The 288358-nt window shown below is 39.3% G+C and overlaps 10 protein-coding genes across 19 annotated transcripts in view; 6 read left to right on the top strand and 4 right to left on the bottom strand.

Annotated features, from left to right (window-relative positions):
- The window catches only part of lrch2 (leucine-rich repeats and calponin homology (CH) domain containing 2), a 48227-nt gene extending 25025 nt beyond the window's left edge, over positions 1 to 23202 (bottom strand). Inside the window, exons 1-15 of the mRNA XM_088012609.1 lie at positions 22678 to 23202; positions 12518 to 12662; positions 12179 to 12305; positions 11973 to 12078; positions 9705 to 9841; positions 9382 to 9512; positions 9196 to 9283; positions 7192 to 7288; positions 6968 to 7065; positions 6788 to 6855; positions 2268 to 2372; positions 1334 to 1402; positions 912 to 974; positions 513 to 561; positions 270 to 410 (exon numbers count right to left, since the gene is read on the bottom strand). Coding sequence (XP_087868735.1) covers positions 270 to 410; positions 513 to 561; positions 912 to 974; positions 1334 to 1402; positions 2268 to 2372; positions 6788 to 6855; positions 6968 to 7065; positions 7192 to 7288; positions 9196 to 9283; positions 9382 to 9512; positions 9705 to 9841; positions 11973 to 12078; positions 12179 to 12305; positions 12518 to 12662; positions 22678 to 23026 — 1773 coding nt within the window. The 5' untranslated portion in view covers positions 23027 to 23202. The remainder of the gene's footprint in view (positions 1 to 269; positions 411 to 512; positions 562 to 911; positions 975 to 1333; positions 1403 to 2267; positions 2373 to 6787; positions 6856 to 6967; positions 7066 to 7191; positions 7289 to 9195; positions 9284 to 9381; positions 9513 to 9704; positions 9842 to 11972; positions 12079 to 12178; positions 12306 to 12517; positions 12663 to 22677) is intronic.
- Positions 23203 to 24914: 1712 nt separating this feature from the next.
- LOC106916664 (U2 snRNP-associated SURP motif-containing protein) lies at positions 24915 to 36620 on the top strand. 2 transcript variants are annotated; one of them, XM_014985099.2, is made up of 24 exons: positions 24915 to 25475; positions 27572 to 27656; positions 27813 to 27924; positions 28209 to 28318; positions 28429 to 28496; positions 28597 to 28706; positions 29391 to 29455; positions 29540 to 29705; positions 29794 to 29993; positions 31778 to 31821; positions 33052 to 33156; positions 33248 to 33314; positions 33406 to 33575; positions 33652 to 33814; positions 34074 to 34153; positions 34241 to 34328; positions 34400 to 34528; positions 34640 to 34826; positions 34915 to 34980; positions 35047 to 35107; positions 35191 to 35323; positions 35546 to 35656; positions 36069 to 36235; positions 36317 to 36620. In XM_014985099.2, the coding sequence occupies exons 2-24, from the start codon at positions 27579 to 27581 to the stop codon at positions 36435 to 36437; spliced, it is 2601 nt and encodes an 866-aa protein (XP_014840585.2). In that variant the 5' UTR covers positions 24915 to 25475; positions 27572 to 27578; the 3' UTR covers positions 36438 to 36620. The 2 variants fall into 2 exon arrangements, with proteins under 2 accessions (XP_014840585.2, XP_014840584.2); XM_014985098.2 differs by having other exon boundaries at positions 24917 to 25475; positions 34637 to 34826.
- Positions 36621 to 36682: 62 nt separating this feature from the next.
- Positions 36683 to 47869, bottom strand: wdr44 (WD repeat domain 44). Its single transcript, XM_014985097.2, has 20 exons — positions 47349 to 47869; positions 46275 to 46308; positions 45151 to 45231; positions 44411 to 45026; positions 43262 to 43410; positions 43056 to 43151; positions 41868 to 42004; positions 41695 to 41778; positions 41471 to 41577; positions 40900 to 41051; positions 40688 to 40826; positions 40523 to 40587; positions 40299 to 40415; positions 40093 to 40215; positions 38922 to 39113; positions 38725 to 38826; positions 38525 to 38640; positions 37681 to 37808; positions 37457 to 37591; positions 36683 to 37366 (listed from the first exon to the last, which is right to left on the bottom strand). Exons 1-20 carry the CDS (start codon positions 47417 to 47419, stop codon positions 37278 to 37280), a joined length of 2733 nt encoding a protein of 910 aa, XP_014840583.2. The 5' UTR covers positions 47420 to 47869; the 3' UTR covers positions 36683 to 37277.
- A 1965-nt stretch (positions 47870 to 49834) lies between these two features.
- On the top strand, positions 49835 to 87884 carry klhl13 (kelch-like family member 13). Of its 2 annotated transcripts, XM_014985105.2 has the most exons (8): positions 49835 to 50046; positions 52373 to 52444; positions 70745 to 70886; positions 73033 to 73165; positions 75386 to 75582; positions 76653 to 77448; positions 81276 to 81389; positions 86811 to 87884. In XM_014985105.2, the coding sequence occupies exons 2-8, from the start codon at positions 52392 to 52394 to the stop codon at positions 87296 to 87298; spliced, it is 1923 nt and encodes a 640-aa protein (XP_014840591.1). In that variant the 5' UTR covers positions 49835 to 50046; positions 52373 to 52391; the 3' UTR covers positions 87299 to 87884. The 2 variants fall into 2 exon arrangements, with proteins under 2 accessions (XP_014840591.1, XP_014840590.1); XM_014985104.2 differs by lacking the exons at positions 49835 to 50046; positions 52373 to 52444 and adding an exon at positions 55887 to 57316.
- A 16075-nt stretch (positions 87885 to 103959) lies between these two features.
- On the bottom strand, positions 103960 to 109018 carry LOC106916662 (LRRN4 C-terminal-like protein). The gene is made up of 2 exons (XM_014985096.2): positions 108851 to 109018; positions 103960 to 106832 (listed from the first exon to the last, which is right to left on the bottom strand). The coding sequence occupies exon 2, from the start codon at positions 106817 to 106819 to the stop codon at positions 106169 to 106171; it is 651 nt and encodes a 216-aa protein (XP_014840582.1). The 5' UTR covers positions 106820 to 106832; positions 108851 to 109018; the 3' UTR covers positions 103960 to 106168.
- A 5329-nt stretch (positions 109019 to 114347) lies between these two features.
- Positions 114348 to 120772, top strand: LOC106916661 (uncharacterized). Its single transcript, XM_014985095.2, has 2 exons — positions 114348 to 115404; positions 116694 to 120772. The coding sequence occupies exons 1-2, from the start codon at positions 114708 to 114710 to the stop codon at positions 117650 to 117652; spliced, it is 1656 nt and encodes a 551-aa protein (XP_014840581.1). The 5' UTR covers positions 114348 to 114707; the 3' UTR covers positions 117653 to 120772.
- A 5788-nt stretch (positions 120773 to 126560) lies between these two features.
- ltbp3 (latent transforming growth factor beta binding protein 3) lies at positions 126561 to 172163 on the top strand. Of its 4 annotated transcripts, none has more exons than XM_014985086.2 (29): positions 126562 to 127299; positions 148382 to 148651; positions 150033 to 150196; positions 150272 to 150377; positions 153922 to 154008; positions 154106 to 154222; positions 154916 to 155071; positions 155580 to 155669; positions 156642 to 156655; positions 156732 to 156798; positions 157022 to 157093; positions 158133 to 158261; positions 159089 to 159220; positions 159313 to 159441; positions 159558 to 159677; positions 160161 to 160283; positions 160406 to 160528; positions 161252 to 161371; positions 161569 to 161697; positions 161841 to 162011; positions 162106 to 162186; positions 162828 to 162956; positions 163049 to 163186; positions 163278 to 163418; positions 167509 to 167637; positions 170295 to 170453; positions 170552 to 170641; positions 170743 to 170871; positions 171199 to 172163. In XM_014985086.2, exons 1-29 carry the CDS (start codon positions 127059 to 127061, stop codon positions 171348 to 171350), a joined length of 3708 nt encoding a protein of 1235 aa, XP_014840572.2. In that variant the 5' UTR covers positions 126562 to 127058; the 3' UTR covers positions 171351 to 172163. The 4 variants fall into 4 exon arrangements, with proteins under 4 accessions (XP_014840573.2, XP_014840575.2, XP_014840572.2 ...); XM_014985085.2 differs by having other exon boundaries at positions 154901 to 155071; XM_014985087.2 differs by lacking the exon at positions 157022 to 157093 and having other exon boundaries at positions 126561 to 127299; positions 154901 to 155071.
- Positions 172164 to 179194: 7031 nt separating this feature from the next.
- sptbn2 (spectrin, beta, non-erythrocytic 2) lies at positions 179195 to 234346 on the top strand. Of its 3 annotated transcripts, XM_014985074.2 has the most exons (40): positions 179195 to 179450; positions 190664 to 190851; positions 207630 to 207781; positions 207995 to 208168; positions 208429 to 208520; positions 210148 to 210228; positions 211075 to 211190; positions 211456 to 211568; positions 211994 to 212181; positions 212278 to 212395; positions 212930 to 213088; positions 213200 to 213502; positions 215759 to 215912; positions 216012 to 216406; positions 216496 to 216759; positions 216839 to 217050; positions 217684 to 217821; positions 217914 to 218133; positions 218221 to 218757; positions 219474 to 219676; positions 219777 to 219867; positions 219985 to 220131; positions 220251 to 220514; positions 220668 to 220892; positions 220981 to 221070; positions 221579 to 221857; positions 221938 to 222068; positions 222159 to 222363; positions 222474 to 222848; positions 222932 to 223176; positions 223754 to 223892; positions 224009 to 224093; positions 224723 to 224919; positions 225094 to 225221; positions 225304 to 225379; positions 226544 to 226621; positions 228188 to 228366; positions 229930 to 230103; positions 230205 to 230247; positions 230356 to 234346. In XM_014985074.2, exons 2-40 carry the CDS (start codon positions 190695 to 190697, stop codon positions 230557 to 230559), a joined length of 7131 nt encoding a protein of 2376 aa, XP_014840560.2. In that variant the 5' UTR covers positions 179195 to 179450; positions 190664 to 190694; the 3' UTR covers positions 230560 to 234346. The 3 variants fall into 3 exon arrangements, with proteins under 3 accessions (XP_014840560.2, XP_014840563.2, XP_014840564.2); XM_014985077.2 differs by lacking the exon at positions 226544 to 226621 and having other exon boundaries at positions 179197 to 179450; XM_014985078.2 differs by lacking the exons at positions 179195 to 179450; positions 190664 to 190851; positions 226544 to 226621 and adding an exon at positions 194975 to 195637.
- A 91-nt stretch (positions 234347 to 234437) lies between these two features.
- dpf2 (double PHD fingers 2) lies at positions 234438 to 248226 on the top strand. 3 transcript variants are annotated; one of them, XM_014985084.2, is made up of 11 exons: positions 234438 to 235041; positions 238174 to 238334; positions 239238 to 239345; positions 239525 to 239703; positions 239798 to 239890; positions 239959 to 240037; positions 242481 to 242618; positions 242705 to 242836; positions 242934 to 243046; positions 243672 to 243753; positions 245020 to 248226. In XM_014985084.2, exons 1-11 carry the CDS (start codon positions 235010 to 235012, stop codon positions 245100 to 245102), a joined length of 1200 nt encoding a protein of 399 aa, XP_014840570.2. In that variant the 5' UTR covers positions 234438 to 235009; the 3' UTR covers positions 245103 to 248226. The 3 variants fall into 3 exon arrangements, with proteins under 3 accessions (XP_014840570.2, XP_087868730.1, XP_014840569.2); XM_088012604.1 differs by having other exon boundaries at positions 242702 to 242836; positions 243678 to 243753; XM_014985083.2 differs by having other exon boundaries at positions 242702 to 242836.
- Positions 248227 to 250779: 2553 nt separating this feature from the next.
- LOC106916657 (sodium/potassium/calcium exchanger 3) lies at positions 250780 to 282862 on the bottom strand. The gene is made up of 17 exons (XM_014985079.2): positions 282180 to 282862; positions 271346 to 271456; positions 259648 to 259724; positions 258813 to 258887; positions 258622 to 258706; positions 258210 to 258313; positions 257096 to 257170; positions 256441 to 256466; positions 254232 to 254285; positions 254009 to 254151; positions 253770 to 253936; positions 253461 to 253698; positions 252305 to 252471; positions 252101 to 252215; positions 251908 to 252020; positions 251757 to 251822; positions 250780 to 250994 (listed from the first exon to the last, which is right to left on the bottom strand). Exons 1-17 carry the CDS (start codon positions 282280 to 282282, stop codon positions 250884 to 250886), a joined length of 1830 nt encoding a protein of 609 aa, XP_014840565.1. The 5' UTR covers positions 282283 to 282862; the 3' UTR covers positions 250780 to 250883.
- Positions 282863 to 288358: the final 5496 nt, after the last annotated feature.

Below are 288358 nucleotides of genomic sequence, written 5' to 3'. Positions count from 1 at the left end.
AAATAAATACTAAATATTCAAGCTAAAGGTTGGATTTTCCTAAAATTGTCCATGTGATATTCCGCTAGTATTTGACATCTTTGCATGCTTTTGTTACTAGATGGGAAGAGATGCTGTAACTACTACATGACAGCGTGCTGTTGAGAAGATGCACGTTAATTAATTAAGCACAGTGACTGAAATCACACGACCATGACAAAATACTAGGAAGATTCAGCCAGCCTTGTAAAGACAGATGTAGGTAACTGGATGCTGTTGCATGGCCACACCTTCAGGTAATCCTTCCTCAGGTACTTGTTCCGCCTGCGGTCTTCGTTCTGGTTGAGGACGGGAGGAACTTCGGGCCACTTTGGATCGCAGTCTGACTGTTCTGATTTCAAGCTCCCATCAAAGGAGCAGGAGGAGGAAGGCTGAAACACACAAAGTTAACATTTAAATCCCTCCCGCTGTCGGACCAAAACAGACAGAAGTGCGTGAATTTTGGTATAATTGTGCGTAAGATCTCTCTGTACCTGCCCACTCAGCACTGAAGCGCCGCTACTTCCTTCATCCAGAGAGGCGCTGAAAAAAACAGTACGAATAACATTAAACAAAAACCTTTTCACTCATCCAAAAGAATAGAAAACATTGTGTGCCATTTGCCTGATTTTTAGCGTCACAGGAGGCGTAACAGATTAACCTGATTGAGGCTTTGAGAGGAAATTAAAACATCAATATTGTGCTGATTAGTTGTGCGATCAGCCTTGAATCGAATCTGAGACAATTTCAGCTTCGATCCTGCATTTATTTTGTCTTTTCTTGTAATATTTTATTCATTTTTATCTGTTTTTGGTTGGATAAAATCAGCTGCTTCCCTTTAAGATGAGTAAACTTCACGCGGTGGATTTGTGGCTTTTCTGGCCGACTCGTACCTTCGAGCAGCCTGAGGTGGGGGTCTCGGTTTGCTGCTGGAGCTCCCTGAGTGACTCAGAAACCTGCAGAGAAAAACAAGCGCAGACATACTTAAACTTATGCTAGTTTACTTCGCAAGTAAACTGGTGAAACAGGCGTGCTCTTATGAAACGATGCAACTCCGGTAATTCATTGGCAATGACACAATGCTTTTCCAAATGGCTTAAAATACACACTGCCGGATATTCGCTGGAAACTTGAGCAACATGGGACAGCACCTAAAGAGTGAAAGTGATAATGCCCCCTTTGTGTAATGTTTCTTTTAACAATGGCACTGATTCACATCACAACAATTCAGATACAACCGCCGCGAGGAGACACTCCTTGGCAAGAGTGACATGCAAGCCGGCTGTGAACGATTAAGAGGGAATAACCTGCATACCTGTGCGCCCTGCCAGTCACCCTCCGCCGGTGGATCAAACTCTCTGCTCTGCAAATTAAGGACCGTCGTCTAAGACATCAAACAAGCCGAAGCAGAAGGAAGAGAGAAGTAGAGGAACATCAGAAGTAGGAAGAGAGGAGACAAATGAAAGAGATAGAAATGATGCAGCAATGTTTGGGGAAACGAGGGGAAATATCGGCCAGAGTGATCAGAGACAGAATGACACCAAAACACTTTGGCTTGATACAAGCACACTTTAATGGATTTCTTAAAAGTTATTTCTTGTGATAGAGCAATAGAAATAAATACATTTCTTTGCATGAAACAGATGTGAAACATTGTTTTGAATATTCTTAGGCGGCACCTCTGCAAACATCTGAACTCTGAGATTTATTTTGTTTTTGTTAAATAACAGAAGTTCAGTCAGAATGGATAGTCTGTACACACAAATGTTCAAGTCGCATAATTATACATTTCACCTGTATTTCTGTGAGCGTGTTTAGAGATTTTCCCTTAATTATTTTGACGCTTCTAACGTTTAGCTCCATCCATCCTCCTGTTAACTCTAACTTTGGCTAAAAATCTGAGTTTCTGAAAGCGCAGGAGTTTTTAAAGAGACAGAGGCCCAATTTGAGGGCGTTAAATCAGGAAGTAAAACTTATATAACATTTTGATAACAACTGAAGGAAACATAGTTACTTGATTATGCCATATAATGGCACTATGAGCCTGGAAAACTCACAATACTGCCCCTTTAAAAGGTTCAAGAGAGAAGAATATTCTTTATCACCTTTGTGCTACAACCTCAACCTCATCTATACGCACCTGCTTGCAACATAAAGTAGAGCGAGGAGCAAGGAAGAGAGTAGAAATGTAGGTTTACAAAAAACGATGAAGATCTGCCATGTGTGTCGTCACGGCGACTCCCACCCACCTGTTCTGCTGTTCCTGCTGCAGAAGCTGCACAGCGATCTTCCTCAGATCCAGCACTTCTTTCAGCTCATCATCCTCTTCCTCAGCAAGCTGGTCCTTATCAGAACTGTGAGGAGATGAGCTTCGAGTTTACATTAAAATCTTTATTGCAAACTTTAAAAACACGCAATTCTGGGCCTGAATTATTAAATGAGCTCATTCTGCGTTTATCCATCTAATGTAGGGTTTCGTAAGACAGGAGGACTTCACATGACTGCCTCGCTGCAGGCTGCATTTGTTAATATCAGCAATACGTGGGGTTGTGTGTACATAAAGGAAGCCAAACCGCCACATTAAACTGGCAGCTGCAGAAGCTGGAGCGCACAATCTATATCTGGACCAGACGCTCAAATGAGAAGACACCTTCAAGGCCACTAGAGAACTGGGATTGTAAGCGTTAATCCTTATAATCTGGGTTTTATTCAAGTTTATTTGAGTAAACGTTCATGCGTCTGAAACTACTGCAGGATATATAAACATCAAGAAAGAGCAAGAATAAACATGTTTTAAAAAACAATGCGTAGTTACATTTGCCTGGTTCTATGCATTACTCCAACCCTGGTGCAGCAGACAAAGGGCCAAAGTATAAAGAAAGCAAGGTTGTCTTGCTTTAAGCCATATTTAAACAAATTAAAATGCAATAAAAATCCCTCCCTCCACTTTCATGTTGTCAGCTCGCTTGCACAAGCATTTCAGTGTCTACGTGTCGCTTTTGACGCAGTGTGGATTCATCTTGAGCAACTAAATTTGCTTTTGAATGCTGAAAAATCCAAAATATCGATTCTGTCCACAACTTTGAAATCAGATGATCTGAACAAAAGGTCCAAAAATAACACCAGAAAACTACCGGAGTTAATTCAATCTGCAAATCAAACTTTGAGTGACACAGAGGAACTCTCCCTGATCCAACAAGGTCAAGTGGAGAACCATTTTCCCAGCCAAACTGGAGGCAGAAACTTCCCTTTCGCATCGGTCGACTGCTCAGAGAAGACATTTGTTGTGACACTAGTTTTCTAGATGAGATCTTGAGATTTGTGATGGTCACTCCATAAACCACTTTGCAGCTAACATGGCTGTATTTTTGGAGTTATTGTCAATTTGAAAGACCCATCTTTGCCTGAGCTTTGAATTTCTGGCCGATGCCTTGAGATATAAACTCCTCCCAACACTGACAGAGGCAGAAAACACTGAACTAAAACCCTTTTTAAAGAGCTTACAGGGTCCGGCTGTGTTTGGTTTATCTCAGTTTGAATCCAACTGTTCTGCGAAAGCCTCCGAGGTTTGATAGACTCTTGAGATTGCAAAGATTATAAAGTTGTCATAACAAATTCTTTAACACCTTTTCACTAGAATTAGCATGTGAATACAAGAGTTAAGCTCTTCATGAAGGACTACTCTGTCTCCAGACTGGTTTTCTTATCTGGTGTGTTGAGAAGCACCTGTCCTCTCAAACAGTAAAGACACGATCTCTGAAACAAAATGCGCTCAGTTGTTCCTCACGGTTATCAAAGGCAGATGTGTCACAAACTCTCTCTGACTTCTGGAAGTTGAGTCTGAGTGCAGCGGAGAGGAACGTGAGATAGTGAAGAGAGAAACAGGGATGGACATTTTGGCTCTGTCCAGATGAGACGCGCCAACCGGGAAGCACGCCCAGCTGAGTTAACAAGCGAGTTTGACCCTCTTGCCTTGAATGCAGCTGGGTGTTTTTATTCACAGAAGGACTGTTTCTGGATTACGTCCAACTAGGTTGTCAAAAAGAGGAACTGCCTAATGATCAAATCCTTCAACGCCCGTGTCGAGACCACGGAGGCCCTCCTCCCCAGGCGAATTGTTTTGAAAACCTTTGCCAAAGCTAATTCAGACAGAGATTTTTTTGATAAGGTTAAAACTTTACTAGCTAAATAAAACGTAAACAATCATTTTCCAGCATTCTTGGTGTGACTAATAGTTTAATTCTTTTAGTGACTAGATCCTATATAATCACTGAATTGAGAGTTAATATCGTCACAGTAGTTTCCTCTCATTCCTTTCATGAAGTGCACAGTTTAGGCTCCCACACAAAGAAACTGTTCCCTTCAGAAAGACAAACATGTGATAGATTTGAGAGTTATCAAATATAATTAGACTTAATGAGATTATAACATGTGCTGACGCTACCCAGGCATTCTCTCCTCTACATATGTAAAGTTCTGAATCTGAGGAGTGCTGTAAAGTTCTCTCTTTCATTTTTCTAATATTATTTTTATTCTAGTGACTGGTCTAAAACAGGAAACATTTAGTCCGACTTAAAGTCTTGATTAAATGTTTTTAAGCGTGCATATTTTAACTGTATTTTGGCTCCAGTCTCACTGATTAGAGCCAAAGTCAGAGGACTAGAGATGCACCACTCAGAAATGAAAATATCAATGGAAATTGAACAAAGTATCAGCAGCAGTTCTGCCAACACTTCTGGCTCCAGTGACTCTATAACAAGCCATTGTTGCTCAACAGGAGCGTTTTTTCCCCACGTGAATAAATGAATTTGCACGAAATGGTTGGGTCTTACGTAATTTTTCACCTGCAAGATTGACACCTTTTATAGTCGCAATAAATATTGAAAATGTTGCATGATAAACTTTTAGTATGAAAACATAAAGACAATCTGCTAAGTAGTTTTGAAAACAATATGATTTCTGTAAAATTAACAATAACTGGCTGCTCACCAGTTGATCACTGATGATGCACCATTAGAAGCATTTTCTGCCAAATGTAATGGGTTTGTCCTCGATCTGAACCCTTAGCAGAGGTCGTGCTGCAACGTGCAGAAAGCGGTTTCACGTTTCTTTTTCTTACTTTAATTTAAAAGGCCCTCCCAGAAAGGTAACTGGACCTGAAGTCCCTCTGTCGTGTGCACGAACGCAAACATCCCAACGCATCCCAACTCAGGCCAGCACGCTGATTCAAAGCTTAAGTTCAAGTTCAAACAATTTATTTCTGTTTTATTATCGTTTTCTGAACTTCAGCCAACACATTGTTTAATTTTCCTGCTTTCTGCCATGGAATACTTTGCAGACACAGCACATGACGGTGACTTGATTTTTGTAAAAAAAAAAAAAAAAAATGTCTCTTTTGGATGCTTTAAAACCAGTTTATGTAAATGAATTTCCTAATGAAGTCTTCATGTGCTTCTGTTTTGGCCAGTGACCTGGATGCAATGGCCGGATCACACTCCAGTGTTTCACTGGAACACTCCCAGTTTTGCTCTGCAAGCATTTGGCCGTGTCTTGTTTAGATTCAACATACAGCGTCCATTCAGAGTTTCGTCCTTTGCCCGACTTCTTGTAGATCTTGGAATAACAGAAGAGCATAATTTGTCTCCTTTGTAAGGCTCTAAGAGGTTTTGACATTTAGATATCATGTGAGTAAACTTATGTTTATTCCTTTCTGATCTGCTGCTTCCTTTCATCAGGTTGGGCTTAATAACTTCCCTGCAGCCCTTTGCCTGTTTCGACTCCTGTAGCCCTCTGTTCATATTGTTTACATGGACAAAGCTATCTGACTTTTATCAAAACAGGAAAGAACAGAATCAAACTCCAGATTCAGAGTTCTTTATATAAGTCACTAATGTTTACAGCATGTCAAAACAACAGCTGCACAGCATCTGTACATGCTGGGGTTTTTTTTTCTTTGTAATGGTGCTACAATTCGTAGTGCTTTGCTAAATCAGTGAACTTTTTCACTGTCGTTATGTAATGATCACAAACTTTCAAGAATTTTATTGGGATTCTGAGAAGCAGACCAAGAGGAAGTTGTTTAGTGGTTTTAAATATTATGAGAAGAGTACTAAAAATGAGAAAAGTTTATTTTATCTACATTTCCTAGGCTAAATAAAGGATAAAATCCAACGCTGCTGCAGTTCATCGCAGTATGAATGCAGCTGGTTTGTGAAGGATTTAGAGGTTTGTTGGGAAATATTAGGAACATGGATACGAACAACAAGGCTGGAGAGAGCAGAAGCTGAAACCCTGGTAAATACTCCTGCAGCTGTAGGTGTAGTGTTAAAATTTAGATTAAAGTCTAAGCAGCCAAACTTTACACACAGATGCTGAATTTCAAGTATGACCAAGTATGCACTAATTTGCATAGAAAGGTATGGGAAAATGTGGAAAGGTTTGGTAGCCATACCCCAAAAGGCTCGCATATGTAACTGTATTGAGTTCTGACTCAGGACGACTAAAACAATTCAGGCCACACCTATTTTTTCTTTTTTCTTTTAAAACATGTATTTTTTTTCTTCTTGCCATCACTTTATGTGAAGTTTCAATGAGTAATAAAGATTTTAAAAAAAAGAACAGATGTTGTGCCGTCCTGTAAGCCTGCATCCACAGGCAGTGAGTCACTGACGTTTTAGGCATTTGTTGTTTCCAGCGAGCCCCAGCAGTTTTCACGTAAAAGCAATGCGTGCTCATTTGCTGAATAAGAGAGTTGAGGGATCAAACTCACCCAGACTCCTCCTTCCAGCTGTCTTTATCTTTACATTGTTGGGACATGTTTAAAACTTTCTCCAGCTCCTGAAACACACCCAAAGCAACACTGCATGAGGATCCGGACAGCAAAACTTCTCGATTTCTTTCTTTCTTTTTTTTTTAAGATCTCGAAGAAAACACAAACAGACAGCGGTACCTTTATACAAGACACATGGCTGCTTTGCTGCCCATCATTCTCTAACAGAGCAGGATCCTCGTCGGGGTTGGGCTCTATAAAGTCATACAGATCCTGATCTGATAGAGGGAGGAAGCATCCGCGTTCGTCACACAACTGTCACATTTTAGGCACTTCATTCTACAACCCCCATGTGTCTCTGCTATTGCTGTCAAAGGGAATGTGTGATACTTATTTTGGGTAACCTTTGCAGGAGTCCATTTTGGAGAGCAGGGACAGAGCGTCGGCGCGGGCCGTCTCTGAGACCTGTGAGTGGAGGCTGACGGTGTCGTCGTCTGAGGGCTGCGGACGACATTTAGAAACAAAAACAGCCTCATTAGAAATGACTTTTTTGTTGCTGGCGATGCAATACAGAACATGCGTTAGCGTGGAAATGATACAACGTAAAGATTCCTTTTACTTTCTGTATATAACGTATTTGTCTTAACCTCCATCAATCATTAACAGACGTCTATGCTACGCTGCCTTTGACATGTTGCAGTTCCTGCGCTCCGAGGCACAAACTGAAACATTACCAACAGGTGGGTTACATGTGGTTTGATTCCCTCCACAATCTCTCCTGTCTGCTCTGATTCATTTTATTATTCCAGTAAATATTTTCCGCTGCCATCTGCCGTTTCTCCACGCAGCGTTGTAGTCGTACACAGTTGAAACCTGGCGTTTGCTGACACGACATACAAAGACACATATGCATTTTTTTCCACACTAACGGATGTGAAATCAATGAACTTTTCCAGGTTTAGCTGAATTACCAATATTGTTTTTCTATTTGCTAAATCTCAGAATAATGAGAGAATTTGTAAGGCAATTTTTATTACTTTCTTCAAAGTCAAAATGCAAACAAACTTCCTTAGTATTTGGTATCTTTGCCCTTAAACTGTATGATTTGGAATATTTTCTCCAACTAGCTTCTCACAATAGTTGGTAGGAATTTTGGCCCATTCCTCCTGACAGAACTGGTGTCGGCCATGTTGGCAGGCCGCCTTGCTCGAGTCGCACGACTTTTCAGCTTTGCACATCATTTTTCATTAGGACTGAGATCAGGGCTTTGTGATGTCTGCTCCATAACACTGACTTTGTAACCTTTGAGCCACTTTGTAACTAGTTTGGCTGTTTGCTTTGGGTCGTTGTCCATTTGGAAAACACATTTGCACCCAAGCCTTTACTTCCTGTCTGTCCAGAAATGACGGTCTTTGTCCCTGTGTGCATTTTCAAACATGAATCTGTTCCTTTTTTATGTTTATTTTGAAGTAATGGCTCCTTCCTGGCAGAAGGACGGGACTCGTTTCACTGAGGATAATTACACATTCTTACCATCTTCAGCCAGAGTCTTCACCAGGTCTTTAGTTTTAGTTTTTGGCTCATTTGGGACCAAAGAATGTTCCTCTGTGGGATTTTTTAGAGTGTATTTAAATTTTTGATCTTGAAGAAAGTAATAAAAAAATTGCCTTCTCATTATTGTAATCCTTGGTAATCCTAAATTATCAAAAACAGGAAACATTTTATCTGATTTCATGTCAGACAGCGTAAAAAAAAACGCAGATGTCTTTTCATATAATGTATGTAAACTTCTGATTTTAACAGTGCATGTTGTGCGACTGACGTTTGACGTCTCTATTATTTCCTTTTTACCCTGTGGTGGTTCATTTTAATAACCGTCTTTCATTTTTTTGCTTCAATATTTCTGTGCCTGGTGGTTTTGTTTTTGCAAGTTCAGAGCTAGATTGACAACTTAAAGACACCGATGTTTTTCTCTTCATCTCTGTCGAGACCTTGTGTTATATCAGCTACTGCAGCCTAGGGGTTTTTCCGTTAATTATTGTAACCATGAAAATAACAAACCAAGTGAGAACAACAAACCTTTGACATCAGAGTAAAACACTGTAGTCCTAAAGTGCCTTGCAAAATGTGTATTGCACTTTTCCCACATTTTGTCATGTTCCAGCCACAAAGTTCAACGTATTTTATTGGGATTTTATGTGATAGATTAATGAAGTTGTGCATTATTAAGTTAAAGGACAATGAGAAAAGCTTTTCAAGATTTCCTACAAGAAGGAAAATTGGAAAATTGGTATGTGAATTTATTTTTCGTTCTTAAAAAATAGAAAGAAACTTAAAGCTGTTTGAGACTCCTGTTTTTATCTTATAATAACCATGACCATCGCCCATCAATGTGTTTGAACTCTGACCTCTGTAGTAGAGAGCCTCTTGTCACCATTGTCACTACCAATTCCAGAGTCAGGCCCATGATTCTTACTGGGATAAAAATCTTCCATGCTGGAAATACACAAAACAGATTGAAAATGTTAAAACGAATAAACTACTAATTAGGTTTGGATACATATAATACAACATAATGGTGAATCTGTTGTTGCCTGTCAGTGAGGGGCTGTGGAAGACATCGTTTGCTGAGCGTCGGGAGGTCCAGGGTGTCTGGCTTCTTGTCCGTCCTACAAGCCTGGATGTTCAAGTACTTGAAGATGTGCACTTTGCCCTTAAGGCAAATCTGAAACGCAGAAAATCCAAAACTCACTGTGAGCCTGCTGCTCCTAATGCAGAGGGAATGATCTCCTCTCAACCACTAGATGGTGCTCTCGCATCAGGTTCATTTAATTCTTGTTAGATGTTTACAGGTAAACAAAAGCGCGTCTTACTTCGTACATGAGCACAAACACGACGCTGGAGTGAAATGACACACCTGTGCAGGAGGAGACTGCATAGGATTGTTGTCCAGGATGATGTACTCCAGCTGCCTGAGTTTCCTGAAAGCTGGAGGAATCTCTGTGATCTTATTGCAGGAGAAGTCAAGTCGGATGAGAGGAAGATCTGCCAGCTCTGAAGAGGAAAAAATGAAACCCTGACACAAACAGCAGAATGTACAGAGGTGACAGGAACGTAGCGAACCCGCTTTTCAACATTTCACCAAGTTCAAAAATCCTCTCACTGACTCTCACTAAACAAAATCCTGTTGTTTATAAGTCACTGAAACACCAAAACACATTAAAGCTGGAAGGTTGTCATAGCAACCTTCCAGACCTCTCAGATCTTCTGGTTCTGGTTCTGCTCTGCATCACCAGAACCAAAACCAAAACATGGAGAAGCAGCATTCAGCTTCTGTGCTCCACAAACCTGGAACAAGCTTCCAGAAAACTGAAAAACAGCCGAAAAACTGAACCTAGACTAAAAACCCGCCTCTTTAGAGTTGAATGTTGTGGTTAGTTTTAACAGTCTTCATGTTTAACAAAAATCCCAAACGTGGAGGAGTGTAAGTACAACCCTTAATTATCCAAATAAATTCTGACTAAATATGAACCCCGGTGGATTTAACCCTCTTTAGAGGATATTTTCTAACTTTCTCCAACCTAATAAACCTCATTTCTCTTTTCTAAGGCATTTAGGAGCCTGCCTTGCTTTTACCATGATGCATCATGGGAAATTACTGAAGCCACACAGACGTTTTAAAAGCATTTCACAACCTAATAGAGCCTAGGCTGTAAAATCGTTTGTTCTCAAAAATCTTTATGTCTCACCAAATGCAGATATTTCAACACTGACGACGTCTCAGGTTGCATCACCAAAGTAAACCAGTGGAAACGGTTGACATGCAGGTCTTAAAAGGCAACAGAAGCGTTTATTGCGATCGATCTTAATGGGTTTTTATATAATAGTCTGCTTATGGCTGTGTCAGCAGTGGCTGAGAACACTTCCTTCAATCTAAATTTATTTTGATTAATAAAAAAAGAGAATAAAATCAACACAGATAAAAAAAAAGGAAATGCAAGAAAAACAAACACAATGGACCTGGTAGAAGGAGGCTTGCCTGCTGAATGTAGCTGGTGTTTAAAAAAAGTCGATAGGGCCCCCTGCTGAGCAAATCGATTACCAGGGAGGGTGGCTGCAGTCCTGTTGGCCTTAAACTTCTGGATAATATGTGGAACTGCAGTCACATCAAACCGCATGGATTTGGTCCTGTAGCCTCTACCTTTAAAATGCTTGATTACAAATTTATGTCTAATCTGCTGAGACTTTCGACATGTTGCAGGAAGCTGGAATCAACTTTCCGTATCATCACTGCACCTACAGATGGTGGCCAGATCTTGTTAAATATACATATTCTCAATAATATTAACATTTCAACTCCCTGTAGAAACAACAGTCTCTCGTAGATCCTTGTTAGACCTGATTCAACAGTAAGAAGTAGAAAAAGAAAATAAAACTTGACTTCCTGTAATGTAGGGCCTGGTGTAGAAAATCAGGGAATGTTTAAAGTATTAGACTTTCTGTGACTCTGCCCTAATTGACATACATGAAAAGGGAATGAATTTGTGTTTTGTTACGAACAAATACGGGATCCAGTTAAACTATTTCAACACTCCAGTAACAGTTTAGTTCATTCTGGTCTTGGTTCTAGGGAAACTGCGAGGAGGATTTTTTTTTTAAAGGAGTCCCGGGGACTGAGGTGCCAAACCCATTTGATGTCGTTTGATCCGATGACATTCTTTTCACAGTGCTTTCCATTTCATGACAGTTTTAATTTCTTTCTGACAGCTTCTCATGAGCGAACCTGCCTATAAAAATAACCAAGCTGGCTTCCAACTAAACTCTGTCAGAAAGTAGATTTACTATCCACTCAATCAGATTCTCGCTCATTCATCCGTAAAATGTAAAATTATTTTAACAAGTTGCATTCCTCTTGAGTTATGACTTATGTCACACAAATCAAATTTTTAATTGGTCACACAACTATTAATCAAGTTTAGAAATTGAAAGAGGGATTGCAAAAGAGAACAGACAGCAGACATGACAGGAAACACAAAACAAATGCTCCCAGCCAAGTGTTTTTTGGCTCTAAGAAGCTCAGCCACGCTTGCCAAAATCCACAACGCGGTGCTCCCACTACGCAGCCGTAACTCTGTAAGAGCTGCACGATGAGACACCAACAGAGCATCGCAAAGTGATCACTGACCCTCGGGCAGCATGTGAAGACAGTTCTTCCTGATGTTGAGTTCACGTAAGGCTTGGAGCCTCCCCACCTGCGCTGGCAGGACCTGGATCTCGTTGCAGCTCACGTCCTGGAAGCGGAGGAAAAATGTGGGAAAGCAGAAATACTCTTAACTGTCAACGTGCATCACGTCATCGGGTCAAATGCACTGATGCCTACGCAATGCTCACCAGCTCCATCAACTCTTTGGCCTTGCCAATCTCTTCAGGGATGGAGACCAGCTTGTTGTTGCTCACAAGCAGGACTTTGAGGGGGAGATTGAACAGGTATTTTGGTAGAACCGACAGGAGATTTCGGCTGTGGAGGAAGATAAAACATTGACCTACATATCAGAACTGAGCATAGAGGTACTGGGAATTGAGTTTCAGCATAAAAAGAGGAATTGTCTCCTGTTCGTGCGGGCTTGTTTGTGCGCAAAAAAGCAGAACAAGCACCTCTACGTACACATAAAGCTGCAAAGCATTAGCTCTTACTTCGACTGAATGCAATAATAGAAACTCATGGCTCACCTGATGTCAAGATAAGTCAGCATCTGCAGATTGATAATGGCTTCAGGGATGGATTTGATGCAGTTGTGGTAGAGGTTGAGTGATTCAAGTGGGGCAAAGAGACAGACCTCTGGGGGGATCTCTGCCAGATGATTCTTGGATAGATCTGCAGACAGAAACAGAGAAAGTGTTTACTTCCAACATGTAGAGGTAGGATACCCATAAAAGCCCTTTTATGGTTCAGGCAGCATCCCTAGTGTTTGATTTAAACCCAAGAGGCCACGAGGTAGAAAGACAGATCAATACATCTCTGTGACAGAGCAGTGGCTAACATGTCTGCTTCATCGAACAATGGTCTAAAATTACAGAGGAGTCTGAAGCTTTGACTGTCTGAGTGCTGCTACGGCTGTAATATGTCAGCGCTTCTATCATTGACCTGGGAGGCTCACAGCCTTAGACTGGAGCTGAAGTCTTTTTCTTTGTTGGAAAGCAGCAGGTCTATTGTGTACTGTTGAGTTGATCATTTGTGGTAAAGCTAAAGAAATTGGAGGCCTTTCTTTGCTTAAAGCGCCTGTCTGACAGTAAACAGAGCCCAACCCATAATGTTTATGTGCAACCCATAGATTGCACATCCATCAGTCCATCGATTGGCTACATCAGCTCAGTCTTGCAGAGTCACTGCGGGTTGGTGCCTGCCTGTAGCGGTTACTGGGAAAGAGGCAAGGCATTCTAAGCAGATCACCAGTCCAATTTGGAAAGACCAGTTAGTTTGGACTGTGAGAACTGAGAGAACCCAAGCAAGCACAGGAAGAACGTGCAAACTTTACGCAGCAGACCAGTGTGCCAGAAAGCTAGATCAGTGTCAGAAAATGAAATCACTTAAATGAGCTCTTCAGTTTCTGGCAAGAAATATTCTCTAATATTCAGCTACAACTCTTCAAGAACCTTGTCGGCAGCTAGAAAAGTGTGTAATGTCAAATGGTAATAGCAAAGGGAAATTAATCCGAGCATTTTTTCGTATGTATGTAAATATTTTACTCTGTGTATCATTTTAAACTGTTTTATGGAAAATATGTCTGCTGTGGATAAAATTAAAATCAATTTGTTGAAGTTGTTTGTTGTACAACAAAAATAGTAGACAAAACTAGTATATTTATGCTAGCAAAGGATGTATGTAAACACCATACACAATGCTAACGACTGCAAAAAAAAGTAGAACTGAAAAAAAATAATGCATATATCAATGAACCACATTCTACAAAAACAATACTTTAAAAACTGTATTCCTGCACATCTGTTTTACGTTTGAGGCCTGAGGCTGAGCTGCTGCTGTTACCTGTAATGCTGCAATGGAGATAGTGGGTCTACAATCCAATCCCAGTAGAATTAAGTCAAATGGCCTGGTCAGATCTGACAGGGCTGTTTGATGTGTTGCCTTTAAGTACAGGTAATAGAGAGGTGATTGCTGATATTAATTTATTTTTGCTCACTCTCACAAGCATTAAAGGAAGAACCTCCTGCAGTCTGCAGTAGGTTTTGCTCCTTTAAGAAGATAAAAATCATCAATTTGAGTCAGCAGATCTGCAGAAGGAAACAAGCTCCCTCCATGATGGCTAAATTAGAGAATATGTGTTGTGGGAAGCTGTGCATGAGAGAGAAGATTGTTGTTAGTCAGCTGATTTTGCAACTCCACATTGCTTTGCATTAGATTAAATAAGCCAGTAATCTTCATATGCTGACTGAACCTTATCATAATAACATAAAGTAAATGTTTAAGCCACTGCAGTTTCATTTTGGTAACACAGGCAGAGAAAAACAAATGAAACTGAATTTTAACAAGCTAACAATGCCGATTAAAGAGACATTTACAAATCACTGTGTCCTTTTTTTAAATTAGCATTTCAAGGCTCAAGATACTGTGGAATTCACATCAGCTCCACTTGTGACACAAACAATTTGAGTTAAGATAACTCAAATTGTCCTCCACTTTATATCCAGTGATATTCAATAATTATATAGTAGTCATAATAGTAGTAGGATTGTGTGTGTGCGGGCTGCCATACACTGCAAGCAATCATCTTAAAACAATAGTTAGCTAATAAGCTAGCAAGCAAGCATATATATTTATATATTACTACAATTCTCTGACCTCGTCTTTGAAGGAATTTAAACCTTGATACCAGTATGCAAGCCATTCCCAGTGCTTAATCAATTTTATTAAACTCAGTTCAGTCCTTGTGTAAAAGTGAAGAACAGATAGTTGGTTTGAAGAATAAGCTAATTTATGTTTCCTTCCAGTCATTGTCTATATGCCCTCTTATCTTTGCAGGGTCATAGGTGTGAGGGACGCAGTCATTGGGTGAGATATAGAATAAATCATGTAAATACCACCATATTAAATAGAAAATTATTCTGCTGCCTGTGTTGTTTCTCAAGGTTCCCAAATCACCTAAGATATTTCCATAAACGGTCTTGTACATACACAAATAACTTGTTTCCATTTACAGCAGTATCCATCCAAACAGGCTTCCTTCCATTCACCTGCCAATAAACATTGATTTAATGGGTAGAAGTGTGGGTTTGGGTTTGGGTGCGTGTGCGTGTGCGCAAGTGCACAAGTGCGTGAACAATCTTATTTTCTGAATTATCTCCGGCTGACAAGATAATTAGAAACCCTCTGCAAAGAGCTGCGTGGCCTCAGATAAACAGAGAGCTTTCAATTATTCTGTCCCACCACACAGAAGACCCCCATCCTTTCTACTGAACCAGTAAAGACTGCAGCGCTCCCATCGTCTTAAAACCAGTCATTACATGTGGTTACCACTTTATTAGACAATCAGGCTGTGTGCGCTAAAAGCAACCGCTCTAGTTTGGTTTGGATTCGCTTCACTTTTTAACAAGATTTGACCAATTTAGAAACCCTCACCACTAATTAACAGCGAATATATTCACAGACCTCTCAGACCTGAACTCTTAACAGCAACCGGTGAGCAGAAGGAAGAAGTGAGCGATGGCGCAGTCAGTAGAGGAAAGACAAAGCAAGTGAAGAGCTTAAAGGAAACAGAAATTACCACAGGGAGGAACACCTAATGGGAGGTCATGGGGTACGCTCGCTCTCCATTAAGAGTGGCCGCAGCCTCTCCCTGAGGCTCTCATTGTGATGATGTAACGCAGCTGTACACAGACTATCCACCTGCCCCACAACTGGGGATTCCTGCTTAGCACTGGAATCATGAGGGCTGATGATAGCACGTTACGGGAGGAGGGATTCAGGGGTCTTTTGTACGCGCGTTTCTGTCTCCTCCTTTTCCAGACTGTGCACCATCTGCAGGCCGCAGCGGGTCTTTAATCCACCTGCTGGTTTGCTCAGAGCTCCCACAGGACAAAGCCTTATGAGGCAGAGGAGCACTCCATCACGGATCCACTCCGCTGCACCCTTTACGCTGCATCGGCAATACATTCATTAGGGTTGGGAGTGCAGATAATACCCTTCCTTCCTGTGACACAGCAGAATCTCCACTAAGAGATATCCTATCAAGGTTTAAAGCAAGCCAAATGACAACAAGCATTACTTTTTTATGAAGTACCTAAAAAGGGATTAGGAAGAGGTAACAGATTAATATTGAACAGTGAAGGCACAAACTTCCTAATGGAAAGAAACACAATAATTAACCTGCGGTTAATTGTCAGGACCCTACAGCAGAAGTGACCAGCTTGTCTCTCTGGCATCCAGTTGCTTTTGTTCCTACTGGTAATATGGGTCTTTGTCTATGGGGCCACTGTGTCAGGGGGCTGCTCAAAAAGATGATGAACCTTCAGGATACCGTGTATTGCTTATTAGCATGTTCACTCACTGTGGAGTGGGCGTTTCCACGTATAGTGCACACAGTAAGAACAGTAAGAATTGGAAGAAAATACAGCTGCGTACCTCAGTGGTTAGACGTTTTAAGGACTCTGGATTTCATCTGGTCAGTTCTCTGATGGTTCAACACTTAGTGTGTTTATTAAAACACAGTTTGGCATTTATAAAAACACATTTGCACAAACACAAAAAACAGACTTTTTAATGCATCAAAAGAACCACAGTCAAAGACAGGAATACAAGCAAAACACACATTTGATTGGTTAACACTGGACTGCTTACTTTTTACAGATTCTTTAAAGCAGAAATCAGTCTTGTGGAAGGAATGCAAAAAAGTAGAAAAGGGTTAAATCCCTTTCCTCATTCGAGGGACTATAGTTTAAATCATAAGAATCCAAAATAGGTCTCATTTTGTGGTCCGGTTGACTGACAAGGTGTAAAATAAATATCCATCTGACTGAAAATCTTCCATTTGTTGTGTTAGTCACACATTAACTTGGTTCATGTCCAGATCAAATACTTCAAGCACACTTCGTAAAATATTTAGCTGCCTTCAGGCCGTTTCTAGATTTTCATCTTTTCTCTAATCCAGAGTCTGTAAGCGCTCGAGGGCGTGTGAAGGAATAAAATATAGGCTGAACACGAAACTCTGCAGACTAAGAACACCAATTCCCACATGTCTCCGAATCCAGCCCAATTCAAAACATTTAGCAGACTGTCACAGCAGCACTTGTGCAAAATCTTTATTATTCATCAGCTGCAAAGCTTTTCTGAAAGTGTGCGAGGACTGTAAAGGGATTATGTGACCATGCATGAGTAGCTCACTCAAAACTTAAAGGAGCAGAAGCACCTACTTGTAGATCTGCAGAGTTGCAGCTACGGTAGCCATAAGAACTACAAGAATACTGCGTCTTGTCCTTGTACTATCTCTGTTAACAATATTAATACCCACCCATCTATTGTCTTTACCCGTTAATCCTTACATGGTCATGGAGTGGAAAGACCGCAGGCTGGGATTCAAACCAAGGACCTTCTTGCTGCAAGTCCACAGTAATAACAGCTGTTCCACTTTTAATATCGCAAAGAACAGCTTGCAACGCATTAACTATCAGCTGGTTTATTCTAAGAAACTTAATGCACATTTTGCAAGCCAACAAGGTATTCAGCCTTCTGGATGGAGTAGAATAGATGATAGAGGAGGAACCGTGGAATTACTGCAACTGGTTTTATCATTGCAGTTTTTATCAATAATATAATCAATGAATAATTTTTCACATGTAAAATGAGCTAGTTCTTTTAAGAATCTGAACTTGAAATGCTTCATACATAAAGAAGACGTAAAATACCAATGCCAAAGAAACTGCGTCTCGTTCTAAACATTTTTTAATTGAATTGGAAAAATGGTGGATGTGTTATTGTTTCTTTGTTCTGACAGTTAAATTCTAACGTTTCTGTTTATTTGTGGGCAAAAAAATCAACAGACCATCTGTCACCAATATGACTGATTAAAAGCCAGGATTTATGGCTGGATACATGAGACTCGCGTCAAACACAAGTAAAACCAATGGCACTTATTCACTCTTTGTCTAATCTTTCCGTAATGGTTCTCACTCATCAATGTCAGATCATTTTTAAACATTTAGTGGTTTGTGTATCAGTCGACCAGTGCACAGGTTAGCTCTGTAATATATCACCATGGCCTCAATACTCCGCATGTCGTTGAGACGATAGAATCAATCAGAGCTGCTGTAACATGAGAGCCATTAATGAAATGTTACACCAAGGTCTAAAACAAAGGTATATTTTAGATTATTTTCTCCAACAAGCTCTTGAAATATGATTTTTCTGCCTCAAAGCGCTGTAAATAATACAAAATATGAAGTCACTGCTGACTAAAGGACCACTCATCTGAAGACCAATGGAATATGGTTAAATTTTGATGTCAGCATAAAAAAAAAAAACAACTAGCTTGGTAGCTCATGGTCAGTGGGCGAGAGGCGGCAGACACCCTTTACAGGTCGCCAGTCCACCGCAAATACAAAACGTGATATTATTTTAATTTGTAATAAAAAAATCTCAACTGTACAATTTACTATCTATACCTATAAAAAAATAATTGCTTATATTTCTAAAATAAGTTCAGTTCTGAAAACAAAAGCAGTACCTGAAGTTATAACTCTCAGAATGAGTCCTGAAGATTAAACCCTCGACTGAATCCTGTTGTGTTTTTAGCAGCCAGGTTTCCCAGAGCCCTGTGGTACGGCTCGGCCTTTTTTATTCTTTTGTTTGCAGATAAGAGGCCCTCACAGTGTTTGCATGGGTTGATTATTAAATTAAGGAATTTGGCCTGGTTCGTGACCTTGTGCAGAGGTCAAACTTCAAGATTCCAAGATCCCAGGAATGTGGTGACGACACATTGTGGGACTTACTCTGTTCACTCCACACTAATTAAAGGTACATAAGCTAAGCACATCTGTTTCAACAAAACCTGTTGTTGCAGCTGTGAAACCCCTGAAGCAAACTCCCTCATTTGATGATTAAAAAAAAAAATCACACTCTTCCTAATTCGTTCCCATTCATTTCACTATTGGTTTAATTTTAAAACACCGGCATATAAAAGGAGGCTGAGAGGTTTTCCAAATGTAGAAGGATTCTGTTTACAAACTAAGGTAACACTTTATTTGCATAATACTGGCATAAACATAACATATCACCTGTCATGAACATGAAGGAGTCTTCATTAATGTTTGACTGTTATCATGAAGTGTCACTCTGCCAACCAATAATGACACTTTTAATGCAAAGTTGTACTAAAACTTCCATTAAAAGTCATAGACATTCATGAAGACTCCTTCATGTTCATGACAGATGTTATGTCATGTTTATGACAGTATTATGCACACTTCTTCAAATAAAGTGTTACCCAAACAACAATCTCTATCATAAGCCATTTTTAGTTATATACTGTGCATTTAATAATGTACTACTTGGCATTTGTTCTACTCTATAAAGTTGAATGCAAACCCTATCATGCACCTCACTCTCCGTCAGTCGGGAAAAAGTACGTTTCGCATTTTGTTGTGTCACAATCACCAACTTTAATGTTTTTATTGGATTTTGATGTGATAGACCAACACAAAATGGTGTATAATTGTGCAGTCAGTCTGTTTCCTTTGTAGTTATCAGATGTGCACAACACAAATTTGATCAAAGTTGGTGGGAAGTTGGATGAAGCCAAGTACGGGCAATACTAAAAGAAAACTTGTTAGAGACAAAAGACTTAAAGTCTTACAATCATAATGAGACGGTTCATATCAAATCATTTATGTGCTGGAATATGTGGTAAAGGTTTGAAAATTGATGTCTACAGATGCTCTCTATCCAACTGTAGACTAAAACAAACTCCCCAGCACTCTTTGTGCTAGATGGTTGTGTAAACTCACAAAACTCTTTATAACGTTTAGCCAGTAAAAGACCATCCAACCAAACACAGCTCTGGAGAAAATTAAGAGAGCACTTAAAATGACCAGTTTCTCTGATTTCCCTCTTTATAGGTAAATGTTTGAGTAAAATGAACATTGTTCTTTTATTCTATGAACTACTGACAACATGTCTCTGAAATTCCAAGCAAAATTAAGTATTTATTTGCAGAAAATGATAAATAGTCAAAATAACAAACAAAAAAAAAGACGCAGCGCTTTCACACCTCAAATAACGCAGAGAAAACAAGTTCATATTAACTTAGAAACAACAAAACTAATGTTTTAACTCAGTTCAGCAATCAACATTTGGTGGAATAACCAGGAGGTTTTCAATGGGGTTCAGAGCAGTGGGCTCTTCATTTTTTCCATTCTTCTTAATACCAACATTGTACATGCAGTGACAATTATGATTCATCATAATGCTGCATCAAAGCAGTGTAAGCTTGTTCTGTTAACCTGAATATCTGGCCTGTTTGTTGTGTTGCTGTCCTGCACCACAGCACAAGCTGAGGGCAGCGTCACAGAGAGCTGCTGCTTTTTCTCATGGGAAAACAAACTGAGTGGCAACAAACTGCTAGTTGCGCACAGCAAACAGGCACTCATGTGTCAGATAGCCTCTCCGCTCCAGCTGATAGGCTGACCTACAGAGGTCGCCTGTTAGTTTCTGGAGCAGCCATGTTTTAAAGTAAAACAAAACACGTCATAATAGAGTTAAGGTTAAACAGACGCATATTACAGCTGTTGAAAGAGGACCTAAAGTTAGAGCAATTCATTTTTAAGAGCAACGTGTTTGTTTGCAGATGGAGAACAATTAAAGCGATCACTTCTCTCAGATTAGATGCAAACGAGTTTCTTTCATCAGTTAGTCTGAAATGCAGGCATGTAACACCTTTTGTTGCTTACAGGGCGGCGTTGATGTCTTTGTGCAAGTGAAAGTGTGACTTCCCTCTAGCACAACCCTTTATTCAGAGCACCGACACGCTGACATGAAATGAAAGTAAAGACACAGCAGTTTTCTCTGTCGCTGGATTAGGCTCTATGGAAAGAAGAGGCCTTACAGGCGTGAAAACGTCTGTTTATATCTCTGATTTTCATACCTGGAATATGCCATGCTCTGGAGATAACAGATGACAATCATAAATTTGGATTTAGATCAAAATGAGCTCATTGTTACAACAGCATGGTGAACAAAACACCCAGCGTTTTAGACAAAATGCAGGCCTTTGAGAGTCACTTTATTCTCTCTTCTTGTGCCAATCTGGAATGAGGAATAGTTAACAAAGCCAATCGGAGCCTCTGAATAAAAAGAGATATTTAACTAAATCTTGAAGCTAATTTTCCTGCTCTCGTCAGAAGCTCATTATTTTTTATACAGCTTCTGGTGCTTCTTTTGACTTCAGATGTGTCATTAAAAAAACAAAAACCTGCTTCAACAAACTCCCTGGGGCAGAGGGGTGTAACGCAGGCCAGGGGCTCGTCAGAGGAATAAGCCGCTGATGATAAAGTGTCGCCATATGGCAGGTGGACACATCAGAGGACGAGACGTTCACTGTGAGAGTCAGCGTCTTCTGGATAACAAGGATAAAGACTGACAATGTTTTGTAATAAACATTTTCATGAAGACTATCTTAAGTTTTGCTTATTTAATGAGATTTTTTTTCCCGTGTTTGAGCAGAGGTGATCAAAATGACGTTAAAGTATTTGTGTTTGGTATAGTAAAAAGAAACCGTGCACTTTATCTTACAGTTTCCAGGCTCTAATTTATGTCAATACTTTTAAATTTAATTTCTGTTTGTCTACATTTATAATGCTAATTTTATCACCAACTGAAAAAGTCAATGAATCAATCAATCAGACAAAAAATTATCCAATTCCTATTGGCCCATCTCTACTTACAGATAACATAATTAGGAATAAGTTCAGTTTTTTTGTTTGAAAACCAAACCTATTAGATTGTGTTATGCAAATTGTTGATAAATCTCTGACTAAACACCATGAAATCTAGGTATTTTTACTCAAGGTTATCCTACCTTGAGAATCTCATTCCCGTCAGGCTCTCATGTGCAGCGCTACAGAAGCCCAGTGCAAACCCTGAATGCCAAGTAAAACTTAGTATGTGTGCTATGGCTCTACTAACACAGCAATAAGAGAACGTGACTGACCTACTGACTGACCTGACTGCAGCATAAGGTCACCTTTCAGGCAGAAACCATTAATGAACAAGCCTAGAGAAAATATAAAGTCAGACCAGCTCCCCTCTTTCTGTTTGGCACATTCTAAAATGTATGGATCTATATCAGCAAAGGCATGCAGGCAGCCAGGGGGGTGAGGCTCTGAGTACCCTTCATCTTTTGTCTGCCCAAAACGAAGAAGCACCCTCAGTGCCACATGCATCGCACAAAGGATACGAAGCGTGCTAGGAATGTGTAACTTGGTTCATTCATAATTTGCTTCCTGGTGCAAAATGAACTGAGCCTTCAGTCCAAAGCGCTGCACAAGCGCCTGCTTGTTGGGTGCGCCTGCCGTCTCATTCATGTCTCCAGGGGAGATATAATAATGAAAGCTACTGGCGTCGGGGGGGGGGGGAGGCACTCAACAGAGTCCGCGGAGGAGCGCAGAGGTGTGATATATGACCCACTGGACGGTAACTACAACGAAGATGTTAAGGTTTAACACAAGTCAGTCCAGCTTCCCCTATTTAGAGGCTGCGCCCCTATCCAAGAATAAAAAATAAAAAAAAAGGGAGCAGAAACCCACGCACAAAGCGAGCATGCTGCGTTCATGACCCTCCCACCGCTCTGATTTGGATCCGCAGGCACCAAATCAGAGCGACTCACCTGCTTGTGTCGTATCGGTCAGATCGTAGTTGATCCCCGGGTACTCCCTCAGCTTCCTGCCGCTCAGGTTCAGGATCCCTGAGCTCACGGCATCTTCCAGAGCCCGGTCCAGGCTGCGGGCAGTGTGGTGCTGCTGCTGCTGCTGGTGGTGCTGCTGTTGGTGGTGGTACTGGTTGACACCCGGGCTCCAGTGGGGTCCGCTGGGGCAGTCATGGTTTTGTAGAGCAGTGACAGCTCCTACACCTCCCTGACCAGACGCCATTTTCGTAAAAACAAAAAAAAAAAAAAAGGAGAAATTACTCGTAGAATAATACGAGCGCACAGCGGCAGTTTCTCCGCCCCTGCGCATGCAGGGTGCGTTCTCCGGACCGACGCTAGGGGATGGGCTTCGGAGGTGATGATGATGCTGCTGCTGCTGTTGCTGCTGGTGATGATGAGGATGAAGAGGAGAAGGAGGAGGAGGATGCGGAAGAGGAGGGGGGTGTGGTAGCCATTTTAGGCTTTAACCCCCTTTTTGCCGCCTGGTTTTAGAGGAAGCACAGCACTGCAGGAGGCAGGAATCAGTCACATTTTCCACGACAGTGCGTGATCATGTTACGTCCTGTTTCAAAATAACATTTAAAAATAATTTTCTGTCGAAATGCGTCTTATCCCTCTAAACAAAATTACATTAATCTTTACTTTTGCTTTATCCATATTACAACCAAAATCACGAGTTTATTTTCATTTTATCATATATATATATATTTACAATTAAAAATCTGGCTGTGTTTATTTGTATTTAGCTCACAATTATTTATTCTTCCCTGGCTTGCCAATGCAGGAGGACGACCATGTCTTAGTAGGTTTGCAGATCCTCTTTCCTTTTTTGGATGACAAATTAAAAAAGAGTCCTTTGAGACGTTCAAAGCTTTGAATATTGTTTTTTGACCGAACCCTGCATGCTTTAAACTTCTCCAAGTTTGGCCTGTTGTGTCCTCTGGTCTTCATTATTTTATGTGTTTGCTAATCTCCTCTCACAAACATTTGAGAATTTCCTCATTTGATTAAAAAACAGAGAAGACAAGTGATTATTTTCTTTTATCTCCAAATTATCCATCATGTTGGCCTGTTCCAACAAAAATACATTTAAATTTGGTTTTCTAATGTGAGAAGATGAGGTGGTTTGAAGGTTGCAGCTCAAACCAGCATTAAATTACCCGTTAGTGTGAAGCGTTGAAGTTGGCCGCTCACAGAGATCTGTATCTAAAAAACTAATGGAAAGTTGTGAGAAAGGAAAAAATGTGGAAGAAGAAACAAGAAGCCTGAAGGTGCCCTAAGCCTTGAGAGGTTTATGAAGAAAAGTCAAGTCAAGACATTCAAAGGGAGAGATTCAAAGATGTATAGCCGGACAAACACAAATCAAGCAGAGGGATTATGTATGACTTCTTGAAAGAGAACAGATTGGGATCACCCAGAATGATCTGAGTGTTGCTGCAGAAAGTTAAGTTTTTCTCCGGGAACTTTTATCTTTGCTACCTAATCTCACAGGCGGTGGGAAGGTTAACGGCTTTAGATATTTTAATGTGCTTCCAGTTAATGATGTGCTGCCAAAACTTACAAAACTTATTCTGTTTACAAATTTGGAACATTAGAGACAAATAAGAGGGTTGCACTGCAGTGAATGTTTACAAAAGGCAGGTGAACCCTGTAGTCACATGGACACAGGAACTATAAAAAGGTTGAGAAAATGAGATAATCTATTAAACTGACTGAGGAGAATGAAGATGGAAACTAAAGAGTATACACATTTTTTGAGTCTTTGTTAGACTGCTGCTTTTTATTAAATTTTTTAGGCTTATTTTGCCTCTACTGGAGTTTATCTGAAAGTGGGTGGTGAGAAAGGGGGTAGATATTCAGCAAAGGGTCACCCGCTTTGCCCCTGTGCTGCCGCCGCGCCCCCTGCTGCTTGTTATTTTTATACATTCTATACAATTTCAGATTTTTGTGTATTTTTGTCCATGTGCTTAAAAGGTGAGCTATTATTGCCACATGTTAATTCTCTAAGCGACAGAAAAGCCATTTTTAGGAATGCACCGATGTAAAAGTTTGGGCCGATATCAATATCCAACATTAATACTGCTGCTATGCCAGCATTTATCAGTATTGGTATTTATATTTGCCTACATAGTGTAGAACCAGAATCCTGCTCTGCATTGAACAAATACCACATGGCCAACACCCTCCCCATCCTGAAAAACATACACAAATGGCAACAAGATTAATATAAACATATCGGACCAGATATACTTATCAGATATGGTAAAAAAAATGCCAAACATCCTGTTGTTGATACCAATATGCATACCTAATAATTATTTCTATTATATATTTCCAGAGACTTAAAAGTCACTTTAGTAGTCAGAAGTTTGTTAATTTACTATTCCTTCTATAGAGAAGCCACATTTTAACTTTGTTAAGATCAAAAGTCTTCAGAGTATGATTGAATTGAAGTGTTTCAGGTCTGGGTCAAGTGTCCTCTTTTTTTGTAAATCAAAATAAGATGTACTTTTAAACATCTGTAAAAAAAAAAAAAAAAGAAAAAAAAAGCCAGTCATTTTTTACAGCAATCTTTAGCAGTGAGCCGTCACTGACATTCAGACTGAGCAGGCGTCCTGCCCCCACTGAGGAGCTACACTCGGGTATCTTCTTGCATCTGAGTATCTGGCTGTGGCAGCAAAAACCCCCAGCAAAAAACAAACATATGTCATAACCAAAATGGTGGAGCATTAGAAAAAGACTCAGAGTTTCTGGCTGAGGTATGACTGTGTGCATGCGGCGGGGCTGAGTGTTTTTCCTTGGATGGTTAGTTGGAGCGTTGTGGCGTTACAGCAGGGGGACCGTTGAATGTTAGCTAGCAAGCAGGGATGTGTTTGTTTCTGTAGGACACCCCCTAGTTAGAAGATGGAAACGATTAGCACCACTGCATGTTTGTGTCAAGGCAGCTGTGTTATTTGATTGAAAAATGTACATTCTGTGCAGCAGTAGTCGTGAAAAGCTACGGTTAGCTTCATATTTCAGCAGTCACAGAACTGGTGGCTAAGCTAAACATTAGCTTAGTGAAATTATGGCTTTCAAGCTGACCAGGCCGATTAAAACTGTTTATTTTTTATAGAAATGGTCTAAAATACTTATGTTTCGCTGGAAATGTACTCAGTTATGATATGTGTGCATTATGAATTTTTAAAAATCTACATTAAGTGAAAAACTTAGTTTTTAAAAGCTCTCTTGAAATTTGTTACATGTCCAAATTTGATGTTTTCAGTTAGCAGAGAACAGCTTTGGGCTTTGAATGCATCTTATAATGTGTAGTTATTGTTTTAGGATCTCATAGAAGTCCACCCATTTGTTTTAAGATACATTATTACACCCTGACCCAGACAAGGCTGCACTAAACTAATTTATATTCACATCCTGAATATGGCTATTGATACATACAAATAGAGATATATTATTCAATGGGTCAGAGATCAGATCAGCTAGTTTCTCCATCAATCAGCAGAAGACAAACAAAAAAAGTCAGATTTATTTAAAACTATTACCTATTTTAAAAAAAACAGCAACACATTGTTTTCCTGCATATCCTATATTCTGTAGAATAAAACAAATCAGGCACTTCTTGTTTTGTCTTTAAGAGGGGGGGCTTGATGCTGCCTATCTTCTACTTTTGCTTCACCAGAATCATGTTGTGGTCTATGTTGAGGTTTTTAGATGTTAGTAACAGATCTAAACTGAGATAGGCTATGCATTGGCCAGTATAAGATTACCTTAGTATGTCAACCTTGGGCAAAAATACCAGTTTTACAGTATCACTGTATTTAGAACAAAAATAAATAAATAAAAATGTGGAATAGATCCAATTGCTTAAATAGGAAAGTAATGGCCCTATTTCCTAAAATGCCCCTCAAAAATTTTTTACAACATAATATTGTCAATAATATTATACAAAGACTTCATCAAGATTACAAACAATAACTACTGACTGATAAATTAGTTTACTTTTAGCTTCCAAGTGTTTATAATGTATTTTCTAAGGTTATACAAGTATAACAAGCTGATATCAGGTTAAGTAGTTGGGCTATCTGCTCATGGAGTCAACCTCCAGTTGTCACTTTAACATAAAAGCCACTTGTAGCTTTCCAACTATAATTTCAAACAGTGTTAAATTAATAAGAGGGATGGGTCACACTCATTTAATTTCCAACCCAATAGTCTTTTATCTTTCGTGACTGAAAATTATTATTTTTTTCTTGTTAAAGTATATTAACCTTTTTTCAGCCAGTTGTCTAGCAGTGCTTAGCACCAGATTGGAGGAGGGTCAGTGCATTTTAACAGTGTTGAATGAATAAAATCTTTTTATACAATAAAACCTCTAAGCAGCTGTGGAGGCGCCTTTCAAGGTCAAGTGTCTTTACACACAGTACATTCACATACTTTCACACAACGGCCTTTTATTTGTAACAGATACAGAAACTGAACAATCTTCTCACTCCCATCTCCAAGGGAGTAGAACCTAGGTGACGCAAAACATCGCATAACCACAGGGCGTGTTCTTCGATCATAAGCAACGAGCCTTTCCGTTTTGATCAGATGCTGTATAGATTCGGTCACATTCACTTTTGTCTGTAATGGTAAGCGTCTCCTCTTTTTTAGCGCAAAAAAAAAAGAATAAAACACGTAAAGTCTGAGTATTTCTTGTTGGCTGATTTTCTGCTCCGTGTGTCAGTGCATTTTTGATTCATCGGCGACGACTCCTAGTCTTATCACAGCCCATGTGATTGCTGGAATATTTCAGTAGTATTTTACTGCTGGTTGTTTTTAGCTCTATGTTTTCAGTTTTATTTATGTCTTGCAGGTTAAGCATGGCGGACAGAAAAAGAAAACCAGCCGCCTCCATCAAACCGATCACAAAGAAAGAGAAAGTAGAGCTAAAGAAAAAGGTATGCTTGCATTAGCATTTGTACTTGAAGATAACAGTCATGCCCATGTGTATCAGTTGCAGTAATTGGTTACTGTTAAGCTTTGTTTCTTTGGAAACTGTAAGAAGGGGTAAATTGGACATAAGTTTGTGTTTTTATCTCTGTGCGATGCTGCAGGAGGAAGAGAAAGCTGCTGAAGTTTTTGAAGAATTTGTTGCATCTTTTGAAACCAGTGAAAAAAGCAAAGTGAAGACTTTTGTACGTGGGGGAATCGTAAATGCGACTAAAGGCGAGTATGGACTTTTCAGGGATGTTTGACCTCTGATTGGAGACTTCAGATGATACTTCCTTCTTTTCAGTGTCTGGTGTAATGCACTTGTTCATTGTTTCTGTTAAATAATAAGGACCGTTAATGGAAGTGTTAAGTCCTAAACTGTGTAGGACCTAAAGTTTAATCTTCTCGTTACTTAGAACTGACAATGTAGGACTGCGTCATGTTACTGCCACTTGTACCTTCATATGTTTTGACTAAGAATATAAAAGTTGGTGTTTGGTGGGTTATACTTTCTGCAGAGGAGGAAGAAGGAGAGATCAAGAAAAGTAAGCTGTACCGACCCGCCACAAAGTTTGTCCCTGTGTCTCAACATGCCTCACCAACATCCTCGTCTGACAGCAAAAAGTCTGTAAGTTTGTACTCTTCACATCTTTGCTGTGTCATAGTTTCAATTCATTTTCAAGTCTTCAGAACGTGTACCGTAAGGCAGCACTAAACGCTGTGTTCGCTGATGAACAGGCTTTCAAGAAGAAGACAGAAGAAAAGAAGAAGAGCAATCTCGAACTTTTTAAAGAGGAACTTAAGCTGTAAGTCCGACACATTTTTTCCAGCTTTATGCCTAAGTGTCATATGAATAATACATTATGTGCGCACACAAGCTTGTTATTTTGCATCGAAAATTTTCAGCATACAGGAGGAACGTGAGGAAAGGCATAAAAGGAAGAAAAACGACTCTGAGGCTGGAGGAGAAGGAGGCGGATACGGCGATCTGGACGTTCCATTATCGGGACGATCAAGTGAGAGTTGTTTGTTTTTCAGGTCTGATTAAGTATAGAAATAAAAATGAGAAAAATCTTTGAATTTATTCATTCTTTACCCTATTGTTTAAATTGTGTCCCCTTTTCCTTGAGTTTGACATTTTTCTTGTCCCATCTTACTTATTCCTTACGTCCTTCTTTTGTTCCTTCCTCTATTTATTCTTGTCCTTCCTTCAGTACTTCCTTCCTCATCCCTCCATCCTGCCTTCCTTTTTTGTGTCTTTGATTTTTTTCCTTCATCCTCCTTTTCTTCCTCATCTCCTAGGCCTTGTGTCTGTCTTTTGTTCTTTCCTTACTTGGGCCCTTCATTTTCATCTCTTGCTTCTTTCTATACCACCTTGTTTCCTTCTGTCTTTCATTCCTTTCTTGTTTAATCTCTTTTTTTAATGTCCCCTCATTAGATTGTCTCTTTCTTTCAATTACTTTCTTGCTTGCTTTCTTTCCTTCATCCTGTCCTGTCATGTCAGTGTCTTATTTTGCAGAGTCTACGTGCAAGTCCCGTTGTAGAAATACCTGACATAAAGTCACTATGAACTTTTAATTACTTATAGTTTAAATGAACATAAAGGACAGAAGACTGTAAAAAAGCTGAGTCTGGAAATGTTAGATGAGAAACATGCAGGAGCAGTTTTTATTAAATGCCCCCTCCGTTCTGCCCCCCAGTGCTGTACGATGACCTGACGGCCCCGGTCACCACTAACCTCTACATTAACTGCATTAGCCCCAAGGTAGCAGGAGTACACTCAGTTTTACTGGATTTAATGCTTTTACATGTGCATCTCTCACCTCTGTGTTTTTTTTTTTCTGCTCAGATGAACGAAGACCTACTCTGCAGAGAGTTTTGTAAATATGGCCCCTTGGCCAGCGTGAAGATCATGTGGCCCCGAACGGACGAGGAGCGCTGCAGGACTTCAAACAGAGCCTTTGTGGCTTTCATGACTCGGAAAGATGCAGAGAGAGCCATGGCTGCTCTAGACGGTGAAGTGGACCTTCGAACTTGGTCCCAATTTATCGAACTTTCATCATTTTTGTTTAATCTCTGACAGCAATGTGTTTGGAACCACAGGAAAAGTGATTATGGGCTTTGAAATGAAGCTCGGATGGGGCAAACCAGCCCGCATCCCACCTCAGCCTCTGTACACACCAGCTGGGGTGAGGGTGGCACCTCCTCCCCCATCTGGTCTCCCTTTCAACGCTCAGCCCAGGGATCGCTTCCGCAACGACTTCACAAAGCCGCTGGGCTCGTCCAAAGCAGAGCTGGACAAGGTAAAGCCTCCTCGTCCGGCTGATGGTGTCAAGCTGAAAGTGCGTTGATCAAGATAATGTTTTGGATTAGGACCTGAGCAAAGCATTCACACTCTTTGAACCTTTTCACATTTTGTTGCATAATGCCCACAAGCTTGGAGATGTTTGCATCTCTGTCTGTAAGCGACAGAGACGGCGCTTTAATCTCCACAACTTCCTGCATTTTTTTTCTCTAATGTTCTTTAACAAAACCTTTGAGGCCTTCATAGATCAGCTGATATTAAATTACACGTAACTGGACTCTATTTAGCAATAAAGAGCAGTTGGTTGCACTGTATTTTATAGCAAGATTTCTAAAAGGCAGCTGAGTAGAAATGCACACTACAGTAGCTTCAATCCCATTACAAATGTGTGCAAAACACAATTTCGCTATTGCGGCATTTCCTTTAAATAAGGAACATTTAAAATCACACGAGAATACATTTGTTTTTGCAATGTTGTTAAAAAAACATGCCGCGCCATCATCATCATCCTCCTACCCCTTCCTGTCGTCTTCTTCTTCTTTGTTATTGATCACTTAACTCGTGTGATGCGAGATGCAGTTTTGCGAAATATACAAATTTTGATACAACTGCAAGGTTTCCCTCAGAAAACTCGGCAGTCATTTATTCAGCAACCCGTCGGGTTTTTGAGTTAAAAAATGGTTAAAGTTTGAGGAAATTTGAAAATATGACTTGACAATTATGCTTTATTGGGAGATTAATACCTGAACATGAACTATAAAGTCTTAAAAGCTTAAAAAAAACCACATAAATAAATAAACAGTGCTAAACCTGGTGGGGGGACAAGTAAAGCCAGGTGGCCCGCCAGGCTTAAAATACGGTGGGGGAAATTATTTAGCAAAAAAATCTGAGTTTTTATTTTCAAAATTGGTGTGTTTCCATTGAGCAAATTAATTTTCGTAATTCCAATTTGTGCAAAATGTGAAACAGTCTGTCACATTTTTATTTGTAAAACCTTTCACAGTTCTTGAATAATTAAGAACTGTAGGGATGAAATCCCTACAAGTTAGATTTATTTGTGTAACACATTTCAGTAACAAGGGAATTCAAAGTGCTTTACATGAAATATAAAAAACACAATACAGTAACCAACATTTCATTTTGTCAAACGCCATCATCAAGAATCAATAATAATTCACATCAAAGATACCGATAAATATTCCAGTTATTATTCATCAGAGGTAACTCTAAACAAGTGGGTTTTAACCTTGATTTAAACTGTAAAATAATACTTTGTGGTCATAACTGACTAAATGTGTAAAGGTTTAAGGCGTCCGAATACTTTAGCAAGGTTTTGTAGATGAGTGTGAAAATAAAGGGTGACAGTTTGTTCGTAGATCTCTTCTGCATGAAGGTTGAAAATGTGGCCTTTATGATCATTGCAGTCAAGTTGTTTCAAATATTACCAGGCAGCTGATCCAAGATCTACAAAATTGATCATGAATTATTAAGTGATTTAAAAAAAGCATTCTGTTACTTGCTTATCTGTTCCTGCATTGCAGTTTTACAGGATGCAGGACCGTATTCAATTTCTCATGCCCTCTTTGGGCGCACGTTAGTAACTGAAGCTTTTAGTTTTGGGTTCCATAACAGTTTTTTCACCCCCCTACATGTTGAAGTTTTTACCATCCCTCCCCAGTTGTCTGATCGTTGTTTTCTATGCTGTATGTATCCTGCAGTGTTTCATCTGTACAGGTACTCACTTTTTAATATCTTCACTATTTGGTTTGACTTCACAAACAGACTCTGTCCGAAGCCGTAGTCAAAGTGGTTATCCCAACCGAAAGGTACACACACTCTTCTTCCTACGACTGACCAGCTGTCATAGCATTAGTGTCATAGGACAGAGGCTGAGGCGCACTCATCTTGTAACCATGCATATTCAGTAGAAACTACATTTATTAGACTTTGCATACACACAAGTAAGTCACATAGAAAGTGGGGAGTTAGTAAACGTGCAGATACACTCTTTAAGGGCCGGGGGTTCGCATGGGCTGGCTGAGACACTGCAGACCGATACAGCTGGAAGGCAGATAGCTTCAATGCTAACCCAGTCAGGATGTAATTAGCCTTTAGCGCTAGCTTTCTAGTACAGTTCTGTAAATAATAGCAGTTGCTCAAGGGTACAAGTAGGTGTAGATGATGCAGATCTAAATTTGGTTTAGTGATTGGGCTCCAACAATCTGCAGGAGCTTCTCAGGATATTTTACCTTTGAGTTGTTTCTCTATTTAATCGTTTTATATTTGACCATTGTGATCTTATAACTTTGTTAAAGAGCTGACTGTTATTTCATTGAAATGTCCAAATATAGCCATCCCTGCAGTTAGAATCTGCTAAGGTTTAAATTAGTATCCTCGACAAAAACCGGCTCTCCTGACGAAGCCTTAATACAAGTAGTATAATCTCACACAGTAAAATGTAGGAAAATTGGACTGTTAAAATAAATGTTAAATGAATTACATTTATTTCGTAGGTTAAGCTTAAATTTTTTTATATTGTTATAGTTTGTAAAGCTCCAATCATGACCCGTTCTTAGTTTTCTGGTATCTAATTTTTATTATTTCATAATGCCATGCAGTTTTTCTACATTAAAGTTTGCTTTAGTTAATTTTATTTTATAGGAGTCGTTAGGAATGACAATTTTGTAAAAAAAAAAAATTGCTGGGAATATTGTTTTTTCCCCCTCACTCAACAAATGTATTGATTCTGAAGGTTAAATTGATTTTATTTTAATTATTGTTCTGGAATATGTTACTGCGATAAAACACAAACAGGGTTTTACACATTTTTTATCAGGGGTTCCTGCTATTAACAGTCCCAATAATAATGTGGGGATACATGTTTGAGGTCGAGAACAGTTACTAAAGTTTCTTTAAGCCTAAATCAGAGCTGAAACAATACAGTAAGGCAGTTTTCATTGGCCTGTAGTTTAGTAAGGAGCTGATTGGTGTCTTTATGTTGTGTTTGACTCTGGTTTAGTGTGTATTCTTACTCACACAGCCATTTCTCCCCACAGGAATCTGTTATTCCTTATTCACAGGATGGTAGAGTTTGTGGTGCGTGAAGGCCCGTTATTTGAAGCCATGATAATGAACAAAGAAAAAAACAACCCAGATTACAGGTAGCTATGCTAAACTGTCACATAATCGTCCCATTAGAACAAAAATAAAAACAACTCGAGGTTTATTTTTGAAACTCTTCTTTTTTCTCAGGTTTCTTTTTGACAACAAAAGCCAAGATCACGTGTATTACCGTTGGAAACTGTTCTCCATCCTCCAGGTGAGTTTGCTTGACTGAGACGTGTTTAGAAGTCTTTGGTTTTATATGAAATAACTTGTGTGGATTTAACATCTGGTCTCGTGTCCCACAGGGCGAGTCCCCGACAAAGTGGAGGACGGCAGAGTTTCGGCTGTTCAGAGGCGGCTCCTTGTGGCGACCCCCCATCCTCAACAGCTACACTGAGAGGAGCGACGAGGGAGCGGCGGTCGAGGAGGCCGCTCCTCCCGAGGAGGAGGTGAAGAAGGGCCAGCTCAGAGCCGAGTACGTCTGAATCCGGGACGCATGTCGGCTTCCGACTTGATCAGAGCTGAATGTGTGACGTTCCCACCCACTCCAGGCACCGACAGAGACTGGAGACTCTCGTGGAGGAGCTGACTCCCAGCAGGGAGGATATCGCCAGCGCCATGTTGTTCTGTCTGGACCGGGCAGATGCAGCAGAGGAAGTCGTGGGGCACATTTCGGAGTCCTTTAGTTCGCTTCAAGTTCCCCTTCAGAAGAAGGCGAGTTCTGCTGTTCTACAGTATTCTCTTTCACATCTATCATGTTACAAACATGAGCAGAGATTAAGTTCAGTTGGTATTTTGTGCAGAGAAGCAGAAAGTGCATTCTAGAACGATGCTAGATTGGAGCATAACTCTGAAATGGAAACATCCCGACAGCTGCTTCTGACTGATTCAACAGGAGCCACAACTGTATCTCCTTCCTGTCTGCTGTAAAATGTCTTGTCTCATCTTTTCGTTTTGTCACCAATCCCCACAGATTTCTAGATTATATCTCGTGTCGGACGTCTTGCACAACTCGTGCGCCAAAGTGGCCGGGGCGTCATATTATCGGAAATAGTAAGAGGCCGTCTTTGAATTCACTTTTAGAGCATCCATGTTTGTATTTGTGGAAAATCTAATGGGTTTTAAAATAATTCTCTGCAGTTTTGAAAGCAAGCTACCACAGATATTTGAGCATCTACATGCAGCACATAAAAACATTCAAGCCAGACTGCAGGCTGAGCAGTTTAAGGTAACATAAATCATTTGCTTCACCCAAAATAGAAGAGAAGGGAAAGCTGAAACCTTTTAATGTCTCCACAGCAAAAGGCCATGACTTGTTTTAGAGCGTGGGAAGACTGGGCCATATATCCCCAGCCTTATCTAATCCAGCTTCAGAACATCTTTTTGGGCATTGCCAAAGCAGGAGAGGAGGAGACGGAGACGCCGGAGGTGAGCTTATCTACTCGCTGCAGAGGCGGCTGCTGCTTTGTGTCACCTCACCGGCCAGAGATGTTGACGAATACAATTGGACAAAGTGAGTTTTATGTCTCTTTGGAGGAGGTATCTGGTGAGATTGACGGTGCGCCATTGGACAGAAGGCTTATCGACGGGCTCCCGATGGGGAAGACTCCGGCGGACGACATAGACGGCTGCCCCATGGGCTGGGACCCCCTGGACGGAGTCCCCGTTGATGACATCGATGGCGTACCCCTAAACGCTCCTATTGATGACATTGATGGAGTTCCCTGTGAGTCCACCGTTTAGTGTCTCTACAACTCTCTAGCATAAGAATTGTTACTTTGTCTGCTGCTTATCGAGGTTTGTTTTGTCCTCAGTGGACGAAAGCAACCTTCCGCTCTCCAGAGTGCCTTTGTCTAAATGGGAGAAGATCGGTGACACTGGTAAGACGTAGCTGGACGCTCCTGTGACTAGTTTGACCCTGATTGGTTCTGCTTCTTTTCTTTCAGTCCAAACCGACTCCAAGTGGGATACTTTAGGGGAGCAGGATGAAAAGAAGGTTCACATTAGGTAAGGCTGAGTATTATCAAAAGTATTTCATTTATCTGGAAGGAAAGGAAAGTTTTAGTAACTTTAACTTTATCTGGCTCCAGCTGCAACTCACAGGACGAAGACGAGGACTCGGAGAGCGACAGCAGCGCCGATTCCTGCAGGTCGCCCAGCTATGAGGGGGCAGTTTTCCCCCATATGTCTGAGAGTAAAAGAAAAAGGCTGAGGGAGGTGGAAGTAAGTGTTTGCTCCATCATTTATCATAAACTGGCCTAGAGATGATCTCAGTTTTAGTCATTGTACACAAATTACTTTTAATAAATGTGTCCAATTTTCTACTCGCGAAAGAAACAAATGCTTCTGTTTGGAGAGACGCATACAACATCTTTTAGGTAGAAAGTTTTGTATGAAACAGGATTTTGTTTAAACAGTAAAACTGACCCAATGTTTCTGAAACAGGTAAAGGTTATGAAGCTCCAAGATGAGTTGGAATCTGGAAAGAGGCAGAAGAAGTCTGGGGTGAGCTTACAGCAACAAGTGGAGAACTACAGGAAGAAACTGCTGCAGAAGGTGAGCAGCTCCTCTTGGGATAAATTATTTCATAAGAACACGTTTAAATTGTTATCGCTATCGTCATACCTTGTATAATTTACCATAAGAAACCAAATCAAAGTATTCTTCAATAGGAAACTGGAGGAGCATCTTCAGTGTTATGATCATCTTATTACAAAATGTCAGATTTTCTGTTATGTGCGCCATCTACTGGATGAAACATGAACCTACGCCCTTTTACTCCCGCGCTACGTGGGAATGCAGTGCTAAAATACTCATACAGCCACCAATTTCATTGTATTTTGTGTATTAGTTAAACTTTTGTTCAAATTGTCTGCTAATGAAATGGTTCATTTTGTGAAGAATCTGCAAACAAAGTTAGAGATCTTTGAGGTTGAGTCAGTTAAAATGTTTACACTACCGGCTCTAGGAGTTTCACAAAGGCGAAGAAAAGACCGAGAGGTCAAAGTCTAAAGACGGGCAGAGGGAAGAAAGGAGACACAAAGAGAGGAGCAAAAAAAACGAGGACGGAGACAGAAGACTGAGCAGTAAACTTGGAGAAAAGCCGAGGAAATCAAGGAGCATCTCTCCATCAAGGTAAAATATAAATTCAAAGAAAAAAAGCTCTTATTCCGTATAAATGAGCTCAGGATCATTTATTCTGCACTCATTTGGCAGAACAAAGTCTCCCAAATGGTCCAAACGTTCCCGATCGCCATCTCCAGACCAGAAGGTCAGCAAATCCAAGTCGCGGTCCCCACACCGCTCCCACAAGAAGGCAAAGAAGAGCAAACACTAACCGGATTCAGGACTCTGACATCCGTCTCTTCTCTCGGCTCCACCTTCAACAACCCACACGAGACTCGGCACCTTTTTCTATTGTGAAGTTTCACCACTGTGTACCTACTTAGATATATTTTGTTTTTAAAATGACATGTTGCTGCAAAGCGCCAACATTAAATAAATCGCCGTTGGTGACAAACGTTCCTGTGGAAGACGTTTCCTGAACTCGTCGGAGGTTTTGAAAAAGATTGCCAGAGAGAATTTGTGTTTGTGCAGATTTTTTTTTTATTGAGGAAATTCCATCATTTTGTTTACAAAAGCTGTAGGTTTACAGTGCTGTCATGAAATGTGCTTCTGTTGACCAGGGGATTTATCAAAAGTAATCGGTGTTTTTCTGAAATTTTTACTACACCCAACTTTAGTAACCAAAATTGGTAACGTCAAACACACTGAAACGACTTATTTTAATAGGAAACTTCCAGGAATTTGACGTTTTAATCCAACTTGACGTTTCACCTGAAAGACTTTGACCGTTTTGCTTTTGAAATTTGTCTGACCTGAAAACCAAGGAAACAAGGAAGGTGCTCATAGCTATTGAAAATAGATTTTTATGTTCTCTACAGTAATTGTTGGCCACACAGTTATAAACTTACACGTCTGAGCCGAGTTAGTTTTTGCTCAGACAACTTTCCTGGATCTCTAGATGCCAAACCGTTCAGTCACCTGGTACGAAAGATAAAAAAAAAAAAAAAAAAAAAGACAAGGAACCCCCACCTTGCCCACTTTGTACAGTCTCTCTCTGTCGTTGTCCGTCTTTAGGACTAATCTCTGCTGAACAGGCCTGCTTGCGAAGTGCTCAGTACTTTTTGACGTTGATAAAAACTTTAATTGCTCCAGTGAAGTCAGCAGAGAGCAGAACCTCCGTGTGATCGGTTTTCAGGGCTCCTGGAGAAAAAAGAAAAAAAAAAGCAACAATAAGCAGCACTGAAATCCAATTCCTCGCTCTGAGAAAATCAGATATGGGACGAAACGGACCTGAAGGTATCGTCTCGGAGTCGGTGGAGTCCAGGCTCTTGCGGTCCGCTTCCGGTTTCTCTGCGAGTGTTTCTTGAGGAACAATAAGATCTGGATGGGGGGCAAATACGGCGGAGGTGACCACTGCGTTGTGTGCTGCAAGACAAGAACAAAACAAAAAACACCTCAGAGTTAAGAAGATTAATACATAAATAAATGTATTTTGTGGGCAACACAGTAGCTACCTTTAATTCCTTCCCAGAAGTCATTGCGGTCTCGTCGTACAGACGTGAATTTGCTCAAATCGTGGTAAGTGCTCCAGATGTAAACGTATTTATCTTCTGAGCCGCTGACGATGAAGGAGTAGTCATGGCTGGAGGAAGGCATGAACAGTTTCACGATTAGCTTTTAATTGAAATTCTTGACAGGCCAGCAGGGGGCACCAAAGAGCTGCAAAGATGGCTCGCATGTTTGGTCAGGCTGGTGATATTTAACATCTGACATGAGATAATTTTTAAAGAGATCAGGCTTTACATACAAAAGCTCCAAGAACAACAGAGGGAAATGACGTGAAATTAAAAAAAAATGAAGTTGAGAAAGAAGGACGAAAGAATAATGGGAGAAAAAGAAATGAGAATTTTAAGATAGGAAGAAGAAAATGAAGGCAAGAAATAAAGAATATAAGAAAAAAGAAAAAACTGGAAGAAAAAGGTGGTAGGAAAGTAGCAAATACAGGAAAAAGGGAATGAAAGGCAAAGAATTGGATGATAACAAAATAGGAAGAGAAACAAAAAAAGTTGGACGACAACTTGGAGGCATTTAAACAAGAGAAAAGGAAATAAAGTCAAGAAATAAACTTTACCCTTCCTCCAATTTCTTTTTCTACACTTCCCCGCACTTTGAAATCTAATCCTAAATTATTCCAGCCTGCGTCGTGTAGCAATCATAACAATAAAAATGTTATTTTTATCTATTTTTTTTTTAATTAAGAAGACCTGAAAGATATTTTTAACCCACTTTTCTCTCTATGAATGCAGAAGCAGCACAGACTCACGATTTAGTGTTGAGCGTGACGGGAACGTTTCTCACCTGAAGCTGGCTTTAATCTGGCTGCTGCTGTTGACGTAACCCTTGTACTTCATGGACAGAGACAAGTCCCTCAGGTCATAAAGGCGAATGCGGGAATCATTTGAGGTAACCAAAATCTGCCGGAGCGGACAGGGTTGGAGATGTAACCACCCTCACTGCAGCAACGTTAACGAGCGTTCACAGGGGAAGGGGGCCGTTACCTTGTTCTCTCCAGGCAGAGGCTCAATGCCGGTAATTTTGCGGCCCACTTTGTTCCTCCCTCTGGTTGATCTCACGTGGATTTGAGTGTGGTATTTCAGTCGCTGTTGGGTAACAAAGGAAACCCCACATCAGATTCTGAATTTGCATAAGAACCGTTGCGATTAAACTGATCTTGGGGATAAAAGCAGCAGGATGCCTCTGTGTCGTAGAAGATGCAGCGTCCGTCGTAGGTGCCGATGACGGCGTATTTTCCGTTTTGGCAGAAGTTGGCGGCAGTGATGAGTCGTGTTTGACCGTCCACCTCATTCCACAAAGCCACCTTCTTGTCTGGAATGTTCCAAAGTCGCAGTTTGCCGTCCAGAGAACCGCTTAAAAAGTATCTGTCATCCTACAAACAAAAAAGAAAAACTGCTCAACCGTTGAATTTATTCACGGTTCCTAATATTTGATACACGATCAAACTTATGCACACCCCTGTTAATATTTCGTTAAATGTCCTTTTGCAAGTTGAACCACACGCTTTTTGTAACCATCAACAATTTCTGAGGTTCACTTCTGACTGAACACTTGACCTCAGTGTTTGGCAGAAATTGTAGCACTAAATTAAGATGGAACAGTCCATAGATACTTGGGAGATTTAGGGTAAAGTAAGATAGATTAAGTAAGATTATTTATACATCATATTTTCAGCAACAAGGCAATTCAAAGTGCTTTACATAAATTAAAAGGAAATATAAACAAAAAACAAACTAAAGGAAAGAAAAAAAAGAGAGCAAAGGAAAGCTAATCTAAGGTAAGAGCCCTTCCAGTCTGCTTCATCTAATCTAAAATCATGACACTGTGGGAACACTCATTTGATTTCAGGAGATGTTGAAGAGTTTGTAGATTTTCCACCAGTGCTTTGCAGTTGGTACTGTTGCCAATCTACTTATGTATTAAAGATTCACTTTGACTCATCCAGATCTTCTCACAAACTCTCTTCTGTTCTTCTACCACAACACAGCTGCAAATTTCAGCTGGGATTTACGCTAAGGTCTCGGTTCTACTGAAAACAAACAGCGAATGTTACAAAGTCTTTCTGAGTCTGGAAACAAATATCCAGTGAGGATTATGCAAGGAGCTTATTGGTAGCTACAATACACCTAAGCAGGGCTACTGGCAGTGAAAGGAAACATCTGTGCAGACCCCACACATGCTGAACACAAACCAATGATCATTAAAATGTGGTTAAAAGTCATTGATTTGTGTAGATTAGACAATGTTCTTGTTACCTCCTCTCTGATGAAAGCTTAACGACATTCATGAACTTCTAACTAGCACAGCACGCACGATTTGTGCCAAGACAAACACGCGGCGACCCGACTTACCCTGGGGTGGAAAGCGATGGCTGTGACAAAATCAATGTGCTGAAAGCAGCAGAGGCACTCTCTCCTGGATATGTGCCACAATCTAACCGTCTTATCCATGGAGGACGAGAGCAGGAAAAAGTTCTGCACAGACCACAGAGTGAGCCAAACGTAAAAGTACAAATGTGTGTTAGGAGGGAGCAAAACGGTAACGGTACCATTATTACCTTTGACCAGGACAGGTCCAACAGGTCGGCTGTGTGACCCTTGTACTTGCAGAAGGGGACTTGGCGGAAAGGGGCGTTTCTGTCTTCGGTGTCTGGGTCCTCTGGGGCAGAGCTTGCCTAAACAGTAGGTAAGTCGTTCAGGAAAATGTTCATGTAGAACGCTGCTCTATATCCGCCATCAACACAAGCTGTTGGTGAACCAGAGCAGACGTTGCTGCACTCACCCCTGGATCTGTGTCAGATTTAGACGAGCACAGGCTTTCCTGAGAAGGAGAAGGAGAAACTCGACCTGGAGGACCAAAAACATCTGGCATGAACTCTGGAATCGGTCGTTTTGCTGCATGTTTGTTCACCAAAGAGCGCACAATCCACATTACGACGATGCATACCTTCAGTGTTGTACTTTAATCTCATATTATTGAAGTAGTCGAAGGCGGTCTTCAGGACCCAGATGCGAACAATGTTATCCTGGCCTGCAGTCGCCAGAAGCCTCCCGCAATGAGAAAACTTCATCGTCCAAACGGCTCCCTTCAGGGCGAGACGGACCGTTTCAAAACAGACGCCAACGACGATCACCATTTTAGAAATGATTTAGTCTTACCGTGTGCTCTCCGCTCAGATCCTGCACGACCTTAATCTGGTCAAAGTCGAAGGGCCCCTTGAAGCTGTGAGCTGCCTTGAACTTGGCCGGTCTGGTGTAGGGCATACCCTCGTCGTCACTGGAGGAAGGATCATCGGGATCCGTGTGGAACACTGAAGAGCAAAGCAGAACTCAGATTATTAAAACAGTGCGAGATCATGTAAACACAAGACTTACTTTAAATCATCTAATCATGAAAGTTTGTTTGCTAGAATGAGGAAATACTTTCAAAAGTATTGACTCAGTGAGGCTTAACAAATGCACACATTACAGGTGTTTCTTTGTGAAAATCCAACCCAAGTTTCCTTCTCCTAAGCAATGTCCGCTACTCTGTGTTGGTCTATCACATGAAGTCTCCATAAAACAGTTTAAAATTGTGGTTGACCTTTGACAAAACGTATAAAAAGTAGAAGGCGTATGACTTTAGCCTCATAAATATCCCCATAGATTATGAAAGTTACTGTAAACTATCCATATTTTAAGATTGCTTGTTCACACAAACAGAACATCGACAGTCATTTAGTTCCTGTACCTTCATCACGCACGCTTTTCACTTTATTGACGGCTTTCTCCCCATATTCCTCAGCGAGGTGCTTGGCTTTCTTCACAGATTTGCCCAGGAATTTTTTTAGCTGGGTCCTGGTTAAAAACAAAGACAAGCGCATTGCAATGTTTTACATTAAATCACAGATTGAGGGAGGGGGAGAGAGAGAGAGACAGAGAGAGAGAGAGAGAGAAGCAGCTCGGCAACATTACGTTCTCTGCTTCAGTTTTCCTCCGTCCGTGTCCGTCAGCGGAGCCTGAGACTTTTCATCGTCGTCCGACTGTGCCGCATCGTTACTGAGAAGAAGGGAAAAAAAAAAAAAAGGCAGCTTCCTTTACATGTAGTTAAAATGAACTGAAATGTAATCGGTTTTAATTCGACTCACGTTATGTACTCCTTGGTCCTCCTCATGATGTGCAGAGTGAGAGGGTTGATCCCTGTAGGAAGTTTCTCCTCAGCTTGAATCAAGGGAATCTCCTCTCCAGTGTCCAAGTTCTTGATCATGACACTGGCCAGTATTTCCTGATTAAAATCACATAGAAATGGGTTTTAATGGCAGCAGAGACTCTGGCTGTGAATGCGGAGCTCTTGAAAAAAAATAAATAAATAAAAAATCAGCACAAACGTATTAAATTCTTGCTGGAACTCCGCATTTGATTCACTGGAGTTTATAACTAAATGATTTTAAATGCTGCAGTGCTGACTGTGGTCGGTCACACATTAACTTAGTGAGAAACAGCCTGGATAGAGACCGCAGCAGCAGCACCATTTCCTCTTATCGCAGAGCGTCGGGTAGACAAAACCACACAGTTTGATAAGTGTGGGAAACCGAAAGTCACACTTTCAGAGCATCGACTGATTTCTCGTTTCTTTTTTTCCAACGTGAGCGAGTCGAGAAAAGGAGCAGCAGACAGTGAGAACTGAAGTGCTAGTTTAAAGAAACGGGAAGGTTAAGGTGACAATACTAAATATTCCATGTGGTTTTTGACCAATATCCATATTGTCCCTGCTGAATATAAAGCATCTCCACAACATGATGCTGTCAAAACAGTTTTTCACAGATTGTGGAGACTGTGTGTTCAGAGTGATAGTTTTACATGTAGCCCTAAAGTTCCACTTGCAACTTCAACAGCAATTGGGCAAAATTGCAAATTAGACTTCTTAAGCTTTCTTTTAAAAATGTATTCATTCTTGCTACTCTTCAAAGTCAGATTTGTGGAGCACTCCTAATGGCTGTGGATTCCCGCAGCTCCTCTGGACTTTTCTCCTCCTGATCGGTCAGTTTAATCAGACTCATCAGTTGTATTTTCATTTAGAGGCATCGGTGTAAGGAGGCTATTTTTTTTAAAGAAATAAAAACCATGTATAAGCTCACTTCTATTTCACAATTTTACACTACAAGGTGTCATCTTATCACAATAAAACTTGCAATAAAATTTGAAAAACTTCAAGGGGCAAATAAAAATCCTGCAAAATCAGTTTTGATTATCGACACCTCAAAAACACATTAAAACTGGTGAAACCTCACTTCACTACAAACGGTAACATCCTACTAAAACAGAACGAGTCTCACCTCGTCTGTCAGTTCTCTGCCAGAGTTAGAACGCGGACGCTGAGGGCCGGGGGTTTGTCCTCCACCCTGGGATGAGGCTGGTTCATCCTCATTTTCCTAAAGATGAAACAAATTAATAAAACACAGAACGCAATAGCGCATTAAAGAGATATACCTCATTTTGTGCAAAAAAAAAAAAAAAAGTCCTGGTCTCCAGACTCACTGACCTGTGCCGTCACCACCTTGTCCCCACTCGTGGCGCTGGCCAGATCCAGGGAATGCTGCAGGTCTTTAGTTAGACACCTCACTGTGCTGGAGGGAGACATCAGGCCAGACGGCTCCAGAGAATCTCTGCTAACCGAACTCACCGCAGGTACTGGGCAATCAGACAAAATAAAAATAAATAACCCCACACGTTCTCAAAATCAATGCTAATTGTTTTAACTTATGACCTTTCACCTCTGAGGGGACAAGCCGTACAGAATGTACAGTTTTGTTCCAGTTATCGATGGCTGCCTGCATTTGGTGCCTGACTAACACTTTAGTACAATAAGCTGATCCTTATTGTGCCGTCTCTGCAAAATATAGGTTGAGCTAAGAATACACACAGAGATAAGGCTGTTACAATTAATTAATATATTCAATTAAAATAAGATTGATAAGTTCCATTTTGATAATATTTTTCAAAGGGCAATTTAGTTTACAGAGATTTCATAATCCATTTTATGAATGGTTTTGGTTGTGCATGATTTTTATTTATCGTTTTTGGTTGCGTTTTATTTTGAATATTTTAAACGTCGGTTTTTCTGTGGAGCGTTCTGTACAAAATTAAAGTGTAAAAGTTGAAAATGGTCTCAAAACGACATTATCGTTGGTCATTTTGAGATTTTCTGGGACAGTTTATCGTCCAGCAAAGTTATTGTGACAGGTTTACGCATGGAAAAGTCTCAAAATCCCATCTAGGACAGCTACAGGTAGGTGAGAACTGAACAGAGCAAAATGCTGAAACTGAATCAAAGGTGTGTCAGCAGAGTATTGATATCTGGGTGTGAACTCTTATGCAACTTGATTTTTTTTTCCCTCACATTTCCGGCATAACAGATGATTCTCAGCTGAGTCTCATTCTATTCACCATGTTGCTCTGAGCTGGGGAATAAGTGTGTGTCAGAATGTCACACTGTGACATGTTTGAAGAAATTAGACCAATGTTTACTGCTGTTCTGTTATTGATTTACTCGTGCTCTGACTTGTTCAAACAAACCGGGATCCCAGTTTCAGACCGTTTGTCTGCAAAACGCGTAAAACCGCTTCTGCATCAACGACGAGTTCAAAGTCTTCACTTCTGTTTTTTGAAGAATCATCCAGTAGTTTCTCACCTTCCAGTCCACTTGGCCTCACACATTCCTGAGACATCCTGGAGGGTAAAGTGCGGCAAGACGGTGGCGGAGGTCTGGGCGGCGGACCCCCACCAGGAGGCGGCGGTCGGGTGGGAGGAGGCTTCTTTGTGCTGGCTACGATATCGGGTTCTACTGTGAATTGTCGGGGGGGCTTCAAGGGCCCCGGCGAGTCTGTTGGAACCGGCCTGTCTGTTAAGGGAACTTGGTCCAAGATGTCTGCCGGTCTCTGCTCCTTCTCCGCTTCCGCCACCAGAGCGGCGGCAGCGTCCGCCTGACTGTGAGCGATGGTGCTGGTGAGGTCCGGAGGCTGCACGCGCTCTTGTGACTCGGCTGAAGGTCCAGGCAGAGTTGGGAGTTCGCCAGCGGCAAAGGAGATTTCTCCATTTGTCGTAACGCTTTCCTGTCGCTCCTCCGACCCCTTGACAAGTTCAGGTGCGACGACCAGGACGGTCGTCTCCAGGGGAACGCCCCCAGCTTCCGACCCTTCCTTTGGCTCGGGTTTCACATCAACCTGCAGCTGATCCAACAACTCGACCACCTCGCAGACATCGATAGCGCATCCCTTCTGACTCTCCTCGATGATGCTATCGATGATCTAGGAACAAAAACAGAAACAGGAGTTTATTCAAGAACGACTGCGAATACTAGCTCTCATGTCAAAACTAAACTGCAACAGGAGTATGATTTTATTTTATTTTTTTCTTTTAAGAAATTTATACCTGCAGAGGATCATCCTGCTGAATTTCCGATGCGGCACAGGTCACATTTTCTACTGGATTCACCAAACCCTCTGACGTCTCCTAATAAACAGAAATAAACAAATTTAGGCGATAAAATAGCAAAGAAATTTTTTGTAATATTTCATTTTGAAAGCAACATTATTCAATATTTTAAAAATATATATTTGTAGGTTTACTTAATAAACAAGTAGTAATACCTTTGTTAGCAGTTTGAATATGGGCTTTAAAAATATCTACAAATCATCTGTTTTGGTGTCCCAACGCAACATAACATTAAGCCACAGAAACAAATGCGCTGTTTCAGTTAAAGGGATCTGCAGACAAACATATCATTTTATGCAGCAGATCTGAAACATTATAAAATATCAGATTAACAAAACATTTGCAACATCAACAGTCATTGTTCCTGGAGAAAAGTTTTCTGTATAACGAAGTCAACCGGCTTGCTGCAAGGTTAGAGGCTAAACAAACCCAAATTATCTATGTTTGCTTTATCCAGCTATGGCAAGTTGGCTTGTTACAAAATACTTTACTTGATTGTATAGCTAGATATCTCCACTTTAGTCGAATTTGTGTAAAGGAATTTATGAACAACCTGTCTGCAAGACCAATACCCGTTGAATCTTATTTTCGACTATATGGCAACACGAAGGCCTTTGAAGAGATTTAGCCTTTCGGTTCTCTCAGAGTTGCACAATTTGACCTCAGGATGAACATGTAGAAACATGAACTCCTGGGAAACTGGAAACGGTAAAATTATGGCCTCCAAATGCTTCGGAAGCAACAGTTGCTTCTCGAGAATCATTGAGACATTTTTTACTCCGTGCCAACAGCGTATTATAAAAGCAATTAAAACTGTGAAATGTCCTACACTTTGAAATAAATACAAACTGTCAATAACACTCAGAAATCAGTCAAGTGCTTCAGATAAACAGCACCTGCTGACTTACTTGCGTTTTAGTCTTCATTTCTTTGGAAAAAGCAGAGAAGTATTTGCTTTCCCCTGCACGCCACCTCTATGTTTTAGTTCAGCTCTTTATTCCAAAAGGCTCAGAATTCACTAAATGCATCATTTCAACAGTTTTGATTTGAAACAGACATACCTGAGGTGAAGGAATGACAAGCTTTGCAGGTGTCCTAAAATGATAGAGAGTTGAGATGATAAGTGCAGCGAAGTGCCACAAAATGAAAAACATGTCAACTTGAAATATTAAACAGAACAGAAATTACCCAGACGTTTTGTATTCCTAACCAGTTTTCAGGGGGGAAACATATGGGAGTAATCAAAATGGACTTAAAACTGATTACAATACACTGTGGTACTTAATGTCATAACAATACAAGTGATGCTCCAAATTATCTTAACATTTTTCTTGTGAATATTTATCATTTTATTAGTCTTATGCACAGAAATACGGGTCTAAAATTAAAACTTTCCCATTGTGAACAAGTAAAATTTACTACACCAGTGCCACTGGTACAAAATAATCACATTCAATCATATTGTGAACAATGAATGCAGCTTTTACTGAATAAGCTGTAGGAAAGTTGACAGCAATGGTAATAATCCCAACATACAGTCAGTTTTGTTGCAACTTGCAGACATCATCACAGGATTCTTAGTATTTTTTTAACCCCGTAAGATAAAGCATTTTTGCTCTTATCTAATAGGAATGTGCCTGGCCAAGTTTATTTGCAAAGATTGTTGGGCGTTATATTGAAGTTCAATGTGTGAATATGAAACCCTTCCGTCTGATATTTAGTAAATAGGATGGGAGAAAGAGATCAAGTTACAAGTGAAGAAACCAACATCCTCCATGCCATGTTTAGTGTGTTTTATGTTTTTTCTGGTTAATCCTGACAGATGTCCTTTTGCCGTGTTTTGAACCAAAACTAGGAAATTTGCACAGTAACCTTATCCTTCTGTTTGAGACCTATCCTATCATGTGACTCACATGCTTAGCCTCTCCCTCATCTAACATTTACCAACTGCACAAATGAAGTACAGTATAACAAATTAAAACGTTAAGAAAACCAAACCGGCTAATGTTTATTTGAAACAGTTAATTTTTAAATAAAGCAACACGATTTGCACATTTGATTAACTAATATCAAGTGACAGATTGTTTTAAAAATACCAATTATGTGTAAAATTAAATTAAAAAAGGTTAACTTACTCCTTTGGAGACAAGGTGACGTCCTCTGGAGCATCGTAGAATTCTTCGTTGTCACTTGTATCTGACGCCATGCTAACGCCAGTTTAGCTCATCAGCTAGTCCAACTAAGTCGTTAGACAGCTGTGTACACGCTTAACCTGGGACTTTTGGGGTGATGTACATATGCGTTATCTCTTTATGCCCCGTCTTATCAAAATTAGCAATTGTGGCCGACGGTTCGGCGGAACAACCACTTTCCTGTCTAACCTAACGCCACAATGTTAGTCTATGCTAACCAGCTGACAGGCTAACAAATGTATTCGGATGCTAACGTAGCCTTCTGCCTGTTTATAAATCTGTTTCAATCACAGCAAAGCGCCCACCATGAAATCTGAAGTTAGAAGACACTTTCCGGCTGCAGCACCACTCTTGGACAGCTGTACAGCTGACGATGAGGCGAGGATCTACTTCACAAACGAGCCGTTAACCTAAAACAACAATATTTTAACGGTGATTCCATGAAGTGTAAACGGGTGGGTCAAAAGGCGGGGCGCAGCTGCTTCTACTCCGCTGTTATGACAGTTCGATGTAGTTTAGAAACATTACTGCCCTCTACTGGGGTCATTAGGAACAGCAAGAGAGAGCAGCATGTCATCAGAAAAAATATAACAATAGAAACAGTAAAAATGTAAAATGAAAACATTATATTATATTATATTATATTATATTATATTATATTATATTATATTATATTATATTATATTATATTATGCTTATCTTCTGAGTTGTTTCTAAGGTAAATATTTCCCAGGTGATATGTTGAAATTTTTAATTACAAGCTTGGATTAAAACTGAGTGTTAGACATATGCAGTCTGCATTATAGAGCTCATAGCACAAATCCCAAGCACATTAAGTTTTCAGAACATGCCGATGAAAATATATTAACTAGTCTATGTGATTTGTTTATTTATTATACAGCCACACACAAAACTGAATTGAGTCAATGAATGCACTGTGCAAAAATCCAGAAAACAAACTCTACTTCCAGATGAAGTTGAGGTTTGCAGAAAAATGTTTATGAGCTTGTACAAGTATTAACTGCAGTTACCAGTTGGGGTAGCAGCATCTGAGTCAATGAGCTGGTGAAGTAATTAATTTACAAAGAACGCTTCTTAAAATGACAGACCACTAGGACAACATAGGACTGTAAACTTAATATTTGATTGTCTTTAGTCAGAGGTTTCTTCAACATCCTGCCTGGCACTGTGATAGGATGCCACACCTGCAACAAGTGTTATGAACTTTCCTTGCTAGTAAATATAAGCTGTAAGTAGTATTATAACAACATGTAAGTGACTTGGAATGACAGAAACTCAGCTGTGAAGACATACAATCACAGAGCAGAGTCAGAGGATGCTGAGGCGCATATAGAGTGCAGAGTAAATAGCTACTGACTTCCAAAACTCATACAGCTTTGAGATTAGCGAAGGAACAGTGTGTAAAGAACTTCCTGTAATGGGCTTCCATGGCCAAGCAGCTGCATGCAAGCCTCACATCACCAAGTGCAATGCAAACCATTGGCTGTGACGCTGTAAAGCACAACACAGCTGCTAGAACATTGAAGATGTGCTCTATGAACTGACGACTCAGTAATCATGCTGCTCTGACTGGCTCTGTGTTCAGTAGTTGCCAGGAGAACAACCTCACTTTATTTGGCCAAGTGAGGCTGTTCTTCTGAAATTGGACTCAGGTCAATAGTTCCAGTGAAAAGAAATCATGAGTGCTCCAGCTTACCACATTTTGAAAATGTCATGCTCCTAAGATTTTGCGAACAGTGTTGGGATGGTTCTTTACTGTTCCAACATGACTGTACACAAAAATGTCCATAAAGAAGGATGAACAAGTTTGTTGTGAAAGAACTTGACTATCCTCCACAAAGTCTTGACCGCAACCCAGTAAAACCACTTCTGACATAAGTGTTGACTTCAAGCTAGTCTTCTCACCTAAAACCAGTGTCAAACCTTACAAATATGTTTCTTGAAGAACTGTCACAACTTTCTAATAACACTCTCATAAACCACATGGAAAGTCTTCATAGAGTTCAGGCTGCACAGATTTCACTCAGATTCATGTTTGTGAGGGCAAGTGAACTAATTTTTAGGCAATAAAGTACAATTCTACTTCAAAATTAAGACAGTACTATTAAATTTTAAAACTGACTTCCCCATATATAGCTATGAATAGTTTGATTAACTTAGCTAACTGTAGTACTATTGCATGAATCTTCTGCTTTTGGCATTACTATAAGTTATGTGCTGTTTACTTTAATGTAAAACATATCTGAGCTTTTGGAAAAAAAGAAGAAGAAAAAAAGCCTTAAAATATTGTAATACGGAGATGTGAACTGGATAAATAGTAGCATGGAAATCTACCCATTTAAAGAGCACAGCAGTACGCCCTGTTCAGTCAGCCTCAACGTGCCGCACATGAAGCAGGCTCTTCCTAAAACCCACTTTATTTAGTAACGGAAGTTTTGAGCCAATGGCAGAAGATTGCCAGACTCTTCAACCAATGGGAAGTTTCGATGTTCCCTGCTCAACAGTAAACGACAATAGCATTGGGTTATAGGGAGAAGAAGGCGGCTTCAGCCTTGTAAGTGGATTTGAGGGGCTTGGGAAGGAAAACAAGGACGCTGGTAACGTTATCGTGCTTCGAAAGGTAATGGAATATGTTACTTAAAAGTTTACGTAGTGAATGAAAAAACATGTAAAGTGATGGGAATATCGGACGTTGCTTATTTAACTGAACAAATGCCAGCTGACAGTTGGGCTCAGGCATCTGCTGGCTGTTGCATATCAATCAAGCAAGTAGACTAACTAAACCAACTAAATTATGGTTTGACACCGGTCAGTTACGGCTCACTAAATTAACTAAACCTACTAAGCTGGATTTGGAGATTTGCTTCCAACTTAATAATCATGTAGTAGTCGAGTCTTTTACCGAGATTTTAGGCTAGCAAGCGTTAACGTTAGTATCGGCTAAGCTAGTTAGCTAGGGCTTGAATCCCAGAGGAGGAGAATGGACCGACATTGTGAAGGCAACAACATGACCAGAAAAGCAACAAAGATTTGACAGTGTTGACTGGTTTTTGTTTTGTCCAGCTACTGTCCTAGGTTGTTTTAATCGGTTTTAGTGCTAGCAAATAAGACCGCACTGTCGCTGAGAGACGACTTTTAAAAACATACCTTAAGTTTAAACACACTATTCTAGTTAGATCCGCCTGCAGCTCTCTGTTGTTTATCTTTGCTAATCTTAAAAACAAATGTCATAACAACCGAGATCAAATTTAAATAAGAAATCCGTACGCAGATCACATAAAGGGAGAGCAGCCTTTATTTCCCACTTTGAAAAAGCTAAATTAAGTTTAAAAACAAAAGTAAATTTATTTTGATTACCTATTCTCACTGTAGATATTTGTTTACCCTTTATTTTGTCTAGTTATACACAAAACCACAAGTTGAAAATATAATTCTTCAAACCTTTTCTTCTGTTTAACGTTTAAATCAGTTAAATACACAACTGTGTTCTTTTTTTATTTAAAACATATATTGATGTTAAGTTTATACTTTTAATTATCAGTTTTCATTTTTATTTAACTGTTTTTAATTTTTTTTTGTTTTGTTTTTTTTACTGTGTGTGCATTCTGATTGATGTGTTTTATTTGAACTCTTGTTTATGTTGTCCAGGGCAAGTTTATTTATTTATTGAGGGAAAACTTTAATATGTGTTTTCTTGGTTCAATAAATCACAACAAATTAAAAGTGGAAAATTCAGTATTTTTTTTCTTGTAATGAATAAATAAAAAGTATTTGGCATAAATGTACACACCCTGTTACTGTGCTAAAAGGAAACAGTCATCAATAACTGGAGAAGATATGTTAAAACAGTGAGTACAAAAACAACAAAGGTCAGAGAGGCAGCCAAAAAGTACTGGTTGTTCATTCTCTGTATTCTCTGATTTATTTTCTTCAACAAAAAAAACAACAACAAAAAACTTATAGGCATGACCAAAATCTCCCTAATCCTGTGGTAGAATGCGTTATGAGTAGATTAAACCAAACCTAAACATTTTTTATCAATGTTTCATAAGCTATATTCAGCAAGAAAACGTATATTGTCTGTTCAAAGTCTAGAGCATGTGGTTTTGGAGAACTGTCAACAACTGTCCATCTTTGTTACAGCACATCTGAATTAAATGATTGGTTCATTACCAGGTCTCTGCAGAACTTGATTAGATGCTCATGAGTTCATTTGATTTTAATGTGCGAAGAGTTGCATTTAGATTGCTGTTGGATTTTGACTCTTGACGTATTGAATTTGGAGATCCCCCTGGTCTAAAGCTCAATTTAAAAGCACCTGTGCAAAAGAGAATTTGATAGACTTAAGTAACTTTTGCTATGCAGAGTTTGAAAGTATTGCCAAGTCAAGATGTGGCATGCTGATGTACCAAGGAAGTCTGATTGCTGTACCTGAAAAGTTTCTTCAAGAGAGTAGTTGCAGAGATTGTTGCACCTCTTTTTTGTTTTCATTTTTGCTTTAACGAAGAAAAATCTAATGTGTTTAATATTGTTTAATCTGACTTGTAACTCACACGACGAACTTTATTCATGCTGTGACTCAGGTTGGTCTGTGAAGAATAAAACGTATTATAGAATCGTCTAATTGCAGGCATTTCACTAGTGTTTCACAAATACAGAAAGTACACGATCCGCAACCATTTAAATAAGGTGAACCCCGTTAAACAAACCCGCATTGGTGTGTATATATTATTTGTTTAAAATGTATGAACAGGTTTGGGTTATTTATTGAAGAGAAAACAAAATGTTCCTGGACTGACTCATCCTGGTCTTCTGTATCTCCTGCCTCTTGGAAGAAGCTCAAGTAGACAGTATTCCGTTTTTTTTTATTATTATTATTTAAGGTGTTGAACTTGGATTTAACTCTGTTGAAAACTTTGCTTTGATTTCTTCATGTTTTTGTCCAGGTGTGCTTTCGGGGAGGGAATGGATCACCCTGCACACAGAGGAGAGACGATGCCTGTCGGACTACATGACAGGTAATTTAATGTGTCACACTGTCATCATTTTATAATTCAGTAAATTGATTGTTTTAGTTTTTTTTTTTCTTCCTTTTATGATTTTCTACTACTTTTTAGCTGGTAAACTGTGTAATTAAACCAGCAGCAGATTGGCATTAGCATTACATGAGATGGTTTTAAGCCCTCCCTGATTACTCAAAAGGAGACCTCGCCGCAGACTGACCAGGACTGAGAGCGAGCTCCAACAGTCTTTCTCTAGTACCTCCGATTCCTGGGAAAGACCTCCAGTTTTTCCATTACAACAGCTCGACAGTAAAAGTCATTCATGCTTAGCAGACTCGCGTTTAATACTGGCTAAATTTGTTGACATTTGAGTGTAGTAACAGTGGTGTTTAAAAAGCCTTTGACTTGTTGCCACACTTGGCTCGCGACATCTGAATAGTTTTAATAAGCCTCTTGCAATGTTGGAAGCGTCAAACAAGAACGCTACAGGGATCACACACAGAACTGGGGGGGGGGATTGTTTTCTGTTGTTGTTTTCGTTTCTAGTATTTACGGCCGGCTGCATCTGTGAGGCGACAATATCCTCTTAGATCTGATTGAGAAGCAGTGGAGAAAAGTATTTAAAGAATTGAAAAAAATGAACAGCTTCTCAGACACAAAGCTACAAAAACCCCAAAAAAGCCATTTTTGTCCCCACATTAAATGCTCAGAGGTTTCTCAATTTAAAGACTGTTAACTAAGTGAAGGATCATAATCTGTGTAACAGTTAATTATTGCAGTCTTCTTTTTGTCTGTATAGGTATATTTTACTTTTTGAGAAATATTTTTTTTTTCTGGAACTTCATATTTTACCCCTGCTATTTCATTTGTATATTTCCATTGTTGGGTACAAAACATATCTCTTCATATAAACTCTGTATGCTATTATGTCCAGCAATAAAACTACAACCAATGAATCTGTCACAGCGATTACAGTTTTATAGTTTAGATGACGTCTCTACAAACCCTGACAAACAGGGATTCCCTGAATTGAGAAGAGGAGAACGGGCTCAAGTCACAACTGAAAAGCCAGCAAGTGTTCTGAAGCCATAATTAGTGATTGTTTTCCAGCATTGACAGAATTATAATTGCATTACAGTCAGAGGAAGTTTGTAATGTCAACATTTTTTTTATTAAATATGTCCTGTGTGATGTTTTTCAAAGGAGCGTTAATCATACACAGCAGCAATGTGCCTCATTACATAACTTAAAATCTGTTGTGGTTGTTCGTAGTTTTGCCTAAAAAAAAAAACAAAAACAAAAAAAAGCTGACCATATTTTTAATTAAGTCTGCACTTGGACTGCAGGGTTTTCCGCAGTGTATTACAAGCCTGGCGGGCCACCAGGCTTTACTTGTGCCCCCTCTAGGGAAAGCATTGCTTATTTATTTTAGTTTTTTTAAATGTCTGCATTTTTTTAAATCATCATCTACATTTTTTTTATAGTCAGTATTCAAACATTAATCTTCCAATAACACATAATTATCAATTAATATTTTCAAATTTCCTTTCAACTTTAAACATTTTTTAACTTAAAAGCACAAATTGTCGCTGGACTTCTCTAGCACCCAACCACTGGGCTTAGCATGTTTTCTGAGGGAAACTCTGGACTGATTTGTGTAAAATGACAGTAAATAGGCAGAACTAAATAGAAAATGTATTATTTGTCTTTTTCCGAAATATTACATCATGTTGTGACATATATATATATTTTTTTCTTTCTTATTTCTCCATAATGAACAAAGTCATCATTTAAAAACTTCCCCTTTTTCTCCACTTAGATTATTTCTCTTAAAATAAAATTAGCTCGGTCTGACAGAAAAGCAACAACATGTGTCACACTGGGTGCAAAAGGTGCAAAAGCCCCTTCACAGCAGCAGTACAAGCTGCTAATAGGTGCCTGGTAAAGTTTTCCAACAACAGCTGTCTGATTTTGTTAACTCTCTGCATGCTAGGTCACGTTGCTCAATGTTTTTAATTAGTAATCTCCTGCAAAAGGTCAACTTGTGCGATATAGACAGTCACCGGCTGCAGCTCTTGAGGAAGTCTGTGGTTTCTGCTCTTAGTCATCCTCTTTGTTGTGGTTTGGGTTTGTGTGGCTGTGCTTCAACATCTCTGAACCACGTTTAAAAGAAACTCTTGTTGCATATACCGCACTCAATTAGAGGTTGCTTGGCTTTTATAAATTGCAGCAGATGTCTCGCAGGAGTTTGGCAACGTTGTTGCTACAGCGAACTGTAAAGTCTGTCTGCACATCGATGACGCACACCTTTACCTCCACCTTGCTGTTGGGATTGCACCTGTTATGGATAAATTTATCATAGCATAACAATGACGGAGCCACAAAAGCAATGACAGTGCTGTCATCTCATGTTTGTAGTCATAAATGATTCAGTGATAGTCTGACTCTATAAATAGGAAACCACGTGCAAGATCTTGGTAAATACTTTCTAATAAATTTATCTAAAGAGTAGACACATTTTTAATTATCTGCTCTAATCAGAGTTTGTTTGTTCCATCTCCAGCTGATTTTTTATTTTTATTTTATTTATTTAAGTACTTCCTGGTCTCCCAGCAACTGGTGGCCAACTTGGGAGTGATTTGTGCGTGCCTTATGCCTGTGGTGGGCAATGCACATGCTGCTTCCTCTGTGAAAGTGCAGAGACTAAAATAGTGGAGCACAAACTTAACATCTCTGTTATTGCAGGGCATAACCAGTCACCCTGTACTGGATACTGTGGACTAGTCTATTACAAAAAAAAAAGGTAGTCTGCCTCCAGGTTCTAGGTTTCTACCGCTTGCACATACCTAGAGTTTTGGGGCACCTTTCATGTTCATAAAGTTTTAGATTTTTGACTAGATTTACCCAAGAAATTAAATCAAAATGTATAATTTAATTGGTCAACTGGGGTTCCGTGGAAGAGTAGTCAGAGTTGTGGGTCCAATTCCAGCTTCCTCCTGCACCACCCTGATGTACCGCTGCGCAAGGTACTTAGCCCCAGGTTGCCTACTTATCTTTGTAAATGTTTGTCAGTGTTGGTGTGTGTGCTCCTGGGTAAATGTGGTTCTAGTGTAAAGTGCTTTGACTAGAAAAGTTATATGTAAATTCAGTCCATGTAAAGCAGAAGAGCTACAATTGTTAATGCAGTTGCAAACAAACAAACAAAAAACAAATCTAACCTTAGTGTTAAAGAAACAGGATGTTATTTATAACATGTTTTTATCCATGACTCAGTTTTTATTCATGACTGTACAGTCTGTGAAAATCTTGAATTTAATTTCAATATTTTCCAGGTATAGATGATATCGCAAAAGAGAATCAGACTATAGAGAAATGTTTTTATTTGCTAACTCATTACCTGTCCATTGCCTGTACTTCCCTCGTCCCTTCTTCCTTCCTTGCATTCTTCCTCTCTTCTGTTCTTTCCTCCCTTACTCTTTGTTTTCTTTTATCCTACACCTTCTTGTCTTTAGTCAGTTGCTTTCTTCTTTCTGTTCTTCCTTTTCCTCCTTTGTATACTTTCTTCCTCCCTTTCTTAATTTTCTTTGTGCTTCCCTCCTTCTCTTCCTCCTTCCTTTTATTCCTCCAAGAACTGCACATTAAATGAAATTCTAGTCATCAGCGGCACATCACTGTCTGCAATTTCACGAAGCACACTATCACAAAATTTAATGTTATTACACCAAATGTTCAGCCTTAGTTTTGGTCTGTACTTTCTGTTCCCTTTTTTTTTTTTTTTTTTTTTTTTTTTTTGCTGATGGCATATTTAATGCCCACCCACCTCAAATATCTGCCAGAAGGTCCTATTCAGTTTATTTTACAATGAACACAAGACTGTAGAGGAACCCCGATGACTGTGCATGCAGATACCTCTGTAGTTACTTTCCCATACAACAAAAGAACTTGTCAAGTGGCACAAATAAGACATAATGTCATAAAAAGTAATGTGTTTAGCCATTTTGAATCAGAATGTGAAGTTTAGAAAATAATTTAAACAGCAGTAGTTGTCTTCAGCAGTAAACGGCTGTATCATTGAGAACAGAATGTGCAGAGATCATGGTGCACTAAATGGCAGAATTTACATAATTTACAGATTTATAGAGGGTGTTTATGGTCATTATGTAATTGAAGAGGTTGTTTATAGGCGGCGTGATTTATGGGTTAATAATCAGTATATACAGAAGGGCAGTAGAAAGTCTACCTGTGAATGAGAGAAGAGTTATTGTGCAACCAAGGGGTGAATGAGTTGTAGGAGCCTACGACGGCGGTCTGCCTCAGACGAATGTCGTGAAACTTACTGTGAGGATTCTTGCGTTCAACTCCCCACCTATAAAAACTATCTGCACTCGGTTTGGCTCTAAGCTGTAATCCTTACCTCTGTAACAAGGTGGCGGTGTCGCCCAGCGACAGCTTTTTCAGAGATCCTGAAAGGGTGATGGAAGCGCAGCGCTCCCTCCCTTCCTCCCTCCTCTCCCCTTCACTCCCTCCCTCCACGAGACAACTGTGAATGCAGCAGGGCAGGCAGTCGCGTCGAGCGCAGTCCATTGGCTTCTCAGTGCTAAAGTCACAACCCCGACTGTAGCCCTCGCTGCCTCCACCAGCGTTCCTCTGCAGCTGCTGGTGCCACCGCTGCTCTCCCTCCCCCTTAAATGGTGTGGGCAGAGTGAGATGGAAGACTGCATTGGGAATCTTTTCATGGAAATGGTTTTTGCTGCTGGTACTGCTGTAGCACCATCCTGGTGACAACAACATGCCGTTGAAATGGAAAAGCGGTTCTCCTGTCAGCTGGAAATTCCCAGTGCCAGTCCTTAAGACATCCAGGTCCTCACCCCTTTCGCCTGCCTACATGTGAGTAAGAGCTTAATGGGATTTGCATTACACAACTGTGGTAGTGTGTTTCTTGGTGGATTTTTGTCTGGTTTTTATCGCTGGCTTTATTTATTTAAATAGATTAAGGTGCTATTGTATATATCATGCCCTTTATTGGGTAAACTGCGACTGAGCTTTGTGTGAATCCAGAGATTTGTCCTCGTCCAACATGATTTTTATGGTTCCACCTCAGAATGCCTTTTGTTTTCCGTCAAAAAGGCTTGTTGTGCTGCAAGTCCGGACATGGCAGGCACCACATCCCTGACTCTTGCCCTCTTCCTGTGCCTGCGTGTGTGTTTGGGAGCTGGGAATCAGTAGCTTGGGAGGAGTCTGCCTTTGTCAGGATGTCTGACATGCCCTGGTTTAGAAGCTATTGTCATCAACTACTGTTCATGAAGGGGGAAGGGTAGAAAGCATGTGCTTCACACAGCCTCTCGCCATCCTTGCTTCTACCCCTCTGTCAGAGCGCCGTTCGGTTCTTGGCGCAGCTTCGGCTGACGGAGCGGTAGAGCTGGATTTTGAAGGGGAAAAGAAAAACAGTTCTCAAGGCAACCTGTGCTAAGTGAGCTAACTCACTGCCTGTAGGAGATTTCCTATGCTAGCACAGTAATTAAAACGTGGGTGGATTTTCACTAAATGAGGTTCTTCCATCCTCCAGTTGTCTTGTAGGTTTACTTGTGAGTTTAGGAGCATTTACTTAAGAATTTCCCCAGATTTTTTTTTCTTTTTCTGATGACAGTAAAAATGTCATATTCTCATCTGCTTAGTCTATTTATTTTGTACTGTAAATCTTTACAGGTATCCTGAAGCTACAATGGGCATACAGTACACAAAGTGTCAGCTACCTGGCACACCTTAACAGCTTAAGGTTTTAACCTGCTTAAAACCTGGTAACTTTTTTTGTTGATCTTATCCCAAATGGAAAGACTTAGAAAAGTCCAAATTTAATATAAATACTTAATTGAAATTTATGTTTTTCTGAGTAGTAATCGATTTTGTGATTGTTGAACTAATTTATTCACATTAGTTATAGTAAGCGTTTGTCAGCAACTCTGAGCAGAGTGTAGAGCAAACCCTCTAATTATTTCAAATAAAATGACATCAATTGATCATTTGTATTAGTACATTCCTCCTGTTGTAGAATAAAGCTGCTTTAAAAAAAAAAAAAAAGCAACAGCACATATAAAAGGTAATTTATTCAAGCTGCATGTCAGAATCTTTCATATGTTTGTAGTGCATTGGAAAACTCTTGTCTTTAAAAATAAGAAATGGGAGTGCTACTACTGTGACAGCTTTTCCCATTAGGTTGCAAATCTTAAAGTACACCAAGTGTGTTTAATTAGTTGTGGAAGTGGCTACACACAGTAATGTTATGGTGAATCATGTGCACACGACGACAGTCGAAGTGTACTGAAGCCGCTTTACTTTGCTCTGTGTGGCTCTGCCCACTCAGACCACTTACTATTTTGAAACCTGAATAGTTAGCTGGGATTTTACAGGCTGATATTTGGGGTTAGTCTGTGGTAAGGGAGAAGTCACCCTTTATAAACCCTCTGCCCATTTGCCTTAAGACATTTATAACCGGGCTTGCTGTGTTGGTGGGGTAATTTTTGTGCGTTCTAGCTAGCGACTGATGGAGGACACAGAAGAGTACGTTTTTAGAATATACGAGGTACATTGCGTTCACCAAGTTAACAGCTGGAAGCATCTCTGTTAAGTGTATTTATATTCTTTAAACATTTTCATGTACTGCCGCGTTACAACCATAAACTTTCATGTGATAGACCAACACAAAGTAGCACATGGATGCGAAGGGTGTAGCCTAATGATACCAATTACCTTCAGAAGTCATGTAATTAATACATTTGGTCCACTTGTGTGTAAATTGAGCTGTCCTGTGAAGGCCTCAGAGGCTTGTTCAAGGACATCAGTGAAGAAACTGCCTCAAGAAGAACAAGAAACACAACAGTCAGGTCAGGGAGAAAGTTGTGGAGAAGTTCAAGGCAGAATTGGGTGGTAAGAAAATATTCCAAGCTTTGAACATCTCACTGAGCTCTGATCAATCCATTGTCTGAAAGTGGAAGAGAGTCTGAAACAACTGCCAACCTCCCAGGACATGACAGTCCAATTAAACTGGCAGGAAGAAGTCACATTCGAAGCTTCACACAAACCTTGTAAAGGACACAGCAGAGTTGTAGAAGAAAGTGCTCTGTTCATATGAGACCATGTTCTAAATTCATGGGGTCATGCTGTGGGGATACTTTTCCTTAGCCAAGGACATGGAAACCAGAGATGTTGGGAAAATGGATGCAGCCAAGTACCATCCTGGAAGAAAATCTGTCAGAGGTTGTAAAGACTCTACAGTAGGGAAGAGGTTCATTTCCCAGCAGAACAAAAAAACAAAAAATATCCTTGGGTTGGAATGCTCACTCTAGCCAAAGCCACAGGTTGCAGACCATACGTTCATCTCCATCTCTATCTTGAGCGATAGCCTTGAAGTATCCTCTAAAAGGGATTTAACTCCTGATCTAATTTCAGTTTCAGAATCGTTGGCATTTTCTCTTCACAAATGCTCTCCATCCAATCTGACTGAGCTTGAGCTATTTGACGAAGACGAATGAGCCACAAATTGTGGATCTACAAAGTGATTCACATTTTAAAAATCTATTATTTCTATTTGATAAACACCTACTACTCTGTGCTGGATTATCACAATCCTAATGTTGAAGTATGTGGTTTTTAACTTGAATGAGGAGCAATTTCAAAAAGCATGAGTACTTTTACAGGGCACTTCTACTGCAGACGGTCTTCTACAAACACTTGTAAGAAATTATTTCATTTCACTGAGAGTACAGACTGGCTGTTATTTTTATTTGAATTGTTATTGCCTTGCGTTTTGTTTTCATTCAAATAAAGTCAATAAATACCAAGGACCATATTTTTATTTGCTGACCTAAGCAATAAATTCTGACGTTTTTTTTTTTCTTTTCTTTTCTTCACTTGGAATCATGTGCCTGATGCGTTTTCATCAGAATTGTTTAGTTGTCATCTACCTGCTAATGCACCTCACAAGCAGCCGCAGCAGAAGAGATGTTATCAGTATGTGTAGGTGTGAACAGAGGTGAGGCATGCGGTACAAGGCCCTAACCAGTGGTGTTGTCGCCTCTCAGCTGATTCAACAATGCCAAATGGCTTTCCTGTAGCGCTTAGCTTCCTTTGTTTGGTTTAGATTAAATACCAAAGGAGAAACTGTGGTGTCTTGGTGAGTAAAGGCATTTTTTGTGTCAATGAAGCATGACTAATGTGTGAAAAGGGCTGTGGTGATCCAGTAGTCAAACTGCCACAATTGCCTGTTTGATTCTTGTTAGCACTTGTCATATCCCCTTTTTTTTCTCCCTCCCTGTGTTGTTCTCGCTCTTTGTCAGCAGTCTAATGGATGCAAACTGCAGAAAATCCAATCAGAGTAGGAATGCATGTTGTGGTTTGGGCCTTTTTTGTGCTTTCTATTTGAAGTTTTTATTCATTTTAATAGTGAGAAGTGATTGTTTGGGTTTTTTAAAGACCCTTTTTCCCCATTATATCCTTCAGTTAAAATCTTGGCTCCTTGTAAAATAGCTTTCTAAAGACAATGTCTTTTTTTTTATGTAAAAAGTGTTGAGATTAAAGTAAATCTGTGACTGAATAGGTTCCAAAGAAAAATAATCAGTTTAAAATAAGAAAGGAAACCGAAAAGAAACTTTGATACTCCTTGTTTACCAGATTTCTGCAGAAACATGTCATATGTATTATTTGGCTGCAAAGTCTGCAGCTGATTTAATTTATCCAAGTGAAAATTCATTTGAAGATGTTTCGAAGCCAACAGAGTCTTCATCTTTTTGGAACAAATCACATAATGGTTGGTATAACATCCGACACCAAATATCAGCTGATTTGCTTCTTCTCCAGGAGATTTTTTTAAATAATATAATATATATATATATAAATATATATGTTGGAGTTGAGTTTAAACATAGTCTTCTGCAAGGGAGAAAAAAAAAACACCTTCATGCTTGAAAATACATAAATCAGATTCAGTTTTTAATATTGGCCTACTCTAGACATGCACCAATCAAATGACCAGAGATGAGGTTTATTCAATTTTTCTTTTATTGCCTCTGATTGTGGCTGGCAAGAGATATACTGGAAAAATCTATAAAAAGGAGCAAAACTTAAAAACGCCCACCATTTTTGGGCTCTAAATGTATTAAACAGCTGAATGTAGTCTGATGCACTGTTTCTTTTTTAAGTTCAATACAAATCAGATAATGGTTGGAGACATTAGCTTTGATGCATACACGGGGATAATCTTATAATGCCTGCATTTCCGTTGGATTCAAAACTCCAAACCTCTACCTTTCTTCCCCAGAATCAAAATTTTTCAGAAAACCAGAAAAAGCCTGAATGGTACAACTCTTAATATGAACGTCTTACCTGTTTCATTTGCAGTCTTGAAGGCGACACGCAAACAAAATACATTAGTTGTGTTTTCTTCTCGAGTGCCTGGCTTGATGTTAATGATCACCGTTCTGTAAGAACATAAAATAAAGCTTTAGTTCATCTCTTTTGTTGTTTGCATGACAACAACCCAACATGAAATGCTGCCTCCTGTGAGAAACATCTGCTGCTGTTTTCCATAATGAACTTTTAGTTATAGTTTTCATATTCATCTATGTTAGTCTTGCCCTGCGCGTAGACACAACGCAGCTTTATACGCACGCTGATGGGGAAAATAGTTTTTAAGGTTTTAGTACACCAATGTCCATTTCAAAGTGCCCTTTGAAATGGACATTGAATTCATGCTGATTTGTGGCCACTTCTCATAAATGGCAACAGCTGCCTGGGGGATTATTTTATTTTTATTGAAAGGCCAGGGGGAGGTACAGACCGACTCAAGTGGGTTTACTCAGGTGAAGCTGTCATATCTGCACTCATCTCACTCACATAGACTCACGCAAGCCTTTTCAAAGGCTATTTACGATGAAGCGGAGTTTGCTTCCACAGAAAAATGGATTACCAGCCAGGATCTATCATAACTGAGAAAATAAAGAGAGCATAAAAACAGATGCGTTACAGAGGACTGACCGAATATCAAGTTTATTAAATCAGATCCCTCATGTTTCAGTCTGAAAGCAGAGCAAACGCACGTGTGGACCCGAAACCTACGGCTGATTTCACCTTGTCTGTTTATTGGAGCCTTTATAAAAAGTTTACGTATTGCAGATTTAAAGACATAAAATTGAAATCAGATCTGTTGCCAAACATAGAAACGCGATTCTGCCAGCGAATCAGATCCAAGCTACCTTTATGTTAGCAACTTCTCTCCTCCTGCAGCCGCGTTTCAAGGGGGTGCAAAGTTTCTTCCAGCCTTTCTCATTAAAGTCTAATGCCGGGTATGTTTTTGGTATGGCGCTGGCATAGCTGCACTTTGAGGTCATAATTAGCCTCGTATAATGACAGGTGTGCCCCACCAGAACATTCAGGGTAATTGAATATGGAAATGTACTATAATAATGCTGACCTACGTGATTATGACATGATCTGCTACTAACTGTGCATCCCTATTTGTGGAGTGACAAATTAAGCTCCTTTGTATGCGGAGCTGTGCCTCCACTCATTTGAATACAGGTTAGGCTAGGTTTTGCTGACATTTTTTCATTTTATTATGGCTTTTGCACGTCCCTGCTTCTTTGCTCAGCTTCTGGTTCGGTATTGGAGTAAACGTTCTCGTATTCTCCCCTAATTAATGGCTTAACAGACCTTTTGATGGAGAGCATTGCTTATTTCGAGACAGGTTCTTTAAAAAAATTAAAAATAAATAATGCAGCTTGTTTTTACAAAACCTGCAGCTTTTTCTTTTTCTTTTTTTTTTTTTTTGGCTTCACCTAGTGTCCTACTACTTTATCTTCGGCTTCGTAAATATTGACAGGGTTGGTGCTTCGCTTGCAGTCGCACATTTTATAAAAAGGATTTGGCTTTATGACTTGAAGTTTATATTGAAACATAATTTTAATATTCAACACTGGGTACACCCAGATACTGCTGAGATCAGGTTACTGCAAGTACTTTGGAATTATTTTGAGACGGTAAAATCACAGGTCTCTCAGACGAAGTGAACGCCACGCAAAGGTGAGAGAATATTGTTGGGGTTTTTTTTTTTTTAAAAGTGAACATATTTCTGCAGGAAATTGAATAGTTTGTAAAATGTGAAAATCAAATAGTTTTACATGATTTTATGCTGCTGTTTTTAGAACCGTGTTAATTTTCCGACGATTTTCCGACTTGTGGAAGTGACTTGCAGACGGCCTCGTTGAATCGAGTCACGGTGAGCGCGGCAGGCATGCGGGTCGTGTGTCTCTCTGTGGTCAGAAGTTGGTCGGCGTGTAGCTTTATTGTATTTCTGTGGTCGGTGATTGAAAGGACTCTCGGTATCAAGGTCTTTTTATTGCTCTGATTAGAGACAAATTGGGATTTCCTTCCCGGCTCAATTTGCAATAACTCTCAGTTCAGAGGTTTTCCACTCAATCATTGTTCATGTGATTCTGCTGCTGGGTTGTATGTTCCTTAACTCTGCTGTAGTAACACTATGTTCTTTTTATAATTTTTTTTCTGATCATTACACATACAAAGCTGACGCCAAACGAAGAGGAAGAAGTTAGATTTCATCATGTTACAACAAATTAAGGGAAGCGTAAACGTGTCGCTATCAAATACGACAGGAAAAATTAATTTCTTAGTTGTTTCTCCAAAGCTCTCTGGCACATGCAATAAGGAACCGGTTCCCATGTTTTTTTTTTTTTTGTTTTTTGTTTTTTTTTCCCCAGTCTTTTAGACAACGTTAAAGTCATAATTCTTTCTCTTTCACCACTAAGGGCCAAATCTCCATTCAGGGATGATGGGAGCCATGTGATGACTACTACATCGAGCGTTACAAAATGTTTAAGTGAAATGGTCCATGTAGTTTTGTCAAGGTTTTTTTTTTTTTTCCTTTTTTTTGTCCACATTCAACCCAGGAATGGCAGAATGAATGAACATGACCACCGCAAACTTTTCTATTTGAATTAATTTGATCAAAGCCGACGTTAATAATTTTAATTCCAATTTTATACTAAAGTGCAAAAACATGAGAGAAACCTTGTGACACTTTAATCAAGCTTTTGAATTTCATTATAACAGAAAATATTTTACACACTGGATGATGCAAATCAGCCTTCAGAAATCAATCAGAATTGCTAGAATGGTTCTTTTTGTTTAGCAAAGACTTTCTGCCAAATGCCAAATGAAAACTTTCTTTTGTAAAATATCATTCTTAAAGTAAATTAACACATTGAATGTGTCATGAAGCTGCTGAAATAATAAGACCAGTAGACGACCAGGGTTAAAACATCGGGTTCAATTCTTCTTTTAATAATTGTAAGAAATTGCCGTTCGTCTATCTCTGTTGTCACTTTAAGTCTTAAATTACACCACACAATATGTTTTATTGTCTATTTATTTCAGGACTTTGTTCATTAGTCCACTCTTCAGTTCATCCACTTTGTGTTGAATATGATTTTGGTTTAATTTAACATTGAAAATTAGTTATAATCAATTACAACGTAGCAACCAATAATGTCATAATGGCCAGTAAATATAATGCCTTTCAAATAACCTAATAACTCTGATCGCTTAAAATAAAGCCAATAATGTAATAACTTCAGAATAATCTATCAGTTTTGAGCCAGTAACATGTTACATTTGGGTCAAAAAAACCACAGTCTTCTACAAAGTATATTTTTAATAACCTATCCATACTTGAAATTGCATTACTTTCATATGTAAACCAATTAACGCAATTATAAAGCAATATTTTCTGCAACATATAATTGTCAAATTGAGTCTTTAAACCATATTTAGGACAGTGCTGCAGAGCTCAAATACTTGAGTTAATTATTATAATTATTCCCTCCAACAAAAACTGTTAACTACCATGATAAATGAAAAACTTTTTATTGTGTTATTTGTAGTTTATTGGATTATAGTTGGCTTTATTCCATGTGAAATGGCCAAAATTATGATGAAATTGCTTTATTGGCTGCTACGCAACACCACATTTCTGTTTTTAAGTGGTTCACAAGTGAAGCAAAAGGGGAGGAAAATGTTTTTTAATCTGGCTATTGTATCCTAAATTTGTCATGTTGTAGTAATTTTTGTATTAAGTGTTGAGTCCCACTTAGAGACAATGATGATGATGATAGCTTTAGGCATTCGTAAAGTGTGAGATTGAGGAAAGCAGAAAGTTGATGCTGGATGCTGTAGCTTCTGTCTCTCTCTTCGTCCCGGCAGCCACCAGCACTCCTTTATGGTTTGGACAACCCACTCTCTCCTCGCTGCCTGTCCGACTTACCACCTGACGGGGTAAATGTACAAGTACATCGCCTGTGCTTTGTGTCACTGTGATTGTGACTGCTGTTTAAACCATCCGTGTTTAGTGGTACTGCTCTTCACAAACTCCTGCTAGACTTAGTGAATCATCATCATGTCCGTGCAAGACGTGACCTTTTTACCAGTCCCATATCTGAGTGTTGACCATCTTGTCTGTAGCAGATCTCCAGCACATGTGGTCAGATCTTGTATATCTAGTTTTACCTAGGTTTCCTTACGTCTTCTAGTACAGTTTGCATCTTTATGTGCTTTTTTCTTTTTTTTTCTTTGCATTTTCTGTGAATTTACCTTTTTGTTTGGCCTTCCTGAGTGTTCTTCGGTTAAGCATGTCAGTGGAGTTAAAGGTCGAATCAACCTGATGTTTCCTAATGTTTATATATCAGAAGCTTGAAACGTCTTTGACTTAGAGGTGAAGCCTTGAAGAACGACTCCAGGTGACTTTCAGTCTCCTCAAATTTTCATGATGTGTTCGAGGGCAAAGACCTGAAGTGACCGGAGGTGACGCACAACGTTTGATTAATGGCCTTCTGTTGGATTTGAGGGTCACTTCAGCAGATCCAAGCCATAAAGTTCAAGCTGTTTGAAAAGAAATTAGAAGTTTCCATCCCCTTTTTGTTTAATAACATTCAGTAAATGGTAAAATATTATTACATTCCTTTAATTTCAAGTCAGCGACTTAGTTATACAACAAAAACTGTTTTTATTTCTAATTTATTTTTGTCTCTGATGATGTAAAAGTAATTTTCTTGCTTTTTAGAAGGAAAATCACAGCTTGGGATGTTTTCTTTTGTAAATTAAAACATTTTTTACAATGTTTTTACTCCAGTTGCTGGAATAATAGTTGATTGCAGTTAAAATAGTTTTATTGATATGTTTTGTTTTTATTTTGATACATAATCTTTGGCAAAATTGAACAATGTTGTTGTGGTTAAATTAATAATTTTTATTGATTAATCAAATTATCTGGTTATTAAGACTTAATTTTTGGAAAATCTTTTTTTTTTTTCACCTGTTCACTCTTTGGGTTTTTGTAGTTAATGATGATGTCAGATGGCCAAGTTCCATCTTGTTTTCCCATCTTGTTTTACAGCTCAAATTTATTTCAACTTTAAATTCAGGTCTTCTTGCGAAAGGGAGAGCTGAAATAAAAGTAAGTTTTTGAAAATATTTTCGGTCATTTGTAATTACTTTAAGAAAAAGCAGCAAAAAAAAAAAAAATCGTTTAAAATCTTATTTATTATAAAAACTGCAGGTTTTACTTTCAAGCCTTACTTTCACGTTAGTTTTCCGCCTCATGACATTTTATTATTGGACCTGAAAGAAAATGTTCCCCATAGTTTAATTCGTCTTTGCTTTCAAGTAATGAAACAACCTTATTTCAGCCAGCTGACCAGCTGTATGTGAGCAGCACTGCTGAGGAGGATACAATAGTTTAAATACATAGTGATATTCTGACATTTAAACTCTTAACAGTAGAAGTGAAATGTTCCACTAAACCTCCTCGCATCTTGAAATTTAAAAGAAAGAAATGAAGTTTCCTTAAAAGCTCGGTGAATCTCTACCAGTGTTAAAAACCTCTCGACTGTTCAGCCAGGCGAGCATTTTGAATTACTTCATTATATAAATAGTCCATTCGAAAAGCATTAGTCTTCTCCATCTGACGAGCGCTGCCTGCTTATAGCCCCGTTTGAAGACTCGCATTTAAAACCCTGCTGAGCCAGACATTTGTGTCGACGGATATTTGATCACAACCAGGCCTATCTTCTCATGGAAACGAACATTTTTAAAACCACCATGCAACATTCATTCACTACTCTGTTATCTCAATATGCTCCTTGGGGAATAGTTGTAATATTTGAATCCTGGTTTTCATTCAGTATTTATGCACATCCTGTGTGAAGAAGCTTTTAAGCATTTTTTGAGATTTCTTTTTTTCTGTGTTTTTATTGAAATGTTTCTTAAAAGAAATGGGAATGGCTGACCTGTTTGGGTTATTCTGCAGATTAGTTGTTATCCAATCAAAATGAGCTCCATTCTGTTGTATGTTTATATTTTTCTGCATAAATGTTTGCACTGAATACGCGGAGAATATTCCCTTCGGCACAGTGGGACATTTTTCACACATTTATTCTCTGTGGAGAAGTTAGACTTTGCACCATGTTACATCACAGTGTTGAGGTCCTACTGGTATCATAATCTTTATCCCTTTACATGCTTTTAGTTACACAGTCATGGAAAGACACGAATGTTGTGATTATGGAAAACAGTGCAGTACAACCCGAAAGGTCTTTACTAGCCAGATTGGCCACAATGTCGCATCTGAAGATGTAAACGCCGTTTGAAATCACTTCCAGAATATTGTCCGGAAACCTTAACAGACGCACAATACCTCACGTCACAGTCGTTCTAAAAATATTTGTTCTTTTCAAATTGTTTTTCATTTTCCAACTTAGATCGGAGATGATTTAGTAAGTAGAAGAGCAGTTTATCTAAACAGAACGTTTCCTCACTCATTAGTATTCTGCTTGAGTCAGAGGTGTCGCCACATGTGAAAAGACACCAGTATGGTTGGTTTATCAGCAGCGATCTCACTATTTATTCTTATTGCTGATTAAAAAAAAAAAAGAAATCCTTTGAATTCAGCTTTATTTTTAATTAAATACCTAATAAATATTGGATTAAAGTTTTACAAACAAAACTTTGTAATAGCCGAAAGCAAGTAAATACTTGTTGAAAATTGTGATCACCTACTATAGAAAAAAAAGTTAAAAAAAAATCTATAACAAAGATTTAAATCATGATGAGAATAAAGAAAATGGAAAATATTTATTCCTTCAGCTCCTAAAGTCTGACACATACATCATTTGTTCATCGGCATTTTGATTTTCATTCTTGGACTTAAACAAGAGCATAAAAACAGCTACTTAATTTAGCAAATGTTTATTCCAAGGATGTATAATTCTTTGTTTTTCAAAGTTGGAAATTTTGCCTGAGGGACTTAGTGATTTTTGAACATTTACTGGAATACATTTAGAAGCTAAAACACTGAAGGCTGACTGCTTAACAAGGATTTTTAATGTAACTGGGGAATGTTTTTACTTAATGTTGACTAAAATGACAACATTCATGCAAGCTCACTTTACCGACCGTCATTTCTCAGTCACACAGGCAGCATACTGCTTACTGCGTGCAGCATTGAGGCCACACCCCCTACATGCACTGTGCATTTCTGCAGCTCATAAACAGATTTATTAAAGCTTGGATTACTGAGGGCACCTTCCACTGCCTGCAGCGCAATACCGGTGCAGCCAGACATTTGAGCTCATGGATTCCATACCGTGCATCCGCAAAGTACATATTGTTAAATACCCAAAAACAACTAAATAAATAAAACTGAAAAAATGTATAAAGTGAGCTTTAGTTAGACTCCTGCTTGTTCCAAACTTTGTTCCTTTACCAACGATGGAGACCACTGGGACCTTTAAAAGGTCATTAAAAGGTCATGGGGAATCTGTGTCATTCCCCATTGCGTCTCAAGACCATCTTGTCCTGGAGGACCACAGACAGTCCCTTTGATTTTATGCTCGGTGTTTGACCTCTGACCTACACTGTCAACTGTATATCCAAGACAGGTGTGTGCCTTTTTCAAATCAAGTTAAATCAACTGAATTTACCACAATTGGAATCCATTTTAAGGCGCAGAAACATCTCAAGGACGATCACTGCAAAACGACTACGTTTTTAAGCAACGGTTGCTTATATTAATGCGATTCATTAATATAAGCATTCACATCAGCAAAATTTGCAAAACCCTCAAAATTTCGAATAAGCCTGTAACATAAAATATGGGAAAAGTGAATTCTTTCCAGACGCTCTGTAAAGTGAAGTTTGAAATAATTGGGTAAACGGATCTGTTGTACAGTTTGTGTCAGAAATCCTCTTCAGGGAGAATGGCATCACTCTGCATCGAACAGCTACTAAAAAAAAAATCTACACTTGCTGTTGGGCTTTAAAAGATGTTAAGAAGGAAAAACTGTATCTCTGTTCACAGCGTTACTTTTTACTTTGGTACTGGAGTTTTGTCTATTTCTATGAAATAATACCCAGTAAAACCAGTAATAATGCCAAGATTGAAATTAATAATATCACATCTCAGTGTAAATCAGCCTGTTTGGTTTGTGAGATTTTTTTATTTATATATTTTTTTAACTTGTACACAAAGTTTTGAAAGATGCTTTTGGAAGTTGAGCTGTCTCTGCTTATGGAACGAAATAAAGGCCTTTTCTAAGTGGCTCTCCCATTTGTTTCATGTTTCTGCCAATGTTGGATGAAAACTATTGAAATCAAATGCTGCCAGAAAATGTTTGTGTTTACAGCTTTTACATTTCATAACAGGTCTGAGGAGAGATTTGCAAATGGGAAAACATTTTCCCCCACTACAAATTCCCTCGGTGTGCGTTTTGCTGAACGTGACGCAGAATGTTTTCTTATCAACGTTGAAGTCTGTTGGAAAATTGGTTGATCGTCTTCTTCCTTGGTGTTCAGTTGGTGGGACTCCCCCGCCCGCCGCAGTGGAAGTGTTTAAGAACAGGAGAAAGACGTCGATCACTCGGTCCAGCTCACTTTGGATCTGCAGTCAACCTGCTTAAGAGAGAAGGTTGGCAGCAAAACTGAACAATCCTGAGGTTCAGCTTTTTTTCTTTTTTTTAATTTGTCACTCATCAGGAGCGCTTTAGAGATTAATGCCTCATCCAAGGACACTTTGATGGATTGAGGAGGAGAACGAGACCGAAACACTTTGATAGGAAGAGTCAGAAACCAGGTTTATTCAGTATATTTCTACATTGGAAATATTTTATGACAATCCAGCTGCACTTCTTTTTTTTTTACCTCAGGTTGTTTTTTTAAGGGGTTGTCGTTAAAAATTGTAATCTGTTTTTCTTTCAGATCCCTCGTGGAGGACGACGACGCTCACATGAAAGTCGCTCTGGGCTACGGTGAAATGGGCATTCCTACTCACCTTCAAGCATCGAAGACTGGAAACACTCGGTTTTTTACAAGCAATACACACAGCTCTGTGGTTCTTCAGGTGAGAGCGCACACTACTTTATGGAGAAAAAAAAAAAAAAAAAGAATGATCCGAGTTTAATTAGGGCCATTAGGGATTTGCTTGTCTGTTGGTTTAGTGAGTACAGTCTGACTATTACACTTTACTACAGGTAGGAGATGTTGCGTAATCTTTAAAAAGACTTCCTCATGTTCCATACATACATATTGTAGATTGTGGAGAAATTTGTTGGCACTAAAGATGTAAAAAAAAAAAAATAACTTTAATGTTTTTATTGAGGTAGTATAATCTCACACTGACCTTTTTAAAGAAATTCAACCTACAATTTGAGTACATTTATTCAGCGGGGAAATAATAAATAATAAAATAATAAAAATCCTCTCTTCACATTTCACCAGGTTGGTCACACAGAGAAGGAAATATGATCGCTGACTCCTGTTTTACAAGCTGAGCCCAAATGTATTCATACCCCTGGCAGATTTAGATTTAGTCATTTTTATTCAACTGAGAAGTTTGTTTTTGTTAGAAAATGGCAGAGGTTTCTCTCAGAAGATAATAAAATAATCTAGAAGTCATACCAAGTTTGACGTTTAACATTTTATTTTAAAAAACATACAACTTATAACCTCTTCTAACCAGTGGAGCATTTTTTTTTCTGTGGCATTAGACCAGTTAAACCCTGTTCATAACTCCTTAGCTGCTTTTTGCCTGTTTCTACTTGTTTTTTGAGGGTTTAATCTTTGGTGAGTCTTGAGTCGTCAGGCGAACCTTTTTGTTTATGTTTTGTTTAGGCCATAAATTCCAGATCATTATCCCCCTGAAAGATCTAGTGACAACATATTTTGAGTTTTCTGTCTGAGGGTAGTAGATTTTTATGTCTTACTGTCTGAAGATGTTCCTTTAGCATTTCAAAAGGCAAAAAAACCATCAGAATCACAGATCCACCACCGTATTTTACATATTTATTTGCTAAAGGCTAAAAAGGCTTTCAGTTTTATTTTTGTGGCCGTAGAACAAAAAAAGATTATCTTACAGTATCTAGTGGTTGTTATGGAGACAAACATGTTTTATGTGTATTTGTGTGATGAATTTGATTATATTTGACAACTAGTTTGTTACTCGTTCCACAATCGATGTTTCTATGACGTAAATCGCTTTGAACTGCCTTATTACTGATGTGCTATACAAATAAACTTGACTTGAACAAGTATAAATTAGCTCAAATGTAAATATGCTTTAGTTATATTTAGAAATTTAAAAGTGATTTTTGTGAGTTGAAACAAAATTGATTTTGTTAAACTCAGGAAAATTGATTTTGTTAAACTATTTCCCAATATTTGATATGTTGAATAAATGCTGTCAGCCTAAAGGTCGGATTTTTAATCCCTTTTGGTAAAACATAATCCATTTCTTGTTTTGTTGTGTTTTTTCAATGTAAGATTTATTTATTTTAGGGTTGTTTTTTTTTTACATTATCTATGTGTGTGTTTAGTGCCTCTTTTATTTTCTGCAGGAGTCTTTATTCATGTTGATGGCTAACCCTGCATGTCAGCATTGATTGGTGTAAAGTGAGGATCGGCCTGAAAATGTGGCGGTCCCTGCTGTTTGCTGCAGCGGTTGTCCTTGGTCACCAGCTTTCTTTCAAAATGAGAAACCGTTGGCTCCTTTTGCTGTTCATTATTCTTTGCTGTCAAAGCACACTGCGGGGGAATGATAATGATTTTTCTAGCCCATCTCCCACCTTATACCCGGATCCTGGAATGTGTTTGTTTCTGGTGGTGAATTTTTAAGATAAAATTCACCCAGCTCTAGCACCATCGACTTGTTTTCATGCTTTCAGGTTATTTGCACAAGCCTCCAAACCCTCTCCCCCCCCCCCCCCCCCCCCCCGTCTCATTTGACGTAGTAGGTATAAAAATCGGGTTCGCAAAAGTGAGGGGCAATATCAATAATTTACCTGAGGAAATTAAAAAACTGTCGAGTTAATTTTATTTCTGTCACCAGGAGCTTTGGTGAGCACGTGATCTTCTCAGTCTGTTATTGACTCAGCTGAGGAGTCACTGGATGAGGGGATAAAAAGCCGCTACTTAATTTAGGTCCCCTAAGCTGGAAGCCAGAAACACTTCCTGCTCGTATAACTCTCACCTCTCTTCCCTTTTGGATTCAGGGATTTGATCAGCTGAGAATAGAAGGTTTGCTGTGTGACGTGACGCTGGTTGCTGGGGACGGCGACGAAGCTTTTCCTGTTCACCGCGCAATGATGGCCTCGTCCTCCGACTACTTCAAAGCTATGTTCACAGGTGGGTCTGAAAACTCTGCCTCTCTGGCCAGAGCGTGCACGCGCTCATCAGAGGGGCGCTGAAGCAGGAATTAGACAGACGCATGTTGCGTATGTATGTGGGTCGAGTTTTACACTGAAACCCAGTTACCGCATTGAGAAATTCCTCAATGTTCTTCCCTGTATTAGGAATTATTTTAAATTGATGTTTTCTATGCAGTAAAAAGAAACTGGGGTTTAAGCTCGAAATTCAGTAGTAAAGGAAAGTTGGTAACCTTTAATCAACATTGTAAAGTTTATTAAAGGGATAGTTGGAACTTTTTCAAAGCGACATTCTGTGAAAATATGATCAGTAAAAGTTCCCTCACATTCAGTAGATGGATATATTATTAAAGAATTTATAGGAGAGTGAATTTAATAAAATAGTTTATTTATATAGCACCAGTTGACGACTTAACATGTCAACAATTTATATGCATAAATATATGATTGAGTCACTTCTGTTGATATTTTCATGTATAGTAACATACATTCCAGATGTATTTAACTTTTAGATGGTTTTAACTGGTATATTCTAAACTTGATGCAAGAAGTTGATTTTCCTTTATTATTATTATTAACTGTATGCTTTTTAATGAGCAGGAATCACAAAATGTCAGTTGATTTTTTTTTTTTTTTTTTTTTTTTACTTTATGCAAAATGTAAATTTTCCTCTTAACTTGACACCCCAGCACTGGGGAGTTCCCATCTTGCAGCATTATTATGTGGGGATTTGGAGCCTTCTGCTCTCCCCACCTCGCCTGTATCGGAGCGTGTTCAGCTGGTCTCACAGCTATGTATAGCTTCTATAGCTCCATCTATATGTGTCTGAATAGCTTCACACATTTGTGGGTGGTGGCAATACTTCAAGCTGCGTTGCCAAGGAAAACTCTGATCTACAGATAACTCTGCAGTAGGGCTGGAAAACTGTATGGAAGTATGATATTGCTAAATATTGCGATAGCAGTAAAGGTTGAATTTAACCCACATTTTTCTCATGGATCTTTTTGTCAAAATGTTCACTCCAGCTGTCTGTAGCTCAGGTCACCTTGATCAGGTTTGGGAATAAAAGACAGGGAAAGTTCATAAAAGTGACCAAGTATGTTGGCAAACAGACAATATAACCACCTAAACATTTCACTCAAGCAGTTCTCGGTATGTAAAATATCCCAATTGCATAGATGACAATTGGGTGAGATGTATTGTCGACATATTGCTATACTCCACACTAATTTACTCGCCTTCAAAGCTGCAGGGGACAGTGGTGATAAATCCCATCGTCTTAGCAACACAGATCCACGTCTCAAGTTGCTTGTCAGTCCACTTTGAAAAGAAGTCGCTATTGTTTTCTGATTATTGTAATCATGCTTGTGGACTTCAGATTCTATAAAGTCCCAAGTAGTTGATAATATAATGAAATGTTCAAAAACTTTCTCTCAACTACTTAATAGCATCCTGGTTAATTTGTCACATAATCATTGAAAAGCAGCAGTGTATAAATGCGATGCTTTTACGTTTTTTTCCCCCTCATTGAGATCCCACTGGTCTTCACTGTAGCGTTTTGACAACCAGTATGCCGTAAAAGGCCTTTTTCAAAGTAAAATTGAATACTTTTTTTTTATAAACTTAAAAAAGTGAGACCACGTTGAGGCCATGGATCACCTGCTAGTTTCAGGTCTTTCTAAAGTTCTCCGAGAGCGCCGCTCGTCTCTCGGAGAACTCCTTTGATTATTATTTTGGCCTGTCTGTCAGAAATCGGATGAGGGGCACCGGGCCGTGGGTGGCTTACGCTGGAATGATGACTCCAGCAGCGCTCGCTGGGGCATCTGTCAGTGCTGTTAGAATATTTAGCAAAAATAAGAATTTTACCTGAAAACTTCTTTACTTTTACCAATCGTACCACTCTCTGAAGTACCTTTGTATTAAGAAACATTTAATAGACCATGAGTTAATAATAAACCAGCCACTATTAATGTGCACATTGCAGCAGGAATGCTTTCTAAACACTTGATAATTTCAGCTTGTTTCTTGGGTTTCATTTCATTTTTAAAAATAGGTTTTTACAACTTGAAGAGCTGCTTGGAGTGAAGGAAACCAGTCTCCAGTGGCTCCCGTCTCTGATTTATTATTGTAATGAGTAGAACCACATTTAGTAATTTGTTTTGTTGTGTTTTTTTCCCCCGCCCACTCTCCCCTGATGCAGGTGGAATGAAAGAACAGGATTTGATGTGCATCAAGCTTCACGGAGTAAACCGAATAGGCCTCAAGAAGATCATCGACTTTATCTACACAGCAAAGTTGTCACTCAACATGGAGAATTTGCAAGACACACTTGAGGCTGCAAGTTTTTTACAAATCCTACCCGTGTTGGACTTCTGCAAGGTTTTTCTCATTTCTGGGGTAAGGAGACGACAAAGGAGCTGTTGCATGTTAAAAAAAAAAGAAAAAAAACTTTGTGAAGAGCTTCAGCAGCTCGTTTTTTAAAGGATTTAGATGTTGTCGACACAGAGTGTTAGGGAACGTATGTAAGTCACGATGATCCCAATGAATACTAAGGAATGTGTTCGTGACTAACCACAGGCTATTTACAATATACAATAGCTTCCATACATCTATCGATCTCGTCATTTTATCACAGCCACTAACTCCAGTGTGTTTTCTCAAGGTTTTATGCGATAGACCAACACAAAGTAGCGTTTGTGAATAAAAGGATTTTAAAAAGTAGTCTGTAGAGACACTTTTTAGTGTGTGAGATTTATAGCTGCAAGTCTCTACCAGTTTCTTATACCCAGAGATTTTTTGCTCCTTTGCAAAACATCTGGAGCTCAGCCCCAGCATATTCATGGATGTTAATTTTCAAGTATTGCTAATGTTTTTGAAGTAGATGTATGTCTGGACTTTGACTGGGCCATTGTAACACAACATGCTTTAATCTAAGCCAATCATTTGTAGCTCTCGCCGTATGCTAAGGGCGCACCGTGTGTCCAGTCTGTTGCTGGCTCCAGCAGGTTTTCTTCCAGGATTGCCCCGTGTTGTGCTCCATCCCCATGGCATGATGCTACCACCAGGTTTTAGTTTTTCAACAGTGGGTTGAGTTATGCCTGAGATTAGATTTAACCGTTATTATTTGCAGCGAAATTTGTTGCCCCGTGTTTCATTTACGGGCAAAAAGGAGGCTGAATATATAAGCATGCCACACTTTTCAGTTGGTGTAAAAACACAACACATGCCGAAAAGCTTGTGTTGCTCTCTTCATTTTACATTTATCAGCTGCTTTATTATCTGTCACATAAAATCCCCAAAAACAGGAGTTTTTGGTCATAAAGTGACAAAATGTGTAAGTGGATTAAACACCTTGTTTACAATCTACAAACTCAATCTAGCTCTCTTCCTTTGTGACAGCCAGCCATCTGAGCTGCTGCTGATGGTTGCCGGGTTTCCTATGACTTACTCTGCTGCTGATTTCGCAGGTTTCACTCGACAACTGCGTTGAGGTGGGGCGAATCGCCAACACGTACAACCTGACGGAGGTGGACAAATACGTCAACAACTTCATCCTGAAGAACTTCCCCTCCTTACTGGGCACAGGAGAGTTTGTCAAGCTCCCGTTTGAACGGCTGGCCTTTGTGCTGTCCAGTAACAGCTTGAAACACTGCACTGAGTTAGACTTGTTCAAGGCCGCCTGCCGCTGGCTGCGCTTCGAGGACGGTCGCATGGAATATGCTGCAAAGCTCATGAAGAACATTCGCTTCCCCCTCATGAACCCTCAAGAGCTCATCAATCATGTACAGACAGTGGATTTTATGCGCACAGACAACACTTGTGTCAACCTTCTCCTGGAAGCTAGCAATTACCAAATGATGCCCTTCATGCAGCCAGTAATGCAGTCTGAACGGACAGCCATTCGCTCGGACAGTGCCCACCTGGTCACTCTGGGCGGCGTTCTGCGCCAGCAGCTGGTCGTCAGCAAGGAGCTGCGGCTCTTTGACGAGAAGGCCCACGAGTGGAAGGCGCTGGCTCCCATGGACGCACCCCGCTACCAGCACGGCATCGCCGTCATTGGCAATTTTCTCTATGTTGTGGGCGGCCAAAGCAACTACGACACCAAAGGAAAAACGGCAGTGGACACGGTGTTCCGGTACGACCCTCGCTACAATAAATGGATCCAGGTGGCGTGCCTTAATGAAAAACGAACCTTCTTCCACCTCAGCGCTCTCAAGGGACATCTCTACGCTGTAGGTGGGAGGAATGCTGCTGGGGAGCTTGGTGAGTTCAAATCCACCATGTGGTTTATTTTTATCAAGCACGTTGTTTTCAAAAGGGCACCATGAGTATGACTGACTTTTGTTAAAGAGCAGATCATTAGGTGAACAGATTTATTTTGAAATATGTATCGCAACAAGCTCCAAGTCAGTTCAGTTTATATTGTGCCAATTCACAATCATACTTTAAGCTTCAAGACTAAAACGCACAGTACTGGCGAGTACCAAAAGTACTACATAATGCAAACAAATCAGGTCAGAACTTTATGAAAAGCAGGAGCAAGAGCAGTATGAGGCTGATTCCAGGTCTGATAAAGTTTGGAAAGCAGAAACCAGCCCATGTTTCTCTCTAGATCAGACTAATTTTCATTGTGAATGTTCCAAAGGGACGGTTGTATCAGAATATATTGATAAAACTAAAACAGTATATATCAGTAGAAATGTTTTTAAGGAGTTTTTACAATATTTGCGCTAATGTATGATGTCAAACGTGACTTTTGATCAATTACAGATTCAATGTTTTTGAGAAAATTTGCTGTAAAAATGTGGAGATTTGTTGGTTTTGTGTGAATTTTGCAGATTTGTGCAAAGTTTGAAGAACTTGTTGATGTAATTTGGAGCCTAGAGGGAAACATAAAAAGAGTTTGACACCTGTGCACTAGATGTTTAAAAAAATCCAAGACAAACTAGTTTCTTCTTGTGCTTTTGATAACTTGGAAAGCTCAACCATCTCAAAACAGTCCAAACACATCAGGTTTTATAGTGGCACTCTGTGCTGACTCACTCACTGAGGATGAAGTAATCGCCTTCGGGAGAATGCCAACAATTTTATTTTTAATAGAATCAATTTTATTTAAGAAGAATCCCATAAAGTCATTACCGCTGAGTGCCGGGGGAATTGATGGCTTGACTGAGCTATGGCTGTAGGTTTGGCAACTGTACTAGAAAGAAACCAAGGATTATTCTTTTTCTCCTTCATGAATAATGAAAAATATAAAGTTGCAGCTTGGCGAGGGGTCTTTTTCTGCAGCTGTAACTATTTTTTCCCATGTTAAATGTGACTCCTATAGATGTGTACAGAGACATTATTCCAGCTGCTAGTAACGGAAGTCGTCGTAACTGAAAAATAAAACAAGCTCTGAGAACTGAAAAATCACATCATCTTTAAGAGCGAAAACTGAAAAATGTTTAAGTTCTTGTATTTTTCAATATGTTGACTCAAGCTATAATCATCCTGAAAACACGAGCCGTTCTGTTCTCTTTTCCTTTGACTTCAGGGGAAAACGAACGACGACAGAATAGCTGCACAACGATTAGGGAATTGGATTGTGATATTAATGCTTCCAACACTCTGTGATCTTTAGCATCTTGGGCGCTATCATCTGTGCCGGATGTTGGCATCTGCTGCGGTGACACTCCATCCAACAGGCTGAATATTATGTTGGCATTCGGAGGATGCATTTATGATAATTGGAAATGCCAGCAGACAAACATTGCTTTCCAAACAGTCCTTTTATATTATTAAAATCCACTGACATTGTGATATTTACATGTCAGAAAGCTTTTACTTATTTGTCCACGTATTGTTAAAAGTTCTATCTTTCCATTGTTTGCATGACGTTTGGTTTTATCATTTTCCAGTTCTGGTAAAGTATGGAAAGCAGAAACCAGGATGAAAAAATGTTGGTTTCCAGCCTTTATTGTTTCTTCTGTAAACTAAAAGACCTTTGAACTTGACCTGGGTTAGGCATCAAACAAAACACTGAGACTATCAGTTTGTTCAGTTTTATAGCCTAAATGTGTTGCAATGTGCTGTTTTAATGTAAAATGTAAGAATTGTTTTATTTTAAAGTGGATTTAACTTTACAACATTCTTTTTCCATGATTTTTAGAACATACAGACAACAAAACACAACTTAGTAATTACATTTTAATCTTTAAAATTTGAGTCCGGAAAAGTGTAGAATATTGAAAATATGTAAGTGACCCAAGAAAAGAAATTAGTCACTTTCAAGATAAAAGCTGTTCAGATTTGTGAACATTTGAGTTTATTATGTTTTTTGTTGTTGTTTTTGTTTCCCCACAATGGGCCAGTACAAAATATCTGAAGGACTGGTCCTGGCGCAGGCGCTGTAACATAATATAAATCAACAACAGGCACCTTTAATTTGACATGAATTTTTAGTCTTTAAAGTGCTTGTTTAACATGAGTAATCTATAAGTAGTTAGTATAAAATAAATTACCTCAAATATCCTCCCAATCTGCTGCAGCCGATTACAGAAACACATCAGTGCATACGATTTCAGAGACTTTGTCCTGGAGAAGTGTTATTTGCTGTTCTTCTTCTGTGCGTGTGACATTGAGACCGGCCCGAAGCTTTGACAGGATCAGTACTGACAGCGACTGACGCACCCTTCAGAGCTTTAAGTGTTGGCAAAGTCGTTCCGTCTGAAACTTCCCGCTGTAACACTGTTTTCTTCTATTTTAATTCTTAAAACCAGCTTTATGAGCAGATCGGTCTATGTATATGTTTGTTTATATGTTTTCCTTGCAGTCGGTTGGTGCCTGGTAACCAATCAGGGACCTCTGCAGCCCGTAGCCTTAAACCACAAAGAGGTGCCACCCAATACTTAAATCCGGCCGTATAACTCCAGCAGACCGGGAGAGGAGCTGTCTTCTATTTTGGGTTATAATTAGACCAAAGAACAGAGCCTGAGCTCACCGACTGTCTACACAACTGCCTTATTCAGCTTTACGTTCCACTGCCTTCGCGCTGCATGTGGTTCAGGCCCCGTGTATTTCTGGATGTGCCCTTCCCCTCCGCCACGTTTGTTTACTCTCGACGGGTCGTATGGGTGTGGTTTTATTGTTGCGTCTGGAATGCCCTGATTTTTAGAAAAGGAAAGTTTAACAACGTGAAGACGGATTCACGGGGGGGAATTTCTGCTTTAATGAGTACACACCGAGTCTTTCTGGCTCGCTTCACTGCCGTCTCCCTTTAGGTTAATTTAGCTTCTTAAAATCTGAGAACAAATATGTATTTTACTGTACATCTACTACTGTTTTTTTTTATTTGTGTAACTTAATTTATACTCAATTTGCTGGTTTTCTAAGCTTAAATTAGAATATATGAGAATACAGACAATTCGGGCCACTGAATTATTGCTGGCAGATTCTACATTAGATTCATTCATCTGCAATTGTCTCATTGATTTCACAGAATCCTCTAAAATTCTCCAAATCCACCTGCTGCTCTTTCTGCTCACCATCAATCAGTTCAGTTTAAAACGACGTCTAGTTAAGCACTCGTGTCCTGAATGCAGTAAATAAAGCCAACAGGTTTTCATCCTGTGATTACAGGAGAATAACTTGCTCATGTCTTTTCCATCCATGGCGATGAGGAGCTATTGATGGCAGAGACCGAAGAGTGCTTTGAGCCTTGTTATGATCTTATTTCAAGCACAAAGTAATCTTGTTGACACACCCTTGTTGCTTGTTATGGGGTCGTAACAAGCAACCGATCGCTCGCCTGTGATTATCTCTCGTGAATCCCAGCGCCCCCGTTGTTGGATATTTCAGATTTCTCGCTAAAGTATCCTCAGGCGCATTAGGATAAAGGATCTAGCAATCTCCCAATTTCCTGCGCAGTCGGTGGACGCAGCAGCAGTTGGCGGGCTGTGGGGTGTGTACTGTATTTAAATCTGAGTTTTAGATCCCACACTGAGACCCTCCAAGGCCTCATTTGCTGCTGTTTGTCCTCTTTTAGTTGCGTCTTGACCCACTTTCTTCTAATACGGTCTTCTTCTTTTTTCTCTCTCCCCATCTCAAAGCTACTGTGGAGTGCTACAACCCAAGGACAAATGAATGGACGTATGTTGCCAAAATGAATGAGCCACATTACGGCCACGCTGGGACGGTGTACGGTGGTTACATGTACATTTCAGGTGAGTGCATGCTGGGAGTTTGTATAAACCTTCTGAAGAGTAGGAAAGCAAAAAAGATACAACATTTTGTATAATTAGCTCTCTAAATTTGTGACTACATTTAGCAGGATTTTGCTCATTTATGAAAGTCAAAATGAAAATAAATGTTGAAACATTTAATCCCAGGTTTAATTATATTACAATTGCATTTTCTGGACACTTTTCTTTCGTTGCTGTCTCAAGATTTCCTGCACTCTCCACGAACTTCATTAAACTTGCTTCTAAATATATCCATCCGGCACGGACGTAAAGGGCCTTTACAGTCCATCCAAATGGCCAAATACATCACTAACATGCAGACCCTGGATGCTCAACACTTTAAATATAATACCTTACCAAATATGGCAAGAAAGCAGCCTTTACGACTGCGACATTGCACACACTGGTATTGCTATGACAATTGTGATTCAGTGCATCTATTGTCTACTTAAAGCCTTGGTTTGTGAATCAGATGCTCACTTTTGCCTGCTTGACTTGCTGAGTCTCGAAGAAAGTAGCCCGTTGTCGACACTCTGGCATCACGCTTATGTCATGGTGGAGGGTTTGGCGCGTGCGGTGGACCTGAGGGGAATCACCGCCTGTTCTTTAGGCGTCACATTAACACTTGTTCCTGCGATTGGAAGCAAATCCCGCGGTATGGAGATGAGCCCTATTTTCTCAGTGTGACTAATCCAGAGCAGCACGACAAAAGGGGCGAACGTTTCTGCTGGTGGAGGGGAATTCAGGAGGATGGAGAAAGGAGAACTGAAGGAGGTGTAGGAGGTGTAATACACAACACTGTTAATCCCTCCTGGCCACAAGAAAAACCATCATCCTCCTCCTCCTACACCTCCTTGAACGCGACACATGAACGCGAGCGGCGGCGGCCATTCCAAGGCGTAAGAGCTGATCCCTGAAGCTGAAAATCAACGTTTCACAGCAAACATTGAACAGCGTCAACTTTTATTCCAAAGATGTTTAAAGTTTTTTCAATCAGGTGAGACGATTTGTATCACCTACTTGAACTAAAAAATAGCACCCCCTAGTGTCGGTCTGTGAGTGGTTCTTGTATCGATTATGGAGGTAGGTTTTTTTCAGACTGAGCTTATTTACACAAAAACTGCATTTACCCCGGATATTTTTGTTGTTTTTTTTAAAGAGGGCATGACGTCTAACTGGTAGTCTAACTCTAAAGTGCAATCTGCCTACTTGGACATGTCAAACCTGGCTAAGTGGTAAATGGCTGAAAAACCGCCCTTCTTCCTGGAAAAGGCTCCTACACCTATAATTAAAATTCTTTACTCGTTGTGACTACAATGTCACAATGAGTAACATTTAAATTTTTCCTAAATTTTGTTCCAGATTTAGACACCGAGTTGTGTGGAGAGAGTCAAGTGGCATCGGAATTACACTAGTCAGAAATGGGACTAAAAAACTGCATACTCTAGTTCAGTGTTTCTCAACCCTGGTCCTCACTGCCCCCCTGTCCTGGATGTTTTAGGTTTTTCCCTTCTGCCACACACCTGAATTGCATCTCTGGGTGATTAACAGGCTTCTGCAGAACTTGATGGTCATGCAATCATTTGAATCAGCTGTTCTGGAATAGAGGCACATCTAAAACATGCAGAGCAGAGCAGGGGGGCGCTGAGGACAAGGGTTGAGAAACACTGCTCTAGTTAGTTGTTGGGTTAAAATGAAGCACAGTCCTGGATCAAACCAAAGCTGTTTGAGACGGCTACAGAAAAATGAATAAACTAAATAAGTATTTCTATTCCTTTTATTACCTTCACATATTCATCAAATGTTTGTTGATCAATTTCCTAGGAAACTCGTATTTTGTTGTACGTTACGATTGAGTCGAGCTGTAGTCAGCACAGCTGGACTAAATGAAGTTAACTGGGGCTAATTTTTAATTATTCAATGTTTCAGGAATCGGTTTCTTATTTCATCCTACTTGTTGCCGTGGGAAATATTGACAAGTTGGCAGAACATGTAGCCCTTTTAATTTGATCCAATATTAGCTGAGACTCGAAGGACGGCTGCTGGTACCTCGAGACATGACGGATCATTTTCACTTCAAGCTAAAGAACCAGAGAATATTTAAAACCAGCAAGAGCAGAAGATGCTGATGGTGCAATAGTCAAAATTATTAATATTCTCACTGTTAATAACTCAAGAGAAAGAGGCTACTTTTTCCCTTCGCTCACCGTTTTCTGTTTTTATTCCTCCTTCGCTGGAAATACAGCTTTACGACGTCGATATCAGGCGAGTCGGGCGATAAATTTTGTTTTTGTGAGAGCAGGCTATGCACCCATACCGCCTAAAAATATGAACTGTTGGGCAGCGTAATATCCCAACACAACCTGCTTAATGATTGCAGCTGCTATCAGAGAGGAATCAAGCAGCGCGCATGAAACGTAGCTTCAATAAAAATGCTCCAAGAGGTCGCTAAGAGGCCTCGCTGGCTCCCACAGTCTCTGGGGGTTAGAGTCTTGCGGTGCAAGGTGACCCATGCCGGAGTGCACTTCCTTGTCTGTCTGTCACAGCACATCAGGTCACTTTCTCCGTCTGCGCCGCTGTGCTGTCTGAAGGTATTCTGTCAGCTGGATGAACCTGACAAATGCAGTCAGTCCACAGGCCGTCACAGCCGCATCGCCTCGGCACAATTCAGACATTACTAAACTACTGCCACGCTTTGTTTTCCTATAAACAACCCCCCCCCCCTTTTTTTTTGTTGTTTTTCTTACTGTTGCTTTTTTTTTTTAATGCTTCACTGAAACAAGCCGTCTGCTCTCATACTCTACCGGTTGAATCATCTTTGGCTGCATCTTCTGCTCTGAACCCTCTTGGGCATGAAATAACATGAGCAGCTGAACACACCTGGATTTGGGAATTATCTGCCATTCCTCTCTGCAATCCCCTTGAGCTTCGTCAGTTTGGACATGGCTGTCAGCAGACATCCACTTTCTGGTCTCCTGATGGATATTTAATTGGCTTCAAGTCGGAGCTTGGGTCGAACCTCTTAAAGACATTTTTGTGTTTGAAGGAGAACTGCGAGGCCAAGAATGCTCTGGAGCAGAACAACATTTTTCTTTGCTCGACTTTTTCCACTCACTGAAACATTTCTTTATAACCGCCTGTGGAGAACAGCCCACAGCGTCATACCGCCACCACTCTGTCCTGCTTCGGGCATTCCTATGGACAAACATTCAGCTGCATCTTTCCTGCAGATGAGAGGGACGACAAGCAGATCTTGATGCTCAATACCGATTTTAAGTGTGGTCGTTTATACTACTAAGTGAGAGTTCTGTGTGAACGGTTTAAGACCCCAAATTGAGTCGCGTGCACAGAGGAAGAACGTTAACATTAAGCAAATGAAAGCACAACTAACGGCACCGGCCTTTTGTGGAGCATTGACTGCAGGGTGGTTTGTTTGGATGTGTAGTCGGGTCCAGAAGTGGTTTGGATTTAAACGTTTGGGTGAAAAGATTTGAGATTGGGGCTCTCAGACTGCAGCGAAAAAGTCGGATTTCATCTCGCTGTGATTTAATATCGGGGATTGGGGGGACAGGGAAGTTCAAGTTGACCTGCCGTCGGTTACACGTCTCCTCTGGACCCGGAGGAAGTCACAGTGATAATTAAGCAAGCAGGTGTGAAGTGGGAGGCATTACAAGCAGCTGTCTGTCATAACTGCTGTCACTCTTTGGGTTTGTGATGGTGGCTTTGTTTGTACATTGTTGCGGTACAAGCCGTCAGAAGGCTTCTGTGGTCAGTGCTGTTTTCTGAAAAGGCCAAAAGTATTACTCTGGGGAAAAAGTTTCCATCAAGCTACTCTTCCATGAAAGGAAAGAAGCAGGTTTACCTCAGGGAAATCACCAGCTTTATGATTGAGCAAACAGAGCTGTTTTTCATCTCTGTTTTTTCTTTCTGGGATTTTAAACTATTTCTGCTTTTAAATTCCTCTAAAAGGTGAGATGTGCTCTGGGAAAGGATGAAGTTCTGGAGTTTCCAGTGGGTTTTATTGTCCTTACAGAGCTGCATTCACGATAACGTAGCCCTGTAGTAAGACTGATCGATACTCACTTATCTCTGCCGTTCACCTTTGAGGGATGTAACGTCAGAAACGAGCGCAGATCGTCCGTGGGCGATTTATTTATTTATGCAGGATCTCAACTCCTCACACCTGCGGTTGTTGTTGGACGTTTATAGAAACCGTCCTCCGTCGGTTTCACCTCTCTGTCCATCCTCCGTCATCCAGCCGGAGTCCCAGGTGTACCGGCACTCATTCATCCAGGTCACTGCTTGTACAAAACGACTCCGCAGTTATTCAGCGTCCGCTCGGCTGCACAGGGAAATGCTTTGAAATAGAACCATATGGGCGCACATGGCATGAAATACAATAACAGTCCGTCCTGTGGCAACTAATGAAGGGCATTGGCTTCTAGTTGGTGTTTTTGAAGGTTGAGATCGGCTCGGTTAAAACGTGCTGTGTCCCAGTGCCCCTCTAATTTTGCTGATTAGACATCGAGACACTGGGATCCTGATCAGACGGCACCATATCAAAGAAAAGGCCAAACCCTTTGAACTGGATCAAAATAGCAGCACAACCCTCTGAGGAGGAATTACAAAGATCCGGAGTTAACTCCAGTGCTGTTTTTCCTGTCGGGGGTTCATAATGGCTTCATACAATTGGTGGATAAAGTAGTCGGGCTATCTCTTCATTTGATCAGTTAAGAAGGTGCAGCATCACATGTCCGAGTCATGGCAGCTGAATACACAGTTTAAGCCGGAACAATGGACCGAGCACACGATCGCTGGGCGGCAACAAAAAGAGGGATTGTGCCTGAGAACGGCACGCTCCGCAAATCCTGCTCTGCGTTTGCTCCCCGCCTATGTGTGTGTGGCTGGGAGAGGAGGGGCGAGCTGGCTCCCACCCAAATGCATGCTGGGATTGTGTTCCTCTTTATTTTAAGCCTTCCCTGTAGACATGCCCTGTATTTTTTTTTCCTCCCTGTTTTTTTTTTTTTTTTTTTTTTTCCCATCAGCTTTTTGTGTCCCGGCGTCTCCCGTCTGTTGGCGCATATGTTAACAGGGGCTTTGAAACGACGCACCGCTTTGTGCCGACTGTTCACAATGAGTGTTAAAAAGAGGCTGAGCAACCGCTGATGTTGCTCTAGTTTGTATAATTACTGTTTAATCTGTTTATTGGCTGAATTTGCAGTGTGGGGATCGTGGAAGGATGAGTTTTAAAACTGTAGAGCCCGGGGCAACTTTATAGGCTGGTGCTAGAAAGATGTTATTTAGTGAATGATTGATTAATAAGTCCATAAAGTGTTTTCCTCCCCAAAGATGATCAGACTGAGGATTAATTTTAGGGTTTTTTTACTGTCTTTTTTGCTGCAGGGGGAATCACTCATGACACTTTCCAGAAGGAGCTGATGTGCTTTGACCCAGATGCGGATAAATGGACTCAGAAGGCGCCCATGACGACGGTCCGGGGCCTCCACTGCATGTGCACGGTGGGCGACCGCCTCTACGTGATCGGGGGCAATCACTTCCGCGGCACCAGCGACTACGACGACGTGCTCAGCTGCGAGTATTACTCCCCCGCCCTCGACCTGTGGACGCCCATCGCCGCCATGCTGCGAGGCCAGAGTGACGTCGGCGTCGCGGTGTTCGAGAACAAGATCTACGTCGTGGGCGGCTACTCGTGGAACAATCGCTGCATGGTGGAAATAGTACAGAAGTACGACCCGGAGAAAGACGAGTGGCAAAAGGTTTTTGACTTGCCCGAGTCGCTAGGCGGGATCCGAGCCTGCACGCTCACAGTTTTCCCTCCTGAGGACATCTCGGGCTCGCCCTCCAGAGAGTCGCCCCTTTCAGCACCTTGATAAATAACGAGGGGGTGGCTCGGGTCTGCTCCAACCCCCGTTAACCTTCCCCCATGCAACCTTCTCAATAAACACTCCTTATAGACATTGTTTGCACTTCTTTCTCAGACATCCGTTCTGCATCCCTGAGTCCACAGCCCCTACAAACTGTGCAGAAACCTCTCCCTGAGTGATAAAGTCTACATAGGACATGGCTTGGCAACCTAATTACATGTCAACGTTGCATACTCAGCATATTTTGGCAGGAAATACCTTGACTTGAAACTTGACTTTGCAAATCAACTTTTCTACCTGATGTCCACAGAGTTTTCTTAAGTCCCGTTTCTTTTGGCGTTCTACCTTGAGACGTTGACTACGTTGTGACTCTCTTCTACTCTATGCCAGGTTGAACTACAGGTGACCCCAGGCGACGGAGGAATAGTGACAGAAGAACTCCAGAGCTGACGGTTTTTAACTCAGGGGTTGGCCCGGGCCCCATCTGCGTCTCCTTACAGTTTCAGCTCTTTCCTGCTGTTGGTATGAAACTGTTAACGAAACGATGTTTTCTAAATTTAATAAACATGATTTAAAAAAAAAAAATGTAAAATGGGTGTCGTGGTTATTGACCGAGGCAGATTTGAGGTGAACGTCTCGACATCTAAAGCTGAAGTTGATCAATGAGAAGAGAGAATGTACAGATCATGGAGTCATAACAACTTATGTGTTTTCTTCTTTTTAAAACACAAGAATTGCATTTACAGATTTGGATTTATTGCGCTTTTTCGCTCATCTATTCAACTTTGTAAATATTCTTACTTAAAAATATAGATTTAAGGACTTTTGTCGACCGTTTTAGTAATTTAAAGGAAAATGCAGAGATGGTTTTGAGTATGTGACAGGAAGGACAAGGCATCATAAGAGACGATCAATCTGATCTGCAACCAGTGACGATCTCATTTCTCCACCTTTGGGCCTCAAACTGTGAACTTCAAGATATGCCAAAGCTCGCTCCCACAGAGGCGGGCTATCAGTCTACCTCCAGATCCTGGGACCGGGGAATGAAATGGCCTCCATGCAGTCATAACTTCAACCCTACTGAACGCTTGTCAGATCAGGGTGGATGCTGTTTCTGAGACACCAAATTGGCAGTTTTGTGAAAATGTTATCATATTCCTTAAGGAACATGATTCAGTGTAACCGAGCTGATGACCAGCATGAGGTTTCTGCTTGGAATGACTGGGCAGAAGTGAATCTTTGTTAAACGAATCCCAAAATGTGTTGTTCTTCCAGCTTGACTCATCCAGTACTATAAAAAACACCAAATAAGCCAAGAGTGGAGTAAGCCATTTGGCTCTGGCTGAGAGAATTTGGAGAATGTTTATGGGTAAAAACCCTAAACAAGTGTTGCAGCAATCGAACAAAAACATCATTTTGTACTTTTTGTGGTAACACTTGTTGAAATGTTTCTTGGCAAGTTTCACAGAAACCACATGCTTGTAGCCATCAACAACTTCCTGGTGTCGTTCTGGGCTCAAGCGGCCTCTCTGACTGAAGCCGTTTGGATTCTTGGCATGGGACAAAACTTTCAAACAGTCCATGTGGAACTGGCAGCAACAGGGACCCTCAGCATTATGCTGTCACCACCATGCCTGACAGTTGGCTTTGTAATCTTACGTTTTGAAAGCCTTCAAACATTTTTCTTGTCGGATAGCTATGACTTTGTGCCATCTGACCATTTGGTTTGGACCCACTCCACCGTGGAGAATGAGACTGGTCCTGGAGTTTCCAGTTGAGGGCTATTCTTGAACATCCAAACTGATTTCTTGTCATAACATGGCGTAACCGTCTGGGTCAGATGGTTACTATCTGGACACCAACGGAGCAACGATCTGGTTCTGAAATGGATAAGTTAGGCTTCTGGACTCTTCCTGAAACCCAGACAGACATTAACGCTGTTGAAGATCAGTGGACTGTGCTCAGAAGTTGAATCAGTGGGTGGCAACCAGCCAGTTTAATCTGGACTTTTGGAATAGCAGTCAAATAAATATATTACCTGAATTAGTGCAGCAAGTTAATGGTTATAAAATGGGTATATTTGGTGCTTAGCTCATTTAGGGACATTTAGTTGAATATTATTGGAGGTATACCCAAATTTGAGCCTGGGTGTGGCTTTTTTTTTTTTCTCGTTTACATCAGACCTTTTATTTTTATTCATTCTGGATAACATTCACTTGAATAGTTGCTTTGGATTTAGTCCAGTCCTTGGGATAATTGCATTCCAGTGAAACATTTGCACCCTCCCTCAGCTCATTAATCAGCAGAAGAAGGGAGGATGGCTTCTTTTATCATTGTTTGTGGACCTGTCTGTAATGAACGAGCCGCGAAGTAAAAGCAGGACCAATAAGCTTGAGTGTGGGAGGTTATCTCTGTGCCGTTAATTGTTGCAAACACAGAATTCATCCAACTCGAGCACAACGTGTTTGAGAAGTCTGCATTGTCCCGGTGGCCGCAGCGGCCCTATGTAGTGATGTTGGCCCGTAACAAAAGCGGCGATCTTCGCCCCGGTGATGTGAAGAAGCGGGTGACCGGGGCTGGCGCTCCCTCCGCTGTCATGGCTGCTCTGGGCGTCGCAGCAGACGGTAACGTCGCCTGCAATCTGCCCATCTGCTCCTGGATGATTAAAGCCTTAATGGCAGCATATGGTGTCCGAGACGTGTCCTTTCATGCTGCTGGCGAGAACAAAAGGTTTGTGTAATCATCAGGTGAGTTTGGTCCGCAGCTTTAAGAGCTCGTTATATTCTCATTATAGCCCATTAATGACATGCTGGAGAGCTGCTTCTGTTCCTCTGTCCCTTAAACACTGTTGTTAGATCAGGTCGTTTTTGTAACGTGTTTTGATGACCTGGATGTTGCAATTATTTTGTCTTTTTCCTTTCATCAGCTCTTTCGTTCGGGATTTATTTGCAGTTGGTCGCATTACTATAAAGGGGGAATTTATCTCTCTCTCTTTTTTTATTTTTTACATTTCAGAAAATAAAATCATATCTTATTGAATAAAGTCCATATGAGCAATTCCCATCTTCAAAATTGGAAAGTCATTAAATAAACAAAATATAGAGCATAAAAAAGTTAGTTTTAACCAAATACTGATGTTGGATTTAAATATAAACTCCATGATGTTAACTTAGAGGTCACACTATAAAGTCACATTTATGCTGATGTTTTTTTTTTTTGCTATTACACTCCCAAAAACATTTTTCTACATTAATTTTAATCTTTAACTTAACTTTTCAGTGAACAAGTTTTGTCTCAGAGCACATCACAATATTCATCTTAACATAAAACTTTGATTGGCTTCATTGATTTGTGTCGTTTTGTCATATTTATTTTAGTCTTTACTTGTTTTTAATCCCCAAAATCGTTTTTGCCCCTTAGATTTCATAATCTAATTTTACAGTTAGGAATTAAATCCCTGTTGAAATCCAGAACAAATTACTAATTTAACTTTTTATCAGTGGGAAGACATATTTGCATCTCAATGGCTCGTCACAATCCAGAGATTGGCGACTTAACGAGCAATAAAACTGGATTTAGTCTAGAATATTTTACTTATCTACTTATTAAGGATGTACCTGTCTCCAGTGGTCACAGGTCACCAGTCTATCAATGGGCAAGGCGGTCAAAAGAGATAATTTGGAGTCGATAATGTGAATTATTTTTGGATGGTGGAAGGAAGCTGGAGGAAAACTCGAGACAGCTACGTTGTTATTTAGAAAATTAAGGAGAACCTTTTTTGCTCACAGTGCTGTTTACTCCTGGGATTTGAGTAAATAGCTTTCAGTTTGGAAATGGGGAGGGGTGGAACCCTGCTGTGCATAAATTCACTCAGTTGGGTGACATTTACATTCCTGTAGCATCTTGAGAACGTCGCTGAAAGTGAGAATAGGAAGGAGAAGAATCAAAAGAGCAAACAGAAGAAAACGTTGCAACGGGAATTACATTTTTTTTCATCAGACAGGTGTTCAGGTCACCAGATATTTCCTTTTATGAAATTAGTGATGTGAAAAGGTGAATTCCCCCTCAGAGCTTTCCTCTGCTTTGTTTTTCTGTCACTGAAAAAGGAGTCTTTGTAGGATCCAGCCATTGTTCATGCAGGACCGCTGGGGCGGATTGTTTCCCATTATCAGCGGTCGTTGGAGACCAGTCTATTGGGTAAACACACACATACACACACACACAGGAATGCAAACACTAAGCCGGATTTAGAGACACAAATTAACCTGCATGCATGTTTCTGGACTGTGGAAGGAAGTCGAAGTATCTGAAGAGAACTCATGCAAAGAGATCAACCAAACTAACATCTGACCCACCTTTCAAATGATAATTTCACTTATTTAGATGGAAAAAGGTCTCAAATTCAGCCAGGAAATGTATGGAAGGTAATCATCCCCCTTTTTAAGTCATGAATTATCCACACTTTTCAGAAAGCTGAGTTCAAGTTTACAATCCAGGCCTACAGAATCAGGATATCACTTAAAATCTGACATTAGTTAGGTTAAAACATCTCAACAAGCAACACATTGGGTCCTAAAGAAAATCACATACACTGTGAAAAGGTCAGAGTTCACGATTCAACAAGAAGAAAGAGCCAGGGCAACAGTAGCGTCCATGGTTTTGGACGGTGTGTGTCTCGTTATGCCATTGTGTCTAAAACCAATAGAAAACTTGATGAAAAGAGAATCGTCGCTACAGTCAAACATGGTGGCGACGGTGTGATGCTTCGGGACCAGAAACAAACACTAATCGATGGAATCATACATTCCGCTCTCAGTCAGAAAATCCTGTAGACGAACGTCCAACCGTGCCCTTAAGCTAAGGTCCGAAAACCACGATCTGGTTCTGCACCAGGACAGGGGTCCAAACTGGACAAGCACTCCCACCTCTGAGTGGCAACAAAAACACTAAACTAAGGTTCTGGAGCGGCACTGTTAAAGTCGATGCTTAAGCTCAAATGGTAAAATGTTAAAAGGCCATTCCTGCTGTCCAATCCGTTGGTGTAATTTGATTTAAAAAAAAGTTCTGCAAAGAACAGCGAGACAAACTTCCTCTACTGGGAAGAATAATTACCAATTATTATAAATGCTTGATCTCAGTTGTTGCTGCAAGGGGCGGTGCAGCTTCTTATTAGGTTTAGGTAATTACTTTTTCACAAGGGGTCACTTTGGATTGGGTAGCTTAAATATATAAAATTATATTTCTTTTTTTTATCCTCTGAGGTTATCCAGATGCTGAATCTTTTTTATGGTCTGAAATAAAAATAAGAAGAAAAAAGCAAAAAAAAAAAAAAACAGGAGAAATCTGTTCATTACTGGATCATATTCTTTAAGTTGTGGTTGGTGGGAAATTATTCAAGATTGTTAAAGATTAAGTATAAAGTCTTGATAAGTTTCTCAACTAGGACAAACATACGGTGTGTGTTGTTATTTCTACAGTTTTGATCTTTCTTTAAATCCCCATAACAATAAATACAAAATACTAATTCCACAACAAGAAAGAAAAAGAAGATGGATTTGTGCCACCAACACCCCTGGGTCCAGATTAGTTGGGGGGTGGGGGGGGATTTGGCTCCTGAAACTCTGTTAAAACCAGAATAATGTGGATCACTGAACACATTTACACAAATAGAAACTCTTTTCCTTCTGACGTTCTCTGCTCTCATAATCAACACCTTCACATTCTCCTTGAAGAAGCAGAAACTCAGTCACGCCAGGCACTAAAGTTGGGGGGGGAAAAAAAGAAGAAAAAATCCCATAAACACGAATGCAGCAGGGCCAGGTGCAAACATTCCTGTTCTCGCACCTCCAAGGCACTAATTTAGCGCTGCACTTGAATGATTAGTACAGTCTCCAAACGACGCCGAAACTGACTGCAGACGGTTCAAAGCCTCAATAATCTGCCCCTCAGTGAATTGCTGCTCTGTTTGCACTGCGGCTTGTGTTTATGTCTGTGTATGTAAGGCCATTAAGAGGAAAATCTGCAGCTTAGTACAGACGTGGTTTATATATATATATATATATAAAAAGATTTAAGCCATATGAGTGAAAGCAAACGTCTCTCTCTAATTATAAAGCTATAGACTCAGAAAACAAGTTTGTGCGTTTCCAATAAATAGCTGTTTTATCGCCAAGTTAAAAAATGCAGTCAGTCATCACAGGCATGAATTTGACAAAAATATAAGCAGTAAATAAGCAAAACTTTCAGCTTTTATGTTCCACTAATCTGGAACAAACTTCTGATGCTGAAACACCGAGTTCCTTTAAATCAAGGCTAAAAACCCACCGGGTTTGAGTTGCCTCTGATTAGTTGATCAGCTTATTTGCTGTATATTTAATTGATGATGTCAGTTAAAAAAAATATAATGTTTCATAATTGGTTACTGTATTATTTTTGATTTTTCTTTTCCTTCCAAGAGTAGTTAAACAACCAGAATTATGTTTAATTAATTAGCGATTAGTTTGTTGGTGGCAGCTTGTGAATAAGGAACATCAATCCTAATATCAGCTGGGTTTCAAGTATGTATTTGAGTCTTTATGCATGTTTCCTGTCCTGTTTTAATTAGAGAAAATTAGCATTAAATGTAATATATGCTGCTCATTTTTATTACGCTACAATTCCAGCCTCTCAGCAGCCCCTCAGAAAATTCTAATTCTAATTGAAGATTCGTGATCAAGATGTGTGTGTACAGTTCTGACTTTTTCTGTCTGCTAAAACTTTAAATATATTTCCACATACGGTGTCCATACTAGGGATGTATCGGTATCGTTATTATCGGTCAATATTAGCTGTAAAATTTAATATCGGCCATTTCATCAGAATAACTCGCCAAAGTAAAAGCCGTTGATTTCATATGACAAACCATTGACAGCGATGCCTCCGCCACAGCACAATATTAAATTTGTGCTGTTTGAATGTCGTCGTCTTAGAGGGCAAATGTCACGAATAAATTTGACATTGAGCATAATTCAAGTTGAAAGTGTTGCATCGTTTTCAGCCTCCTTTGTAGCATTTGCGTTTGGTAGCAGGCTAAACTGACAAAAACAATGCACAGTAGAGAAAGCCACACGGTTTCAGTAAGAAAAAAATATCGGTATCGGTTGTCGGTCAAGCAAGTTTTAGTATATCGGCATATAGACCAAAGATCCAATATCGTGCATCCCTAGTACACATTCGACACTTTCCCTCTTGCCTCTCATGCCTGGAACATTTGGGTCTAGATGGTCGCTTTGGAAAACGAAGCGGACCGAGGAGCAGATGCTCCTCAGAGGATAAACTCTGGCCTTGTTTTTTAGATTCCCATCAAGAGCGCTTGCTGCTGTATGACACACTGAGCAACGACGGCGAACTTGAGAAGCATTTCACGCTGCATTACATCAGCACGCTGGCATTGCCACTTAGTGAGCTCGTTGGCATGCTGATGTTTGCATTTGGCTCAAAGTGCTTCTGCTTGTTCTTATCAATCGGCCCCGAAAGCTGTCGGCGCTTTGTTTTACTGCGACCTCTGCATCATTTGTTCAACTTTCTCTGCATATTTTCACAAATTAAAACAAACAAACAAAAAAAATCTCCTCCTTTGCAGCAGACTGAAAGCTGCTCCGAGATGCGTCCTTAAAGCGTCGTTCCTCATCAGGGACGTTCTGTCCCACACCTTTCACAAAGAGTTAAAAGTGTACTTAGGAAGCGATTTAAAAAAAAACTCTTAACCTCCACGTATTCAGGAATGCCACAGGAGTGCAGCGCATTGTGTTGGAGAGCCTCTGTGTAATTCCTGCCACATGCTGCTATTGTTTCTTAGCAAGCCAATGTCAATATTACATGACTCAGAGCTTTGTGCTTCCCAAAGAAAGAAGTCTTGGGTATTAATGAACAGCGTCTCCTCAGCGCTGAGCCAAAGAGAACTGGAGCAAGAAATTACAAGCGCTCCCTCCTCCTCCTCCTCCTCCTCTTCCTCTGCTCCAGTACCTGCATTTCTCTGTGGATTTCATCACCACTAGAGGCATGTTCTCCTGATTCATGAGGCAGATAAAAACAGGAGTGTGCGGATTACGCCCTGACTCTTTGACACATGAACGCAGCGCACATTTGCAGCACGGTGCGTCTCCAGACGACTCCTCCTCATCCCGTCAAGGCTGGAATATGACCTAGTTTCTCTCTGTGTGTTTACACACTCTCACACACACACACACTGAGGGAGAGAGAGAGAGAGAGCTCTGATGACATTGTCAGTCAGAGAGCATCTCTCGCAGTAGCAGCAGCAGCGAGTATCTGGATGCGGTTACTGTAACTAAAGCTCTGATCCACCTCCCATCATGATGAAATAATCTGCAGAGCCTCAAATCCCTGCTGTCCTCTGATTGAATGCACAATGGTGTTAATGGTTATTGATCCTGCTGGCTGGCAGGCGGCCAACACATCCTGATGTATTATTTTTCTTTATGCAAGATAGAATCTTCTTTTTTTTTTAAATCCTGAATCATAAGCTGAGCTTCTGTTCTTGTGGGTTTTTAGGCGCCAGGGAAGGTGTTCATCTCTTTCTCCCTCGTCATGAATATTCAGGAAAAGGTCAAGTCCTTGCAGCCCTCCTGATCTCTCCATCCCACAGCGACTGTGTCCTGAATAATCTGCCTCTGGTTCACCTCGTGTTGCACAGCTTGTTCCTGCCCCGCCGGAGACGGGAGGGGGGCAGGACTAATTGGGATTTGTTCTACTCAACATCTGGACAGTGATCAGTCCTGGGTTTTTTAGTTCAGCCGTCGGCTGCATTTTCTACAGAACCGCGGAAAAGTGTTCATGTCTCCTTCCTTTTTCACATCATAACCTAAAACTTGTGTGCGAGTCTCGAATGATATAACGGCTTTGTGACGGATAGAAATATCTGCCCATTGTTTGTGAAATAACTTGAGATGAGAATGTTTGTGAATACCAGCGTGTTGGGTATAGCCAAAGAGCCTCGTTTGACTTTAGGTCAGGACTTTGACTTGACCATTTTTTAGACATGAATCTGCTTCAATTAAATCTGTATATTTTGTGACACACAACCACTTTCTTTCACTTACTTTCACCTGGATACTCTTGCAGCTGAGCGATATTCTTTTCCATTATTTCATCACATTTTCATCCCTGATCCGTCTCCATGAACCCACTTTTTCACCAAAAGCACTTTCAATGCAAGTCACTTTTTTTTTTTTCATCCTCCTCTTCAAAAACGAATTCTTCTTCTCCTCCCAAGTCTGGTGTCTTACGTTTAGCCTAAAAGGAGGACAGAATGTGCACATAGCTCACGTCTCAGCGTCTCGTATTTAATTAATTCCCAAACTGAAGCAGCCCCGCTGTTCGTGTGATGCTGAAAAACACAAACCATTTGCGACCCGTTTGCCTCTTCTTCTCCGTCTTCTCTTTCGAAAAGTTTTCTGGCACAGCTCAAAGTGGATTGTAGATTCGACAGATGGTGAGCCCTGTCAGAGGTGCGTCTCTACCTTCAACCCCAGTGCTCGCTGGGATATGCTCCGCTGCCCCCTTGACAATGACTAGCAGGGGGGATGCAAAGAATATAAATCTGCACCGATCTGCAGAGGGAACGGAGACGTTTGCACGCCGAGGGGAAAATATCCTGCAACCAAACGGAGCGCGTGAAGTTAATTTTTCATCACGCAAAATTAAATTAGGCTCCAGGAGAGTGAAGAGCAACCTCCTGTGGACCCGCTGAGAGGTTTGCAGAAGTGGAGCAGCTCAGTCCCTCTGGGGAAACTGCTCGACCTCATAGGGTTAAATACAGCTGCAGCTTCACGTCCCTCCAGGCTTCATTCTGCTGGAGAGCTGGCACTTAAACTGGAAGGGAAGCAGATTCAAGATGAATTGCTGCTCAGAATGAGGCACAGTGACATCTCTCTTTATTGCAACATTTATATGTAAATTATCAAAACTACAAAGGACTGTTTGCATTAAATATAGACTTACACAAGTTCTCTGTACTACATACTTTCATGGACTGTTCTTACCCCAGATCCCAACACCTGATGTATGAGGCTGGAAATACTATTCACAATCAATATCATTGGGATGTTCATTAATAATATCGCATGTTATCCTGGTATTGTGCGTGCCGGATCAAAAGACATGAAAAATGTTCAGCACAAGCCAAATCTAACACTGTAGGAACATGTTCTATAACATCTGGTAAATATGACAACAATAATGCTAGGAGATGATCAATACTGAGGAAAAAGTTAATTAATTATTATAAGAAATTTACTTCCAAATTCTTTAAAGGCTTATGTACCGTATGTAATCAACTCTTTAAAACATTTGAACTTTTGCACAACGGGTAACGTATATCAAACGTTTGTGTTTCCTGTTTATGGTAAGCCTGCAATTCTGCAGAGAAGAAGAACTGTGTTTGTTGTGCAGTCTAATTTAGGAACATGTCTGAGTCTATAAAGGTTAAGAAAACAAGAAATCAGGTAGGAAAAAGTAGCTGCAATTTAAAAACCATCAGTTGTGTGATCAGCATATTCCACAATAAAAAAAAAATCAGCTTTAAGTTAAAAGGTTCTGCTTCCCAAAATGATCCAATGAAACATGATTAATTTATTAAATAGATGCTTCATAGAAATCCAATCAAAATATATCAAACAATTGCTTCTATTTTTCTTAATTTCCAAAAATTAACGTTTCGGTCACTGCATAAAACTAACAATTCAAGGGGTTTGAAAACTACTTGTAACTCTGTGTTGTTTACATATTTGTAGCAATGGCATATAATAAAGTCCTTAAACTAAACAGACAGTTTGAGCTTTAACACCCAGAATTACATCTAATGTCTAAGAATTTCTTTTAAACTTGAGTTTATGTTGATTTAAAAAAAAAAAAAAAACTTGCAGGAAGTGAGTCGCCTCCTTTGTTTCAGCATCCTGTCTCACCAGGACGCTGCTTCTTCTTGCATCCAGATCTAAGCAACGACAACGCCACATCCGAATGAATTTGTTTTTGTTGTTCATGATTAAAAATAAATAAATACAAAAGTCATGTGAAGGGTAAAAGGTGTGCCTGTGGGAGACGAGGCTGCTGCCAGGATGATTGATGATTGCTCCCCTCCTGCCTTCCTCAGCTCTGTCCTGCATCCTGCCAGAACGCCACGGTTACTCAAGCTCTTCAAACAAAAAAAAATCTGAAGGGGGGGAAAAACGTCTCTTCAATATGAAATACTCCAGTGGTGATATCTTTGGGAGTTTGGAGGAGAAGGCTGACCTGCCCGTCAAGCAGCGAGTGGAAGATTATTTTTGGGAAGGTTGCTTCATGTTGTCACTTCAAACGTTAAAAAAACCCTCACCTGTAATATGTGTGTGTGTGTGTGTGCGTGTGTGTGTGTGTGTGGGGGTGTGTGTGTGTGTGTGTGTGTGTGTGTGTGTGTGCTGCCGAGCTGATTACAGCTGCAAACTCATTTTCATCCCTGTTAGACCAACTAATTTCCATCCCCGGTCCATTATGAGCGAGTGCATCCCTAGGAGGCTTCAGTCGCTGCTGTAATCTTTGCAACACTGACCTCTAGTGGCTGCTCTGGAAGGATTTAAAAAGTATCGCTCCGCCTCAACTTGTTTTTATATATACATATAAAAAATAAAAAGTCTAACAGATGAAAGATTCCTCCCTCCCCCCCCACCCACCCCTCAAATATTAAGCCTAAAGAATCCATGAGGGGCAACATCCGTTCTGCTGCATTTACATAAACCCAAATCATCCTGCCAGCAACATCCGACCCGCACCAGAGAGACAGAAGTTAATCTTTTTATTTACAAGTCTGAGGTTTGAACCGAGACAGGCAGACACAGGGGTAAACAGGATGACATGAGAGAGAGAGGGGAAGAGAGAGGTGGAGGGGATTAGTTTCTGCAGCCACCCACACAGTCCCTGACTTTCAGCTGCTGAAGGCCTCTCTCTCTCTCTTTCTCTCTCTCTCCCGTAAAGCAGCTGTTTGTAACTCTCAACTCATCACAAGTCGCTCGTTGAGCCCCTGGTTTTAGGCGGTGGCCCCTACAGAAAAGTACAAAGCAGCACAAACCTCTCTAAATTACAAAAGAACCGGCAAGTATCGCAGACTTTACGTCGTAGTCGCGGTAATGGCCACTGATGGATGTCTGACCTACTTAGACCATTTTTTTTTTTCTCTGCGCAGTAAAAGCTGACCCCAGCAGCTGGAGAAGCATTAAAGCACCTGCTTCTGGATCACTAATGATAATGATAATACTTCCATTCACTTTCTCACTGCCAAATGCAAATTGCTTTTTGAATAACCACACGGCAGCAAAAGACGATTGTGAATTTATAGCATTATTATGTTGCGAATTCATTTAAAATCAATGCTGGATGTATTAATTGCAGAAAAAAGCCGGTCATTTTCATTAGTTGTGAGACTAAAAGTCAGATGTTTATAGTAGTAAGTAAGTCATTTGGGTAAATGTACGTCCACTATATTAGCTCAGATGTCCTCCGACAGCTCAAAAGCGAAAAGTTTATTTGGATTCATTGGCAGTAATATCCTGGCCTGCGAAGCCATTTGGAGCCAAATGGGTTGCTGGTGACGCATGTTTCTTTGAATGGTTGACTCAGGAAGAGTCAAGCAGCAACTCTGCTCCTCTCCTAAAGGATAAAATGACACCAGCAGTCTTGTTAATTATCCATCTACTCTTTGAAAAATCACACTAGCCAGTAATTGTGTGGCAGCAAAGTGAAGTAAAAGCTGCTTCTCATTAACCGTCATTAAATATTTTATTTGATCACTCCTGGCCGCAGCATGTGGTCAATGCAGTGTGTCACCATAAAAACTAAAAAATTAAAGTTACTAATTAAAGTTAGTAATAAATAAATCTAAGTGAAGAGCGGGAGACAAAACTGGATATAGAAAGATACTTTGCTTGTAAATTTCTTGCATTAAGTTAATAATTTCTCTTTATTTCTGTTCAGAATGTATGTAATCAAAAATGCATATTTTGAAAACCCAGACTGATGGATTTTTATATTTTATAAACATGCAGAAAAGGCTATAATCCAGACAAAAAGCATTTGACCAACTGCAAGGCGATGCATTTCTCAGGTCTTCTTAAGATCTTTCATGAAGAATTTCAGATGCCTTTTATTTTTTTATGCTTGACGTGTCTGCTTTCTTTATTTTTCAGAGCATGCTTCATAAGATTGTGTCATAATAAAGTTATCTGGACACAAAACAGCGAAAAGCAGCTAAAGCCCGGAGAAAACGTGGAGAAACTGAAAACGTCCAGAGCAGGAAGGTGTCGTTCCTTAGAGGAAGAATATAAGGGAGTCGTGGATTGCTAAATGCCACGTGTGTAAGGGTCAAAACATAAAAAAACACAAAGAATGAAAAAAAAAATTCAAAAAAGGAACTGATCTAAAAATATTGCACTTCATTTGATTCAGATTTTTACAGAAGAGGATTGTGGCCACCAGGGGAAAAAAAACAACAAAACAAAACAAAAAAAAAAACATAATTCTGACTTTAATCTCAGAATTTTTTTGTCTGTGGCCCTAATCCTCTTCCGTAGATTTCAAACATGCTTATTTTTTGCGGTCAAGTTTCTTTTGCAAAACGTTTTGTGCCCTTTATACCAGCTGCCAATGTTCACTGTGACCAGCAGGGGGCAGTGAACTACTGACAGCAAACGGTCTTTTAAAAGTATCTGAGGTAACATTGTGAGTCATGTCTCTCCAGCTTCTAACACAGTGACACCGGTCAGTGTAACCAGGTAAAATCCAACACTTTCCTAACCCTCACTCATATAGATACTGTTAGTCATTCATTCACAGTAACTGGGGGGACTCTTAAAGCCCCGCTATTTGATGAACTGATTCACTGATGTGACCTCTTAAACAGAAAGGTAAAATAACTCATCAGATCACTGGATGATTTAGCAGTGATTCAACATGAGCACAGTGCTGACGGCACATAACCAGGATCTCGGCCTCCAGCCAAAGCAAGTGTCGGCAGGGTCCTCACATCCCAGATTTATCAGCATTGTTATCAACATTTATTCTCACGAAAGCGGGTTGCAATTTTCCAAATAAAGCAAAATTGCTACCAGCATTGCAAAGCCAAAGGAGACGCCCTGTCTGGCTTACTGGAAGGTATCTCAGACACTGACAGACTGTTCCGGGGTGAAACTTTGGACAATCTTTCCTCAGGAGAACTAAATAAGCACACTTAGGTCAAGATTAGCAAATAGTTAGCAGATGAGGTTGTGGATATTCTGTGCCAGATATTCATTAGCTGTTGTGTAAGTAAAAAAAATATAGAAATTTAAATTAAGTGGAATTGCTCCTGTAAGCTGAGTTATTTTAAACTAAAACTCCCAAGTCCCATGGTAGCATTACAAAAGGTTACAGTCAATTGCAAAGAGATCGATTCCCCGAGGGCCTTGTTTGTGGTTCTTTTATTTCAGCTATTTTGACCATTCAAAAAACAGGGATCAACCTTTGAGTCAACCATTTTTGCCTCACTGTTTTCTTCACTACAAAATACCAAAAAAGTGCACAGATTGTTGCTACAATCACTCGTCAACAGGACATTAAGATCGTGTGCTCAAGGCTGAGTTCTGAGATTCAGTTGGGAACTTTGGGCCCAGACACATGAGCTGTCAATGACCAAGATCTATAGGTCAATAAGGGCTTCAAGAGGCCAAAAGAAGAGTATTGTTGATGAACTCATCTTCCCAATAGTTCATAGTCTGTGCCTCCATCAGATCCTCAGAGGACTTCTTTCAGCAGTCAGTAATGTCAGCCAGATGATGTGGTTCTAGTGTTGTCTTCAGTGTGTATTGGGGCGGTGGGCAGCCTCGAGGTGAGTCAGCTGACAGTCTGGGAAATGGTTCTCAACCAACTGACCGGTGAGGAGTCAACACTTGTCTCAGTGGGAGAAGTCAAGTATGTGTTGTTCGTGAGTCAAGGAGCAGTAAACAGATGGGGGCTTTGCCTGGACTAATGTGGGCACTGCTCATCAGTCATAAGGAAGAAAGAGCTAAAATGAGAAGTGAAGCTCCAGATTTATCAATCCGTCCATATTCAGACCTTCACTGTGGTCATCATCCAAAGGATCGATCCTTTAACTGATCCCTTGGCGTCAGGCGCACAAGATGCCGACCCAACATCTCCATGCTGGAGGGAAAAACAGCTACTTCCTGATGATACCTAAAATTGGTTTTAGCTGTTAAGTTGTCAGTGCACCGAAGGTCAGAAGAAAGTTTTAATAGGAGAGGGAAGTATGTCTGTTATTTAACTTTGACAACCTTAACATGTAGATGTGCTGGAATTGGGTGTGTTTCGGTTCAGTTTAAAAAAAAAGGCGACCCACCAACTCTGACAGATCATAGCAGGTAAGCTAATCAACCAGGGCTGTGCTAGATTAATGACAGCGGTAGCTAATCTGCCACAGCGATCACTTATTAAATATCAAGTTTAAAAACATAATGTTACTATAAACATGATACTGTAGCGGACTGAATGCTCTATTCTTTGCGTGGGGAGTGTTTTTTGGTGTTGAACCGTCGCGTTGCTGTCAGTTGATATGGCAACGAGTCAGCGTGTGGCGTAGCCGACACACAGAGCAAGAAAAAAAAAGAAATATGAGTTTGAGTTGTTCTTCAACGTATTTTTTGTGTTATTTTTCCCTTTGCTGTGGTGCACTGCACTGAATTACTTACATCTCCAGGTGTCATTTAACGGAATAAGTTTTGTTGCCCTCCAGCGTTGTGCGCATGCCTGAAATTTCCGGATGTAAACAATGACACGCATGCGCTTTTGACAGCATAGATAGGGGATGTACAGATCTCACTGGAGGCATGGAAACTGTGATCTCAAGGAAAAACCAATGGATGGATGATTTCCTTGCTGTAAGTTTAAAATGTACACACATCTTCTTCTCTTTCTTAACTGAAGCTGAAGAACCAACCTAACTTTACCTGACAGTTACAAACGTCATTTAGCAGAACAGTCTCTGTAAGGGTCAAGGTTAAGAACATAATTTTTAAAAGTGCTTGGTATTTTTTTTCCATAATCACAAGAACAATTTAAATGCTCAGGAGCTTTTGCTCTGAACTGTATTCTAGCAGATAACATCAAGTTGAGTTCAATGCATCACATTTTCAAACTGCCACTGCAGTGAGCAGAAGACTTGGTCTCTAAATTACAGACATCTAACTGACTTCCAGACAGCACTTAAAAAAAAAAAGCTGGGAGCTGTGGAAGAACTGCGCTACAGCAGCCAGAGCAAAAAGTGAATTTACACCATGACCTGGAGACATGCAGATGGAGGCTTCAGCATGAGATAAACTGGGAGGATTAAAATACTGGATTTTTCCACCATTTTTATTTTTTTTTTATTGTGGCAGGAAACGCCTGCAGCGTCTCTGCAGCAGTGATTGGGAAGCCCCAGTCAATATGAAACAAGTGTTGCAAAAATTCATCTTCACTCACAAGGGAAATTGTATGACAGCTGGAAAAAAAAAGCAGGAAAGACTTGAGCTGATCCGGTCCAATGATGACAGTACTTCCGACAGCAAAACAGATGGAAAAAAACACACCCATCTTACAGCGCTTAGAAAAGAACATGTTCGAAGACATTTAGACAACAAAAAGTTTCACTTTATTTCAGTTTAATGGACAGATCTTTACAGACATACACAGGAACTGGTGAAATAATCTAATTCTTTATTCTTGCACGATTCAAATCAGGATATAGAATGATATCTATGAGAGAAGAGCAAAGTAAATTTATTCATTCTTGTTTTCTAATCCCACTATCTATTCACCTACTTAAAATAAATATGTAAAGAGTGCAATAAAACTCTCACAGAGAGGTTCAGAGAAAGTGTTTCTTTTATACAGCATCAAAACCTGCTTCCCAAAACCACTTAAGTTAAAATTTTATATAAATACATCTCTGGTATGAATTTATTTCAGGCCTCACACATAATTTTAGTGACAAAACTTTTGTCACGTAATTAAGAACGTAAATGGTTGACAGCCTATTTGAGCATTTTATTCTGTTAAAGGTTAAACTATGAGCATTTTCTTCTTTTCTTCAGCTCAATGTAAGTAGCTGAATGCAGGGACATTCACTTCTATGCAGATGATACGATTATTTATGAGACTCAGTCTCAAAAGGAATTGGTAAACTCTCTGTAATATTTATCTAACCTTTTTTAAAGGTTTTGAACAAATTTATCAGGTGATCTTTACAGTTCAAAAGACTAAATATATGTTTTCCACACACTTGGAAAGTGCAAACGCAGTTAAGACCTGTCTCACCGGGGGAAGGTTACATTTCCTGGCTTGATAATCACATTTAATGCCCATTTATTCCTCACATATTTTTATGTAAACAAATTTGATTGCAAGAAGAGTCAGCAGAGTGGATCTTTGTATTTGTATTTTAAAAAAAATGAATGATTGTGGTTATTGGGATCATTTTAGAGGTGAATATATAGACTGGTGGGCTACAAATATATTCCACATTGGCATTAAAACAGTTGAAAATCCTATAAAAACTAAACCAAAGCTGGATTTTTATTATTTTTATTTTAAAAAAATATTTTAACCCCCAAAAATGGTTAGTCCAGAGTAAATTATTTTCTTCAGTTGACATCAAAGTTGAAGAAAAATGCTGGATTTTTCTTAAAAATGTTGGATTCTGTGTAAAATACTGTTCTGCATTTCAGCTGTAAAAGCAAGGATTCAACCAATCAATTCTGTTCAAACTTAACTCCAGTGTAAATAACTCCCAGTCTTTGAAAATATTGTTTTTTTTTGTTATACTTAACCCAAATTGCCTTTCCAGAACAAATTCAACTTAGATTCATCACCACCCTCACTTAACTTTTTAAACAATTTAAATAAAAAAAAACCCAGCTTGAACAAAACAGTATCACTGTTTTAATTTATCTTTTTAAAATATTTATTCATGTTTATTTCTTTTCAGTGCTTTTATTTGCCATTTGTCTGTCAGGAGAGATACTGTATCTCATTGAACAATAAGGCACATTCCTGGTTAAATAAAGTAAAGCAGGGCACACAAACACATCACATTTGACCTTCTACCTACCAGAGCCTCTTTTCAGCAAAGCTCTGGTTTCAGTTCTGATGCTGAAAACCGAGGAATCAAAACTGCTCTGTTCTCTCATATTTAGAGAATTAGTCTGCAAAACCCTCCATTTTGGGGCTTTGGTGAGAGCCAGCTGTTAAATCAGTCGTTCGTCTTTGTTGAATGTTGTTTCGGTTTGGTCGCTACCGAATATAAATTAGTTTGACAATTATTTCTTCTTGATTGTACCAGAGATTAGTTCTCATTGATATTTTAATTATTTTTAGTTGAAGTGAAGTGAATAAATAGAAATCTTGTGATGTTTACTATTGATATGTAATGGAGCTCGCTGAGTTGAACAAGTGTTCATCCTTCAGGCTTGTTTTAACAGATTGCAAGACAATAATACTGGTTAAATGGGCCCAGCATCATGGTAGTAAAATATTTCCTTCCTGTTTCTCTTCATAATTGTTATTTTCATGCATCCTTAATTCAGTTGAATAAATCAAGTGCTCCTAAAAAAAATGCACCACTAATGAGGAGATGAATATAACCGGCTAGATATGATAAGGAGTTGATGAACCCTGTTTCCTGCTTTCTTGAAACAAACACTCAGACGTTCTCACAGTTAATTAACTTCAGCAACAACGGAGCGTTTCATGAGTCTCATCTCTCTGAGAGTGCAGTCTCTCGGTATTTCTTGTTTTTGTTTTTTTTTTTGCCTGGTTGCTGGCTCTCAGCTGAGTTCCTCATACATGCGCGGCCTCTCGTTTCTTTTGCCTCCTGCGCCTACACAACAGAACAACCAGCAGAATCAGCAGCAGGAGGCCCAGCGCCCCGCCGATGAGGCCTGCGGCCAGGGGCAGGCTGTTGCTAGCCGGGGTGTACTCCCCACAGGACGGGTCGCTTTCCCCTGCGTCGTTTACAGCCACCACACAGACCTCCGCTTTGTGGTGTATCTGCTTCAACGTTGTGCTCCTTTGGTCCTTCTTCACTACCTGCTTCTCCCCACCTTTAACCGTCACAAAATAAGATGTGACGTAAGAAGATGGCGCACACCAGTGAACCACAACTGCCGAGCCGTTCCAGGTCACTGATCTCAGAGAGGGACTTAATGGATGGTCCTCGGGCAAAGAAAAACCCGGACACGAGCAGCCATGAGAGGCAGCGAGGTCCTCGCAGGGGGTCTGGTTCTCTCTGCAGGAGTGGTAGTCGCACCATGGGACGGTTCCAGTACTTGTAGTCATAGTAGGAGTGGATGTCTCATCCAATCTGTCGTAGTCTTCTACGGGAATGACGGGATTTCTGGGAGGCACTCCAGTGCCTGCAGAGGACAGCGTAGAGAAACCCCTGATGGAAAGCAGGCACACGATCACGAGAGGAAAGGGACGTTGCGTCATGGCGGGCGATGAGCTGGAAATAATAAAAAAGCAGAACTCCATGAGCAGAGTAGGCTAGTAATGTGTTATGCGTAGTACTTTGAGGAGTACTATTACTACACTGTACTTTTTATTTTTACTTAAGAGATTTTATTACGAAGTATCGCTACTCTTGAGTAATATTTCTGGATGCTCTACCCACTGTGAGTCACTTCACTGAATCACTAAGAAGCTTGTTTTAACCAAAAATCATCACATAAACACACACACACACACACACACACACACACACACACACACACACACACACACACACACACACACACACCTGCAGTTTTTGTTGACGTTTCATCAGCGTCATTTTGAAAGAAATTGTTCCTCTTGCCTCATTTTGTAATTATGTTATTTGTATGAATTCTTATATTTTCGGTCTTTAAAATACCCAAAATGTCCACATAACTTTATACTTTGGTCCATCTGATGTCATTTTTAAATATTAAATGATTGATCAGTTACTCAGTACTTGAGTAGCCTTTTTACTAAATACTCTTTTACTCTTACTTCAGTAAAAACATTTTGCAGATGGCTACTTCTTCAATTTTACTTGAGTAGAATATGTTGAATAAGTGTTGCTGTTGCTTGCGTACAATTTGGGTATGAGTGGGGCTACATAAGCTGCTTTTTGTATATGAAACCAACTTTATCAGCTACTTTGGGTTTACAGCTTTGTATGGCGTGTCTTGTAAAAGTCTGCATTTCTCTTGAATTTTCACATTTTATCACATTAAAACTACAAACATTTATATATTTTATTTGGATTTTAACAGACCAGCAGAAACTTTAACATGTTATAGACAGAAGAAGAAACTCTGAAAAGTCCCCTTTATGATAACGCTCCTAAATAAAATCACATTTACATTGTGATGTAATATGGTTAATTAATATCGGAGAATAACTGAGTCATCAAATGAAATGGGAAAGTGTATGGCACAACTACAAACCCATCAAGCCATGAATGTCCACCATAAAAGGAGAGTATTTATCAGGTTGCCATAGTAACTACTGAGCTTTACCTATTTTGAACAACATAATTGGCACATATCAGTTTCTACATATGTGCAAAGGTGGTAGAGACGTGCGCCAGAATACTTTCAGCTATAACTATGCCACACGTTTCAGACTTTTGTCTCAATGAAAGTTAGCAAAAACAAACTTCTTCAAAATTTCAATCCTGCACTGTTTTATGTTTATCGCCTAAAATCATGGATCACAACAAAAAAAAAAACTTGTCAGTTGTGGATATCAGTGACAAAACGTTATTAAAATCCTGATTAAATACATTGAAGTTTGTCGTTGAAATGTAGCAGAATGGGAATAAGTGAAACGGGTATCAATGCCTTACTTTCTGTAACTTAGGTTTTGTATATCTTGAATGAAAGAGCCTGACAGAACAAACTGTCCTCTTACCGTTCACTGATTCATCATATTTTCTAAATTATATGACATTCAACTGAACAACTGTAACAAATTAAACTAGTAATTTAATGCAGGCTCATATTATTCAACCAAATCCCAGCTGGGAGCACAAAGCTATTTCACAAAGTAAAACCACAACGCTTGGCAAAAAGACGCAGCAAAACGGGAACACTTAATTAGCAAACCTTGTCACACGTTCCCTTGGTGATTTATAGTTGTTTACAGAATGCTTTGAAAAAAATCCTCACTTGTAAAGATTTGGAGGTGCTTCAGACTAAATCAGCATTCCAGGCGGCATTGCACAACTGGCCCCAGAAGCCTGCACGCCCAGGCAGAGAGCACAGTCTGGTCAGCTGGATCTGATTACAGGAAAAAAGTTTACACAAAGCGCGTACCTAAAATGTGATCTGAGATGGGCTTCAGTGGAGGAATAAGGTCCCAGGTTGCTCTGAACGTCCTCCGATTTAACTCCTCTGAATACCAGCTCACTGCCTGGTTTTTGTTGCAGATAAAAGCCCATTCGCTCATCCAAAGCATTCCATCCATGCAAGCCAGAAGAAGAACACATGAACGTACCTGTTGCTTCGGATTGCAGCGTTGATCAGAATGCGAGTTGAGCTTCTCTGTGTGCTGCGCCTCACTTGCTCCCTCTCCTCCTCTCACTGCCCTCTTTATGTTTCCCTCCTGCTCAACAATCACCTCCTTCTTTCTGCCTGCCTCCCCCCCTTGCACCCTGTTATTCCCGATCCTGCAACTGCAGCTCCGCCTCCCTCCCTGCCTGCTAAACACATTTGCTTTGTCACTGAGTGACGTGCATGCTTGGTAGTGATTTAACCACAATCTGATGTTAGTCAGATCATCCGCTATTGCAGCCAGGTTAGGTGACCCACAGAAAATCTGCTTGCATTCTTTAACCGTCTGCACATTATTCAGAGCGTGTCTACCTTCTCCTTTTTTGGAGCGGATGATTGAATGGATTCTGAGGAATCCCCACAGCAGGGCCTTGATTCATTGAGGCAAGTAGGGCAGAGGTTTTCCACCTGACTGGGCCTAAATGAAAAGAATGACCTGCAAAGTTGAAAAAAAAGAGCAATGTAACAGTATTTTATTAAATCAGCCTTTATAGACTCATAATTCATTTATTAAAAGAAGTCTTTTGCTACCGGTGGATAATCTGTAACCTTACAGTGTTCAGATAAATAAGGGGTGTCAAGCTCATTTTCCTTTTGGGCCCAATCCAGATTATGAATGCTCTTTAAGGACCGGTTGTGCCAGGATGTATTTAATAAAACCTGTTCACAAACTGTTAAAATATCAATGAATTCTTAAGATTAAATAATATTGAACATCTTTCATATTTAGAAAATATGATGAATCAGTGAACGGTAAGAGAACAGTTTGTTCTCTGTCAGGCTCTTTCATTCAAGATACACAAAACCTAAGGTTACAGAAAGCAAAGCATTTCCTGATTCTTTTTGCAATAAAAATCAAAGGTTTGTGGTACTGATTTGGAAATAGGAAATATTTGCGGTATTTGAGCTTGTTTATGATGGCGAATGCGAGTTTTATTACTCGCTGTATAGATAGAGGGCTGTAATCAAAAGCTTTTGACAGTTTTTGAGAAAAAAATCTGCAATAAACTCCCAACAAAAAGGTACGAAGATTTGTTGATTTTGCGTGAATTTCCATGATGAAACTGGAGGGACTGATTGATATAATTTGGCAGTGAACAGATAAAAAATTATTTGATTGATAACATAATATTTAAACACACAGTGTCTAGCCTTGAATCTAGAGGGCCACATAAAAAGCTACGGTGGGCCGGATTTGGCCCACGGGCCTTGAGTTTGACAAATGTGAGATAAATGACGGTTCTTTGAAAGCCTCTTTTATCCCCATTTCAGCTGTTTCTTTGCTCTGACTCATTATGAGCAGCATAAATCTGATTTACATGAATGGCTTCTGCTGTTGTCTTTCCTATTTTGTAACCCAGAGATGTAATCTGTGCCACATCATAGTTATTTCACAAGCAAACAGGAAGTCATAGATAGATACATTCAGTTTCCTTAACACCCAAGAATCAACTTGAAAAAGTAAAAAGTGCTTTAAAATGCTGTTTACTCCTGTTAGATTTCATGTTACTACCACAAACTTGGGTGTTTTTGGGTTTATACCAGCATGGTGATCCATAGCTTAATTTTGTTTTAGCTCCTGTTAATCTCATATTTACCAACTCTGGTCTGCTTGTGTCCCTGTACACAGAAAGCAGTCACACTCCATGATACTGCCACCACCGTGCTCCGTCATTGTGACGACATACTCAGACTCAGTTTTGCATCCAACCTTGAGTTACAAAGGTTTGTTTCCTACATGACTGTGGGAAACTACAAATAAAACCTCTTGTGGATTAATTATAATGCCTAACAACTATTAGACATTAGACATTAAAATGTCTAATGTCTAATAGTTGTTCTGGTGACAGATTCTCCCACCCGAGTTGCCATGTCCTTTAAACTGCTTCTCTTATAAAAACTGTTCAGACTCTTCTTTATCTGCGGTCTGATTTCCACTGATGAAACCTCAAAGGCCTTCGCAGCTATTGTTATACTTGGACTAAATTACAAACAAATGGAGTTTTTCTACGAATTAGACACAAAATACTGAGTTTTGTTATTGACCTAATACTTATTTTCCACCTTAATTTACAAATAAATTCTCTAAGAATCCTAGGTGAGTCCCTGGATTTTTTCTCTCTCATTTTTCTTGTTTTTTAAAACCAGTTTGAAATAATTGAATATTGTCTCTTAAAGCTGAAGTGTACCATGAAAATTACGTACCCCTCTCATCTGTCTACGTAGGAGAACTTGAACTTGCATAATCAGTGTCTGACTAAATGCTTTTTTTTTTTGCCCCGTTGTATTATTAAAAAAAATCTAAACTTTATTTTATTTTCACTTCACAATTATGCACCAGTTTCTATTTGGTGTAATACGCAAAATTCCGGACAAATTATTTTGCGGTTTGTGGTTGTAAAATGACAAAATGGCAAGAAGTTTCAGGACTGCGCATACTTTCGCAAGACAATTGAATATTCCAGGAAGACAGGAAGTCATAGATTACGAATTAAAATGTTTAGACACTCTGATCAGCTTAAGATGAAAGAATGCTTCAGGGTTGTTGTAAATATCTAAACCAGGCGAACTGAAGCATAATTCCTAGGAGAGCAATCACGGATATTTTTAACTCTTCCTGAGAAGACAAAGCTGAACAAGATGTGCTCCCGATATAGGTTAAAGGTTAATCTATATCAGGGAAAGAAATGGCTATGGGATGTTTTATTATCATTATTATTATCATTTGAAAGATGAATATATGAATCGACTTAAAGTGTCACTTTTTTTCTTGTCACTCTTCAAAAACCAACTTACTTGAATATGTTTTCCCTCATTTACATTGTGGTCGTGTTTATTAGCTTTTCCTCCAGTCCGTCTCTGTATAGGTGAGCAGAAAGAGAGAGGAGAGTGTGGGTGAGTAAGTGCGGACAGGAGGCATACGTATGTGTTTGTTGTGCAATATGGATTGTGTTTATCCAGTGGTTGTACCTGAGTTTAATACGTTGGCTGCATATGCGGTCATTAAATCGCTCAGCTTACGTTTGCAGCAGCTTTTAATGGAATGAGTCAGATGTGGGTTTGTGAAAACCATTCCTTCCACAATACGTCTATAAAATCCACCAGGAACAAATGTTTATAACCTTGAGGAAAACAATATAGTGCAAATGGGAGTGCTGGAAATTTAAGGAAAGTGGAAATAGGATCAGAGGGGTGAAGGGTATTTCTTTGGAAATGACACAATTTACTGTATATTTGTGGGACGTGTTGTTGCGCAACATGTTGCTTCTGTTCAACGCAAACCAGCTACATCAGTTTTTCCCCGCTGAACATCTGGCCGTCTGGGATCGGGAGACTGCTTACTCCGTCAGGAATGACTCCATCAGGAATACTTTATTTTAAGTTCTGAAATGGATGCAGTCCAAAATTGGAACTACGGGGCCCAATCATGGAAAAACCTAAGGAAATTCAGGAGAAATTATGCGTTTGACGTTAACCCTGCATATTTATGCATTTAAATCTGTGATCAGCGTTTGCCTCACATGGTCTAATAAAATCCTTTTGGTGCTTTTATTTATTGGCCAAATGGGAAAAGGCGAGTGTTATGAATTGCCCCCCTCGGCAATGTTTTTATGAGATACAGCCTTCTTCCAGCTAAATACAAAGAATCAAGGCCCTGATTCAGGATAATGATGTAATAAGCTCACTAACGCACAACACTTAATGGACATTATGTTCTACTGCTTTGCTTCACAACAAGACTTTGTTTGAAATAAAGCAATAACCAAAGGCATGAAATTAAAATACAAGAGAGGATCAGTGCTCTCCGCTTCCACAGAGCCAATAGTAATGTGAAATATGACAACAGCAAGATTTCCTAACGCTGATTATGAAATGCTCAAAAGAACCTCCACAAAAAGCTTTGCAGAAACTTTGCATCATCTCTAAATATACAACAGTGCCATGGAAAAGTATTTTGTGAAGTGCCTGATTTTGCCTTCTGAACTGCTGCAACCTGTCTTTGCATAGACTCGGCAACATGTTGAAAACGATTCTAGTGCCCTGCTGTCGTTGCACATTTACTGGTTGTAAATCCGTGATGCTAATCTCTAATTTTACCACATGCCGAAGATGTTCTACTAGATTGACATCTGGAAGCTGTGGAGGCCGTCGAAGTGCAGTGAACTCATGGTCCTGTTCAAGAAACCAGCTTGAGCTTGTATTATCCTTCTGAAAGGAATGGACAGGGTCAGCAGAAATGTTGAGGCAGGCGGCAGAGTTTCATGCTCAGTTGGTCACCCACACCATTACGCCACCGTTGATTCAAGCAGGATGAATTCCTGTTTTTATGCCAAATTCAGATTCTACCAGCTGAAACTGACACATCAGACCAGGTGATGTTTCCCAGTTCTGTGTGACTTACAGCCTCCGTTTCCTGTTGTCAGCTGGCAGGAGTGACGCTTCCACTGTCCGTTTTGTTCCCAGAGATGGTAGTCTGCATACCCTTTATTATAAGTCACCATTTGAGCGGAGTTGCCAGTTGCCGTCATCTGTCTGTTCTCCTTTTACACCTGAAAGATATTTTGTTCGCAGAGCTGCTGCGCTCTGGTTTGTTTTCTTTTCTTTTGGAACATTTTCTCTAAAATGGCTGAACGTCTACAGTTTCTGGAATACTGAAAGCAGCCCATGCGGCATCAGTAACTGTGCATTCAGACCCCATATAGAGAATTAGTGTAGACATGTACAAAAAATAAAAACAACAAAAATCATTTTTGAGAACACAATTTCTTTAAATAAATCAATAGATAGATAGATAGATTAAAAAAAAGATTTTATGTTGTGTTGCACTAAGAATTTTATTGGATTAAAACACATAAGAGTTTTTAATGTTTTTATGTTGTCTTGTCATTTATGTAAGGAGCTTTATTCTTGGAGATAAAAAAAAACATTCGTAATGTAGTTTTTTAGATGAAGCAAGGACATTGCTGTGAGTTTAATTGCAGCGGAGGCTTTTATTATAAAGACTGTATTTGAGTGGAGGCTTAGGACGCCACCTACAGGACAGTGTAGCCATAACAACTCATTTTGACTTCGCTTTTTCATTGTTGTAATATACATGTCCTATGGTGTGCAGAGTCCGGTAGGAAAATATTGCTGTACACCATATACTTATAAGCTAAAAGTACTGCTACGAACATTTGAAGAGAGCATTTCTTAGTTCCTAATGTTTCATATAATTAATTAAAAGGTTATTTTGGCTGAAAAGCTATTTAGAAAGTTTATTCCTAAATCAGGGAGTTATTCCTATACCGGTGAGTGTTTGTGTGTGCTGGTAGAAAGAGGAGTTCGCCCATCGCACCATTTATGTAAAGTCACCACTAATGTTTTCTCCTGACCTGAAGTGGTAGCTGCGCCTTTAAGTCTTCACTCAGGGAAACAAAAACACAAGCTCAACCTTTTGTTTCGTCATAAAGACGCGACAGGCCTCTGAGTGCAAATCTGGAAACAGGCGAGTCGTCGTGGAGGGCCGCAGTATTTAAAGTATCCTGAGAATAAAAGATGGGTTTTATTGCCGCCTGAAGGGTCTGATTGCCGGGTTTCTGTCGCCTCGCAGCTCCCACCGTCTCACCGCGTCGTTGTTTGTCTGCAGGCGGATGTTGAGGAGCGCAGTGTCGCATCTTCTGTTTTTTCTCTGCAGCGTCTGGCTCGCAGCTCGGTAAACAAATGTAACCGGATCAATTCATGCTCTCACACATTTCAACTACAGGGACCTGCGCAGTTTAAAGCCTTCAAGCATCAGAACAGCGGATAAATCGCACCCAATGACATCCAGGAGGACAGGGTACGCAGCTAGCATGGACACCTCTGCGTCCAGCGCGGGGAGCCGCAAGCAGAGCATCATCAACATCGCCGACAGGATGGAGCCCTGCTACGACCGCAAAGCGGACACCAAGGGCGGGTACGGAGCCTCTCAGGGCGGCGGCGTGACGGTAACCTCGCTGAAATCCCGCCTGGCCCCGACGATCCAGACCGCCATGTCCGCCGCCGTGGACACGCTGCTGGGGGAGGTGGTGGTCGTGCTGAACGAGACCCAGCAGGAGCTGCTGCACAAGGAGCAGGAGAACCAGAGGCTCAAGGTGCGGCTGGAGGTCTCCGAGAGAGAGCTGAAGACCCTGCAGGAGTGTCTGTGCAGCGCCCAGAAGCTCATAGACCAGCTGCAGGTCTCCTACACGGGCCCCCAGCAGATCGGCCAGTCGGTGTTTGGCCCCTCACTCTCTTCCATGGCTTCTCTGACCCCAGGCTTGGACCGGGACCACCAGAACCCCAGGAACGTGAACGGAGCAGGCGTGGATCTGGGTCTGGGCGGCTCCGTGGATGAATCTCTTCATGGCTTCGAGCCGAGAGATGAATACAAAATGTGCCAGCTTTCGATCCAGCCGGACGGTTCCGTGACGAACCACACTCTGGACTCGTTTTCCTCCAGCTCCTCTCACATGTGCTCAGACACCAGAGGAGCGGGTAAGTCCACAATCTGTGCCGCATTCATTCATATTTCATGCTTAAAAAACAAAACAAATATGGAGGAGAGGAAAGTGCATCATCTAAAATATTAACTTTGCAGGGCCTGTCACGGTAACTCATTTTGCTAAACGATTAATTGTCCCAGAAGTTATCGAGATAAACGATAATATTGTTGTTTTGAGACCATTTCAAGCAATATAATGGTAATGACATAGTAATAATGCGAGAACACATTTTCAAAGATCAATAAACTTTAATGTTCTGATGACCATTTAACACTTGAACTGGAAGACATTTTAAATATCCAAAATAAACAAATAAAAACTGAAACAACAAATGCATTCTTTGTAAACAAAATTGTCCTTCAAAATAAAGGGCTAGTTGGGACCAAAGCACCAAACTGAAGACTTTTATCATCAAGTTTTTGGTAGAAAGAGAGAAAAGAGAAAAAAAAATTATACAGGTGAAAATGTTTAAGTTTGTTTTAATTTATCACTCAATTAATTGATTAATTTCTCATAGTGACAGGTTTGATAGGGAATGAGAGAAACAATTTTAATATTATTTACTAGGAACAAATAATCTGTTTTTTTATGTCATGTCAAATTATTTCTATTTTTATGTATTTCAGTAGAAAACCCTTTAATATTAGAGCAGTTAAACCCTTATGGTACAGCCAGCTTTTTGTTTTCACTGTTAGTTTTACTTTATTTTTTATTAAAAGAGCCAAGTATTTGAGGTTGGAGGGCCTCTGGGTCATTTCCCTAATCATTAGTTCCCTCCACAGATTATCTCTGATTTAAATCTGGACTCTGGTTTGGTCACCTAAAGCAGTATTATTACTTTCAGTCAGAAGAAACATGAGGGTTAAATTAGGAGATTACTTTAAACTTAGATTTACCAAGGGTCTGAATAATTTGGATTTAACTATAATATCTGGACATAATGTGGCAACCAAAGCACACTGAAAATAATTATGTAATGAAGTAGTTATTATGAAAAAAAAAACCCTCAATGTCTTGAGAAGAGGCTGTGATAAAAACATTATCACAATCTCATTATTTAAACAAAATTACAGATTTAAACTGTTATAGTAACACAACAAGCTTGAGTTTTTATATGTAAGCTGCCTTTAAAGCAAAACTGGTCTAAGTTATTTCAGGGTATTTACACATTTAAGCTGTTAACTTAACAAGGCAAATTCAGGTTCTGGCCAGATTAGACTAGATGTGAGGATTTATTACAAAGCCTCTGTTCATACCTTTTCTTTCTTCTTTGACCTGAAGATGACCGGCAGCCTCAGGGTCCCAGTGGAGGACCCAGATTTGAGATCAAAGAGGAGCAGGGGCCACCGTCAGGTTCTGGTCAGCACAACAGGAAGGACAGCCAGGTTGGGGACGGAGACGGCTCGTCCCTTAATGTGGGGGACATTGCTTACGGTCAGGTTGGAGGTGAAGGAGGAACTCCGCGTTCTTTCTCCAACCCGCTACGTCACCAAAGACTCATGCGTGGGTGTGGCGGTGCCTTGCAGCCGCAGCAGGGAAGTCTTGATGGACAGAAACCTTTGTCAAGGACTTTTGGAGCAAGCAGAGGTGACACCGTCTCACCGGGCCGAGCCGAGGAGCCCGCGGGGCCGTCGGCCCCCGACACCTCCGGGGAGCCCTCGGCGGACCGGCCTCACCACTGCTTGGAGTGCGGCAAGACCTTCCGTCTGATCTCCAGCCTGAAGAAGCACATCCGCATCCACACGGGCGAGAAGCCGTACCCGTGCGCGGTGTGCGGCCGCCGCTTCCGTGAGTCCGGGGCGCTCAAAACGCACCTGCGCATTCACACCGGCGAGAAGCCCTACTCGTGCTCCGAATGCGGCAACTGCTTCCGCCACCTGGACGGTCTGCGCAAGCACCGGCGCACGCACACGGGCGAGAAGCCCTACGTGTGCGCGATCTGCGGGAAGCGCCTGAGTCGTCTGCAGCACCTCAAACACCACCAGCTCATCCACACCGGGGAGAGGCCCTGCTGCTGCCCCTTCTGCAACCGCACCTTCAAGGAGCCCGCGGCGCTGCGCAAGCACGTCCGGACGCACCGCGACGAGGGCGGCCACATGGGCATCGCCCCCAGCGAGGAGACGGACCCGGACGCCATGGACGACATCAATAACCTCCATCCCGCAGCTCCCTCTCCGCAGATGCGGTTCGGGGAGTGGGGGGCGGAGGAGGAGGACGGCTCGGTGGCAGACTGTGTTTAGGGAAGAGCAGAGAAGTGGTGACTTTAGAAATACAAATAAAGCATGGCAGACAACACTAACGCATTTCTGTTCCAGACTACCACTTTAGCACCCTAAAATGTAATTTTTATGTATTTATTTTAAAATGTCAACTTTTCCAAAGCCTTCTGTTTGAGTAGTTGAAACAAAGTTGTTGTTTCTACACACAAATACTCTAAAAATGTTCCTGTTAGCAGAAGTGGAACCACCAAATGGGTTCACGGAGGAGACAAAACACCATTAATCAACTTTAGATGTCACCTTTAGAAGTACTCAGGTTTTACAAATCAATCAATCAAATTTTATTTGCATAGCACATTTCAGCAGCAAGGCATTTCAAAGTGCTTTACATAATTAAAATAAAAACAGACATAGAATAAACAGTGAGAAAGAGAAAGAGATTTTAAAAAAGATTAAAAAAGATAAAAACATTAAAACCCGCACCCCTTTTAGGACTTCAGTTAAACGTCGTTTAACTGGGGCTCTAACTCTCTGGGACTTTAGTCAAAAACACCGTTTGACAAGGACTCCAACCTCTAGGTTTTTAGTTGAAACGCCGTCAACTGGGACTCTAAACCCCGTAGGACTTTAGTTAAACGTCGCTTAACTGGGACATTTTCCGGGGGGCTTTACATCATTAAAACGTAAACAGAAAGAGAAATGAAAAGATATTAATAAATGAATAAAAACTACAGATAAAAACATTGAAGACATCAAAACCCGCACTCTAACCCTGATTTAGCCATAAGCAACTCTAAACAGCTGGGTTTTAACTTGAGATTTAAAGGCACCCAGTGTTTCAGCTGTTTTACAGTTTTCTGGAAGTTTGTTCCAAATCCGTGGTACATAGAAGCTGAATGCTGCTTCTCCTCGTTTGGTTCTGGTTCTGGGGATGCAGAGCAGACCAGAACCAGGAGATCTGAGGGGTCTAGACGGTTGGTACAGCAATAACAGATCTTTAAGGTATTGTGGTGCTAAACCGTTCAGTGATTTATAAACTAACAACAGTATTTTAAAGTCTATTCTTTGAGCTACAGGCAGCCAGTGTAGGGACTTTAAAACTGGAGTTATGTGCTCCATCTTCCTGGTTTTAGTGAGAACGCGAGCAGCAGCGTTCTGGATCAGCTGCAGCTGTTTAATTAATTTATTAGTCAGACCTGTGAAGACGCTGTTGCAGTAATCAATGCGGCTAAAGATAAATGCATGGATGAGTGGATGACAAAAGTGCATGTCTTCAACAAAATCAAATTTAGAAATGTTGGAACTGACGTGAATTAACTTCGAGATTCAATTGAAGGTCAAAAAAGAACTAGAGGTCGACTGTCATATTTCACCCACATATTTATATTGGTTTTAAGGAAATTCTGAAGTTTCAAATATGCTTATAGGTCAAATGTTTGCTTACACTTATCATGGGCATGACATTAATTATTTTTTTGCCTTTTTATCTATTCTCAAAATTTTAAAAGGAATCTTTTTCCTGCTGAAACATCTGATTATAATCAGGAGATAGAACTCATTATTAGTACTGGATAATAAATCAATAACAATATATGTTACAATAGGCATGTGATCAAAATCAATAGATAAGTCTCCTAGATGTTAAATAATTTCACTGCACTGCATTCTGGGGGATGTAGGCAGAGGAAAGGCTTTAACTTCTCAGCCTCTCACGGATATTTGTGGGATCAACAACTCACTCGCTCACTCTTTGGTTACCTAGCAACTCACTCATTCTTTGGTTGCCAAGCAACGGACAGCAGCAGTTTCAAGTGTTGTGCCTCAGAACTGCTTAAAAATACCCAACCCTCCCCACCCCCCAAAAAAAAACGACAGAGTGAAGGGAGAACGTGAGTACAACAGCTGGAGAGGAAATTATGGATAAAACAGGAAAGGATTTATCACTAGCTTCACTTTTTCAGGGCTGACGGAGAAACTGTTGCTCAACACGATACAGTCGTTTGTTCTGGTGTTTTTATGTTTGAAACAATCACCTCCTTTACTCCTCCACACATTATTTGCGTAACCGTGTACAGATGTCTGTCTCATTTTACCATTAAAACTGTTTCTCCAGGAACTGTTCCAGCAGTTTCCAGGTCATGGCAGCGTGGAGAGCTTCTGGAACATCCCAACCAATCGGCGATGGTTAAAACTCGGACATAATTTGGCGTTTCAGCAGCATGAGGACTCTAAACACATCCAGTCTGGTTTTAGATTGGATTCCTCTGTGAAACATATCTTTCTCCAGTCTGTAGCCATCCACCTCAGAGATTTCTCCACTTTTTGCTGTTGAATCACCGCTTGGCGTTATTGAACATATCTTAGTATTTAAGGAATATAAACCGAGACAATATGAAAAGGTAAGGATTTACAATCCGTATCAGCCTGAAACAACTCATCTGTAACATGGATTTTTATCAACTAATTAAATGAAACGATAGAAAAGAACAGACACCAGCAGCACACGCCCATAACCAGTTCGAACCCATTGTTTTAACCGCCAATATTTCAACGAAGCCTTTCTGTTCTAGGATTAGTTTCACTGTCATCAGCTGGTTCCTCACCTCCTCACACCTGTTCTAAATGTTTCTGTATATAGATAGAGTGAGCTTCGTTTGGTTTTAACTGGGTCTCCTTTTGTAGATTAACGTTCTCGTGCAACAATGATGTAAAACTGTAACTTGATTTATGATTTTAGGACGTCAACATGCGATGTAAATACTTGACCTCAGCGTTTTCATAAAGGCTGTTGGGGCACTGAGCTTTGAGCTACACGTTGGTGTTATTTGACATATATACCAATATAATCTCCAACTATATATAACAGTATGGTTACTCTCAAAGTCAGTAAAACATATTAGATGATGTGTATCCAAGACTTCACAGGCTAAAGTTGTCTCTGCCCCAGATAATCAATTTTATTTGACCCTCCAGAAGGACCTCTGCATGTAGGTTAAAGAATGACATTGCTCTTAAAAGGTCAATGCTACATATGTAATGAGTGAAGTTTTATATGCTTTTGTGAACTACAACAATAAATAAAATCACTTTCAGCCTTTTTAGGTTCTGTAAATATGATTATATTAAAGGACTGTGTTTCTACTTATTGTCCTACTGTGCTCTTTTGTTTGTTTCTCAAATTGTTTAAGTATTGATCAGTTTAGACAAAAAGAGTGCATCCAAACCTGGAGGCCTAATAATGCGTCTCTTTTCTCAATTCTAACAAGATGCCTACATATATTTATGTTTTTTTTCCTCATGTCTTCAGTTTTCTAAAGAATAAAAATTGAACAATAATCATTAAATCGTATATTTTTTCTCTAATCTCACCATAAGTCTTCTCTTTGAAAGTTTACAAATGTATCTTTTTCTCATTTAAATTCACCACTGCGAACTGCGACTCTGGTGTTTCAGTTTGCTTTAGGTGGTTCCTGGGTTTTCTCTTGAACATCCTAACCAGTTTCCTTTAGAAAATTTGAATCAGAAGGTTGGAAGTTGGAACCAACTGGATATTCTTGCAAGAATGTGATCCCGAGTGTCACGGCGATCTTAAGAGATTTAACACAAAAAAAAAAAAAAAAACTATGTGTATGACCGTGCTTTTAAAATGACTTGTTTTAGATTGTGCAATCATTCTAACCTGCGTTTATTAGCCTCTAACCAGTAGGAGTGTAAGTAAGTGAATCTGATTCAATTCATGACCTGTTAAATTGAAGTTGTTTTTCTTGAAAGAACAAGTTTCTCCTTGTGGTGGAGCCAAAGGACCATAAGATTCCTGCAAGTTTACGATTTAGAAGACGGTGAACTCTCAACACTAAAATGAAACTAAAGCAGTCTAACGTGTGTCACAAAGACAAACTGATAGGCCACTAAGTACAAGAAAATAACATTAGATTTAAGGATAGAATATCCTTATTAATTGTCAGTCTTAATAGTACACATTTTATACACAGTAAATTAACATTTAAACAATTGCCATTGTCATTAATCACGACAATGAAACAAAAATAAAGTATTGTAAATGCAGTTATTTAAAAGTGCAAGAAATAAATAAACTTTATTACAAAAATTAGGACCAGTCCATTTTAAAACTATGTATTTTCCAGGCACACAGTGCCATTTTATAATGCAATCAATTAACTGTGTTACTTTCAGTTGTTATAAAAATGCTACATATGTCAAACATAACATGAACCAAATTTGACTTTGTAATTTGATGCCTTGAAATTGGGCTTCTGTCTCTTTAAGAAGCTCTTATTCCTGACATTAGAACAAACTTAGAATTCAGAGACTCTTCATTTTGACTAATACTATACTATTTAGATTACTCTAGATTATTAGTAATTTTAGAAATTGTGGAGTACTCACTATTTGGACCAATATTATATTTTTTAGATTAGTTTATGGATTGTTATGCAGAGAGACTCCTATTGTTGCGGCCGCAAACTTAAAATCCAGAAAAAAAATTCTTCCAGAACAGGAACATTTATTCTTATTATCACTTAGAAACAGCAGAGTACCGGTACTCGTTATGTTTACAAATTTAGAACATATTGAGAAAGTCCAGAGAATAATTACTTATAACTAGAAAATTCCTGAAGAAATTTAACCGGGGCCTGCCAAAGTGTGCCCGTCAGTTTGTAATCAAGCATTCTGATGCTAAAAATTAGCATTAATGCTAAAGAAAGCTGCAATGTAGTCAATAACCTGAGTCAGAAGCATGTAGACTAAGCTGTACCTGTACCATTCAGTATGTTAAAATTAATGGATAAGCTAAAATTAGCCAAAATGCTAATGTTAGCATGAAGACTATCAGTAGCATGTGGGGCATCACTAGCATGTTCTCTATCATTGACTTACTCCATTCAGTGTACTAAACAAGGCAAATAAGTAAGAAAATCCCCAATATCCCCAATAACAGTAACAGCTCCCTTCTCGGCATCGAGCCGCACGTTTTTATACCACTTTTTTGGTAGCTGTATGAGCCGCATTAACGGTGATGGAAGAATAATAAATAATATGAAGAATAAAGAGACATTCTATTGGGTGTAGAACAATAGGTGCCTGCCATGCATTACATGGGAGGCAGGCCCAAATTATTTAGCAACCCAGAAAAGGAATTAGAGTTACTTATACTCATCCAGCAACCCTGAACAGGAGTATCTAGTTTATCAACATGATTAGATTATTTTTCTTCTTTTGCTCTTTCCTTTGGTTTGAGCAAAAGACCAAACTTGTTTCCTTTTAATTCATGTATAGCACTTTGAATTGCCTTGCTGCTGAACATGAGCAACATAAATAAAATTACCTACATTTTGCTTTCAGCTCATCATTACAATAATGCTTCTAGTTATGCTGCGAACTACAGTTATTAGTAGCGTTTGATTGAGAAGTACTTTGTATAATGAGCTCAGCAGATACGCAGTGTGCTTGTTAATTGCTGCTGCTGCTAGTCTGAAGGAGCTGAGTTGGGAAAGCCACAGAGGAGGAGTGATCTGATTCAAGGATTCCTCAAACATGCATCTAAAAGTAATAGCAACACTCTGGTTATGATATTAACATTATAACACAAAATAAAGCTCAAAAAAGTAAATTTTATATAATACTTCCACCTCCTTTTGCATTTAAAATAGGAGGCATCCTATCAATTTGTCCTTTCCTTTTAGGAAGTTATCTGCTAAATCTCAGAGGATGTTTAAAAAGATCTTGTTTTTTCACTTAAACTAGACATTGACCTTGATAAGTTGGCTACTTTTTTTATTTCAATGCATAAATGAACTACTATTAGCAGCAGGACACGTGTTTGCACATATTCTGTGTTTCAGGTTGCCATGTAAAACCTTCAATATGTCCAAAAGGTTCAGCTGGTGCTTCATCTTCAGTTACCTCAAGCTGCAATACCATCTGGTTCTGCAGAACGATCGTTTGGCTTTTCTGTTTCTCTCATTATCTTGTGGTGCATTTAGTACCCTTTAAGTCTTTGTTTTAAGGGATGGAAATAATTAAATTGTACCAACAAATGTTCAAGGATTGGCTCCTGACTGACCCACAATGTGTTTACACTCTGCGTGTTGGTGTGTGTGTGTGCATGTGTATGTGTGTGTATATCTTGGCAGCCAGTGACGCTTCTACGGCGAGCAACTCGGCAGAGAAATGTGAGCGCAGCCTGTGAACTCTCTGCAGACCCATGCAGTCATTTCCTCGGCGACTGAAAGTAAACACTCTCACTTTTTAAAAGCGGAAGTGACTCACTTGTTTTTCTTTTGTGTCCCTTTGTTTGCCCGAGGCACCTGCAGTCCTGAGATTGGTGTGTTCTTAGCTTTTTTATTATCGATCAGCATGCCAGCCGAGAAACACGGCCGAGTGTGTCTCTCAGATGAGTTTGGCTCTGATGGCAGTACGGTGTCACAATTACAGTCTGTTTCATTGAGAGTGCATCCCTGCAGGCTTGGCTGTTATTTAGTTGTGTGGACTCATGGTGTTACACTGTAATTTGCAGCAGCTTTGGAAATATCTCAGCTGGCAGCTCTGGCAGAACTGCAGATGCTTGTACTTGTTGCATTGAGTAGGTTTCATAATCTCTATGTTATTCATTGATCCTCTTATTAATTTTATGACAAAACAGAGCAGAGTAAAAACACCAGATTTAAGTTAATCGATCGGAAAATGGAAAGCGGGTGGCACAAATGCAAACTCGCTAGACATGGCCATCCACCCAAATTGTAGCGTTTGAGGCTCATAGTGACTCTGGAGGAGCTGTAGGGATTTATAAGCTCTGTTGACAGAACAGCTGTTAATAGTGCTCTCCACCGATCTGCTCATTTTGGAAGAGTGTCGATAAAAAAAAAAGAAAGACACTACTGCAAGAAAGTAATCAGAAATCTGATTTATTATTTTCTAAAATGATTTGATTGATTGAAATATTCCTTTCACTATTATGCAGCCATCTCTAGTTTGGACTTTTGAAGCAAGTCAGGATGGATTCATAATTGTTTAGGAGAAAATCTGGCCCTACCATCTAGATCAGTGGTGCCCAAAGTCGGTCCTGGGGGGCCGGCATCCTGCATGTTTTAGTTCTCTCCCTGGTGGTACTGACAACCTTTTCAGCATGTCAGTGTTCTCCTTAGGCCTCTAATGAGTCATCATTTGATCCAGGTGCGCTAAACCAGGGTGAGAACTAAAACCTGCAGGATGTCGGCCCTCCAGGACCGACTTCGGGCACCACAGATGTAAATGTTGTAGCTGAAATCGATACGCCACTCCAGCCAAGCGACAATTTCCCAGTCTTTTACTGACAAGCTTCTATGAACTGTAGCCCATCTAATGTTTTTAGTTGAGACAGGTTACTATCACAACTAAAGACTGATGAAGTACAACAAAGGTAAGAGTGAGCCAGGTGCAAAAGTCAGAGCATACCAATATCCCCATAATGCGGGAAATGGGTACCAAACTCCAGTGAGAAGCAAAAATGCTGAGATCATGACTTAGTTGGAAACCTTGGAGACTTTTGAAGATCTTCTTGTGAGTAGCTGGATTGCACACAGTTATCACAGTGATTCTTGTGATAACTGATTGCAAGACAAAGTACAACAACAGCTGCAAGTATCAGTGTCTCCCATTACAGTGAATACTGGAAGCTAAGATCAAGGCAACGTGGAGAAACCATACACCAGTGAAGAAATACTCCAACCTGTCCAAACCAGAGGCTCTGCAGGCTGCCAAGAGACTCCTCAGAGCTCTGGCCTGCTGCCTCAAGAGACGCACAGGAGAATCACAGCCAGGACAACAAACACAATGTTCTCCACTCCAACATCAAGGATGATTTCTCAGTGGCAGCGAAACATCATGAGAGTTAAGACTGAACAACACAGGAAAAGCAAACGGGAGAAACAGGAATCGCCATGGCAATCTCCCAGAGCAACTGGATTGTCAAGCACCACGATCTGATCTAACGCACCTATCCGGCTTTAAAAAATACTCTCAGCTCCCAATGAACACTAGGCCGCACAGATGAACCAAACTGAGTGGTTGGCCCAAGGTTGAACAATCTTGATCATGACTGGCCAATAAAAAAGGGCCATCCCGTCCAACTACTCATCAATAATCTGTCTCTGTATTACAATGAAGTGCCTGTCAGCATATAAAGCTGCAAATATAAGCGGCCGCATGTCTTCAACAGACTAAAGGAGGAAATGGAGAGGTTTCAGTGGTGGTAGTGAGGAACGGGCAAGACAAAAACCTGAAATGACCCCAATGTATGATGTAAATCTCAAGTTTCCATTCTTCCTCAGTACAACACGATTCCTTTTGTGAAGTCAGATTCCCATTTTGAAATTAAACACATATTTAGGTAGTTTCCAGTTTCCAGGTTTGGATAAGCCATGTGCCATATTCTTAAATGTCTTACATGTAACTTTATTTGTCTTATCTTGCTATGTTTCCCTTTCAAACACTCAGACTTTCGGGTTATCTTTTAAAGTCACAACATCTTTGTCGATCAGGAAATCTGAAGTTCAGTCATCCCAGAGCATATGAGAGTCTGATGATGCCCAGCAACTAAATGACAGTTTACAATTTCATATTCATTTTAAATTCATGTAAAATCCGGTAGAGAACTGGTACAACACGTCCTGTGTTTCTGTGCTGGGCAAAGCCTCCAATGTTTCATGGATCCCAGCTGGGAATCTGCTGTCGCGCTCCTATATTTCCAGACATATATGAACCTCGACAGAAAGGTGCATCAAGTCATAAATCAGGGGCTGACGACAGTTTTTGTGAGTCAGAGTGACACACACAAATGTGCAGCTGTAATCTGCGGAGCGGGGGTCTGCGAGGGAGGGGGAGGAGGAGGAGGTCCTGGGAGGAAGAGCCAACAAGGAAAGCGCTGCTGCGCCGCCTGGCCTGCCTGCCTGCCTGCCTGCAGCGAGCTTTCTCCAGATAGGATTGGCTCCCTCGCTTTCACCTCTCCTCCGTCTCCTCCCTTCTTTCTCTCCCAAACTCTCATACGCACCAGTCCTCTCCAACTCTCCGACACAGCACGGCGAAAAGACGGAAGGGAAGACCGAGGAGGAGACGCCGCGGCAAACTTTTTCGGACCAACGGGAAACTTCCGAGGATGGCAAACGTGGCAGTTTTGCAGGCGGACCACCTGGATACGCGAAGGGAGTAACTTTTGTCTCTTTCCTAAAGAAGAAAACAGAAATCAGGACGCGCTTCTTCTACTACTTCTTCTTCTTCTCCTCCTGCTGTTTTTTTTTTCTCTGAGTCCCACCGTATGAGACGTCAAAGTTCTCCCCTGGATAACAAAGCGGGATTCCTCTGAGCTGGAGCTGAAGCCAGCGGATTTCATGCCCTCGGATCTCTGCGCGGGGCAGTGAAGGATGCCAGGATGCCCTGCTTGATGATCTCCCGTCTGCTCGTCCTCTGGCTGAGCGTCCACAGGCTGGTGTGGTGCTCGGAGCGCGCCTCGGCACGGGAGCGCTTCAAGGTGGTCATCGCGCCCCTCATCTGCAAGCGGATCTGCCTGAAGGGCCAGTGCCAGGATAGGTGCGAGCAGGGCAACAACACCACGCTGATCGCAGAGAACGGCCAGGGCGCCGACACGCTCATCGGACAGGGCTTCAGGGTTGGTGAGTGAGTGGAACAATGCCGTATTATTTCCTCTGGAGGGAAGGGAGATATGAATAGGCCTCCGGGCTGACCTCCGAGTTTTAAAGGTTGCGGTGGCTTCCAGGCAGACCTTATAAAAATACCATGGACAGTGAAAATGCTAATTACAGCCATGGAACTCCATAAAATAGCCTAATTGGGCAGTATGATTTACCCTGGCACTCCGAGTTTAATGGGATTATGGCAAGGCTGCACCCAGAACTGTAACCTAACAAAACATAGATGTAGTTTATACAGACCTATAACTTCTAAACCAGGTAATCAGTTAGACACACTTGGGTTAAGCTTTATGCATTTTTATTTCTGTAGCAGTGAGTGGGAAAAGTGGAGCGTTTTCAAAATTGTATATGTGCTTTTCTTTTAGGTCTTGTCAGTCGACAGCCACAAACCACAAGGCATTTTATCTTCACACGACAGACCACCAGAACGTAGTCCAGAACTGTAAAGCAGAAGGAAAATGCTGCGTTTTTAAGAGGTGTTTCTTCTTCATCTTGTATTCAGATCAATTTAAATAATATTCAGTTCAACCGATTCCCTTTAGAGGTCATCGAATAAGTAAATAAAACCTACCTGTGTCTAAATGCAGTAAACTGTGAAGGAATTGGAGGGAAAAAGGGGGAACACCGCGGACAGATCAGAGACGAAGTTGTGGAGGTGTTTAAAGCTGGCTCATATCACAGCTTTTGAGATCTCACCGGGTTGCTGTTCAATTCATTATATAAAAACTGAGAGTGTGGCTTGATACAAACCTACTAGGACATGTCCGTCCATGTAAACTGACCGGCTGAGTGAGAAGAGCAATAATCACAGAAATAGACCAGAGATCTACAGCTCAGGTGGGAAAATCTGTTGGCTGAAGAACTATCAACTAATCCACAAATCTGGCTTTTATGGCGAAGTAGCAAGAAGAAAACCATTGTTGAAAAAAAAATCATTAAAAAATTCAGTTTGAAGTTTTTTGCATACAGATGAAGCCAAAATCAAACTTTACTCTGAACACTGCATGTCCACTATGACATGCAGTGTCATAGTGGACACTGCATGTCCACTATGACACTGTGGACATGTCTCCCACAGCGTCATGCTGTGGGAGACTTTTCTTCTGCTGGATCAGGGGAGCTTGTTGACGAGAAACATCCATGAAGCTAAATGCAGGACTGCCCTGAAAGAAAACCGTCAAGAAACGCGGAAAACCTTCCAGGTTGACAACAAACCAAAAAATACAGCCAGAGCGAAAAACAAAAATATTTATGTGTTGGATTGGTCCAGTCAAAGTACAGACCAACATTCAATTAAAAAACTGTCCCAAGACATGAAACAAAAACATGTTCAGATATTCTCCAATATCTCAGCCTCTAACTGAGGCTGAGATATTTTGCTTTGATGAAAACTTCAGCCTCTACTATCAAATGCTACATATGAGCCAAAAAACTTGCAGGTTTTTGGCCTGAAATATGGTTCTAAAATGCATAGACTCAGGTGTGCTGAATGCAAATTAACCACACAGTTTTCAGACTTTATTTTTATTTTTTATTCACCAATTAGTGTCGATACAGCAAACATTACCGACTGACAGGTTTAGATCTACAAAACAATTAGCTGATTAATGGAACAAATAACAGCAATTAAAATAAAATAACCAAACAAACAAGAAGGTATACATCCAAATGGATACATACAAAACACAGAACATAATCACTTGGTGTCACAACAAAAACAATGAAATTGTTTAACATATATATTAGGATTTACTTTTTTTTTTTTTAATCTTGGCAGCAATTTTCTAATTTCAGACCTCTATAATTTTCCTTCCATCTCCCAATTTTATAATTGTTCATGACAAAAAGTCTTGATAAACAAAAAATGAATATGGTCAGGGTCGCAACTAAAACATGTATTAGAGAGGCAGAATCATAGGAGAGCATCCAATATGCTAAATGACATGACTTCAGATATCCACATTGTCCTGAACGTGTCCTCACAACAAATCAGTCAGTTTTATTTATAGATGACTTTTCATGCACTCAGATGTGACACAAGGAGGATTAAATGCAGGAAACACAGCTGTAACAGAAAATGCTAAAATAAGCCAATTAACTAATTGTAAGTAAGCAAAGGTACCAAATACCATCAAAGGGAAAATACAATACTCCCTTTACCATTTCAATATTATTTCAAACTATACCTTTGAGTGTACAAAAATGCAAAACAAGTTTAATAATGTTACTGTTTATCAAATTAAGTGACGCAAAAATGTTTCGATACGACTCCTTTGAAAAAATAGGCGTTTAATCTCAATGGGTTTTTATCCAAATAAAGGTTAAATGAAATAAAATAAAAATAGATTAAATGATTATCAATGTATGACCACTGCAGGGGTTTGTTAGCACAATGCCAAGAGGGAAAGACAACAGCAATGACACTGAATAATTAATTGTTGCTGCCTGTCAACATGAGACAGGTTATGAGGTCCTTGCCAAACTATTTAAATTCTCCAGAGGAGAAACATTCTTCAGAAGTGGAAAACATTTAGAAGAGTTGCCAGTCTTCAGAGAAATTGACATCCCAGCACATTTTATTTCAAAGTCAGACCGTCTAAAAAAAAAAAAAAAAATTGCAAATAGCTCAACTTTATTGCACATGAGTCATGAGAGTAAAATTAGAACAAGGCTGGCCAAGAATGTCTCGCATGCATTTGCATTTGAGGCTAATGGATTTCTGTATTCGCTCAGGTTACGTTTGTCTGCTGTGGAAATGAGTTTGGCGATCTGAAACATTTAAACATGACAAAAAAAGAAAAGAAGCATGACGGAAATAAGCATTGGGGTGTTTCACAGGACGGCGAACCTCCTTAAAAACAAACATTCATTATTGTGATTAAACTAATTCCTTCAATCAACTCAAGTTACTTAACTCAATCTCTTTGACTTAGCAAGAGACTAAGACCAGGTGTGGTGGGCTTTACCCTGTACTTAAACGCTGTAAGATATTCCCATGTTGCACTTTAATTAGTGAGGCTCATTACATGGAACATAATGTGCTCTTCAGATCTATATTTTCTCCTTCCCCCTGACTCTGGTTGACATAGGTGGAGCCCCTTTATTTTATTTTTTGGTGTATCAGATCAGAGGTGGTGGTGCCTTGGAGTCTCCATCGATCTCACACCCAAAGAACCGCATTCAGCCTCCCAGTCTCTTGTTCAAAGTAGAACTTCAATCGAGGAAAGAATCCCTGCAGACAGTCAGAAAATAAAATAATAAAATAAAATAAGATATTTCCCCAAATAAGCTGCATTGCTAGCTCTTGTTCAACAGATAAAAGCGTGCTTCTCTTTCAGCAGCATGATTTAACAGCTGCTCGTGTCAACTCCGCCTGTGCTTTTTCAATCCATGCAGGTTTGTGTTGGAATTTTTAGGGAGAAGAGAAACGGGTGCTGGCAGCAGCAGCATAAATATGATATACTTTATGACTGCGGTGCTATTGAAGTCCGCTGACTCCTGCTCGCAGCGCCATGATGCCGTTCTTCCTCTCCGATGCCGTTCAGAGTCAGAAAGTTGGCTTGGGGTTCGGTTTTCCCTCTTCTGCCCCAGTTTCCATGTGATGCATCACGTTCTGGAGCTTCTGTGTCCAATAAATAAAAAGAGGCATATCGGATTCCTGGAATACCTCACAGCGCCTCTGGACCACGGTCCCATCACACAGTCTCCGACGTTTTCCCAGTCAAAGTATCTGAAAAGTTCCCCGCTGGGTTTGGTGAAGAGATGGATGGAGAGCTTGACTTTGGCGCTGGAATGTGGTGGAAATTTCTCCCTCCTGTGTCAAAACGGCCATTGCTACAGCAAGAACAATGCAGACTTTTCCATATTCGTGCATTTCAGATCTGCGTTTTCTGCATTCGATCTGAGATGCATGTTTGCCTGTCTGTGCTCCTTTATGCACCAGGAGTTTCACTTTTTTTAAAACATAGAAGATGCCAGCATAAGAATGCGGTTGAAAACAACAGGACAGCAAACTCGGGTTGTGGTTTGAACAGCTGCAGGACATATCGGTGTTGGCAGAGGTTACAGCTTCCAGTCAGGAATGCACTGAATTTTTAAAAAAATAACTGAGAGGGACTTGAAAAAGATCAGATTTACAGCTTCAACCTGTGAATGTTAGAGATTTTTTTAAGGTTAAATACTGTATGTGACTTAGTGACTGATCTGTTATCATCCAAAGTCCATGTTTTTCTCCGTACAATTAAAAAAAAAAACATTGTCTCCAGAGTGAGATGTTGCAAGAAACACTCTGTGTTCGTCTGTGAAAAGAATCACGAGTTGCTGTAAATCAACAAACTTTGACAGGATCATACAAGGTAATAAAATGAGCAATTTTTCATACAAATTAGGATTTATTCCTAAACTAAGCACAATTTGATTCCAAGACTTTATTGAGCAGAAAGCAAACAAATACATGAAAAAATAATTAAAATGCAAGAGAAAGAAAAAGAGCTTAGGTTTTCCACAAAGTAGAGGGGAGTAGCGGGATCGACTGTGAAGAGTGCATGCCTTCTCCAAATAAGTAATATTTGAAGCCTCGCTCAGCATCGGTCACATGGATACAAAAACATCTGGAAAAAAGAGAAACGGCATCTGGTTGCATTCCAGTGACATTTACATTAGTGCTATTATAAGCTGTGTAGTTAATAAAAAAAATCACTTGAACTTTCAGTTTTAAAGCCAAACAATCAACAAACAGTAATATAATAGTAACATAAGCAGCTGTGGGTTTTGATATGAGCCTTTCATTTATTTCTCGTTTTCATGCATCGTTTCCTGTTGGGCTATTGCATTATTTTATTGTGGAGCGTTTAGGGATTTTTGTGTCTTGAAAGGTGCCATTTAAAACAGTTTTACGTACCTACCTCCTCTATGCATGTTGCTGGGCAGGCGATGCCCTGTGTTTTGAGAAGGGGAACTCCTACTTTTACTTATGTTCAATGAGACAATTCAAGGAAATATTATCTTTCTTTTCTGAGGTTTGGCAATCGGAGGGGATTGTGGAATTAATTTTTCTTCTATTTAGTAGTTATGGTATATATGAATCTGTATTTTACTGAATACATCACCAAACTAATGCAGGAATGACATCTTTCTGAACATGGGAACAGGAGAACCTTGGATCTCACTTCACCTGGTATCTGGACCCTTTTCTGATTAACTGCAGTTGAATTTCTGTCTTTTATGATGTAATTATATATATTAATAAAAAACAAACAACAAAAAAGGACTGATGTGAAAAATCCAAAGTGAGCATTTGTTGACATTACCCTGTAAAGGGTAAGTGTTTTATATCAATTTGTTTGACATCGTTTGCATCATATTTTCTCTTGTAGAGCTGTGGATTGAACCAGCATGTCATTTTTTAAAATATATTTTGTTATAAATATGTGCAGGATCAAGTATAATTTCCTGCAAACTAGAACCCTTCCCCTGCACAGAAAGTATATTTCACTTCCAAGTTTTTAAGTGTGCGTGTCTAATTTTGGTTTGTTTTAAAGCTATCCTGAAATGATCTATGTACAGACATAAAACCGGTGCGCATAATAATAATAATAAAAAAAGTGCTTTCCATCAACAAATCCAATATATTTTTTTCTCTTGGTCAGTCTTACAGAGGCATCTCATACATCAGCTTCACTGACAGCAGCTGTTGGCTCAAACAAACCACCCTGTACGCCCCTCGCTCTCCTGTTCGTCTCAGCAGTATCCCACCTTTTCCCCGGGTTCTGGATGTCCGAGCTGCTCTGGATTCCCGTCTTATTCCGGGCTCGGAGGCCCCGCGTTGCACAGGAAGTGCTCTCATCGTGTCCCGATCTGGGCTTGTCGTCCCTTTAAGTCGGGCATCATGGCAGGCAGCTATTTCTGGGCTTTCCCATGTGGTTTTGTATTTAGAGCAAAGTGACAGTAGTAGCCTTGTGGTTTGTTTTGGTTTCTCCTCGGCTCGGGTCAGAGGTCTGTGGGAGCTGGAGAATGAAGAGCAGTCAGTTAAATACAGTAAATAGGGCATGGTCTGCTTTCTCTCAGTGCAGGGAGGCGAGTTTATTTTACCTTTCAGAGCCCTCTGCTCTTCCCCCACGCACTCCTCTTTCTCTCGTGCCAAACTGTTGAGAAGGCGGCCTGAAGCTGGCAAGCGTGCCACAGGTCGGAATGAACTCTCAGTCGAAGCTGGACACGGCTCCCACGCTCTCGACGTCTCAAACGCACACGTAGGCATTCATTTGTAGCTTAAAGATCAAGAAAGCTTCTTACCTTAGCTGGTGGTGTGTGTGCGTGTGTTTGTGGGGTGCTTTGCCTAAACCATGAAGCTCTCATCAAGGCTGAGTTTTAATATTCATGGAGCCACATTCTGTCACCTCTCCCCGTCTATTTATGCTTGTAGAGAAAGTAACACATGGGGTTATTTAAGGTCTTCTGCTCCAATAAATCTTTCACCACTCTACAAGCTGGATTAAAGCAGAGCCACACACACACACACACACACACGCAAAGTCACAATGGGTCATGTCCATTACATTTTTTTCTTTCAGCTACAACTGAAAATTAAGTTTTATTTAAAAAGTTACAGTAAATCATCCCCTAAAACTGACAGTTGAGGCAAGGAGGGTTTCAATCAGAGAGGCAGCCAAGAGGCCTGTGGTGACTTGAGAGGAGCTGCCGAAATCCACAGCTCAGGTGGGAGAATTCGTTGCCATGACAATGATTAGTCATTAACGTTCATATACTTTATAAGTAAGATTAGAAAGATATCAAGTACTGCATTATGTCAAAGGTAGGCATCTACCCATCAGTAACCATGGAAATAGGGTCCTGCCATCATGTAACCTAGCACGTACGAAAAAAACTGGTTAGCCTCTCGTCTTTTGTACGTTTTTAATGCTGCTCCGGTTTAAGGAGAGGCGCTGTTTATGACATAGTGGCATAAATCATGTGACGTGAATTCAGGCGATGTCGGTAATTTGATCAACACGTCGGGAGGGAGGAAGTACGGGTCGGTTTCTGAGCTAGCTGTTTCAAGCTTCTGTAAACACCGCCATGTATGAGCCACGACCAGGCTCCTAGAGAGTGTGTTACATTCAAATATTTATGGAGTGGAGAAAACGGTGAAACTAACAACAATATGGACAGTTCTGGGGAGTTTAAACGACGTTACTTGGAATTTATTGTGAATCAAAATTCTTATCATAACAAGAAATTTATCACAATAAATGATAAACGATGGAATAAATGCCCACCCTTATTAGAAAGGAAGCCTTGGGAATTAATTTTGTAGCTTAGCCATGTTGGAAACCCGATAAAGATGAATAATTTGATCTGGCCAAAGCTGAACCCTTTGGGTTATTTGGCATATTTTTAACAGATTCCAAAATGTGTGTGTGGTGGAAAACTTAACTCTGCACATTACCAACATCACATCATCCCACAACACATTCAACATAACACCCCGGAGGGAGAGCTTCTTTGTTCTGTACTTTTATATTTCTCTTCCTTTCTATATTTATTTTCCTGTTTCATCTGGGAAAACCCAAGAGGAGTATTTCCCCAGTTCAGCTCAAAACCTGTATTTAGTGATGACTGGATTTTAGGGGCATGTCAGTTAAGCACGGGCTACTTTATATTCTGGTACTTTAGCCATATGGTTAAGGAGGAGCGTGCCTCCTGCTGCTGGTCGCAGGAGCGTAAAAGCTGAGTTATAGTCTCGCTTTTAAAAGTTCACGTTGAGCCGAGCGAGGCAATGCATCACTAAGCCTAGCTTGAGAGAGAGCGGAAAGCAGAGGAGCACCCACGTTGAAACAGAAATGGCTCACAACGTGATCTGCTGCTATTTAGGCTAATAAAATTAATGACTAACTGTGAGCACCTATAATGACTGCCTGCGGTCTTCTTGAGGGTGGGGGGTAGGTGGTCTCGTTGGCACCTGGGAAAACGCTGATATAAATGCATGCCACACTTTTCAGGTTTTCATTTGTACCACCTTCCTGTAACTTCACAATTATCTATTACATCCCAGTGAAGTGTATTAACATTCTTTTGCTGCAATCAGACAAAATGTGAAACAGTTGAAACGTTAGAGTACTTTTCAAATCAGTGCAATCTCAGTCAGAATTTCCCATAAAATCAAACTTCTGCAAGTCAACAGTTTTGCAGCGTGACCTATAAAAAAAAAAGATAAAAAAACACCCATCACCGTAAATTACATTTGGAAAACAAAGCAGCAATTAGAGGCTTTTTTTTTTTTCCATCGTCACAGGAGAACAGTGTTCTTAAGAGCAGCACGCTGAGCCCTACTCAAACAAACAACCTTCTTTGCCATCTTTAACGCTCTCCTCCCATTTGCGTAGCATGTGGGGCGAGTGGGGGGGCCACGCAGCGGTTATTTAAAGCCACTGAGAGGAATGCAGGACCCTGTAGCCGTAGCGATTAGCCAGGGTAAACAGAAGAACACGGAGCCGACCTGGGCAGCAGAGACGGATCGGTCTCCTGAGGTTACCTCCCGGCAGCTCCTCGAGGGAAAGGTACCTGACCTAATCTCGGCAGAGCTCTGTCAGCACTCCTCCACCTGCCTCCTCTCCACTCCCTATAGCCGGGGCTGTTAGATAGTCATTATATGACATCATGTACACATGTTCCAAGTTTCTGTCTGCTACTCCCTCCTCTTACCGCTCTGCCAGGAAAGAGCGGAAAAAAGCGGGCAGTATTGGATTTGTGCCCACTTGGGAGCTATTTAAGGAGATGTAATATTTTTCCATGACATATAAAACACATCATGCTAAGCATGTTTAGGTGTGGATGTGGATAAATGCAACCCTTCCAACTCCAGAGGTCTGGCAGGGTTTTCTGTCTGCTGCTGTTTCACGCTGAACGTGAGGACTGATGCACAGCAGGGCTGCAACTAACTATTATTTTAGTAATTCTCTTTCTTACTGTTTACTCAATGTCACATGCTGTTCTTTTTTTTTTCTTTAATTATGTAAAGCAGCTTCAAATGCCTTGCTGCTGAAATGTGCTATACAAATAAAATTTGATTGATTAATCTAGCAATTATTCTGACGATTAATCGATTAATCGAATTAAAAAATGGCACATTCTGCAAATTTTTTATAAAAGATATAATTCAATTCCCTTTTTAAAACAAGAAAATTGACATTTATTGCCTGAAATGTAACAACATAACATTCCTTCAGTAAATCTGAACTGGGTGAAGCTAAAACTATGCCACTTGAGGCGTTTTGGCTAAAACACATCTACAGACAAAGGAATTTTAATCTTAAATGTATATTTATTTTTGCACAATTTGAGCTTAGTTACTGCTCTGAATATATTATTTTTAGTCTTTATATTCCAGTTAATGATTAATCGATTACTGAATTAGTAGACGATCATTTCAATAATCAATTAAGCCCAGACTATGTACAGTCTGGGCTTAATTACTTCTCTGATATATTTTCTTTTTTTTATTTTTACTTTTATGCTCCAGTCAATGATTAATCTATTACTGAATCAAATTGAATGAGTTGGCGATTATTTCAATAATCAATTAATGACAATTAATCAGATTAATTGTTTCAACCATAATATGTAACAAAGAAGACAGCGCCATGTACAGTTTGGGCTAATTACTTATTTGCATATCTTTATTGTCTTCATAATCCAGTTAACAATTAACCAATTACTAAATTAGTTTATGATTATTTCAATAATCAAATACTAGTGATTAATCGATTCAGCCCTAATACATTGCGGAGTTTCAGCGCTGGTTTGGAAAGCAGAGTTTCTGGCGGTGGGCCGGGGGAGAAGGTGTACGCTGGTTTGTGTTTGCTAAAGGGAGTGATTATGTCATTTACTGTGACGGCTGGCTCGGTCTCAGGAGTCGGACCCGCTTCACATGTTGCTCCTCAGTTGGTGTGGGATGTGGTCTCACTGTGCCCATTGATGGTAGGCGTATTTAGGATGGCGGTTTCCTGCCTTGCAGCTGATGGTTGAGGGAAGCGCGTCATGAGAGAGTGAACCTTTCTCCTGTTCTCCTTCTGCAGCAGGAACGTGTCCCCCCCCCTCTGTGGGAGCCAGTCATTTTTAGCCACACCAAGTCATGGAAGTAGGGCAACCAGGGGGATATTTATTTATTTAGGTACATTTTTTATGAAGACTAGAAACCTCACAGTGTTGGACCCACTGAGAGCTAACATCTGTTATAGAAGCTTAGAGCAGCTTTTAGATGTCGTAGGTTATTATTACGGTTTCTCACTGACCGATGGGTGAACCTCACCGCTTTCACACACAGTGCCTCTCACAGTTCTTGGAGTTTTATCAGGATTTTAATATGTTCAGAAATACAATGGAGACCAGATGTTTTTGTGCTCTGCATATTTTTTCCCTCCCTGCTGGACTTTAAATCAGTTTGAATGTTTCCTGCTTTTGGATTAGCACAATTATTGCCGTTTGCATTTTTAGATTTAGCTTTTAGTTTTCTTAAATTCAACAGTTTACAAAAATTTTCCTTGAAGTTGGTAGAAATCTCTTTTACGCTGTATGGCGTTGGTCAACCGGGTTTGGTTTTCTCCAACAAACTTCTCACGAGAGTTTTCTGGGACTGTGGCCCATTCCTCCTGTCAGAACTCGTGTTGGTCAGAATTGTAAGCCACTTTGCTCACACAGACGTTTTCAGCTCTGCTCACAAGATTTTCTATCTGGTTGGGATTCGAGCTTTCTGAGGGCCACTAAAACTTTGTTGTCATTAGGCCACTTTGGAACCTCTTTGGTTTCCCTGTTTCCCTCTAGAAGTTTTGGTGAACATTATAGCAAACAGTTCTGTTCCTGAATGCTTGTCTTTTTTTTTTTCTTTGAGATTAATGGCTTCCTCCTGGCTGAGTGGCATTTTAGCCCAATCTGATAATAAATTCATTTCATCGTAGATAATATCATTACCAACTCCAGTGAATATGTTCACAAGGTCTTTTGCATGTTTGACACCAGAAAAGCATTTTCATCGTTCCTGAACAGTGCGATGGCTGCAGATTGCGTCAATGACTTTACTTGCACATAGGGCTGTAAAGATTCCTCAAATGATTAGAGTACCTTGATTATTAAAACTTCTCAAGGTAAATTACCTGCCTCGAAGCTTAATTAAATTATGTTTTACTATTTAGCACACTGTGTTGCAGCCAGGTGATTATTTATGTTACGCAACGCTCTCGCTTCTATTTTTAGAAGTGTCTTTACTATTCTTAAATCAAATATAATTTCAGATTTTTGTATAACTTTTCTTCTGGCTAACTTAGAAAGTGAGCTATTGTTGTTGCAGGTTAATTTTCTAAACTACAGAAAAGTAATTGTTAGGGATGCGCAAATATGAAAATTTGGGCCGATATCAATACTGCGGGTATAGTAGAATTTACCAATATTTTATTTAATCAGTTTTTAATTCGATTACTTTATTAATCATTAGAATAATTGAAGAATACTCTATTACTAAAATAATTATTAATAACAGCACATAATTGTTAGAATTATGTTGCACCTTTAGGCATCTGGAAATTATAGCTAAAGGATGAGCAAAACTGATAGATGTCCACAGTTTTCTTCCTGATGTCTTAGCTAAATTCTTGATTTTTTTTCATGGTGTCGGTCCAGGAAGCAGTCTGGTTGCGGTGTTGCCTTAAAATACATCGGCATGTGAGCCTCAATTCTTACATAAACAGGGCTTTAATGGATGTTTCTTTCCACCCTTTGTTTATAGCTGGTCACAAAGCTTTTGACAACAACCATGGCTTTTTTTGTTCTTAACTCGTTGTGGTTTCTGTCCCTGAGTTTGAATAGTCTTAAGACTGCAGAATTTCTTGATGTAAACAAAGAATTGAGCTCTTTCCAAAGGTCATTTTAGAAGGATTAAGGTCAAGCCTCAATGCTCGCCTGCTTAAGACGCTTCCGTCTTTTCCCTTTTTTTTTAAATCCATTCCTCTATGCTGTGGGATGTGTGCTAATGAAAAAAAAAATCCTGGTTGGGTAACAGCATTTGCGCTAAAGGAAGTTGGTAATCTCCTTATTTCACTCTTCACAGATTGTTTTGAGTTACAGAATTCAAACCTATAAGAAACATCTACAAACAATAAAACATGGAGGTCCTCTAAGGGTCAGGGGTCAAAGTGTTGTATCTGTCTTACTTAATATATCCTCAACTTATTTTTCCCAGAAGCAAGGTACTTAACCCTTAGTTACCTCTGATCTGCGTATCAAAAGCATTAAAAAAAAGAGCTTTAACCGACTCTGAAAAATCATAATCAATCAATCAAATTACTAAGATATTGTGGTGTGATCACAGAACCATAAAACGTTTTGTTGCAGAAAGTCAACAGGGTGACGAGAAAAGCTATGCAAATGAAGTTTGAAGCAACCAGGAATCCATTACCTTCCAGTTCTGTCATTTAGCTGAAACCTACCTGGAGCAGCTAGAAGACGCTCAGAGCTCAGAGACACGGCCAACGTGAGGTAAGATTGGACCAAGAAATATCTGAAGACCAATTTGTCAAAGGTTTTCTGGATGAAGTGAGAGCGACTCTTGACCTGTGGCTGGATCAGTAATGGGCTCAGAGCTCCACTTGGAGTCAGACACCAACAAGGCGGTTCTGGTCTGGGCTGATCTTATTAACGATGAGCTGGTTGGGATCAACTCTCAAACTGGCTGCCAGTTTGTAGGAAACTCTTTCTTCAAGCAGTGGTACAGGCGGATGTTTGATGCTCCATATACATCCAAGTCTAGCCAGTAAAGACCTTAAAGATGAAAAACTAATGGTGACCCAAGATGTTATTCCTTGCTGCTCTTCTTTGCTCCCTGTAGCAACATAAACCTGGATATGGATCTATCTTAGTAGCCAGTAGTTTAGGAAAAAAAAGTGCTGCATCATAATCATACCCTTGGCCAGTAGTGGTTTATTTTCCACTTCAGTTCTGGTAAAAAATGTTACACGTGTCAATATGAGTGGCACCTGTGATTATAGAGGGGAAAAAAAGCTTCCACACAAAGTGAATGTACTTAAATTAATGTACTTAAAACAGTTTAAATTAAATTAAACTTGTGTAAGTTTATGTTACTCAAATGAAACTTGTTTTATTTTAAAATAATGTTTAGATAACAGCTTTATCAAAAATGGCAGTGAGTGTGTGTGGGGTTTCATTTTGCTCAGACCTCCTCTATGTTTTATTCATAGCCTTTAAACAAAGAACTTGTCTTTATTTTTCCCCTCCCCTCAACATTATGTCAAAGTGACTGTGGCTTCAGCTAAAAATGTTCCTGAAAACATTGTTCTTGGCTCGGTCTTCAACTTTTCTCCTTCATCTTCACCCGTATTTTCCTTGCTGGTTATCTGTGCTTCTTATGATGCTGGCCGCATTCACTCCAACTCACATTTTCTGTTATTCTTTCCACTGACTTAACCAGAAAGTGTCTCATTGTGTTTCTTTCTAGCTCCAAGCTGGGTGCATCATGACAAAATAAAAAAATAAAATGATATAATGTCGGCTTTTGATAACCGTATCCAGCTGTGATTTTAATGTTTAAGAATTGGTTGTAAATATCTTTTTTAGTTTGTTTTAAAAGAAACTTCTCAGGTTTTTTACAATACTGGAGCCAGCTTGATGGATTAATGAGGAATTTAATTAAATGTTTTGTGGAATGTCACAGTAGTCGGAAAACTTAATGCAAGGAAAACTTTTACCACTTGTATTCTTTTGTCTGCTTGAAGCTGAAGACGCCGGATCACAACATGCGTCAAAGTTGCCGTATTACAACTGGAATATTGCAGCAGTGGAAAAGCAGCTCCTGGATAAATCTTGGAAATGACGAAACGCAGACGAAGAAGCAAGCGTTCCCCTTTCCAGTCCGTCCTGAGTGGACGCATTTAGTCGCGGCTTGAGTCACAGTGAAAGTAAGCTGGCTGAAAACATCACATCTTGGTGTCTGAATCTTAAAAGACTTGCTATTTGTAGTCCTGCCAGGCGACTGTGCTAAAGCGGGAGCCGGATCGGGGGCTGCATCATCGGTTCGGTTGGAGATTGTGTGCAGCCGCTTCAGACTCAGCAGGCTGCGGTTTGTAGAGCTATAATTTGTTGTTTTTGTGCTGTGAGGGTGCGGCTGTGGGTAAGAGGACAATATGACGAGGGAGTGGAGTGGGGGCTGCGATGCATCATCTCCAGACAGACTGGAGCGTGGGTAGGTGTTTTCACAGGGGGAATCAAAGGGCAACCCTCAGGGTTTTGGGTCCAGTCGTTTATTTTTTGCCATCAAACGCACGCGCGTCATTCTGTCTCGTTTTTAGCGACAGTTTCTGCACTTTACTTCTCGATTTCACTATATCGTGTTTTCATGGGCCTTCTTGTTACAGTCAAATACTTTAATATATTTTATTGGAAGTTTGTCTGATTTACTTGTGAAATGTGTCCTTCTCCTTGCCCAGTCAGTGACGTTTTCAAAGTTTTTTATTTTTCTTTTAAACCTGATTCTACTTTAAACATCTCCACAGTTTTGTCCCTGTCCTGCCTGCCGTGTTCCTTGGTTTTTATGTTTTTGTTTATTCTGTAATGTTCTCTATCAAACCTTCGCAGAAAACTGGATTTATACTGAGATTAAGCTGTACACATGTGGACTCTGTTTGCAAAATAGATGACCTCTGAAGGCATTTCGCTGCACTGGATTTTATTAAGGGACATCAAAATAAAGGGAGCTAAATACAAAAGCAGGTTTTCATTTATAAATATATATTTTTTCTTTCTGCACACAATGCTTTGGGTAAGACTTTGTGTTGGTGTCTGTGTGTCCTGCCACATACATCAGCTTTGCTTACTTAACAGCTAAGGAATGCAAAATAAATTTTTTCTCACAGGAAAGTCACAATTATCCCACTTGAAGCAACATTTCACTTTTCGTTTTGCATTCCTCCTGAGTGCTTAATGTTTCTTTATGCATCGTCTTTACCCCTAAATAGACGGATCTGCGTTCTCTCCATCCTTCAGCGCTTATGGGCAGATCTGGCATTTTAAGGAACAGCTCTGATTACGTCAGGAGAAGTGGTGCTGATAAAGCTAGAGGACAAACAGACTCCCTTTCTTTCTGTCTTTTTTATCCAGTGTGCTTCACTCTACTTTCTGAATAACTCTTCTCTGGGAAAATTACACACTTCCTGAGTCTTGGAGCACACCTACGAGCTGGAACTATGCATTAAATCAGACCTGACAGCCAAAGGATACGGTCAACTTTGACTCCTTTTAAGTTTAATTGAAGTCATATTTTGTAAAAGATCAATTAATATGCAGTATAATAGCTCTCAGCATTCTACGTTTTCTAAATATAAAGTACAATATGTTCTGCGCAACTGACACGAAAAACACAAATGTGTTGGGGGATGAAAAAAGTGAAACGACACTGGAGCTTTTAGGCACATTGAAGTGTAAGAAGTGAATTATTTAGGATTGTTTGCACATCTCCTTGGAGCAGACAGAACATAACTAAAGATGGAACTGTTACCAAAAGACTCCCGTTTTCTACGACTAACACGTGGAAAGTATTGCTCATTATAACTCAATGATTTTACAGCCACAAGTCCCTCCTCCTGCCCCCGTCAGCCAGCCAAGGCAGCCCTGTTCATGCCTCGGATTCATGTCGACCACCTCATAACTCTTAAGCACGTTTGATTTTTTGATTTTTTTTTGTCTTTAATAACATACCACCTCTCGACTCAGGAATGTGTTAGATCTGCAAATGCAAAGGTGTGGCACAGAAACAGAAATCCCAGAACCTATAAGCGAGGAAAGTCCACAAGCGACTCGGGGATTGTAAATTTTACTAATGAACTCCAGGGTGATGATTTTATTTTCACAGTGAAAACCTTCTGATCTCAGCTTTAAGGCTTTCTGCTCTTTCTTCGCACTGTACAGTGTGGTTGCAGTCAGCTAACCGCAGCGGCTCTTCAGGAGACGAAACACCCTCCACTTAATAGCACACGCAGACGAGCACGCCCACTAACATGCACGATCTGCCAAAAACATTAGCGTGTGCGCAGTCGGGGTGACTTGGGCTCAAATAACAAGGCCAGAAGTGAAGTGAGAATTTACTGTACGTGTGCAAGTTACTGCATCCTTGTGTACCTCTGGATGCAAGCAGACATAATAAAAAACACTTTATGGGAAGCAAAGAGTGTGAAAATGGAGGCATCCGGTGCAGCGGCAGGGCCACTTGTTATTCAATCTTAGACTGGAGATGAAAACAAAATGGCATCTTTCTGAAATAACAATCTTTGGACACGGATCCGTCCTTCCTTCCTATCATAGTTCAGTCTAGTGTGGAGGATATATTTTTGGCAAAGAAGAAACCACTTAACCACTACTCCCAGTAGGATAATGCATCTCAAATAGTCTCAAATTGGCTTCTTGCCACGATAACCCAATGACCCGTGTCGTCCCTAGATCTCAGTCCAGTGGAGAACGCTTTGTGATGTGGTGGAACAGCAAATTCACAGAGAATCTGCAGCATCTGCTGGATGCTGTCACGTTTTGAGTCAACAATTCAGAGGAATGTTTGCAACGTCTTGTTGAATGTAAGACATGGATAATTAAGGCAGTTCTGCAGAGTTAAGATGCTGCTCCTGGGAATTGGCTGAGGTGAGATTCCAAGTCATTTCTGACCAGGAAGTGTCTGAGGGAAACCGGTTACCCCGACAACCTGATCTCCCATAAACAGAAGACAATAAGGATGGATGGCCTTAGCTTTACTTTTTTTTATATATAATCTTTTTATAGATGGAAATGACATAATGAAAAATGGCACAATGAAACAATATGATATGAATTTTTTAATCCATGTACTTTATTTTAAGAATTTATTTGAGCTTTTAGGAGCTGCGACTCTTTTATCCTTTAAAATAAATATACCTTAGTCTGTAGAAAGCACTTACAAAGCATTGGGAGCAATTAAATTAATAAATTATATTAAATTTTCCATTTGTTTTAAGAAATATAATTTTATTAGCTTATGGGAGAAAAGGTTTAGACGTTTATAATTTCTACGGGAAGCTCTACTGGTGCTTTTTTGCGGTTATTTGTGTGCGTCCTGTTTTGTTTTTCTCTCCCATGTTCTAAATAACACACACACACACACACACGGACACACGTGTTGTTTTAATTATTACTTATTTGTTTTTCTTGTTTTTCTCCCATGCTGTTCTTTGTCGGTATATGCTTTGTTCACATTAATAAGAAAAACGAAGCAGCAGGAGACGAGAAGATTTCTGCTCGTTAAATTGTAACTCTATATTGCTGACTGAAAAAATGTAACACTTTTCAAACTAAACGAATGTCATTGGTTGTTATAGAGGATGTATCTAGATAACGGACTGTATGAGAATCTGATTGAATAATAACTTTTTACAAAAATAAGACAGTTTTTCTCACTCAGAAAACATTCTTACTCAGCTGGTTGGAAATGTTTGACTCAGAATAGATTTAACAAGAGTAAAGCGTAATGGAGTGTGATCGTCTTGAAGCCATGCCATGGCTGCTTGTACTGGAAAGACCTCAAAGAAACCAAATCCTCACACGCAGCTGACTGACAGCTTGCAGCGCAGTTATTACACTTATTATTGTAGCAGCGTTACCTGATGTCTATTATTTCTGTTATTATGAGTGGTGTGGATTCTTTTCCACTCGTCGTGCATCAGAGTGCTCATTCGTGGGACCCCCATTCCCGTTCCCACGGCAGATTGTGAGCCTCAGTATGAAACATGATGCCTCGGCTCTTCCTGGTGTTCATCAGCGTAGATGAGAGCTCCCGGTCTTACACAGACGCTTCCCCGGCCAGACGGAGCCTCAGACCAGACCCTGCCTGCAGTTTGTCATCTCCTCCGTCTCTGCTGGTTCAGATTGTGTAATAATGACAGTTGGAAAAGAGGTGCTGCTTCTTTTTGCTTCTTCTCTCCGTGTGTGTGTGTGTGTGTCTGCGATCTCACTTTTCGGCCCCCGCATCTTTCCCAATTTCCTCCTGCTCTGAATCCAGGGGCCGAGACGGAGTCCGATCCGTGGAAACCGGAGGAAGTCTGACAGGGTTGAGCTGGCAGGTTTCAGTCTGGGGTTCTCTCTTTCTCTCTCTCTGCCTCTTTCTCTCTCTGTCTCTCTCTGTCTCTCTCTCTCTTTCTCTCTCTGTCTCTCTCTTTCTCTCTCTCTGCCTCTCTCTGTCTCTCTCTCTTTCTCTCTCTGTCTCTCTCTGTCTCTCTCTCTTTCTCTCTCTGTCTCTCTCTCTCTCTCTCTTTCTCTCTCTGTCTCTCTCTGCCTCTCTCTCTCTCTCTGCCTCTCTCTTTCTCTCTCTGCCTCTCTCTCTCTCTCTGCCTCTCTCTTTCTCTCTCTGCCTCTCTCTCTCTCTCTCTCTCTGCCTCTCTGTCTCTCTCTCTGCCTCTCTCTCTCTCTCTGCCTCTCTGTCTCTCTCTCTCTGTCTCTCTCTCGCTCTTTCTCTCTCTGTCTCTCTCTCTCTCTCTCTCTCTGTCTCTCTCTGTCTCTCTCTCTCTCTCTGTCTCTCTCTCGCTCTTTCTCTCTCTGTCTCTCTCTCTCTCTCTCTCTCTTTCTCTCTCTGTCTCTCTCTCTCTCTGCCTCTCTCTCTCTCTGCGTGTTGTTGCCTGCGCTCAGTTGCTGTGGTTAAAGGCCCCTGTGACACTGAACTACAGGCAATGAGAGGCTGCTTCTGAATTATCCGTCTTGTGTTCAGATTTAAGCTATTCCACTTTGGCAGCTGGTTGTTTTCAGTTTTGTGTTGTTTTTTTTCTTTTTTCTGCCTGAATTTTACCATGTGAGGATGTCCCTGCCGTGTTTAAAGTGATTCAGTCCCCTAATTATGCCGCAGCCCAGACTCCTCGGCAGTACTCGCCTAATTGCTTACATGTGTGCACACTTGGCTCACAGGCAGACGGAGCTCTCCTCCTCTCCTTTTGTGTCCTCACTTCTTTTGCTCTTCTGTGTTTGTTTGATGAATAAACCAGTTGAGTTTGACGGTATTTATTAAAAATATTTTTTTATTGTTTTAGCTGCCGTCAGAAAAAGTGGGAGGAAAAAATAGAGAAGATAAATCTGCATGTTGATTTTAATTCATTTTGTGATACATGAAGCAAAATTAAATACACTAGAGAAGAAAGAATTGGGGGAATTCACCAAGTTGCTCGCTCTAAATGTGTGCATTCATCTGATGATTAAACCAAATGCAAAGAAAGACCTCTCTTAGTCTGAGTGAGGGACTTTATTCACATTTAAATGAGCTATAGTGCATGCATTTAGGGGGGAAATCAACTAAGTTTTATGTTTAGTTCTGTAATTTACCACTAGATAGATCCACACTGTTTGAAACACTCAGATAAAGTAAATGCTGTCCTGTACTTTTGGTTCAAGGAAAGGAAAAGATAAAAATGACCCGCTGTGCTGCACAGGAGGTAGAGCAGATTTTGTTGTTGGTGGTAATATTTGATTTTTGCTCTGGCACGCTGCAGCATGAAGAAAGAAAAATTGATCTTTGGGTTTTCTTATAGAAATGAAAATCATAAAGCTGAAACTAAGACACTACAGACTTTCAGAAACTAAATGTCTTACTTTTACAATCTGGGATCTTTTTAATTTACATTAACACTTATATCTTTTACAGTCTGCAACATATATAGATAAAAAAGCATTATTTAAAATATGATGGATCCCTCAGAAGGTTAGATATGAATTTGTTGACGTTTGAGGAGAACCTTGTGCTTGCCACAACTCTGAGAAAATATTTGTCTTTTTAATCACTTTTGCACTAGGAGTGTAAAAGTGCAAAAATAATCATGGTGGCAAGAGAAAGAAGAGAAACTTACTGACTAGAAATTTGGTTTGTTTTAACAAATATTAAACAATAAAGGATAGGTGGATGGTCAATGGTTGTTGTTTAGTTCTCCATCCTATAGGTGGTGCTAGAGAAGAAAGTTTTTCCGATTCATCTTTGCCGTCAAGCATAATTTCCCTAAGATCTTCTAAAGAGCCTCAACATGTTACTTGGTAAATATAATTAAAGCCTCTTATTTTTAGAGAGCAGTGGGTTTTTATTTTTGTTTGTTTTTTTGTATCGTTCTCATTGTTGGATCCTGAGCAACAATGAGACCTTTTCTAAAACAACTGAGGTCTGCAGTGTTGTTCCTTTGTGACCTAAATGAGTCATTGATTTGCTCCTGAAGTAATTTTATTACGCTTGCCACTCCAGGGAAGGATTATCCCTGTTCAAAGTGAATTTCTTCCTTTCGGACCAGGACGTGTTGCTTTTTAAGATCTTTTAACCTATCATGTTGTGTGACAAGTTTCTTTTGACATAATTGGTTGATTTCTTAAATGTTACCCCTGGTGGAAGGGGGCATACATTTTCAAAAAAAATGTTTTTAAAAATGTAAAAAACAATCTGCTATTGTTCAAACAATCTGCTATTGTTCAAACAATAGCAGATTGAACTATTGTGTCACATGTGAAATCTTCCTTTTTCCTTCACGACACTGCCTGCTTTCTCTTTAGCTCTTTAACTTTCACCGTTGTGTAGTTGAAGTTTCAAACGACCGGCTCTTGAATAAACACAGCGGAGAAAACCCAGTGAAACAGCAGTGCATAGTATATATGCTTTGAAGCGCTCTGGAGCCAGCAGGTTTCCCACAGATCTCCAGATCTTTCCCATATGTCAGAATGAAGCCGTTACACAGATCGATGACTTTACCTGCTCCCTCACTTGCCTGGCTGGTTTTCAGGGACCTTTCAGTTCGTCAAGCTGATTTGGTTTTTATGGCATTACAGTTCAAAGACAATATGGTCTTACTTACTCCAGCTTTTTTCTGTATCTGCCTGTTTGATATGTGTGCGTACTCTACAGTATGCGAGGCATCCATTTGTTAAGCTAAATGGTTAGTGTGTAAATCACATGCTAACCTATGCCTGCGTTGATTTTTACATGTTTTTCTCTTTCTCCCTGCAGTCGTGTGTCCTCTGACGTGCATGAATGGAGGAGTGTGCAGTTCCAGGAACCACTGCCACTGCCCGCCTGGCTTCACGGGCCGACTCTGCCAATTTCCACTACAGCAAGCGCAGGCGGCGCACGGCAACAGGCAGCCCGTGTACCCCGCCTCCCTGAAGCCAGACGGCCAAAAGCTGGTGGAGCACACGGCCATGGGGCGCACCCAGATGACACAAACACACTCCGTTTTCACCCTGCCCCTGTCACAAGTGGGGCACCACTCATCAGAAGGTAATTATTGCTCACTTCAACCTATTTGGGTTTAATTTGTCGTGATAAATAACACTGGATTACAAAAAATATCCTTTGGAAGTTTATGGGGGTGTTTTTTCAACTGAATTAGGACTATTTTGCAGCGCTGAATCCAAAAATGACGTCCATTTTTTTCTCAATCAGGTCAGGTTTTTATTCTAATTTGATTTAGAGATATCCAATTTTCTGACTGTGACAGGGTTCTCATATGACTTGGACAAACAGAAATATGACTGCCCAAGGCCAGAGTTCACTTTGGTGAAACTTATTTAGCTCTTCAAGTGGTCAAGATGGCAGGTGCAAAAATACAAGGACGTCCAGATAAGTCAAAACAAACAGCAGCACCTTCAAGGAAAGAGTCCATCACCTTCACTGTGACATGGCAGGAGTCTAGCCACAGACTGACTCCCTGTGGCACAGAGCCCTGCTTTTAAAGCCACAGGCTCCCCCCACAGAAAGACCAACCGAGCAAACAAAAACAATTACTTCTAATCCAAATAAACTTGATTACATTTTTGTGACATTATCAGTTCATTTCTGTTAATATTTTTCATCCAAAAAAGAGGTTTTAGGAAAAAGAAAACTGTTTTCTAACAGAATGCAGGGTTTCCCCCAGAAAACGTGCTAAGCCCGGTGGTTGTGTGCTGGGGCAGTCGTTCATCCAGCGGCCCGCCGTGTTTTTGAGTATAAAAATACTTAAAGTTGAAAAGAAATGTGAAAATATCAATTGATACTTATGTGTTATTGGAAGATTAATGCTTGAATACCGACATAAAGTCTTAAAAATTTCAAACATTTAAAATAACTAAAATAAATAAGCAATGCTTAGCCTGGTGGAGACGCAAGTAAAGCCTGGTGCCCCGCCAGGCTTATAATACCCTGGAGTGTATCAATTAAATGTTACAAACTTGGATTTCTGTAAATTGAATAATAAACACTGATAAGGGTAATTACATATGAATTGTACTTTTTACAGGTTAATGTTTGAGTAAAATAAATGTTCTTTTATTCTGTGAACTGGCAACATGTTGCCAAAATTTCAAGCAAAAATTTTGTATTTATTCGCAGAAAATGAGAAATGGCGATGCAGCGCTTTCAGACCTCAAATAATACAAAGAAAACAAGCTCATATTCATTTAGAAACAACAATGCTAATGTTTTAACTCCATTCAGAAATCAGTATTTGGTGGGATAACCAGGAGTTTTTCAATGGGGTTCAGTGCAGTGGACTCTATTCTTTTCCAGAGTTGTATATGAAATACATTTGTGGTTGCGACTTAACAAAAGGTGAAGGATTATAAGAAATGCTTTTTGCTGTTGTCTCATTTTCACCCGGTCTGTTCCTTTTCTCTGTTTTCAGTGCAGATTAACGTTCGTGTTCACCACACACCGGACACCTCGGTCATCATTCAGCCTCATGACCAATCGGACTCCAAACCTCCTCACAAAATAGCAATGCGGCCCTTCCTACCGAGACACAAACCAAAAGGCCGCTGCTTTCAGGAGACGACTCCCAAACAGGCCGTGTGTATAAAACCTCATCACCAGTGTAGAATATTACACGTCACGCCCGCTGATGAGGCTTCTGAATCGTTCCAGTGCAACAGCACGCCGCTTCCCGTCCTGACCAATCAGGAGGATTGCTGTGGCAGTGTGGGAAACTCATGGGGACAGAACAAGTGCTACCAGTGCCCCAAATTACCAAGTGAGTAACGCTGGCCATAAAATACATTTTATTGTTCCCATTCCGGCTTTTCAGATGTCATAAACTCCTATTTTTAATTTTAATACTGTACTTAAGCTCAGATCTAACAGTTTTTAATAAGATATTCCAGCAAAATCAGAAACTGTGGAAAATGTTCTTCAGATATAAAATAATGATTCATTGGGCCACATTGTTTTTCATAAAAAAAAACCCACATGCTTCACATGCTGCTGAGCAAACAGTAAAGTGACTACATGTAGTTCACACTAAGACCAAAATGGTGTTGAGGACATTTATATATATATATAAGAAACTGAATTTATTTAGGGATTGCTAGAGCTTCAATTAGCAAAAAACTGAGACATGATGAGTCAAATTTTTTAAGCTTTCATAACAGAGTGACTCCTGACAGAAGTGGTGCAACAGAATTAGGTTTGCATGCTAATTTGCTAGCCCACATTTGCAGCTCAGCCTCCAAAATAGACAACTGTCCATTTTTAATACTGATTTTCCCCCATTCCTGCAGCTTCCTGGTTGACCTCTGGTCTTGAGTTGTTCCTTCAATCTTTCTATTTATTTCATAGTTGCGGTGGTGTTCACAGGCTTCAGGCTTCCTTCCTTTTCCTCCAAATGTAACGGAAGTTATTCTGGCCCAACAGTAAAATTGTTGCTTCAATTAAAGATCTCATCCATTTGTGCATTTGCAAAGCGTTTTCTGGCTTCTTCGCCACTGAGCGGCCCTTCAGGCCGTGTTAGTACAGCTCCACTCAGGACAATAGCCGCATCTTACCAGCTTCAGCCAACATCTGCACAAGATCTTTTTTGTGTTTTAGGCTTTGATTCACACATTTCACACCAAAACCTTCTTTGTTTTGGAGACATGATGCTCCTTTGTTTGAGGTGTTGCCTTGAAATACAGCCACGGGTTTAATTTAACTCACATGTTCTGAAGTAACTTATCAGCAGCTTTCAAAGCCGTCTGTTTCAAGGATTTTGTCGATTTTGTGTATTTAAAATTCCGAATTTGAATAAGGTGATGAAAATGCTCTTTCAGGTAAGGTACGGTAATTTTATTTACGGAGCACATTTTCTGCAACAAGGCAGTTTAAAGTGCTTTACTTGAATCAGAAGGAAATACAAACAAAACAACAAAACTAAAAGAAAGAAAAACAAGCACAGCAGAAGAACAGCTACACTTTAAAATGCTCCAGTTGATCTGGGTTGAAACTGTAAAGCTAAATCTTAGTTCTCCTTGTTTGATTCTTGCACTCCACAGTTTACAAACTAACAGGAGTTTCTCTAAGTCTTTCTCTGATATTAAAAGTATAAAAACTAAAACAACGCCTGTCTTATAGTTCAGTCATTTAGCAGTAGAAATATTTTTATTTTATAATCCTACCTGGCCAAAACCAGACGGTGAAAGAAAAGTGAGTCTTTTCTTAGACTGTATGTAAATATGTGTTTCCCGCTGTAGACGTAGCATATGGTGATGAAAACAAAGGGATGAGAAAAAGTTATGGGAATCACACTCAGACAGGGAGACAGAAACAAATAAATTTTTTTTGGGGGGGAAGGCCTCTACTTCAGCTCATTCCTCTGCGCCTGCTCACTGTCATCACCCTGCTGAGGATTAGATTTCAGGAAAGTCTTGGCCTCTCACGTTTTCCACTCCGCCATTATTCCGTCTCTCTCGGTGCTGGCTCAGACAATGCGGGCTTTGACGAAAACCTGACACCGTGAGTCTGGTCGGCGCTGCAGATGACTCGACTCCTGCACACACCGCTGTCACTTTTGTGACTCATGTGCGCATTGTTGAACCCCTCCTCCTTTCTTTTTTCAGTAAAAATAGCCATGACCTGGCCGTCTTTTCCAACGTTTCTTTTTTTCCCCCTATTTTTCCACGATGTGCAGTGTTCCCACAGCTCTGTAATAAAACTGCCTCAAATATTTCACTCCCTTATAGAAAAAAAGATTCTCGTTTAGCAATACCAGTAAGAAGAAAAAGCAACTACTTTACGAGTTGAGATCTTGATAAACACTTTTTTTTTTAGTCAAAGGCTTGAATAAAACTTACATTTGAAAGGAACAAAATAAAAAACAAAACAAACGGAAAAGATAGTTTACCACATAACAAAGACGTAGTTTTGGAAAATAAGTGACATGATGTCAGAGGATGAATGTGGTAACAGAACGAGCACCCAGTATAGAAACCGCTCAACCACACTCATTTTCTTTCTAAAATAAACCAAGAAGATGCGATCTAGAAGTCACAAAGTTTATTTCCTTTTTCAGAGAGAGGAACAAGACTTTTCTGTTTGCAAAGTCGCTGCTGTTTTTTCACAGAGCCTCTCGAAAACATTCTTGTTTTAACATTTTTTTCATGTAAATTCTAAAGTTTTGCTAATGTGATTTTATACTTTGACTGGGCCATTCTAACGTGAAGACTGTCTGATTTGAACCATTCTTTTGGAGCTCTGGCTGTCGGAAGGTGAATTTCTCCCCAAGTTTTATTTCTTTCCTTTTACCGACCTGGACCAACTTCACTCTTCCTGACTGAGACGAGCGTTCCCTCACCATGATGCTGCCATCACTATTTTTTTCCACCACATACCGTTCTTTGCACACGGACATAAAACCTAGATTTTCATTGCCATTTTCAGAGTAAAGAGGGATAAAAGCAAATGAGTCCTGCTCATTTTTAAAGTTATATTATGTATGAGTACAAGACAGCTTACGTACTAAGTATTTTTCTGCAGGCTGTCTCCGCTGTCATCATACCTGTAGGGGGCGTACTTTTGAAACCGCTTCAACTAAAGGAACTGAAAAGCCAAAAAACTAATTTTCCATTTTCTTTTTCAGACTCTACATTATGCTGCCTTCTAGGTTTGAAAAAGCTGCTGTTGGCATGCAGCTGTTTTTGGACACTAATGTCTAAAAAAGCTGCTGCAGCTTTTTTTATTCACCTGGAAGCTCAGACTTCTCTGGGTTTGATGGAAGCTGCTTTTATAATAATAATAAAAAAAATCTTCTTTTGCATGCCAAAATAATCAAACGTTGGTTATTATATAAAATTTAAATATAAAATGAAATCGCACTAACAGGCAGTCCTGATTATGCACAGAAACATTTTCTTTGCAGCACGCTTATTAACTTTGGAGAGCTGTCGCATGCAGAAAGAGCTGTAGAACAAATGAAAGGTATCATATGGCCTCCTAAACTCAGGGACAGACAAATTAAGTGTATTAATTTAGTCATGTCAGCCCTCAGTAAGCCAGCAGGCCTCCACAGGCCTCTCATGCAAAGCAAAGGAGTTTTGTTACTAATTTAAACATAGACATTGGTTTTGGATTTGTTTGCACCAGTGTAATGTTATACAAGTATCTCCATGTGTGGCAAAGAACGTAGATGTTGTTTATCTTTAAAGATTTCCATCTAAATGTTTTGTTCATGTGTGAAATCTTAAAAGCTTTTTTTTTTCACACTCAGCAGTTTTGTAAGATGTAGAAACACCTTTTTTTGGATCTCCTGTCTCTTCCCCCCTCAGACGCATCAGTCAAACACACCATTGTGGAAGAATACGGCTCTACCTGTCCGCAAGGCTACAAGCGATTTAACAGCACTCACTGTCAAGGTAACGACTCGAAACACGAGCCGTGCCATTTTCCGGATCTCTTGCGGAAATCGGCGTAACCTTTTTTATTTTCGCCTCCCTCCTCCCGACTGTGAAGACATCAACGAGTGCAGCCTGCAGGGTGTCTGTCTGAACGGAGATTGCCTGAATACGTTGGGCAGCTTCAAGTGTTCCTGCAAATCTGGCTTCGTTTTGGAGAGAAATCGATGTGTTGGTAAGTAATAACATGATATCTCTTCAAACTACTGATGCTGAATTTCTCCCTGCAAGTTTTTTCTTTCAAATAAAAAAAAATGTATTTATAATTATAAATCTTCTGTATTAATGCAAAGTCCTTATTTTTAATCAAAGATATTGAGTTGCTCTTGCTCAAAACTCCTCTCTGATGCTCAAAAAGAGTAGCTTGCTGATAAATATGCTCTGCACACTAAGGCATGTTGCTGAGCATAATGAGATTAATTTAATGTCTCTTCTGCAAATATCTTCTGTTTAAATCTTACATTTATGCTTTAACATCTTCTGTAGGGATGATGGGGTTTTTTTTTTTTTTTTGTTTTTTTTTGAGCATTCGTCTTTGCTTTCTCTTGGTAACATCTCAATACCATGTGGCTTCAGTGTCATTGCTCTCTTTGTGCTAACAGTTCCTACCAGGCTGTCAAAGAGAGCAAAGGTGAGACTTCTGGTTTTGCGCACAAACAACATGAAAGTTGACTGTGAGAAACGAGATTCGAACAGGAACAACAAATATTTCTGCAAGAGACATTAAATCTGACTTCAAGAAACTATTTTCAAGGAATGAGCGGAGCATATTTGTAAGCAATGAAGAAGCAGAGTTTTGTGGGGAGAGATTGAAATAAACAATATTGCTCCCTTATCACTGTTTTAACCGAAGCGCGTCGTGTGTCAGAGTCTCCGCCGGAGCAGGCGCAGTGCTTCCTGTTGGCGTCCGACGCCAGGGGCTGCGAGCACCCGCTGGTGAACCAGATCACCCAGGAGATGTGCTGCTGCACGGTGGGCAAAGCCTGGGGCCACAAATGTGAGAGATGTCCTCAGGTGGGCACAGGTGAGTCAGTCGCTGTAGCGATAATGTTCACTGAACAGTTTCAGCTCATCCAGGGACGAAGCTTAATTCCCTCCGCGTTTCATGACTCCTGTTGCTTGGTACATTGTTGAAGAAGTCTGATTATTATTTTTTTCCTGAGTTTTAAATAATTGATTGCATTTTTTTTTTTTTTATTTACTTTAGCTTAAAATGTTATTACCGGTTGTTTTACATCTCATTGAAAGAAATATTGTATTTCTCTGTTGGAAAAACAAAAACTGTATTTATTGCATGCATGCATTTTTTTTAACTAAATGCACAATTCTTTTCAAAAGTTAATGTTTAATTTTTTTAAACAAGATGAGTCAAACCTTGTTTCACTGCTGCACATCCAAATGTGGTTTCACTGCGTTTATTTTTGTGTAAATCCCAAATAGTAGACTCTTTCTAAACATAAATGTCAAATCAATGTAATTGCATACAATCAAATAACGGTTAAACTTTGTGTCTTTCCTCATGCTGTATTTAGTGGCCTTCAATAAGATTTGCCCTGCTGGGAAAGGATACTATCTCCAAAGCATAACAGAAACCGTGGCCTTGCCTCCCATCATCTTCCATCGTGAGTGTTCGAATTTACATCGGTTCTCCTGGAGCTCGTCAGAAGTTTTCATACCGTCGCGGGAAGGAGTTTTAGGCTGATGTTGCTCTTTGGGATTTATTTGAACCGTTCTGTTTCTTGGGTGGAATAATTTAGTGTCAAACACAAATTGCATGTGCGAGTTTAAATGTTTGATGGTTCATAATTACACACGTCTGTTCAAATATGTACGTACTTTGTTTTTGAAGCCATCAACTAGCTTCTGCTGGACATTCAGCCACTTTTCTAAGTAGAATTGGTAGAGCTTATTTAAATTGGTTCCTTTTTCTGACGTGGAAGCCAATTTCTAATTTTAAGACACATAAATTCAGAGAGGTGAAGATAAAAACTTTCCACAAGGTTGATTTTAGTTTGGTTTATCAATAAAAAAAGAGTTGTTCTGATGTGTTCTTGGAATCACTGACAAGTTTTAACACGTAACTGTATCAAAGTTTCACCAGTGTGTTTCACAGGAAAGCAAATTTCAAATATCCGTCCAATGAGACTCTGCCAACCTAGAAGGAAGTTTTCGTTTTATAATCTTTAAACAAGACGGTGATCCTAAACAGACATGAAAAGTGCTCTCAGAACGGATACAACAAGTTGTGGCCTTACCGTATCGAAAATAAGTTTTACATTTTTAGGGTAAAAATGTAAAACTTAAAATAAGCTCTACACCTTCTAGAAAGAAGTGTGGTTAAATATCCAGCTAAATTATTGCCAGCAACATTACAGACATTAAATGTGTGTGTTGCATCATCATCATCCCATCCTAAAAGAAGAACAAAAGTGTAATTAAAAGGCCAGTGTCAACATTATGTTCCTACCCATGACGGACGTATGTAAAGTTCTGACCAGCGCCGTTCATATGTCCGGCATCTCTGCTTTGTAAGCCTTTCATCCTGTTATTAGAGGTTCATCGTTTTAACCTCGCTCTACCGCTTTTCCTTTCAGCACCACTTGTGACGGTAAGATTTTGTTTCTATTTGTAGATGTAGCTTTTTCTTTTGCTGTCATGAAATATTTCCCCCCTCCTGTGATCAGGAGAAGCCCCCGGAGCCGACCACGGCGCAGCAGACTTCTGTCAGCACCACCCGACCGCGAGTGCCTGGTAAGCGCTCCCCCCTTTCGCAAAGAAAGTTAGACGTGCTGCAAGTAACGTTTGAACGTCTCGAGTTACTAAATGTACCGTAAGCTGCCACATTGAGGGGAATGTTTCTTTCTTGCTGCTAACTGACAGAAGATTGCAAAGAAATGTTGCCTCTGTGGAGTACAAAGACCAAAGATCAACATGTCATGGTTGCTGGTTCATTTCTCCTCTGTTGGATCCACAGTTGTTAAACCCACTCCTCCGCCAATCGTCCGAATCCCCCCAGGCAATGACCCCTTCGAAATAGACCCTAAAGGTAAACGTGAGTTTAACACCAGTCCAGCACAAGAGTTGCTTCTTATTTATTTATTCTCTCCTCAACACGAGCTGGTTCATGTTTCACTCGCCTGAAAACTGGGAAATCCAGCGCTCCGCAAACGCACCCAGAGTGAGAGGCGGTAACCATGGCGAGCTTCGCCTCCGTCTCTCACAGATGACATGTTGACTTCCTGCTTGCAGAAAATACCATTAATGATAACTCTTGTGTTTTTTTATAGTTTTTTTTTACCTCACATTTCCAAAACCGACGTTTAACACGAAGCTAATTTTCCTGCATGTCTTTTGTAGTTAGCTGATGCTTTTGGTCGCTGTGCATGTTATGTGACATCAAACACGAAGCATGAACCAGCCTGACGGCTTCGTTCACACACATTGTGTGTTAGGAAAGCTGCCACAACTACAGTTTTCCTTTTTGCTAAACATTTCAAATAAGATAAACAAATGCCAAATCTGATCACTCCAATCTGATCTAATTTGTGTGATTACCTTTCATTCATACTGAAATTTTCAGTGGTGTCTCTTAATTGCAGTTATGTGAAAGTGAAAACATCAATAAGATATAATTATACCTCTTGAGCTTTTCCACTTTTTGTCCTGTCACAACTACAAACATCAATGTAATTATTGGTTGTTGTTTTTTTAGTGCATCATTGTGAAGCAGGGAAATTGTTTTTCTATTTTTTATATAAGCTTTTCATTCGCTAGCAATCTGTGTTGGATTATTGTACTATTTCTAGGAGACAGAACTTCCAGGTGGTGTTCATAGTTTTTAGACATCACACTTCTTTTTGCCTTGCAGTTTTTTCTGTTCCTAATGTCACTGCAACATATTGCCATAGACAGACATAGTGAGAGGAGTAAAAATATGTACAACTCCTAAAAAAAACTGAAAGAGAACCGTTGATAAGAGTGATAGCAAAGTATAATTCTCGTTTCAATGTTTTTACATTGCTCTGTATACACACACATAGATGTATTGAATTAACACCAGTGGTCTCTTTTCTCTGCCCTTGAAGCGGAGACAGATAAGTGCGGCCTGAGCAGAGGCATTTGTGGTCATGGGAAGTGCGAGAACAGCCCGAACGGCCACATCTGTCACTGTTTCCCCGGCTACCGTCTCAACCTGCAGAGGAACATCTGTGAGGGTAAGAGACGCCGGGAGAGACAAACCAAGCAAAATTTAACTTATTTTCTCTTGCTGCTCCTGACAAAAGAGGGAAAATGTGTTGGGTTGCTGAAAAATTACATTTTGGACAAAAAGTGAATCTTCTCTCAAATCTTCTTACTAAACAACAACAGTGAATATTTTGACATTAAATTGGTTCTAGGATCATGATTTTAGACCAGGTTTTATTATATTAAATAAATATACAAACACTCACCGTACCTTGTGCAATAAATATTTTAAGTAAGTGGTCTGCTGGTAGCAATTTAGCATATTATATTGCTTGAAAATCACCCATAATTTTGTGTTTATTTGAGAATCAAGGAATTTAGAGCTAGAAATATTTTTAACTTAACCACCTGTTAGTAAATGTCATTAAACTTACTTAATACCTGAGCACAAGCAGAGACATGCAGACATGACTTTCACTACTTTAACGTTATTCCAGGTTAATGAGTTTTCCTGTGGAGACTTGCTTACTATTTTTTTATTTGTGGTTTTATTTAAAATCTTTTAGGAATTAGATTGTGAATGAAAGACAGATCTCTGTGGAGGCCAGGCAGGTACCTGCAAGTCGGTGCAGACCTCATGTAACCTTTGCATTTTCATTATCGGTGCCCTAATTCCTCTGCTGAGCTGTGGGCACAATCTTTGAAAAGAGCAGAGATGCGCTGCTTATCACACGCTCCAATCCAGACAAAATGTCTGAGATTGCAGTTTCCCACTAATTGTTTTGAATACTCAGCACCACTTTTATTAACTTCTTGATTGCGTTTCACACCGACTTCGCGTTCTCTCCTTTCCCAGACGATAATGAATGTGACGCGGAGCCGTGTGGCCACGGCAGAGGCCGCTGCGTCAACACAGAGGGAGCCTACAAGTGCCAGTGTCGCCCGGGTTATAAGCACATGGTGCAGCACGGGCGACTGAAGTGCATAGGTAAAATAATCCAGAGCGGCTCTGAGTTTTGTTTTGTTTTTCTCCTCTGCAATGCTGTCAGATCTGACTGTGACGTTTGTGTTGTTGTACAGATGTAAACGAATGCCACAAACCAGATATCTGCGGCGTCGGAGGCCTCTGTGTCAACCTGCCTGGCTCCTATAAGTGCGAATGTCAAATCGGCTTCAGAAGCAAGTCCCACCGTTATCCGGCCTGTGAAGGTGCATACACAGTTTCACTTTGACATTATGGACGGCAATGTAAATCATCTAACAATCTGGGTAATAATCCCTCTGTTCATCCTGAAATAAGAAGCGTAAATCTGGTCTTTTTCCAGACATTAACGAGTGTTTGAGTCCGGATGCTTGTCTGAACGAGCAGTGTGAAAACACACCGGGCTCGTATGAGTGCGTGCCGTGTCTACCCGGCTATGAGGCCCATGCTGGCACATGCTATGGTGAGTGTCTGTTTATTTTTATTTCAAATGTCACATGATACTTAGAATAGATGCAGTTACCAGGGTAAGGAGACGGAGGTAATGTGGATAAACAATGCAAAAGCTCAAAATCTTTTTCTGGTCTGGTTTCTAGCACAAATACCTCAGAGCACTTGAAATAAAACAAAACAATTTTTTTAGCAAGATAGAAGAGCTTATTTTTAGTCAATAATTTCTTAATATTGTTAAAAAGTGCTAGTTACTGTTACATTGTCATCAATATAAAGGAATTTCTGACTTTAAACAAGTTCCTATATTTTGCTGAAAAGTTACTAATAAGTTAGTTTTGTCTTAGTTCAAATACACCAAGATTTTTGCACTAGATACCAGAAAGATTTTGTGTTTTTGCAGTGGAAATTATAAGGATTTCTGTTCTTAAGGTATATTGCTGCTGTAGTGATAAAAAGGAATCAGTTAAAATCCCATGTTTGACCTTTTCTTCAGACATTAATGAGTGTCAGAAGCCTGGCATCTGTCCCAACGGGCGCTGCGAGAACCTCCCTGGTACTTACCGATGCCTCTGCAACGAGGGCTTCATTCACTCTGCAGACAGCAAAAGCTGCAGTGGTAAGTAGTAGAAAATCTGACTTTTGCAAAGAATTAGTTTTTTGTTTTTTTTTTAAATGAGAAAATACATTCCTCTGGTTTAAACCATTTCATTTACAAATGAAAAAAAATCTTTTCTGCAGACATTGACGAGTGTGCGGACGTTCGACTGTGTGCTTACGGCCGCTGCATCAACACAGAAGGCTCCTTCAAGTGCCAGTGCTACCCAGGCTACCAGCGCACACAGGAGGGCAGCCACTGCGAAGGTGCAGATTACACCAAAATAACTTTGGTTTTGTTTTATTCGCATCAACTAGGCCAGGTGACATCCTCAAGCACAATTCAGGTTATTGTGGTGTCTGCACAAGATTTTTGGTCAAATATATACCACAATTAATTGTTTTTGTCTATAGCAAGAAGTAAACAATTTATGAAGCCTAATGTAATATTAGTAATGTTACACAATATATTGCTGTAGCATAAAGGACTTCCAGGATCACTTCCAGCAACAGAAAGAGCTTGTTTTCCTCTAAAACTCAGGGAATATTGCATTGATGTTAATGATAACATTTACTTGCTTTTGTTTTGGTTTTCATTCAAAGACATAAAAATAACATCAACTGACTTTATTTTATGCATATTTTATGTTGAATTTTGCACCTTCTTGTTGTTCTGCTGTAATTTCAGTAAATATAACTAGAAGACATCATAAGCTGATACACTTCTTGTGTACTTATTAAATGAAATAAGTCATTTTTTGTATGCATATTACTATGTTTTACATCTAAACAAAATTATGCTTGAAATTTGGCATTTGCATACTAGGTAACTAATATTTCTAAATGTGTACATAAAGTGTACAATTTCACGTATTTCAGTGTTTTCTCTCTGAAATAAAAAAGGAGTTGAGATCCAGTTGCTGAAAAGGTTTCAGAGACATGAACTGGTGTGGAAATTTGAATAAAAACGTTCCTCTGCTGTCTCTTCAGACATTAATGAGTGTGAGAGGCCGTCGAGCTGCCTGAGGGGCCGCTGCATCAACAGCATGGGCTCGTACCACTGCGAGTGCCAGAAGGGCTACAAACTGGTTGGAGGCAGGGAATGCCAAGGTCTGTATCTCCTTCTGAAAGGATGTAAACATTTGGATTTTTTTTTTGTTTTTGTATCTGTTTTCCTTTATTTATCACAAATCGTTTTGAATTTTAGAGATTTTTATTTTTGTGCTTCGTCTCTGGAATTTTTTATTTTGCGACGGTTAGGACTGAAATTCAAATACTCAGTACAACCTTTGTGATTTCCCTTTCAGACATAGACGAATGTGCTGCAGACAGGAACCTCTGCCAACCCTACGGCTCATGTGAGAACAGACTGGGCTCGTACATGTGTGTCTGCAATCACGGCTATGCCCTCTCAGAGGACAGACACAGCTGCGAAGGTACGTCGCCTGTCATTCTAGATGAACCACATTCATCTAGTGAACAGAACACTGAAACCTTCTAAATCCCAAAAGACTTTTTAGCATCATTTTTACAGATATCTAATAATTATTCGCTTCAAACTTTGCATTTCTACTTGCAGCGGTTCGAATCGTGACGGATGAGAAGAAGGAGTGTTACCTGAACCTCGACGACACAGTGTTCTGCGACAGCGTCCTGGCCATCAACGTCACCAAGCAGGAGTGCTGCTGCTCCATCGGTGTGGGATGGGGAGATCACTGTGAGATCCACCCCTGCCCCGTCTCCCACTCAGGTACCACAGAGGACGTAAATAGCAGAACCACTGTTTACGTTCATGATTCTGTTCAAAGTTTTGCTTTCAAAACTCTTTTTTCCCTCCAATGCAGCAGAGTTCCACTTCCTCTGTCCACACGGACAAGGTTTCTACGGTGAACAAAGACTCCAGTACAGCCTGCCCGCCTACCACGGTGTGTTCATTTAAGTTATAATACTATATAATATGCAAACGTCGCTAACTGTGCAAATTTAAAGCAACAATTCAGTTTGTGTTTAACATAAAGAATGGAAAAAGATCTAAGAACAGCGCAGAAAATACATTTTTAGCACTTGTAGCCTTAGCTGCAAACTGTTAGCAAGGTTAGCATTACTGAAAGAAAGTCATTTCTTTTCTTCTTTTCTGTCGTCATTTCCGAATACAGCATGTTCCATGACAGATGGTGAATGTTTACAAGGATAAAGCAAACACTTTGTTGTTGAACTCTGTGCGTCCTTCCTTTTGTCAGCTGAAAGTATTGCTCTCTCTCGCTCTTTCACAGAAGGAATTGGCTACATGCAGGACTCAACATGTAGAAAATATATTTTTTTATATAGATTCTTACATCTATGTAGTTCTTTTAACTTTTGATTGTTTTTTTTTTTTGCTTAAATTGTTCAAATAACTTTAATCAGTATGTTATGGTCAACAAAAGAGAAAAAGATTCATTTATTGAGTTTATAACCAGGCGATTCTAGCTAATTTAAGCTAATTCAGCATCTGAAGGGGGGTTTTTATAACTGCGAAGAGATCAAACCTTCTGCAGAATAACAATATTTAGTTTTTTGTCTGCAGATATTGATGAGTGTACTCTGTTTGCTGAGGAAATCTGCAAAAGGGGCCGTTGTGAAAACACACTGCGAGGTTATGAGTGCTACTGTCAACAAGGCTTTTATTATGACAGCAACCTTCTTGAGTGCATTGGTATGTAGTATCATGAAATTGTGAATAATTTCTGCATGTAGGACTTTCCAGACCCTTTAGTTCTTGTTTCATGTCTTCATATTTGCTCTCAGATGTCAATGAATGCCACGACGAGTCTCTCTGCACCAACGGACGGTGTGTCAATACTGACGGGGGCTTTTATTGCATCTGTGACCGGCCCTGGATCCCCGACTCCAGCAGGAAAAAGTGTGTGATGCCAACAGTTGCTGGTGAGTTAAAGTATCTCCCTTTCCATGGCTGAAACCACCTTTTTCTTAGCTTCTTCTTTGATAACCTTGAACTCTTAACTTTGTTGTGCAGATGTCAATGAGTGTGACAACCCAGGAAACTGTAAGAATGGCTTATGTGTGAACACAGTGGGTTCTTACTACTGCATTTGCTCTCCGCCCTGGACGCTGGCTGTGGACCGAAACAGCTGCGTGACTCTCGAGGAGCAGGCTGGTGAGTTCTCATTTGTCTGTCTTTGAAATCACTGATATTTCCATCCAAAACACCCAATTGAAAAAGTGTGTTTCAGCAAATACGCACTATAGTATAGAATTATCAGTAACTAAAGAGAAGTAGCAGCAGACATGCACCCACTAAATTTTCATTACTAATTTCTAATCTCCAGTTTTATTAAAGCTCTGACCTGCCTGCAGAAACTGATTTCATTCATATTCATTCATACGGCACCCATTGTTTTCTCAAGGCATTTATTCCACCAAGTATTCAGATTGTTTGGGAGCAATAATGTATTAAAAAAACAGCATTTAAGTTATTATTTCCTTCCAGTCATGATGCAGGACTTCACAGATATTTTTTTAGAATATTTCTGTTGTCTTTAGCGTTCTTTGAAGAATAATTTTCCATCCACCCTGCAGTGGGTGAACTGAACTGTGAGCATTAGCATAGAAGCAGTCTCCATGTTTATAGTTGACAGGATGTAGATAGTTTCTCTACCTGCCTCGAAAGGACTAAAATACATTTAAATGCAGCATTTTTCATGACAGGTAGAGGTTAAAAGCTCGGCAGGAATAAAGCTGAGCAACCTTAAAGTACTTTGTTCAGACTTTGCTCTCTCTCTCTCTCTCATGCAAATAAACCTCAGATTTATCTTGGATAAAATCTTTTGCACATCTGCCTAGTCTTACTTCTTCTTTAGACATTACTGGCATGAAGAAGCTAACTGAGTCTTCCTGACTCAGAACTGAGTCGAAAAAATGTGAGACATTTGTGTTTTTGGCAAGATCATCCCAGTCTTTGGCCAGTTTCTCGTTGTGTCTCAAAGTTGAACTTGCAGCACAAAATGTTTGTTTTTCTCAGCAGTGTTTTTGCTTTATGTGGAAAGAATGGGTTTCCTGTCAAAGTGGTCATATTTAGAGAACTTACTGTCAATGTCTGGCTCAGTATCTTAGCCTGCATCATGCTGTGTGTTTGACCAATGGAAAAGTTAACTCTCAAACTTTTCCACTCAAACTTTTGCACTTTGGTCGCCAAGAAAGATTATTTCTATTTTAATATAAAACGTTTGTTGAGTTTCCCTCCTGTCCAGTCACCTCTATGGCATGTTGCACTTGTTACTTACATTTTTTATTCCATCTTTCATTACATTACATACTTTGTTTCAATTTGTACCCGCCTTGACCTCAGATGATTTAAAGACATTTTTTGTAATCTATTTATTGTCTTTTGCAGAGAAATTGTAGGTATATGACCCCAATACATCTACTTACAAGAAGTACTTTATTTTTACTCACATCTTGTAGATAGATTTGGATAGCCTTAATTATGTGGCTTTCCTCTGGTTTTTGATCTACATATTAAAATTGGCAACCAGAATTTTAAAACTTAGACAGGTTTCTGAATGAAATTAATAAGGGAAGCTAAACCAGTTTTCAGTAAATCATAATTAAGCAGATAAAGAAGAACATTTTAAATGCTATTTTAAAAAGTCCCAAACCCTCAGTGATTTCTAGCATCACAGTTACTATAAATATACATCAGATGCATGGTTTCCTCTAGAAAACTTGCTAAGCCCGGTGCTCGTGGCGATGGCCAGTCATCCAGCTGGCTGCCATGTTTTTGAGTTAAAAAATGCTTAAAGTTGACAGGAAATTTTGAAAATATCACTTGATAGTTATGTGTTGTTGGAAGATTGAAGGATTAATATCTGAACACCAACTATAAAGTGTTAAAAATAGGCAACAATTTAAAGAAAAAACTAAAATAAATAAACTATGATAAGCCTGGAGGGGGCACAAGAAAAGCCTGGTGGCCCGCCAGGCTTATAATACACTGTGGGAAGGAAAGCCATATGGGAATTAAGGGCAGTTAAAGTCCATTCAGATGCTCAAACGTATCATTACTACATGGAAAGTAAATGCATGACATAATGTATCACATATGACAAACATAATGCCCTTCCAAATATTGCGTCCAAATTGTCCTTTGCCATTGCATGCACTGATATTGTGATGATTGCAATCTAAAAATCTGTCCAGCTCTTCTCTAAGTGTACGAATGATGATGATATAAAATATCTGGAACTGAAACTGATAATGAAGTCAGTTGTGACAGGTAAAGCCAATACATTACCTGATGCATATTGTTGAAATGTAGTCAACAATCAGGCCAAAAGCAAACATGTCTTGGAAGATGCATACATGCTATCAGGTGCAAAAATAGGTTAATAAAATAGAAACATTTGAATGTTTTGAACTTAAAAGCAAAGGTCCTCTCAACTGGGGTCTGCTGACCACAGCAGTCTAGAAGTGCTAAATGTATGAGAGTGAATTTGTATCAAAAGTATCCACAACCTCATCAGCAATTTTTTTTGTCAAATGGAGATATGTTAACAGATTTGTGTAAGTGAAGATTTTTTGTATAATATAAAAAACAATAGCTAAATAATTTCAAAATCATACATGAAAAGCCTTGTGTTCACGTTTTAGCTCCTAATGATAAAATCCAAATGGTGTCAAAGAGGCATCAACAAACCAAACAATGACTTGAACTTACAGACACAAAACAGGAGAGACAGAATGTAAAAATATAAACAATGTAAATCCAGCTTTGTTTTTCTTTTTCTTAGTCCAATAAATTGAGTGTAAAAGTATTCACAGCCTTGCATTAACAAGAATTTACTCTTCTGTCATTATGAAAACTACCAGCTTCCTCACGTGAGCTTCTGTGGTTTAAAAATACTAGATAATGTTAAACAGTGAGGGATCTTTTGTTTCTACATGTCAGCAGACTGATGATAGTCAATAGTGTGCCAATTATTAATAAATAGTACATATCCTCAAGCCATTCATCAGTGAATAAATGAATTAACATGTCTACTGTCGGAGAAACTCTGTTCCTGCACAGACAGAAAGTTCTCCATGTGAACTACTAAAAGTTCACTACTTTTAGTGGTGTCTAATCCTCTGAGTAGTTAGTCTGTAGACAGGTAGGTCAACGTGAAGCGGTTCCATCTAGCAGGTCTGGCTGGGAACGATAACTGGTTTCTGCCTGGATACATTCATTTTGCTTGAGCTAACTTTGCAACTGTTGCAGCCGCAGTATGTAGAAAACCCAAGTGAAGCTTTAGGATGTTTACAGGCCCAGTCTGCAGATGAATGTGCCACAGTCGGGTCATGTGTAATTACCTGAAACCCGATACTGTGACGCACACACAGAGGAGGTAAATATGGCTTAGTTATGACAGTCAGATAAAATTGAAGGCCTCAAAGTAACATGGTTTCTTTGACTTCCAGTTTGGGACGATAACTGTAGCGATGCAATAATGTGGGCGGATGTGAGAAAGTATGCTTTGTGAATATGATGTAGACTCTCTTTCTCTAAATTATTTTTTGTTCACATCACACTTTTTCTTCAAACTAGAAGAAAATGTTGTAATAATGATTACAAGGAGGCTTCAACCTCATAAACTTGACCATATGTTTATGCTCATAAACAGAATGCTTTGCCCCCTAGAGATTTTTTATTTTCTTAGCTAAATTTCAGCAGCTTCTTCTGGAACAAAACTCTCATTTTTAACTTCATTGATATCAGTTCCCCCTTTTTTTTCTTCTTCTTTTATTTTAACCACAGGCCAGCTGCAAGATTGTGCAATCTCCCTAAGCAGAATGGTTCACGTAGTAAAAAAAAAAAAAAAAAACTAACAGAAACCACATGTGGCTCAAAGACATTATTTACACCACAGTTTTATCTAAACCAGTCGAGTGTCACAGCTGTAAAAACTGTTGGTGAATCTAATCGGTGATCAACTAATCCACTTTATTTCAACCTGTTTTTTAGTTTTACAGTTGTTCAACCTCTAGACCGAGAGATGCACCTCACACACCGGCCTTAACAATTAGCTTAGGGATAAACAAGCACACGGTTAATGTCTAAAAAAGATTCCCAAATGGAGCATTTACCGCAGGGAAGAATTTGTTCTGCATTTTGTGGTGAGACGAAAGCCTGAGTCGACCACCTGCAGACTAAGCTCTGGCCCAGAAGCAGATGTTCATACTGTAACCAGTGTCTGTGGTGCCCTTTGCAGATGTGAATGAGTGCCAGGACCCCTCGTACTGTAAGAATGGGAGGTGTGAGAACACGCCCGGCTCCTTTCACTGTTTTTGCGACCCTCCCCTCACCTTCAGCGCGGCGCTGAAGCAGTGCGTCTATGACGGTGGGTAGAACTAGCTTGCCTTACCGCTCAGTCTGACACTCTTGTTTTCCATTGCAGTTCCTCCCAAGCCTTGCCCTGTCCAGGCTGTTTTTAGGACGATGTTTCTAGCTTTGAACCAATATTGCTTTTGTGTTGTAAGCATGTTTGGTCTTAGAAAGTGATTAATACACTGCCAAACAGACGCTACATGCACTCATGTCGTGTTATGAGCTTCTAATGATGCATTTAAACTGTCCTGACGACACAACACACATCTGTAATAATGTATTAGTGCTTGATCTTAGCTGAGGTCAGGGTTTTCCAAAAGCTTTATACTTGTTCCGGCTAGTCTAAAACCAGTTTCAATGTGTGTTTGTAATGCTAATGCACCCCCACAGCATGATGCTGCTACCCCCCATGCTTAACAGCTTAGTCATTTTTTGTTTGTTTTTTAAAAGATTTACTTTCACTCCTGCAGCCAAGTAGCTTAACGCAATCAGCTTGCTGAGTCAGAATTAAACAAGAAGTTTATTGGTAACTTCTCTACAAAGTCAACAAAACCTTAATATTTATCCATACAGAATAATCAATGTAACCACTTATCATTTATTTAGTATTTCTCTAACAAGGAAATCTATTTAATTTTTTTCCCCCAGAGAGCTCTGCCCAGGAATTCACACAATTGAATGAAATATTGCTAAAACTATAACTATTATTTCACAGTTTAATAATGGTAGCAGCTGCGACAGGATTTTCTAATGACACAAAATGTCTTTAATGAAGTGGCGCGATACAATAAAACCTGCAGGCTGTTGAGCAGTAGCAAATATTCAGTGAGCCACGTCATACTGTAATCAGCTTCACTTATTTACTATTAAATATAAAACTTTTTAAAAAGCCGTTTCTGTCTTTATATCGTGACAGTGAGTCTTTATTATCTTTTGTTCATTTACGATGCAAAAACAAGTCATTGTGGCTGCTTTTGCTTTACAAATTAGTGTGAAATGTGTAATTTTAGGAATCCGAAACGATGTTTTTACTCACACTGATTACCTATTAGGTAACACTTTATTTGAAGGGGGTTGAATAAGACTGTTATGACACTGTCATAAACATGACATAACACCTGTCATGAACATGAATAAGCCTTCATGAATATTTATGACTGTTGTCATAAAGCGTCATTCGGTAAATTATGACACTTTTAATGCAAAGTTGACATTATTCAAAATGTCTTTGTTATGACAGCTTGACATTAACCAAGAAATCATTACTGTTTAAACTTTACCTTTAATAACATAAAGTTACCTAATTTTTAAAGTGCAATCAGTAATACTTTTATAACAAATTTATATCAGTAATGATTTCTTGGTTAATGTCAAGTTGTCATAACAAAGACATTTTGAATAATGTCAACTTTGTATTAAAAGTGTCATAATTTACCGAATGACGCTTTATGACAACAGTCATAAATATTCATGAAGGCTTATTCATGTTCATGACAGTGTCATGTCATGTTTATGACAGTGTCACGACAGTCTTATTCACCCCCCTTCAAATAAAGTGTTACCAAATATTTTAGGGAATAAAGAAACAATATTTATTTAGCTTTTTAAAAACAGCTAATGTATTCTTACGATTTGTTTTTATGAGTTGTCTGAAAGTCATAAACCTTTTTGTTTTTTAAATCGTTCCCATCTATATAATGATTTCAGAACAGTTTACTGGTTTTGCTCGTTGTATGTGCCAATATGACCCGATTCACCCAACCATAACAAGCATTTACAGAGAATAAAACTGGCTTTACTTTCGTTGCTCCACTGATTTTTATTGTATTATTTTTCACACACATTGCCCTCTACACTTTGTAAAAAGCCTTGACATGTATTCATCTTATCTCTCATATAACATTTGGAAAGTTCAAGCCTTTAATTTGAGTAAATTTATTTAGTGGTAGAAAAAAAAATTATTTGCTCTTACAAAAAACCTCCAGTATTTCCAAAAAAAAAGTTATATTTAACTAAAGTGTTTTTGTTAACTTCATACTGCAATTGACATTTTTGATCACAGCATTTGATAAGTAATCGCTGTTGTTTTTTTTTGTGTGTGTGTGGCCCATTCCTCTTTAAAATGGGAAACCCAGGGGAACATGCCACAGAAGTATCACAAATACATCAGTCAGAAATAGATGCTCTTCTAAACCTTTGATCATTTTGTTGTTGTTGTTGTTGTTATTCCATGTTTAAAACCTGAAACCTGTTCACAAGAATGCATAAAAGTAAAATAAAAATACACCATAAGTCTCCAAAGTTACATCAGGAAAATTTATCAACACAAAATTTGTTTTCATATCGATTGATTTTCTGACAAGCTCTTAATTTTGGCTTCCCTCACATCATTTCTACTCGTATTAGATTAACTTTTGCTTAAATCAGACTTTCATTATTTTGTTGGGCAGAACTACATCACTTCACTTCATTATGGCAGTTCTGCAGAATCTGCCTTTCTCTTCAAATTCACACAGATTACTTTCTAGATTTTGTTGATAATAATACACGACACACTCAATGGCACTTTTACAAAAAAAATGATTTGCCTGACTATAACCCGTACTACTATTAAAGTGAAAGTAATAAACATTAAAAAGCACGTATATCTCTCCCTTATTTTTGATCTAGATCGTACTGCAGCCCACAAAGACGTGTGTTTCGAGCGGGTTGATGAGGGTCTCATCTGCAGTCAGCCCATCGACAAAGTGGTGACTTACTCTGAGTGTTGCTGTCACTACGGCCACGGCTGGGGGCCAGAGTGCAACACCTGCCCTCCCAGAAATTTGGGTGAGCTTCCTACAGGATCAGCTTGATCTTTGATTTTATTTCCCCCTCACTCCCCCCTGCCTGCTTTCCACCAACACGCTTCTTTGTTTTCTGTTCAGAAATGTTCAGTATTCTTTGTAAGATGCAACACGAGACCGAGTCGGATGGGGATCAGGATTTTCTGGCAGCTTTCGCAAACTACAACCCAGGTGAAATCATACTCTCTATTTGTTGTCTCCTTACTATTTTGCCATCTAGTATGTGATATTTACTCCTCGGTGTCTAATGTTTATGTTTTTTTTGCTAAAAGGTGACAGTTCAGAGGAGGATTCGGACGAATGTAGCTGTGCAAATGGCCGCTGCGTCCGCTCATACCTGGGTACCATGTGTGAATGTAACACAGGCTTTAGGCTAGACCACTCCCGTGCCCGCTGTATAGGTTCGTGTGTACATACGCATACAAAATAAAAATAAAAATGCAATAATGTGTGTACAGTGGCATACAAAAGTATAATTTTTCCTTTTGCCATGTGAGAACCATATACTTACAGGTTTGTATTTATAATGCAGAGGCTTTCATATTCATTCTTAAATTAAATTACTTTTACATGGACTCTGTTTTACTGACTGGTGGTTGTACTGGATTTTATATTCTAAACATGGAAAATACCTTTGCAAGTCACTGTACATCTCTTTACACTTTGACCTACAGTTTCTGGTTCTGTTTGTCGGCTTGTCCTCACTGACACTCGTTTGTGTCTTCCAGACATTGACGAGTGCGCGGAGCCGGGCCCACGTACCAGCCCCTGCAAGAACGCTCGCTGCGTGAACACTTTCGGCTCGTACAAGTGCTTCTGCAAACACGGCTTCATGGCCTCGCGCCGGCAAAACGTATGCGTGCGCCGCAGAACTCAGTAAGGACCCTGGTGCCACCTGGACGGCGTACGTACACGCAGTCTAACACCAACCCAGCGGACATGCCGTCGCACACCTCCCTGTTCTTGTGTGGCTGCGTGAGCCACTGCGGACCTGAAAACACGGTTCGCCGTCGGAGACACGTCTTCGCCAAGGCCGGTCTGAAATGTATGAAACGTTCTAGTTCCCACCAATTCACTTTAAAAAAATAAAAATAAAAAATTATCGAATCACATTAGGATATTTGTTTATTGGTTAATTTTTTTGTAATTATTGTTTTCTAAACTGTTTTTTTAGATTAATATTAAAGTGTATATTTTTGTGATTTTTGTTTTGCTGACACCCCCCACTTTGCCACATTGTTTTAATCACAGTTGGAGCTTGAAGACGAGCTCTAGTTTTAAAAAAAGAAATTCATCTCAAAGATCTCAAAGAATTTTTTTTACATTCCCCTGTAAAACCCACATCCTGACATGTTTAATAATAATACATTACCTGAAGTGTATTTTCTACAGTAATTATTACACATTGTTTAAATTGTGTTTTTTGTACAGTTTGTTCTGTGGAATGACCCCTTTGCTATTTTATTTGTTGATGTAAAGTATGAAAAAAAAAATTTGGATTTTGCTATCGTTTGACAAGTGCACCAAAGTGGACTTTGCAGAAAAGGAGAGGTTGAGACGCAGTGGGAGTGTAGTGGAAAATATTTGCGAAATGTACCTTCTTCTGGGAAAAGCCATTATAATTGCTGAATCAAATTATTAGCCAAAGAAGTTGTTGGGGAAGAGAGAAATTTAATTAAAAAGTCACTTTTAATTCATTTGTGTATGATTTTTTTTGTGTTTAGGATTAGACACTCTAAAAATAAGCGCTTTCAAACTCTTATTCACTCTGGATAATTTTGCACAAGTGCAAATTACAGCCCATAAAGAAAATAATCAATAAATATGAAACTATCGATATAAATTAAGAGTAAAAAAAAACACATGCCACATGGTAGGAATTGAAACCTTATTTTGATTTATGAAAGTCATGTTTAATTTAAAGTACTTTTTCAAAAATGTTCAGTATGAGTTTTTGCCGTTGCGCTACAAGATGTCTTTAATTTTAGATGTTTCTAAGGTGCCGAATAAACATAACAGCATGTATGCTCGATAATTTCATTTTCCAAGATTTCCACTTGAGAATTATTCAAGCCAATAAATTAAAATCAAACAGCATTCAGAGCAGAAACTGAAAATAGATAACAAATGATTGGATAGGAACAAAATGGGAGCCGATACATTGATGAGGAGGCAGACCATGATGTGCTGATCAGTTTCATAATGATGCCATCTTGTGAATTGTTTGTGTTACTACAATTCCTAAATCTAATCTAGTAAACTGAATGTTTCGGACTTTACAGGAAAGGTCAACAGCAGACGTACATCGGATTATGGTAATCAGAACCTATGTTTCTGAATCTTGTGTTATTGGACACAAGCCTGATTTAATTAAACGTTTGACTCAAGCAGCAGGAGAACGGGGTTCAGACAATTTTACAGGTCATCGCTTTTCCTCACTGAACTTTCTGGAGTCATCGGGCCATTTCAGGAGCCATTGTTGAAAATGGATACAAAATTTATGAGTTTTAAACACATTTCCAAAATAGTCAGGTCCTGCATAAATCTGACAATTGAGTAATCCTTGGTTGGATGGATGGATCTATGAATTTACAACAATATTATACTATCAAAATAGCCTCTAAATAGAATAAGTGAGATGAAAACATAATTTGTAACACCTAAGAAGTGCATATGGCCAGATTTATGCATAAGCACATAATGCAAAACAAATCAAATCAAAGCCACTAAAAGGAAAAACCAGCTCCTGTTGCAGGGTTTCCCTTAGTGTATTATAAGCCTGGCGGGCCACCAGGCTTTACCTGTGCCCCCACCATTGCGTATTTTTTTTTTTTTTTTTTTTTAATGTTTGCATTTGTTTTTAAGACTTTATACTTGGGGTTTAGGTATTAATCTTCCAATAACACATAATTATTAAGGGATATTTAAAAAATTTCCTGTCAACTTTAAACATTTTTTAACTCAAAAACTTGACAGCCTATTGGATGAATGACTGCCCTAGCACCAACCACCGGGCTTAACAAGTTTTCTGGAGGAAACCTTGTGTTCAAATACAGGAACATCAAATTACCCAACACAAAGAAGAAATATTTATTTGACATTTCCTTGGTAATTTTTTCTGGTTTGTTTTCACTTTGACTTTTTCCATTTTGCATTATTCATTGCAATTTGATTGAAAGGTCTCCATTAAAAAGAAGAAGCACGAGGATGCCGACAGAATGTGAAAACAAACATTGGAGCGTTCCCAGGATGAGAAGGCTGACAGTAAACAGCTGACACAGGATCTGACTGTCTGAAGCAGCGTCTAACTCTGACTGAGAGACAGATTTTTCCTGTCTTAAACAGGACCAGTGAGAGCAAACACAATAAGTCATTTCACAATCAGCTCCTTAGTTTATATTCACTTATTTACGTTGATATAATTGGGTCTTTCACATAACAATCTCAGTCTGTGTTAAAAAGTCCCTCAAAACCTTAAAATTTACAAATAGTTCACCATCAGACATTACACTGAGACCTGAACATAACTTTACACAAAAAAAGAAATTATTCAAGTGAAGAAGCACCTAGATTCACAGTGCACGATATTCATACGTTGTTCTAACAAGTAAAATGTGCATTTGTTTTAAATCACTCCCTAAATGAAGTCCAGTGCAGCCGGTTGTCTTTTGAAAGTCACCCAATTAGGAAAATGAATCCACCCGAGTATAAATAAGGATGTGCCAAAAACTTAGGAGTTTGTTAGAGAATATTTAGTTATTTGTAAGCTTATTGCTTAATATGAGCAATAAAAGTGACGCATATGAAAGAATCTCTCTGGTCAGATGACACAAATTTAATTCTTTGGTTTCATTAAAAAAGAAAAAAATGTTAATGCAATTTATCTCAAGATAAATAAAAATAGATGTTGCCATTTTCAAAATGGGCCAAAAAAAGAGTAGCAAGCATTATCCACTAGAGGGAGCTGCTGGTTAGTTTGTGCAGGACAGAGATTTCCTGTGATCCCTAACGCTTTCATAACCAACAGCGAGATAAGATGGAGCCAAATATGTTTTATTACTCCATTTCACATAATTTTGGTTCACTGGGTACCATAATGGTTTTTATTTCTGTGTAATAGAAACTGGAGGACAGACAGTGAGCTTGACTTTTGTTTTGCTGATTTAAAAAAAAAAGAGGTGTCATGAATACCAACCTCTAATGGATGGTCCTCCTCAATCTGTTAGAATAAGCGAGTCACACCACATGAGAGTGGTGGCTCAGCTTCTTGCTGTCCTGGTTTCATTCTGTCTAATAATTATATCTGTTTAAAACTGGAAGTGTAGGGTGACCTACAGCAACTAGTTTAGGGAGAGAGAGAAAAAAAAGAAACAGGACAGGAGAGTCAGGGGATGAGAAAAAGAACCAAAACAGAAATAGCATACTTGTCCTTGAGAGACGACTCAAAAAGTTGATGTTGAGGATATAAATATCTTGAAATGGGTCACAGTGACCGGAGTATAACCCTCTGGGTGATGGCAGTAGACTGCAGCTACTAAACTTTTTGTAGTCGTCTGCAACTTGTGTTGGTTTTGTGGGACAAATGTGGCACCCAAAAAAAAAAAAAAAACTGACGCTGCATCTAAGTATCCAGCATCTGTTATATCTGTTTCTATGCCAAAAACAGAGCAGAAAAGACATTTAGAGCTGTTTCGTCTTACATGCTTAGAGAAGAGATTCACCAGTTCAGTCACCAGTATTGATGGGCGATGCAAGAAGAAAACCTGTTTCTTAACCACTAATCAAAATCTGGGTTTAGAATGTTTTTGGTTTTGTTCTTTTGTTAATTGTATTTTTACACAAAGATCAATTTTTTTTATTTTTTATAATTTCTTATCTTGAGGAACAGTATCAGAGATGTCATGAGACAAATAACAAGATGCACTTAACTGCACAAGAAATGAGGAACTATTCCATTTATATTATACTGTATTACCCAGGATTCCTATGTTTCTGATAATAATTATGCCAGTGATATTCTGCTCTATTGCTAATTCAGGTTCACTGAACACCGTAAGCTGTCTTCTATAGCAAGATACCTGTAGTTTTAATTTATAAATTCTTATAGTATATTTTTATTTCACACCAGTTGTATTGTTTATATTTCTTTTCAGCTTCTAAAAACTCTTTTGTTTATTCTTTAACTTGTGAAGAGTGCTGTATAAATACATTTTACTTACTATTTACTTATAAAACAATGGATAAATGTGAAAAACATCATCATGTAAACTGTTATATACATAAGGGTTCTATGATGCTGTGAGCTTGTTTCTTTTCCAAAGGATCCTGGGGCCATTATGAAATCTTTTAATCTTGGAAAGTTTACATAAAAACATAACCTATGCTTTTGCTAGTCTTTGGGTCTTTCAGTAAGAAAAGCACCCAAAGTACATGCACAAATGAAAACAGCACTGGCTTCCCAGAGAAAAAAATCACAAAACTCCAGCTTCTTCAGTGTGTCAGTGTTTTTATTTTTACACCTTAATACAGAAGAAACAATATTAAAACTTTAATTTCTGTTTAGAAGATAGCGTTTGCATTCAGTGGCAGGTTGCAAAAGCAGAATACATTCATGTCTCATTCAACACCCTTCACCTTGTGCGACCTTGTGCCAGATAATTAACTCCAGGGAAGCTCAGCGGCTCCTCCCAATTACTTAGGACTGGAGCCATATGATTCAGCTTTCAGGCTGTGTAGATGTAGAGCCAAAGCAGCTTCACCAACCACCCTTGCTCCCATCCCCACCCTGGTCATTGCATGCACCAATGATGACCCCCCCACCCACCTAGGTCCCATCTATAGTGAGCAGACAGAGGGGGTTTAGCTCAAACTGCTGCAATCTGCAAAATAACACAGTGCTGGATGCACTCTGGCAGCCAGTGACAGCCTTATATCCTGCACTCAGCTCTTTCCCTTTGTCATGGTGGATTGTGGATGAGCCCTATGGTGGTTCATGGGTGTTTGAGCGAAGGCTGGGAGAAGGACCAGGGCTGTAAACATGGTTTCTGTGTTTATCCATGCTGTTAATGCACACAGAGACGCAACAGGAACAGATGACGTGCTTTCATCCTTAAGTACTTCTGCCACTGAAGGCACTGGACAAAGCCAACTTGATGAAAATGAGTAACCTCTCATGTTCACCAGATAATCATTCATATTTAAGGTGGCTGCAGGCAGATTGGATCCAGTTGATCAATAAGTCAATATAGGCAGAGGTTTTTGATATCAGCCATTAAAACACAAAAGAAATCACCGTGAAAGTGGACTTGCAGTGAAATTTACAGCTGATGTAACGAAATCTACTGAAAAACTCCAATGCAAATGCAACTTCAGAGTTAGTGACTTTACTTATTCTGAATTTAGATCTGTTTTGTGTTTTTATTTTCCCCCTAAAAATACCTTCTCAGGGAAATGGGTAGTGGAGTGTAGCGTCTCATCACAATTCATTTCTGCTAAATCTGCTGTTGGAAAAATTGATGAAAATACAGTCAAATACAGTCTATTCAGTGGTGCTTTCATATGGGATCTCTTTAAATTTTGTACAAAAAAAAACAACTAAAATGGGTAAAAGTTTGTGTCACATGACAAAATTGAAAAATAAACTACATCCGTTAATGTATTTTATTAGGATATTATATGACAGACAAATTTACATTGTTTTAACAAATTACTTAAAAAGTGCCTATAAAAAGTATTCAACTTCATGGATGTTTTACCCTTCAATGCTTTTACAAATGAATTATGATCAACAGATTTTGGTATGCTTGACAAAAGACAATTACAAAACAACATTAATGTCAAAGTGAAAACTAGTTAAACAAAAATAATGACACTGAAATACAAAAAAACACATGATTGCATAAATATTCACCCCCTTTAAAGTAACCGACTTAATTCAACAGTGGTCCAGACAATTGGTGCTTGCAATCAACAACATATACTTTCCAGGTTTCTATTTGTAAAAGTTGTTCATATTAATCAGTTGGTCTATATTATAAATGGCAACAAAATACTTTGAGGTTTGTTGTTGTGACTTCACATAATGAGAAAAAATTAAAGGGGCATGAATACTTTTGTAAAACACCTTATTTTTAAGGTGCATGTGTGTAAACAAGTGTTTTAGGCACATACACATTTTGTTTAAATAAGCAGCATCTTGGCTTATCTCATTTTCTTCAACAATACTAAAGTTATTGCACAAAAAAAACAAAAATGTTTGAACTGCTCTGGTAGAACACGCCAAAACTATTTAATGACCCCTTTAGCTGCTTATAATGAAAGGCATGCTATTTTCTGAAAAGCTCAGCCCTCGATAAAAGACCCTTCATGTCATAAAAACTTCACCACCACCACTTTGTTGGTTGCGCTACACCCATACTCACAGATATAGTAAGCACCCCAACCGAACACAGGCAGCAGAAGAGAGCATAAATTATCCTAAAAGTAATTTAGATGTCAAAGTTTGGGTGTCTCTGAGCCCCTGTCAACAGGCTACTTTGAGTCAGTTAAGACTTTTTCAAACTGAGCTACTACAACCATGAAATTGCTTTTATTATGGTGCTGTTGAGAGCAGCACAGAGGGAAAATGCTTTATCCAGTCTTGAGGGGTCTTTTGCAGGAGGATCCTCTGGGCCTTTATGAATAACCCAGATCTTGATGACTTACCCCGTGACACGCCAGCTTGCCAGGTGCTGCATAGTATCTCAGGAATAATTTAGAGCAACTGCAGGCTCTACAAGATGAAGTGAAAAAATGCTGAAGAAGAATCTCAAGAGAATACTGTTTGGATTTTGATTTCTAAAGAGTAATTGCAGGAGCAAGACAAAACATTGTAAAAATATAAGCTCCTTTTGTCATGCCATTACTCCAGACTTCTGTGAATTTTGTTGTGTACTCCTACAAAGTAAGTGGCTAAACAGCCTCCTTGTTCAACTGAATCCTGCTAATGACCTACTTATTTAATTCAGGTTTGTTTAAGCAGATGCCATTCTAAAAGCTGGAGTTTGGGTTATAAACAGCTTTTAAACAAAGATTAAATTTCACGTAAATAGGTGTCATCTGAAAGCTATTGTTTGCACTGATTTTATCTTGGTGTGTCATCCTTTATCTTGGTATATCACATGAAATACCAAATATAGAAACCCGCTATAGTTTAAGGATATTAGTACATCACTCAGACTGTATTTGCATACTTTCCATTGATATGTAAATGTGAATGGTTTCAGTTTTAGCACCAGGGACAGCACCACAGCACACAAACATTTGCCCAGCACATCTTTTTCTCTCAGACTTGAAAACGTGCTTCCCATGTGACCGTGAGCGGTCAGAAACCCACCCACACATCCACCCACCCTGCCAGCCACCTACACCCCACTAAACTACCACACTTTTTCCTTTCTTCTCCCCCTGTTGAACGGGAAACACAGGCAGTCTGTGAGGTTTGGACGGCCCTTTGGATGCCGAAGCGGGGAGGGGGCTGGAAGAAAGCTGCTGCGGATATCCGTCTTTAAAAACCTGCCACAAACAAACCCCCCCAAAAAAGTGTGTGGGGGGGTCTTTGCGTTCGCCTGGTTTCTTTTTTCTTCCTGTCCCTTCCCTGCTTACGTTTTTTCTCTCTCTCTCGCTGAAAAGAGAGTCTGGTTTCGTAACGTGCTGCTGCTACCAGTGCAGCGCGGAGGAGAAAGAGGGGGAAAAAAGATTTTTTTTTTTTCCCCAAAGATGCGGATTTAAAGGAGAGACGTTATCAGTGTCACCTGGTAAATTTGTAACCGTCAGATTTGAAATTAGCGTAGCCGCGCGCGTGCTAGGAGACGACGACGTATTTTTATTTGTATTTGTTTTTTGTTTCTTTCATTCCCGTTGAACTCTCCGATATAGTGACATTACAGAAAAATACCATACTGCCTTTTTTTTTTTTACAAGAAGACGGAGAAATAAAGAGGTAAGTGGGATTTTTTTGTGTGTGTATGTCCTCACTATAACCAGCAGCCTGCCCATAATAACAAAGCTAATGAGGAAAAAGATTGGAAATTCAGGTGACTGCTGCTAGCTTGGCTCTACCGTTAGCTTTTTAACTCAATAGGTAACGCTTCTGTCTCGCTTTTGCTGTAGCTATAGAAGATATAACCAGTCTGCACACATTTCTCGTATGGTAGCTGTCTTGTTGGGAAGCGTATGACAGCACCGCTTTACGATAGTTTATTGGGAGCCATCTCCCTGTAATCATGTCTCTTCTCGCCTTTGTTTGAATCGATGTCAAACGCAGCCACATTTTTTTTTATCTGCGTGTTGTGTTCAAGCCAGCCTGTGGATCTTTGATTCAGGCATCTGCTGCTGAACCAGCCAAGCCTTGTTGCTTTTGTCCGGCTATTTTTGCCTCAGAATGATGGCATCTTGCAGAGCTGCCTTTTCCCCTCTTTCAACACTGGTTATGTTATTATGTATAGGACTGAGATTTACGCTGCGAGCTTGGCCTAGACTCTGTGACTCATATAGGAGGGATGTATCAGGTTAAAGTATTTTATAAAAGGAGGCATTGTGGTAAAACTACTGCAAGCAAATTCTAGTGGTTGAGCACGTTGTTTTTGAAATATTCAAGTTTGCCTCATTCTTTTTAACTATCAGTGTCACTGATAGCGCAGAGCTGACATGTACCACGTGTAGAACAGGGCACATAAACCCAAATAAAAGCTGCAAGAGTGGGCTGGATTGATGAAGTGGTGGTGTTTACTCTATATTGTAGTTAATTTTTATAGCTTTTAACAATTTGGATTGATCTGGTCAAAGGCAAGCACTGAATAAGACTTGAAAGTTATTTTTTAAAAACTAACTTTTTATTTGGACGGTGCTTGATGATGAGTGCAAAAATAAAACTTGTTAGCTAGTTGCAGTGTTACTGCTACCTATTTTTCTTTTCATGTTCAATGACTTTTAAGCCAGCTAGAGCTTGGGATATTTATTTCATGATACAGTATTTTAATCCCCCTCCCCCATCCCATTCACCCACTGAACCCTGGAAATGGCTTTTAGTGGAGGACTACCATTGGATTTGCATTTTAGGAAATAGTGCAGTGCCTTTATTTTGGTTAAATATTACGATAGTGATGAACCACATTTGGTATACTACTTCCCCTCTGCCATTAAAACAATATTTCAGCACTCCCTTTGACTTTTCACAGATATTCCAGTCATTCTTCCATGTTTTTGTCCCCTTTCCTAAGGATTGTTTCACACAGCCAGAGGATAGCGTATTCAAAAACTGAACAGTTTTACATTAAGTAACTGTTCTTGAGTAACACTACTTCAACATATTGTTACTCAAGTAAAAGTAGCAAGGAATCTTCTAAGAAATCACTCAAGTATACAAATGTATTTTGTAAAATAAAAAAGCCACTCATGTACCAAATTGATCATAAGTTTTGACAGATTCAAAATTGTCCAATTGGATTTGTAGGAACATTATATAGTCACTTGCAAAATGCCAACCTGTTCAGAGGACATGAAGAAACTTGTTTGTGTTATAAGCATTGCTATGCTGAAAAGAGCTGAAGAACTTGAAGGTGGAATAATTAAAAAGCATCAATTAAGTAATTTTCAATTCAATAAACTATTCTGAATGTACGTTTTTTGCACATGTAACACCACTAGAGGGCAGCATGATACGTTGTTTTTTGCTCCATCTCACCTGCTTTGATATTTTTCTGTAGTCGGACTAAATCTTACCACAGGTTGTATGTTGATCACTTAAGCAGAGCTCTTAAAAGGTGTGGTTGAAATCTTGCCTGAACAGCCTGTTTTGATATGACAAAGCATTAAGGAAAAATGTTACTAATCCTGTGTAATTGTCTTTCCGAACAGTAAGTGCTCTTAGAATAATTTATTGGCCCCTGTGAATAACTTCGGTTCTTCTTATGGCTTATCCAACTTTTCTGTGCAAACATCCCCTTTTCAGCAGACTTGTGGAGAAGTCTGATTGTACTTGTGATTAGTAATGTACATTTGTAGAGTTTCATTTAGAGGTAGAAAGAACATTAGCAGCACATTGCAGGATCTGTTTGAGCAACTTAAAGGTTGTAAAATGGACATATTACTTCATTTATTTTTATTTCAACCATATTTTAAATTTAATTGCCAAGTATGCATGTAGAGTTAAAATGTTTTTAAAATGAACATGTTCATGAGACTCAAATTCAATTTCTTTTCAATACATATAGTTCATGTCGATAATTAATTCCTCAAATCTTACAAACATTATGGTCATTCATTATCTATGGGGTTCATAAGTTCTATAAGCTTTATTAGCAAATACTCCAGGTGTATATAAAGTCAATATTAAAGTGTTGACATGGCAAATATTGACTCTTCATAGCTCTTGCAATTAAATGTTACCAGATGCAATTTCTCTCTCTCTTTTTTTTTTATGTTTGGTTTTTTTGGAAAGGACTTTGTGGTTTTGACCTGTGGAAGGGGCTGCATTTTAAAACTTGCTTGCTTACTTTTGCTTGTTTTTGATTATTTTCTTTAATAAAAATGTTGTACTGAGTACAAATTGGATGAAAATTATTTCCTAAACTCTTAGGCATGTAGGCAAAACTTATTTAGAAACTTATCTCTTGCTTGATAAAGCCAGGAATAAGTTTTATGCAGAAAAATTACTGATTGGGAAGGAAATACTGATCAGAGATCAAGAGTTGGTTGTGGCTTGTTTCGTGACTGCAAACAGCTCAAAAACAATACAAGGACCGCATTAGTCGAGGTAATCGCTAAAGTTGACCTAAAAACATTTTTCTTACAGCTTTCACAAATTCCAACATGAACTACATGTATTACAGTCAGAAAACACCAACTCATTGGCTAAACTTTTGAAAGTATTTGATTATATTGCTGATTTGCAAAGGTTGTTTACTTGGATCCTGAAGGGTCTTGGAAAATATAAATTACCATATTGTAGCCCACATTAACTTTTAACATTCCTTACTGGAACAGAACAAAAATGTCTCCATTCATTACTGAACTACATGCATAATGGAACACAAATCACGATTTGGTATGCATTCAGATTTTGAAAGTCATAAGTTGTTATATTTACATTGCACTTCAAAATCAATCAACAGTTAAATAATGTATTTCAATTTTGAAATAATTTGATTTTATTGTGGTGCTGAGTTTTGTCTATGTATGATTACTTTGCTCCTGAAGTTGTTTCAGATGAGTAAATTGAGTTAAGTGAAGACAGCATTTCAAATCAGTTTTTTTTTTATTATTATTGTACACTGACACAAAGTTTTGGTTCAGTTCCACCAATTTTACCATTCATACTCAGTTCCAAACAAACATTCTGCATGTGTTGAGGCATAAATCAACACTCTATTAGACAGGAGCTTACCGGATGTTTTCAGTCCAAATATGTGTCTGGTTACACCCCTAGCATCTACAGCTAGCTCTTTCAGGTCTAGAGGCGTCTTCAGAACCGAGACTGGGTCATTCCTGTAAGTTACTGAGGTAAAACAGTCAAACATGCTTGTGAAGTTGCCAAATATGCTGAAAAGTCAATGCATCTTGACACCACATTGGTTTATATTTCAGCTTTAGTTGGATGACATCAGCAGCATATTCAATGTTTGGTTAGTTTACTACTAGTTTACTAGTACACAACAACTTGATTTTGTGTCTACAGTACTAAAGGTCTAAGCTGTGGTGGGGAGAACAGAAAATTAATCAGTACATTAACCTTTTTTTAACACACAAAGTGTATGGAAGGTTCTTTTTAAAAAAAGTAACAGAAGCTGAAAAAGAAAATGTACAAGAAAAAGCAAATGGGACAATCCTCATTATACGTAGTTTGTCTAAATGAAAAATGGTGAGTAAGCAAACTTGTGTAGCGGCTGAAAGGTGACCCGACACCCCCCCCCCCAGCAGTCTCTCAAGGATTTTCATGATGTGGCATGTTTCAGTAATTGGTCAGCAGCTGTTAAAGGCAGATTGATCAGATGTTCTTAGATTCTTGGCCACAAAGGAAGTTTTCCACAGTACTGTGATTTTTTTTAATTTTTTTAAATGGATAAACACTTGCTTTGCAGTGGCTGAAGCTTATACCATCTGGGCCTGTTTTCTATTTGCTTATGATTCTCTAGCCGTACTTACTCCTGGCGTCCAGACAGACTATAGAGACAGGAGGCAGAGGTGTCTGGGTAGAAATGAACAGGAACTGGGTTAAGGCCAGGCAAGCTATGAGGTCTGTGAGACTGGAAGCAAGTGTTGAAAACACTGTTGAGTAAAATACGTTCACCTCCCAGCGCCTTGGGCTTCATCCTGGGTTTCTAAAGGGAAATCCACAACACTGTCCTCATGTGAGTTGTACATTTCTCCTAAAACTACAAAAAGTCTGTCTCACACTATGCCATTCGTTTGATGTCATCTCTACAGCTGCATGATATTAGAAAACCACGCAATTTCCACCCTTATCATTTTTTTATGTGTTTCCAATACTCTTTGATCTGTAGCAGCTATGGTATCGTAATCTGTATCAGGTGTGGACGTTTACGGCGGTGAGACTCCCATCCAGCAGGCTGAATGTTTCACTGGCATGCAAAGTGTGAGATCATGACGCTTGGAATTTTACTAGCCAACAATTATTGCATTGCATTGCAAAAATTCAATTTTAAATATTGCACACACTGATATTGCTGTGACATATTGTGCAGTCCCACTCATCTTCAAAAAGAAGTGCAGAGTCCAGGCCGGCGGGGCTTTACTGAAAAGTCTCGGCTGCACATAAATAATGAGGACAAACATAATAAAAGATGGAGTTCTACAGGAGCCTCTGCAGTACGCTCTCACCAATTCAAGATGGTTCAATAATGGCAAACATTTTATGTGGATTTCAGAAGATCTTGCAGTCACTGAATAGCGTAGCAAATTAATACATGTTAATTGGTTCCAAAAGACTGGATGTAGTAACTGTAGATTTACTCACAGGCATCCTGAGGATGGAGACACTTCTATGTGTTTTGCAAAATGGAAAAAGCATTCTCTGAATGAGCATGATCTGAAATATTTCATTCTCTGATGCTTTTCCATTTGGATTTCTGTCAGTGCTGGTAATGGATGCTGCTAATGTGGGGTTCCAGCCCAGGACTCATTCAGGACAAGCACAATCATTTCTCTCCGGCTATTAGTTCTATTAATAACTTTCACTGTGGCCGTCCATTGAGCCATCCGGTAACTTGTTGATTACCATGTGGGGCAACTCAATTAGCAACATCCTAATCTGTTTGGATAAATAATTCGTGCCACAAAGCCCTTTTTTGTTGATCACATTAAATTTGTGTCGTCAGTATGATTACTCTCAGATCAGCTTACCAGAAAATATTACATTTTAAGCTGTTACTGTGAATCATTTAGGATATTTAAATGATTCACAGTAGGAATGAAAACAAACTTGCTTTTCAACAAATATTTGTGGACATATATTACAAATATTTCAAGCACTTATTTCTATAATTATAATAATTAATGCTAGTAAAAAATCCAATGTCAGAAAATGTCAAATATTTCCTAATATCAATTTGCAAAAATTATTTTTAATACAGAAAGCCAGCCTATTGAAATTTATGTCCAGAATATTTGTTTATATTTAGTCAGGCTTTGATTTACATGAATTATTGCATCATTAGTGTGAGGTGTAGGTATATCAGCCTGTGGCTCTGTTGAGACTTTATTGAAGCCCAGGTCGCATCTGCATTGTTGGCTCTGGTGTCTTGCGTGTCCCAATATTTACCTTTAATTAAGTATGGGGTTTAGGTCAAAGTGGGGTTCCTGTCATGGTCATAGTCATTGCACCAGCTCACACTTTCAAAAGTGTCAAAGTCCCACTGGAAGATGAAATCAGCAACTTGCTTTAGTCTTTGCCAGACTATCTATCCAGTCTGGGAAAGACTGGATATGTCGTTTTTCCCAGACTTTTTTCCTTTCCCTAAGGTTTCCTTTAATGTGCTTAAGTGCAATTATGTTAGCAGCCATCTTCTTTAGCTATGGTTTTCTGTGGTTCCCTCCCCGTGTGGAGGGTGTTTACTGGAGAACTGTCAATTCAGCAGTTGTTCCAGTGATTGTGTAGACCAAAACGTAACATTTATATAAAAGAAAAAACTCCCTTCTAATGGTCATATATAATATTCTAATTTTCTGAGAAGCTGAATGTGTTTTTTATTAGCTTTGAGCCAAGAGCATCAAAATTTTAAAATCTCTGAATATGTCAGGGTTTCCCTCAGTGTATTATAACCCTGGCGGGCCTCCAGGCTTTACTTGTGCCCCCACCAGGCTAAGGAAGGCTTTATAGTTAGTGTTCAGATATTAATCTCCCAGTCTGTCAATAACACGTAATTATCGAGTGCTATTTTCAAATTTCCTGTTAACTTTATATTTTTTTAACTCAAAAACACGACGGGCCGCTGGATGAATGACTGCCCTAGCACCCAACCACCGGGCTTAGCAAGTTTTCTGGGGTAAACCTTGTATGTTGTGGTGTAGTAATCTGGGTTTCACTTACTAAAATAAACTTTTTGATAGTATTTTAATTTATTATTATTTTTCTGGTATTTGTGTTATTGCTAGCACTTGAAACCGACTTAGCATGTCCATCTAAAAGTGTGGCAGGCATGTGTGATGGTCAGTAGAGTGTTAGATGAATGTGATGCTACAGGTCAACAAAGGACGACCGCTGTCCTATTCAGCGGGGCATTCAAGCTGGGATCAGCAGCCTGTGGATGAGGCCTCTGATGCATCTGTGCCTGTGGCTGCCTCATCTCTGCAAACAGGAAGGGCTTGAACAACTGGCCTCAATTCTCTGCTGACTCCTTCATTGTGTGGGGCCAGTTAAGTGTGGCGAGCTTTGTGGCCGTCTCTTTGGAGTCCATCTCCCCACACTTTAGGCTCATGAGTGTCACACACTCGTTTATTTGGGCTGCGTTCTCATTTCTAGGTGAATTTTTCTTCTTTGTTTCTTATTTTTGCTCCTTGTGTTGAAGGGAGTGGTTCTGTCTTTGCATGTATGTTTATGTAAGTGCGTATGTCTTCCCTATTCCCTTGGTGCACATTGGCATTGTGGCTGGCTAATGTGGATAGGCTTTATTCCCTGCAGACATCTGATTATGGGCTCTATTTCTCTTTTCCTCTCTCCGTCATTAACGGGTGCGGTGACAAACGGACCAGCTGGGCGAAGGGAAGCTGCAATGGAAGGGGAGGAGAGATGACGGAGAATGAAAGAGAAATGTGGCGGTGCTACCAATCATGCCGCTGGCTCTGTCCTGTTTTTTTTTTTTTTTGACCTATGTCATTCTGATTGCTGAATCTGTGTCTGCATGCTACAGTTTAGGTTGGGGTTCAACCCTCAGGCTGTGCCCCACTTTGGTTCCTTTCATTTTCAGAGACCTGATTTTTGCAAAACATTTGCTGCAGTTCTGATCTGACTTGGAAAGGGTTTACTTTATGAAGCCTCTGGAGCATATTTCAGAATAATGGTTAGTTGTGTACAATTTTGCCAACTTGCACCAATTATTATTGCTGTTTATTAAAAAAAGAGCGCTTGCTACATTAAAATTAGTTTTTGAAAGTTAATAGAAGACAGTACTGGACAGTAAGAACCATGTAGATTATACTATTTAAAGATGAAAGAGCAGGATTTTAAAGTACTTTCACATTGCATAGGCCAGCATGACAGATGTGTTGACCCATTTTCTATGCAGAATGTTGATGCCTTTGTGTCGATGAGGTGGATTTAGATTTGACTTTTCAGAAACACAATTTGGGTAAAAGGCCAAGCATGTGTGGCTTTTTTTTCCCACACTGTGTCGTGTTTCTGTGTGTGAGGATGAGTACAGTATCATAGTAGGTCAGGGGATTGTTTGTCTGATCCATTGAGGAGTGATTAGTGCAGACACACTGAGCCGGGGTTCTTCCCACTCATAGAGGGGGAGGATGGCCACTGCCAGACTCACTGGTCCGACTCCCCACCAACCCCCACCCTGAACAGCTCCCAAAACCAGACTACAAAGAGGACAGATTGGCTATGTGGCTTTTCCTTTTTATTTTATTTTTATAATGCACTGCAAAATAAACACAATTGGTCACATAATGTGTGAGCATTCCAGTGTTCATTTATTTTTTATCATCTGTCCGACATCTCTATTTACCTCGGTAATTCTGAGGACATGCACAACAAAGCATGGGTAGCAATTGAAGCTCGACTGCAATAGCAGTTGTGACGTCTCCACAATCAGTCTCCAATCTGAAAAGTAGTCAATATTCATAGCCAGTTTGCACAGAGGGGTGTATGGCCTTGGCCAATGCCTGGGGTGCGGTTTAGTTGAGAGGTGACAGGTCAGGGAAGGATGGGGGATGCGGAGGAGGTGTTTTTCCTTCTTTGCTAATCCCTGCATTTAGTTTCTATTCCGAGACACTTCGTAATCTTCTACTAATGGGATTTACCAAGCTGTGTTTTTTCAAACTTCTGTTGAAATACTGAAAGTTTTTCATTTATTTAATCAGCAGTACTTTACATTTAGAATGATGGATAAACCATTATATTGTGCAAAATTATTTGTGGCTACCTTTTTTTTCTTTTAATGTATTGTTTTCCCTTTTATTGTAAATGAGTATTGCTTAGTGTTTTATATTGGTTGTTTTTTAGACTACCCTACACAGTTTGTTTAAAATAGTTTGAAAAATGAATTAACACACTTTTTTCTTCAACAATTAATTGTATTGAGAGCTAGAATGATACTTTCCTCTTTCAGAAATCCTCACTTATATTAAGTTTAAGCTTCTGTTGGTTGAAACGTACCTTATCCATTTTTCTGTTTCCTCAGTGATTTCTTTCCATCATCTTGGTTTCACAATGATATCAGTAAAATTAAGATATAAAATAGCAGATTTTGGTAGGGAGCCGGTTGCCATTTTTTGTGCAGCAAATGTTGAGAAATTGTCCTTTATAAAATGCTCCTCATTTAAATGGGTTTTATTTGATTGACAACAGTCAATTTATTCTTGCTAAGAATAGAAATAATTATTTACTGTCAAGTTTTCTTGACAAGAAAATGGTTTTGTCTTTTGTGAATGTTTAGCACACAAAGACTGAGCTGTCTGAGCTGAATAAGCTGTGTGTGGAGACGACTTTTGTCGGTTGCTTGTGTTCTCTCTCCAAGTTGCTGGAATTTTAGCAGCTGGACTACTTTTTACATTCTGAGTCTTCCACAATAGAATAAGGTTGGATATATTTAGCAATGACGCATCACAATACCCAAGTTATGACATTGGTGCTGTTTACTGTCTGTAGGCAGTGGACATTCTGTCCTTCCTTTTAATCATCCATAATTAACCCCATTGTTTTCTTAAACCAACCTACATATTAGCTGTGTTGCCACCAGCATCAATAGTTGCACATTTGCAGTTTTATGCACTCTAGAAGCACATTCAGTGTTGGCTTTTAAAAAGGAATAGGAATTACTAGGCCTGTCACTACAACAAATTTTACTGGATGATAAATTGTCCCAGAAGTTATTGCGATAAATTTTGAAGAAATATAATGGTAATTAAATAAAAATAATGCAGGAACACATTTTCAAAGGTCGATAACCCTTAAATTCTAATGACCATTTAAATTGGAACTGGGAGACATTTCAAATGTCCAAATAAATGAACAACAACAAAATGTCTTCCAAAAAGGCTAGTTGAGACCGAAACACCAAGTTTTTGTTAGAAAGAAAAGGGAGAAACGATAAATCATGCAAATAAAAATGGTTTGTTCTAATTTATCAAGCGATTAATTGATTTATTGCTTATTCCGACAGGCCAAGGCATAACCTTTAGGCCTGACAGCTGCAGTAAGCAGGCTCTTCTTGAGCATCTGTTATTGAACTGACCTAAGCTAAAATAAATAAACAAGCTGTTGGGAAGTTTTTGCAAACTATTAAACCTCTACTACATGCATATCATCTTAAAAGTGTAGAGTCATCATTGATTCATGTCATGCACCTTTGGTTTAACAAATTTATACCAAGAACTCCATAGGATTGAGTGATTTATGCAAGGAGCTTCACTTAACCTTTGAGTTTCTGATGGTCTTACATTCCTGCTTACACTTAGAGGTATTTTTGTGTTACTTTAGTATGTGTGTACATGTTAAAGTCCTGATGCATTTATTATGTATATGTATGTATGCATTAGTTATTGTTTCCTTTATTTCAACTTTGGTAGTTTCTCCAAGAGTGAATTTAACTAAAGTAGTAATGCATATTGTTCTACCAGTAGGCCTGTCACAGTAACATATTAGAAGATAAATTGTTCCAGAACTTATTGCGATAAATGATAATCTTGTTGTTTTGAGACCATGTTCAAGTAATTTAGTAGTAATAATGGCACAATAATGCAAGAACACATTCTCAAGGATCAATAACCTTTAAATTCTAGCGAACATTTAAAGACTGGGACTGGCAAACATTTTAAATATCCAAAATGATTAAAGAAAACAGCAGAAACAAATAAAATGAATTATTAAGTCTCTTTATACAAAATTATCTTTCAAAAGAGGGCTAGTTGAGACCAAAACACCCAACTGAATACTTTTATCATCCAGTTTATGGTGAAAAGAGAAAAACGATAAATCAAGCAAATGAAAATGACAGTTTCTTTTAAATTATCATGCGATTAATGGAGTTATTGTTTACTGTGACAGGCCTATCTATCAGAGACCTGTAACAGCATCAACTGCTGTTGTCCAGGTGTACAGAGAGGAACTGGGTGACTGCCTGACTGACCTAGTGACTTAACTTATCTTAAGGTTTTTATCTGCTATCCTCCCTGGCAGTTGCACCGTCCAGGCTACTATTTTCATATACGCGCCATAAAACTACATTAAGTAAAGTTCAGTTGAAAGTTGTGCGGAAAGCAAGAGGTACCCTCTCTTACCTCTGCTCACTTAAATGCAAAGTGCCTAGCATTATATTTTTGACTGATAAAGTGCCTAGGATTATGTTTTTCATGGATTAGTTCTGAAAAACCTTTTAGGTTTAGCCGTGTAAATCATCTAGTGTTGTGTTGTCCTCTTTTTGTTCCATCACTCACTTTGGACGCGTTTTGTTTTCTGTTTCCTCTTTCTAGATTGAATGTGTTTTCCCCAAGCCTCGACACCATGAGCACAATCTCACCAACAGATTTTGACAGCTTGGAGATCCAGCAGCAATACAACGACATCAATAATCGCTGGGACCTGGCGGCAGAGACAGACTGGGACAATGAAAACAGTTCGGCACGTCTCTTCGAACGCTCTCGCATTAAAGCGCTCGCAGGTATGTTGCTGCGTTCAAGTAGTTCCCCTTGGTTATTAAAGCAGCTCAAACCTGTGATTTAATCAGATGCTGTCAGTGGGATTGGGTAGGGTGGGGAAACACCTTAGACTCTGTTTTGCTCTTTTTTAGCTCTTCCTGAAAGTTGTTTGGGACTCATTTCTGGTTAATGATTTGGGAGATGGTGTTTGTTTTTCTTTTTCTATTTGGAGCTTCATTTGGTCTTCATTGTTCTAGAAATGGAGTCAACCTTCGCTGATCTGGCTTTTTTTGGCTGACACTCTTATTATTTTTTTTCTTATTTGTTATCTGGTGATTCCTATTTTCAGCAGATTCAGATTTTTATTTGTATTTCTTCCTAGGATTGTAACACAAAGGAGGGGAGAAATGTTTTATTGAGGTAGATGTTGTGAATACAATAGAAAATGCAGGAATTACATGATTATCCCTGTTTATGCATAGAATTGTGTGCCTGTCATCTTGTTTGTATTCATGTTGAAGTTTGTGCAGTTGGCTGAGTTTACAAACCAGAAGTGGTGGGAGTTCTTGGTTTAATGCATTTATTGAATTAGAGTGGAAAATTTCCAGTTTTTTTTTTCAGTATTTGACCAGCCAATCATTGGTCGGTGCTGACTATGAGAATGTTTGATTATTTCAGTCTCTCGCTGGTTAATTTGTGGATCTAATTGCTTTTGGTTTAATCAATGTTATGAAATGTTCCAGTACATGGCAAGAGTGACAGTTGCTTCTGAATGTCATAATTTTGAAATTTAAAAAAGGTTTTCCAGGTTATTGATGACCAAGTATTTGTGTATTTTGCATTAGCATTATTCCTGCAGAACACACATTTTCATTTTTACATAGAAATATTAAATGATCCTTGACCAACCATAGCTATGAATAATAAAGTGTGCTGATCCACCCCTTATATTCTTTTCAAGTTGAAGTTAATGTCTTTTGACTGAATTAGTGATTAATTTTTTGAAAACTTTGAATTTATACATTCATATGCTAGCAAGTCAAGCTTGTTTGTGGCTCAGTTTGGAAGCTTTGAAGTAACTAATTTTTACGAATACACTGCTTATCATTATCAGATGACAACACACTCAGCGTTGAGTGAATACTTTTATATCTTTCAGTGTTCATTCTTCATTTTTGTGATAAGATTGTCCAAAATAACGTACGTCATCAGGGCTAGAGATATTGCACAGTGTGAATTTACTTTTTAGTCCTTACACTTACAGATTCACATCTAAAAAAAAATACTTTCTTTGATTTTTTTTTTTTATATTCAGGCAAGTAATTTCTTTAAAATATCAATTATGATGAAAAGGGCTTTTGGAGTGAGTTTCAGTCCAGTCAAAATCATAACCTAATAGTAATGTTCACAAATCTAATTAGGCTTTGTAGACTAGGGAGTAGATGCGATTCTTTTGTATCCCAAAAGGCACGAGCCTTTCTTTATAGGCCAAGACCAAAATACATCCAAAAGGAGGACAAAGCTGAAGAGCTGAGTAGTTGATCAGAGCAGACCAACTTTTGCATCAATGCTACAGGACTGATCACTAGTTCTAGTATAACACAGCTGTTGTATTGGATGCATAGCAGAAAATCTTGGCGACAGCTTTATTTTCTTTTTGCCTTTGATAATCTTGTCATCCTTTGGTATGCTAATGGATCTCTGTGTCCAAAAATTAATCTTTAGTAAGATGTTAAGAAGCACTTTTAGTTTTTCATTCATCGAGTTTATGTGTTTGAGCTGAAGAACATAAAAGATCTGTATGTCAAAAACTGTATTTCCAAAAGTCAAAACAAGTTGCAGTTTTCTGAAGAGCCCAGCAGAGGGGGGTAACAGATAGCCACCGTGGCACACATTGATATCTAGTAACTCCTACATGAGGACGGAAACCACAGTTACTTATAATCTTTGAGCAACCCTTCAGTTCAACAATTTCTATAAAATCTAATTTTACTTAGAAATGAAATTTAACAAACTTCTTCAGTTATTTGCTTGTACATCATAGTTTGTTTTTAGTCTCATGTTCTTCACTCATTTAAGTATCTTAAATGTCCATTCTTTGCATTTTGCAGCAACACACTCTGCAATACTGGTTGCAGTGGTCTTTCCAGAAATCCAGTGTGTGTGTGAATGCACCAGTCTTAATGCCTCTGATGCCCTCTCAGTTTAACAAGTGTGGGCTTGATGTGCACATTCTTTCACATGCTCTTGCAGCTATTCCCTGAAGGCTCAGCTCCAGCCCACTTTTAACAGCTTTTTTTTTTTTTCCAAACATCATCTACTCTGCCTTCTGCATTTTTAGAAGTGCTGGACTTTTCTATGTAATTTCTTTTTCTATCGAGATTCTACAATAAAATATTTGCCATATTTCTGAGCTAACCTGTCTCTTACATCTGCAGGGTGGAAATCAATGTGGTGAAGCGATCACCTGTGCTCTTTAGGTCACAGTTAAGAGCTTCCTTTTCCCTAATTTGCATCGATACCATCTTACCTGCTCTCCAGTGTGTGTAGCTCTAGAAACTTTGCATAAGTTTAAGCAACACCCTTCTTCACACTTGAGCAGTTATCCATGCAGTGTTTACATGCTGAAGCTCCCACACCTGGGAACAGCGAGGCTTTCAAAGAGCTTCAATCTTTGAAGAATTTCAGTTTCTTTTGGTTGAAGCTCATTCTTGGAAACATGGTCGTAACGTAAATGAAAGCGGTGTGAATACATACTCACCTTTTTTTTTTTTTTTTTTTTTTTTTTTTTATACACATTGCTTATAATTTCCACAAACTGCATCAAAAAGCATTTTGTCGGTTTGTCGGTAAATAAATTTAATGCATTTAATCAGCCTCTCATTTGCCCAATAATAATGGACTCTTGTTGGGCTTTTACTAAAGTATTGATAACATGAAGAAGCTGAGTAATAAATCTTAGCATTTTTTCCCCTCTAATAGTGCTTACTCCCCCATTTGTCTTTATCAGTTTGTCTTTTCTCCCTGGAGTTCATTCACTGCACTGGACATAAATGAACCATCATTAACTTTAACTCTTGCTGTCGGATGTTTCACTTTTGGACAATTTTTCCTTTTTAAAAAAAAGTTACTCCAGATTTATTTAGTTATTGTTAATCTTATTTAACATATTTCTCTCTATTTTATTTATGAATGTGGTACAAACCTCTTCTGATTCACAGGCATAAACAGACATGCCGTCTCATCTACATTTTATGTAAATAGGATTGTGCCCTTTAGGATACAAAAAACAGGCATTAGTATGAATTACTACTTTCCTCCCTGCATGTGTCCATTGCATGGCCTCTGTTCCTCAGAAGGGAGGCTGCGCTCCTCATTTCTCATTACTGTAGTCCCCCTCCATAAACAGCCAGTCACAAAAAAATCCCTGAAGCATTTTGTCCTTTAATGAGACCCATCCAGCTGCTACCAGCTCATCCGAACAGAGATCTGAAAACTTGACTTTTTGGCCTGATAACAGTTCTTTATATATACTGTCCTATCACACATTAAGCCACTTACTTTGTGCTATGGTTCTTAAAATTGATATAAACATTATTACATTACACTTTTAAATAACTCTTAGTAAGCATTTTAAAAATATTTTTCTTGTTTTTGCTAAAAAGAATGGAAACTAAAAATGTGTTTTGGTTGCACACTGTCACTTCCACCCTCTACATTGCAAACAGATTGTTGACAGTTTCAAACCTCATCAGGCAGGAAAGTACTCGTTGTGTTTCTGAGACTTTCTCAATAACTTCCTTCCTGTTTTAACGCCTCCTCGTAAGGTAGTGCTCATGTTTAAAAAAACAAAAGGGGAGATTGAAAGCAATCTAGAAAGTAACTGAAATGAAAGATGACCACACGAAGATAACATTGTGTAATCCAAGTAGAGTTTCTGTGAATCACCCTTTCGGTAAGCCACACCCTGATGGTGGTAGGAGCTAAAATGGAGTTAAATAATCCACCTCAAGGCAGACTGTTCAAAAGACTCTAATGGTTTAGTCCACCTCTACACCTCCTCCCTCCCCTTTGCCCATCCACCATGTTCTTCTTTCATGCTCCTCCCTCAAACACACCTTATGCAAATCGCACAATTTTCAGACTGCACAGAAGGCTTTGTTTACACAGCCATCCGACCGCGGCTCAGTGCTGTGCTGTGCTCTGCTGTTCTTCAGCAAATGCACACTCAGAATTTGGAGGGAAGGAATACCTACGGTTTCTTTGCTACAACCACAGCGGAGTGCAACTCCAGGCTTTTACTTTATTCAGAGGCCACAAATGTGGTTAAGTGAACAAGAGAGCACTTTTCTTTCTCTGTTTTGTTTCAAATTATTCTCTAACTTGGGGGAAAAAAGTTTTTTTTTTTTTTTTTGCCCATGCCACTCACCGCTGAGTTTTTCATGGATTGTACGGCATATGAAAAGAAGAACAATGTTTAAAGCATTTGTTGTGCCTTGCTGAAGAACACCAAGAAATCTTTAGGAAGAAAAACTAAAAACTTTGGGGGTGGGGGGGAAAGAGAACACTTTTGGAAATCTGTGAAAGGACGCACTGGATTTTTTTTTTTTTTTTTTTCATTTAGCTCTGCCGTGCTATGTTGGAAAACTGATTCATTTCGTCTCTATCAGGAATATTTAGCATAAGGATCTTAGGAAACTACAATGGAGTGGGATCACAGGGACAGAGACCCCTGTTTGTCCCCAGCAGCATTTGTTAACCAAGTACAATACTCCAACATCTTGGAGGGAAGATTTAAACAGTTGCAAGGTAAGAATCACAACACTCTTGTTTTTGGTTGAAAGTAATGGTTTCATTGTAACTGATGACCTTTTTATAGGTCCACTGGATTAGTAAACAAAACTGGTGAGCTTGAGCAAACAGTTCTATTGACGTCACAGTTTAGACTCTCACACCAAATTGTGTCCACTCGTCTGATATTTCAGAGTCAGAAGCATGGTGTTGGACGTTCCCCTTATGTTTAGGGTGGGAATTATTTAGTTTGGTTGTTTTTTTTTGGCCTTCTACTTTAGCTGGGCCTCGTTATTAGGTATGAGTTCCAAGATAGTTCTGAATTTTTCTGGAGTAAATGGCCTCCTGTGGGAATTAGAAGTATTCTACATTAGGAGAAATTAAGATATTCGCAGTACATAAAGAGTAGGCTTCAGCTCAGATCTAAAGCAGGCAGGCAGTCTGGCACCTGATCACTTGGCCACCTGTCCTCTCTTATCTCATTACAATACACCGCTCTGTCTTTAGCCAAAGCCTGAGAAAGCTGTGAGCTTCCACACACAAAAATTATCAAGGACATTGGTTGTGAGGCAGGAAACGTGTTCACTAGAAAAGAAAAAACAAACAAAACTTTAGACTAAAACATAGAATAGAGGATTTTTTTTTTGTGATTTTAGTTTCTGGAGATTATGGTATATGAAACTCTCATGTAAGACAGGAGTGTGACTAAAGATCATTTCCTTTTTTTTTTTTTAATCTTGCCTGTGGTTGCTCTCCGGATGCCATCTGAATCGGAGAGGTGTGCTCGAGTTTGCTTGAGGAGCACCACTGCTTGTTCTACATTTTTTAAATTTTTGTAGTGAACACGGCATTTCAGATCCTGTAAGATGCCGTATCTTTATCAACGTGTCGGTTTGGTGAAAGGATGCATGTTGTATGTAGGGTGGGATGTGTGAATTTCTGCACCATTAAAACACTTTCACACAAACTCAATAAATGCTTGGAGTAAAGATGAGATTCATACCAGTTTTACAACATTTTCAGAGTCAATCATGCAACATTGCATTCAAATAGGGACACATGCCTTAATCTCATTTTCAGCCTGACTGGCAATAACCTGAAACTGCGTGTGTAGCTTTTGGGGTTAGAGATCAGTCACCAAGTTAGGGCTAATAGAATGGGCTTTCTTTTTGTACGTTTTTTTTTTTGTTGTTGTTGTTGTTGTTTTGCAGACAAAGAAAGTTGTATTATGATGACTCATTTGAATCAGGAAGGGAAAATTAAATTATTTGCTTTTTGTAGTTTGTAGGTCATCTCTGGGCAGTATGGTCTGGATTAAGTTACCATACTATAAAATACAAATACATAGCCAGACGCATAAACACATTTTTGTAACACCCACTTGTCTTTCCAGTTTGACTACCCTCGCGCCTCATTCTTTGGGTCACACCCTTCTTGTGTTAAAACATGATGTCTGTGGGAGTCATAAAGAAGATACAAACTCAGTTTGCTGCTACACCATAATTTCAAATGGTTGAAACTCCAAAGGTTTTGCTTAATTAAATACGTAAAATCTGTTTTCATGCAAGAGAAATTTATCTCGCATCCAGTTGGATATCCTTAGCTCTTTCACTTTTAGAGATGACCTTGATTTGACCTGTATTATGTTTCCTAACTATATTAGAGCTGCACAATATGTAGGATATGCAGTCCTTATTGCAATATCACTGGCTGCAATATTGCAACCACAAAGGAACGATTGGCAGGCTATTATATTTCATGTACCATGTGCTAAAGCTCTGTGTTTTAATCAATTGCTGCTTTGGTGGACTTAGTTTGTAACTATTTGGATTTGGAAAGCTTATATATAGCTTATATATATATAGTGGTCACTATATGCGTTATTGCACTTTTCTAAAATAATATCCCAATGTCACATTGTCCTAACATCCTGCAGCCCTAGGATGGTAGGGCTGCAGGATGGTAGCGCTTTTATAAATGCATAAAAAAGAATCCAGCTTAGCAGCAACAAGTAAAGGTTAAACTGAGTTGGTACATGAGAATGTCAAAGACTGATGGGTTGAATTGGTGATAACAGGTTTTGATGATTGAAGTAACAGAGTTTTTGAAGGCTAATGTTACTATTTTCAAATTGATTTTACCAATAAAACTATAACCTTAAAGATCTGTCTTGGCAGACTCTCATTGAAATTGACCAATTAAAAAAAAGGGCTGCTAAATGGTCTGATTTTTCAAACATGTTGGGAGCTTCTCAGATTTCTTTGGCCACCAGCTCTTAGTCCGAGTCAGCTTCACTCTTACTACAGTGATTTCAGCCAGTGAAATCACTGTAGTATATAAGATGTAGCAATAGTGCGCTTTGCTAATTTTTGACGCATTATATAAAAAAAACTGACGACTCATGGTTATCATATGGTACAAAACACGCATTTTTCAAATGATTACTTACATTCCTCGTTTGAATTAAAATACACTACTACTGCCTTCTGTCAGTGGTCCTGTTTCACAAATGAATGAGAACTGTTTTAATTTCCTTTATTTATTTACACTATCCTTCTAATTCACCATTTTCTCTGTAATGTACAACAAACAATTTTTAGAAGTTCAGTTTACCTCAGTAAATGTCAGTCTTAGATGTTGGTGCCAAACTAAATGTTCTGTGAAGTTTGTTTTATGCGTTGCTTCATATATAAATACACATTAGGAGTTTTGTTAGACAACAGGGTTCTAGTCCAAAGGGTCACTGCTCTTTCTACAAATCAGTTGATGTGGACTTTAGCTGAATAGTTACACAGCAGGCACTAGCAGCATGGTGTTAGTGAAATAGACCATGCTATTTGACAGAAAAGGTTGTTTTTTTTTACCCTGCTTCAGGGTGTTTATCATTTTCAATCATTACTCAGTCACACAACTTTGCTTTAAGTTGAATAATACAAAAGAAATGACTGGAGCATCAAGAGGCAGTATCCTCCTACATGTTGAGCTGTAATGAGATCAGCGTTGGATTTCAAGTTTCACATTTTGAATCTCCTCATGAAAGATGTAATGTCATAACACCGAAACTGACTCCAAGGGCTTTGAGCTGTTGCTCTTGAGTCACATTACCCTGGTGAGAGTTTAGGATATACACGCACACACACACAATGGCTTTTTGTTTGTGCAGTTTTTCTATTATTGACAGTTCTACACTTTGGAGGGTAACAAAAAGGCACATATTTGGAGCCAATGGGGGATATGTTTTTCTACTGACATTTCACACTCTTGTGTTGCAGATGTTGTTGTTGAGTGCTGATTGTTTCGGTCTCATTTCTCATGGGATTGGCCTTGGTGTGGGCCCCTCCTCCCACATCTCCCCTGTTATCACCTGCAGCTGCAGATGGCAGAGGAAAAGTAATTGAAGGGCATGTTGACTGCGACGGTGAAGAGAAAAATACACTGTTCTGAAACAGGAATGTATTTTACTCTCTCTGACAGCTCTTGTCGTTGTTATAGCAAACTTGTAAAGGTTAGACACGTTTTTACGGCCACATCATTAAAGCTCTTTTAACAGTGTAAGAAAAAGTCGTGCTACACGTGGCAGGTTTTAGGCAGCGGTTTTACCACAGACCTACTTTTAAAGTCATAAGTGAGGGAAGGGCACTTCTACTTTTATAGAGTGAGGTGAAAAAAAAAAAGCCAAAACATGTACAGCTGTGTCTGCCATTTTGTTCACTTTAGTTTTGCTCATATTTCCCAACAGTTTAGTATTATCACAGAACTCCAGAAATTTAGAAGTAAAACAATTGTCTTGTATTTTAAAATTAATTGATACAAATAGCTTTTGACTATTTACAGTTGGTTTATTTATTTCTAATTAAGGTGTTTCAGCTGAAGAGAACGTGTAAATATGTAAACATTTTGAAAGTTACAAGTACAGCACCGTTAATGTCGTTTATCTGCTTCAACCTCATCATGCTTTCTCCATGATGATCTGTCCAAATGTTTGTATTGCTTTTGCTGAAACCACCCACTTGTTTTATTGCTCTTTGTTTACTCACACTCACACAGCATACAAGCCATAGATGATAAGTTTATTTTCGAAGATGAATAGGTTTTAAGATTAATTACTATTTATGTATTCTGTGCTTCTTGTTGCATGCCGTTTTTGTTTTCAGCAACTATTTTGTAAGGCAAATATTGCTGAATCTTAAAGTGCATCTTTCACGTTACTGAAATTTATTTTTTCAAAATAAAAGGCATTAGTACCTCCTGCTTACTGCTCCGCCTAAAAATAGCGCCCCTAGCTGATATAGACGTAGGAGGACATTCTGGACTGTGCAGCTAAAAACATTGAAGAAGAGCAGATATTGGAATGAAAGACATGCTCACAGACCTGGAATGCTAATTGCAGTGCTAACTACTAAGAGAATTTTGCAAATGTATCTTTACATTTATAGATATTTAGATCTTTTTATGGGGATGTAACTACCAAGATAAGATAGATAAATAATTTAGCATACATGCAATTAGGCTAAAAAATATTCATACCTCTGGAAAATGTAATGATTCTCTCCACTGACCTTCTTCCAGGTGAAAGCTGGGTCTCTGGTTTAGTTGTTGCATGGCGTCGTTCTTCCCCTCTCTGCCTCTGCTGTGTTATGGTGGAACTGCAGTGGGTTTCAGCCTGATTTTATTGTTTCTTCTGGATCCCATCTAGTATTCATTCGGGTTGCTTTTGGTGTAAGCCTCCTCACAGAAGTGCACACTGCAGATTGCCATGTTAGTTGGCATATTGTTGGCGGGGAAATCTTGCCTTCCAAGCTGGATGACTCTGACCCAAAGCTAAAATAGTTTTTTTTTTGTTTTTTTTCTGTTGTTCATTTCCCTCACCATGTCCAGGCCAATTGTAGCTTGAACAGCCGCACATAAATACATTTTAATCACACCTGAGTGAACAAAACCTGTGCTTATTACATGGAAAGTGATGCCACTCAAATTTTGCAAACTTCAGTGTAACAGTTCTATAAAACTAACCATAGTGGGTTACACTACTTTAGTTTTCACACTTTTTTTGACTGAAAATATTTAAAAATACCACAAGTTGTCTGTCTTGTTAGTAAGGGTAGGGTGCATGGACCCTCTTCCTGCCAGCTGCCCTGCAGTGTGCAGAAATATGTGAAGAAGGCTGGTGTTGCATTACTGTGTGCTCCATGTTATGTATGGCATCTTAATGAAAGGACTCTTTAGTTATTGGAAATTCATGCTGAAAATATTTTTGGAGTTTTCAGTCCTGGCTTTTTAAAACCTCTGTACACATTTTATACCCATAACAGACGGAAGCCCTGTGTCAACCATGATGGATTTTTGTCATTAAATATAAGTAGAGCATTCTGACACAGCTGTTGAAATGAGACAGACTGGACTTTTTATATGGGTCACTGACGTGGTAATGATCCAAACCCTGTGTCGATATAGACCAACAAATGTATTGATATTCTATAACTAAGCCTCAATGAATCCAACTTTTGCATGTCAATCATTGGTTTTAAGTCTGCTGCTTACAAATGTGTTTGCATGTTTTTAATATTTAATTCCAGCACATATTGGGTAGCCTTTACACACCTGACGTAAAACGTATTGCCGTTTTTGCTGTCTAGGAAATCTATTTTACTAAACCCAAAGATGAAAACAAGAGAAAAGTCAGACTCCCACTGATGAGCACTTAAGTGATTGGCTCAGTAATTTTCTCTGTGTGAAGAAGGTCATAAAGTCAGACAAATTGATGGAAGCAGTTTGCACCTTCTTTTGCAGAGGTTGCGAGCAAAGGCACACATAATGAAAGGTCGGGTTAAGTAACTGACAGGATGTTAGGAGTTTACAAAATCAAGGTCATAGCAGCACTACAAAGAAAAGCGGGAATTACTGCGCATGGCCAAGGCCGTACATGAAGCAAGGTGAAATTGTTGGCAGCTCCTAATGACTACCAGCCTGTGCACTGAAGGTAGACCTGCTTTAAGCCTCTGCGAGACTCTCTTGCAGTTTTGCATATTTTTGCAAGGAGTGAGACGATTACAAAGAGTATCTGGCAATAAAGGGAACGGTTATTGAAATATCTGGGATGGCAAAACTTGTGTGCAATCCTCTCTAGTTGTAATGCCACTTATTTTATGTTGTGCAAGAGAAGAAAGATCCAACAGTGGAGGCACTCAAAGTTCACTGAAGAATTCGGTGACCTACAAGTCAAACAGGTTTTTTAATTAAAAACAAATAAAAAAATCTGTTTAACTTGAACTTTTGCCATTTCAAACAGGTCAGTGTTTTTCTTATTTATAGGGAAAAAGGTAAAATTAGGATTTAGGTCCAGCTGTTTTATGATGCTTAGCTCCATCTATTTCATAGTTATAAATGAGCTACTGTTAATAAACAAGGGCGTCTTCTTTTCTTTTCTAGTGCTGAATTGTGACCCCTGTGTGTTAGGACACAATCTCTGTGATGTGACAAACAGGATTTAATCAGTGATCGGACTTTCTGTCTTGTACCAAGACTGGAATCTTGTTCTGGAACACTGCCTGTTATGTATACAGCATCACAGATCAAAAATTTCTGCTGGTGACATGTGCCTTTAGGAGGTAGTCAAGTTTTAATTATCTAACATTCCTATCAAAATCTGCCTGAGTTTCTTCTGATTAAAGTGCTCATCAACTGGTTTCCTATTGAAAAGCCCAATTATTAATACTCCTGAAAGAGTTTAATTTTAAAATCTCTTCAACCAAAATGTTTGACAAGAAATGAGACTGGCATCGTTCAACAGATCATAAAATTATGTATGTATTTGTTTAAGTAATACTTGTAACCAGTGGAATAAACTTTTAGAGGCATTACAGGAATGTATATGAGCTTCTCACAACCTCTCTCTCACTGGTTCTTTACAACTTCTTCCCTATAGCGTAGTTTGCCATGGATGCTCAGACTAGTTAGCATATCTACCGATGACATCATCACTAATCTCATTTTTTGAAACATGTTGCTCTAGTCTTTGGTCTGTGACAGGCTCATTAACATTGTGATTTAGTGCACTCTCTTTAGCAAAGTTGCTCTATGACAAGTGTCCCATTGCCAGAAATCCTGCACAGTATTAGAAAAAACAAATGTTGAGACTTTTGGCTTGTAGCTCAGCCTCTAAATGCAGATCTTGGAATCAGTCACTCATTTTTTTCCACCTTATTAATCCTGGTTGGGGCTGCGAAGCGTCTGGCAATGAATGACTGCCGGAAAAGACTCCAAACGCTGTACAACTTGGGAAGGTCACTACTTATTTATTGTTGTGTTACACAATGAAGACATTCCCCTGGCCCTGATTGGTTATTTTATTTATTTAAAGCTTTTTTTTTGGGGGGGGGCTCTAGTGGCCTTTATTTGATAGTTAATTGACAGGAAAGTGGGTAATGAGAGAAGGGGGAAGACATGTAGCAAAGGTCGCCAAGCCCGGGAATCGAACCTGGGACAGCTGCGTTGAGGACTAAGGCCTCCATATGTGGGTTGTGCTTAACCCCAGCGCCACCACAGCACACCTTAAAACTTTTTTTTGGCTAAGAATAAGTTTTAAATTGTGTCTTTGGCTTTTGTTACTTGCTAGACATGGTAGTTTACCAATCAACTTAAAAAAACATAATACCTGGTATTTATTTGTTGTTGAAAGGATGTGAAAAATGTTTTCATTGTGTACCACAACTAAAAAAAGCAAAACAGTAGTTTATTTCTTCAGTTAAGTACCATGCTAATACTTGTAAGATTCATAGGTCAAGGTTAAGTAGTGAAGAGGTTATAAGAAAAGCATGCTCCTTGGACTTGAAATATGAAGCAACTGTATCATGTGATTTTTCATATAAACATTTGTAAGCCCTGCCTCACTAATTCTGTGTTGGTGTTGTATTCATCTGCATGTGTCACTAAACATGATCCCAGTAAAGTATGAGCCACACAAACAGGATTAGGTCCAGCATTATATATGCCAAGATTGCTTGCAGATAATCATTATCATCAGCGCTCAGGTTTGTTTGAGTGTTAAAACAAAAAAAAGAAAGGAAAAAAAAAAGAGAGGAAAACAAGAGCTCAATTCCGGTAACTTGAATTGTTAAAGAGTGCACTGGCTGGGACAGGCCCTCATTTTAGTCTTGCTCTGACATATACTTAGCGCTTACCACCATCTACAAACGGTTTCAAAGTGGCTGGACAAGCCCAAATGTGCTTGAAACTTTTAATGATGCCTCTAACTACTAGTTTCTCATCTGTCATTAGTAAACAATAGGAAAAAACATGGCGCTGCAAATTCAAGTCACTTGGTGTTTTTTCTTTTTAGCTTGCACACACAAAGGATCAAGAGGTTTTTTTTAAAAAAACAAAACAAAAAAAACATTCTGATAGTGTGCTCATTTCTGTAGGAAAATTTTAAAAATCACTGAGGCTGTGAGAAGCTGTTTCACTGTTAGGGAATAAAATGTATTGTGGTTTTATCTGGGGAAAATCATGCTGGTTTAGCTTCAGATTACAAACCTGAGGTTGCTTCAAACTGTGTTTGTTTTTAATAGGAATTTCTGTTTTGTCAAAGTGCAAGCAATGCTATCCTGCATTTAGTGGGAGTGTGTTTGAAAGACTATATTTTACCCATCAGCCGTCTTGTCATCCGTTGTAGTTTTGCAACTGTAATTTGCAGTTATGTTGGCAGGCTCCACAAGTATTTTACATGACGTTGGAGACGGTTGACATCATAGCAGAGTCCTGGTTGTGTCCCCCCCTCCCCCCACCATCATGTGTCACTGCTATTCTTCAGTGACTAAAAATGACACAGTTTACCACCAGACTTCCTGCTGCTGAACCTGAGTGTTAGAGTTTTCTAGCAGGAGGTAATACACAATTTAGGCATTGATCTGCAAATGTAATATTCAGCACAATTTTCTTGTGCATGTAAAACCCATCAGTCCATGAATGTAAAAAAAAAAAAAAAAAAAAAAAAAAACTGTTTATTTTTGCTTGTGCTTTCATTCAGACTGGAAAGTACAATGCCAAATTTTTGGTAGCAGTTATTCTGAGGAGACCCCTCCATTTCCTGACAGCATCTTTCTCGCTCCTGGGTTTTTTTCTCTCCTGGGTGCTGTCATAACATGACTAAGCCACAGAAGGAATGTTGACTTCTCTGCTTTAGTCCACCTGTCAAATCCACATAAATCTGCAGGTTCATTAAACAGGTCCAAACTCATTAATAAGCCCCTAGCATTGGAGTAATAGCTTTTTGTGGTATTTGTGTCACTAGAACAAGAAAAAAAGGTTTATTGAGGCTGTTCTGTAAAACTATACTGACGCCTAAAACCTTAAATAGAAGACAGCCTCAAAACACCAACACACAAAATTGCAGTCTGCAAAGAGACAACATTGCACAAAATTAAAGCATTGCTACTAAAAGTTTCTGCTGCCATGAACAGCATGGAAGTACAGCAGTAGTTTTCTGTATTTTCATACATGCTTTTACATTAGACTATAGAAATGCCACACCTTTTGCTTAAGATTTTGTGAAAAAAGTATTAAGATTCCTTCAAATAAATTATTCAAGTTATCAGACCAAGTCTTACACTGACTTGGTCTTAGTCATAGCTCATTACCTGATTTTTATTTTATTATATTTTTATTTTTTTATTTTTACTATTACCTTAAGCTCAACCTAACCAGCAGCATGTTATTTTGTTAGTGACCAAAAGCTGACGTACTCGAGCTCATACTCATTTCAAGGTTTCCCCCCAGAAAACTTGCTAAGCCTGGTGGTTAGGTGCTAGATCAGTCATTCATCCAGCGGCCTGTCGTGTTTTTGAGAAATAGTTGTCTATATTCTGTAAACTTGAACTATGAGCTCTCGATTTATCTGGGAAGTAGAATATGAAAATAGAAATGTGACTCCAAATTAACCAAGAAAATGGCAGCCAGGTAAGGTGGCAATAAGTTGGAAGCGCTGTGGCACATGATTATAACAAATTCAGTCATTGCTTTTGTCTATGTTTTTAAAAAGAATCTGATTCCGTTTTTTAGTCCAATTTTTACAATTTTCTTGGAATTTTGGAAGGAGATTCCCTTGATTGTAATATCAGTTTCTTCTCTTTAGACTCTAAAGGTTTTTTGAACCTGGGTTTGGGAAGTTTCTCATTTGTTCCATCAGATTCTGTCAAGCTTTTCCAGATTGAACAGGAAGCCTTTGTTGTATGGAGTTTAAGTTGAGGCTTTAAATGACCTGCACTTTATCACTGTCTTGGGACAGCAGCATGTCTGTGTCCTGTCAGACAGAGCAGCTGATTTTGGCAGAGAAAAGCTTAAAAAGAAAAAAAGAAAAATGTCTTTAGGTTGCACCAGAACAAATACTATGAACCATTGGGTTACTCCACCCTAGAGGGCTTATATTTCACAATCAGGTTTTTTTTCTTCTTCTTCTTCTTCTTCTTTTTTTCCCCCTACCGGATAGTAATTGATGTTCATTACCGCAATAAACTTTCTTTAGGTACTTCAGTGCATTCTCTTCAAAGTGCTCTCAAATTAATTGTCCATTTAGCTTTTTTTTTTTTTTTTTTTTTTGGTTCAGATTGGTTTTATATCCGATTATATTCCGGGAATAGTGTTTTCCAAAGCGAGGGAGACCTTATGTTTTAGAAATTGGGTCACCTGGGTGGTTGGTGGAGCAGGATTAGCCTCTTACTTCTGTAGTCCATATGTCTGTAGTCCACGTCTGGGTTAGACCTGTATAACGTTTCTCTTTATGCACTACCTGCAATAACAGCAAAAAATGCATGCAGTTAAATGTTTGTGCTGTGTTTACTATTCTGAAGCTTAGTCGTTCTAGATATTTTAATTGACAATTGAGCAGATGGCATCAATACATCTTGATCTATAAGTAAAGCACTTTGATGCAGGAGTACTCTCTGCTGTCAAGTATTGTACAGGTACAAGTATTGATCAATCAATCAAATAAAATTTGATTGATTGATCTGTAAGGGGTTGTTCAAGTATGATTCTGTTAAGATTTAGAAGCAGCTATTGTCTTTCCTGCAGTAGAAAACTCTTGGTGTCATAATTCAGTATAAATCCAGATTAGTTGGTCCCAGAGGGAAGCTAACAGCTAGTCCAGTTGGAGCCAAGACCAAAGCAGACTCGTTTTACTGCCTTAAAAACCCTCTAATCTCAAAAAGGTCACTGTGGTTTATGCTGACACTATTTTATGAACCTTTAAACCACTGTCACGTTTGCATTGTGTGGTTATTTACACAGAGGCTGATGATTAATTACACAGGAAATGGAGGTGGGAGGCTCTGTGCCACCACTGACGATCCTTTGTGAAACACAAAAGAGCACTGCGTTGTAGCCCATGTAGCTCCGTGATATAAAATTAAAGCTGTGTGAAAAATTGTGTAACTACATTTTCTTAGAACACTATAATAATTAATTAAGGCAATTTTAAATTTTAGAATTTTTTTTAGTTTTTATAAACTGTGCCATGACTACCCTGACTATGACTACTACGAGATTTTTGACACTGAAGCCAGGTTGGTCTCAAGGACCAACAAATCTGGATTTATACTAAATAAAGACACCAAGAAAGTTGTCTACTGCAGGTAAAATATTGACTACCTGTAATCTTTTAGCAAAACTTCAAAAAGCCTGAATTATTCCTTTAAGATTAGAAAACCCTCCCTGGATTAATATTGCAGACAAAAGAAACTATTTTGTCTGTAAAATGGGAGTACACAAGGCAAGGCCTTAAATTCTCATGACTTAAACTGCTGGTGTTCTCTCTGCTCTGTCAGCTACAGAAAAAAAAAGGATTTTCTGTGAATATTTATTTACTAAAGCCTCATGTAAATACAACTGTTCAGAGGAGTGCATTTGGAGCATATAGGCTTGTGAAACACTCCACTGATGGGACGGTTTCAGGCAGAGTACATGTCAAAGCTAAGGCAATGCGAGCTGACTCTTGTTTATCTGCTATTTTTTACAGATGAGCGTGAAGCTGTGCAGAAGAAAACCTTCACCAAATGGGTAAACTCTCACTTGGGTCGAGTGACTTGTCGCATTGGTGACTTGTACACAGATCTGCGGGATGGGCGCATGTTAATCCGCCTTCTGGAAGTCCTCTCAGGAGAACAGCTGGTCAGTACATGGAAGTAACCACTTTCACTGGACCTGTTTGTTTTATTACACTGACTTGCTTGTGTTCCAGTTTCTGTTTGCTTTCCCTATTAAGTTCCTGTCAGGTCCTCCTTTCCATTTCATTTGTTCTTGAATTTTTTATTCAACAACATTCAAATGGGTGCATCTTGTTTTTTTTTTTTTGTTTTTGTTTTGTTTTTTCCCCCCTCATAGCCAAAACCCACTAAGGGCCGCATGCGTATCCACTGCCTGGAGAATGTTGACAAAGCTCTGCAGTTTCTCAAGGAGCAAAAGGTCCATCTAGAAAACATGGGATCCCATGACATAGTGGATGGAAATCACCGTCTCACCTTAGGCCTCATATGGACTATAATCCTCCGCTTTCAGGTTAGTGGTTATTTATATTGTAATGTTGTCCTTATGCAAACTTGCACTTCCTCTTTGAAGCTCATAAAACTTGATTGTTAGATGACTCTTCACTGTGGTTTTCTAATAATTATGTTTTAGTTATGAGCTCCTCGTTATGACTTTCTGTTTTCTCACTCTCCAAAAGGTGTTATTGCATACCGATGTAATTACTATAAAATATGCTGCTGAACCTAGAAATTGTAATTTATAAACACCTTGCTATCTTGATTAAATGACAGATCCAAGACATCAGTGTGGAAACGGAAGACAACAAAGAGAAAAAGTCAGCCAAAGATGCCCTTCTGCTTTGGTGCCAAATGAAAACAGCAGGGTAAGAAGCTGACGGCATATGTCTGGAAGTGTTTATATACATATACACACACACACACACACCTCAGTAAATTAGATTATAATTCAAAGACTAAATTATTTCAGTAATTCATCTAATAAAGTGAAACACTGTTAATTTCTGTATAGACAAAGTTAAATTTGTCGATTATGGCTTTCGGCTTATCTATGCGTTTCTCTCGCATTGAGTGTTATGCAAGACTAACAATGAGATTATGAACACAACAATTTCATGTAATGACTGTGCTATGACCTACACAATCATGTGCGAGTCTGCTGACTCGACAGTTATCCAGCAGTCATTGACATCTTCCTCAAACAGGGAAGCCGAAAAAAGGTCATAGCCAGAGAAGTTAGCGTTTCAGAGTGCCGTATCCAAGGATCCAAATGGAAAGTAAAGTGGAGGGAAAAAGGGTAGGAGTAAAAGTTGGAGCAGGAATAACTGCTGCTTTGAGAGAACTGTGAAACAAAACCCATTCTGCAGTTTGGGGAAGATTGATGATGTTTGAACTGTGGCTGAAATCAGAGCCTGGAGCCACCACACACTGATTTATACTTGGTTCTGACCGTCGCATTCCTTGTGTTAAATTACTCCAGAGAAGAGACATTAGAAGTGCCTTACCTGAGGTAAAGGCCTGGACTTTTGTTCACTGCTCCTACTCCACTGAACAAATGTTTGAGGTCCTCTGTGAAGTCTGGACAGTTGATGATGATTTGGGAAGCCATGTGATCTGCTGGGTTTGTTTTCCTTCCTTAGCACCTTGGCAGAGCCGTAGATTGATTACCGTATTGCCATCACATGTGGCTTGTGATTCATTTTTAAGGGTTTTCATTGAAACTAGATTATAATTGTAAAAATTAAAAGAACTGAACACTTGAAATAAGTTGTCATAAAACCGTGACTCATTGGAAGGCCAGCTATGTCCAAGGTGGTGTAGACAGAAAAAATCTGGCAAAAACTCATCACCTTTGGATAATGTCTCTCTCCTCATAGATGCAGCTGTTGCACATCTGGCAAGCTCCTTTGGCAACATACAGCTGCGTCCTAACTGCACAAAAAGCATCATCATAGCTCCTCCCTCCCAGTAACTCTAACCATCACTGCTCCCAGCAATACCGATATGTTTCCAACCCTACTATTAGTTTATTTTCTTATTTTTGCAATGCTATAGAGCACAGTTTGTATATTTTAAATGACCTTTCTAAGTTACACATTTCTTAGAGCCTGAGTGTGCTTAATGTGCTCACACTATACAACAATACTGTTTTACAGTCTTTTAGTTTCTTTTTAGTGCCATCTATATGTACCAGTATATCTCCATCCCTCCATTTGCCTGTCACTTTTCTAGTACTATACCTGAATTTCCCCAGTAAGGGATTAAAAAAAAGGATATTTCTATTCTATTGTTTTTAATGAATCTCCATAAGTTTCACTTTGAATTTAATTACTGGAATACATTTACTTTTTGTTAAGTAATTAAAATTGACTTGTGTGCTGAATACTTTTACTGTTGGCTTTATTTTTATTTTATTTTTTTTACTTGAAATGTCAGTATGGTATTCTGCCGTGCTGAGCTAATGATTAATGCTTTTTAATCTGACCCCTGCAGATATCCTAATGTCAACATCCACAACTTCACTACCAGCTGGAGAGATGGCCTGGCGTTCAATGCCATCGTGCACAAACACAGGTCAGTGACTCACTGACCTGTGATCCCTGTTTGGCTTGTTTTGCTGAAGAATCTGATCGGTCTATTCTTTTTTCTTTTTTTTTTTTCTTTTTTTTACTGGGTGTTATTTCAGATTATCCTCCTGCAAATACAATAGACGTTCAATATTTTTGTACTTTGGTGTTCAGGGAAGTGCAGCAGTCAAAGGAGTTTCTTACCACCTTTTCTATTTCAGTATTCTTCCTTTCTGCAGTAGGACTTGGAAGATAGAATAAAATAGGGAGTAAGATGACCCAGATCACAGTCATAACCCACCTATTTTTTTTTTTTATTTTTATTTTTTTTAGAACCATCCTTGGCTACTCAGTTGTGCACCCTGCTGGTTAAAGGATTTCTAGAGTATAAAGAAAAAAGACCAAAGATTAATCCTTAACTTGTGACTCAGAACAGAGACTATTGATGAATTAATCAATGCATACAATGAAGGCGTTTCTTATTTACTTAGGTGTTCAATTATTTCACTGCATTTACTGTTTAACTGAATCGTGACACAGCTATCAATGCTCTCTGTGTAATTCATGTTAATATTAGTTTTAAAAAATTTCCATTACATCATTTTATAACTGCATTTAGTGGACGTTCTTTTGTGATAAACTTACATCTGACATATTTATGCTGCTCTAAAATCCAAATACTCCTAAAATAAGAAAGTAAAGAGTATCACATACATGAAAAGCATTTTTACATATGACTTTAGCAAAATAGATTTTTTATATACCTGATGAGCATTCAGGATGTGAATGTTTTGTCATTTCTTCTTATCTGTTTCCTGTTCCTATTAAAAAGTCTGTTTCCCATTGTGTGCAGGCCTGACTTGATTGAGTTCGACAACCTGAAAAGGTCCAATGCTCACTACAATCTCCAGAATGCTTTTAATGTGGCTGAGAAGGAAATGGGCCTCACTAAACTATTGGACCCAGAGGGTAGGTGGCTGCTGGCTTCACTGAGGCATTCAGCTTTTCTCTAAAATAACTTCATTTAAGTTGCACGTTTAATAAAGTCAACTGGATTTTCTTGGACACTAATTATTGTCAACTTTAATGCCATCACAAAAGGCTGTTTAAAGGATCAAAAGGACTTTAAATAACAGAATCCAAAGATGGATAGAGCTGAATACTTCTTCTTGTTTTTTGATCAAGTGATATTTGGAGCACAGTGCTTTAACTTTCTGTTTTTCCTCTCTTCCAGATGTCAATGTTGATCAGCCAGATGAGAAGTCAATCATCACATATGTGGCTACCTATTATCATTATTTCTCTAAGATGAAAGCTCTGGCAGTGGAGGGAAAACGAATCGGAAAGGTTAGCTGTGTGTGTGTGTGTGTGTGCGTGTGCGTGTGCGTGTGTGTGTGTGTGTCTGTGTGTCTGATTTGAGACGTTTGGCTAAGTGACTTTGTAATTTAAAACCAAGAACTTTTTAAGTGTAAATAGTTTGATTAAATAACTATGGAAGGTTTTGGGGTTTGAATCATTTTTGGATGGAAGAAATCCTCTTTGCTTTTGCTTGTCTCTGACCTATTGACTCCCTTGTGGTTCTTGATTACCAAGCACTGAAGGAGTGTACAGATAATTATCTACTCAAGAGGAGATGCTGACAGCACATAGATGTTCTTCAGATTTCCACTTCAAAAAATCAGAGACATGCTTGGATACATTATGCATAGCATGACGGATGTATAAATATGTCCGTCCCATTTGTGTGTAATCACTAATTGTTTTGGCTGCAGGTACTCGACTACGCCATTGAGGCCGACCAACTGATAGAGAAGTACGAGACCCTGGCATCAGAGCTGCTGCAATGGATTGAGCAGACCATACTGACGCTTAATGATCGGCAGCTGGCTAACTCTCTGAGTGCTGTTCAGAACCAGCTTCAGGCCTTCAACTCCTACCGGACTGTGGAGAAACCCCCTAAGTGAGTATTAGTTCGCCTGATGGAAGCTCATAAATTGTGAAATATATATACATATATTTTTTTTAACTAAATCCAAGCTATGTTTTGTCTCCACAGATTTACAGAAAAGGGGAACCTGGAGGTCCTTCTCTTTACCATCCAGAGCAAAATGAGAGCAAATAATCAGAAAGTTTACATGCCAAAAGAAGGCAAACTCATCTCTGATATAAATAAGGTAGGGCTTGTTTTAAATACAGTACCAGATATATTCAACAGCAACAGCAATATGTAAAACGCCTGAAATTTGTTGTGTAATCTCCAACTAAAAAAATAGAGAAATCTCTTAACCAAATCAATTTACCAGCAGGACAGCATGTGAAAGCAACGCACATTGACAACATCAGATGCGGGTGATGAAAAACACCCCTATTGTTTTCTATCAAACAGCCCACACCGGCTGGACCAGCCAACGCTGCGAGCCGCAGCAATCAGTGATGTTTCATTTTAAATGAATTGCTAGAGATACCTTAACTGTACCCATGCTGCAATAAACATGCTTTTATCCTAGGTTTTTAATGCATCTTTCCCAGAGCCAATAAATGTGGCTGGCACTTTACACATTTGAGTACCTGAAAATTATATAAACATGTATCAAATAATAAAATGGAAATATTTTCCTCTAATTCTTAAAAAATTGTATTCTTTGTAAAACTTCTGTGTCATGTCTGCTTCATGATTCGGGCATCTTGTGCATCCATCTGTTTGGCAGGCTTGGGAACGACTGGAAAAGGCTGAACATGAGCGTGAGCTTGCACTAAGAAACGAGTTGATTCGCCAAGAAAAACTGGAGATGCTGGCGGCTCGCTTTGACAGAAAAGCAGCAATGAGGGAGACGTGGCTGAGTGAGAACCAGAGATTAGTGTCTCAGGTAGAAAAATTGACCTTTTCTTTAAACCTGATGAAAAACTTATATTATTTGTTTAAAACTATAAGATTAGCTGGATTCTCATACAGTCTTCCTTTTTTTTTTTGTTGCAAGGATAATTTTGGAACTGATTTGGGAGCAGTAGAAGCTGCCACCCGTAAACACGAAGCAATTGAGACAGACATCGGTGCTTACTGGGAGCGGGTTGCTGCCGTGGAGGCTGTTGCCAAAGAACTGGAAGCAGAGAAATATCATGATGTGCGTCGCATACTGGCACGACGGGATAACGTCCTTCGACTTTGGGAATACCTCAAGGAACTTCTGGCTGCCCGCAGGGAGCGTCTGAACTCCCATCGAGACCTTCAGAGATTGTTTCAGGAGATGCGTTACATTATGGACTGGATGGCCGACGAAAAGGTAAAACGGACATTTTGAATGGCTTCGTTTAAATAAGTGCTGAGTGTCTGTGCTTCTTCCTATTGTTGCTTTTGGTGTCCAATTAACTAAAAGGGCTGAGCTAATCCTCTGAAGTAAGATAGATGTTGTTCATAGTTTTTCCCAGCAGCTTTAGTGTTGCTCCTAATTGCAGTAATTAGCTGTTATCATGCCTGCTAACGGCTGACTGGTGTTGCCTACCATTGTTGGCTTAACTGAGGTTAACTGAGGCAGACTACAGTCATGTGGAGCACTAAAGGAATTACATTTTGACAAGCTGTCTTAGCAAGCTGTGAACTTAATTCATTTGTGGTCTGCCAGTCTTGAGATGCCGGTATTTCCTCATGTTTGTTCTTTTCTAGTGTTCTAGTTTGTTCATTTCTAGTGTTCATGTAGTTAAAACTGTTCTTTATAAAATAGCCAGGCTTTTATTGGCTTGGCTTCATTAGTTTCACTTTAATTAGAGCTCTGTATCATTATAGAGGGTATATATGTTTTTTTTTTTCTTTGCAGCACACCACATTTTCCTTCTCTTCGTGTTCACCAGAATTACAATTGTTTGATTTTGACTTTTAAATCTCTCTTGGTCAATCCGTATCTTTGCTAATTCATGCCTTCACAAATCCATATCCCCCATTTCATACACAGATGTTCATTTTCGTACCTGTATTTTGTACCAGTGGTGTTTTATGTTTTTTAGTAGTCAAAGATTTTATTAAGAGATTTTGGTAACACTTTATTTGAAGGGGTGTGCATAAGACTGACATAACATCTGTCATGAACAGTTGCATTGAAAGTCCATTAAAAATGCCAACTTTGCATTCAATTATCATAATTAACAAAATCATGCAAAGTTACCACTTTTAATGGACTTTTAATGCAATTTTTAGAGCAACTTTGCATTAAGTGTCATTATTTACCGAATGACGCTTCATGACAACTGTCATAAACATTCATAAAGACTTCTTTATGTTCATGACAGGTGTTATGTCATGTTTATGACGGTGTCACGTCAGTCTTATGCACACCCCTTCAAATAAAATCTTACCAAGATTTTTTTTTAAATAAAAATGCTCAATTTTCCACATTCATTTACTTGTATATGATTTTACTAAAAACCCTTGCACTACACAATTTGGTTATTGTTCTCCCTGGACTCTGACAATACTGCCTCAGTTATGATGAGCCTGATGTAACAAATTAATCTTAAAACCTTAAGCAAGCTCCTGCTGATGGACACTAATTACTGCAGTCAACTCATCCACCGGATGATTCAGACTTAAATTAAAACTACAAAAGTATGGCATGCTGAAAGGGGGAAAAAATGACCTGCACACTTTTTAAAATTGTATTATATCAATAGCACAGTTTACTTCTTTTCTCTTTTTAATTAATCTCAGCTTTTGATCAACAACACATGCATGTCCATTTCAATGCATAATGTGGCTCAAACATTAATTTCCTGTGTTATTTCCTGCTGGCTCAGTGTTTTCTTGTGCTATATTTGAAAATACAGCTACTTGGCCAGATAACATTACAAATATGTAGTAATCTTGTTTTTGAGCTTATATAATTTCACCAAAGTGTGATTTTTAAACGAAGTAACTTAAAAATAGAACAGCTATTTGCATCAAAGATTGACTCTAAATTCTATCACAATTTGCTGCATTTTATTGTGTTGAATTGAATTTTATGTTCTACTGTTTTTCCTGTTGATAAAGTGAAAAATAATTAAATCTACACAAGTAAACATTAGAAAATCATTGTGCAAAAGAAATAGTTTCATTTCTTTGCCGTCTCTGATTCCACTGATTAGTTGATGGACAAGAGATAAGTCTAAGTGTTTCCCTATTACTTCACTTGCATGTATTTAGCATCACTGGCCTATAATAAAAAAATATATAAAAGACGTATGATTACCAAAAACAATTGGATATTCTTGGAATACCAGGAATACTTATTGGAGAAGTATAAAACTTAAAAACTCAGACAGGTTGCTTTTGACCCATATTGTGCATGAAAAAGTTAAATGAGTTTTGCTGTTAAACATAATAATCACCAAATAAAATAACAAATAATAAAACTGAATCCTTTTTAAAATGACTTTCCTCTTCATTGTTATATATGTTAAACCTTTTCGAGAAAACCTTTCTTCATTATGTTTAACAGATTTTGACTGAACGCCCCACTCTAAATGTTTCTCTTTTCTGTTTGTTTTTTGTCTTCTGTTTTTTTCAGGGTCGCCTGCAGTCCCAGGATAGTGGCAAACATTTGCACGATGTGTTAGATCTGCTACAAAAACACAATTTGGTAGAGGCTGACATTTCAGGTCAGGCAGAGAGGATAAAAGCTGTGCAAGGAGCCGCCAAACGTTTCACCTCCTACGACCAAGGTAGGCCTTCTAACGCGGCCTTCATCATTTTCTGTACAGATGCTTCTCTTTTCATCAGTATCTAAACACATTTTTCTCATTTTCTTTCCTTCTTGAAAGCTTACAAACCTTGTGAGCCTGGACTTGTTAGTGAGAAGGTCGACCTGCTGGGTCAAGCTTATGAGGAGCTTGGCCAGCTTGCGGCGACGCGTCGAGAGCGTCTGGAGGATTCACGTCGACTGTGGCAGTTCATGTGGGATCTTGGTGAGGAGGCAGCCTGGATCAGGGAGCAGGAGCAGATTCTGGCCAGTGGGGACAGTGGCCGTGACCTTTCGTCTGCCCTTCACCTACTGAGTAAGCATGAGGCCTTCAGGGACGAGATGGCCGCTCGCTACGGCCCCCTTAGCAACAGCATCGCTGCTGGAGAAGCTTTGGTTGAAGAGGGTCACTTTGGAGCCCCGGAAATCACGGAAAGGATCCAAGACGTCCGTGGACAGTGGGCTCATCTGGAGGAGGTCGGTTGTGGTTTGCAGCTTTACTTGTCACATCTAAACAGTCTTCAATTCTGTATACATTTATGTTTTTTGTACTCTAATTTTATTAGACAACTAAGCTCAGAGAGCAGAGTCTGAAGGAATCTGTGGCTCTGCACCAGTTTCAAACTGATGCCAACGACATGGAAGCCTGGATTATGGAGACGCTTAGACAGGTGTCCAGTCAAGAGGTTGGCCACGACGAGTTTTCCACCCAAACTTTAGCTCGCAAGCAGAGAGAAATTGAAGAGGAGATCCAAAGCCACCGCCCCCTTATTGATTCGCTCCATGAGCAGGCCCAAGCACTGCCAGAGGCCTACATTCATTTCCCTGAAGTACGTTTGCTTTAGTTTTCTTTATCCCTCTCAGATCTCATGCTCTGTGTGGTGAATGATGGCTAATTGCGGTCTCTAGGTGGAGGGACGTCTTCCTGCTATTGAGCAGCGCTACGAAGAGCTGGAGTCCCTGTCAGCAGCTCGGCGACAGGCTCTGGAAGGCGCCCTGGCGCTTTATCGCATGTTTAGCGAAGCAGACGCCTGCCAGCTGTGGGTGGAAGAGAAGGAGCAGTGGCTGGACGGCATGGAGATCCCTACCAAGCTGGAAGACCTGGAGGTTGTGCAGCAGAGGTCAGTTTGGGAGCAATGGAAGCAGAGATGATTATGTAACAAGATTGTTGCTGAATCCGGTACTTTTTTCTATTTACAAATGGATACAATTTCAGTTTTTCCTGAAGACAAAGTTGTAAAATATCTTGTAAACCAAATTTTCAAGTTATTTTACAACATAAGTGATTTAGGGTTAGCTAAAACTGGGATAATCATTACCCATCCTAAGTGCATCATCTAATTGTTTCCACTGTGATGTTTCCGCTTACTTTCTTCAAATTCAGTACTTTCTTCACATTGCTAAAGAGCCATTGTGGCAAAACTTGATCCCAATTTGCTTCTTGTTTGTAGCTTGAATCTCAAAACAAATTTAAATAAAATAATAAATTGAGCATTTGTTTTTATATACATCTAAAGAAAAATATGCAAAAATGAAGTATTCAACATGGAAAAGCTAAATGATCTTAATTTCAAAAATCAATGCTGTCTACATTAAGTTTCTTTCTAGCATTGATATCATGTCTCTCTCTGGGTTTTTACCAACAGTTTGCACAAATGAATATCCAGAGTAAACATAAACCTGCACTGTGTATGTACTATAATGATGCAAATCTTTCATAGCGAGTGACATGAAACAATTATACTCTACTGCAGGTTTGACACTCTGGAGCCTGAGATGAATAACCTGGGTATTCGGGTCACTGATGTGAATCAAGTGGCTGAGCAGCTGCTGAGCTCAGACAACTGCAGCAAAGACCAAATCCACCAGACAAGAGACCAGCTAAACGACAGGTTTAATATTGAACAACATGCCTTTAATCTCACCCCTATGAGCGCCGTTCTGTTTGTACTTTAACGTACCATGTGTTGGATTTTGACTCTAGATGGAAAGAGTTTGAGAAGCTGGCTGGCCAAAAGAAACAAGCCCTGGAATCTGCTCTTAACATCCAGAACTACCACCTGGAGTGTAACGAGAGCCAGACGTGGATGAAGGAAAAAACCAAAGTGATTGAATCCACGCAGAGCTTGGGCAACGACCTGGCTGGAGTGATGGCGCTTCAACGCAAGCTAACTGGCATGGAGAGGGACCTCGAGGCTATTCAGGTATGGAAGAGATGCATGCTGGGCAGAAATGGAAATATAACAACACCTGGACAAAATAATCGTTTTTTTGTTCTCCATATTTTTTAGGGTAAGTTGGATGATTTGACAAAGGAGGCAGAAAAACTCGCCAGTGAACATCCAGATCAAGCTGGAGAAATCCAAGGTCGCCTGGCTGAGATTCAGGAGGTGTGGAAGGAGTTGAATGCCACCATGAAGCGACGGGAGGAGTCACTGGGAGAAGCCAGCAAGCTTCAGGGTTTCCTCAGGGACCTGGATGACTTCCAGTCCTGGCTGTCCCGCACTCAGACCGCAGTCGCCTCAGAAGACATCCCCACTTCCCTGCCTGAGGCCGAGAGTTTGCTGGCCCAGCACGAGAGCATCAAGAACGAAGTTGACAACTACAAGGAGGATTATGAGAAGATGCGAGCGGTCGGCGAGGAAGTGACCCAAGGTCAGACGGACGCCCAGCACATGTTCTTGGCTCAGAGGCTTCAGGCGCTGGACACTGGCTGGCATGAGCTGCGACGCATGTGGGAGAACCGCCACAGTCTTCTGGCCCAGGCCTTCGATTTCCAGACTTTCCTTAGAGATGCCAAGCAAGCTGAAGCTTTTCTCAACAGCCAGGTTAGAACAACAGAATATGAATGGAACCTTATTGAATTAACCTCATTAGCTTTCTTTGCAACAGTCTGCTGTTCCTTAATCAGTTTCAGTACTCCTGCTACAAATGACTAGCATAACAGAACTAAAATATTTAGTCTTGCTGCTTCTTTGGCTACAAAAGAAATGCAGCACAAACTGTAAGCAGACCTCTCTTTGCTTTCTTTTGCCAAAAAACCTTTGCATTTGGTTGGAATGAGTTTGATTTAGGGTCTCAGAGTAAAGGAGGCCAAATATAAATGGACAACATGTTTTCCAGGTGTTTGTTAAAAACAAGCCTTTTACCCTTTTTGTTTTATTATGTAGCCATGTGCTACTTTGGGTTGATATATCACATAAAATTCCATTAAAATACATTTAATTGTATCCATTGTGAAAAGATCAGAGCTATGACTTGGAAAGAACTATATTTTTAGCTATACGTTAACTTTTTGTTTGCTTTAATATTTTGGCAAGCTATGCTTCTAAGATTTCAACCAATCAAAATGGATCCCAATATAAGGTCAGAGGGGATTTACTATTATTGCTCTAAATATTACAAGCATCAAATGTAGGTTAAATCGAAAAGTGCACAGCTTAAAGGTCACCAAATTTATAGGTTTATGCTCCTTCATAGCTTTTAGAAAAATACAGCCTTTTTGGGAAACTTAAATGCAAATGCTGCTTTTGTGCCTGTGTAGGAGTACGTGTTGTCCCACACGGAGATGCCCACCAATCTTCAGGCTGCAGAGGAGGCCATTAAAAAGCACGAGGATTTCCTCACCACCACAGAGGCCAGCGAAGAGAAGATAACGGGTGTGGTGGAGGCTGGACGGCGCCTTATTAATGACTCCAATGCAAATGCAGATAAAATTCAAGAAAAAGTTGATTCAATCCAGGAAAGGTCAGAGCTGGAGCAAAAGATAAGGGAAAAATTCAGATTTTTTTTTTCTGTGACGTGTTGAGAGTTGAAAAGTTCTGACTTATGTTTGTTTTTTCCCCAGACATTGTAAAAATAAGGAGGCTGCAAATGAACTGCTTGCAAAGCTTAAGGATAACTGTGAACTTCAGCGCTTCCTGCAAGATGGGCAGGAGGTAATGAAGTTAAGCACTTAAACAAATTAATCTGTAAAGTCATATAAAGAATTTGTCATGGGTTGTGATGGGTAGTGTCTCTTTATAATGTTTTTCCATATTGTTACTCCTCTCTAGCTGACTTTGTGGATCAACGAGAAGATGCTAACAGCACAGGACATGACGTATGACGAAGCTAGAAATCTTCACAGCAAATGGCAGAAACACCAGGCCTTCATGGCAGAGCTGGCCTCCAACAAAGACTGGCTGGACAAGATTGATAAGGTGTGTAAACACAGAAAACACACCCTCTTAAATTAACCTTAAGTTTTTTTTTTCCTCCTCCTTTTAACTTGGCAACAGTTTACCAGCTGTAATCTGTAAGTAAATTGTTTCTCTAAAAGGAGGGTCAAGCGCTGGTGGCGGAGAAGCCTGAGCTGAAGCCGGTGGTTCAGCAGACGTTGGAGGACCTGCAGCGTCAGTGGGAGGAGCTGGAGAGCACGACCCGGACCAAGGACCAGTGCTTGTTTGAAGCCCACAGAGCGGAGATATTTACACAGAGCTGCTCCGCTCTGGATGACTGGCTGAAAAACATCGAGACCCAGCTGCACAGTGACGACTACGGAAAAGATTTGACCAGCGTCAACATCCTCCTTAAAAAGCACCAGGTAGAAATCAAAATACGCTGCAAAGCTCTGAATGTTTTTATTTTTTTATTTTGATAAAAGCAGAAATAAGTTGGGCCAATAATATTTTATCTGATGCAGATGAAGATGTTTTACCTGTTTTGTTGTTTTTTTTAATGTTTGTCCCCTGTGTAGATGTTGGAGCATCAGATGGAGGTCAGAGAGAAAGAGGTGCAGTCCCTACAAAGTCAGGCTGTTGCTCTGTCCCAGGAGGATGCAGGCTTGGCTGAGGTAGACGGGCAGCAGAAGCGAGTCATTGACAGTTTTTCTAGCCTCCAAGACCCTCTAAACCTGAGGAGACAGCAGCTGCTGGCCTCCAAAGAAGCACATCAGTTCAACAGAGACTTGGAAGATGAAATTGTGAGCACCAGCAACTCAGTGGAGTCAATAGATGAGTTCTGAGTTTTATTTTTGGCCTGCTGAGGTTTTATTTCTGTTTAATTTGCAGCTTTGGGTAAAAGAACGGATGCCTCTGGCAACTTCCACAGATCATGGAAAAGACTTGCCAACTGTGCAGCTGTTAATCAAAAAGAACCAGGTACAGTTTTTTGCTGCTTTAGCATTCAGCAAGAAATGTAATAATTATGTTGTGACACACTTGGCTTAAAAAATATATATATATAAAATATAATAAATATATATATATATATATATATATATATATATATATATATATATATATATATATATATATATATATATATATATGAGGATATAAAAAACAGTATTGAGTGTTTGCATTTCTAGACTGTCAGTTTGATAAAAATCTAATGTTTAAATAACTCTGTTTGTTGTTTATTTAAATTGTTAAATGAGTTCACAGATTCTGATATAAAATCAAGAGGCATTCCTGATATTTTGAGTAGGATAATATCTTAGATCTAACAGAATGATGTCCAGAATGATGTTAACTTCTGGAAATGTCTAGAAATGTCACTCTGGAAAAGAATGGAAATGGAAACTATGCAGGAAGCTCAGTAATTCATGAAACCTCAGAAACTGCCGTCCTTCCAGTAGAAATAATCTGAGAACTGGCTGTGAAACAGACGTTGCAGAAAGAGATCCAGGGCCACCAGCCCCGCATCGATGACATCCACCGTCGAGGCGAGGCTCAGAGCCAGGTGGACGGCGACAGGCAGTCGGTGCTGAAGGAACGCCTCGTTGAGCTCAGGGATCTCTGGGACCAGCTGATCGCAGAGACGGACAAGCGTCACGACCGTCTGATCGAGGCCAATCGCGCCCAGCAGTTCTATGCTGATGCGGCCGAAGCGGAGGCCTGGATGGGGGAGCAGGAGCTGCACATGATGTCAGAGGAGAAAGCAAAGGTAAACTTGAGACAAAGATGAACAGATCGTTGTTAATCCTGTGTATTTAGGAAATATAATCATCCATGTTTGTTACCCAGGACGAGCAAAGTGCTCTGGCAATGGTCAAGAAACACCAGGTCTTAGAACAGGCCCTGGAGGACTACGCCCAGACCATCCACCAGCTGGCTAACAGCAGCCGTCTCATGGTGACCAGCGAGCACCCAGAGAGGTCCGGAAGCAAATCTTCTTACTCTTCAACCTGACGAAGTAGTTGTCATTTAATAACTAATACATCTGATTCCTAATCTCAACTGAACAGTGAAAGAATCACCTTGCGACAAGCCCAGGTAGACAAGCTGTACGCCGGCCTCAAAGACCTGGCAGAGGAGCGCCGCGGGCGTCTTCAGGAACGGCTGCGGCTGACGCAGCTGAAGCGAGAGGTAGATGACTTGGAGCAATGGATCGCTGAGAGGGAGGTGGTCGCCGGCTCCCATGAACTGGGACAAGACTACGAACATGTCACGGTGAGTCTTTTTTTTTTTTTTTTTTTCTCCAATTGAAGATGTGAAAGCTCTGGGAAATTCAGCTGAATTAATTATGTTGCCCCGATTTCTGTTTTTTCTTTCTATCACAGATGCTGAGGGACAAGTTTCGTGAGTTTGCTCGTGACACCAGCACCATCGGCCAGGAGCGCGTAGACGGCGTGAACGCGTTGGCAGATGACCTCATCGAGTCCGGTCACCCTGAGAATGCCAGCGTGGCAGAATGGAAGGACGGTCTAAATGAGGCCTGGGCTGACCTGCTAGAGCTTATTGACACACGCACGCAAATGTTAGCCGCCTCCTACGAGCTGCACAGGTTCCATCAAGATGCTATGGAGGTGCTCGGACGCATCAAGGAGAAGAAGGAGGCGGTGCCTTCAGACCTTGGCCGGGATCTAAACACGGTCCAGCATCTCCACAGACAGCACAACACTTTTGAAAATGACATCCAGGCTCTCAGCGGACAAGTGAGTGAAAAGATGTTGTTAGATTTCGAAAGCGGCTTCAGATCAGAACACAGAAGGCCTTCTCTTCCTCTTTTAACTCCAAGGTGAACCAGGTGCAGGATGATGCAGCACGTCTTCAGAAGGCTTACGCCGGTGAAAAAGCAGATGACATTCAAAAGAGCGAAACAGCCGTGACGACTGCCTGGCAGGGGCTTCTGGAGGCCGGCAAAGCCCGCAGGCTCCTCCTGCTGGACACAGTGGAGAAGTTCCGCTTCCTAAACATGGTGCGAGACCTCATGCTCTGGATGGACGGCATCAACGTGCAGATCGACGCGCATGAAAGTCCGAGGTAAATGGAGTATTTACCAGTAACTGGAATGGGTTGTATAAAAACCAGAAGTGGGTAGAGTATCCAAAAATTATTCTCAAGTAAGAGTAAACAAGTATTTGGTAAAAAAGCCTACTCAGGTACTCAGGTACTGAGTTACTGAGATCGAATATTTCAAGGCATTGATGTATGTCTTGAGTCTTCACTTAGAAAGACCCAGGTCAGAGGTCAGTCATATTTCAGATGGACATTATGTGGAAATTTTGGCATTTTAAAGACCAAAAGGAAAATAAATAATATGGTTGCAAAATAACAAAATTAGGCAAAAGAAAAAAATTTCCAAAACAATTTCTTTCGGTATAGTGAATTTTTGGTTAAAACAAGCTTGTTCTCTATTAGTAATTTAGTGTATAAAGTATCCAGACATTTTACTCGACTAAAGAGTAGCGATATATCATAATAAAATTACTCAAGTAAAAGTAAAAAGTACAGCGTTGTAAAAAATACTCCTAAAAGTATTTTTATTACATCAATAAATGTAAGTTGGTTCTATCCAACTCTGATAATAACACTAACTCTCTTGTTTGCTTTATTTAAGGGATGTATCATCTGCTGAGTTAGTCATCGTCAATCATAAGGGCATCAAATCGGAGATTGAGACCAGAGCAGACAGCTTCACTGCCTCCACCAAGATGGGGAATGACCTCATCAACAAGAACCATTACGCATCCGACGAGGTATTTGGCTACGATTCAAGGAAAACTATTTCAGAGGGAACACAATAACCTGCTTTTAGTGTCTTCATACCATACAGCTCAATACCCTGTTTACTCAATGCTCCTTTAATCTACAGATCCGAGAGAAAATGGCTCAGCTCCAGGAAAAAAGAGACGAGATCAACAGCAAGTGGCAGGAGAAGATGGACCATTTACAAATTGGTAGGCATAGGAATTTCATTTCATTTCAAAGGAAATTTGGAGTACTACATTATTAAATAACCTAGATAGATATAAATTCAAATTCAAAGAGGATCTTGTCCTGAAACAAAAGGTTATTGTTTTGGCTTATTAATTAAATCATCTAACTGTGATGTGGCAACAGGCAAGCATGTAGGTGCAGGTTTAAAAAGGAAGATATGCAAATAGGAAGGTTTAGGCTGGAGGGCTATTGGAAGGAAAGAACACAGAGCATCATTTCATATTTATTGGGAAAAATGGTTGTACGGTGTAATCATAGATTTAATTGGAAGTTATGAAATTTATTGTTGTTAAATGACATAATGCTGCAACGGCAGCTATTTTATTAAGATCCCTTTTGGAAAAGTAAGCATACTTCCATGTATTCGACTAACTCATGTGGGATCAGTCCATTTTTAATTGACGTCATTTTTGTTTTTCTCCAACACTATCATTTCCTTCTTACTTAAATGAGTTACCACAGTCCTGCTACTGGTTTGAATGTCTTCTTACCAAGATTGTGAAGCAAGCTCTAATAGCTTATATTGTGACTCTTAACACATTTCATGATTTATTAGTATTTGTTAACTTGGTGTTTGTATTTGCTTTAGTGCTGGAGGTGCTGCAGTTTGGACGAGACGCCAACGTGGCAGAGTCGTGGCTGGCAGGGCAAGAACCTCTTGTCCGAGCAGCGGAGCTTGGTGCCAACGTCGACGAGGTTGAGAGCCTCATTAAGCGCCACGAAGCCTTCGAGAAACTCGCTGCAGCGTGGGAGGAACGTTTTGTGCAGCTCGAAAAACTTACCACAGTAAGTACAATGATCTCCTTCCCTCTGAACTCTGGGTGCCGACTCGGCCTGGACTTTCTGAAAGATTTTCTTATTAAAATGTTTAGCAGTTCTGGGAAGTGGCCTGGCAGATTCAGGATGTTTCTAACCTCCTTTATGACAGCCAATTAAAGTTTGAGTCGTCTTTTTCTCCAGCTGGAGGAGCATGAGATGCAGAGGAGGCGAGAAGAAGAGGAGAGAGCACGGCGACCTCCTACTCCTCCGCCTGTAGAAGAGGTGGTGCCGTCTGAGCCAGATAGTCAGCCACATGATTCAGCAGCCAGGTAGGAGATGTTTGAAAGAGCAGGCAGCAAAACCAAACCTGTTTTTCTGTTCACATGACATTCATCTGTCTTTTAAACACAGAACAAGTCTGGACCAGACGACACTTAATCAGTCGGTGGCAGTGAATGGAGTGCATAGCGATAATGACACGTCTCAGGTGAGACAGGTTTGCCTTGTCCAACGTTGTCGTGTTTTTCCCATGCTGTTGGCCTCATTTCATGTTGTATTCATTTATGATTCGAGTGGGTTACTGGGATGTGTTTTCAATTTTGAATAAATCATTTAAAATTACTGTTAATATGCAAAATTCAACCAAGTCCAATTTTATTCCAACTCCATGGATTCAAAATCACTTCACATGAAAAGTATTTCTCATTGTTTGTCCTTGGTTGTCATACCACTGTGAACGGTGTCACATCTTTATATGGCATATAACAGAAAGTGTTGAATCTTAATTTAACATAGAATCTTAAGTTTCAATGTATTTTACTGGGATTTTAGGTGACAATGAAATATGGTGGCGGCACTGGTAACATGCTGTCAAATCTTTTTGCACCTTAAAAACATAAACACACCAGAGCTACAATAGACTGGTTTAGATACAACCTAGTGCAAATCCTGACCCTTTTCCATTTGAGAATCTGTAACAAGCCTGAAATCAGTGTTCAGAATCTCTCCATCCAAACTGAGACTAAGCTGCTTTTCAAAGAACGCAGCAAAATTCAAGTCTAGATGTGGAAAGCTAGAGGCATAACCTAAACGGTTTGCAACTGTAATTGCATGAAAATGTGATTTTCCTGCTGAGGACAATTGCTTGCCACACCTTTGAGATTTTTACCTGAAATCTGTGTTGTATTTTCCTTCCACTTTACAATTATGCACCGCTCAGTCTATTACTAAAGATCCCAGGAAATTACATTGCACTATATGGTTGTAATGCTCCAAAATGTGAAAAAGCTTTTCATTCACTGCATTTAGAAGTGGTTAGGTTATAGAATTAATATTTTGTCTTTACTGGAGCAACATGCCCAGAAAAAATGTAAAAAAAAAATTAAAAAATTACAGTTTTATCTTTTACAGCGGAGGAGGAGGGAGGCCTGGGGAGAAAACGGTGCAGTTTTATATACATGTAGTCCAGTCTGTTCTCATTGTCTAACCAAAAGCATCACAAAGTGACCTGGATGTGTTTTAATTTTGATCATGGCTGTTGACCGTGATGTGTTGGTATCTTTGTTAAACTAAAAAAGTTCAAGCCCTGAACTAACATTCAAGTGTCTGCCAGCGACGGACTCTTAACAATTTCTCATTGCATTCTTGCCAGCAGTCATTATCGCTGCCGTTGTCAGCGGGAAAGAAATCAGAGCCTAAACGTGTGTGTAAGCCCAAACAGCAGGAGCGTGTGAGTAATGAGCCATGGTCAGCTTTGTTGTAGCTCCCCCCCCCCCTCCAAACACCCCCTCACCTTCTTGACAGCCTCCGCTCAGCTCCTGGTCAGCAGCAGTACTTCTTCTTTTAAGAAGCCATTGCTTCTTTGCATCCACTGCTTTATTTATTAATGAACCACATAGCTTCATTAATGAGTCCCATTGCTGCAAAAAAAAAAAAAGCATGATGCACATTCATGAACGGGTTGTTGTCATGGATCTGATGTTGCGGTTTGCGGCTGCTGTGTATGTGCTTGTATCGACCAGGACGGGAGTCTCTAAATGTGGGGCAGAGTAAATGTGGTGGTTATCACAGCTGTTCAGTCGTATTTTTCTATGTGGCTTGTGGTAGTGTCTGTATGTTTACTTCTGAGTGTATATGTTGCTTAAAGCAGTTAAAGCTTTGAGTAGTGAATAGTTTTAATAATGGAAAAGAGATGAATAAGTGCCTTGGTTTCAATACTGCTAAAAGTTGGATATTTTTAAATTAAGTCATATTTTCTGTTGATTTTGTATATTTCATTCAGTAAAAACGTAGCAAACTTCAAAGATTACTTAGCAGAGATTTATTTTCGTTTTTAGTTGGAAACATAAAAATTTTCCTACTTATTTTCAGAACTCTAATAAAGCAAGTTACAACTAAATTTTAAAATATTCTCCTGTCATCTATCGATATGTCAAACGAGAGGCACTACTGTGCAAGAGAGCAGTCGTTGAAAAACAAGCTTTCAACATAATTTTAAGGCAAATGGAAGTTAAATTGTTGAAGTTTTATTCTGGCTTCAGTGGCTCTTGTTACTAAAATGGCAGTCTCAATGTGGATAGGATATAGATACTCAAAAGGATAAAACAAAGCATCTCCATTCAGCCTTCCTGATATCTCACACTTCCTCATTTTCTCACAGCCTGAATGAGCTGCAGACACAACATACCGTCTCTTTAAAACGTGTTTCCTTTCAAGTAGCTTCCTAGATCTCTTTGAGTCGTCTTTATGCAGTAACACACAGTGTTGCAAGTTCTGTCTGGCTTTAATAAATATGGTGCATTTAAAAACATATTTTATTTGTTTTTTTGTTTTGTTCATTTTGTTTAACCAGCAGGTCTGATGAATCTGAAATTGGCAGATTTCTCAGTGCAGCTCTACATTTTTGTCCTTTGTTTTTTAAAGATTGTAAGGAAAAGTGGAATTAAACTTACTGAGGTTTTAACTAAGTAGGTTATAATTTGAATTGGTATAAATTTTTTCCCCACAAAATAAGCTAAAGGATGTTTAGCTTATGCTGTTCAGTGCTTCTTGTATGTTTCCTTTGTGAGTAGCTACGTTTGTCTCACAGTTATAATGTAGTAGTAACCTCTTGTGTAACGTGTGATGATATGAATCCAGTGGACCCCGGTGTTCAGTACCTCAGTTTATCATGCAGTGTGTTAAAGCAAGCATCATTATGGCTTTTTGTGTTTGGCTGTGAACGGCTGCTTTGCTGCTCCCTTGGTCTTTTTCTGATATCTCCTGCCTTACCACTTTGGTCTGGTTTTAACCACAGGGCTCAGAGTCCGACTCGGTTAATGGACCCGGTAGAGACAGCGGCCTGGCGTCCTCTCGCCTCGAGCCGTCTGCCACGCTACCAAGCAGAGGCGGTGCCGACTCCGAGCCAGAAACCATGGAGGGCTTCCTCTACCGAAAACAGGAGATGGAGTCCCACAACAAAAAGGCAGCTACCAGGTAGGAATTTGGTGAAAAGAGAGTGGTGACCTGCTTACAGACTGAAGAGCACTTTATATTTCATTTGATGGAGCTTGGACCACACACATTCTGATGGCTGTGGATCTTATTCAAAGTTCTTACACTTTTTTAAACACTTTTTTGAAAGACAATTTTTGTGATAGGCTATTACAAATAATAAAGTAAATGGAAAGTAATTAAAGGTGTACTCTTCATGTTTTGTTTTTTTTTACAAACTGACAGAACAGAGAACAAATTAACTACTTCTGTCAGTCTGTAATTTGCAAAGCCTCTATTTAACAAATTGACCAAATAATGAGATAAAGCATTACATCAACACTTGCAATGTAATAATCACTCTAATAGAAATTAACAACTCCCCCCCTCATTTTAAATGTAATTATTTTCAGAGTTTGGGAAGCCATCTGGTTATGATCAATATCATAGAGTATTGAATCACATAAAATATAAACAAATATTAGTAAAACTATTGTGAAAATGAATCTGTGTAATGAACAAATATAAAAATATTACAAATATAAAAATTTATCAGCTTTTGACCAACTTTTAGAGTCAGTTTGGAGGAATATTGTAAAAATAGTGCAACATCATTTACTGTTGTTTTAGACATAATTTATCCATACTTAAAAACTTTTAAACACTAATATTCACTTCAGGCAGACTGAACTATCATAAAATACACAGACACATGTTCCCATAGGAGCTTCATTTATACTTAGTTTTACGATGCGGCTCAACAGTCAAAACTCTTAATTACAAATTTCTTGACCCGATCAAACGGCACATTAATTTATTCATGCAGCTTCTCTGCAAAGCATTAAAAGTTGGAACGTTACTCGGGTCAGGACAAACATTGGCCTGCAGCAGTCCATCTTGGAAATCTAATTCAGATTCTAAACGCACCCTGAAGAGCCATCTGCTTTTCTTTTCATTCTGGATTTACTACGATTACACAAGAGAGCTGTAGAAGGAGAGACTACAGGCTGGAGGAACAGGCCACTTTAGCATAAAACTTAGGTGTTGTTAACTTATATGTGCAACTTGAAGTACAACCCCTTAAAAATAGTGTCAATTTGCTCCTTCATTTTCTATATTTTTGTGTGTTGCGTATTTAGGAATCAAATATTTTATGTGTAGTTTTATTTAAATGATTGATCAGCTGTTTGAATCAAACCATCCAAGTTTTTTCAGTCACTTTAATACCGAGTACATAAGCAGATCTTAATTTATTCCAGAATGAAATTTATTTGTATCAAAACTTTCGAATTTTTGGGACACCACACTTGTAAACCTTTTAAGACAGTTTCTGAGCCAGGTGTGTGCTACTCTTAAAGTCTATCTAGTTTTTATTTCTAAGATTTGGTCAACTTTGGTGTCAAAAGCTGGTTTTCACTCCTGTTGCCGGGGCAATTGCAATATCGTTCTCTTCATTATAAATCCCTCAAATAAGGCTGTGAAATATATCTATTACGTTCTTTTAAGCTATTTTGTTATGTCAACAACTGGATCATTCATACTAATCAGACTAATTTGCTCCAACAGATCGTGGCAGAACGTGTACTGCGTTCTTAGAAAAGGGAGTCTGGGTTTTTATAAAGACAGCAAGAGTGCCAGTAATGGCATCCCATACCATGGAGAGGTTCCCATTGTGCTGGACGGCTCTGTGTGTGAAGTAGCCCACGATTATAAAAAGAGGAAACACGTATTCAAGCTCAGGTGAGGGTAAAATAATTTAAAGCAAATATTTAACTTTGCTCCACCTGTTGGTATCAATAAATGAGTGCAAGAGTCATTTTTCCTGTTTCATGTGTCTGCAGGCTAGGAGATGGGAAAGAGTATCTGTTCCAAGCCAAGGATGAGGTGAGATGTACAGACTTGTTGTTTTAAAGCTGCATCTGCAGTAAAATGAATGATGAGGTATAATAAACCCTTTGTTGTTGTTTTTTGTTTTGTTTTATTTTTTTTAAGGCGGAAATGAGTTCCTGGATTCAGTCCATCGCTGGCTCCATCCCATCGGGAGCAGGGGACTCACCGGGGGCGCCCCGACTCAGCCGCGCCATGACGATGCCCCCCATCTCGCCCAGCTCAGGAGAAGGCGTAACCATGCGCAACAAAGAGGGAAAAGAGAAGGATCGTGAGAAGAGATTCAGCTTCTTTGGCAAGAAGAAATAGGACATTTGTAAATGGAAACATCCAAAATTGAAAAAATTTCACAGACTGAGGCAGGCGGACGGAAAGGTACACACAGGTCAGACAGACGCACTGCTCCCCATGCAGGACCCGAGGAATTGCCAACAGATCTGTCACTTGGGACTCTTCGATCCTTTTTTGACTTCCTTTTCTGTTTGTCCCCCTCAGCGTTTTAATCTCTTATTTACTTTATTTTCTCCCAATCCATACTTACTATTCACATTTATCCCCCAGACTAGCGTCAGACAAGCTTGTTAGTCGGTAACATCAGCTGGATTGAACAGGTCAGACGACTGAAGCGGCTCGTCGTCTGCAGGAATCGTCTCACAGTGACTCCCAGCGGACGGAGTCTCCAGGAAAACTGCGGATCGTGTTTTGTTTTTTGTTTTTTCCCCCACTCCTCACAAGCTCTCTCTTTTGTTTGGGGGCGATAACATCCGTTTGTTTTTATGTTGATGTTAGTAACTTGATTAATATTATTATTAATATTTATCTTTTGCAATGTATGGTTTGAGAAGAAAACTAATTAGCTAATGACTTGATTTATGTTGTGGAGAGAAACAAATTTGGTTCAACTAGTGGCGAATGTTGGTCTTGCCCTTGTATTTTTTTTTCTCTTTAGGACAGAACATTTATGAGGTGTTTTGCAACAAAAATAAAGCTCGAGTTTTAGCCGTGTGCGTTAAATGATCACAGGTACCACTGGGAAAATCATATATACATATATTTAATTAGTGGTCTGATAATTCTTTTTTCTTGTTTATCTCCGATTTTGCCTGCATTTGATTATTTCTTTTGAGTGATATTTTCTGCTTGATTTTTGACGTTTTCTTTTCCTTCATAAAGCAGAGATTAGTTTTCTAGTGTGAGCGTGTGTGAGTTGTGGTGCTGTGGATTTTGCATGTTTATTTGTTCCTGATTAAATACGGTCAGATGGATGTTGCTTTTCGAAAACCAGACACAAGCAAACTATCACTGGAGTAATTTTCTGAAAATGTTACTTTTCCTTTCGCTTTACAGTAGCTGCAACCAGTAACATTCCTCTAGACATTATTTTCCTCCTCTTTGTTTTAGTCTCCTATTTTCCGTTGTTTTGGCTGAAATGAAAGCTTTGGGGACAGTTTGCAGATGAGAAGCTGAAGCACATTTTGTGGCGGCAGACTGCAGTGATGAGAGCAGGACTGAAGGACAGATTTCATTCCAAGCGAGGGGAGTGGAAGTGAGACAGGAGGGGCATTGATGAAGACGCTTTTCGGTGCTCTCCTACAACCAGACATGAGCCTGACCTTTACTTGAACACACTACATTTATTCTGCTCCCTTTTTACAAACACACACCCTTCATTCGAAACGGTCTTAAAGTTTTCTTAGTACAAATAAGTGAATGTTAACCATGTGCCCTGTGGCAATGACCTAATGTATGTCAGTGGATTATTAGTCTAGATGCAATGATGGCGACCATGAGGAGCTCTGCTTACAAGCAGCCAAGTTACTGAGGAAAACGGTCCTGCAGTTAGTTTAATGAACTGTTTTGCTTCTTTTTTTTTATTTTTATTTTTTATTTGAATATATGGCATGACAATGTGGGCTGATTATTGTACGTATCTGAGCATTACCATCTACTTTATATGTTAATTTATTCTGGAAACATCAGCTCTTAATCAGGACTAGATGCAACAATTAGATGTAATTGGGAGATAAAAGGGAAAAACTCACTCTAGCATAGCAAATGTAAGCAAATACTAGGTGATAGTTTCCTCAAATATTGTTTACGAAAAGGACCTTTACAGGATGTAGACATTAGTACAAATTTACACAATTGTTCATAGCCGCACCTGATCGTACAGTAAAGTAAACAGTTTAAGACGTTAGCTGCAATTTGTGTGTGTTGTTTTTTTTTTTTTGTTTTGTTTTGTTTTTAACAGTATATGTACCCCGACAAATTTGAGTGGCATGACTTGTAAAAGTATTTACCTATATGGATGTCACACCTAGGCATGGGCTGGTATTTTTAATCCGAGTTAAAAATACTAAGGTATCACATAATTTCAACCAACATTTAAAACGAGCATATGAAATATTGTCTTATTGTTAGTTTTCAAGTGCTTACCGTGGAGAATATTATAGTTTTTTACTGTTCTTGGTTTTTATAGAGCAATACGAGCCATTAGCTAGTTAATTAGTCTGGTTACCTGCTCTGGTAGCTAGCCTGCAGTAGGCTGCTTAACAGACATGCTGCTCAGCTGTAGTTTTAAAAAGGTCCATTTTCACACGACTCTGTGTTTCGCAGGTAGGGTTATTTTCAAAAATCCTTTTTGTCTTTTGTAAACAAGAGGAAGGTGTTAGATTTTTTTTTTTTTCTCTCTTCACTTTGATGCATCTTGAGACTGCTAACCGCCCCATGCCTAGTCAATCTGCACTGCAGGCTGGTCACACAAATCATCTCGAAAGGGATGCTGGTCATTTTGTGAAGAGTAGACTTCATGGTTATTTGTCCCAATCATTAATAAAGATAATTGGTATGACATGGAATGAAATGAAATGGCAACGTGTAGGTACAAAGTGGGGGTACAAAATGGCAAAGAGGCAACTTTCACCTTTTAAGCCAAATGGTTTTCTTTTCCTTGTCCAAACAAGGACTGTTTGGATAAAGGAATTCCCTGAACTCCTTTTGAATGCAGATTACTTAAGAGCAGGCAGCCCCAACGATATAAAGCACACCTGTTTCTATCTGTAGGACTGAATTTTCCAGGCATGACACAGAGCTTCCAGTTTCAGTTTAGGTTGCCTGAAATTAAGCCACAATAAAGAACAACATAACATGCATTACGTGAGCCAACGCAATTGGCACAAATTGGAAGAGAGGCGTCGTTCTTCCCCGGTGGACAAGCTGGTGAGACTCCCAGCGCTACCCGTTCTCCCAACATTTAATACCGCATCCGATTGATGCTGCCGAGCTCCAGCTCAGAGGTCGCACAGTGTATTTTCATACTGGCTCGTTTGAATGTGAATGAACTCAACTAAATTTGGCCAAATTGGTCAAGTGAAGCTTGACTCATACTTGACGTACTGTACACAGGCTCTGTATCACACATACTCATATTAATACGACTTTGGTACTCCAGTCTTGTGGGAATGTCCTCAACTGGCTATGATTTGATGTTGCATATTGCATCCTTTCTAAAACATATATAACTTTGTGCTACTGGTGAGCTTTGACCAGAACATAAAAAGTATGCATTATTGATGTCAAGCAGGTTTTTGGATCGAAGAGTACTGGTATCGATGAAGAAAAACAGCTTTTACATGTTAAGTATTGGATGTGGTTGAATATAGACTGCTGACAGTTTGAGCTTCCTCTTTCAGAAGAATGCTGAATATTTGCTGTCCAATGGGAGCTTGTATTTTTTTCATCCAGTGGTCTGTCTTGCAGCATTTGATAAACCTTTTCTTCTCTCATTTCTCAGTACCTTTGACAAATGTCTGTTCCTTCCTCTGTAATTCAGAGTTGTTAATACCACTACTTGTATTAATTGCTCTTATGACCATTATTGCTACTGTTGTTACTATTACTACTACTGTTACTAATGCAACTTATTGCAAAAATTACAACTGCTGTCCCATTTTCTTTTCAGGTACGTGTCTGTAATGCCAGACTCTTCCACACGATGTCAGTGTGCTGTGGAGCATTTTCATTACAAATCAAAAATACTGTTTGTTGACTTGTGTATCTACATCTAATATTAGGAATAATAAAACGGTTTAATCAACACATGTGGTTGGGATTTTTTTTTTTTTTTTTTTAATTTGTGAAGAGGGGTTTTTTTTTTTAATGCTGGTTCACATGGCTTCTTATGTTCCAGACTAAAAAGAGGGATTAAATGGATGTCCAAACTGAGATTCTTCAGACTAGTGTTTAATTTTTCAACATTAACAACCAAAAATGTCTATATTAGGATTCCACAAAAAATAGTTTATAAATATCAAGCGAAAGAAAAAAAAATACATAAATTTCAGCAGTCAAAACTGCATATACACAGTGCAATGCAATCCACCTAACGTAAAAGGTGGACATTATACGGAAAAGCAGCCAAAATCCCCATGGAAACCTTCAGAGGGAGGCAAATATCCTACAGATAAAACTAAAATTGGACACCTCCTTCATTGTCCCAATAAACTCTTTTTTTTGTTCTTTTGCTGTAATGTACGAAACCGTTTAATTGTTGTCAATATTTGTCATTGCCGAAACTCCATTTGGAGCAAAAAATAAAAAAATAAAAAAGCAAAACAAAAACTAAACATCCAAATAATTGCAGTGACACCTATTCGCCACTAGGAGCCACACGAATTCAAGCTTCTGCTCCATCTGCCTACAAGTCCAGACAGGGGGCACTCATTACCCGGCAGGCACTTTACCCGTGTTTTAAAGCAAGATGGCAGCTGTTGTTGAGAATGTTGTCAAACTGTAAGTACTGGACTTCCTTGCAGATTTTATACCTATAAAGGTGACGCTCACCTCAGTCACGTTATTACGTTTGTATAGTTACTCATTCACCGATTCTTTCGCCAGCTAGCTTGGGAGCATTCTGTTTTAGTGCGGTTAGCCAACGCTGTCGAAGCGTCGTGTCTGTCTTTTTACATCCTGGAATGGAAGTGGAAGTTAGCCGACACGCAACTTATACTTTTCTACACACACGAGTCACTAACATGTGTTGAGAAACGTGTGTGAAGTTTCCTTGTAGCGTCGGTGTTATTAATTGTTACGTTCTTGTGGTCAAACGGTCGACGCAGCTAGGTGGCTCGCACGCTAACAAGCTAAAGAGTCCAACGCTGTTTATGACAACTGGCCGACTAGTTTTTGATGAATGAAACACTGGCGGTGAAGTTTGTTTTCTTTAATTTTGAAAGCTTAGACGCTTCTGTAGCTGTCACGCTTTAGTTCAGATTACTGCAACTCTTTTTGAGGTGCAAAGTTTATTGCTTAGATGAGGCGTGTGCGTGAGCTCAAACGTTCCTCCATTTCCGCCGTCTCCCTCATGATGCAGCGGTGCAGCCTGAACCCTGGTTAATGTTAGACTCTAATTACAAGCCTTTAACTGAGATTACACACACGCCATACCGACACATGTCCTCAAATAACCTCGGCAATGTTTAGAAAATATGTAAAACGTGCTTTGATAACTTTTTAAATGTATGTTTGTATTCACCAGCTCCTGTCAAACTTTCCGTACACTTATAAGCATACATTTGAGATCGATTTTAATCGTTTAAGGAGTCGTTTAAACAGTTATTGAAAGGTGGAATGGGTTTACAACTTATAGCTTGAATAAACTTTTAAAAACAAGAATTAGGTGCATGAGTTTTAATAAACTGTGGATTAATCTACAAGTTATAATTTCTTAATCAATCCCAAGGTTTCCCCCAGAAAACCTACTAAGCCAGGTGGTTGGGTGTCAGGGCAGTCATTTATCGAGCATTTATTATGTTTTTGAGTTAAAAATGGTTAAAGTTGGCAGGAAAATTAAACTTGATGATTATGTGTTATTGAAACATTGGCTATTAATACCTGAACACCAACTATAAAGTTTTAATAAAAGCAAACATTTTAAAATACTTAACTAAATAAGCAATGCTTAGCCTGGTGGGGGCGCAAGTAGAGCCTGGTGGCCCCCAGGCTTATAATACACTGGGGGAAACCCTGAATCTCGATTAGTAACATTCTGTTTAATCCACTTTAACAAGTGGCAGAGAAATCAAATGGCATAACATATTTTTGGCTACATATATTATCTCTTTTCTTTCTATCTTTGAAGTGTATTTAAATGGGATGGTTTTCCTCTACAAGCATAACTAATGCATTTTCCATAGGGTTGCAGTCAGGACTGTTTTTAAAGATAAAATATTGTTTGGAATGTTTTATCCATTCCAAGCAATTTTGTTTTGTGTTTACGATCATTGTCCAGTTGGAACAACCGGGTCCTAATTTTAATGTTAATTTGAATTAATTATTTATTATACCATTCATTTGTGCAACATTCCAGTAGCACTGGTAGTAGAACAAGACTATCAGGTTGAGGTAAGTGTCCTTACTTCGACGTATCCAAACTTCATTTTTGTCATTTTAGCATCATAACTCAAACCTTTTTCTTCAGAAGAAAGCACCACATTTTATTCAAGCTTGAATATGTAAAGCATTTCTGTCTTGGTCCCTGTACTCCCAGTTCATGTTGATGTTAAATTGCCCTTTCTGTAGAGTATGGTGCTGTTGTCACTTCCTGTTCAGGTTAGACTTAAACCTTTGTCATTTTGTGGTTGTTCTTCGTCAACCTAGCAAATCTGCCATTGAGGGTGACAGTTTGGATCCCATGGCTGAAACAAAGTTGGGTGTACCAATTGGACATTGATCCAAAATCTTTTGAAATGGGTAAAGTTAGCTTAGATTAAACTGTTTCTGTTCTGACCATGACATTATCCTCAAAGCAAAGCCTTTGCCGGAAAACCAAACAATTAAAATGAGCCCTACTAAGTCTGATAAGAACAGTGGTCAAAGGATAATGCTAGAAGCTTTATCAAAAACAAAAAACTAAGAGACTTTTATCCACAATAGAACTTTAAAATATTAACAGAAACAATACGTCATATGTAAATCTATGACTGGCACAGACAGTAAATGGTTAAATTTGACTCATTTCAATGTATTCTCAGGTCACATTCTTCAGCACCAGATTTTTTTGGAAGTAAATACTGAGATGCAGTTTAAATGTTGAGCTCATGACTCAGTTTTCTGAACTGAGCAGTGACATTCTCTTACTGGAAACTTTTTTTTTTGTATGATTGATATTCAAACAAATACTCCTGTCAGCTTTTTCCACTCGAGGGCTGCTGGGTACGGTTAGGTTCTGTTTTTAACTGGAGTAACTTTAAGGAAGTAGACTCGACCGCTGAAATGCCAGTAGCTGGGTAGTGGCCAGTCTCTTGCTCAACTGCAGTTCAGTTCCTGCAGTGGAAGAAAACTTTTTGGCTAGTTTGCGTCGCAGATCCAACTTTTTATTACTCTGCTTGTAATTCTTCTACAAAGTAGGAAATATGGATAAAAACCCAGCTCTCTGATATTTAGACCTCACTAACAGTTGACATTCTCAGAGCTTGTTTGAGTTAATTTGTTTAAGTAATAAATTCAGACTGAGTCGTAACTACAGCTGTATATTTCTTATGTTTTTTCCTTGATTTTCCCTTTTATCCATATTTTGTTAGGAGTCAGTCAATGAGTTCCCTTTAAGAGTGTTCATAAATAACTTGGTCTGACTTTGTCGACCTTGGAGTCTTGATTGAGGCCCAGCTGTTGCGGCCGGCTTGTCACTGTGATCATTTTAGATAATGTCGCCAACTGTTTCTCAAAAAAAATGCTTGTGCAGCAGTGAGACGAGCCTCAGGAAACACTGATGAGGCTGAACTCTTACCCATACACACACACACACACACACTTATTTTTTTTATTTTTATTTTTATTAGAAATGACTCGTGGCATCAAACCGCTGTTGGATTTTTCCTTATGAATTTAATATTTCAACTTCTTGCAACTTGCTGTTTTGCTCAGATTGGGAGAGCAATACTACAGAGATGCCTTGGAGCAGTGTCACAACTACAACGCCAGGCTGTGCGCTGAGAGGAGCGTTCGGATGCCGTTCCTGGACTCTCAGACCGGCGTGGCTCAGAGCAACTGCTACATCTGGATGGAGAAGAGACACCGGGGTCCTGGTAATACTCCAGATTTGCTCTTTTAGAGATTTTACAGAGCTTAACACAATCAGACCGAAGTTGAACTGTCGACACGTAGTCAGGTGGTTTTCGGATGTTTGTTTTCGCACAAACACACTAAACCGATCTCCCTCTACAGCAGCATCCTGGTGTTTTCCACTTAAACAAACACACCCACAAAATTCAGACCAAACGCACAATGGCTTCCAATGGAGAGGGGGTGAAATGTTCGATTATTGTCACACAGTTGCAACAATGAGAACCGATTTCAAAAGTCCATTCTGAGCCCTTCCACCCTTTGTAAGAAGTAGAAGTCTAAGGAGATGTAAACACTTTGCAGAAGCATTCCTACCTGTTCATCTTTTCCACATTTACTCTCCTAATAACCACAAACTTCTATTTTAGCATTTTGTATGGAATTCATGATCTGCAGAGGTCAGGATCGAGAATCAGTTGACGTCGTAACTACTAGTTATTGCTACAGTTGTGGCTTTAATGGAAGAAATATGTAAAAATGTTAAGCGGTTCTCTTGGCAGCATTATTCTGTGGGAATACTTTTGTTCAGCAAGGACAATAAAGCTGATCAGAGAGATATACACCCAAAAAACTTGTAAACCTTTTGAGCTAGAGTTATATCATTTGTGGCTATAAAGTAAGAAAATGAGAAGCTTAAGGGGTGTAAATACTTTTGCCAGGCGCTGTAGCTGGGTCAGCAGCAGGAGTTGCCAGCTTTAATTTCCTTTTGAATGCTACAAAGAGACAACTTCAACACACCGAGATGAGATACGGTATCTTCCATTAGGAAGGAAGCCGCTGCTGAGTCATTTAGTCTGAGTGCCTCCATCAGCCTGCTGACCGTCCATCGATCTGGACGGGTCAGTGACGTGCTCTCCTCTCCTCAGGCATGGCTCCGGGTCAGCTCTACACGTACCCAGCCAGGAGGTGGAGGAAGAAACGGAGATCTCACCCTCCAGAAGACCCGCGCCTCATCTTCCCTCCTGTTAAGTCAGGTACCACGGCAACGAGCTCAACTCGACTTGCTCTCGGTTTAATTAGGTTTTCAGCAACATGTCTGGTAAAGCTGCAGGATACCTCACTTAGTTTATGATGGAAAAAAAATACTTTCATGTTGAAGCATCAAAGCAAAGTATCAAGAAGTTTCCGTTTCGATCTGTTTTTTTACTCTTAGAAATAGATTTGGGGCTGAAGAAGGACGTCCTGCTGTCTTCGGATGGCAGCAGCTTGGAGGCCTTGCTGAAGGGGGAACCTCTGGACAAACGGACCCCGGTGGACATCCGGGGGTCAGAGGAAGACTCCAATCAGAGCGACTACACCGGCAGCCTGAACCCGGCCACCCGGATCAGAAAGGTTCCTGTTCTCACTGCCGACATCTCATTTACTGCCGACACTAAATGAGATGCTCAACCTGGGCTCTATTTATCTTCCACCCTCTTCCTCATAGAGAATCCTCGAGCCAGACGACTTCCTGGATGACCTGGATGACGAAGACTACGAGGAAGACACGCCTAAAAGAAGAGGCAAAGGGAAAGGGAAGGTAAAGGTGAACTGAGTGTTTTTTCTTCATTTATCTGAACTTTGGGTTGACTCCAGCCTTGCCCGCAGGGTCGAGGAGTGGGTAGCGGCAGGAAGAAGCTGGACACGGCAGCGTTGGAGGACAGGGACAAGCCCTACGCCTGTGACAGTGAGTCCTCATGCGACAGTAATCCCGTAACAAAGCTAGTTAAAGTTCTGCTGCTTCTTGTTGCTGTTCTGTTGGTTCCCGCCACCTCTTTGCTGTCTTCAAATTGAGAATCTGTGCCTCTTGAGCTGTTTTTCTTCCCTCTATTGAAGCGGTTTCACTTTCATTGCTGACCGACTGTTTCTGTTTCTCTGAGCTTCTGTCTGTGCTGTCCTCTGATTCTCTTCTCTCTTCCAGACACTATCAAACAAAAGCACATTTCAAAACCTTCTGAAAGAGGTAGATTTCTCTTCATCACTTCTTCCTCTCATTGCCTGTTACTGAGTAGATGTATGTTTTTATGTACCGTCACTGTTCTTTTTTTCTGGAAGGAGGCATTTTTCCTTTGCTTGCAGTTTCTCTTGGCCGAAAACATAGACTCTCGTATCCAAATGTAATGAACCAGATTTTGAAGGTTTCAGTAGCTCTCAGCTTAAGTTTAGTTCTTGAAGATGAGTGTCAGTAAATTTTCCAGCTAAACTTCTTAGTTAATGCATGAGGTTTGATTTTTGTCCCTGTTTTTGTTTGCACTCATTTCACATTCTACTTTTTCTAAAGGCCTTTGCTTTGATACTGAGTCAGTTTGATGTTTGCATGACCTTTTCAGTCTGTTCAGCACCGTCTACAGTCACGTGGTTTGATGTGCTTATTTAGATCTTCAAACTCTCACCCAAGATGCTTATTTTGGTTGACAGATGATGAAATGTGGTGGTTAGCGTTTTGAGGAAATAAAAAGCAGAGCTTGGTGTAGTCTTTGACTTGCTACATCACATAACAACCCCACCCTCTCAGAGCGGCAGCTTCACACGGTTTCATCTTTGTGCTGTTTTTAAGATGGGGATGCCTGGTATCGCATAATCTCCTTTAATCTCAGTGGTTTATAGAGCACATGAAAACCAGGGGATTATTGTTGGAGGAGGGGGTTTATCTCAGTTGTAAAAGTCTTTTTTAAAATTATGCCGACCAATACTTTATGTTTAAGATTGATGCTTTCTGTAAAGCTGAATAATTTCATAGTTTTAACTGCATCCTTTAGTTGTTTACTATCAAACTAAACCTAAATAGTGACCGCACCCTGCAAACATAATCATGACACCTGAACCTTTTCACTGTTTGTCTCATTATTACTACAAACTTTAGTGCATCTACCTGGGATTTCACATAATAGACACCAGAAAGTGGTGCACAATTCTGGAGTGGAAGGAAAATACGTGATTTTATTTTATTTTTATTGAGGAAAAATCTAAAAAGTGTGGCATGCATTTTGTCCTCGCTCCCTCCTCCTCTGTACATTGATGCTCACAAAAGTCACCCAATTAATAAATAGTCCATCTGTGTATTAATCAGCATTCATCATAATGCAGCCAAAAGGCTCTGGAGGAGCTGCAGAGATTCCCAGTTCAAGAAGGAGAATCTGTCAACACTCCTGCCTTCAGTCGTGCATTGGACATGCGTATGTTTTGTGGAAGAACAGAACATTATTGAAAGTTCCCATCTGTCATGTTTTTGCCCCTTACATGTGAAACAAAACGCCCGGTCAGATGAGATCAAAATGAAAGTTGTGTGGTGGTAAGTTAGCCCACATCGCCCTGAGCACAACCTCGCTATAGTAGAAATATGTAGGTGGCAGCATCATGCTGGGGGGGTTGCATTTTATTAGCAGAGACACAATAGTCTGCAAGGATTGACAAAATACATTCAGGAAAAAACATCCAGTTGGATAACAATCGTAAAAACAGCCATAGCTCCAGAGAAATTAGTCGGAGCGCATTCATAACTGGTGTTCACAAACTCTCCATCAAATCTAACCATGGTGGAGCTTTTTTTTTTTTAAATTTTTTGCAAAGAATGTAATGCATAAATTTCAGTCCCTGGACATGCAATGCTGTTAGAAATATAGCCTGATAGATTTACGGCTATAATTTCATTGAAAAATGGTTCAACCAAGTTCTGGTTCAGAATACAAATGCATGACACACTTGTCAGATTTTTTTTTGTTTGTTTTTTTTTGTAGAAACTAGATGGTATGAATACTTTACAAAGCAATTTTTTTTTTATTTAGCAGAACATGTCACCTGTATTTCCCCTTTTCTACTTCAGCTTGTAATGCTGTTCCTACTTTAATCATTATAAACAAAAAACATTGAAACTTTGTGGGTTAAAAGTGATTTCCTGTTTGTCTCACATTTCATCACTTCTCCCCACATGAACCGTCTAACAGAGACTTCTCTCAAACCACCGCAGTCCTAACATGTAGAAAGCACTTTATTCTTCAGGAATACAGCAGGTCTTTTATTTCAGTGGCACAACAAAAATAAATCGCTTTGGTCAGATCCTCTCCTTTCACTGTGTTTTTTGTGCTTTTTCTTCTTCTTTTTGAAAATATGTTTTCTTATTTTGGTGTCAGTCTGTGGGAAGCGCTACAAGAACCGTCCAGGCCTGAGCTACCACTACGCCCACTCCCACCTGGCCGAGGAGGAGGGCGAGGAGAAGGACGACCTGGAGATGAACGAGCCGACCCTCCCGCTGCCCGAGGAGCCAAAAAGTAAGAAACGAGCACCAGAGACTTTCTGTGCAACAATGCAGGCATCACTGGTAACTAATAACAATTTTTTTAATTCCCTTAAGCAGCTCCCAAAAAAGGCCCAGACGGTCTTGCGTTGCCTAACAATTACTGCGATTTCTGCTTGGGAGACTCCAAAACCAATCACAAGACAGGCCAATCAGAGGAGCTGGTGTCCTGCTCGGACTGTGGACGCTCCGGTACGTCCTTGAGGTTTTTGAAAGAGGCGTTTATACTGCACACACCGACCGGTTCGCTAATCTGTGAGAATGTTTCTATTCCTCTGTGTGAACACAGGCCACCCCTCCTGCCTGCAGTTTACTCCTGTAATGATGGCTGCTGTGAAGACGTATCGCTGGCAGTGCATAGAGTGCAAATGCTGCAACATGTGTGGTACCTCTGAAAATGATGTGAGTCTCTAATGTTAGCGTGGAGCTGAACTCTGAAAAGCAGGAATTGCTCTGCAGAACTGCCCAGTTTTAAGTGAATTAGTTTAACCGGGCAGCAGCCTAGGCTTTGGAGGCCCCAGAACTGTTTAGTTTATTATTTTGGCCATTATTAATTCTTTGTAGTCTACATCTTTAGTTATTTTTTTATGCAGCTTTGATTAGGAACCTTTTAGAAAAGGGTATAATAAAAATATTTTGTGGACAAAGTCTAAAAGTTTTTACTTAACTTTGTTGTAAAAGAGACCTGAACAGGTGGGGCACCTTCCTCCTGTATCAGGCCCTGTACTTGGCTATACTTGCAGCCAAACTAATTATAAATAATTTTTTTTTAAAGAATCATACAACATATTTTCTGCTGATGTTTGCGTCATTTAGAATTGTTTACATGCACAAATACAGGTTTATGTCGAGTTTATGTGCAAGAATTGGTGTGAATGAATGGGATCCAGCAGTCTGACTCAGTTTTCAGAGAAATATTAATCATAATGTTTGGTATTTAAGCTGGATTTGTCCTTTATAGACTTGAATTTAAAGGCCAGAGAAGTTCTCTAAGAAAGTTCATGAGTTCTGATTGTGTTTCTTCAAGGATCAGCTTCTCTTCTGTGATGACTGCGATCGAGGCTATCACATGTACTGTCTCAACCCGCCGATGTCTGAACCTCCAGAAGGTAACTTCATCAATGAGACATTGTTTTAGACAATGGACCTCTTTTATCAAAAACTGTGTGCACAAATCAGGCTTAATTCAGAATTAATGGGAGAGTCTATATCAGGACAGCTTTATCGTATAAACAGTCAGGCGTTGATAAATGCTGATACATTGATAAAAACAGAAACCATTTATCCAAAACACCCTATTAATTCTATATACCTTATAATACATAATGTGATTTATAAACAGTTAAAAGTTTTTGCAAAATGCATTTTGTTGCTAAAAGTTGGGAAGAAATGAGTTATTAAAGCAGGTTTTTTGCAGAAACGACTCCTGCTGCTCAGTGTGGCGATGCACTGCCTGGTTTTGGTCGAGCCCAGGAGTCGGCCTCAGCCAGTAAAAGGAACTCTTGGTGCTCCGCATAGAAAAACATTTTAGTATGGTCAAAAATTCCCATAAATATCCTCGTAAACCTTCTCTAGAGACTGCAAACTGTTATTATTTGTTTTATTTGGCAGCAGATTTTATTATAAATGTTGCACTTTTTGTCCTAGAACACAAAATAACGTTCCAATAAATAGTCATAGACATATTTATTCCATGATTACATATTTCAAAATGGATACTATTATCAGCTTTCATCCTCATCATGCAAAGCAAATATTCAATGTTTCTGAAATTAACTCCTTAAATGCCACTTTTTGTTTAAATCTCGACTTCAAAATGCCTGAAAACTTTTCCATCCTATAAATGCAAAACTATTTATATTGTTTTGTTTGTCGAATTTTTTTAATTATTAAAAAAAAAAAATTACAATGTATTTTAACTTATATCTGTGGTATTGATTTTAGGATGTCACACCTTTGTTTTTCACAACATATATGCATAAATTAGCGCCACCTGGTGGTCTCTTACAGTCAGTAATCCTTGACAATATTGAGAAAACATGAATTTCAAAAATTTATATTTTAAATGGGATTTGGCTGCACAGATTTCTGCCCAGATCTGTCTTGCAAATGAGATTTGGATCCCGGTTTTAGCCGGGTAAATAAAGCAAAGAAAGAAAAATGGTGGAGGACTACAGGTGTTATGCAAATTGTAAACCTTTGGCCCAAATCCAGTCCTGTGGTGATTTTGTTTCATCATCAGAAAAAGACAAACATTTAAAGCTATACACTAAGACTGGGGCGGCAAAATAATAATAATAATAATAATAATAAGGCAAAAATAATGTCCAACACTTTCTTGAAACGAGTCGTTAACTCTTTCTGTCGTCATTCAGGGAGCTGGAGCTGCCATTTATGTCTGGACCTTCTGAAAGACAAGGCGTCCATTTACCAGAATCAGAACGCTCCCACGTCGTGATGGCCGCTCCGCCCTGCCCTCCTCCGTCACCCACCCGTCCTGCAGCATTACGGTGAACCCCTCAAGGTACACAATGACCTCCTCCCTCCCCTTCATCGGGTGTCGGCGTCGGGGGTGGAGTGTGTTCTGGACACAGGAGGAACGCCTGATCAGACTGGCCTCAGTTAGCACCAGATTATGACTGTTACACAGTTCCGGCCTTAGATCCAGTCTAATGGGTTTTTATTTTCATCCACTCGCCAGATTTAGCCAGTTTGGCATCGTTTGTTTCAGAGACGCGTCATAAATGGCCAAACTTCCACTTTGCGTTCAGCTTTTATACCTAAAGTTGCTAAAGCTTCGTCTCTGTCCTGTAATGTACTGATTTTATGGAGTTTAAAAAGCTTGATCATAGTGAAAGACGAATACATTTTATAATATTTATATATTTCTATGGTAAAGATTATTACGTATGTAAAGCTTTGGGGAAAAAAAGGAATGATTGTGTTTAATATTAGCTATCGTATTAGGAGAAAGGCCACAACCACATGATTTTTGTGGCACTGCTGAACGTTTTGATCCACCTGATGCGGTGAAAGGGATTTACTTCGCCTGTAAAGGGTTCAACGTCTTCACAGCAAAAACAAACAGGAAACAGGAAGTATAAATAGAATCCGTCTGATGTTTATCAGCGTGGCTCCACAGGCTGCGCCGCTTCAAAGATGGCAGGTTGGACTTTTATCTCTCGGGTCAATCTTGGCGTGGCGTTGGCTTATCGAGCTGCACTCGTTGTCATGGTGACGCACTGACGCGCATGCTTCACATTGTCATATTTTTGTGATGTAGTGACTTATTTCCAAACTTTTTCCACCTTTTGTGACATATTTTGTACTATTTAAAAAAAAATCTGTTTCGAAAGGTTAAAGAGTAAAAATAGTAGCAATAACTTGCCTGCATGAATGCACACCCTTTGACCTTTTGCTCTAGTTTAAACATCAAATCTTGTGTGTACAGCGGTTAAGTCTGAATTTTGTCGTAAACGACCACAAATTTTTTTCTTTAAAAGAAAATGACCTACCTCCATGTGGGAGAATGTTCTGGTCTGATGAAGCAGCATGTAAACTCACGAGTCATGTGTCTAAAAGGAAGGTTTGGACCAAAAGCACTGAGGATTTTTAGAAAATTACGATCTCATAAACACCCGTTCCGTTTTGACCACAGACCTTTTGATGTCTGATTAATGGCTTCCTCTCAATCTCATATATTTGGAGAATGTTTGGCTAGTCAAGATGTCTGAAGGCAGGTTTTAGATCAAATGGTATTTAGTTGGAGGGTGTGCAAACTCTTGTAACCAGGTTATTGAAGCTTTTATTTCTTATTTTTTTCTAAATTCAGTTGAGCTCCCGTCACATTTAGAGGGGAAAATGCTCATGGTCTCATTTTTTAATGTCACAAAGACCTACTATTGTAACTAGTGACCCAATTCCGATTTTTTTTTTTTTTTTTTTTTTTTTGACATAATGCGATCTGTATCTAATCTTTTCTTGATCAGATTCCTTTTGAATGCGACCCAGGCCAATACATATCCGATTCCAATGCGACCTAACGTCGCATTCCTCTGACCTGAACGTCGCTGATACTGGACAAATGTCACCATTCTGCGCCCTGATACTCGCAAATGTGAAGAAAAACGGAGGATTAAGTTGTTAAAGTGCTGCTCCGGTCGCACAACTTCAAATGTGTAAGCTAAGCTCCACCGTTGGCCTGCAAACACTGAGCATTTCTTCTTTATGGCGGTTGGCAGGACACTGACAACGCTGATGCTATTGCGCCCTCTACTGCGCATGCGGGACACTTTCAGGTCGTTTGCCTTTCACACTGGAGAACACATCCAGGTAGCACATATTTGGAAGTGTGAACGGCCACGGCAAAAAATCGGAATTGAGTCACTTCAAGCTGCAGTGTAAACGCAGCCTAGGTTGTAAATGTTCGGGAGCCACTGTCTTGTCTGTCCTTAACTACGGGACTGCACCTGAGGACTGCACCAAACATACCCAGAATGCCATGCTGCAGTCATAATCATGACAAAAACTAAACCCTGTTGTCGTCAGCTGCCTAATAAAGGGAATATCGCTGTGTTCTAGCAGTTTGCTCATCATTTGCCACATCTGGTGCCGGATGTTGACATTGAGGTTGTTTGGACGCTGGGAGGACAGGGACTTGTAGCAGCCATAGACCAGAATATGTATTCATGTCTATGGTAGCAGCCAGCTTGACGGATAATGTGCGATACTGTAACTTTTTCCTAGCAGAAGATGTTATCACACAAACTGTTTGGCCCCAGATATGCAAGTGGTTCTATATTGTAGAGGAGTTGCGTGTATGTTTAGTCCCGGAGAGGCTGCTGTTCTTGTCTTAGTTTTTCTAAATGTGGCTGAGAAGCAGAAGCAGTTCCTTTACCTCAAACAGAATCAGTATTTAAAGAATCGAACCATGATGTAGATAAGTCGGAAGAGTCAAAGTAACGGTGATTACAGCTGCAGGTTCTGCGTTATTATTCAGCTGCATGTTCACTTCATATAGTCGTCTCAGAGCTAAGTCGGTACACGTGTCTGGAGAAGCGGTGTAAAATAATGTAACCATGCTATCATGTCCTTTCAATAGCCAACTAACAATAACTAAAGCATTACACCAGTATGACTTGGTTTACTTTCCTATAACTTACTGCTTTATCTATAAAGAGTGGTTAGTAAACTGTTTATCTGCTCTTTTTGTGTCCATCATCGGTGATGTTTAGGATTCAGTTGCTTTTTTAGTTAATCCTGTGATCCGGGTCTCAGCTGAAGCCTTTCTTCCAAAGCTCAAAGCAAAACTTCTTGTGATTACAATGAGAGATGAGGAAACTCGCATTAACGGGGACATTTCTCACCTTATTTTATTTCACATTACAACCGCTATGTGATTATTATTATTATTATTAGATTATGCTTCTGTTTTTGCATTGGGAGAGAATTGTTTGTTACATAATATTTAAATCAGAATCATAGGTTTACAGATTAGGGGAATTTTCCTTGGGTGGACTTTTATTTGAATTGTAATGGAATGTTTTATTGTAAAAAAATTAAATAAATACTGAGCTCTATAATCTGGTGTCTTTTATTCTCCTGTAATGGTTAAATTATTCAAAACCGAAACTGTTGTTTTAGTGGCTTTACAAAACAAATGCTACTAGAGATGCACCAATCGGGTATTTGTGGCTGATTTCCAGCGTTTGGACCTGCTAATACAATTTAAAATAATTTGGTAAGTTAATTCTTCTCTACAAATATATATTTTTATTTTTTACATGCACATGTCTAGACATGACACCTATATAGGGTCACTAATAAAAGTTAGCACTATTGGCATTACTAATCAAATTTAAAAATCCAGCTACTATTCAAACATATTAGATATTATCCCTCTGAGCAACAAAAAAAAAATCTAGAAACATGATTTAATTTGTCATTCAGAATCATTTCTGACAGAAAATCAGTTATTATTGCACTTTTTTATTGCACTCAAGAAACAACAGTCTTTCTATGATCCAATAAAAATATCTAACGCCGTTAATTTGACTCTTAAGATACGTTCCACCTCAGACATCACAGCAGAATGAACAGAAACATTCTTTGGAGACCGGAGCTCAGCTGTTTGGATTGTAATTATTACCAAATGTGGCTCAGAGGCGGATGGCAGAGACTCCTGACAGCTGAGTGAAAATGGACGTCAGCGTCCGAGGCGGAGTCATCTGCTGGCAAAACGAGGATGGAGGTCATGAGGACGGGGCAACTTCTGCCTCAGGTAAGGTGTAAAAAACATCATCAATCAAATGCTGGATTAGGAAGTTAAAGCTAGGAGTGAAATGGGAGGGAAAAAAAATCTATGGATTTTAAATAGAAATTAAAGAAATGACTGGATAATGTGTTGACCTAAAGCTTTCAGAGCCCACTGATTCGTCACAAATAAGCAGGTTAAATAAAATACACTAACAGGATTACATCTCTCTTTTTAAAAAATATCAAAGTACCACAGAACAAGTCTTTGTAGGACATTCATTATTGTAAAACTATGCAAGTTATTTAACATTTATAAACATTACAAAGTAGACAATGATCATTTTACAACCACCTGGGGAAAAAAATAATAAAATGTTTCCCTTTAAAGAAATTTTGAGAATTTACAGATCTAACAATCAAAAATACTTCAAGTTCCACTGTAAAATACAAATCTATATTGTTAAGCATTTTTTTTCCTATATAACAGTAGAACTGGTTTACTATGACTGATTTATCAGAAAACACAGACTCATCTTGTAAATGTACATGGTTTTATACTCTAGTTTCTCTGGATTGTCTCTAACAATTTCATTAAATTCAAATATTTTTTTTACAAAAACACATTTAAGAAACATTACATCGATTGTCATACCTAAACAGGAAGTATGCTACTTTTCTGCACTAAAATCCAAAATTTGCAATACTCATTATTACAATATATATATTAGGTTTCATAGTAATAAGACTTCTAAAAATACTGTCGTACTCTTTACGTACCTTAAGGAGTACCAGAACTGACTGGCTTGAAGTAGTGAGGCAAAATCATCAAAACATCACAACATTGTGCATTTTAACATCAACTAATCTGATGTCATCAGATAACTATTGCTAAAATCAGAGGGTGTACATTCAGAACATACGAGTTAAAAAGTTGTCCCAACACGACACAGCAGTGATCATTTCTTTTTGTCTCAGGTGTCATTTTCCCCTTCAGTCAGGTGCAGTAGTGAATTAAGTGCTAGATAAATTTAGGCAGAAGCTGCAGCGGAAACACTGAGATTAGCACCAGTTAGCATTGGACTACCCTAGCCTAGCCTGTGGTAATGATGGTGACCTAGCTTGTTAGCTTAAATTAATTAGCTTAGCTGCAGTTGGTACAAAAACAAGAATATAAATAAATAGTTATGAAAATTTGCTGTGAACTGAAAGCTTTAAGAAGATTGAGACAGTGTTGTTGGCATATATATATACACACACACAATGTGTGTATATATATATATATATATATATATATATATATATATATATATATATATATATATATATATATATATATATATATATATATATATATATATATATATCAAGCAGAAAGCTGTTTAGATTAGCTTATTACAAGACAGTCAGCAAGCTAATGAAGATTTAACAGAAATATTAAATACTTTACAGAAGTGGGATTCTGATAAGACCTCCACTTAAAAATAATCTGAAAAAAGGATGTCACCAAATAAATGCCCCACCCAAAAAACAAATACCATGACAATTCAGATTAATTATTGCTAATAAATAGATTCAAAATGTTCCTCTTTGCAAAAACATGTTTTAAAATCACAACTTTCAGTATCACTTTTTTATTAAAGTTGATAAATATCTAACAATATTGCTGCTTCATCTGCCTTTTCTGTAATTGCTTTCCCAAAAAAAACTAAACCCAAAGACAAAATCTGAATGTCTTAATGACGGTAATCAAACACTGCACTGTACAAAATGACCAAAAAAGTCAAAACAAACCTGTGTATTTGTGTAGTTGTACATTACCATAGTGATTCCTACATAGGTGCACAGAAATTGTCACAAGGAAAACCATGCCACTTTGACTCTTGTTTTTTTTTTTTTTTTTTTTGGCTTCAGATAAACTGTATGTGTGGGAAGGAGGGAATCTATTAGACGAGTCTAAAGAACGAGGAAACACGACCGTCAGGTCTTACATCTGTCCAAAAAGGATGGAGCAGAGAAGGAAGACCGCATAGAGAAACATCAGACCCAGACCCAGCCGGCGGTCCAGCCTCCAGTGGTTTAGATGTACACTCATCACCTGAGGGGAAACAGGAAAACAGTTACTTCTTCCTTTGGTTATGTTTACTGCAAACTCTGCTGCATTATCTTCAAATATGACTTAATGACAGACACTTGTATAACAACACTTTGAGGATCAAACATAAACAAGTATTATAAAATACCTTCCATAAATCTAAATTTCAAACATACTAACACACAAAAACCTGTCACAAAGCTCTTAGGCGCCTACACCCATTTTGTGGGTCGATCATTTGTAGTTGGATCTTTGAGGCCTAGACCACGTCTTGGAATAAAATAGAAATATTGTCACATATGGGAAGTTTAAGTGGAACAACAGCAAAGTTTCAGGACATTGAGGCATACAAATAAGATAAAATTATAAAAATATATTAAATCAAACATTAACAATAATATACTGTATAGTAAGGACACAACTACAACATAAAATTGTGTAGTTATCAATATTCCAGTCAGCATATTCATTAATTTACAGTGTCCTATTCAGGGTATTCACACTCCCTGAAGTTTTCTCATTTTGTCATATTCCAACCACCTGCCAAGTCTGTGTGCACGCAGCTGTGGGGTTCATGTGCTGTGGCAGCCGAAAAGATAAACAACAGGCCACAAACTTCACCATTTCACTGGGACTGACCAACACAACTGGTGTGTTTTTGTGTAGTGGAAGGAAAATAATAAATGGCTTTTCCATTTCTTAAGTCTCCGTGTTGCTGAAAACTACACAGAGACCTAAAACATCTCGCGGTTTTTATTTACTTACAGTCAGAAACACTGATGCCAGCAGCAGGATGACAGAATATACAAGACCTTTATTATTTATGGACACCTGAGGGAAAGATTGAAAACATGCCATTAAGTCAGAACAGGAACATTTTGAATAGAGAAAGACGAGAAGATAAACGTGTCCATACTATGGATCCATGGTCCACCAAAAGGGTACGCAAAGCCCAGGGGAAGCCCAACCCCAGCAGGATGTCAAAGATATTGCTGCCTATCGAGTTGGACACCGCCATGTCCCCCATGCCTGGGAAGAAAGAGCAAGGAAACACAATGAAATAAGAGGTAAAACCTGTACAGATTCAAGTGACCTTTTCTGCCATCTACCTTGTCGAGCTACAATCAGGCTTGCCATGCAGTCGGGTACACTGGTTCCTGCTGCCAGGAAGGTTATACCCATGATGTAGTCAGGGATGTCTAGTGTAAAGCTGATAATGGTGACCTGATTAAAATAAACAGAGAAGGATCAAACAGTCATTTGGAGAAGGTTGCTTTATTTACCCTTCACTCCATGAGGTTCTGTCTTCTTACCATCCACACCATGAGGTAGGAGAAGACAGCGATCCACAGGGTGGAGGCCAAGAACGTGACCATGAACCAGCGGTGCCAGCGTGGCAGTATACAGTTAGGCACAGTACAGTAGAGGAGGAGGCCCAGAGGCCAGGTGATCACCCACTTCACCCGCGCACGGCAGCTGCCTGCCACACGGAAAACACAGACATCGTCTATTAAAAGCCTCCAGTTGTTACTGACTGAACGCTTAATGTTACATTTCTTATCTAGTTACTGCAGTGACACTGCGACCCTAAAGGAAGCAGCCAGAGCTGCAATGAATTGGTCTACGCCAAGCATATGCAGCTTTTTAGAATGTCCCAGTCAAAGGATCCAGTTGAGGAATTTGTAGGAAGACTTGAAAATGTATATTTTCAGACATAACTGTTAATTTATTATCTATTTGCTGTCAAAAAAGATCACGAGTATCACACAAAAAACAAATTGACAAAAAAACAAACAAAACAAAAAAAACACATTTTCAATGTAAAATGCCTGAAGACGCAATGCAAAAGTGAGCACCTGTAATGGTAGATACACTTTTCAGATTTATTTTTTTTTCTATCAAATTGTAAAGTTCATTTCTTTATCCTTCCACTTCAAAGTTTGTGTTGCTCCGTCAGACAAAATCCAAACTAAAATGCAAATTTTGTGGTTGTAATGAGACAAAATGTGATCAAAAATAAATTGTTAGTAACTGGCCTGTTGGATAACAAATTTTGGAAAATATCCCGGAAGTTATTGTGGTAAACAATAATGTTGTTGTTTTGAGATTTGTAAGTATGAAAATGCAAGAAGACAATAAATTATAATGAACTTTTAACACCAGAACTGGAAAATATTTTAAACAAGTAAACGAAAAAGAAACAATGAATAAAAAGAATTATGAAGTCTCTAAACAAAATTGTCCTTCACAAAAAGGGCCAATTGAGACCGAAGCACCAGACTGAAAACTTTTGTCACCCAGCTTTTTGGTAGAAAAAGAGAAAAACATGAAATCATACAAGCTGGTTTTAATTTATCATGTGATTGATTTATTATGACAGGCCTAGCTAGCATGAATCTCTTTGCAAGACTCTGCAAACCATTATTCAGTTAGAAGCTTTCCAAAAACACAAAGGCCTGCGATTGATACCTGGCATACGAACAGGATTAAAAATGCCATCCTCGTCGTCATCTTCCTCCTCTGGTCGGCCCCCTTCGGCCCCTGGCTTGTCTCCAGACTCTGCGTCTCCTATCCCGGGTCTCCCGCCTCCGTTCTCCAGACTGCAGGAGCCCGACCTCTTCAGGTCGTTGCTGAGCGACCCCTTCCTGGACCCTGTGGCGGCCTCACCGTCTCGCAGGTGTTTGGAGCTCCTGCTCAGCCTCTGCCTCTGGGTTGAAGAGAGACGAGCCCCGTTGTGTCTCACGGTCGCAACACACCTGAATCTGACAAACGAAATACCTCGCTGATGAGCATGCGTCCGGCCATGGAGAGCCTGGTCCGGGGGGAGAAGTGAGGGGTGATCATGATGCGCAGACCGGCCTCGGAGAAGGACAGCTTGTGGGGGTTGAGGATGAGCAGCTCGTCCACCATGACGACGGGTTGAGACTCTTCGCCGTGGCCTTGGCCTGCAACAGTCATTACTGATCATGCAAGCAGAAACAAATAGACAAATCCAACGAGCGGAGAGGCTGCCTGACCTTTATTGAGGAGAACCATGGACGTGTTGCAAGCCGAGGCCTCTTCTCCCAGCTTGCTCTCGGCGCCGCCCTCTGACGCTCGGCAGCACGGTCTGCTGCTCCGTATCCGCCGCATCACAAACACGGAGATCTGGGAGTTGAACCTGCAGCCAAACGGGTGACAGGCGAGGTTTAGGACTGACTCTTCACATGTGGCGACGGACGTCGCTCGTTGTGAACTCACTTCATGATGATGATGTAGATCCCGTACATGGTCATGAGGACCAGGGACTCCCACCTGCACCAACAGCAACAATATTATTACCAATAAACTCCACACTTCAGTCAGCTTCACACTGCATCAAGTACAGTTTTATTGCAAAGATAGAGATTCTCATCTACAGTGAATCTGTTTGGACAAGGTAAGCTTCTTGCACTATCTACTAAAATTTACATTGACTAAAACAAAAACAAGACTATCACAGCAGTAATTCAGCCATAACAGTTTAAAATTTGGATTAAAAACCTTCTTTGTAAATATATTCTACCCAGACCTCAAGTGTCATAGTTTTAGTTTCACCTGCTTCAGCTTCTGTAAAAATATCCTATTAAAGCACCTTTTGTTTTCCGATTATTAACTGGTTAATGAAAAAAATACTGTCAACAGATCAGCCCTGTACTGATGTTTAGTAGATGCATCTTTTACTGCAAATGATCCAAGCGGATCCAAAGGGATGCTATGTTATTGCGTTTTAGGCAACAACGTACCAAACATTTACCAAAAAAAAAAAAGAATTTAATTATTTGAATTGTTTACACATCTTAATATTGTATAAAATAAGCTTAAGTGGTTAAATGTAAATCTGCAAAATGTGCCAATTTTTTCATGTAGTTACTCGATTAATCATCAAAATAATCAATTATTGGAGTGTCATCGATGTGTGACTTCCTGATTGTTTGTTTGTAGAAAATCTGCTTGTGTTCTCCAGTCCTGCATTTTTAATCCTGAACTGAAAGGTTTTGTATTTTTACACACAAAACATCTTAGCATGTGAGATCTTAGCAAAAAATTCTCACCTCGTTCCAGCATTAGATAAAGTGTGGCATACAGACTCAAACACCTGAGATAAACTATTCCTGACCTCCAAGTCTGATCCTAAAGACGTTGTGCCAATACTTCCCAGCCTCAAGAAACAGTGGTGAGACACTGACGCGCGTTACCCAGGGGAAAGGAGAGAACCAAGAAGTTTTCCGCCACACAGATGGGATTGTTTACATTACTGACCACAGTGAGATTCAAGGTCAAGTAACTGTCACTGGGAAGGACTGCCCCCATCTTTCCCTCTAGTTCCCATCCTATGGGAGTCAGCTAGATGGATAATGAGATAACATGAGAAGACGCTTCCACAAAGAGTTGGAAGAAAATCTGAAAATTGGTTGACTGATAAGCTGCTAAATGCTGCAACTATAATCAGTTGGTTATATTATGCGCTTTACATTTACATTTTGTACTTGTTAGTTTTACAGCAGTAGCTCTGAGTTGTTATTTAGGCCTTTGGAAACAAAAACAAATTACAGTGCTAAGAAAAATATATACTCTTGTTTTATATCTAATAATTGATCAATAGGAAAGGAAAACAACTCACACCAGATAAATAACTGGATGATTTAATCAATGGTGCAATATGAGACTCATTTAACAAACTGAATTATAAAATACTGTAATGTAAAACAGTCCATTTTATTTATAGAGCACATTAAATAAAACAATGTTGATCCAAATAACAGTAAAATAAAAACATTAAAAGCAGAATAAAAAGCACTAAATAATGGTAATCTAGGGAAGCCACAACAATATTATACCCAAAAGAAGCAGTACATCATTATGAATTGTGAGTTATTTTCCAGCATATCTAATTTCACATAACCCATAAGTCTTATAGCTCTGGTTTAAATAATAAACATTTATGTTTCTGTACTCTACCATAGAACATTTTGTCCAATGCTTAAAAACAACTGTTTACTACTCCTTTAGTTGCGAACCAGTAAGCCATAAACTGCATCACCACTGCACACAGGAAGATTTATCTCTCCAATACAATAACACTGATGCTGGCAAAGTCAGCCGAGTACAAATCTGCCAGCCTGTGTTTGGAACAACGGAGGTGAAGTCAAGCACAGCAGCACAACCCGAGCCTTGAACTCAATAAATAAGACATAAATCTCACAAGCGTCCACTGTTACCTAAGGCCTTCACTCTCTAAATAAAACCACCAGATTTTACAATTAAATTAGCCTTTTTCTCAAATCTGACTGAAAAAATATCAGCCATACAGCAACACTGTACTCCACTTCTTGTTATTTTAAATGTAATCGGCAGCGAGCCCCATAAAGATGTTAACACAGTTTGGAAACATGAAAAACAATTCATGGGTATAAAATGTCTGACTCACCAGTAAACTCTGTCATCATAGATAACCTGAAGAGAAAACAAAGCAGGAAGCTGTAGGTGAGGCGTACGGCTGCGTTCACACTGCAGCCTGAAGTGACCCAATTCCGATTATTATTTACTTATTTATTTATTCGTCGTAATGCGACCCAGGCCACTTGGATATCCGATATATATCCCATTCAAATGTGACCAAACGGCCAGGTCGTATTCATCCGACCTGAACGTCACTGATCCTCAACAAATATCACTATTTTGCATCCTGATGCGCACAAGCGGGAAGAAAAACAGCAACCATGACGGATTATAATGAGGATTAAGTAGTTAAAGTGCTGTTCCACTCGGACAACAACTTCAAAATTGCGCCACCGTTAGCAACCATGTTTACTTCCGCAAACACTGAGCACTTCTTCTTTATGGCGGTTGACAAAATACTGAGAACACTGATGCTATTGCGCCCTCTACTGCGCATGCGGGACACTTCCAGATCGTTTTCCGTTCACACTGGAGAACACAACATGCAGGTCGCATATATTTGGAAATGTGAACAACCACGGCAAAAATAAAAAATCGGAATTGGGTCACTTCAGGCTGCAGTGTGAACGTAGCCTATGTAAAGCAAAAAAATAGAACATATGTAGCTTGAATGCAGGGCTCACCATAATGAGAGCCAGGACAGACAATATATAGTAACAGGAATCTCTAAAAAGAGACCACCATGTCAGAACCACCGTCTGTGGAGGCAAGATTCAGAACCAGTCAGAGTGAAAGAGGAGCGCATCATCAGCATAAAAACATACGTATGTCTTCAGAGCATCTGTCAAGTCAGCATATTTTCACCACAATTGTGTCCTACTGACCCAGACTGAGAGAAAATTAGAGTTGGGATGTCAAACTCTTTTTCATTTTGGGCCATATCAAGATCATGAATATACCCGAATGTATTGATAAAAACCATTAGCAAACTGTTAAAATAAATACATACCTGTCTCTGCATTCAATAAGTACTCCTTAAAATAATAATAATAAAAAAAATTTATCTTTTCACATTAATCAATATCTTCCATATTTTGCTATTGTTTTTATTTTTGTTATCAAAATCAGATTTTACAGTGCTAATTTAGAAATATTTTTAGTAATTGCAATGTATGACATTAACATCAAGTTTGTTTTTTTTTACTTTTACTACAATCTAGTAAAAGAAAAAAAAAATACTGCCACCTGCAGGTGGGAGTTAGCACTCACTTAAACATGATGCTTAAATATTTGGACCAAATTTGTGGAAAATTATGCATTAGCATGGAAAAAATCAGAATCGTGAAAAGCTGACATAACTTGGTGTTGGGCCACATAAAAAGCTATAGTGGGCTGGATTTGGCCCCCGGGCCTTTAGTTTGACACCTGTGTTCTAGAGGCTCAGGAAAACTTTATGTTTGGAGATAATTAGCTGATTAAGGTGTGACACCAATAACATTTTCACAATATTCTAATTATCTCAGATTTTAGTTTTCATTATCTGTAAGCCATAAAATTTCATGAAATAAAGGCTTGAAATATTTAACTGTATATGTAACAAAACAATGAGATTCACTTTCTGAATAGTGAGAAAAAAATACTGAACTTTTTGACAACTGTGCTGCCATTATGTGAGAAAGTTTATAGCAGGCAAGAGTATTAAAAACAAATCAATCTAGTCCAACAGTAACTTTTTTTAGTGCAACATAGCATTGGAACAAACAAATAAAATAGCAGGTAGGGAAAAAGCTTTACTACCTGGCCTGCAAAGATCCCACTCAACCCAATAATGACCAGGATGTTGAAGACAGCTGAACCCACAATTGTGCCGACTCCGACGTCTCCTTTAGTGATGAAAACACCTAAAGATGGGAAGGAGTGGTTTCACTGTTGAGTCATAAAAAAATAAGGACAAATACTGACTTCTCTCAAACAAAGAGTGAATTTAAAAATGGCATTTTGACTCTCCTGGAACTTCAGTGTTTAATAGCAAGTGTTATTCTGTCTTAATCAGTTTTAAACTTCACTCTGCTGACATCTCCTGGACAGTTCTGGCTCCTGCAGACACACTGGTTATAATCTAAAGTTTTTCTGTCCAAAAGTCAAGATTCATGTGAAGAAACGCAAATGTCACAGCTGTTACTTGGTCTGGAGTCACAAAGCTACGAACCAATGAGAGAGGTGAACAGCTCAGGGGCGGAGCTTCCAGCAGCCATAAACGTCGCCCCCGCCACATCCTCGCTGAGCTGCAGGTTCTGGAAGATTAAATATCGGAGCCGAGAATAAAATAGCAGTCATCTAAATGACCTCTCCAACTGAGAAAATGACGTCTGAAGGCAGGCGGCAGCTGGTTTCCTTCACCTCAGATATTTTCTCCAGAGAAGGGACGAAGTAGTCGTCACAGACGATAGCCAGAGCGTAGAACATGTAGATGGCCTGAAAAACAGATTTGAGCATCACTAAATACACACACACACTGATTCTCCTTTCAGTGCAACAGCTTGTTTTGATGTTAAGAAAGTTAGAAAAAGTGTTCATGCCCCTTGAGTATTTAAGACATTTTGTCATGTTGCAATCACAAACTTTGGTGTTTTTTATAGGAATTTTATGTGAAAGACAGACCAACACAAAGTAGCTCAGATCGTTAATTTGAAACCAAATTTTCCCTAAAACTCAGAAAGTCCGGACTTTCAAATGAGAACATAGAGTCTTCTACTTTATATAATTTAATCTCAATCTAAATGTCGCTGTCTTGCGAAGGCCTCAGGGGTTTGTTAGAGGACATTACTGAACAACCTGCATCATAAAGACTAAGAAAAAAGTCGTAGACGTGATTAAAGCAGAGTTGGGTTATAAAAACAAAATCCCAAACCTTGAACATTTCACAACACGTGATTGAATTTATCATTCAACAATGCTTAGTTTCCAATGCAAGCCAAACAAGATAAACTAAGAGGCCAAACAAAACTAGCTCTATTCACAGAAGATCCTAAAAGGCCCAAAAATGTAACTTTATCTTTCACTTCATAATTTTATGCCACATTTGTGTATAGTCTCATAAAATCCCAGAAATATAAATTAGGATTTATAGTTGGAATTAGACAAAACCTAAAATGTTCAAGGGTTTGAACACTTCTGAGACACTGTATGCATGAGAAACAGAAGGGAGTTGTTGTTTTTTTCATGAGAAACTCACACAGAGTGCATGCAGGAGCACAGCCCCGTTCTTCCTCTGCTCCTTCGTAAAGATGTCCTCTGGAAACTCATGGATGGCTGTGGGAGGATTAACATTATAAACACCAAACAGCAAAAGGCAATTTTGTAGTCTGAAGAAAATTACAAAGAACTAATGAATCATGTTTCTATTCTGATTGTGTCCAACATTATGTTGTGGTGTTTTGGTGTAACCCACAACATCTACATGTACCAGAATGATACAGGAAATGATGCGAGAGTGAAACTGGCAGGTGCTTCCTGTAAAAAACTAAAACATAAAACTAAGTGATGGCTTGGCTGTTCCCTTGCCGGCCTCGAGAGTGTGGTGCAGCTCCAGTTCACATCTCCGAGCGGCGCTGGATGAATTTAAACTACAGCGCAGCGTGAGGCTATTAATAGCTCCTTTGCTGTGTGAGACAACAATGAGGCGACATGCTCACAATAAGCGCACTGTAGCTGTGGAGATGCACGAAGGCTACATGGATTAGGACCGGGTCCCTTGTGATCTGGGACATTAGATCTGCTCTTTGACACTGCAGCAGGGCAGAATGAGAGCAGGGAGGCCATATGGTCCAGAGGAGAGGACTTTAATTTGGACATGTTCAGAGGGAAAACATACATGCTTCTTGTGGGTTCTTTCTAAGACTTGAGGCAGGTTTTTTCTGCAGATTTCACCAACTCAATTTTAAAACCGCTATGAATGAAATTTAAGAGCTACGTCTCAATAGACGTAGCTGTTGAGACATAAAAAAAAAACAAATCCCAAGGGGGGGGGGATATATAGACTTATTTCATATGGCTGAGGTCAAACTGTTGTGTTCACAGCCAAACTGACTTTAAAAAGAAACTGGAAGAAGAGTTAAGTCAGCCAGTTGGCTGAATTTCGTCCAGCCAACCAGCGATAAATCCGCACCAAGATAGATGCAAATAAGCTAGTTAGCTAGCTGTTAGCAGAGTCACAGAATGCAGTGAAGATGTCTCAGCCTTTTGCTTAACAGAAAAGTCCCAGGAGAAAAAAATACATAAGATATACGATTAAATAGTCCTGCCGAGACCAAATTTAAGACCTGTGATTAACATATTTACTTTTTTAATTAATTTAAAATATTTTAAGGATCTGTGGACATCCTGCAAGGGTTGAAATAAGTTCCTGAAAGATAGCGGGGTCTCTGCTTCCTGCTCTTTTAAGATCGAGAGAAAATCTATTTTTACTTTGAGCCATCTGTTGTTGTACGATAGGGTTTGAACATTTCTGGGCATCTTATTCCACAAACAACAGCACCTCAAAGACAAGACGCACTGCAAGGGTCTTCTGTTGAGCTGATCAGCTGTTACATCTGCGCTCCCGCTGTGGTTTTGTTTCTATCACCTTCCTCGTCTCGTCCCCTCTCTGCCCCGACACTCAGGTTCTGCTGCGGGCAAAATCACAGGGCTGCCACAGCTAGCTTTGGATGGACGCTTTGAGGGGTTGCTGTGGTGAAGGTAGTTGCTATGGTGGCCCTCTCCCAGGGGGCAGCTTTTTTTGTGATGGGTGTCGGTACAAAGCCAAAGGCTAGGCCACTGCATCAATAATGAGAAAGGGGGAGGTGAATATATTTTTCCCATGGTAAGGATTCATGAAAAATTTAAAAACTAGATGAAGTGACAGCAGCTCTGGACTGAGATGTCTAAAAATATTTATTTTTCCTCACAAACCCTCGGGAGACGTCTGAGAGAGCGCGAGCGAGGCAGAAGGAGCACGAAGACAGAAGAGCAAAGAGTGAGCTCTGCTAAAACTCTTATGCAAAAAGCAGAGGAGACATCAGGGTTGGAGCTGACAGCACATCTGCATCTCCTCAAATCAAACTAGATCAGCTCCACAGAGTCACATATTTACTCCAAACAAGGCAACATTTGCACTAACTATCATGTTTTTCTCTGCTTCCAAACTTTTACTGCAGGCTTCAACAACTTTTTCAGCTCTGATCTCGTTTTGTTTCTCACAGTTTCTACAGCGACTCACGTGTCACCTATCCATTCCCACAGAAGCAGAGAAAGCTGTGGGACAACTTGTACTAGACCAGACTTGTCCGAAGCAATCTGTAATATGTCGTAGTTTGTCTTCTTGTGAGTGGACTCGCCTGAAGGCAGAACAATACGCAGCTTCAAAAAGAGCTCTGAAGCAGCAAACTAAGAGTTACATTAAATTATTTCAATGTGTTTCAAGGGAAAAAGTTCAAATCAAAGTAACCAAAATGCAAAAAGAGCAATAAAATATAATGTACAGAGAAATAATGATCATTTTAAGTTGTTTCTCGTGCCAGAACCAGATGATCCTCACCGGCTGGTTGGAAGCTTAAGAATCCCATCCTGGTCTGGTAAGTGAACACATCATATCAAAATGTAAGGCTGTTGAATCGCAAGAGTCAAATAATGAATTAAGTGACCTAGATCATATGCAGATTCCTTAGAGGACAGTTTGTGTGCTTTCCTGTGTTTATTAAAATTTTAATAATTATAAGTTTTGAATCTTAGTTTGGTATTTAAGACCCAGTTAAAGTACCAATGGTCCAGTTTAACGTGGATTTAAAGTCGTCTAGAGGTTGTAAAATAAGCTTATTATTATTTTTGTTTGAATGTCTATTCAAATTAACATGTGGTCTGGCAGACAAAAAACTAAGTTTGTGAAGAAAACATAAATAAGTGTAAAATCACTGCATTTATTAATCAATTTAGACTTTTGCCCTTTAGAGTGGAAGCAGGTAAAATGTCTGGAAAATGAAATCAGACGACGTTAAAGTGAACCATGTCTGAGCGTCTGAAGTGGCAACTTAGCAATTGAGGGTTTTTTGTTTGTTTATAATTGGCACAACTTGTGGAAAATAGCCTCACTTCCTTTTCCCAGTCAGAACACTGAACCTTTTTTTTTTTTTTTACAAAAGTATTAAAAAATCCTAACTAGCAGCTAAGATTAGATCATGATAAATCATTGATCTTATCAGTGCTGGCTTCTCTCAGATGGATTTAAATACATGTTGCAACGGCTTGTTTTTTTCACCTCAGCACTGGAGAGGGCTTGTTTTCATACTGGCACTTTGAACCAATCATAAAAAAGGGCAAAATAAACACACTTGAATTTAAATGTGAGAACGACTCACCCTGTCTGTGAGTGTGAACTGTACCTATATTTGCTGGAGGTTGGGAGAGTCTGGCTTACGGCTGACTTCTACAAATATTTGTTCCTGAGGTAAACAATAAAATAGGTAAAATTTGGTTTTACTAACAACTAAAAACACTGATCTTGAATATTAGCTTCTATACAACCATTGGAAACAAGAAATTAGTTTAATGCTGACATATTTTCTCCAAAATATATGATTTTTTTTTGTGCAATTTTTATAAAGATACAAAACTGATTTTTTTTAGCAATGTTTTTCACCAGCTAGTGAACAACCAGTTCTCAATCACTTCCTGCTTATAAGTTTTGATTTGACTTGTTGATAATTCTCATGACATGATTCAAAGCTTACAGAAAATCCCTGATCTCTTGCTTCATAAACTTTGAGCTTTGCTTTATTGTTTTAGGTTGCTATGTTTTATTTTGGATATTTAAAATATCTTCCAGTTCCAGCATTACATAGGAATGCACTGATCAACTTTTTTTCACATCCGATATGATACAGATGTCTATGGTTTGGTTTTGGCCGGAAGCGATCCCATACAGAAAAACAAATTACAAATTAATTTGATAACTCAGCACCAGTCCAGCACAGTTAAATACACCAATATCTTCACAAGTTTGGTCAAACATGTAAAAAATAAACAACAAACTTACTTAAAGTTCAGAAAGTGCAGTAAATAATTATAAATATATTACACAAAAAACTAATTATAAAGCTGTGTGTTTTTTTTAATATTGAGACAGATAAATATTATTGATATTGGATCAGTGCATCTCTACTGCTAAGACTTCTGTACAAAATCAAAGTTTATTAGTCTCTGAGAGGCTGAACTTGCATTATTATGATTATAATAATCAATATATTCCTTGAAAATTGTCTCAAAAGAACAATATGATAATTTATTGCAATAATTTCTGGGACAATATTCCTTATCCAAGGTTTTTTCCAGAAAACCTGCTAAGCCCGGCGGTCGGGGCGCTCAGCAGTCGATCATCCAGCGGCCCGTCGTGTTTTTGAGTTAAAAAAATGTTTAAAGTTGACAGGAAATTTGAAAATATCACTTGATAATTATGGGTTATTGAAAGATTTTAAGATTAATATCTGAACACCAACTAAAAAGTCTTAAATAATGTAAACATAAAAATAAATAAATAAATAAACAATGCTTAGCCTGGTGGGGGCACAAGTAAAGCCTGGTGGCCCGCCAGGCTTATTATACACTGGGGGAAACCCTGCTTATCTTACAGTAAAATTTGTTATTGTGACAGGCCTAACTATGCTAACTTTCTCAACATCTTGATATTCTGGTTGTTACTAGAGGAAATCCATAATCATTTAACAACTGATTCATCACTTTAAGGAATCATGTTTCCCCTCAATCCAGGTGAAAAATATATCCTAGAGCTTCAAAAGCTGTACGACTCTACGAAAAAAGGTTCGATCTGCTTTTACTACTGCAATTATAGGAACTGTGGTTGAATTTTTAAACAGAGTCCACATGCTGTGCGTGTTATGAACTGCCACACTGAATACTAAAAGTCATTTTACAGGGAACTCGTCTCATTTCTTTAAAAGTCATCCCCACTCCCCGACACCATAGAAAAGCACCATGATATTATGACTTTAAGATCCAGTCTGATCATGTAATTTGCATGTAGTGCAGTACTCATTATGTAAAAAATGCTGCTGCTGATGTAAGGAGGAGAGCTGAATGACGGGTGGTACGAGATAGAGCTATCAGTCTGAAAGTCAGCAGGATGTGCTGGAGTCAAGCCGAGGTACTGACTGTCACACCCAGAGGTGGCTGGTGTCTCCACAAACACACACTCGGCTGCATTTTTCATGAGGAATCAAAAAAACTATATTTCATCCAGGTGTGTATTGCAAATTCAATTATGCATTTGTTCTTTGATTCCTTTTCTTTGAGGTGAATGGGAAACAAGGCTGATGAGCCGACAGCAGGGCTTCAATGGAAACACGGTGTACACTGCTGTGACAGGAGAGAATAAAACATGATCAGAGGTAGCAACAAACTCAGAAAATAAACCATAAACATCGTCTGTTTGATGACAAATATTCACAATCAGAATCTAATCACAACATCAGTTTTCAAATACCATTTCCATAAATCTTGATGCCCTTCAAACTGTCCTGACGAAGGCAACTTCCTAGACGGCAGAGTGTTGTCTGCCAGTTTCTCAACACTTTCTCCCAAAATTCCCCTAAAACATGGCAGTGGAAAAATACTATTCTCTGCTGACTGTCACTTGCCAAAACAAACAACATAACAAACCTCATCAACAACACACACTGCAAGCTATTTAGTTCATTTACATCGTTTAGATTCTTTGACCCCAGCCTCCCCCCCCCACCCTCGCCGCCCCAAAAACACTGGTCTATTTTTGGGTCTCCTCTCTCTGCACTTTTAATGCTTGAAAGACAGAATTGTCTGGGTTTCAAAATTTAGCATTCAGTTGCCTAGTAACAACGGTCTCGGAGGCTTGTCAGCCGGAGCCGGATCGAGCCGTCTCCATCCTGTTAAGCAGCGGCGAGATAAATAGAGAGAAAGAGAGTCTGTGGCTGGACGTTGCAGAGCAATCCCCCAGATAATATCCCCAGAGGTCCGGGGTGGGCTTTTTAATCACACCACAGATTATACAATCGCTGTCAGGCGGCCCGCTGAGGAAGAGGGCAGAAACCTGAGGCTGGAGCCGCGCTCGCCGCTCGGGCTAATAGTACCTGTCCAGCCTTTTGTTCGCTTCCTTCTCTCCAGTGTATTACCACGATGAAGAATCTACGCCTGTGTCTTTGTAGGAGATACTGAGGCAGATCTGCTGGCAACCAGTGACTCAATAAAGGTTAAGTGTGTTATAAGGAAGCAGAATGTGAACGGATGCACTGAGCAAAACTGGAGAAATGAAGTGGGTCTCACCGATTTGTCAGGAATCGGAGGGGAAACGCCTCTTATGTAATCTCAGAGGTGGATGCGCTGCAGACTGTGGGGTAGTGATCCCATTTTTACCAGCACTTTAAGGCAGTTAGTATGAAATATCAGAGAGGCTCAAATGTGTGGTTGTTGTTTTGGGTTTTGGGCCAAAAGCAGAATCTCTAGAAGGACACACCTTGGTATGACCAATATTTGAAACTCTTCTCCATTCTCCCCATTATTTCCCACAGAAACAGCTCTTTGTCAGTATTTATAAATTCATAATTATTTCACCATAAAATGGTTTTAGTAAATCATTTTGACTGAACATGACTAGTTTTGATTCCTGCATATCTTTTAGTTTGGAAATGTGTTTTCAAGTACAAATGATATAAAATCTGCCTGTTTGAATAAATTAAATGGGTATTTAGAGGTTATGCTGTAAACCACTTCCTTCCTTAAAGATTCAGTATGTAGCTTTTATAAAACCTATTTTTATATATTCATTGAAACTGTCATTATGTCATGAGAGTATGAGTCAGATAATCTCTGGGGAAAATAATTGAGCTCCTTCGTTTTCTCCCAGTGTTATCTAGAAGCAAACTATCAGGGTCTTAGTGATGTCAATCAAGCCTGTATATGCGCTGCTCTCTTAACTCCATTGCTCTCTGCTACAATTCAACTTCTCCCCATCAGCACAGCCTGTCATGAATACTAAGGAAAGAATGGTTACTAAACAGTTTTCCTATATCGGTAAATTGTTTCTCTGCCATTAGAACATTTAGCAACGAGTACATGTGCTTGATTGACAGCACTAAGACACTTCTCCTGGCTCTGATTGGCTGTTTTTTAATGGGATCGATGCATTTCTTCAGATGGCAATAGGAGCTCAGAGAGGAGATCGAGCTTTTCACAGATTATCTGTCACAACATGGTGACAGTTTCAACAAATATTTAAAAAACATATTTTTTATAAAAGTTAATAATGCAGCTTTAACAAAACTTTTAACTTATGTACGTGTTGTTTGGTTAGGGTTAACTAACTTTAATTTATTTTAAACAGTAGCTTAAAATATAAGCATCATAGTGGTTGTTAATAAAAAAAAATGTTTGCCAATCTGTTGTCCTTTTGGCAACCCCGACACATGGTTGCCACGGTAACATGACCTCAGCCTCTCCACAGCTTTGTGCACACAGACTTGGCAGATTCCTGATGAATCCATTGGTTTTTCCAGTAAGAAACAGGATTCAAACTGGCAACCCTTTTTTAATACCCAACATCTAAAATAAACAAGCAACTTAGCAGTGTTAGTGCCTGACCCCGTTACAGCAAAGTGTTTTTTTTTTATTCATTTGATTTTAGCAATGAGAAGCATGAAGAAATGTGAAAGTAAACCGGTGAATTATTGTTGTGCTGCAGTATAACACATAGAAAATTGAATTTTCTATGTGAATTTTCAATAATAAAACTGTCAGCTGTGACGAATGCAGATAATGTCACAAAATAAAAAAAGATGAATAGATAATGCATCCCTAAACAAAGTTATGCACTCGTAAATGAGTCCAACAGGGGCTCCTTGAACAGCGCTATGCAGTCCTTGTCACGTTTTAGTGTAGTTCGTGAACACGCCTTGCATGAAGTCATGAAAGACAAATGTTTCACTCAAATCTGCCATGACTTTTATTTACTGTGCACATATTCTCTCAGGTTTCACACCCCCACCAGGCACTGGGAACCAGATGAAGCGCGATCCGGGCAAACCATTTGCACCGTTTATTTTTAGCCCAACTTGATTTGCATACATTTCTAGAAGAATATGCCTGGCTCCCAATGTGGAGTCAGGCTTCAACAATGCTGGAGTAGTATTGCAGGCAATGCAGTGTTGTGACTGACAGGCTAACATGAGCACAGAGCAACTCCAAATATTACCAAAACAAAACTTGACTCTGAAAGTGTTGTAGTATTAATATTATGTCGGCTGTTTAGATCACACAACACTAATTTTCTATATAAATTTTCAATAAAACTGTCGGCTGTGATGAATGTGGATAATGTCAAGCAGCATAATCAGCCCGAGAAGCAGAGGAATAAAGGTCAGTTTTGGCTCCGTAATGACTTTATTAGGAGCAATCTGAATCCATCCTAACTATACTGACAGCTGCAGGGCTCAGAAGGAAAAGCAAAGTAACTGGATCTGATAAAATCAGATCATCTGGGAAATTATTCTGACTTTAACTCTGCTTTTATGTGAGCCACCCGTTCCCCGGAGTATTTTAAAGCACAACTTTGGCACTATAGCAAACAGATACAACGTGTTGTCTGCCTGACCTTTCTGCTGACATACGGGGATTGAAAGGCAGGTCTCTGCCTCACCGTTTTTTATTAAACCTACATATACAATGTACTTTACTCTGCAAAAGTATCTCAGGAAAATCTAAACACTCAATTTCTGACTTGAGTGTCATTTTCAAAATTTGTTGAGTTCAGATGGATTGAGTGATGTACATCCTGCTAAAGTAAAAGGCCAGGTGGATAAACTACTAGGCCTGTAAATGCAGAACAAATGCAAGAAAGTTTGAGTAGCAGCATTACTGCTGTTTCAGCAAAAATACATTGCTCATGTTCTTGTCTTTTTAAAAATAAATCGATCTTTTTGAAAACAGTAAACCCTGTAACCACTAGAACGAAAATGTTTTTTTTTTGTAGGACTTTTAGATCCTGATTACAGTGCCTTGCATAATCAGGTTTTCCCCCGGTGTACTATAAGCCTAGCGGTCCCCAGGCTTTACTTGTCCCCCCACCAGGCTTAGCATTTTGAGACTTTATAGTTGGTATTAAGGTAATAATCTGCCAGTCTTTCAATAACACAATTATAAAGCGACATTTTCAAATTTCCTGTCAACTTTAAACATTTTTTAACTCAAAAATACGGCGTGACGCTGGATGAATGACTGCTGATTGCTCCAACCACTGGGCTTAGCAGGTTTTGTGGGGGAAACCGTGTATAAGCATTTATACCCATTTTCTACACTTTATCACTGAACAATCATAAACTTCAGTGTATAAAATAAAACTTTTTCTCATCCAATGAACATCTTTCTGTGTGCTTATATTATTGCATTGTTGTTGATGAAGTTGAGTCCTGTACTGTCTGAGGGCCTAATTTCAGCAATTCAGCATGCAGCTGATTGAATTAAAATAATCACTTTTGTTTGCTTAAATGGTTTTTCTTAATTCTACATTGAAAACCCTTTTGTTTTGATTTAAAAACCACCTTGCTTTCATTCCTCATCACATGACATAAAAATCTCATTTCTGATTTTTCTTTCATTGGTTTAGAAACTTAAATGGACTCCAGTCAAACTCTGAGAGTCCCCATGTCTGCATCATGCAGCAGAGCTCCTTTTTCAGATATCACTGAGCTTTAACTACTTTTTCTGGTTTTGCGAAGAATAGACTGAAATTTCAGAATGTAGATTTACAAACCTGGTAGAAACATACACCAAACAGTTTAGTTGTTATTCTATATTTTACACTACTTTGTGCTGGTTCGTCACATAAAACCCCAATAAAATACATTGGTAGATAAAATATATTTAAGTGGTTGTAATGTGGGAAAAGTTGAAGGGGTATGAACACTGTTAGACTCTCAGCCCTCAAAAGTTGGATTCCATTAACATCAAACTATTTTCTGCTTTCTGGTACGTCAGAGACTTTTTGTCCTCGGTTTGACAGATCAGGCAGATTTACTCAGTATTTTTGTAGCTGCTAACTCTACACTAAGAGAGACTGCTTTTCATAAAGTGTCTGAACAATTTAAATAAAGTAGAAATGTTCTGGCATCCTTCACCAGATTTACATCTTTAGACAGCTCTACTCCTCTCAACATCAGAAACAGATGTGCCAAAACATTAATGTCTGATTAAATTAGGAATATAATAAGAAAAAGTAATGAAATTAATATTATTTGAACAAATACTTATGATTTATGGAATAAAATAAACAAAAAGCAAATAATTGATTAATTGATTAAAACCAAGCAAATAAAGTAGTCAAATAATTTTCTGGATTTAAAGAAAATAATGTTGTTTTCAAATTCTTTTGGGCTCAATATAACAAATTTATTCTAAGTTATAAGAACAGAATTTAAAATGTTTGCTAAATTTAGCAAACTAAATAAAAGCTGATTTGGGTGCAGCAAAGTCAGTAAAAATCTATAACATATACATGGCTCTACTTATTTTAAAAGCTTGCTTATGCCTAACTTTTTCTGCCAGGAGAAAATTACGTAGGTAATAATTTTACCTGAAAAGTTAGTTACCTGTAATGGATTGGCCTTGTATCATTCTCAAACTGTGGTCCTTATAAAAAGGACTGTGAAATGCAAACTTGGGGTTTCTTTCTTTCACAAAAAAAAAAAAAAATAGTTTCACTTCACTGGTAGGTCACAGCAGGATTCCTATGTTTAAAGCTAAGACAGTTTATTTAATACCTCACCGTAAATGAGAGTAAAAGCCACCGTGAGACCCTCAGGAAGAAGATAGCAGTTAATGAGTCTGGTGGGAAATTTAAAAAGATCAACTCAATTTTAAATCTTAAACTGTGTTGAAAATATTCAAGTGGAGGACTTTAAAAAAAACTGCTAACATGTCTCAGTTAGCAGTTAGCATCATCGCTGACTGAAAGCCCTAAAACATTGCTATGGGACTTAAAACTGGTTTTTTCATTGGAGGTGAACAGGAGGAAATCTTTGTGCTTTATGAAAATCCAAAAATGGAGAGCCATGGTTTGGAGATGGCTTGCTGTAGCAGGACTCTACCAGGTCAAATCTAGAACACATTTAATGAAAATGTCAAAACATCTGTTAAAAAAAATTAAAGATAAAGAAAAACTGGACTCTGCACCATGACAATGACTCAGGACATACCAGTAAATCCACCAAGGCCTGGCTGGAATGAAAAGCCTTGAGCCCAGACAAAACCCAGATCTTGATCTCTTTGAGACGCTGTGGGATGAATTTAAAGGGGCGAACTTTCCTCAGACTTTCAGAGTAATCAGCAAACCATGATGATTTCAATACTGAGCAAAAATAAATGTGATTATGATTCTTTGCATAATCAGGTGACTCTCCATTTGAGCTGTTCTGATCTCATGAACATCTCAAATATAGTTACATCTTCCTATTTCATAAAATAATTGTTCAAAAGGTGAAACAGAAAAAAGCTAATGGCCAGAAAAATAAATTAAGCGAGTAGAAAAACCATTAAAGATCATTCTAATGCTATTTTCTCTTTTTAATTTCACTATGAGATAGTGTAAGGAGCAGATCTTCACTTAAAAAACATTCCAGTTTATGCAAAAACCCTTTCAATAATCAAGTCATTCTGAGTCAAATTAGTGATAATGAATTACTAATTTGTTCCAAGGAGAAGCTCTTGGCTTCATAGCTTATCTGTAAAAATTCGCTCACATTAGTTAACACTACATAATATGAAGTCAGAGTCCGATTAAAAACCCACGTATCAAATTCCCGTGTTTCCGCTTGCAGTGTTCAGTCTGGAGGTGTTTGACATCCATCCAGGTGACTCACCTGCTCGGGGCTCATCCAGGCTCTGGTTGTCTGATTTCTCCTGCATCAACCTGCGTGTCCATCGCAGCAGCTCACCGTTCACGCCTGGCTGAGGCCCGGAGGACTTCGTCTCTGTAACAGAACAGCAGCGGTCAGTTTAGGGCGAAGCCAAGCACATGCTTCCATTCAGTATGGAGGGATTGTCATTCAATCAATGTATTTATTGGAACAAACAGTGGAAAAATAGTTCTAACTTGTCACAGTCATTTCCACCGGTTTTCCAATTTAGACAATGACTGAGCAGAATCATCTTTATTCTATCTCCAAGCTGTGCCCACTGCTTTATACACGTTTATAAAGCCACTTTGTCTGACTTTCTTGTACACATTCCCAGAAATAGCCAAAAGATTTAGAGTAAAATTGAACAGATTTATTCTCTATCTTGCAGTTTATGTTCCTGGCTGAGAGAGATAGCAGTATGTTCAGAAACAATCTCTGTGCTTCATTCTTCAGTAGTTTATCTTCATGTGGATTTCGGTCACTACAGGCTTTTGGGAGGCAACAGCCAAGAAACTCCCCTCAGATAGATCTGCCTAACCATCCCAATTATGGTAGAAAAAACACGGACATCCTTCTTCACCACCCACAGAGATAAAGTGATATTTATTATACTCTCCATCACGCCGCAGTATTAATACGAAGCAGCCTGTCTGTGTGTCTGATGCACTTCGTGATTGCCAGGCGCTGCAGTGTCTCTTTGTACCTCACAGCTCAATGAGCCCATTTCACGAGGCCAGCGGTCGCGGCCGAGAGGAGACCTGAGGGCTTTCATGTTGAGGCATCAAGAGGCGCTCGACTCGTATGAAATTCAAATAGGTTTCTGCCACAGATGGCTCTGCGGCATTTTCACACTCCTAACTGGGACAAGTCACCTAGAAAAACATCTTATCTAATAATAAAAAGGTGAGCAGAAAACGTCATGTTTGCTCGGTTTCTTTTTTTAGATTCAAATTTTTCTGAACTCGCTGAGGTGAGTAACAGACTCTTTGGGATGGAAAGAGGATGAGATGCTTCATACGTGTGTGAAAAACAAACGTTCTGGCTCCAAATACAGTAAACGGCTGGCTGAGAGAGGAGGCTATTTAAAGATATCCCTCTGGGAACATAAAGTCAGATTTTCCTTTATGCTAAACGATTATTAGATGCAGCAATCATCATAAGAAAGCAAAGACTTCCAGTGGAATATCATGGAGAATATTTTTTATTACACTCCTTTAAAGGCCCTCATAACTATGGCTGCAAGTTTGATTGTGGCGGTGAAGTTAAACAGGGTTTCCATCAGGGGTTAGCTTAACAGCAGTGCTAAACTCAAGCCCTGAAAAAATATTTATACCACTTAACCACAAACTTGAATTTATGGTTTTGGGATTTTATGTCATCAATCAACACAAAAGAGTCGAAATTAATAATGGTTTTTAAAGATTTTGACAAATGAAAATATAAAAAGTCTTGCAACAATTTTTGTTAACCACCTTTACTGCCCCCCTTTGCTCTGATACCCTTAAATAAATAAACTCTAATGCAGCCAACTCTCCACATAGTCAATGCAGTCCACCTGTGTGTGATTTAAACTCTGTCCAGTTGTTCTGTGAAGGTTTCAGAGGTAATGCACTCAGAAGCTACTTAGCGATTTGCTAACTAGCTATTTGCTACTTAGCATATAGCTTAACCCTATAAGACCTAAGTTTCAATCCCTGCCTGGATATTTTTGCTTATTTTAATTGTACGCAGTTCATTAAATGTCCTGTGAGTAAATATATATTTTCCCATTTATCCATAACAACTGGAACTCTCAATATCTAGCAAGTTATTTTCGCAATTTATCGAGTGCCCCTCAGATTAATTTCACTGCCTGCTACGGCGGGGGTGAAATTACCGAAATAACTCAATATTGGCTGGAAAGCGCAACGTCTCCCCTTTCCGAAACCGCTGGATCTTTTCATATAGCGCAACGTGTGGCGGAATTACGGTTCTACAAATTTGGCTGTATCGTCTATGACACGTTCGGTCTGGAAGTCGGTTAATGAAAACCGAGGAACATCGCAGACAGGTCAGAAAGTTGTGAAGTTTAAAGAAAAGTTAGACTATGCCACATCTCAAGCGTTTAACATACTGTGCAGCAGGAGGAAATTAATGAGGAGAGCAGTCAAGGTTCATGGTAATTTGGACCTGCAGAGAGGGAGAAATGTAGAAAAATTTGCTTTATTTCTTGAGCTCCACAATTGTGACATTATTGAAGAGCGGCAGGGCTTTCATTTTTGAAAGAAAGCCCTACAAGGCCCTGTTTAATGTTTGCCACAGGTCATATGGAGTGGGTGCAGTGGTCATATGACAGCAAATTGAACTTTTGGGTCAACATCAGAGGTCTGCAACCTGCAGCTGTGGAGCTGCAAGTGGCTCTTTAGACCCCTTATTATGGTTCCTAATAACTGTGGTAATTGAAAACTGCTAACTTTAGCTGTTTGGGCTTTTCATCCAATATATTCATGACATTTTAATAGAAAAGAAGAATGGTGAGGAAATATGTCCAGTAGCAGTCTGTCCTGTAATGATGCCTCTGACTGAAGACAGTTACTGTATGACTGTTTCATTTTCCAGGCAGCAGAAGAGACAATCTTCTAGAATAAGGTGTGCTGAATAACATCTTGTTTCTCTAAGAGTTTAATGTTTTTCTTTATTTTAAAACCTTCTTAATTTCTTAAAATAAATCAAAAATGTCCTAAAGTAGACATTTGTCAAAAAGGTGTCTTTTTTCAAGGGGTAATGTGACATTTGCAAGCTGTAAGAGTCTTGAGGTGACGGTTCATCTTCCACTATGACAACGACCATGTTGATGTGTCAAAATGGAAGTGTCAAAATGGCCCAGTCAAAGTACAAATGTAAATAAATCAAATTAAGAATTGTGGCAAGGCTTGAATAGCATGGTTCCTAGGTGATATTGTTCAAAGAATAGACAAAAAGTTCACTCTCCAAATGTGTAAAACATTTTGATAGATACTAAGACTCAAATGAACACCTCTTCTTAAGATTATTTCTGAATAACCATAAATAATGTTCCTTTCACTTTGCCATTATTCTGGTCCATCGTTCCAACAAAACAAATTTGTTGCTAGAAACATGACAATATGTAAAAAATTCAAGAGTTTACGGTACTTAAAATTACTGTCTTCCTTTTGACATTGACCTTTGACCTGTAAGTCAGACGTAACTGATTGTTGGTGTAGATGACAAAACTTAGTTCATGATGTAAATATAGAAGAGCGGTGCCAGAACAACCAGAGATAAAATCTGATTTGTAGAGTTTGTATGGAAATAACCTAATCCTGTTTTTAAAAGCTGAATAAAGACTCCAGGTGGAGAAATTACAACTAGAGCCATCTAGTTGTAATTTGCTAGACTAAAAAAGTGCTGTAGAATAAATCATTTTTGTATGAGGTGGTAAAATAAGTCAGAAATTTTTAAAATTTTCTGTTAGACAAATTAATTATTCCAGAAGTTATTGCGATAAATGATAATATTGCTGTTTTGAGATAATTTCTAAGTAATATAACAGTAATGGCAAAATAATAATGCAAGAGGGCATTCTAAAAAAACTTTAAATTCTAGTGAACATTTAATACTGGAACTGGAAGACATGTTAATATATCCAAAATAAATAAACAAAACAACAAATAAAATAAATTTTGAAGTCTTTGTAAACAAAACGGTCCTCTAAAAAAAAAGGACTGGATGAGACCAAAGCACCAAACTGAAGATTTATCATCCAGTTTTTGGTAGAAAGAGAGAAAAAAAGAGATAAATGATAAATCATGCCATGAATTTGTTTTAATTTATCATTCAATTAATTGATTTATTGATTCAGGCCTAATTCTGCACCTAAATCACTTCATATAATTAGACTTTATACTTATATATATAAAAAAACAATAAGCTGGAACAGGTAAAAGAAATTAAATGACTGTTTTATTCTAAACAATGAAATATTAGTAGATTGTTACAGAAGGAGCATTTCTTCTGAATATCTACATTTATAAAAATGATCCTGCCAATGGTCATTTATCTATTCATACCAAATATGGAGGCAACATCAGCTTTTTAACAGAAACTGTTTAAATGTTCAATAACTTATTAACAAAGATGCGTCATAAAATGTGTTTTTAACCAGAAATGGCTGATTTTCAGGTCGTTCTGCTCTGACCTGTCGTTACCTGATAAGAAACTCAAAAATATCTCCTTTTTTCAACATGAATGCACCACATCAAAGCGTGACAACATCCTGCAGTGTTGTTAGTGCGATGAACTGCATAATATATTGAAACGCAAGAACCACATCAAATTTAGTACTAGTAAATTTGTCTGTTTTCTATGAATAAGCCATATTTTCAGCATACCTTTCTCATCACCAATTGCCAGAAAGCTTCATGTCACGCTAACATCCTGCCTCTTCCCAGCAGCAGCTCTGCTGGGAAAAAATAAACTTTTTTATTTCTGCTTTTTACTGTAAAGTCACTCAGTTGGAAAACTGCACCATAAATTTGCAGCATGCCCCTAATTCCCATTGTTACAGTAATGGATCAAAATGAGCTCTTCCTTCTTTATTTTTGATGTATTTGTTTAGTTGACATATTTTTAGGAAAAAGTTAAATATTAAAGAAATAAGTGTTTATAGTTTAACCCAATGAGCATTTCTTGTTGTCATAACCTTCTTTTATATTAGATAGGGAAATATATGATTCAGATTCTTTTTTCTGTTTTATTTGAGTGAAAGTGGCATAAATGAAAAGGTCTGATTTAGGTCATTTAAAGTGTATTGACCATTTCAGATTCAGTATGATTCAGTTTTACTATCTGTACGGTAACAGACCATATTTAGTCATTTTCCCTGTGATCCAGAACGGTGTTAAAAAATTTACTACCTGTTTAACCTACCGGATACTTTACAGACCAACCGGGACACTAAGTTTTCAACAAAAGAGCAGGACTGAACACAAAGGAACAGGGATATTTCAGACAAAGCTGTTATTCAACGCCATTAAACAGTTTGTGGACATTTATGGCCTCACAGGTAGATAACAAAGTAATAAATAATGATAAGGCTTTTTGTCAATGCTATAAAGCTTTCCGTACAGACATAATGCAGCAGAAACGAGTCCTTAAATGTCAGGCAATGAATCTGATCTGCTTTCTATATGCACAGCAAAAAATAAAACACATAAATCTTTATGAGAACATTTTGATCTCAAAAGCTCCTAACTGGTGCGTTTAGCAAACTTTAAACCCTTTTTCTGGTCATTAGGTTTTATGTTCTTGGGTTTAAACACCAAGAATGACAGACTTGTTAATACTTTCCCCAGTGACTGCCAGGAAAATTATGTGACAAGCTCTATGACTAATATTTACAAATAAAACACTGAAAGAATAAGCTCTGTAAAGGCTGCTTCATCAAGAAGAAACTACAGTAAACCCTAAACTACAACGGAGAACTTAACTCTAACTTAGAAATGTAACTAATCAACTATTTTACAGCGTCTTTAAAAGGAGTTGATGTTGCTTGAAGTTTGTCAGTGAATTTTATTTGTATTTTATTTAATAAACCAACTTAAAGTGATGCAAGATTGTGAAGGAGAAGAAAACAAAGAAATATATATATATATATATATATATACATACATACACACACATAGGCCTGTCATAATAAACTTTGCTGAACGATAAATTGTCCCAGAACTTATTGCAATAAACGATAACATTGTTGTTTTAAGAACATATTCAAGTAATATAATAGTAATTATAATGGCATAAAAATGCAAGAACACATTCTCAAAGTTCAATAGACTTTAAATTCTAATGAACATTTAAACACTGGAACTGGAAAACATTTGGAAAACCCAAATTAAATAAAGAAAACAACAAATAAAATAAATTATTAAGTCTCTGTGAACTAAATTGTCTTTGGAAAAAAAGGGCTAGTTGGGACTAAAACACCAGACTGAAACTTTTATCATCCAGTTTTTGTAAAAAGAGGGAAAAAGAGTTTCTTTTAACTTATCATGCGATTAATTGATTTATTGTGACAGGCCTAGATATATAGTTAATTTTCTTACTCATAAAACTCAGAGACAGGTGACGTGCATCAACCATCCTGAGTTAATACTTTGACCTTTGACTGAACTGGAAATCTTCTGGTTGTGCTTTTTTCTCAGTTTTACACACCTAAAACGTACAACGTTGCCCCAGCTCAGCCAGACAGGATGGAGCGCTTCAACGAGCCTCAGTTCTCAAGTCGTGCCACATTTAGATCTGGACTTTGACTGGGCCATTTATGTTGACTGAAAGGTGAACCATTGCCCATGTCTCAAGTCTTCCGCAATCTTCTGGACTCTACTAACTAGACAACTTCACAAAGCAGCTATTTGTGATGTATTTTATTTAAAGGTGTCAGATTAAAGGGGTCTGACTAAATAAAATGTTGTATCATTTTCCATCCACTACACAAGGATGCTACTTTGTGTTACAAATTAAATCCCAACAGACTGAGGTCTGTGGTTGTGATGCAACAAAATATGAATAAGTTTAAGGGGAATGAAGCCTTTCTGAGGCCAGTAAATACACAGGTTGATTAGATTTCTGGCTACAATTACATTACATAAGCAGTAATCTTCATCTGGAGCATACCATACTGAATCTTTAGATTCAGAGCAAGCTTTCTAATCTCTGATGTCTAATCTGTGGTCTAGTTGAAGTCCAGGTGGTTTAAGAAAAAAAACAAAACAACATAGATAACTCTTATTCCTTCAAGCACATTTCCATAAAGGTTTTTTTTTTGTTAAGCTTAGTAGCATCTTCTGTAGGATTTGCCAAGAAGCTGACATTTTATGACAACTTCAGTTAACATCAAACATTTCTACTCTGCAGCAGCGTAAAGGTGTGCATGGCTTATTAACTACCCAGATTTACTGCGGCATTTATTTACTGTTAACTATGACTACTGCAGCTCCTGATTTAAAAAAAACGGCTTAGACACGGATAGCCATAAATGGCTACAAAAGCTGTGTTATTGTGGACACAGCAGCATGTCTAATATTTTCCAGTATTGTTCTGCCTGTCACCATTACAATCAGCAGACCACAAGCTTTGCCAAAAAGGTTCGAGCGAGCAGCCTTGGTCTGTGTTCAGAGAACCTCTTCAGGTTGATGGCACACTCATAATTTAAAGGTGAAGCATAAATATTAATGACACGGCTCATACAACGGGACACTCTGCCACAAAGGGATGGCACGCAGCAGAAGCAGGATGAAGCCCAAATGGGAATTAAAACACTCCTGGCAGAAATGAAAAAGTTCAGCTACTCGAATCCGTTGGATGCGCGCGGGAGGCGAAGGGGGAAAATGGTGCTGAAGCATCTGCTGAGGATGTGTGTGACAGTGTGTGACCACATCAGCAAAGGCGACGAGCGGATGACGAGCTGGAGGAGAGTGAGGGGGTGGGGTGGCGCCTTTAGGGGCATCGCCGCCGTATTTCACACACATTTCTCTGGGTTTCTATGCAGAAAGTAAATATAATCTAATATCTGTCATTTTATTGTTTGCCTACTGAGACAGCTTCTACTAAAAATAGTCATTGTTTTATGGAGATCTGCGAGTTACTTCTGTGAAAAATCATGAACAAATAGATAATATAGAACACAAACAGATACAAGTATCTGCAACATCTTGACAGCGGTTGACCATTTTAACAGCTTAAAGGCAGAAAGTATGATGGGTTCTGCTTTCAGTGGAGTTATTTGTACCAACCGGATGGACTTGTGCCCATAATTAATTCAGAGCCTCCTAAAATTATTCCAACTCTGATGCAAAATAGGTTCACTGCCAACATTCAACACTTATTCTTTGAAATAAATAAAAGTAATGTCATAAGGATTTCCTCCAAAATCAACCCTAAATCCAGTTCCATTGACTACTGCACAATCTAAATCATATGTGTCGAACTCAAGGCCAAATCTGGCCCGCCACAGCTTTGTATGTGGCCCTATAGATTCTAAACTAAACACTAAATGTGCTTTAATATTATGTTATCAAACAAATCAATGCAGTTTTTATCTGTTTACTGCCAAATTATATCAATCAGTTCCCTCCAGTTTCTTGAAAATTATCATGGAAATTCTCACAAGGCCACCAACCTTTTTTGCACTTGTACACAATTGGGAGTTTATTGCAGATCTTTCTCAAAAATTCTCAAAAACTTTCTTACTTGTACTAAACAGCTGCCTCATTCTTAACTGATGACAGATTATAATCCATAATCTATAAAGTGGGTAATAAAAAGCCGCATTTACCACCAAAATAAGTGCAAATATCGCAAATATTTCCAACACAAACACTTTAATTTTTATTGCAAAAAAAAATCACAAAAAATATCACAAAAGTTCAGTAATATTATTTAATTATAAGAATTCATTGATATTTTAACAGTTTGTGTACAGGTTTTATCAATACATTCTGTCACAACCGGCCCTTTAAGAGCATTCATGATTGTGATTTGTCCCAAAACAAAAATGAGTTTGACACCCCTGATCTAAATCATTCAATCCCCCCGAGGATAATTCTTCACAACCTTTGCGAACGATATGTGGTAATCAGACGCAGTCGGTGCAACCAATCAGATGCTTCGTTAGTTGAGATAACAGAAAGTTTTATTGCGTGCTAGAAATAGGGGCAAAGAACTTGTCTCAAAGAAGAGATGAAGGAAGCCGATACAGCTGGACAGTTTTCAGCTTTACAGTTAAAGGAATCTCGGCTGGATGTGGCAGGAAGTAGAACCACCAGCGGCTATTCCTGAGGAGGCTGATGGTCAAAAACTCTTCACTGACAGCAGAAAAACCTGCACAGAGTTGAAGGGCTCAATGCCTGAACTCCAGAAAGCAAAACACTTATGAACCAAAAGCATAAAAGAAGCCGGATCCAAACTGTGTAAGTAAGCCAAGAGGTTTTAGGATTCTGTGAAGCAATAACTCAAAATGTTAACTTTCAGAGCCAGCAGTGCGTCTGGAGGAGAAAGAATGAATCACCCTGCCTGCAGTAAAGCAAGGCGGTGGCTCAGTGATGCTCTGGAGCTTCGACTTTTTGCTGCACTGAAAATCTGCACGGTGTGAAAGGTACAACTTACGATGAATTATCAGGAAATCAGCGGTCTGCGGGGAAGATTAAGTTTGGGTTTGGACAACGAACCAAAACATTTCTCAAACAACATCAACGAAGTGAAGACGTCTCTGGTGTCTCACTGTGAATCATGCAGCAGGTCATAACAGCAAAAGGTGCTGCATTAAGATGCTCCTCTAGAAGGGGTTGATTTATTCTGAAACTATTATAACTGGCATTTTGTGTTAAATTTGGAGAAATCGTTTGTAACATAAGATGTGTTGCTCTCTAAACATCTGATTTATGTGCAACTGCAGATCGTAGTGACCTAGAGGCTAAAACTGATGGGGAAGAAAGAGAAGAGTGAGGAAAATGGGAGTTAATCATATTTCCACTTCATATTTTCTTCATATTGTTCCTCCCTAGTTCTGTCGTACGTTCCAACATTTTAAACTCCTTTCAATAAGAAGCAAAAGGAAGAAGCAGAGAGACAGGAGTATTTTCTGGCCTCCCTACAGCTGCCCTCTGCCAAATGAGAGGATGTGACCATGAGAAACACAAACTTCCCTGTTTTAGAAATATTTTCAACTGTGAAACAACAACAGCCGAGGCTTGGGTTAAGAAGGAAGGCGCATCAAAACCGGCAAAATGATACACAAAACACTGTTAAAATATTTCAGCAGTCTAGGTATTCATTTTACTGTTACTGTTTAAAAAAACAAATAGATATTTATCTACATATACAGCCATACAGATGTATATTTACACAGGTTAGTCATGCCACACAAATCATGGAAATCAAGTCGTTTCTCTGCATTAATTTGATTTTTATAAACTGAAATCAGGTGGAAACCAGGATTCTGTTTACCAAATCAGTTTGTTTCGAAATAAGTCATACTTTTTTAATTTACCATCTTTTATTATTAAAATCCACCTTGTTTTTCACATATAAAAACAGTTTCTTCATGAAATAATGTGTCTTTAGCGTGCCTAGTCATAGTCAGTTTGTCCTCTGAGCTACAGATAATGCCCAGCCTACACCCCCAGTGATTGGATTTACACATGCCACAGTTTGTGCCCGCGTTGTATGATCAACAATCTGTCACCTCCCTGCAGGGTGAACAGAGTCAATCATCCCAAGAAGCCCAGACAGAGAGGCTGAGGGATGGGCTGCAGTCATGTCAGGAAAAACGCAGAAGTATGTCATGCAGCAGCAGGGCGTGCTGCTGGAGATTCAATCTAAACTCTGCAAGTTCAGCTTGTTTTAAAGGTTAAACATTCAACCAGAATGGGAATAAAGAGAATGCATAGCCGTCTGATAACAGCATGTGGTTATGCACTAAAATTTGATTTTTTAAAAGGAAGATACTGACTTACTTCTAAGATATGCATGTCGTTTAAAAGATACAAAATTGTACGTTTAATAAAATAAATGCATATATAACAATAAAAATTAATAGACATTAGACTAATATTACTATTAATACTACTAACAGAGCACAACATGTACTTTTGCTCGTCTTTTTGTCATTTTCACTGCAAATAATTTTACATAGTACTCAGATTGGAGTATATTTTTAAGCACTAAGTTATAATACTGGAGTTAGAGTGAACTTCCGTCGCTGCCACGCAGCCGTGCGTCCTAATTAAGGTCTCACCTGGAGCCTGGAGGACCTGCGTGAGCCAAATGACGGCGACCAGCCCGACTCCGCAGCAGCAGAACCGCTGGAAGGGCCGCCGGTGCCTCGCTGCCGCTTTCATTCCTCCGCCAGCTGCATGTTCACCAAAAACATCTGTTGCTCTCTGTCTTTACACTTGTTTCACACTTTCTTGGAAGACAGCGACGAAACAAACCGCCTCCTCCCTCCCTCCTTCTGTTGCTTCTCTGACAAGTTGGGTCCAAAAGACAGAAAAGAGGAGAAGAAGAAAATTCCCCCGCAAAGACGAGAGCCCAGTTTACTCCAGCAGCTCCGGGCTCAGAGCAGGAGGCGCCGCGCTGGTGAACTCCACCGACCGTCCTCCTGGTCGCACATAGCGGGGAGACGCGTCAACGAGCTTTCTGCGTTCATGTGTGTAGCCTGAAAGGTCGACTGCAGATCCCACAGTGAGGTGCAGCAACAGGAGGCGGTATGTTCCGAGCACTGTGTTCCTGCTCGGGGTGTAGTGCTCATCAGTGGCCACCAGGGAGCGACAAAACGCAGGGTGCGCAGTTCAAATCAAATCTACAGCGGCACAGGAAACTGTTTGGCCTTACCTACGTTTTGGACGTAAATGTGTTCAAAATACATAAGTGATGACGCAGCAGCAACCAAGAAATGCATTTTATTATACAGCTATGAAAAAAATAATAGACCCTATAACGTCCTTCTTCTTTTTCCAACCTTATATTTAATTTCATATAAAAATTAAAGTGGCAGTATTGTGTGATAACACTTTATTTGAAGGGGTTTGTGCATAAGATTGACATTACACTGTCATAAACATGACATTTCACTGTCATAAACATGAAGGAGTCTTCATTAATCTTTATGACTGTTGTCATGAAGCGTTATTGGTAAATAATGACACTTAATGCAAGACTGACACTTTTAATTGACTTTTAAAGCAAGTTTTAATGGACATTTGCATTAAACGTTTAATTATTTTCTGAATAATGCAGAGTTTACACTTTTAAGGAATTTTTAATGCAACTTTTAGTGCACCTTTACATTAAAAGTGCCATTATTTGCCAAATTACTCTTTATGACAACTGTTTATGATTGAAGAGTCATTCATGTTCATGACAGGTGTTATGTCATGTTTATGTCAGTCTTATGTCAGTCTTATGCACACCCCTTCAAATAAAGTGTTACCAAATAAAGTACATCAAATTAAACTTTAAAAAAAAATTAACTCCGCAATTTAAAACCTTTGTCTGCTCTTCCTGACACTCCTGATATAAAGCAAAAAAAAAAAAAGTCAACTTTACATAATACTGATACATAATAATTAACAATACTTAATTCAAGAGGTGGATGGGGCTTTTTCTACATGGAATTACGATATTTTGCATGTGAACGTTCTCACTGGGTACTTTGGGTTCACATGACGCTTTTAAAGATGGCTGCTTTATTTGTCTCTCTAGAGCACAGGTGTCAAACTCCGGTCCTCAAGGGCCACTGCCCTGCAACTTTTAGATGTGCCTCTGCTGCACCACACCTGAATAGAATAATTAGCAAGGCTCTGGAGAACTTATCGGTAAATAAACCATTTAATTCCAGTGTTTTTTACTGTGGCACATCTAAAAACTGCAGGACAGTGGCCCTTGAGGACTGGAGTTTGACAACTGTGCTCTAGAGTGATTGTGTGAAAACTTTTGCGTATAAATGGAGACCTGACACCACTACCAACATGGAGAAGCCAAATACATATTAAGCTTGTAATATGTATTTGGCCTTTTGGTGGTAACAAAAGGCCAAAGGCCATGTTTGCTGCCAAAGGTACAGGTGCAACAGAAAAGTGTGGAATAATCAAGAAGGTCTACCTCCAAATTCTTTAGATTAGATTAACAGCTTGAAAATGGAAAGACAAAAACATCGAAGCTTGTTTCAGGATAGACTAGGCCTGATAAAATAAAGTGAATGTGTTAAACATTCATGACCGCTGCCTAAAAGCCAGGTCTATTCCAGGAAAGCGTCCAGCTTGTGAGACTTTTACCGTCACTGATAAGACATTTCAATCCAGAGTTATGACTGAAGCTTGGTGATTTATCAGGGAACAACTTTCTAGGGATCATTAAATTGTTGGAGGTGAATTGTTATATTCAATAAATATGAACATGTGCTCCAATGAGCACATGTTCATATTTTTTTTACCGGTCTGGCATAATATTCTCATGTTTTCATTAACTGTAAGTGGAAAACCATCAAGATTAACCAAAATAAAGGCTTGAAAACATCCACAACTGTGAACTGAGTTACTGAATATGATGAAATTGTACTACTCTACTACATTAAAGTGGTCATTTATAGTGTTGAGAGAAATATAAAGCTCTGAAAGGCCCAAATATATTTGGTACCTTTCTTTCATCTTGAGTTTTTCCTGTAATGCAAAATAAAAACCACAAGAAACAAAACGCCTCCTGCTGTTTTAGCATCTTGTCATGAAGAGACCTTCCAGAATCAGAGAGAAGATTAAAAAGCACAGCTGCAGCTCTGCTTGCGAATATCTGCACAAAAATGTACACAAAACCTTTTGCGATAACCTTACAACAGGAATTGTCTGGACAATGTCTTAAATGAAAAACTTAAATTGACTCTATTTCATAGCAGTAAAAGGAAACAATAAGTAGAAGTAGCCTCATGTGTCTTCAGGCCTCACAAAGAGTCCTGGTGTTTGTCATTCTTACTGTTTAACTGCGCAGTTTATGACAGGACTGGTGGATTTGTTATCACCAAACGGGGAAAGTTATGCAGTTATGAACTGCATCACTTATTAACAGAGTGCAGGCTTTAACAAACGGCTGCTTTTGCTCCTTGAAATTTGCTAAACACGGTTTCTGGTTGGAATCAATCAAAGCACAATCATAAAGCAATGAGATATTGAATAATTTCCACAACATTTTTCCAGTTATCTAGACGAAAACTTGGTGTGAACTCATTTATCATGATGAAGACTTTGTGTAAAAAATGAAAGAAGAATGTTGGAGCGAGATGATATCCAATCAGATCTAATTTTAGAAGGATGACCTGAATAGGCCAATAGGAGACTTCAATTTCCTTCGTGGCAGGACCAAACAAGGTGGAGATCACATGTTCACAAGTGCAAAAACGGGAAAGAAAGAAAGAATGAACATATCAGAACATAAAGACATCAACAAATACATTTTGTATGAAGAAAAGCTCTACAAATCTGAAGAGACACCTGGAAACAAGGTAGCCTGAAAACTATCCAATCGTAATCATGCAAAAAACTAAAAACCAAAGTTAATTTGGAGTAAATTTAGTCAACTAAAACTAAAACTGGACTGAAACCTAAATGACAAAATGATAAAACTAAATATTTTTTTTATCAAAGAATATGACCAAAACAAAATTAAGATGTGTGTCAAACTTAACTCTGCATAGAAAACACACTCTGCTGTGTCTTCACTCCATCCAGCAGTGTGGATATTTCCTGAATTTCATCAATAACATCTTGATTTCTCACTTTCAATAGAAGATGCTGAACCTTCATCAGTCCATACGGAGCAGCTGACAAGTAGGAGAAAACTCAAGACAAAACTTACTAATACCTCCCTGCATGGCTTCCCATTAAAACAGTTACCAACTTCCACTTGTTATACAACTCTCAATCCTCCAAAACATCAGTGAAGATGCCATTTTTTTAAATGTAGGGATGGCCTTTTAAAGAATAATTTGCATCTAGTAACTCCATCCTCCAACACTTATAAGCAGTAACAAAAAAGTGAGACCAACAATTCAGCTGTTCCAGTTTAATCCTCTCTGATCCACATTTTGCACGTTGCCATTTTGTTCCTGTGTTCTGCCGTTTTATATTTGTCAGTAAAGCAGTAATAGGCATGTAATTAAACCACAAAATGTTTGCAAACTGCAAATGTAAGAAACAGTAACAGAGCAAAATCGCCATGACTGCTAATTCAATACATTCTTATCCATTAGTCATCGTAAAAAAAACAAAAAACAATTAAACTCAAGAATCCATGTTTCATCTCATATTGTTTCTACATTTTATGCATTTTAGTCCCCAGATGTTCTCAACATTACAGACTTTTTGTTTTAAATTTAATTCTGTAAGCAAAAGAAAAAAGAAAACTTCAAATTCAACACTTAAGCTTTTTTTTACTTAAATAATTCTGGAAAAAAATCAGCGACACTTTGCAGAAACTGCATGAACTACTTCTGGGCCAGCAGTCTCACACGTAAACAAAGGGGATATAAACAAGAACACATAAGCGATTACACTTTAAATGAGAAAGCGCTCCTATCCAATTACGTCTTAAACCTAAAATCAAGCCTGATCTGCGGTCAGCAGTGCCATTTGTTTTATCTGTCATCTCTGCTGGAGGGACTCAGCCAAAACAACATGAGGTATGAATTTTCCTTCGTTAAGTTTTTGTTGACAAAAGCCAGGCTGGTTTTCAGCTTGCAAACTTAGATTCCACCTTTGCTTCAATTCCTCTGCGTTGATAACAGAGGCTAAATTGCAGGAATGATCCCGAACGATGTGACGATGTTTCAAAACACACTTTGATCCTACAGGTTCTGCTCTCTGTTTTTTTTTTTTGTTTTACCCCAAAAATTTAGGACTCAAAATGTTTAATTGGTCAAAACTACCTAACTCATCCTATCAGCATAAACTCAGCATCTGTGTTAAAGAAATGACTCAGCAGATTATAGAGTGCAACATATAAAAAATGTTTTTTGTTTCCTTACACAAATGAATTCAGATGAAATTTATACTAAATATACAGGAATGTGTCTTTATTTACATTGTGGTGTGAATATTGTGTATAATTACTGGTGATTACAAGCTGTTATTTAAAGTTGTACTGAAAAGCTTTACTTTTTCAGTACAATTTCTTACTTCATCTCTTGGAAAATAAGTGATACAGTTTGATCAATGTGTTGTTTAGTTCATATTGGTGGAAACATACAGAAAACTGCAAAACAGCTGAAACACTGAGCGCCTTTAAATCTAGAGTTGCTTTTGAAACATAATCAACAAAATATTAATCAACAATCTGATGTGTAACGACTTCACTTGAAAAAATGTAGTGTTTCACGTGTTCACTGTGTGTTCTTTTTGTGTTTTTATGATTTGAAGCAAATTTGATTTGAATTCAATACAAATGCACAAGCCGCTCTTTACAAATTTGTCTTGCATTTTTCTCAATTTAACTAAACCCTCCCACCATAAACCCAGCATTTATTTCTGCTGTTTCCCCAAAGTGTAATCCTGGTTTTCACGCTGACTTTTAGCTTTCCTTAGTCCAGCTGAATAAACGTCTATAGACATTTCTGAACACTAGAGGATCTTTTGGCTAAGCAGTCGAGGTGTTCTTTGTGAGCTTTGAAATCTGGGGCAAATATCTCCCACCTTATTTATGGTAGGAGCTGCGACGTGAAGAGATGTTGCAGGCGGACTTTCATCAATCCTCATCTACTTCTTGTAAATGGGGCAACAGTGGTCTGGCCATTTAAAACGTAAAACACAACCCTGTGACCCGGGAGTGTAAACACACGCTCACAAACCAACACATTACCTCTGTATTTACAGAACAGGGATGAGTCGAGCTGGCTCTAAGCACTTAAGCAGCTCGGAGCGAGGACTCCGGCGCTTCCACCCCAAATAAAGACATGAACCGGTGCATTGTTGTCATCAGCTGTCCTCCTGGTGTCAGCCGCTGGAAGATGAGTGTTTTTCTCCAGCGGGTGTTTAGAAAAGCTTTCCAGCGGACAAAGTCCTGGGAAATGTTTGTGTGATGTTTTTGCGCTGTATTATGATCACAGAACAAGCTTTGGAAAATGAACTCGTCTTATCTGGCGCTACATCAGTTTCAGTGAGATGACACTGTGTTTAGTCAGGGGTTGGGGAAAAAAAATATAGTAAAAACACAGTTATCTATCACCCTGAAAATGGCACCGTGCTTTTGCGTAACAGCAGGAATACAGAAATTGTAAACTTTTTTTTTTGTTGTGATGCTTCGAATATTAGTGAACTCTGGATCATGAGAAAACTGTAAAGATATTGTTGAAAATGCTGTTACGTTTCGGTGTCGTCAAGGTGGAATCAAATGACAGCAGGTGGATAGTGGAGTGGAACCAGGGCAATAAGG

Source organism: Poecilia mexicana, unplaced genomic scaffold (assembly GCF_051168715.1).
Source record: "Poecilia mexicana isolate PSO_F unplaced genomic scaffold, ASM5116871v1 scaffold_14, whole genome shotgun sequence".
NCBI lineage: Eukaryota > Metazoa > Chordata > Actinopteri > Cyprinodontiformes > Poeciliidae > Poecilia > Poecilia mexicana.
The sequence above is the reverse complement of the archived record's forward strand: the minus strand, read 5'-3'. Positions and strand labels throughout refer to the sequence as shown.

Coding starts and splice junctions, on each gene's coding strand:
- ltbp3 (XM_014985085.2), top strand. CDS start 127,059: ATGCCCTGCTTGATGATCTCCCGTCTGCTCGTCCTCTGGCTGAGCGTC. Junction 154,009..154,105: donor TAACAGCACTCACTGTCAAG/GTAACGACTCGA, acceptor CCGACTGTGAAG/ACATCAACGAGTGCAGCCTG. Junction 162,187..162,827: donor CAGCCTGCCCGCCTACCACG/GTGTGTTCATTT, acceptor TTTTGTCTGCAG/ATATTGATGAGTGTACTCTG.
- dpf2 (XM_014985083.2), top strand. CDS start 235,010: ATGGCAGCTGTTGTTGAGAATGTTGTCAAACT. Junction 239,346..239,524: donor CTTCCCTCCTGTTAAGTCAG/GTACCACGGCAA, acceptor TTTTACTCTTAG/AAATAGATTTGGGGCTGAAG. Junction 239,891..239,958: donor GAGGCAAAGGGAAAGGGAAG/GTAAAGGTGAAC, acceptor CCTTGCCCGCAG/GGTCGAGGAGTGGGTAGCGG.
- LOC106916661 (XM_014985095.2), top strand. CDS start 114,708: ATGACATCCAGGAGGACAGGGTACGCAGCTAGCATGGACACCTCTGCG. Junction 115,405..116,693: donor CTCAGACACCAGAGGAGCGG/GTAAGTCCACAA, acceptor TTTGACCTGAAG/ATGACCGGCAGCCTCAGGGT.
- LOC106916657 (XM_014985079.2), bottom strand. CDS start 282,282: ATGAAAGCGGCAGCGAGGCACCGGCGGCCCTTCCAGCGGTTCTGCTGC. Junction 258,314..258,621: donor GCTGTTCACCTCTCTCATTG/GTTCGTAGCTTT, acceptor TCCCATCTTTAG/GTGTTTTCATCACTAAAGGA. Junction 253,937..254,008: donor CATGGTTCTCCTCAATAAAG/GTCAGGCAGCCT, acceptor TGACTGTTGCAG/GCCAAGGCCACGGCGAAGAG.
- sptbn2 (XM_014985074.2), top strand. CDS start 190,695: ATGAGCACAATCTCACCAACAGATTTTGACAGCTTGGAGATCCAGCAG. Junction 190,852..207,629: donor TCGCATTAAAGCGCTCGCAG/GTATGTTGCTGC, acceptor TATTTTTTACAG/ATGAGCGTGAAGCTGTGCAG. Junction 224,920..225,093: donor AGCTCGAAAAACTTACCACA/GTAAGTACAATG, acceptor CTTTTTCTCCAG/CTGGAGGAGCATGAGATGCA.
- klhl13 (XM_014985104.2), top strand. CDS start 57,219: ATGCCGTTGAAATGGAAAAGCGGTTCTCCTGTCAGCTGGAAATTCCCA. Junction 57,317..70,744: donor CCCCTTTCGCCTGCCTACAT/GTGAGTAAGAGC, acceptor TTTTTCTTTCAG/ATCCCTCGTGGAGGACGACG. Junction 73,166..75,385: donor CTTCAAAGCTATGTTCACAG/GTGGGTCTGAAA, acceptor CCCCTGATGCAG/GTGGAATGAAAGAACAGGAT.
- LOC106916662 (XM_014985096.2), bottom strand. CDS start 106,819: ATGACGCAACGTCCCTTTCCTCTCGTGATCGTGTGCCTGCTTTCCATC.
- LOC106916664 (XM_014985098.2), top strand. CDS start 27,579: ATGGCGGACAGAAAAAGAAAACCAGCCGCCTCCATCAAACCGATCACA. Junction 27,657..27,812: donor AAGTAGAGCTAAAGAAAAAG/GTATGCTTGCAT, acceptor GCGATGCTGCAG/GAGGAAGAGAAAGCTGCTGA. Junction 33,815..34,073: donor AAGTTCCCCTTCAGAAGAAG/GCGAGTTCTGCT, acceptor CAATCCCCACAG/ATTTCTAGATTATATCTCGT.
- wdr44 (XM_014985097.2), bottom strand. CDS start 47,419: ATGGCGTCAGATACAAGTGACAACGAAGAATTCTACGATGCTCCAGAG. Junction 38,827..38,921: donor GCATCTTCTACGACACAGAG/GCATCCTGCTGC, acceptor GTTACCCAACAG/CGACTGAAATACCACACTCA. Junction 38,641..38,724: donor CTCTGCCTGGAGAGAACAAG/GTAACGGCCCCC, acceptor CCGCTCCGGCAG/ATTTTGGTTACCTCAAATGA.